Source organism: Schistocerca americana, chromosome 1 (assembly GCF_021461395.2).
Source record: "Schistocerca americana isolate TAMUIC-IGC-003095 chromosome 1, iqSchAmer2.1, whole genome shotgun sequence".
Taxonomy (NCBI): Eukaryota; Metazoa; Arthropoda; class Insecta; order Orthoptera; family Acrididae; genus Schistocerca; species Schistocerca americana.
This window is the reverse complement of record NC_060119.1, coordinates 1,094,766,042-1,095,049,218: the sequence shown is the minus strand read 5'-3', so window position 1 is coordinate 1,095,049,218 and position 283,177 is coordinate 1,094,766,042. Positions and strand designations below refer to the sequence as shown.

At 42.6% G+C, this 283,177-nt stretch overlaps 1 protein-coding gene across 1 annotated transcript; it reads left to right on the top strand.

The window, feature by feature from the left end:
- The first annotated feature begins 41,002 nt into the window (after positions 1-41,002).
- Positions 41,003-193,398, top strand: LOC124596580 (acid sphingomyelinase-like phosphodiesterase 3a). The gene is made up of 7 exons (XM_047135774.1): positions 41,003-41,007; positions 67,375-67,580; positions 87,591-87,760; positions 94,719-94,917; positions 149,056-149,168; positions 155,481-155,722; positions 193,143-193,398. Exons 1-7 carry the CDS (start codon positions 41,003-41,005, stop codon positions 193,396-193,398), a joined length of 1,191 nt encoding a protein of 396 aa, XP_046991730.1.
- The last annotated feature ends 89,779 nt before the right edge of the window (positions 193,399-283,177 follow it).

Below are 283,177 nucleotides of genomic sequence, written 5' to 3'. Positions count from 1 at the left end.
TGATCGGCGGCGCGTGACCCAGGGAGGCGCCAGGCGGTTGCAGCGACGCGTCTACTGCGGGCGGCGCCGGCGGGAGACCAAGCGGCGGCGGCGGCGGCGGCGGCGGTGGCGGTGGCGGCGGCGGCGCGTCGCCACGGGGCAAAATGGAAGGCAGCGTCGGTAACACCCGGAGATGAGGCGAGCCAGTAGATGGGTCCCCAGGGCGCTGACCGGACGGCACCGTCGCTGAAAGCAGACGGGGAGCGGCAGAACCCGTGCGACGCCAGAGGCGCAGCTGATTGAGATGCCGACGCACCTCACCAGAGGCCCCCAAAACCAAATACATCGCGCGGCCGAGGCAGCGAAGAATGCGCCCTGCGAGCCAACGCCGTGAACCTCGATAGTTGCGATAGAATACAACGTCGCCTGGAGCAAAAGCAGGAGTCTGCCGCTGCACAGGAACCTGATGCGGCGGATGCAGCAAAGACATCAAGGTTCGATGAGGACGACCGTGGAGCAACTCAGCCGGCGAGCGACCATCTTGGGGCTGAGAGGGATACGAAGACAAAAAGAGCAACAACGCGGCCTCCCGAGAATGCAGCTCTTTCAACTTCAACATCTGTGACTTCAAAGTCCGGACCAATCTTTCAGCGGCACCGTTTGACTGAGGCGAAAACGGCGCGGATGTCAGATGTTGAATACCATTGGCCGTGCAGAATGACTGGAATTCGGCGGACATGAATTGTGGGCCATTGTCGGAAACAATAGTCTGTGGAAGACCTTCAATGCAAAAAATAGCGGATAACGCTTGGATGGTGGCAGAAGACGTCGTGGAAGACATCCGAACAACAAAAGGAAAATTACTGAAAGAATCGACCACAACCAACCATCTAGCATTCCAGAATGGACCAGCAAAATCGATGTGCAAGCGTTGCCAAGGGGAAGTGGCTTTCGGCCATACAAAGAATTTCTGCGGCGGTGCGGATTGTTGTTCAGCACACGCTAGGCAAGAAGAGCACATATTCGTAATCGCAGCATCGATTCCGAACCAAGTACAGTGCTGACGAGCAAGTTGTTTCGTTCGCACTTTACCCCAATGTCCTTGGTGAAGAAGCCGTAAGACAGAGGACTGTAACGAACGTGGGACCACGACTCTGGACTGATCATTATCAGAACGCAACAACAAAACACCACGTCTTACAAAAAGTCTCTCCTTGTGAGCAAAAAATCGGCGAACCAACGGATCCTCGATCCGCGACTTTGACAAAGGCCATTGCGTAGCAAAAAAACGCAAAACGGTAGCAAGGACAGGGTCAGCAGCTGTGGCATTAGCTACACGACGAAAATCAATCGGAAACGATTCGACCACGTCATCGGTTTCCGCATCAATGAACATGCAAGCAATTTCGGAAGAATCGAATGCTCTATCCTCAGCAACAGGCAAACGGGACAACGCATCAGCGTTTCCGTGCTTAGCAGTGGACCGATACAAGATATCGTAGCGGTACTGAGAGAGGAAAATAGACCAGCGAATGAATTTTTGCACTGTACGTGGAGGTACAGGCTTGCTCGGATGAAAAAGCGATGTCAAAGGTTTGTGGTCTGTGATGACGGTAAAGTGACGACCATACAAGAAATCGTGAAACTTAGTAACACCAAACACGAGAGCCAAAGCTTCTTTCTCTATTTGTGAATAATTTCCTTGCGCAGACGAGAGCAATTTTGACGCAAAGGCAATAGGGCGATCATGCGATCCATCTTTGTGCGCAAGCACAGCACCGATCCCGAAATCCGATGCATCTACCATCAACAAAAGGGGTTTCCGGGGATCGAATGGCGTAAGGCAAGTATTTGAAAGCAACGCTGATTTCAACTGGCGAAAAGCGCGGTCGCATTCCGTCGTCCAGACGAACGGAACACCTGTACGGCATAAGCGATGAAGCAGAGCTGAAATGGAAGAGGCATTGCGCACATTCACTCACACCTTGTGATTCTAAATCGTGTAATGTTCTTGCGACCTCATCACGCAAAGCGTGAGGAACATTGCACGCTCTGAAAAATTTCGGTTGCGCGTTGACTTTCAGTTCCAGATGTGCTTCATAGTTTTTAGCGCAACCTAAGCCCGGTGCAAAAATGTCTGCAAATTCTTCACACAGACGAGAAACACTGTCTGAAGGCACAGTCTGATTCACAGATAGGACCTGATTTACTATAGACATGTTAAACAACTGAAATAAATCCAAACCAAACAAGTTCACTGCAGAAGGAGAACGAAGAATGTAAAATGACACAAGTTTTGTTTGCCCCTTGTATGTTGCAAGAAGAGTGCACTATCCTAACACAGGAATATCCTGACCTGAATAACTAGTTAGCTGAACATTTGCGGCATGCAACGGAGGTTTGCCCAGTTGTTTGCACGTGTCGTGATTGATCAATGAAACTGCAGCTCCGGTATCGAGCTGGAATGGTATGACCTTGCCATTAAAGTCCAAATCTACAAAAAGTTTATTGTCCTGCTGACGACAAGAGCGACTGTCTCGTGCAATTTGAACTGATACAGGTACAGCATCACTTGCTAATTGACGTGATTTCCGGCGACGTCGACGCACACTTTTTGTGGGATGAACACAGTCACTGTTAGAGAAAGTGGCACTGGACGGAGTGGAATTAACTACATGAATGTCCATGGGTGAAGGTTCACGAGCCTGAGTGTCCTTGGTTCGATTCTGGCGCGAAGCAAAGGGCCTGGAATGATTAAGAGTGTCTGATCTGAGCTTTCTCTGGCAAACACTTTGAACATGTCCTTTCTTATTACAGTAAAAACAAATAGCTTGGCGTGACGGGCAATTGTCACGCGAATGTCTAGTTGCACACCGTGGGGATGATTTCACTGCACTTGTATGCTTGCGTGGCACACGTGAAGAGCTAGGCGGCAGCTGCGCGGACGAGCGCGAGGGTTGTTTATCGGTCCGTGCAGCGCGCCCGGCGGGCCGGTTAATGTGACACACGGCTTGCGAAGATTCAAATGATTCCTGTGCAAAGTCAAGTGTGTCTTGCCTATCCAATATGTCTATCACTTGTTGAAGGGAGGGATTAACTAGTTTCAAAATCTGTTCCCGTATACGAACATCAGAAACGTTCTGTGCTATTGCATCACGTACCATAGTATCTGAATAAGGGAGTCCACATTCACACTCAAAACCACAATCCCGAGTAAGGCCTTGCAAAGTTGCAACCCACTCCCGATTAGTTTGACCGGCCGTACGTTTTGTACGAAAGAAAGTACACCTTTTTGCAACTACATTAACTGTTTCCTTGAAATAGGCATCTAAAGCAGACAAAATTTCTTCGTAGGACAGAGTTGCTACGTCGCGTCGGGGAAATAATTTCACTATCACACGGTACGTTTGCACCCCTACACACGACAATAACTGAGGCTGCCGCTCGTTACCTTGAATTCTGTAGGCGGCGAGATGAAATCCAAACTGGCGTGACCACTCCGTCCATGTTTCCATAGCTGGTCCATAGGGACGAAATGGGGGTGCAACTGCATGTTGTGGCTGCGGTAGCGATGAAGCGGGGGCGACCGCAACGTTTTGCAGTGCACGTTGACCCTGGACGAGCTGTCCAAGGGCATCTAATAATGCCTGCGTCTGCTGATTCTGCAAGCGATAAAATTCGGACAGTACATCTGGCGAAGCCATGACACAAGTAAATGTAAGCAATTAGAAAGAACAAGACCCTTTTTTGACTCGTCGCCAACTGTTGTGGCGTAGCAAGACAGCCACGCCACGGAAGTAGCCGAAAGGCACGCGTTTAGTTCACGCAGGCAAGAGATAGGTCTGTAACAGGATACGTAATGAATGCTATAAAGAAAAGTACGTAGCTTCTGGAATACTTAACTTTAATCCATCCTTGGTACATCGCTATTGACGATATAAGTGAGACTCCATAGATACATGCAATGTTACTAATGGCGCCTTGCTAGGTCATAGCCATTGACTTAGCTGAAGGCTATTCTAACTATCTGCTCTGCAAATGAGCGAGGCTTCGTCAGTGTGCATCGCTAGCTACGTCGTCCGTACAACTGGGGCGAGTGCTAGTCCGTATCTCGAGACCTGCCTTGTGGTGGCGCTCGGTCTGCGATCACACAGTGGCGACACGCGGGTCCGACATGTACTAATGGACCGCGGCCGATTTAAAACTACCACCTAGCAAGTGTGGTGTCTGGCGGTGACACCACATTTATTAACAGAAAAAAGGTGTTATTTATTGCTCAACCACTGTAATAGCATTTGCACGTTACCTGAAGAACATATGAAACTGCCCTTTTTGCTTCTTCTGCACAACCACACACTTTATTGAGACATAGAATTGACGGATAGTTAAATGACTCCGAATTCAGGACAGTTTCATTCCTGAAAATATGACGCATGCATACCGCGTTTTCACGGCATTTGACGTAAACGATGCTGAAACATCCTGGCAGATTTCATATCAGCGCACACTCCACTGCAGAGTGAAAATCTCATTCTGTAAATGATGCTTTTTACGTGATCAAAGCATATCCCAGATGCACATTGTTGTTTCATCCCAGATTTTGACATGATAGAACGAGGTCCACCACACTGCACTCTTCTGAGTCTTTGCACATTTTATTGTTGTGAATGGATGGGGGGAATCGACGATACCTATTAAAACTCGTTCTGAGTCTGTAAATGCGACAAAACGATTGCAGTCGTTATGAAATCCCTGCACGTCAGCAACTATTTTTACGCAATGCGGATTGATCTTGAAATGTCGCACATGTGAGACACATACATACCTTCACACACCTTGCTGTACAACGCTAGTAAAGGCGAGTAATTCAACACAGTACTGTGCAATAATAATGAGTATGCATCAGTGCCTGGTGGGAAATTTTCCGGTAATTCAAATTCAATTCGAATATCAATGGGTCCTGCTGTATACTTTCCTTTTGTTTACAATATGATGAAGATAATGATGTTCGGTTTCTGGGGGGCTCTCAACTGCGCTGTCATCAGCACCTGTACAGTGTCCCGATCTTCACACAGTCCAATGTAGTCACTTGCAGGGATGATGACGAAATGATGAGGACAAAACAAACACCCTGTCCCCGGACAGAGAAAATCCCCAAACTTTTGGGGAACTGAACCAGGGACCCCGTGATACCCCTGGTAGCAACACTAGCCACTAGAGCATGAGCTGCAGACTTGTTTAGAGCAGCCTTTCAGGACAACAGGGGCCAAGTACTTAAACTGTTGTTTGGTGAGCATACAACTGATTCATCATCTGCCTCGTAGTAAGAAGAGCGAAACCCTGAATACATTTCATATAGCAGACTGTATATATCATTACCCTAGTCAAACTCTAAATTACTGTTGTGTGGAAAATACGAGGGTAATCCCAAAAGTAAGGTCTGCTATTTTTTTTGTAAGTATAGAACTCTGTTTGTGTGGCAGTTGGTCAGACTGTTATGAAGAGTGCTTCACGCGCTGTGTGTAAACATGCGCACGCCGCGCTGAGGCGCTCAGTCTTGGCTTGGCAGCCATTGAGAATGGAGCTCCCGATGGATGTTACTGCCAACTGCGAATTGCGCTCAGTAATTCGGTTTTTGAACGCAAAGGGCACTGCGCTAATTGAAATCCATCGCCAATTGACGGAAGTGTATGGTGACTCGTGCATGAATGTCAAAAACTTTCGTAAGTGGTGTAGAGAGTTTGCAGCTGGTCGGACCGAAATTCACGACGAACAAAGGAGCGGGAGACCGTCAATTTCTGAGAAGATAGTGTTGAAGGTTGAGCAAAGCATTCGTGAAGAACGGCGGATCATCCTGGGTGATCTCTGCACGTTGGTTCCTGAGGTTTCCCAAAGCTCCGCTCACAGAATTTTAACGGAAACATTTAAATACCGGAAGATGTGCGCAAGATGGGTGCCAAGCATGCTGACTGAGGACCACATGCGGCAACGAGTTGATGCTTCCCGGGCATTTCTTCACCGCTTTGCAGCCGAACGGGACAACTTTCTGGACTAAATTTTCATGGGTCACGAAACCTGGACCAAGCAACAATCACGCCAGTGGCGGCATCATTCTTCGGCAAGTCTGCTGGTAAAGTTATGACAACCGTTTTTTGGGGTCGGAAAGGAATATTGTTTGTCGGCTTTATGACCACTGGGTTCACAATTAACGCTGACAGGTACTGTGAGACTCTGAAAAAACTCAAACGGGCAATTCAGAACCGGAGAAGAGGAATGTCAAGCAAGGGCGTACACATTCTCCATGACAACGCTCGCCCACACATCGCTCGGCAAACCGTTGCTCTCCTGCAACGGTTTCAGTAGAACATAATCATCCACCCACCCTATAGTCCTGACTTGGCGCCCAGTGACTAACACCTGTTCCCTAAGTTAAAAGATCATTTGGCCTGAAAGCGATTCTGCTCCGACGACACGACGAGGTGAAAGAAAAGTTTCAGAACTTTCTGAACAGCAAGGCGGCGAGCTGGTATGTCATGGGCATACAAAAACTGCCACAGCGTCTACAAAAATTCATCAACAGAAATGGTGATTGTGTCGAAAAATAGCTAAATATTCAAGCTGTAAATTGATGTAAACCATTGTAGAAAGAAACAGGTCTATATACGTACAAAAAAATAGAAGACCTTACTTTTGGGACTACCCTCGTAGTCTACTTTCAGAAATGCCTTTGTGTTAGTTAGTTTACAGTTGTTGAACATGACAGAAACCTTTCTCAAATTTCATCTACTATCTTTCTGGAGCAACAGCATTATGTAGCGAGACGTTTCTAGTTGCAGAGAAATTTTAAGACTACAAGGCTGTTTGTTTGAAGTCGGAAGAAATGGGCGTTCATACAGCTCTCCTGACAAGATATATAATGTTAGTTTAATATTAGAAATAAGAACTTGGACAAATTTCAGTCTCCTCACCTGAAACAGAAATCGCTTCTCTTTCACTCGATAACTTTCCGTCAGTTACTACGAATTGTGGCCTGTGTGACAGGAAATCAACTATCTAGTCGCAGAACTGAGGCGATATTCCATAAGTACGCAATTCTATTACAAGCTGCTTGTGAGGTATGGTGTCAAGAGCCTTCTGGAAATCTAGAAATACGCAATCAATTTGAAATCCCTTACCGATAGCATTCAGCACTTCGAGTGAATAAAGAGCAAGTAGTGTTTCACAAGAACAATGTTTCCTAAATATACAATGACTGTATGTCAATACACCGTGCTTTTGGAGGTGTTCGCAAATCCTGCTGCATATCGATGTTAATGATGTGGGCCTTACTCCTATTGCATTTCATGAATATTTGTGTGACCTGTGCGACTGTACATTCTTTGGATTTGGATCTTTCATCGAGCGAGCGTTCGTACACGAGTGGTGGAGCTATTGCATCAGCATACTCTGAAACGAACCTAATTAATATACAATGTGGACAGGAAGACTTGCTTTTATTACGTAATCTAAGTTGCTTCACTACTCCAAGGATATGTACTTCTATGTTGGCAGCTGTTAGTGGTTCGAATTCTGGAATATTTACTTTGCACTGTTTGGTGAAAGCATTTTGGAAGGCTGTGTTTAGTAACCCAGATTTAACAGCAGTGTCATCGCTTGTATTTCCAGAGAAGGCATTGATTGTGTCTTGACACTAGCATGTTTTATATACGGCCAGAATCTCTTGTTTCAAGACAAAGTTTCGTTGTGGAAACTATTTTGAGCATCTCGCTTTGAGGTCTGCGCTATTTCGAGCTTCTGTAAAAGATCGCCAATCTTGGGGATTTTGCGTTCGCTTACGCATGTGCAGTTAGTTACAGATGCAGTAGGATGAGCATGTAACCAGAACCTGCCGAGCGATGAATTGAGCAATTTCAACACTTTTTTTAAATACATGCAGTGCGCATTACCAGCTAAAATTTTGGCAGAATCTTACTTTCGGTGTATTTTTTTCTGTATAATAAATTTCAGGGCATGTTCCTACATGTCGGACCATTCCCACGTAAAGTTTCAGTACTGCTTCTGGCTAGCTCACTTCATCAGTTTGCTTAAAATCATGTTTCAGATTGTAAAACACGGGTACAACAACTGTTCCACATAATAACCATGCACTGGAAGCATTATTATAAATCTACAACATAAGTTATGTTACAATATTAATCTTCTTTATATTTATGAAATTACTGAGTTAACTATATTAATATGATTACTTACTGCAGCTTATGCCATTCCATTAACACTTTTTGTAGTGTAAGGATAGCACCAAACGAATTTCAGAATAATAAATGATGGAAAATTATCTCATTCCATTAGGTTGTGTTTTAAATTATTTATTTTTCACTTCTAGTTTCGAACACTGTCCTTTCTAAAGTGCATCTAAAAAACATGCAACGCACCGTACTTGAAGAAGAGACCAAAAATAAGACATTCATATAACTACATTGGATGTAGTGTTAAACGAACATAGTAGTTACCCTCAGCAACAGATGTGGATATATCGTCTGCAGTTCGTTCAAAAATCACGTACGCTGCATATTGGTGCACAGCACGGCCGTCAATGATCATCTTGTAAAACATAAGATGCATGACGTGAAGGTACAATAACATTACTACGCAATTAAAATGTCAAATCTATCCAGAAACAACAAGGGAATGCAACTTATAATGTTTGCTACAAATCAGAATATATACATTTGTTTATATAACTGTCACATGTGCTTGAATGGATGGGAAAGTTCTAACTGTCAGTCAGAGAATAAAAACACGATACGATTTCAGAGTATATCCATGTCTTATACTAACAGCTGGATAGTTACATAAGCAAATCGGTGTCACATATTAAGTACCATCCAGCATCTTCTAGTACAGTTCTCAAGATATGTTTCATGGACAGAAATACATATTTACATCATATATGTTCAGTACATTATTTTCGAGCGTAACACAGCATCAAACTCGAAACTAAAATCTTAGTGCACGAAGTTGAAAAACTTATGATGTTATGTGTTTGTATTCATTGTAAAACAAGCGTTCATAAACATAGCACGTTACGACATGGGGAACAGAAATCTGAAATCAAGTGCGGGCAAAACAAACTTGTTAGGCTCAAAGATAACTGATGTCCGCACGGAAAATAATTAAGGTGAAGTTGTAATAGTGGACAAAAATAAAAACTAATAGCATCAAGCGGATGAAATGTGAATAATGCTGTACAAGATATACACTGAAGAGCCAAAGAATCTGGTACATCTTCCTAATGTCGTGTAGGGCCCACGCGAACACTCAGAAGGGCCGATAAACGACGTGGCATGGACTCGACTAACGACTGAAGTAGTGCTGAAGGGAACTGACACCATGAATCCTGTAATGCTGTCCATAAAACCGTACGAGTGCGAGGTGATGAAGATCTCTTCTGAACAGCTCTTTGCAAGACATCCCAAAATGCTGAATTATGTTCATGTCTGGAGAGTTTGGTGGCCAGCGGAAGTATTTAAACTCAGAAGAGTGTTCCTGGAGCCACTCAGTAGCAATTCTGGACGTTTGGGGTGTCACATTGTCCTGTTGGAATTACCCAAGTCCGTCGGAATGCACAATGGACATGAATGGATGCAGGTGATCAGACAGGATGCTTACGTACGCGTCACTCGTCAGGGTCACATCTAGACAAATGAGGGGTCTCATATCACTCCAACTGCACAATGGTCGAACGGGAAAATACCCACTTCATCGCTACCTCAGAGATGCTGTATCCCATTCCTTGTGCGCCGACTATAACACTACGTTCAAACTCAATTATATCTTGATAACCTGCCATTGCAGTATATGCAACCGATCTAACAAATGCGCCAGATACTTGTTTTACATAGGCATAAGATAAATATAATATTTTAATGCATGAGATGTAGTCCTTAGTAAAAGGCTCACAAAAGTGAGCACGTAGACTGAATATAATACAGATTTAATATGATGTTGTGGTCTTGAGTCCTGAGACTGGTTTGATGCCGCTCCCCATGGTGCTCTACCCTGTGCAGGCTTCCTCATCTCCCAGTACCTACTGCAGATTGCATCCTTCTGAATCTGGTTAGTTTATTCATCTCTTGGTCTCCCTCTTCGATTTTTACCCTCTACACTGCCCTCCAATACTAAATTGGTGACCCCTCGATGTCTCAGAACATGTCCTACCAACCGATCCCTTCTTCTAGTAAAGTTCTGCCACAAACTCCTCCCCAACTCTATTTAATACCTCCTCAGTAGTTATGTGATCTACCCATCTAATCTTCAGCATTTTTCTGTAGCACCACATTTCGAAAGCTTATATTCTCTTCTTGTCTAAACTATTTATCGTCCACGTTTCACTTCCATACATGGCTACACTCCATACAAATACTTTCAGAAACGACTTCCTGACATTTGAATCTACACTCCATGTTAACTAATTTTTCTTCTTCAGAAAAGCATTCCTTGCCATTACCAGTCAACATTTTATATCCTCTCTGCTTCGACCATCATCAGTTATTTTGCTCCCCAAATAGCAAAACTCCTTTACTACTTTAAGTGTCTCATTTCCTAATCTAATTCCCGCAGCGTCACCCGACTTAATTCGATTACATTCCATTATCCTCGTTTTACTTTTGTTGCTGTTCATCTTACACCCTCCTTTCAAGACACTGTCCATTCCGTTCAACTGTTCTTCCAAATCCTTTGCTGTCTCTGACAGAATTACAATGTCATCGGCGAACTTCAAAGTTTTTATTTCTTCTCCATGGATTTTAATACATACTCCGAACTTTTCTTTTGTTTCCTTTACTGATTGCTCAATATAGAGATTGAATAACAGCGGGGATAGGCTACAACCCTGTCTCACTCCCTTCCCAACCGCTGCTTCCTTTTCATACCCCTCGACTCTTATAACTGCCATCTGCTTTCTGCACAAATTGTAAATAGCCTTTCGCTCCCTGTATTTTACTCCTGCTACTTTCAGAATTTGAAAGAGAGTATTCCAGTCAATATTGTCAAAAGTTTTCTCTAAGTCTACAAATGCTAGAAACGTCGGTTTGCCTTTCCTTAATCTTTCTTCTAAGATAAGTCGTAGGGTCAGCATTGTCTCACGTGTTCCAACATTTCTACGGAATCCAAACTGATCTTCCCTGAGGTCGGCTTCTATTAGTTTTCCATTCGTCTGTAAAGAATTCGCGTTAGTATTCTGCAGCTGTGACTAATTAAGCTGATAGTTCGGTAATTTTCACATCTGCCAACACATGATTTCTTTGGGGTTGGAATTATTATATTTTTCTTGATGTCTTAGGGTATTTCGACTGTCTGGTACATCTTGCTCACCAGATGGTAGAGTTTTGTCAGGACTGGCTCTCCCCAGGCTGTCAGTAGTTCTAATGGAATTATGTCTACTCCGGGGGCCTTGTTTCGACTCAAGTCTTTCAGTGCTCTGTCAAACTCTTCACGCAGTATCGTATCTCCCATTTCATATTCATCTACATCCTCTTCCATTTCCATAATATTGTCTTGAAGTACATCGCCCTTGTATAGAACCTCTACATAATCCTTCCACCTTTCTGCTTTCCCTTCTTTGCTTAGAACTGGGTTACCATCAAAGGTCTTGATATTCATGCAAGTGGTCCTCCTTTCTCCAAAGATCTCTTTATTTTACCTATAGGCAGTATCTATCTTGCCACTAGTGATATAAGCGTCTACATCCTCACATTTGTCCTCTAGCCATCCCTGCTTAGCCATTTTGTACTTCCTGTCGATCACATTTTGAAACGTTTGTATACCTTTTTGTCTGCTTCATTTGATGAATTTTTATATTTTCTCTTTTCATCAATTAAATTCAATATTTCTTCTGTTACTCAAGGTTTTCTACTAGCCCTCGTCTTTTCTCCTATTTGATCGTCTGCTGCCTTCACTATTCTTTTTCTGCTATATTTATTTCCCGCATTCCTGTCAATTGTTCCCTTATGCTCTCCCTGAAACCCTGTACAACCTCTGGTTCTTTCAGTTTATCCAGGTACCATCTGCTTAAATTCCCTCCTTTTTGCAGTTTCTTCAGTTTTAATCTACAGTTCATAACCAATAAATTGTGATCAGAGTCCACATCTGCCCCTGGAAATGACTTACAATTTAAAACCTGGTTCCTAAATCTCTGTCTCACCGTTATATAATCAATCTGAGACCTTCGAGTATCTCCAGGCTTCTTCCATGTATGCAACCTTCTTTCATGATTCTTGAAACAAGTGTTAGCTATGATTAAGTTATACTCTGTGCAAAATTCTATCAGGCGGCTTCCTGTTTTATTTCTTAGCCCCAATCCATATTCACCTACTATGTTTCCTTCTCTCCCTTTTCCTACACTCGAATTCCAGTCACCCATTACTATTAAATTTTCGTCTCCCTTCACTACCTGAATAATTTCTTTTATCTCATCATACATTTCATCAATTTCTCCGTCATCGGCAGATGGTTCAAATGGCTCTGAGCACTATAGGACTTAACATCTGTGGTCATCAGTCCCCTAGAACTTAGAACTACTTAAACCTAACTAACCTAAGGACATCACACACATCCATGACCGAGGCAGGATTCGAACCTGCGACCGTAGCAGTCGCGCGGTTCCGGACTGCGCGCCTAGAACCGCTAGACCACCGCGGCCGGCCATCGGCAGATACTAGTCGGCATATAAACTTGTACTACTGTTGTAGGTGTCGGCTTCGTGTCTATCTTGGCCACAACAATGCGTTCACTATGTTGTTTGTAGTAGCTTACCCGTACTCCTATATTTTATTCATTATTAAACCTACTCCTACATTACCCCTATTTTCTTTTGTATTTATAGCCCTGTATTCACCTGACCAAAAGTCTTGTTCTTCCTGCCACCGAACTTCACTAATTCCCACTATATCTAACTTTAACCTATCCATTTCCCTTTCTAAATTTTCTAACCTACCTGCTCGATTAAGGGATCTGACATTCCAATATCCGATCCGTGGAACGCCAGTTCTCTTTCCCTTGATAACGACGTCCTCTTGAGTAGTCCCCGACTGGAGATGCGAATGGGGGACTATTTTACCTCAGGAACATTTTACCCAAGAGGACGCCATGATCATTTAATCATACAGTAAAGCTGCATGCCCTCGGAAAAAATTAAGACTGTAGTTTCCCCTTGCTTTCAGCCGTTCATAGTACCAGAACAGCAAGGCCATATTGGTTAGTGTTGCAAGGCCAGATCAGTCAATCATCCAGACTGTTGCCCCTGCAACTACTGAAAAGGCTGCTGCCCCTCTTCAGGAACCCTGGCCTCTGATCTGATACCCCTCCGTTGTGGTTGCACCTACGGTACGGCTATCTGTATCGTTGAGGCATGCAAGCCTCCCCACCAACTGTCGTTATCTTGTCAAAGAAAACATGTGCCAAACTGGCTGTTGCTATTAAGCTATCTAAGCAGAAAACGAGGCCGGTAGATGCTGCTAGCCTCGATCACAGTAATTAAGTCAAAGAGTAAACTTCCAAGGAACCATACTAATTGACGAACTACACATCAGTACAGCGTGGACAACTTCATAAAGATAAATTTATGCTTCTAATATAGAGAAAACACTCAAGTTGATGTTACATCAAATTTAAGTGAAATGGAATGTGCATCGTAAGATAACATCCTGGAAATGTAACAGAGATGCTTATTAGCCAATAATCAAAGCAGAAGACAAATTTGTAATCGTTAACTAGTTTAGCACAATGTAAACATAGAAACGATAACGATCACAAATTAAGATATAAATTGTGATAGAGTAAATTTACAGGCTAAAATGTTACATGAGTATGACCAAATGTAGTCATAAGCCAATAGTGTAATAAACGATATGTAACAGAACAATTTGGGTAAGCTTAGAATTAAAATAGAAGCAAATATTAGAACTGAAATTATATTTTTATTTCTTAAATGTGGGAATGGTATAAGATTAGATGGTAATAACAGTCTAACTGTTATTAGTTTACAAGTGTCACAAGCTAAAATATTACATAAGAATGACAACTGTAGTCATATTACAAAAAAATAATAATACATAACATACAACGGAACCACTTAGGTAGACTTAGATGAGTGGCAGCAACGTGAATTAAAATAGTAGACGCTAATAGTAAAACTAAAATATTTAAAAAAAGTTGTTTCCACTTTTATTATTGTTATTGAAAAGCGTAATGGTATAATATTGGACCAAGCATAAGGAGTACAAACATCCATGCATATCTTGGCTCAGGATGTAGAGCTACTATCCTAAGAGTCAAAAGTTGGTTCCTTGGCATGAGTAATGGTGAAACAGCGATAATACTGTTTAGGAAGTAATGGATTTCGTATGTAAATGTTGTACATAATATGATGCGAACGCACATAACAGTATGGGAAAACAGAATTATATGTAGCAAAATAATCATTAGGAAATGCTAGTGAACCCCAAACGTTCATACGAATATTTTTATTTATCGTATATTGTTATTCCATTCCCCCGCCCAATATGGATGGGGTAGGGCTGCCAGGGGTACAATATTCCGCTCTTCAGTCAAGCGAATTGAAAAATATAGAATGAGAAACGAACATGAAGGCTTTTTCCTATTTTAAATTAAAAATCAGAGACTGTCAGTTAAAAAAAGGAAATATATGGATTTTAAAGACACATCGCATAATGGTGAAACTCTTTTGATAAAATGCTCTGAATCATGGCACTTTCGCTTAAAATATGAAGGGCCTGTACTGGGTGAGAAGTACCGTGGGGGGAGAAAATACGTTCCATAGGGTTCAGGAGTGTGAGTAAAGAAATAGGGGACTCTTAGGCCGGAAAACTATGGAAATGATAAGTAGGAGTTGAGGTGGATAGCTGGAAATACAGAGGAGGTTAAGACAGAGAGCGGGGAGCAGTGTGGTGTGTGGGTAGATCGGTGGTCACAAGAGGAATCAGATGGGGATGGCTGGGGAAGGATAAGGAGAGGAGCCCTGATGGTGGGTGAGAAGGGTGGGGAAGAGATAAAATTGGTAGGAAGGGTAAATATTTGAGCGGATCTCAGTGTCTGAGAAACGGAAAGGATATATAGAGTGTAATTATGGGAACGGAGGGATGTGTTTGTGAAGGTGCGACAGTATACCAGGGTCGGTGATCAGAGTGGAGATAGAGTGGGGTTAAGAGAATCAAGTTTGAGGATAGTGTAGAAGATACAATGGGTTTCTATGTTGGTGAGGAGAGATGGAACTTTGATGACATGGTAGAGAATCTATGTGGGGGAATGTAAAAGGATGAGGAAAGCAAGTGGGACAGTATGGCATTCAAAGATTTTGAGGGACATCTAGAACTTTGGTGGGGTAAAGAGCCATCCAACGTTTATATAGCAAATGATGGGTAGGATAAGTCTTCTGTAGGTGTGGAGAGTAATGGAGAGGTTTAAGTCGAGGGATGGTGTAAGACATTTTAGTGATATTGTTAACTGGATAGGATGGTCATAAATAATGTACAAGTCTTGGAGGTGGTAGGTGGGAGTGCTTCATCCTATAATTATTGCCTGGGTTTTGGAAGGGTTGATCTTGAGGAGTCATTGGTTACATCAGGAGGTAAGCTAATTGTAGTGGATTTGGCGATATCGTTCTGATTGAGCATAGGGTAAAGGACAAGCAAATTGCTGTCACCATCCTGTAACGTGTTTTGAAATATATATTTTTTCGTCTTTCAACTGTCAGTCTTTCATTTTTAATGTAATTAAGGCAGTCTATTCTACTTTACAAACTCCAGATATACGCATTTTCAACTAGTTATGTCCACTTTATTGCATCCTTCCTACCTAATCGTCCTTCATTTTTTGTCCTTACTTTGTCACTATTAACATCATCAATTCTTGTGCCTTCCTCCCGGCTGCAGAAGTTTCCCTAGGCTCTGTCCTCTCTCCTATCTTTTATCTCCTCTAGACTGCTGACATGCCCAGACAACCCCCAGCAGTCCACTCCTTCAGTATGCTTTTCTATATCGAGGAGACAAAAATAGCGGTTTGCAGGAGTTCAGATGGTGGTATAGGAGATGGCTGAGATGAAGGAGCTGGTCATCAGAGGAGAAATTGGGACAGAAACCACACCGGTCAATGGGAAGAAGGCGATGTTGGTTCAAGTGTTGATGGATGCGTGGGAAGAGTATGGATTCGAAGACATTGCTAAACCCGGAGGTGAGGCAGACAGTGTGGTAGGAGGAAGTAGCATTAGGGAGTTTGTGCGGTTTGAGGAAATGTAGGGGGTTCTCCACAGCTCAGTATAGTAACGTGTGGAGAGGATAGTGGTATAAAGGGTTGCAAGAGTCACAAGAAAGGTGAGGGGTTGTCGTTACCAGCCGTTGTGTTGCATTTTCTTTGAATTATTACTCTTATGTCAAGTTCTGTCATTGGTGTATTTAATTCTTTTTGTGGTATGTCCTTAAAGTGTTGGAAGCTGGGAGCCAGAGATGGGTCAGTAGTGTCAGTACACTCATGGATAACAGAGAATAGTGAGTAACTAAAGGAAGAGTCATTGGATATGAAGTAGATGTCGTAGAGATAGGTTGCACAGTTGTTATCTTTGCTCCACTTGCCAGGTAAGGGATGGTTATTGTGAAGGAGCGTGTAGTGTGGTGCGGAGTTGTTACCAGCGAGTCGATGGGATGCTTTTGAATGCTGAGAAGAGTTTATGGGGAGTGTGGTGTTGAGTTCTGGTTCATAAGGTTAACTACAGTTTAATGAACATGCATTATATTCCAGGTGACAAGTTAAAGCTTGAGCCATGGCCGGCTCACATTGATGCAGTTTGTTCTTTGGCATTTTCCCTGACTTACTACCATAACGAGTTGCTGATTTGCCTCCGTCAGTGGCAGCAGCAGCACTTATCGATACCAGTACTGCTGTACCATCTTTGGTGTGACAGCTATATTTCCGTGTGGTGGTGTGTGTGGCAGTCGGTCGCTTGGGACAGAGCACTGAGGAAGCCTCTGCAGCACAAGGTCAGGCCGGGACTGCTGGCGGCGTGCGCGCGCAGTCGGATTGTGAGGCGCTAGCTGTGAGAACTACAAAGTTCGTTACCCACCGAACCTGGACACTGAAGTTGAGTGATCAGTTAACCTGTTCTGAAACCTCAACTGCTGTAACATCTCTTCGCTCATTGCCAGTTGTTGCTTCCTGGGCTGTTTCGGCTAACAGCAACATATGGGGCATTGGAGTTGGCGAACTTTTACAGCTGTCTTCCTGTATGGCCTTTAACTATGAAATTGGTTGTTACTTATCAGTGAAGTGCACCAGCGGTATTTCCTACCTTGTGGCCTTTAGCGCCCCACTCGCCATGTTGATGCTGTCCGGCACGGCGTGTAGTTCGACAGCCTTTTAGTTGTTTGTTCTTATTTCTTTCTTAGAGTGGTTATTGTGCCTTGGCTGTTTTTAGACGCAAATTTTGAAGACCTAGTGGTGCTGGTATCTTCGTCCTCAGCTGATACTTTCCGTTGTCATGCCGTTGGTCGGGCAGAAGGTTGGTTGGTTGTTTGTGGGAAGAGACCAAACAGCGAAGTCATCGGTCTCATCGGATTAGGGAAGGATGGGGAAGGAAGTCGGCCGTGCCCTTTCTAAGGAACCATCCCAGCATTTGCCTGGAGTGATTTAGGGAAATCACGGAAAACCTAAATCAGGATGGCCGGACGTGGGATTGAACCGTCGTCATCCCGAATTCGGGCAGAAGGGAATGGATTAGCTTGTTGGTCAGTCCTTCAGCCATCCCTAGGTAGGGTTGCCATCCGATTATTTAACCTTACTCTTGGATTCCTGTCTCACGTCACCTTACATTTGAGCTACCTTCTCAGGCCGATCCTTGGAACCCTTCTGAGCACCACTGTTCTGTTGGTTTTAGATTGTGATCTTCATTTTTGTCGGATGTACTGTGCGAGGTCTTCAGCCGTCTATTAAATTTAGTTTGTTTACATTTTAAAATAATGCCTTCAGCTGACATTAATAAAAATTTGAAGATAATTTGATAAAAAACTAAATTTTGAAAGTTCTATCTTAAATTCTTGTTCTACAGGCCCTAAGCCCTGCGTTGTTCAATGTCGTTTGGCCTTCAGCCGAGCTGAAGTGTAATTAAGTGGTTTTTAGGAAAATAAAATTTTGTGTGTTTTGTGGAACTGACAACACCTGATTACGGCCCACTCCACAACTATAACCTGATCTGGTCTATCCTGCGATACCAGATTTCTAATTTATCGTGCCCTTAAGTGAAACTCATGGAGTGGTAGCACTTACGAGTAGGAAGCACTAATGTTAGCGAAATGCAAAGTACCGATGCGATACTTAGTGTCTGCATTTAACGCTGCTGCTCATCGAGGCAGGTACATCATCGTACAGCTTGCGAGAACACTGGCTTCATCTCTTGGGGCGGACTGAATCTACAGTGGAATCCTGGCGAGATAGCCGCATCAGAACGACCCACGAAAATGGAGGCGGCAAGTAACAGGGCGGAAGATACCTAAGGAAAATTGAGCTGTAATGATTCCATTATATATCGCTCAGTCGATTATGAAGGCGACATGCAAAACCTGAAGCCCATCAGTTATCGGCTACAAGCCATGCTTCTTTGTCTCTAAATGCTGGCCCAGACCACTACCGTTACTGAGATATGGACGCCCCCCTGTATCAATGAAATCCTCCCCGTCTTACCAACATAGGAATTATTGCAAACGACACACTATGTCTTTTGTACACCTGTTTTACTAAAAATACTTCTTTGTTTCTGTCCTGCGTCATGTCTTAATCGCATGTGTAAATTATCTCTGGTTTTGAAGGAAATATTTACATTAGGCTTATTCACAACTTTCACAGTTTTGTTGCAGTGCGGCATTTATAGATTAGCCTAACAAACGAACTTTTCTATCCTCTTTTTCCTCTTATACTTTGGATTTCTTCTTCTGTGAAGAATGAAACATATTACGAATATTTTTAGGTTTATACCCATTTACTACGCCCCCCTCTGCAACTACTTACACCTTGCTTCCTACGTGATATCTAACCTTGAAATTCTATATATCGTGGAGCAGACATTCGACAATTTTAAGGTGCTCGGATGACGTGAATCCTTATTAATTATAATATCGGTTGTAGTTTCTTTACTAAATACTCTGAAAACTAGGTTATTTTCTTTCCTGAGAGCTAAGTAATTTAATAAATCATGCACTTCCACTTCAGAGGTGAATATATATTACGCTGTATGGAGCATAAATGGGTACATAAACTGGAAATTCTCTCATCACATCCTGTGCACAACAAAGTCATCTGCTTAACAATGATATGATTTTCATTTTGGTATGAGCAATGAATGGGATTACAAAAATGTGCCTTCGAAGCAATTGACAGAAATCTCTGCCAAGGTACCAGTATGTGAAATACCCATAGTTAAGTCATTTGCTGTGAGTAGAATTTGTAATTACAGGAAAAACCATTGAAAGACAAAGCGAGACTGTTATTACGATAGTGTGTTATATCATTACGATTATCAAAAGAATCTTTAAAGATCCTTATATTTGTAATATTAGCTTCTCATTTAATTGAAGTTGTTGCCATTCATCTTGGCTTACGTGTGCGGCTCTCTTGTATGTCATTTATTATGTGTTCTACTATTGTAATATGACTACATTTGGTCATACGCAAGTAACATTTTGCCTTATGATGACTGGAAACTTATACTTTCACACGAAATATATTTTTTTATTTTATGATCTGCATCGGTTTTATATTTACACTGTACTACACTAGTTAACGGTTGCAAATATGTCTTCTGTTTTGATTACTGACTAATGAGCATCTCATGTTTTACGGTGGTACTTTACGGCACACATTTCATGCTATGCAAATTTTATATAATGACAGTATAAGTCTCTTTTCTACATAGGTAGCATAAATGTATGTTTGTCACGTTGTCCACCGCTACATATCGTTTCTTTGTAAAGTTACCCTTTGATTTCATTTCTACGATCAACACTAGTGCCACCTAATGGCCTTTGTTTACTTTTTAGATAGCTTAATTTCCACTTTCACTTTGGTTGTGGTTCTCTTCAAGTAGACAATGGCGCAGTCAAATACGTCCATATGAAATATATATTCTATTCAGTCCATGTGTTTGCTTTTGTGAGCTTTGCACTGATATTTGATACAAAAGTATTACACTACCTGAAAATTCAGTATATCGATCACTAGCATGCATACTTACATTGTATACATTTATTATCGGTAATTCCTTTCTACATTTTATTCTACCGCTTTCTCCTGATGATGAAATTTTGGAACGTATAACGCTTAACCCTCACAATACGAGGGCAGGAGCGGGTACTTTATGCCACTTTTTGCGAGTGCTACAATCCATTCAGTTTTCATTTATTGTAAAATTTTTAACAAAAAATTATTGGTTTTAATGAATTTTTCTTCCAGATTCCATTTAAGTTTTTCGCTTAAACTTAACGCGTTAGTTCAAGTCTCAAGATTTCTTGAAATTTTTGCAACCAGTCGCCTTTTGTTTGGTTCTTCAGTTCCTATTAACCCATTTAATGGAAGTCTCAGTAGTAGATGCCACTTTTACAATTGAAGATCGTATTCAATATTTCCAGGTTCAGGGTTTTAGTTACATATCAGTTTGTTTAACATGTATGATGAAAACAAATGTCAACAACAATGAACGTAATTTGAATTGTTTTATGGTGGTCATAAAGTAGGTAATATACGTTATTAAAAGTGATTTTTTTTGTTAAGAGTGTGCTACACCACCTTTTCAAGTTCTGGATCCTAATTACACATCAGTACGTCTTTACGAAATATGCTGTACATATAGTTCAACGACAACTAATGAATCTGGTTGTTTTCTAATATTTTTTCAGAATGGACTCAAAGTAACCCCCTTCCCTCTTCCACTGGTGGAGCGCGTTAAAAAAATTCCCTTGGTATTGCTAGGGTTAATAAAATACTGTGGGTTCAAGATCCTTCCATGTTTCAGTGATGTGCTAAATCATTCTTCTCACGCGCCATTAACGAACAGGGAAGTGGAGATTAGTTAGTGGTGCCAGAAATAAGCTCCGCCACACACGATCAGGTGGGCTGCAGAGTACAGATGAAGAATTAGATGAAATTTAGGTTGAAAATCAGACAAAATTTATGTGCTTAGAAGGTTATGGATTTCTTCCTTCTTCTTTTTTTTTTTTAACAAAACTTTTACGGATTTCAGTTCATTTACTTCATGTGAGTGTTATCTGCTGAAAACTGAGATCTCTTGCAGTGTCACAGCCCTAGAAAATAATTGATTCCTGCATTTGACGAGTTTGTAATATGATGGTGTGATGGTGCTTAAGGTGCCACCTGAAGTTTTGTTCGCAGATGATGTGGGAACTTGGCATCGTTTGAAAATATCGCTTTGCGAGACCAATAAGATAAGCACAAATGAAACGTTTGTAGAAAAAGGTAACGAAAATCAAATTCAAACTGCTCATCCTCTTATCATTCCCTTATGAAGCATATTATATCTCAAATCAACATCCTTTTTTCGCAACATATACTGATACAGCAGGGATAAAGGTGGTAACGTTAGAAAGGTTTTTAACGGGTTTCTAAGACGCCCTCCCTATTTTGCGCTAATACGTTCTATTGCTGGAAAATTTTTAGATAAAAGAGGCTTTTAACTATCAAAGTCAAGAAAAACATCACGGATGCCCACCTTCATACCCATATTTTACAAAAGCTAACTAATTAATCACGAACAAGAGACTCCCTTTTCATATGATCTAACTGAAAACAAAGTTTTATTTGTTTTAAAGTTATTAATTACTGAATAATTAGTGTACAGTATTGTCATAAATAATAACCGAGACCACTGTAGTAGTCCATTGTCTCTACTCGACTCGTAAGTTGGCTTTTATAAACGAATACACTTTCCGAAACGATAAGTATATTTGTCATTGTCACCTTGAATTGTGATTTATCCATTGCTACTACGGCCTAACGTTTTTACTATAACTGAATTTCGTTAAAAATTATGTGCTTGGAAACGTTTACACATAGAATGTATCACAAATTCGTGATTACTATTTCATGTCATTCGATTAAATTTTTAAGATATTTTCTCTTCATTCCCCCCCAATTATCCTTATCCCAATGATTACGCTTATTCCAAATACCGTCATTATTTAAAACTTTAAAAGTGTGAAAGGTTCGCGCCGGTGCCCTGCTTTCTTTCATTATGACTCTAAAAATGATGTCTTTAGATGAAAATGACAATAGCGGCTCCTTCAGCACATTTACATAATATCGAAATAAGCACACTGACTAAACAACTACAATCGCTTTCATGTGGATATATTTCATCAAACTGCGAACCGTATGGTGTTACAGTATATGTGTATGTGTGTGTCTGTGTGTGTGTGTGTGTGTGAGTGTGTGTGTGTGTGTGTGTGTTCGTGCTTGTTTTGTACGTGTATCTGGACAGAGAATCAGATACAGAAGGACTGCATCGAAATTGAAATAACTTCGATGCCTCCACAAAGCTTGTTCATTAGATTGAATAGTACGCGCGCGCAAAAACAAGTACTGAGATTTACGGACGAGAACACCAATGGAATATTTTACTTCAGAGCTTTATTTGCTTTGCGTGTGCGCTGCACCGTGGGGTTTCATATCTCGTTCAGTTGCGTGATTGTGTTCTGCCGCAAATGTTCTCACGGAATTGACGGGCAGAATTGAATTTACGTAGAATCGCCTGGAAGTGAGGTAATGAATTCCGTAAATTGTAGGTGTTAGGTATTTTTACAATAAACCCTGGAAATAAACTTCATTTGCTTTGACCTCACTTGGTAAGCAAATTACTTCATGTTTATTTTCATAGTTCCTAGACCACTGGTGGGGAAAACGGGGATTGTCGGTAAGATTTTAAAGCTGCTACCGGGGTCTGGAAAGTACTGGAAATGTGTATTATATTTTCATCACCTTCCTGTATTACTAATGATTATCCTGAGGCCCGGAACAGGTTCCATTTGCAGGCTGCCTATCGCACGGCTTCCAGAAACCACAATAATTTTATTTTCCATTCTCCATATGCGTTATGACCGAATTTAAAAATTAAAATGCTGATGTAATATACTTATTAAGAGGTATAATCTTATGTGAATGGTTCAACAGAGTACGAAAAGTATTAAAGTTGTAAACTGTGTACCGACAGAGAGGATTAATATGGGCTGTTATCGTACGACAGCGAAACTTATTACGAGGGCAGTTCAATAAGTAATGCAACACATTTTTTTTCTCGGCCAATTTTGGTTGAAAAAACCGGAAATTTCTTGTGGAATATTTTCAAACATTCCCGCTTCGTCTCGTATAGTTTCATTGACTTCCGACAGGTGGCAGCGCTGTACGGAGCTGTTAAAATGGCGTCTGTAACGGATGTGCGTTGCAAACAACGGGCAGTGATCGAGTTTCTTTTGGCGGAAAACCAGGGCATCTCAGATATTCATAGGCGCTTACAGAATGTCTACGGTGATCTGGCATTGGACAAAAGCACGGTGAGTCGTTGGGCAAAGCGTGTGTCATCATCGCCGCAAGGTCAAGCAAGACTGTCTAATCTCCCGCGTGCGGGCCGGCCGTGCACAGCTGTGACTCCTGCAATGGCGGAGCGTGCGAACACACTCGTTCGAGATGATCGACGGATCACCATCAAACAACTCAGTGCTCAACTTGACATCTCTGTTGGTAGTGCTGACACAATTGTTCAACAGTGGGGATATTCAAAGGTTTGTTCCTGCTGGGTCCCTCGTTGTCTAACCAAACACCATAAAGAGCAAAGGAGAACCATCTGTGCGGAATTGCTTGCTCGTCATGTGGCTGAGGGTGACAATTTCTTGTCAAAGATTGTTACAGGCGATGAAACATGGGTTCATCACTTCGAACCTGAAACAAAACGGCCATCAATGGAGTGGCGCCACACCCACTCCCCTACCAAGAAAAAGTTTAAAGCCATACCCTCAGCCGGTAAAGTCATGGTTACAGTCTTCTGGGACGCTGAAGGGGTTATTCTGTTCGATGTCCTTCCCCATGGTCAAACGATCAACTCTGAAGTGTATTGCGCTACTCTTCAGGAATTGAAGAAGCGACTTCAGCGTGTTCGTAGGCACAAAAATCTGAACGAACTTCTCCTTCTTCATGACAACGCAAGACCTCACACAAGTCTTCGCACCCGAGAGGAGCTCACAAAACTTCAGTGGACTGTTCTTCCTCATGCACCCTACAGCCCCGATCTCGCACCGTCGGATTTCCACATGTTTGGCCCAATGAAGGACGCAATCCGGGGGAGGCACTACGTGGATGATGAAGTTATTGATGCAGTACGACGTTGGCTCCGACATCGACCAAGGGAATGGTACCGTGCAGGCATACAGGCCCTCATTTCAAGGTGGCGTAAGGCCGTAGCATTGAATGGAGATTACGTTGAAAAATAGTGTTGTGTAGCTAAAAGATCGGGGAATAACCTGGTGTATTTCAATGCTGAATAAAACAACCCCTGTTTCAGAAAAAAAAAAGTGTTGCATTACTTATTGAACTGCCCTCGTAGATATTCTAATGCGGTACCGATTCATCCTGAAAAGAAGTAGTTCCAACTAGGGCCATCCGCTGCAAATCTGTCGCTGTGATGCAAGAGAGACATATAGAAATTTTCCCATATGTAATGGTCTAGGTACTGGACGTGGATATAAAGGTCTAACAAGTGATAAAGGCATAAACTTACTTTAGTTACACTACTGGCCATTAAAACTGCTACACCAAGAACAAATGCAGATGATAAACAGGTATTCATTGGACAAACAAATTATACTAGAACTGACATGTGATTTCATATTCAGGCCATTTGGGTGCATAGATCCTGAGAAAACAGTACCCAGAACAACCACCTCTGGCCGTAATAACGGCCTTGATTCGCCTGGGTATTGAGTCAAACAGAGCTTGGATGGCGTGTACAGGTAGAACTGCCCACCCAGCTTCAACACGATACCACGGTTCATCAAGAGTAGTGACTGGCGTATTGTGGCGAGCCAGTTGCTCGGCCACCATTGACTAGACGTTTTCAATTGGTGAGAGATCTCGAGAATTTGCTCGCCAGGGCAGCAGTCGAACATTTTCTGTATCCAGAAAGGCCCGTACAGGACCTGAAACATGCGATCGTGCATTATCCTGCTGAAATGTATTGTTTCGCAGGAATCGAATGAAGGGTAACCAATGGCATCCCATACCATCAATCCGGGTGACACGCTAGTATGGCGGTGACGAATACACGCTTCCAGTGTGCGTTCACCGCGATGTCGCCAAACACGGATGCGACCAGCATGATGCTGTAAACAGAACCTGGATTCATCCTAAAAATGACGTTTGGCCATTCGTGCACCCGAGTTCGTCGTTGAGTATACCATCGCAGGTGCTCCTGTCTGTGATGCAGCGTCAAGGGTAACCGCAGCCATGGTCTCCGAGCTGATAGTCCATGCTGCTGCAAACGTCGCCAAACTGTTCGTGCAGATGGCTGTTGTCTTGCAAACGTCCCCATCTGTTAACTCAGGGATCGAGACGTGGCTGCACGATCCGTTACAGCCATTCAGATAAGATGCCTGTTAGTGGTACGAGGCCGTTGGGATCCAGCACGGCATTCCGTATCACCCTCATGAACCCACCGATTCCATATTCTGCTAACAGTCATTGGATCTCGATCAACGCGAGCAGCAAACCGTAATCGCGATAGGCTACAAGCCGACCTTCATCAAAGTCGGAAACGTGATGGTACGCATTTCTCCTCCTTACACGAGGCATCACAACAACGTTTCACGAGGCAAAGCGGGTCAACTGCTGTTTGTGTATGAGAAATCGGTTGGAAACTTTCCTCATGTCAGCACGTTGGAGATGACGCCACCGGTGCCAACCTTGTGTGAATGCTCTGAAAAGCTAATCATTTGCATATCACAGCCTCTTCTTCCTGTCGGTTAAATTTCGCGTCTGTAGCACGTCATCTTCATGGTGTGGCAATTTTAATGGCTAGTAGTGTATTAACCGCTGCTTACATGATTTATTCAGTATGAGCCCCGGAGACGTCGATGAGATGCTGCATCCGTAAAACGACGTGATCAACAATTGCTCGCAGCACTTTGGTAAAGCCGAACAACGCATTCCTGTACGCTGGCCTTCAGATGGGTTGGAGATCGAACGTGTTCCTGGTGAACGTCTCCTTTTAGATATCCCGAGAACCAAAAGTCAATTGGATACAGGTGAGGAGATCTTACAGTACACGTGTCTTAGAAATCTCTGGAAATATTACATTCCTGGAAGGCTGCATTAAGCAATATCTTTCACTGGACGAGTGACATGAGGTGTTCTACCATCTTGCATGGCAACAGTGGTTTCCACACAGTTGCGTTTTTCCGGAGCGCGAATTACGAGCTGAACAAGGTGGACTTGGTAATCTGAAGGTGTCACGGTACACTTGACAGCCCCTTTGGGTGTATTCTCTTGAAAGAAGAACGGCCCGGGAAAAAGGTGCTTGTGAATTCACATCCACGGTCACACAGGAGAGGTCAATGGCTCTTGTCCACAAGATGGCGTTCAACAGTACCCTTATTCGGCAGATCTGTATATTCACTGCACCATGTAGTGTAAAATATGCCTCATCACTCCATAGCATATTGCCCGGCCATAAGTCACGAACATCGATCCGTGCCAGAATCCGAGCAGCAAATTCAGAACATTGCTGTGCATCATGAGGTTTCATTTGCAGCACCGTCTGGACCTTGGATGGATTCCAGCTGGATATACACCACAAAACGTTCCTTATTGCTGACCATGGGATGGACAGTTTTCGTGATACTACACTAGCACTAGCACTACCTGGGGCACGTGCTACATTGTAAGTCACAGCAACTGCAAACCTCATCAATAAATCACAGCTTACTCTTCGAGGTGCCACACCAAGCTCATCCGTGTTTTCGAATTTCCTTATCATCTTCTTTGAACTAATAAATGACATCAGGCCTCTTCTCAGACCTTTCAATCGACCATACTCTATCAATGTCGCACTGTAATTGCACAGTGTACTGTTCTTCAACTCTATAACTATGCTGTTCTCTCACGCTATGGCGTGTCAAATAAAATAACAGAGCAGATATCATACCGTCATTCAAACAGTGTACAGTGCCAGATTTGCACTTGTGGCCAAAACGACAACTAATATTTTTCGAAGCAAATCTGTTCAAAATTAAAGCACTAACATACACTCCTGGAAATTGAAATAAGAACACCGTGAATTCATTGTCCCAGGAAGGGGAAACTTTATTGACACATTCCTGGGGTCAGATACATCACATGATCACACTGACAGAACCACAGGCACATAGACACAGGCAACACAGCATGCACAATGTCGGCACTAGTACAGTGTATATCCACCTTTCGCAGCAATGCAGGCTGCTATTCTCCCATGGAGACGATCGTAGAGATGCTGGATGTAGTCCTGTGGAACGGCTTGCCATGCCATTTCCACCTGGCGCCTCAGTTGGACCAGCGTTCGTGCTGGACGTGCAGACCGCGTGAGACGACGCTTCATCCAGTCCCAAACATGCTCAATGGGGGACAGATCCGGAGATCTTGCTGGCCAGGGTAGTTGACTTACACCTTCTAGAGCACGTTGGGTGGCACGGGATACATGCGGACGTGCATTGTCCTGTTGGAACAGCAAGTTCCCTTGCCGGTCTAGGAATGGTAGAACGATGGGTTCGATGACGGTTTGGATGTACCGTGCACTATTCAGTGTCCCTTCGACGATCACCAGTGGTGTACGGCCAGTGTAGGAGATCGCTCCCCACACCATGATGCCGGGTGTTGGCCCTGTGTGCCTCGGTCGTATGCAGTCCTGATTGTGGCGCTCACCTGCACGGCGCCAAACACGCATACGACCATCATTGGCACCAAGGCAGAAGCGACTCTCATCGCTGAAGACGACACGTCTCCATTCGTCCCTCCGTTCACGCCTGTCGCGACACCACTGGAGGCGGGCTGCACGATGTTGGGGCGTGAGCGGAAGACGGCCTAACGGCGTGCGGGACCGTAGCCCAGCTTCATGGAGACGGTTGCGAATGGTCCTCGCCGATACCCCAGGAGCAACAGTGTCCCTAATTTGCTGGGAAGTGGCGGTGCGGTCCCCTACGGCACTGCGTAGGATCCTACGGCCTTGGCGTGCATCCGTGCGTCGCTGCGGTCCGGTCCCAGGTCGACGGGCACTTGCACCTTCCGCCGACCACTGGCGACAACATCGATGTACTGTGGAGACCTCACGCCCCACGTGTTGAGCAATTCGGCGGTACGTCCACCCGGCCTCCCGCATGCCCACTATACTCCCTCGCTCAAAGTCCGTCAACTGCACATACGGTTCACGTCCGCGCTGTCGCGGCATGCTACCAGTGTTAAAGACTGCGATGGAGCTCCGTATGCCACGGCAAACTGGCTGACACTGACGGCGGCGGTGCACAAATGCTGCGCAGCTAGCGCCATTCGACGGCCAACACCGCGGTTCCTGGTGTGTCCGCTGTGCCGTGCGTGTGATCATTGCTTGTACAGCCCTCTCGCAGTGTCCGGAGCAAGTATGGTGGGTCTGACACACCGGTGTCAATATGTTTTTTTTCCATTTCCAGGAGTGTATTTAGCAATTTTCGTTATCTTTCGATAGTTAGAGCCCACACTGGACCTCCATGACTAGCTGCACTTTAATTTTGACCACCCGGTAGATACACTGAGGCAGTCTAAATCAATGCGCGCAGATCCCCAGAATATAAGCTATGTTATCAAAAGTATCCAGGCACCCCAAAAACATACGTTTTTTCATTTTAGATGCATTGTGCTGCCACCTATTGCCTCGTACTCCATATCAGCGACCTCAGTAGTCATTAGACATCGTGACAAAGCAAATTGGAACGGTCCGCGGAAATCTCGAACTCCGAATGTGGTCAGGTGATTGGGTGTCACTTGTGAGAGAAGTCTGTACGCGAGATTTCCACACTCCTAAACATCCCTAGGTCCACTGTTTCCAGTGTGATAGTGGAGTGGAAAAGTGCACAGACACGCACAGCACAAAAGCGTACAGGCCGAGCTCGTCTGTTGACTAACAGAGACCGCCAACTTTTGAAGAGGGTCGTAATGCGTAATAGGCAGACATTTATCCAGACCATGACACAGGAATTCCATACCCAATCGGGAGCCATTGCAAGTACTATGAGAGTTAGGTGGGAGGTGAGAAAATATGAATTTCATAGTCGAGCGACGGTCAATATTAAACGACGCCTCGCTTGGTGTAATGTGCGTAAACATTGGATGATTGAACGGTGGAAAACCGTTGTGTGGAGTGACGAATCACGCTACACAATATGGCGATCCGATGGCAGGATGTGAGTATGGCGAATACCCGGTGAAGGTAACCCGCCAGCGTGTGTAGTGCCACAAACAAAATTCGAAGGCGTCGGTGTTATGGTGTGATGGTGCTTTTCGTGGAGGGGGTTTCCACCGCTTGTTTTTTTGTGTGGCACTGTCACAGCACAGACCTACATCAATGTTTTAAGCACCTTCTTGCTTCCCACTGCTCAAGAGCAATTCGGGGACGGCGATTGCATCTTTCTAAACCATCGAACATCTGTTCCGAATGCACGGGCTGTGGCGGAGTGGTTACACGATGATAACATCCCTGTAATGTACTGGCCTGCACAGAGGCATGACCTAAATTCCTCTAGAGCACCTTTGGGGTGTTTTGGAACGCCGCCTCCGTGAGAGGCCTCACCAACCACCATCGATATCTCTCCACAGTGCAGCACTCCGTGAAGAATGGGCTGCCATTCCCCAAGAAACCTTTAAGCATCTGATTGAACGTATTCCTGGAGAGTGGAAGCTGTCATAAAGGCTAAGAGTAGGCCAACACCATACTGAATTCCAGCATTACCGATGGAGGGCGCCACTAACTTGTAAGTCATTTTCATGCAGGTGTCCGGATACCTTTGATCACATAGTGTATTTATCCAGTAGTTGAGAATGAGAGGACGCATTGATTTGCAACTAAATTCACACATTAGTTCAAATCTACATGAAACTTTTCCTCCCTGGCACCATCCACAAAATGATACAAGGAATTAAGTTTATAGTATACTAAATTTTCGCTGTTCATTCAGTGAAACAGCCGCATCATGAATGACGTTTTAAATTATTTCTTCTTCACTACTAGCTATAGTAGCAACACATTTCGCAAACCCTGTCCACACATAAGTTTGCTAAAAAATTGAAGTTTATCGTTGATCGGGCTAATGAGTGGGTGCTGTAAAACACAGTTCTGCGAACTAATATCTCCTTTTATTTTTAATAATGGTTTCAAGATTTAATAACGAAATTTAGTGACATCCCTTTCCAGTAAAACTTTACTATATTCGTTTTTCTAACAGGGATATCGAGGGCACTGAGAACTGTTACAGGTGACGCAAGCCCACTCTCTAGCACTACGCTATTTAGTCAAATAATGGAACAATTCTCAGGTGGAGGTGGTTTAAATGGCATTAAAATCATCCCTAGAAAGATGGTCGTCATATATCGGAGAGGAATGTTACAGAAACCTAAACTCGGATAAAATGCATCCGTTTCTATGAGAATTAACAATTAAGTTTATTTTTTACCTCTAAAAATTAAGTTACATGTTTAATGAAGTGTTTTTCAAAAATATATTTACAAACTTCGGGAACAGTTTCCTTAAACCAAAAAAAGGAAAATAGTTCGGGTAAACATATGTCCGAGAATATTTTGGTTTAGGGTTATTAATGAAAACTGACGTTCAGCGGGTTTCCAGGTACCATCCAACAGCTTCACTTGCCTACACATGCTAAAGACTCATTGTTTTCTAGAGGGCGCTACCGGGGGAGACTTGTTTGCATTCGTCATTTGAACGTCTTCAACGTCTCAAAATGGTTCAAATGGCTCTGAGCACTATGGGACTTAACATCTGAGGTCATCAGTCCCCTAGAACTACATAAACCTAACTAACCTAAGGACATCACACACATCCATGTCCGAGGCAGGATTCGAACCTGGCGAGCAGATTGATGCCGTATTCCTGGACTTCAGGAAGGCATTTGATACGGTTCCGCACTTACGTTTAGTGAAAAAAATACGAGCTTACGGAATATCGGACCAGGTTTGTGATTGGATTCAGGATTTCCTAGAAGAAAGAACACAACATGTCATTCTTAACGGTTCAAAATCTGCAGATGTAGAGGTAACTTCGGGAGTACCGCAGGGAAGCGTGATAGGACCTTTATTGTTTACAATATACATAAATGACTTAGTTGACAACATCGGTAGCTCCGTGAGGCTATTTGCAGATGACACGGTTGTCTACAAGAAAGTAGCAACATCAGAAGACTCGTACGTACTCCAGGAGGACCTGCAGAGGATTAATGCATGGTGCGACAGCTGGCAGCTTTCCCTAAACGTAGATAAATGTAATATAATGCGCATATATAGGGGCAGAAATCCATTCCAGTACGATTATGCCATAGGTGGTAAATCATTGGAAGCGGTAACGACCGTAAAATACTTAGGAGTTACTATCCGGAGCGATCTGAAGTGGAATGATCACATAAAACAAATAGTGGGAAAAGCAGGCGCCAGGTTGAGATTCATAGGAAGAATTCTAAGAAAATGTGACTCATCGACGAAAGAAGTAGCTTACAAAACGCTTGTTCGTCCGATTCTTGAGTATTGCTCGTCAGTATGGGACCCTTACCAGGTTGGATTAATAGAAGAGATAGACATGATCCAGCGAAAAGCAGCGCGATTCGTCATGGGGACATTTAGTCAGCGCGAGAGCGTTACGGAGATGCTGAACAAGCTCCAGTGGCGGACACTTCAAGAAAGGCGTTACGCAATACGGAGAGGTTTATTATCGAAATTACGAGAGAGCACATTCCGGGAAGAGATGGGCAACATATTACTACCGCCCACATATATCTCGCGTAATGATCACAACGAAAAGATCCGAGAAATTAGAGCAAATACGGAGACTTACAAGCAGTCGTTCTTCCCACGCACAATTCGTGAATGGAACAGGGAAGGGGGGATCAGATAGTGGTACAATAAGTACCCTCCGCCACACACCGTAAGGTGGCTCGCGGAGTATAGATGTAGATGTAGATGTAGACCGTAGCGGTCGCGCGGTTCCAGACTGTAGCGCCTTGAACCGCTCGGCCACTCCGGCCGGCTTCAACGTCTCCATTGCATATATGTACTGCAGGTATGTTTGTACGTTAGTCTACTAGGAGATAGAGAAACAAATAAGAAGGACTGGACCCCTTTTGTTATCACTCGTTTTATTTCACAATCATATAAACAAATTCCTTTAAAACAACAATATCTTAATCTGCTACAAATGACTTTTTGAAACAAGGTCTATCTCATATATGAGTCAATTTTAAAACCACTAACAATTATGCGCCTGACGGCTTAAAACTGATTCACACTTGCATGTTGCTCTTCAGGCAAAGTTTAATAAATAAAAAAAAATGGCTCTGAACGCTATGGGACTTAACATCTGAGGTCATCAGTCCCCTAGAACTTAGAACTACTTAAATCTAACTAACCTAAGGACATCACACATATCCATGCCCGAGGCAGGATTAGAACCTGCGATCGTAGCGGTCGCGCAGTTCCAGACTGAAGCGCCTAGAACCACTCGGCCACCCCGGCCTGTTTTAATAAATAATAAATGTAATAAATAACTGAGTACACATAATTATCACCAGAATTAATTAGTGAGGACTGACGCCACGTCCCTCGAAGGCCTAACGAATACTTAGCTTGGAGAAGCCAAGCCAGAAGGCGTAAGCCGGCAGTTCGTACAAGACCCCCTTCTCGAACTTCGACCCGGAGTCACCTCCCGTTACTCAGGATTTCACAGCCCCGGTACCAGTAGGAGGAAAGGTATTGCTTACTCCAAAACACCAGCCAGCCAGCTGTAACATTTAACAAGCGCACAGAACAGGTCCTCAGGGCAAATGTAAACAACCACCAAAGGTAATAAATAACAGGTTAAATTATTCACTAGTAAAGCGGCACACTGCCTCCTTTAAGTTCAAGTACTTTATATGCAGATTTACATTTATAAACATATCTCCTCCGGAATGACGCCAATACAGAAACAGCTAATCAACTTCCAAATATATATACACTGTACAACAGGTCATATCATTTAGCTGACGGATGAAGGCACATAATCAGTTTTAACAAATGTGTGCATCTATTTACAATGAAAAATACTGAATCTTGGATTAATTGTGGCAATACAATGAAGCATAATCATGTAATGGTAAAAGAAGAATTACACACTTCACTAAATAAATGGTTACTACATACAAGGCTTATTACACAGCATATCACTCTGAACACCTTCAGAACTTATACACCCAAGGTTTCAGAATTGCACCAATAGTAGAAACCACAGAATGCATTCACACCACAGGAAGTTTATTATGGCATAAGCCAAATGAAAAATGTTCGATATATTTTAAAGCACTACCGCACTGCTGACAAATCTGCAGTCACATGTCACGGACATATTCACTTAACCTTTCGGTGGACGTCCGATATGGCTTGCGTCGGGTACAGCAGGCGGAAATAAGGCAGCGGACGTCCGTAGACAGCCGTGTCCGGAACCAGCAGCGCGCAACCCAGGACAGCAGAAAGCCTCCTCACAGGTGACAGGAAAGGCTCTCCACCAAGCCGCCCCATACACGTGGTCGGTTCCCGTTCCACTCTAAACGCACTGCGGCCTCAGGTAACATCGAACGCCCACTGTCACATTCTTCGGGAGAGCCTCCAGTTAACTCCTCCGGATAATGTAAGGCAGCCAAGACTCAGTATGCGTCCCAAGCAAAGATAAGAGCGCGAAGACAAGGTACTTTCAAATATGCTGGCGCGCCTGCAAAACGCCATGGCTCAAATATGTTAACTGAAAGAGCCTCGTTCAACATGGCAGGACGTTGTTTTCGTCTGCAGGCAGACATGACATTTATGTGCGGTCGCACGAATGGTAATGGACACGAGGCTGCGTGGCTGTATTAGGCGTTGTTTCCAGACCGAAGACAGCCGTGTCGTCCAACCTTGGGTGCTGCGTACAGTCGCATTACCCAGACGCTGTCCATAGCTCCACAGATTACTGACCGAGGAAGAACAAGAAAAGAAAGCCCCACGGGCAGCCAGGTATTAGCGTAAGACAAGTGTCCCTTGCATGTGGTACATCTCGAAGTACAGCAAGGAGGGTACTTCACGTACAACTCACGTATCCGCTTCATTTTGAACGTGTGCAGAGACTTTGGCTTGCTGATCATCCACCACACGAGAGTTTTTACCTATGGTTTGTTGCACAAACTGCCAGTCGGTTGTTTGTCTCTTCCTCCGGTCGGAGTGGCCGAGCGGTTCTAGGCGCTACAGTCTGGAACCGCGCTACCGCTACGGTCGGACGTTCGAATCCTGCCTCGGGTATGGATGTGTGTGATGTCCTTAGGTTAGTTAGGTTCATGTAGTTCTAGGTTCTAGATGACTGATGACCTCAGAAGTTAAGTCCAATAGTGTACAGAGTCATTTGTCTCTTAAGATCTTTTTTTTTTTCCCAGACGAAACAACGTTTGGAGGAGATGGAATAACAAACTTCCACAGCCAACACATATGAGCTGGTCGCAATCCTCGTGTTACAGTACGGACTAGACATCAGCGTCAGTCTAAGAGTAATGTTTGAGCTGGAATTGTGAGAGACTGTCTGGTAGTGCCGTACGTTCTCCCAGCACGCTTACAGGAACTATATTCAGAACATCCTCCTAGTCCTATTATAAGACGGACCCTTGCAAAGTAACAGAAACGTGTTGCTAATGCATGATTGAGCTCTATCACATTTCAGTTTCAGCTTTAGAAATGTACTCCCTGGCATCTACCGTCACAGACGGACAAGTAGCGGAGGACCAGTTCTAAGGCCAGCCCGTTGCCCTGCCCTCAGTCCTTTCGATTATTATCGCTGGGGACACGATCAACTACCATGATCACACCATAGAATATTGCCCGGCCATAAGTTATCAACTTCGATCCGTGCCAGAAACTGAAGAGCAAATTCAGAACATTGCTGTGCATCATGAGATTTCTGTTGCTGTACCATCTCGATTTTTTATGTGTACCAATTGGATATAGACCGCAAAAAGGTTCAGATGGCTCAAAATGGCTCTGAGCACTATGGGACTTAACTGCTGTGGTCATCAGTCCCCTTGAACGTAGAACTATTAAACCTAACTAACCTAAGGACAACACATACATCCATGCTCGAGGCAGGATTCGAACCTGCGACCGTAGCGGTCGCGCGGTTCCAGACTGTAGCGCCTAGAACCGCTCGGCCACTCCGGCCGGTCACCGCAAAACGTTCCGTAGACAGTTGGTCTACGCAGCAGACGACCTGGATGCAGAAGCTCTTAATCGACTTGTCAGGGTGGCTTGCGAAACCTTTCTAAACCATCAAGGAGTAGCTGAATGGGTGTAACAGCCCATAATTCGACGAGTGCATGAGTTTTTAGATGCAAAAGAGGAAATTTCGAGCATTTATTAACACAAGTTATCTGCTGATGAGGTAGAATCACCTAAATCGTCAAATTTCGTTAGTAACTCGAAAACCAAGCACATTTTAATGACCTTTTTTTCGTCTTTTGCTGCAAGGAACCTGTCCTCCTTGTTAGTAAAAGTCTATTAATTATGTCCTGTATTTTGTCTGTTTACGCCCACATGTCTCGCACAAAATCAAATCCTCCTACAATAGGTGACAAAACAAAATGGCTTATCCCACCGATACAATGAAATATCGCGCTTTAATTCGTTTTGTACCGTAAGGGTGTAGATCGACGTGGGCGTGAGGCTCTCTGGTGAAACTGGGGTGCAGGTGAAGAAGTTGCGGGCAGCCAGTGATTGACGATATAATTGACTGACTTTTTTATTAGACGGGTGTAGAAACTGCGCGTCCACGGGAAGCGGATATGAGGCGAGGTTGAAATTCCGGCCTGGGAAGGCTGGTGTCAACACTTCTCGCACGCGCGGCTCTGCTCAGACGCGTCGTTCAACCTACCTCGCAATGCTATGTCAGACATCAGCGCATCACCTCCACCGCCCGGTGGTTGTCGGCGGCGTTGCCCAGTGCCATCGCAGAGCGGTGGCTGGAGAGAGGCAGTGGTGCATTCCAATGGCTCGGTGCTTCGAGGGTCATACCTGACCCCTGGTCCATCTAAGCTTCGGTTGTATCACTAGGCTGGCGGTCGCGTATAGGTGGCGAAATAGTGATGGCGACCTCACGGCGGAAGAGTGCACAAGGCAGACGCTAATTTGAAGCCCGGCTCCACCCACCATCAGCCCGTTCGGAGGCTATCTTTATATCCTACAGCATAGGTCTTAATTACAAGCATATTTGGAAGAACAAACACTGATGACGATCTGCAGCTGTACGAAATACTTCGAAATTAATTTACTGAATTCCTTGACACCAGCTGCATTAGGTATACATCTGCTACCCAATAGTGAAATATAAAACCTTCTGCCGGACCGGTACTCGATTTTGGATGTCCCGCTGGTTGTGAGCGGTAGTCTTCACCGCTTTAGCATGTGTGCATGCTCCCCAGACGGAACAAGATTTCGTCAATCTTAGTGGACTACGATTTAAGGGGGTTAGTCGGTGACTTATGGAAGCCTGTGTGTTTCTGGGGAGGGTGCACGGATAGCCGAAGTAGTTAAGGCTACAGATCGGGTTAAAGAGGAAATCCGAGTCCTAGTCTAGCAAAAATTTTAATATGTCACTATTTAGTAGTAGATCTACACCTAACACAGGCCATGTCAAGGAATTCGCAGCCAACGAATTTTCGACTTCATACTGCAGATATCGTACAGACCTCTCCCAGAGCAACTGAAATGTCTCTAAGGCTTGTCATGGCCCGAGGGACTGTGTCGTGATTGAGGAGCTGCTGCCATGACGTTATGCTGAGCCAACGCGTGACAGCAAGTGCTTATAATTCGGAATTCGTCCTCGAATGGGCCCGTGTCGTTACACTGCGCCTAAAATCTAACAACACTTCATCAGTTCATGCTGAGATGCTGGAAATGTATGGCAAAAATACATCATTATATGCTGGTGACTTGGTGTGATACGTGTGAATGACGAAGGACGAAATGGAAGTCCATCTGTATGTGAGGATGACTTCCCTATTCCGTCGCCCCTCCTCCCTCCCCATCCCTAACGCCAATGGGCGAGCTGCTAGGTCGATCATTGTAACCCCGAGACAAAGAAGCAATGCAGGCAGCGGCTCCTAATGTGTGGTCCCTATACCACCAGAAAAAGGGGTTATCTAACCATCGTCTGAACGTGGTCAATCTGTTTTTCGTGACTGACATGGTTTGGGGCCAACTAATTACGTTTGTAAGGCGCAAACCCTTACTGAAGGATTGTACCGAAATCTCCTGAGGAGATCTCGAGAGGCTGAGAAGACGAAACTTTCCAAGAGGTTGTTTTTGCCCTGGAACTCCACTCACTTCGCACAAGGCACTGTCATACACAATGCTTCTTTAGTCTATGAAATTTTGCCTAATTCCCTACATTCTCCATCTAGTGACGGCTTTCCCTTTCCTTCATTGTGTGGCAGGCATTTCCAGAATGCTGATGAGGTGATTTTGGTGGTGAGAGATTTCTTGAGAAGCTCGAAATCATACTTCTGCAACTGTCTCCTCCAGGTCATCTTTAGTTGAGAAAAATGTGTCACATTGAAGGGCGAATAAGTAACCAGGACTACACACTAACACTTTTCATGGCCCTGTCTGTTTCTTCGAAGGTTAATTAAAATGTTATGACCATTCCTTGTGTGACTATCACGCTCCGCAGGCAATCTAAAGCTTTAGAAAAAACAGTGTTCCTAAATCGTGCCAGAATGGATTGAAGTACACTCTACGAAAATGAGTGTGTTTGTGTGGCCCCACAGGTCGTCTTACGTACAAACCATATTTGGAACGTCAATCGCTGAGGTTCTGGGGTATAGGAGACACTAATATCCGTGTGTTGTGGCCAACGGTTGAGCGACACGGATTGTAAAGGATCCTTAATTTTTCCCGGAGTCCATGTTCCACTCATCGTCCTGCATCGCATTCATCAGGGAAATTAGTCTTATGACGCTTTAAACGGTATATATATCATTACTGTAGATTTAAGGCGAATTTTATTCTCAAGAAGCGAGGAAGCACTTGGTGTTCAAATGTGAGTCAGGAAGAGGTTAATGTGTGAAATGCTACTCGAACAAATGGTCATTAAAGTTATTGCTAATTTTTGACAAGAACACAGACCACTTGATCTATGCTGCAAATAACATTTTGTTAGCAGTATGTGATTTTTTTTATTTTTCTCTTAGACTGTTTATTATTTATCACTGTCAATCACAGCCAACCCTGTATCTTATATCCGCCAGTCTAGTAGAACAGCCGGCCGCGGTAGCCGAGCGGTTCTAGGCGCTTCAGTCCGGAACCGCGCGACTGCTACGGTCGCAGGTTCGAATCCTGCCTCAGGCATGCATGTGTGTGACGTCCTTAGATTAGTTAGGTTTAAGTAGTTCTAAGTTCTAGGGGACTGATGAATTCCGATGTTAAGTTCCATAGTGCTCAGAGCCATTTTCTAGTAGAACAGTGACATCGACTTCCTTATTTTCCATCCCACCCCTTCCATTTCATGTCCCGATTATTCTCTGGCAGGAATCAATCTTTTCAAAATATAGGAAACAGTAATGGAACGAATCTCACATGAGTGTCACCTTATCTTGATATACATAATTGTACACAAACCAGTTGGATGACAGTTCCTTCTCTATAATATTTTATCTAATTTACGTATTTATTGATCCATGAGAAGATAGCAACTCAATTAAAAAATGATCGTCTGACATTGGTGGTGGGGAGGCCCCATCAGAGACAGTTCGGCCGCCGAGTGCATTTCAGCAGACGCCACATTAGGCGACTTTCGTGCCGGTGATGAGGATGAAACGGATGATGAGGACGACACAGCACTCAGCACACGAGCGGGGAACATTTCCAACCCGAACGGGAATCGAACACGGGGCCGCTGCTACTCTGGAGGCAGCACGTTACCACTGAGCTAAGCAAGCAGACACAACTCAATTAATTGGTATGTAATTGGTCTCTTACGTCTCTCTCTGTGCCCTCGTGTCCTCTCGGTCTCCCCTTTCCCATTCCCCGATCCCACCATTCTGTGGGTGGGTTGGGGAGGGGGGGGTGGAGGGGTCCAACAGCGTTTGAGTGTCGATGCATTTCGGCCAATGGGCTCCACGTGGAGCAGTAGTTCATACTATCAGATACCTGTGCAACACCAGGGCCACTTGCGTCCAGTACTTCGAGCAATAATCAGGATGAAACGCATTCAACAGGAGCAAATTGGCAGATAAGAAGATTGAAACAGTCTGCGTTAGACCTCGCGGACCTGCTGGTGTTCGATCGACCCCAGCCAGTAGCAGCAGCATCGAAACTGCACAAGAGTATTAATGGTAGCAGAATGTTGTCAGACAAGGACTCTGAAACTATTATCGACATCCAGAGTGTGTAGCAAAGTTGCAACGTAGTGAGCTACAGGTGAATAGGATTAGACTATTTGTGCGGCAGGACAGAATTCATTGAAAGAAAAATCATTGATGAGTACTGTTCTCTGCTTACTCCAATTAACAACGAAATGATAGAAGCTAAAGTAGTTGTAGTGGACATGTATGGAGATGTAATGCTGCAGCCAGATACATCTTACATTCAAGTGTAGTGCATTTATGTGACCTGTAACACACATTAATGGCTGTGTCAGACAAACTGTGCAGCTGGTAGCAGCATGTTAGAGAAGCATTTGACGACTGTATTACGTACCTGCACTCCAGAAAAGTGAGGTTGGACCAGCTAGATCTGTATATCAAATCGTGTATTCCTCATGTGCCACGATCCATGAAAGCTGATCCTTTAAGTTTGGATGTGGAATACACTGAGGGAATCTGAGTGTATGTAATTGCTCTGATAGGACTGAATGCAATACAAGCTGAATTCAATGCACGTAAAACTGAAATGTTTGGTGTGTGTGTGTGTGTGTGTGTGTGTGTGTGTGTGTGTGTGGGAGGGGTTGGGGGGTTGGGGGGGGGGGGGGGAGATTGGATTTCTGTCATCATTAATATATGAAAAATATATAGGCTTCGAAATAGGGTATTTCAAAAATAAACAAGAAGAAAAGAAAATGAACAGTTTTTATTATTCATACACATACTTTTTTATTACGTATTTACAATCTATATTTCCATAAAGCTCTTTGTTATTTCGTTGAATTACAACATATTTACAAAGAAATTTTTTGGTAATTTCATTTCATAACTACATCATAGATTTATAAATGATTGTTCAGTAATTTGCTTTCATTTACATTGTGTATGCAGGAATAAACACTCATTAATAGCAGAGAGGGAGAGACAGTGTGAGAGAGGTGATATTTCTTATGTATATTACATTTACAGAAGTAACAAGAGCAGCAGCAACAACAGCAGGGAACCACACACACACACACACACACACATACACACACGCACGCGCACACACACACACACACACACACACACACACACACTCACACATAGATTCATAAATACTGATGACAGCTGACTCACACTGCCACTACTCAGCGTGCAAACATGTCCCTCACTGTATTCACAAATAAATACCTCATCCACGCAATAGGAATTCAATCACATTCTGGTGAATAGTGTGAGAATGACAGAGCGCTAGTCTCGCGTTCATGGATGAATAGCTTGTTATCATGCCGTGAGAAACAGACTTTCGGTTGCGAGTGGTGTGGATCACATGACCTCGCGATCGAAAGGCTACTTGGCGCACCATATATACTGGCTTAGGTGCAGCACCACACTGAGGTCGCCTGCTGCAAACCCTTACCCCGCCTTTGGGTGGCACAAGTACAGGGTGATAATTATTGAACTATATGAAATGAAATCGGCATAGTTTCTGAACGGTTTGCGTTATAACGTTCAAACTGCACGGTTGGCTGCGGGGCATGATGGGAATTAGTAAGTGCATTTATGTTTGGTTTAGCGACAAACCCCACTTTCATTTGGATGGATTCGTCAATAAGCAAAATTGGCGCATTTAGGGGGACTGCATTTCGCGAGCAATAAGTCTCTTCACTCTCAACAGCTGACTGTGTGGTGTGCTATGTCCAGTCGCGGAATAATCGGTGCGATATTCCTCGATGGCATGGTGACTACCCAACGGCAAGTGAAGCTTTTGGAATATGATTTCACCACCTTTACCCAAAGTGACTTTGATTTGGACAAGATGAGGTTCATGCAAGACAGAGCTCGACCGTATCGAAGCAGGGGAGTGATGTCTTGGGCGAGCACTTTGGAGACCGCATTCTGGTTTTGGAGTACCCAGAGGCCACTGGCATGGACCTCTATTGGGCATATTCTCCGGATCTGAACACATGAGACTCCTTTTTGTGGGGCTATGTTAAAGACAAAGTGTACAGCAATAGTTTCAAAACCACTGCAGAGCTGGAAACACCCAATCCGGTGGTCATCGACAGCATCGACGTTGCGATACTTCAGCGGATCAAGCAGAATTTCGCTATTCTCCTGCGCCACATCGTCGCCAATCATGGCAGGGTTTATCGAACGTAAAATAACGTAAATCCGATTATCTGTAGTGACATTTACATGTTGAATAATGTGTGCGCACGCCATAGTTTGGAACTAATTTACCTTTTTCCATATAGTTCAATAATTGTCACTCTGTATCTATAGGGTATCCACACGCTTTAGATCAGAGAACTACTGAGTTCGCAATCGCGCGAGCCGTTCGCGCAGGTCGCTGTGGCCGAGCGGTTCTAGGCGCTTCAGTACGGAACCAGGCTGCTGCTACGGTCGCAGGTTCGAATCCTGCCTCGGGCATGGATGTTGGTGATGTCCTTAGGTTGGTTAGGTTTAAGTAGTTCTACGTTCTAGGGGACTGATGACCTCAAATGTTTAGTCCCATAGTGCTTAGAGCCACTTGAACCATCTGAGCCGTTCCCCTCGTCTCTCTTCAGAGCGATAACCTCATTATTTTGCGATGTTACACCGTAAGAATTATCACCACGAATTCGGATTTTCTGAATTCCTCGGGAAGGTAACTAATTACTTCTTATAGCTAATGGTCATGCACCCAGAAGGTGAGTCTCTATGTAACCATATAAAGTAACTTTGGATTAGCAAAGAGCTGCTCAGCGAAGTTTAAAAGAAAGTGGTACATGCGGATATTAGAGAGGTCCAGCACACACATACCGTCCTACCGATATAGATAGGCTTCATTAATCGCACTGAAAGTTTAGCTAAACATACCGTCCTACCGATACAGATAGGCTTCATTAATCGCACTGAAAGTTTACCTATCTCCAGAGAGTCTAATCTTTTGTTGAAGATCATGATCAGCTCACAATTTGGCCTGGAGTTATACTCTTGTGCGCCATTACGCCACTCCCTGCGGTAAATTAAACGTATAACACTGTATTCTCTAACATTTCCCATATGATATGTCAAGCTACATTTCCAATATGCTGTGTCAAGCTACTCGAACAAATGATCACTAAAGTTATTGCCAATTTTGGCAAGAACACGGACCACTTGATCTATGGTGCAAATAACATGTTGTTAGCAGTATGTGAGTAACTATTTTCTGCAATGTAGTCAGACCTGTGTCGGCTGTGAATTGGGAGCAGTACTCCACCCTTCTGCTAGAAGGTTGCTCAGCATTAAGGTATTTTAAATTTTACTGTTTGCAAACCATATGAGATGAACAATTTTTGTTTAATGCAGTAATACAAAATCATTAGAAAAAATTTCAAGTCATTAAAGAAAAACTTGTTGGGAAATTCGAAGTGAATTCCTGTTGCTAGCCGGCCGCGGTGGTCTTGCGGTTCTAGGCGCGGCAGTCCGGAACCGCGGGACTGCTACGGTCGCAGGTTCGAATCCTGACTCGGGCATGGATGTGTGTGATGTCCTTAGGTTAGTTAGGTTTAAGTAGTTCTAAGTTCTAGGGGACTGATGACCTAAGATGTTAAGTCCCATAGTGCTCAGAGCCATTTTTTTTCCTGTTGCTATTTGCTGTGTAATGAGCACGCAGGTTGATTGACACCACCACTGTATTTTTGCCATAACATCACACAGTTAGCCAGATCGGTTTAGTCGTGTGGCGCGTGAATACATTTTTGATCAGAATAATGCAGTGGGTGCTTCAAACGTGGTTCTAAGTTTTCCAGTCATATATTAGCAAAACTCCACTGAAACCCACTCTAAAACTATATCGAAAGGCCGAAATACATATTGTGATCTTTTTGCTGTGTTAATGCGCACATGAGCGTCATAAGTGTTGAAAAACTACAATGGAATTTCTGCCTAATGCGAAACACTACTTTTGCTTCAGGTGTCCGTCTTCAAGGTCATTATGTGTTACCATCAGTGGGTACTTACTTCACCTGCCTCTTTGAAAAAGTTATCAAAGACTATCACATTTTGCAGATAACTCGTAAGAAGGGGAAAACATATTGATAAAAGCAAGAATTATAAATGTAGACCACATTGCAGCATATTGTAAAAGCCTGAAGCACATTAATACATATTGTTATCATGCCAACTTCTGCAAATTTGATAGTAAGCTCATAGATAAACGTGTTCAACTTCAGCCGATGTTCGCGATTTTCACAGAATTCTTGTGTTGTTCTGGTATCAGAAAGAAATGGAATGATCGTATGGCATTGTTGCCCAACAGGCTCCATCCGGGGAAGTTCGGCCGCCAAGTCTGGTTTCAGTCGACGCCACATGAGGCGACTCGCGTGCCGGTGTCAAGGATATAATGATGATGAGGACAACACAACACCCACTCCACGAGAGGAGAAAATCCCCAACCCGCCTGGGAATCGAACCCGGGCCTGTTGCATTCGAGGGAAGCACGTTACCTGCCAGCTAAGCAGGTAGACATCGGAAAGAGACTTCATAGAAACACACTTTTTTTGCACATCGTCAGTAAAACGTACTTGCTGCTACATTTCGACAACATCAGTCCACAGTATTGACATGAGAAAAGATACACTTAATCTTCTGAAATTTCACCTTTTTTCTGCCCTTCTCAGGCAATCTCAACTGATATTGTTTCCGTTTCAAAATTTACTTCATACTTCTTTGACGTCCAGTATTCGGATGCGTTTGTGTGAAAAAGCTGCAGCCTGCTCACTCAATGGCCCCTGTCGTCCGGAACAAATAGGCTGGTAACATGCCTGTCTCTGTCCGATCTACACTCATGCTCATAAATTAAGGATAATTGCAGAATGTGGTACCACATTACGTGGCACTACACGAAACTGGCCCTAATAGCGTAGGCACATAGGGAACACACATGACACCGCTCTGTAAATCCATGGTATTGGTGATAGGTTGAGAAAACCGTACCGAAACACATGTGCTACAAAACACCACTGCTTCCTGAGCATGTACCCCGACATCAATAAGGGATATGATCACCATGCACACGTACATAGGCCACACAACTGATTGGCATACTCTGGATCAGGTGGTCGATCAGCTGCTGGGGTATAGCCTGCCATTCTTGCACCAGTGCCTGTCGGAGCTCCTGAAGTGTCGTAGGGGTTTGAAGACATGCAGCGATACGTTGACCGAGAACATCCCAGACGTGCTCGATGGGGTTTGGGTTTGGAGAACAGGCATGCAACTCCTTTCGCCTGGTATCTTCTGTTTCGAGGTACTCCTCCACGATGGCAGCTCGGTGGGTCCCTGCTTTATCATCCATCAGGAAGAAGGTGGGACGCACTGCACTCATGAAAAGCCGGACATACTCGTGCAAGACAGGGAGGGGTGTACGTGCACCAATCATAATCCCAACCCACACCATAAACCAGGTCCCATTCATGGATTTTGAGGAGTTCGTACCCGGTTCCTGGTTCACGCCAGATGAAAACCCGGCGAGAATCACTGTTCAGACTATAGCTGGAGTCGTCCGGGAACATATCCTGGGACCACTGTTGAAATGACCATGCACTGTGTTCTTGACACCAGGTTTTACCGGCTCTCTTGTGACCAGGGGTCAGTGGAATGCACCTTGCTGGTCTCCGGGCGAATAAACCATGTGTGTTCAGTCGTCCGTAGACTGTGTGTCTGGAGACAACTGTTCCAGTGGCTGCGATAAGTTCCCGAGCAAAGCTGCCTGCAGTACTCCGTGGTCGTCTGTGGGCACTGATGGTGAGATATCGGTCTTCTTGTGATGTTGTACAATGTGGACGTCCCGTTCTGTAGCGACGGGACACGTTTCCTGCCTGTTGGAATCGTTGCCATAATCTGGAGATCACACTTTGCGGCACAAGGAGGGCCCGTGCTACGACTTTCTGTGTTTGACCAGCCTCCAGTCGCCCTGGTATTGTACCCCTCATAACGTCATCAACATGTGTTCTTTGAGCCATTTACAACACACAGTCACCATTAGAACGTCTAGAAACGTGTGCACACTTACTCGCTGCATCGTACTCGGACATGAACCAACACACCTCTGCGTACGTGGACTGCTGACAGCGCCACCGTGCGACGACCGCAGGTCAAATGCACCGCATGGTCATACCCCGAGGTGATTTAAACCCAAAAATTGCCCACCTGAGCGTTGTTTCACCATGTATCAGCATTATCCTTAATTTATGAGCATGGGTGTACGTGCTCCAATGATGCACGACAGTTGTAAGGGACCTCGGTCATCAAGACAAAACGGCCATCGGCATTTGTCTCGAACAGCCGGTACTGAGAACAGACCCTTTTTACATCTTCATTATGTGACTCGGAGGCGTAGTGTCCCTTCCGCCGAGTACCAGCGATATGATAGCGATTAAATGTACGAACATCACACAGTTTTCCCACCCTGCACTTCTCGGTGAAACTTAAGGTTAACACGGCGACAGACAAGGACACCTGTTGCATATACCACGATAACAGGACGGGAGTTGTGCAGGACGATTCTTTCGTTACGCAGTGCAGTACACACACTACCTGACCAAAAATATCAGGACGCAATATGTGATGCCGAATTGAGCGCTAGACGCCGCGAGAAGTGTACCAGCTAGTATGAAAGAAGTAGGGAAGCAGCAAGGGCAGAATTGGTCGGTCAGTGAGCTCATGGGGAGTTAAAAAGTTGTGTAACAATGGTCCACTTGCTCCCCGTAAACCAGATGTTTCTGTAGTGAGTGCTAAGCTATGCTTATGGTGGTGTAAAATGTGACGCCCATGGGTGGCTGGAAACGAGTGGTTTGGACTGAAGTATCACGCTATAGCCGATGGAAGTGTTTGGGTCCGGCTAACACCTGGAGAGCATTACCTGTCGCCATGTGTAGTGCCAACAGCGAAGCACCATGGTTGTAGTTTAGTGATATGGTAGCTTTCATAAATATGGCTTATTTTGCTTAAGAAAACGCCAAATTAAGAAGGATACGAACACATGTTGCGGCAGTATATACTGCGACCAATAGAGGAACAACCCGGAAACAATGATTCTTTGTATCAACATGACAATACACTCTCTCATTAAGCAGCATCCACGAGGTAATCGTTTGTGTAGAGTAACATTCCTGAGATGTACTGGCCTGCCCAGATTCCCGACCTCAAGCCCACAGAATACATCTGGGATGAAATAGAATGCCGACTTCGTTCAAGACCCCAGCGTGCAACATCACTAACTTCTCTTGTTTAATATATTGTAGTATGGGCTGTAGTTGCTCCAGAGCCATTCAGATACCCTTGAAAGTGTCTCAGGCGAAGTTCAAGCCCTTATAAAGGGGAAGGGTTGACAATTCATGAGTGTGCATTAGTAGGCGCACAGATACTTTGGCCCCCAGGTAGCGCACGTTTTTTGAAACATTCTGGCAGATCAAACCTTTTGTGCCGGACCATGACAAACACAGAACCATGCCTGTGACAAGAAATCAATTCACCGACTGAGCACTCTAGAACCATGACAACCCACCAACACAGTTTTACTTCCATTTTAACATCTCTCCTACTTTCCTCTCATGCTGTGAGGGAGGGTCATAAGTCGTGCATTGATAGCACAATAGTTACCAAATTTACTGTAACAGATAAGTTCTGCGTTACACCTGCTTGGAAGTCCCAGAACAGAAGATGTGTCTGATTCAATTGTCCATGAGTATTCTGTCTTGTTTGGCAGTGTTGGACCCAACTCTGTAGTCGGGATCGCTAACGCACGCTTATGCAGTGGCGTTTGAGTGGTGGGAAAGCTTCATTGCCAATATTTGATCGAAGCGGGGTAATAAATAGAGTTCCTGATCACCAGTCTTCGCGCCAGTGTCCTGGATTACATTCCAAACTTCTCCGCAGTGTCACATGAAGTGAGAGCATGTGACACTGTGGATGGTGATCCATACCTAGGATGGAGACGTTACGCTCAGTAGCGCCATTGGTGCAATACGAGAGGAGTAGTCTATGTGCCGGCTCCGAGATTCACCCCTTTCTTCTCTTAGACCATGACAACACAAACCATTCACTATCATCCACACGACTTAGATCCACACGTGACACGTCATAACATGCATGACAGGCGAAGTTTAATAGAAGCTCGAAACTTAGCACGAACTTCAACTCCAGATGCTTTTAATAGTTTCCACAACGAAACTACGTCTCGAAATCTGTCAGAAAATCGAAAGAGATTATGGTCATATATTAAGTACACCAGCGGCAAGACGCAATCAATACCTGCACTGTGCGATAACAAAGGTGATGTCACTGATTACAGTGCCACTGAGACGGTGTTGCGAAACACCTTCACCAAAAAAGATGAAGCAAATATTCTAGAATTAGAATCTGGAACAACTGTCAATATAAGTAACTTAGAAACGGATTTCCTTCATGTAGCAAAGCAGTCTAAATCACTTAATAAAGGTAAGAACTCGAGTCCAGACAGTATATCAGTCAGGTTCCTTTCAGAGTATGCTGATACAATAGCTCCATACTTCGCAGTCATATACAACCGTTCTCTCCGATAGATCGGTTCCTAACGACTGGAAAGTTTCACAACTACACAAGACAGGAAGTTGGAGTAATCTGCTGAAATACAGTAGCATTACTTCGATTTGCAGTAGGACTTTGGAACATGTAATGTGTTCAAATATAATAAAGTATTGCATGGGGGCTTAATTAAACATAATGCAAATATTTTTAGTTTTTGGTAGCTGTAAGTCCGATTACGCAAGTCTCGTAAACGGTTGACCCTGACTAGTATTTGTACGCAATCTGACTGCATAGAATAACAACAAACAATGAAAGAAAATTTTCGTTAACACAGTTAATTAATTAAGTCCCCAGCAACTATAAAAGCTACTAAACCAAAGCACAAGTGTAATTGTTCTATGTGTGGGAGTGTGACTCAACGTACACATCTGGCACGGTTCTTCTTCAACAAGACAAGAAATTTTAAATACCATTTATACTGAAGTAATTAAAAAATAGAAATACTATAATTGCGTAAGAAAACCAGAATTACACTCTAATACAAGAACACAAGCCAGATGCTTTGTTGACTGAACTGTAATGACGCATTATTCAGGACATTGAAATAATGAGAAAAAAAGAAACGGAGTTTGTTACCTCATTTATATTGATGAAAATCACTCTAATCCTTACAATATATCTCCACACCGACTCTCTACTACCACATCTCAACAAGACTCTTCAGTATCACATCTCAGCAAGCACTGCCTGCTAGCACATCTAAACAAACATTCCTCACTACGATATCTCAGCACAGACTACCCCAAGTCCTCGACAGGCACTGACTACCACGAGCTCTCCCCAAGCACTGTGGAGGCGGCTGAATAATACTCTTTGGCGCAATCTCTGGCGCAGTGGCTCAGTGTAGCCACCTTTCATATGCCCCTCCTCCACAGGCCAGAATTTGATGGTATTTTTGCCAGCATTGGTGGTGAAAATACCACCAAATGCGTCCACAAAAATACAGACAAAAATAAAAGATAATATTAATACCTAAATATCACATAATTAGTTAAAATTTTGGCTTTGCACTGACCTTTCAATAACCTAATATATAAAATACAGTAAGCAATACAAATTCTTTCATACATGTGGCTTTACATAATAGTTTACACAATACACAAAAAATCAGTTTATACAAATGTTCACATAAAATACTTTTAATTATTCAAAAAAAAAAAATAGTTGATAATTCCAGCCCAGCAATGGTCAACAGGTGCAAACACCAACAAGTGACATGATTTTAGTAAAAGCAGTTCCATCTGTGGCACCCAGCAATGTTGAGTAGGTGCAGACACCAACAAGTGACATTACTTCAGTATAAGCAGTTCCATTAGTGGCACCCTGTAATGTTGAACAGGTGCAGACACCAACAAGTGACATCACTCAGCAGGAACAGTTCCATTAGTGGCACCCAGCAATGTTGAGCAGGTGCAGACAGCAACAAGTCACATTTCTCAGCAGAAGCGGTTCCATTAGTGACATCCAGCATTGTTGAAGAGGTGCAGACCCAACAAGTGACATTATTTCAGTAGAAGCAGTTCATCAGTGGCACCCAGTAATGTTGAGCAGGTACACACACCAACAAGTGACATTATTTCAGTATAAGCAGTTCCATTAGTGGCACCCAGTAATGTTGACAGGTTCAGACACCAACAAGTGACTTCTTTTCAGTAGAAGCAGCTCCATTAGTGGCACCCAGAAATGTTGAGCAGGTACACACAGCAACAAGTCACATTATTTCAGTAGAAGCAGTCTATCAGTGGCACCCAGCAATGTTGAGCAGGTGCAGACACCATCAAGTGACTTCATTTCAGTAGAAGCAGTTCCATCTTTGGCACCTAACAAGTTGAGTAGGTCCAGAGAGCAGTCCGTAATATTCACTATCACTGATCACACTGTTCATCAGAGTTTATAAGCACAAATTAAACATGTCCTAGTGCCACCAATCATGTAGAAAAAGTGCAAGTAACAGTCCATAATATTCACTGTCCTGATCACACAGTTCATCAGCAGAAATTAATCATTTCTAAGTGGCACCCATTATGTTGAAAAAGTGCAGGTAACAGTTCATAATATTCACTATCACTAATCAGACAGTTCAGGCATGAACAATACTTTGAATCCACATACAAATGCTTTTACACTAAACATACAAATCGTAACAAACACACAAATGATGTCAGATAATTGTCATATTAACTATTACAAATACTCAAATATCAGTAAACCTCTAATATTTATGGGTGTCAGTGCAAGCCACTACAAACAAATAAAATAATATTTAGGAGATAGGTGGGTAGGATTAGGAAAGGAAAACACACTAAACACACTCACTCATCTTTCATCCACATTAAGTACTACTGTGTAATTGAATAGTGTTAACTGTGTAAATGCAATTCTGTCAAAATTTGATGTTCGTCTTGTGTATCAAGTAGTAGTGGCAGCAATGTATAACAGTCAATAATAGTTAGTCAATGTCACAGTCATCATGTCAAGACCAATGTTAGCCAAGCCAGATCAAAATGTACGGTTGCTGAACAACTGTCAGTGAGCCAAAATATGCAAATACTTCCTCTCTTCAAAAAAAAAGTATATACTGCTTAGTGATTTAACGAAGTGTGTGTATAGACTATCTTCCTTCTACTTGAGTGTTCTAGTCTGCTATCTTCATCCTCCTTGTTCCATATAGACCAACAAAATAAATATGCACCTCACTTACTTTACCTCTTATCCACCAAAACTCCAATAATCATCAGGATCACATAATCTCAATACTTCAATAATACCTCTTACGTCGATACATATAAATCTTACCATCAATATCATTTACCTTACCTCTTGTCCACAAAAACTCCAATAATCATCAACTTCATATAATCTCAATACCTCAATAATACCTCTTCAATGCATCGATACATATAAACCTTATTACCAATATCATTTCACTTCCATAACAACTCTTTCCTCTAGTCAGTCTCCTCGAACAAGTACAGATAAAATCCTAATGCAAACCTCATCATCCCATACAATCCGAAGACACATTGTCAACACACAACTTCCATGTAATCCATCTGATCCAAATCTTCTGTCCATCATTAAATAAAAGAAATGCATACATGACCTCTAACAGACTTAGTTCGAATAACTCTCAGTAATTAAGTACGATTACGGAGTGTGAATGATCATAATATTTCACAGTGTGTACACCACTTCAAGAATTATGGCAAACAGAAGCAAACATGTGGAGTATTTCTTGTGTCAAGTGTCACTTCCTATTTCAATTGCTCACGAAAAATGCAGTGTAATAACTGTCAATGGTCTAACCCTAGTTTTGGTATGTCATGTCGTTAGCTTCCTTCCTATTAGCATAAATTTATACAGCTTCCATAAAACCTCCTGCTCATGTGACTTCTATGCAGTTTCTTGTACTAATGTCGTTCGTCGAATTATAGCAGTTCATTTTCCTATCTTAAAAATATAAGGCACTGAGCGTAAGCAAAACATGCAATAGCGAGTAAATATACCAGTAGAGAACAGAATGTCAACAAGTGGATGCAGCACAATTCTTACAACGAGGCTCTGCCAAGCGAACAATCTGTAACCTATACCATAGTGTAACCTAAACTCTATGTTCGTACACTGTACATCAGCATTGCTATATACCGAATTAAAGAGTAGTTGTGACGACAAACAGAAATGTATAAATATGCAATCCATACGCATAGCAGTAAACATGTATCTTACGTAATAAACAGGTCATTAGCATCATATCAGCATAAGCAAATAAATGTTCATATGTCATCTTAATAAGTAAACATGAAGGCGCAAGCAGATAAATCACAAAGTATAACTTACATACATAATCACACTCTGCACAATTAATCAGGTTACAATTATAATTTAAATAAATAAGCACAGCAGGCACATAATAAAAAAATATGACATGAGTGAAAAAGCAGTGCAGCCAAGCGATGCATAATATATACAAATAACAACCCAGTTCATTAATAATCATTGTCAAAATCAGTTAACGTACGCAAGCACGTCGCTTCACAAGTAATTTCATAGAACATGAAATTAGCACAAAGTATGAATCACGTAATCGCGAGCAGCAAATTACGTCTAAAGTACGTACCTAAGTGAAAATATGTTACCTGAAAAATGAACTCAATTAATAGTTACCTTTTTAGTTTATTAGTTTCTTCTTCGAAATTACATTCTTCCTGAAAATTTATCGATAGCAAGTCGTCGTAACGTCGGACACGCACAGAATTTACCTGAAGTTCTTAAATATTTTATAGAACCGTATCCTGAAAAATACTGAATGTTAATAACATAATTCATCAAGTCACTATAGCTTTATACTGAGTTTAATCGGAGAAATTAAACTGTGTATTTGTTTACGGCTGTCAGTGCATTCGCACTGAGCGCTCGATCAGCTGTAGGCGCGTGAAGTAGGAAGCAATTGTTTGCGGTCAACGACTGCCTTGTGCGGCGCGCAGACTTGACTGTTGCTTTGAGTATGTGCCGCCGCCAAAACACAGCGCGGTATCCTTGTATTCTCTGCATGTTTACATGTAGCTGTTAGTTTCTCTAAAGTATGTCATTCCACAAAAATTTTTCAAAAGTATATCATTCCACAAAAATTTTGGAAACTACGAACCTCTCGTTTTGTGGTAGGAACAGCATAATTACGAATAGCGTCTAATTTTTCTTTGATCAGGAAGAATACCTTCTGTACAAATAATGTGACCGAGAAATTTCACCTGAGAACGACCAAATTCAGATTTTTCTAAGTTCACTGTAATGCCAACTTTTGCAAAAATACGTAGTGATGAATCCAAAATTTTGTTATGCTCAACTCCAAGAACGTTTAGCAATAAGAAAGTCGTCAACATACGAAGTAATATTGTCACGAAGATAAACAGGTAAAATTTCGTTTAAACTACGAATGAATGCTGATGAAGATACAGTAAGTCCAAATGGTAATTTCCGAAATCACTTTTGGGTAAAATAGTCATATCCGGTTATTGTTTACTTATTCTCTGGATAGACTGATAGTCGAAGAGTTGTTTTTGACAGATGCAAAGAATAGTAAAAGGGTAGGTAGCGGTACAGAAAACTAAAAGGGAAATAGCACCACTACAGCTCGGGGCCCTATGCTCGCTACGGCACATATTCACTTAGAGTAGTGAATCCCCTGAGGACATTAATAGCCGCTCATAATTTCCAGTTTGTGACTTAATGGTAACTTTGGCGGAAGTGCGTACATAAATTGATCTAACCATGCACATGGATGTATGTCATTCTTAGAGTTGCGAAAGATCTTAAATTTCCGAACAGTCAAAAAGTGTTTATAGTCAAAGTTTTCGCCTCGTGGCGACAAAGACCTACCGCGTCTGTCCCAGTCCCAATGACGATTATTGTCAAGTTCGCGCGCCTGGCGCTCTCTTGTCGCATCCCGTAAATGAAACAAATTATTTTCTTCAAACCCCTCTGGTATCTGTGATTCCAAATTTCTTTCGCTGTCTTTTCCTACAATTTCGCCTTCGATCTGTTTGACTTGCTTTCGTAATGCTTCAAATTCCCTTTTCACGCGTTCATTAAATTTTCCCTGATGTTAAACATGCTTATTTATGTTCTGATACTCTTCGGTTTCTGCAAATGGTAATGGAGCTGTATCATCCGAATCTCTGTCCCCATTTAAACTAAGATTTGTCAATTTATCTGAAATCTCCTCGACCCTTTCCGATAAATCACCTATTTGTTCTTTCTGTTTATTTACGTCTTCCGAAATTGTCGCGACTCGGGTTTCAGTATTAACACATTTAGTAGTTAACTGTTCATACTGTTATGTTAGGTTATTTAATCTGTCATTTGGTACGGATTCCTCGATTCTCTCAAATATTTCTTCCTTATCTTTTGCACGTTGTAAATTTAACTCTGAAAATTTCTGTGTTATCACGCGATCTCTTTCTTCCTGTTCTCTATCCTGTTCCCTTTGTCTAATCTCTACTGCAATTAATCTATTATTGTGAGCATTCAAAATCGGTTGTACTTCTTCTCTGATTTATTTCTTTAATTCATGTTTCATATTTTTGAAACATGTCCCTATTCGTTTTAATTCAGATCGAAACCGTGTTTCCATTGTTCCCATATCAGTTTTTAATTCAGATCGTAAAGTTCCCATCTCTGTTTCTAAACGTGTTGCCACTGTTTTTAATTCAGATCCCAAATTTAATATTGCACCCATCAACTGCTCCATATTAAATGGTTCAAAATTCTTTTCACCCCGAACATTTCCCGCAAAACCAGTTTCCTTCATCATAGCTGTAAAGCTATCTGTGTTCGATACTATTTCAGAATCTTCTATCGTTAATCTCGTATTCTGTGAATTACTAATTGAGAAAAATTTTGAAATGGTTCCGGACTGTCTTCCCGACTTATTAAATTGTTTTCAACTCCATTATTCATCATACAGTTGTCCTGTGTTGGCGAGTTCGCCATGTCAACAATTTCGTTATTCTCACTATTCATCATTTTTGCCTTTTTCATTGATCGCGTAATCATTTACAAAATATACAAAACTCGTCACTGTACTAAAATTACACACAATGACTCTTTATCTCCAACAATACCCTTTACTTGAAAAGTTTCCCTCAAACACGATTAATCGAACAATTGAAATAATTGCACTAAATTGTCAACCCGTAGACAAGACAACAAATTTAAATTTTGAAAAATACCATTAGAAGAATGACAATTACCAAATCTACACATGCAATACAGACTACAATTACTAAACTCAAATTACTACAACAATACTACGGTCTACTATTTTTACAATCAGAAGAATTCCAAGGGACGATCCGAAGCAGCAGTCGCCAGGTGCATGGGGGCTTAATTATTATTAATGAAATTACTTTTAGTTTTTGGTAGCTGTAAGTCCGATTACGCAAGTCTCGTAAACGGTTGACCCTGACTAGTATTTGTACACAATCTGACTGCATAGAATAACAACAAACAATCGTGCATGGGGGCTTAATTAAAAATAATGCAAATATTTTTAGTTTTTGGTAGCTGTAAGTCCGATTACGCAAGTCTCATAAACGGTTGACCCTGACTAGTATTTGTACGCAATCTGACTGCATAGAATAACAACAAACAATGAAAGAAAATTTTCGTTAACGCAGTTAATTAATTAAGTCCCCAGCAACTATAAAGGCTACTAAACCAAAGCACAAGTGTAATTGTTCTGTGTGTGGGAGTGTGACTCAACGTACACATCTGGCACGGTTCTTCTTCAACAAGACAAGAAATTTTAAATACCATTTATACTGAAGTAATTAAAAAATAGAAATACTATAATTGCGTAAGAAAACCAGAATTACACTCTAATACAAGAACACAAGCCAGATGCTTTGTTGACTGAACTGTAATGACGCATTATTCAGGACATTGAAATAATGAGAAAAAAAGAAACGGAGTTTGTTACCTCATTTATATTGATGAAAATCACTCTAATCCTTACAATATATCTCCACACCGACTCTCTACTACCACATCTCAACAAGACTCTTCAGTATCACATCTCAGCAAGCACTGCCTGCTAGCACATCTAAACAAACATTCCTCACTACGATATCTCAGCACAGACTACCCCGAGTACTCGACAGGCTCTGACTACCACGAGCTCTCCCCAAGCAATGTGGAGGCGGCTGAATAATACTCTTTGGCGCAATCTCTGGCGCAGTGGCTCAGCGTAGCCACCTTTCAGTATTGCTTTTTAATGCATTACGGGAACAGCAGTGAACAATGTCTTGTAAATAATTACTATTAAAAACAGTCTTGATCACGATTTATTTAACAAGGTGACCGGTTTCGACCACTACTGTGGTCAACTTCAGACCATTGAGTAGGAACCCCTTTCTGTTGGAGAATCACAATTCTGAGCTGTTGTCTTAGATTGTTTGTAGATGATGCAGTCGTTTATCGACTAGTAAAGACGTCAGAATCACAATTCTCCAACAGAAAGGGGTTCCTACTGTAACCTTCCCACCGTAATTTTAAAAGAAATGTAATGACAATACTCAATATAAATGGGAGCCAAGTGTAACCTCCCTACAAAAATTTTAAAAGAAAAGGACGATACTAATTAGAAATGCTGATGGACATGGCTCTATGCGTAACCTGCCCACAATGAAATGTACTGACAATGGCAACAAAAATGTGAAATTCGCAATCTGACTCAAATATAAATCCTTCAAGAAATTAAAGTCCATTCAGTGACAAGAAAATTCAATAAAACCGAAATATCGGTCTTTGGCCCTGTGTAAAACAATCAGAATTAAAGTCTTACCTCAGAATAAATGGATGTCACATATCTGCTCTAGTTGTTGCGCACCGCTTGGAGGAACTGCATTGCAAATAATAATATTCTCTTTTTTTTGTGATTCTAGTGAAATTTTTCTTCAAAAGAAGTAGAATGAAATGGGAAGTGCAACGAAATCTTGAGTTCAATAAAAAATTAAATTTTTGAGAAAATGCTTTTGAAATAAAAAAATTATTATTGGGAGACTTGTTGGAGAATAATTACAATAAATAAAATTTTTCATTATCTAATGATTATATTAATTAACAGTATACCTTATTCCTCATCTTGACCAGTGTTGCCGACCGCCTACATCACACAACCGCACTGGGCTGCTACTACTGACCGACCGCTCTGCATGACGACTACAGACTGAGTACTGCTCTCAACTAGACAGAGCTGCAGACTCGCAACGACTGAACTGACAGACTCGCAACGACTACTACTGACAGAGAACCGCTCGCAACACTCGCGCGGTCAAGCGCATACTCTCTGGTCACAGATGCTACAATGCCTCGCCATCGCTGCTATGTTACATACGTGTTTCATAACCCTCCACTGGGGGGGCAAAAATTTGGCAGCGATGGTGAGTCATTTGGACTTGCCAAGCGCGGCAAAATTTTTCTTTAATTAACAAAATTCTACAACTTACAGAGTATTTAAATGTTGTGCACACGCACTAAGTACAAAATATATCAGACAAAGACAAAATGTGAGTACAAAACATAGTAGCAAATCAGAAAAATGTATATACAAATTATTTGACAGATAATAAAGTGCACAGGCACTGAAAAAAATTCTTTAGCATATGCAGAACAAATAAACAGACTGGCAAGAATAATTAGATGTAGTACATAAAGTATATGTTGTGCACACGCACTAAGTACAAAATATATCAGACAAAGACAAAATGTGAGTACAAAACATAGTAGCAAATCAGAAAAGTATATACAAATTATTTGACAGATAAAGTGCACAGGCACTGAAAAAATTCTTTAGCATATGCAGAACAAATAAACAGACTGGCAAGAATAAGTAAATGTTGTGCACACGCACTAAGTACAAAATATATCAGACAAAGACAAAATGTGAGTACAAAACATAGTAGCAAATCAGAAAAGTATATACAAATTATTTGACAGATAACAAAGTGCACAGGCACTGAAAATTCTTTAGCATATTCAGAACAAATGAACAGACTGGCAAAAAATATTATGTTGACAAGTGACATAAGTGTACTCGCATTGGAGTTCAGCGAATCGAAAAATGTATAACCTATGAACATAAATGATGTTACCAAAAATTTTTTTTTTTTTTTTTTTTTTTTTTTATGTGACAAGAATCAGGATAGGAAAGGGAAGGATTGCATCATGGTTGTAGCACTTTAGATTGCACACAGCTGTTCTGAAAGTCCATATCTTTCCACAGAAGTACAACACCAAGTGACACAATTTGAAGTTCTTTTCCCATCAGAATTTATCAGTGTAGCCAAGACACTGAACTGTCGTAGTAATGTTCCATGTTTTCATTTTGGCAGTACATTACGTACACCAAACAGTGGGACCATAATAACGTCTTCATCGCTCATGGTGGTGGACAGCATGTCGTGTCAACACCACGCTCTTACAAGGCACACCCACGTAGAATTAGTGCAAAACCAAATATAGTGCTCCATGATCACTAGGATAAACAGGACAAATGGACATTGCAGTAATTCAGGGTAGTCAGCTTATGAGGTGAAAGACATCAAGTCACATAATATTGACAATTACAGACTTAATTAGTAGTTTGTGGCATTCATAGCCCAGTTATTGAACATTTCTGTACCAAGTATGTAGTATTACAGAAAAATGTTCATTGATTGTTTTACATAGAATCAGTAGCCTTCTTTTCCTGGTTACAAAGCATTATGAAATAATCGCATTCTTTTCAGTTACAGAGTATAATTAAGAATCATCAACTTTCTCCTAATTACAGTTAATTAATCATTTGTCATTCCAATAATCATTAGCCTTTTCCTAATTACAGTTAATTAATCATTTGTCATTAATTAATCATTTGTCTAATTACAGTTAATTAATCATTTGTATAATTCCAGTTAATTAATCATATTAATCATTTGTCTAATTACAGTTAATTAATCATTTGTCGTTAATTAATCATTTGTCTAATTACAGTTAATTAATTGATCATTTGTCATTTCAATATAGTAAGAATTATTAGCCTTAATTAATTACAAAGCATTATTAAACAGTACCATAGTTAATTAATTATGTGTCATTCCAATCTATTAAGAATCATTAGTCTTTTCCTAATTACAAAGCATTATGAAACAGTCACATTCATTTCCAACAACAAAGTATGGCATCGTTAATTAATCATTTGAAATTCCAATATATTAAGAATTATTAGCCTTCTCCTAATTACAAAGCATTATTAAACAGTCACATTCATTTCAAATTACAAAGTATCAACATTGGAAACAACAGCTAATCAATGGCATAATTAATAACAATTCGTGGAGTGACATTAATTATTGGCACTCAGTGGCCAGCAAGTATTGAATAAAATCATCATTCAGTATTATTCAGATTATTACGAAGTCATTATTAAAAATCAGTTAATTACAGTCATAGCATTAATAATCATGGGCATTACAAGTACTCATTACAATAAACAGTGTTCCTCATTCAGTAGTATTCAGATCATTACAAAGGCATTATTAAAATCAGTTAATTACAGTCAAATCATTAGTAATCACAGGCATTATACGTAGTATCATTATAATAGACAGTGGCAGTTATTAGCCAGTGACAAAGCATTATTTTGAATATAGTCTCATTAAGAGGTCATTACTCAAGTGACATGCTATTCAGAGTTGATCAGTATTATTCAGAATTTTCTCAAACTGGTATCACTATTTGGGACTGTTAATACATTTTTTTTTTTTTTTTTTTTTTTTTTTGTTAGCAATGCATTGCGTTGGGATCGATAATTAATTGCTGAGGCATAATACTTTTTGCTTTTGACCTATTGCTGCAAATGAGGATAGGTAACGTCATTCGTCATGAGTCAGCTGTAGCAAGGTTATGTAACAAGGCAGTACATGTGATCACATTTATAAATGATAAACACAAATGGGTAAAATACAAAAAAAATGCAAGTTCTAGAACAGGTATAATAAGTAACAGGTTTAGCAAGTATCATGAAAAGCTTCTCCTGAAAAATACAAAAACGGATTATTGACCTGAAAGAAGAAACGCACACTATACTGAAAAGTAGTGAACTTCGAATTAACAGGCAGTGAAGTGTGTATAAAAATGTGTTCCATAGCTGTCCTTTCCAAAACTTTCAGTCATCCTACTATGCAATGTAACACCTGCTGTCAAAGCAAACTGCAACAAATACTTAAATAACTACATAGCATAAATACATTACTTCAACATTATCCTCATCTGTAAAAAAAAAAAAAAAACTTCACTATCCATATCATCATAACTTCACCATTATCATCACCTGTAAAGAAAAACTTCATTATTCATAATACCATTTCCTTCATCATTATTCATCAGTATTCACTATCATCTGCAAAAAATCACTTCATTACTCATTACATAACTATTCCTTATCTCTAGCATATTTCGTCACTAAAACTAAGATGTGTAGTTCTCTCTGACAGCCTGCATCAATCACCTTGTATTCTGAAAGAAAAAAATTAGTTAAGACTGCTATTCTGTGATGAGTATAGTATATTCTTGTTAATGTTTGTTAATCCTGATCCATTTACTCTTCCTCATAAAGTTATTGCATCTCCTTTCGTTTATCCCGTAGGTGAAATTCCCATTTCTGTTGAATTTATTTCTTACACGCACCATTTCTTTCTGAAATTGATGACCAAAGATTAATGCCCTGTATTTAAATCATATACCCACTAAATAATGACTGGTTTATGGTGACACAATTAGCCATACAGCATAACATGACAGAAAACGTAATACGTTAAAGACGTTGACAGTGTTCAGATGCAAAAATGTACACAGAATAATACAATGCAGTAGCAAAAAAAAATGTTAAACAGTCACGATCTTGAGGTGTCATAAGGCAAAAAAAAAATGTCAAAGTCAACTGGTGTGTGTTATATCCTATTTCACAGTGCATACTAACAAAACTGGAATACAATCGTACATAAAAAGAGAAATGTGACGTTCGTTGTGTTCAGCTCGTATGTAGTGTAGTTAATAGAGGCGAGAATTAAAGACTTTAATGAAAAAAAAAATATAATGAAATTAACATGTCATTAGCTAACATTGCATAATTAGTCATAAAATACGTAAGTGTCTCTGAAAAAATATGCACGGTCTGATGTGTAACAACAAGAAAAGCGACCTGCTAACCTTACCTTGCCGGGCACTTGCCAAGAAAAATACGATAATCATCAGTAATTAGTCAGGTGAAATAATTGCATCATAGTGTGTTGAATCATACAGTGGTTTCACTCAATAAACGGTTTAATGTTTGAGATATGGTGATTGCCTTTCGATTTTCTGGTTCTCAAAGTTTCGACGTGTACAACATTGGGGTGAGGGATGCTGCGAATCCGATACGGACCTGCGTATAGAAGTTCAAATTTACTGCACTTACCTTTTAATTTACTGGATAAATAGTGTGTACGTATCAATATCTTCTGTCCAACGTGAAAGTCGCGGCGTGTACAAACCTGTTTTTGCTGTCTTCTCCGGCGCTCTGCGGCACGTTTGATGTTGTTCAGCGCAATGTCAATTATTTCGTGGTGTCGTAGGCGACGACTTTTGGGAAATTCTATTAATTCTTTAAATTTGTTCGGTGGTTCAACGTTTTTCAGTATAACAGTCGGAGATAGCATAGTGGATTCATTTGGAATGGAATTAATTACATCTTGGAATGAGAGTATGTGTGTATCCCAATCAATATGTCTTTTGTGGCAGTATATTCGGCACAGCTTACCAATTTCTTTCATTAATCTTTCACAGGGGTTCGAAGAAGCGTGGTACTTGGATATATAAATCGGAGAAATGTTTCTAGCTCGTAACATGCGTGTCCATGTAGCTTGCTGTAAAAGAATTTTGCGTAGTTGCGTGCGTTCGTCGTCTGTACTTGCACTGCTTTGTTTAACCTTATCGGAAATCAACTGCATAACGTCGTAGTCAGCTTCGTCTGGAGTGTTATAGTTATGTACGTACGTATCCGTGAACAATGCAGAATTACAGTCTATGTTGCGTGTTGCGGAAATGACCTCTGTGCGGTTAATTGTTTGCTCTTCCGCAGATAGTGAGTGCTGAAATTCTAAAGCCAATTGTACATTTTCATCCTTTAGCATTAAATAAGAATTCTGAAAGTCAATAACTGCGTCGTGTTGTACCAGAAAATTCGTGCCTAAAATAATGTCTGTTGTCAATAAAGGAACAATCCAAAAATTAGAGTGAAATGTGTGACCTGCAATACTAAATGACAAATGCGTCTGCAATTTAACGTCTATTCCTTTACTCGGTACTGCTCCTTTCACTTTTGTTTTGCCTAAAGGTAGTGTCGGATAGGTATTCTCTTTGTTGCACTCATTAAAAGTCTCCTCATTTATTACTGATATAGGTGAGCCGGAATCAATTACTGCTGAGAATTTCGATGAACCAATTTTAATTTCGATAACAGGATGTGAAATGGTTTTCTGAATAACTGGTCTTTCCTGTAAAAGAGTGTCTCTGATGTCGTCAAAAGTAATTACATTTTCGTGAATAACATTCTGCGTGTCTAAAGTAGTGCTTACGTTACTGGAATATGCAATCTGTACTGTGTCTGGTCAAATTCTATCGTACGTGCTGTTATTTACGGGAGAATATTGTGGCATATCTACTATATGAACTGTTCTTTTATTTCTTACTGACGTATTACGCTATCGATGACACCTATTGTCTGTTTCATTCATCATTATTTGTTGTTGTTAATGTTCTTGCTGCTGAAAAGATCGACTGTTATTAAAATTACGCTGAAAATTGTGCTCATCATTCTTTTTACGTCTGTCATGATAGTAATTTCTATACGGCGCATTGCGATACGAGTTGAAATAGTGTGTTGTCTGTACTTAGTTGTTTCCTTGCTGTCGTGCGTTACTATTTGTTGGATCTGTGACTATACGTGCACGCGGCAGAACATTAAAGTCTGGTTGACCTTGTAGACTGCATTGTTGGTTAGGTATGCTAAGCGGCTGACTTTCATGCTATTGTGGTGAAAAAAAACATCTATTGTTACAAAAATATGGTTCCTATTGCTGATAATTTTACACATACTGATGATTACGATTTTATCTGTTATTAAAATTACGGCGGTAGTTGCCATTACGGGAGTGCCTACTGAAAATTGTCACATTCGGTAAAAGTTTGTCACATCGGATATTCATTACATATTCTTAATCCTAGATAGAGCAATAGTTGAAGAGCAGTTTGGATAGATATAAAGGATAGTAGAAGAGAAGGCAGCAGTGCAGAAAACTAAAGATGAAACAGCACTACTACAGCTCGGGGCCCTATGCTCGCTACGGCACATATTCATTAAAGCGTAATGAATCCCCTGAGGTCGATTACGCACTGCAAATAAATTTTAGCTTTTGTGTTGCAAGCAATAGCGGTAAAATTCCAAAAGTAAATAGTTGTATCCATGTTAATTCCAGTTTCTGCATAATAGGTAATGCTGATGAAAATACCATAGCAAATTGTCGCCTCAGGTTCAAAGCTAGTTTCTCCGTTACAGGTAATAGCGGTGAAGGTACAAAAATAAATTGTCGTATACAGTGCAAATCGTGTATCTGTTTTCTGCCATTATTAAACTCTTTACATTTTCTGGCGGATAAAAATTGCTCGTAATCTACGTTCTCGTCATTGAATTTGAAAACACGTTCGGGTTTGTGTGTGAATCTGTTCGTCTGTGTCATTTCGGATTTCAAGTTGCGTAGCTTTTCAGATTTCAAGTCGCGTGGCTTTTCGGATTTTAAGTCGCGTAGTCTCTGTAAATTGTTCACATTATACACGCTGCGTGAGTCAGACAAATGTTCGCAACGTGGCGGTTTCTGTGACGTATTGGTGACTGAAATAGTTTTTAATTCTGTTACTGTAATACTTTCGTCAATTTGGTTGATCTGTCGTGCAAATTTCTCGTCAACTGCCGTATTCGGAGTGTGTGAAACTTCCACTGACTCTAAATTAACCTCGTCGCGAATCTGTACTGCGTTTTTAGGGCATTGTTCAGTGACTGCATTAATTTCATGTATCTGTGTTTCGTTCGCTGAACAGTGTTCAGTGACTACATTAGTCTTGTCTTTATGTGATTCTGTTGTGTCTACACGTGTGCTACTTAATTCTTGTGCAACAGTGCCAACTTCTTCATTACTGTTATTAGCACAAGTCTTAGTATCCTCACGTAATTGTACTTTAGCTTCATGACATTCCACGGTAACCATTGTAATCTGTTCACTAACTTGTTTGTTCTGTTCGTTAAAGTTGTCGTGTTTTTCTTTCGGCTGTTTAATACTTTCACAAAATTGTTTGTTATCTTCTTCCAGTCGTTTGTTCCGCTCATCAAGTTTTTCATTAAGTTGTTTATACTGTTCATTAAGTTGTTTGAAATTGTGTATCAAAAATGCCATATATTGATCACAAGTAACATTACCTACTCCATGATCTGTGCTGTTTGACTGTATACCTGCAATTGTCGCGTTAAATGAATCCGTCGAATTATCAGTACACTGACCATTTTCATTCGAAAAATTTGTCTGTACGTTATTTGAATTTTCTAAATCGGGTGTGTTAAGCTCGGCAGCGCTCATTGCAATAGAGCGTCTCGCGTCATCAATTGTCGTCAAATTAACAGACGAGACAATTGAGTTCGTTTGTTCATTATCAGGGTAAAAGTCATCACTAGTGGTTGGAATGCACTGATTGTTAGTGAACGCAGGATTGTCATCATTACACTGTGTGTCACAATTACTATTGGTCACGTTGTTTAAGTCGGTAATTTCGTTCATAATACCTCGCGATACACTATTCACAGTCTTTCGCGGCATTTTTACTATAGTCAAAATTTTTCACAAAACAAATAAACACAATGCAAAAGCAACACACAAACAACAAAGCAACAAATTGCCGTTGACCTGTAGAAAAAAAGTTACAAGTTAATAAAAGCGTTGCGCCAAATCCTAATTATATCTAAGCAAACAAGAGCAGATATCTGACTGTTGCTCAAAAGACTCTCAACGAAATACGATCCTGGACTGGGTGTCGCCAAGTGTAACCTTCCCACCGTAATTTTAAAAGAAATGTAATGACAATACTCAATATAAATGGGAGCCAAGTGTAACCTCCCTACAAAAATTTTAAAAGAAAAGGACGATACTAATTAGAAACGCTGATGGACATGGCTCTATGCGTAACCTGCCCACAATGAAATGTACTGACAATGGCAACAAAAATGTGAAATTCGCAATCTGACTCAAATATAAATCCTTCAAGAAATTAAAGTCCATTCAGTGACAAGAAAATTCAATAAAACCGAAATATCGGTCTTTGGCCCTGTGTAAAACAATCAGAATTAAAGTCTTACCTCAGAATAAATGGATGTCACATATCTGCTCTAGTTGTTGCGCACCGCTTGGAGGAACTGCATTGCATATAATAATATTCTCTTTTTTTTGTGATTCTAGTGAAATTTTTCTTCAAAAGAAGTGGAATGAAATGGGAAGTGCAACGAAATCTTGAATTCAATAAAAAATTAAATTTTTGAGAAAATGCTTCTGAAATAAAAAAATTATTATTGGGAGACTTGTTGGAGAATAATTACAATAAATAAAATTTTTCATTATCTAATGATTATATTAATTAACAGTATACCTTATTCCTCATCTTGACCAGTGTTGCCGACCGCCTACATCACACAACCGCACTGGGCTGCTACTACTGACCGACCGCTCTGCATGACGACTACAGACTGAGTACTGCTCTCAACTAGACAGAGCTGCAGACTCGCAACGACTGAACTGACAGACTCGCAACGACTACTACTGACAGAGAACCGCTCGCAACACTCGCGCGGTCAAGCGCATACTCTCTGGTCACAGATGCTACAATGCCTCGCCATCGCTGCTATGTTACATACGTGTTTCACTACTCAATGGTCTGAAGAGGACCACAGTAGTGGTCGGAACCTGTCACCTTGTTAAATAAATCGTGATCAAGACTGTTTTTAATAGTAATTACCTTTCAGTATGTCGAAGAAAACGATTTATTGGCAAATAGTCATCACGGATTCAGAAAATTTCGTTTTTTTAAACCTTAACTAGCTCTTTCTTCTCACGAAGTAATCAATCCTATCGGCAGGGGATGAACCGGTTCCATACTTTTAGATTTCCAGAAGGCTTCTGAGATGTTCCTCACAAGCGTCTTCTAGTCAAACTGCATGCCTATCGATTAACGGATCAGATGAATGCTTGATTCGTGATTTCGTGTCATAAAGGTCATAGTTTGTTGTAATTTGTAGAAAGTCATCTAGTAAAACAGAAGTAATATAAGGTGTTCCCCAAGCAAGTGTTACAGGCCGTCTGATGCCCCTGTTCTACATAAATGACTTAGGAAACAATCTGAGCTGTTGTCTTAGATTGTTTGCAGATGATGCAGTCCTTTATCGACTAGTAAAGACGTCAGAGTATCAAAACTAATTGGAAAACGATTTAGACAAGGTATCTCGCGAAAAGTGGCAATTGATTCTAAATAATTAGAAGTGGGAAGTCATCCACACGAGTACTAAAGGAAATTCGCTAAATTTCGGTCACACAATAAATCACACAGATCTAAAGGCTGTAGATTCAACTAAATACCTAAGGATTATAATTAAAAATAATGTAAATAGGAACGGTAACATAGGTAATGTTGTGGGTAAAACAAACCTAAGATTGCGATGTATAGTCAGTAACACTTAGAAAATGCAACAGGTCTACTAAAGTATTGCTTACACTACGCTTGTCTGTTATCTTGTGACGTACTGCTGTGCGGTTTGAGATCGCCTCCGGTGAGACTGACGGAAGACATCGAAAAAGTTAATAGAGGGGCAGTTCGTTTTGTACTATCGTGAAATAGGGGAGAGTGTTACGGACGTGACATTGGAGTGGCAGTCATTAAAACAAAGCCGTTTTTCGTTAAAGCAGGATCATCTCATGATATTTCAGTCATCAACTTTGTCGTCCGATAGCGAAAATACTTTGAAAGTGCTCTCTTATATACACAGAAATGATCGTAAAGTAGGCGAAAGCAGAGCTCGCACAGAAAGATACAGGTGTCTGTTTTTCCCGTTCCCGTGCGCTGTTCGAGAGTGGAATGGTAGAGAAATAGCTTGAAGATGGTTCGATGAACCCTCTGCGAGGCACTTAATTGTGATTTGGAGAGCAATCATGTCATGTAGATGTATGTGTAGCAGTAAAAAAAAAAAAAAAAAAAAAAAAAAAGGCAATGAGCACCCCTTTAGGTCTTATCATGAGCAGTGATGCAAGATTCAACAACTGCTCCCCTACACACAATCTCTGAGTATGGGGCTAATTTGGCTTTTTCTTTTTTCGATGTTGGGGTACCAACATCTGTGCTACTAGTGGTACAGCGCTGGCCACGATTGTTAAGTGCGCCTGTTGCTCTCTCGCAGGGACGGCGCTTCGCACGTGGGAGCTCGGGGCCAGGAGCAGCAGCTGTCGGCGTTGCAGAACATCACGGCGCTTCTGCGGCAGTCGTTCAGCAGCCAGTTCGTGTTCCCCGTGCTGGGGCACGAGGACGCGCCCGGCGCCTACCACAACCTCACGCAGCTCTGGAGCTACTGGCTGCCCTCCGAGGCGCTGCACACCATGCGCAAAGGTAACGCATCGTGATAACTGAAGTCCGTAACGTACCTGGTTATTCATATAGTGGAGTTGGCCGATGGAAAATTATTCTGTTACGTAGCCTGGTACATTATTGTTGTTGTTTTTATGGTCTTCAGTCCAAAGACTGGTTTGATGCAGTTCTCCATGCTATTCTATCCTGTGCAAGTCTCTTCATCTACGAGTAACTACTGCAACCTATATCCTTCTGAATCTGTTTAGTGTGTTCATCTTTTCGTCCCCCTCTACGATTTTTATCCCCCCCTGCCCCTCAACTCTTCCCTCCAGTACTAAACTGGTGATCCCTTGAAGCCTCAGAGTGTGACCTACCAATCGATCCCTTCTTCTAGTCATGTTGCACCACAAATTTTTCTTTTCCCCAATTTTGTTCAGTGCCTCCTCATTAGTTACGCGATCTAACGATCTAATCTTCAGCATTGTTATGTAGCATCACGTTTCAAAATCTTCCATTCTCTTCTTGTATAAACTGTTTATCGTCCATGTTTCACTTCCGTACATGTCTATACTCCATACAGATACTTTCAGAAAAGACTTCCTGACATTTAAAACCAAACGTGATGATAAAATAATTTCCTTTCTTCGGAAACGCTTTCCTTACCATTGACAGTCTACATTTTATATCCTCTCTACTTCGACCATGATTAGTTATTTATTATATGAATTTAAATTGAGACTTAACTATAAAAGATATCTCGGTTCACCGCCTGAATTCACCTACCAAGCAACAACCTGAATGTTTCCTTGGAAAGATAGCGCATAGGTCTCAATTCAGGAAAAATTAATGAAATTGTTATTGGTGAGTCTTGATGTCTTCATTAATTCTGTAGAAGAATCAGATTGGGAAATGTTCTTAAATGTATTAAAAAGTCATACAAGTGCTCAAAGAAAACTCACTCAAATCTGCACAAAACCCAGTGGCATTTTTGCTTAATATGACTACCGAATATTAAAACCATACACACTGCTCATATTAATTACACGATTTATATAGCAATCTAATCACATTAATAGATCCATGTCGCCCTGTTTCCCATAATCATAAAATTACAGAGCACAAAGGAAACATTAGTACAAATTCTAAAAATCGCGAAAGTTCTTCTCAACTGCTGCCTACACAAGATGTTCTTAGTTATTCTATAACAACTGAATCCAACCAAGAAATGAATTAAGGACTGAATGAAGCTGAAACTTATACATTCACAAAATTGCAGCACTAACGACTAAAACTAGATGCACCTGTTCTCAGAGCAGTGGGACTGCTCACTTATCACCTACAGTCTCTACTGTGGACCGGAAGTTGGCACACAAACAATATGCATATTGTGCCTGTGCCAACGTAACAAGGAAGACAGACCATCAATCGCTGATGTTTCTCTGACCCAGAAGAGATCCCCGTTGCAAAACGCAAAAGTTGGCTAAGCTGCCCCTACATTCACAGAGACTTACCCCAAGACCAGAGACATAAGTAGTATTGTAAGGATGGCATCAGCGCAATTTTGATATAACATTGATATCCAAATTAATTAAATTGATCAATTAATTACTCTCACGCACCCACCCCCACCCCCACCTTGACCCTCACCCCCTAGATGACGTCATATATTTTCCTCAGCCTCCACGAGAGCCCCGCCCCTCCCCCTTCCTAACCCTCCCACTTCCCCACCTATGCTATTGGTGGTACTTTCGAATTTTGGCATAAATTTAGAATTTTGGCGGGAATTACAACTGGTGTTATCCTGGTGCAAAAATTTCACAATACTACCCTAAATTAGCGGCAGACCTACTCAAACACTACCCTTCACCTGCAAGCTGGTGGGGACAAAAAGGCTGGAGTGGAAGATACCATCTTTATTTGTGGCTGGAATTGTGTTCAGCTGACAAGATGCTGGTGTTGGACAGAGAGGATTTTGATAGCTATATTACCTTAAGCATACAGCTGACGACTTTTTCTATTGCTGTTTTATGTCAGAGTTCGCTATACACACCTCACCCTGCATTGCTCCACAATCACCCTGCAGTCCAGGTAATCAAGAGCAATACGTGCTACCACAGCTGATTGAAAATGCTTCTCTGTTGTAATTAGGTGTCGGAACTGTCGTGAAAAAGCTGAAGCACTTGTAATCAACGGGTCATATAGCAACACATGTACTGGGGATTGGGAAAAAGTATTTGTAATAAAAGAACTACCGCAAAAACCGTCCCCAGAAGATTATAGTTTGTCAGTAGTTGCAGCTGTGTCTTCCTCGACGGGCGGTCATGAACTGACCAACTTGGAGGCAGTCTTACTCCCCACCACCCTACCAACCCTCATCTGTCTCTCTCCTAACTGCAGGTAGGGATAGAGGCCTGTTCTGTCTTGTCGCTGATGGTCCAAAAAGAAATCGTTTTGATGGCATTGATATACAGTCTCCAGTCTGCAAAAATCAGTCGCAGGTAGGCAGAAGACAAGAACAAGATGCTTCATACAATCTATTAAACGTATTTCTCTGAAGGACTGGATCACTCCTGGAGCAACAACGAAAATTCGGAGAAATCCCTAGATCACTTTTTCAAACGTCCGCTGCTTGGAAAACAGGCAGCTCACTGCCTATGCTGACCGCAGCCCCTGGACCAGCCTCCCGCCGATCTCATGGCGGAGTCTGCAGTACAATGCGTCCCGGATGAGCATGTGACTGGGTGGTCAACACTATCGATGCCGACAGAAGCTACGCTTAAAACAGACGGTCACACTGTCGTCCCCTGAACAAAAGTGGGATTAATGATGGTTATCCTGACTGCATGTTTTTGTCTAAAAGGGCAGCTGCGACCTCCTATGGAAGACGCCCACCACATCTCTGCTACCTCCGCCAGCAAGCGCACGCCGTTCAGAGGGGGAAAAAATTCACTGTAACAGTTGCATTTAACGTCAACGCACCTCTCACAAGTGAGTCTCTATTAAAAAGGAAAACACAATTGCGACAACAATAAAATATCATCATTGTTTGAAAATAGGTGCAGCCCACTTTCATTTGGTTTTATGAGCAAAACCGGTATAGTTTTTACGTTCGACTGCAGGACACAATTCGCGTCGTATTATATTGCGATCCAAGAAAGTGAAGAAGACTACAGCACCACCCCCGATTACGGATGATCAGACTGCAGGGGTCAGGGCTATACACCATCTATACATGTCCAATCGGGAAAAATGTTCACTATCGCTCACTTCGGAGGGATCAGTTTTCGACTTCCAGAAAGGGCACCGCATTTTTACTTCCCCGACAATTCCTGTGTGTGTGGTGAGGGGGGGGGGGGGGAGGGGGGGGGAGGACGTGAGCACAGCCCTAGGACAAAGAAATTCCCACCATTTTGAAAACTCCCGCCAAAATTCGAAAATCCTGTCAGTAGGTTAGATGGTGGTCGGGGGAGGGTTTGGGAGGGAGAGACGGCAGGGAGCCACATGTAGGCTGAGGAAAACACATGAGGTCATACTGGGGGCGCCAGGTGGGAGTGGAGGGTAGTGGGAATAATTAACTGATCAATTTCATTAATTTTCGTATCTATTTGACATCAAAATTGTGCTCATGCCCCCATTACCCTAGTAATGACATACAGAAACTGCAGCACACGACAAACACGCTTAGAAGCAGACAACCGAAGGGATGGAACAAGGAGAACTTAGGGAGAAATTGCAAGAATATGGTTATTTACTGTTTTGTAATGAATGAAAATCTTAATATGCGTGTAGCTAATGTGGAAAATGATTTAGATATGAAATATAATTGATATACACTCCTGGAAATGGAAAAAAGAACACATTGACACAGGTGTGTCAGACCCATCATACTTGCTCCGGACACTGCGAGAGGGCTGTACAAGCAATGATCACACGCACGGCACAGCGGACACACCAGGAACCGCGGTGTTGGCCGTCGAATGGCGCTAGCTGCGCAGCATTTGTGCACCGCCGCCGTCAGTGTCAGCCAGTTTGCCGTGGCATACGGAGCTCCATCGCAGTCTTTAACACTGGTAGCATGCCGCGACAGCGTGAACGTGAACCGTATGTGCAGTTGACGGACTTTGAGCGAGGGCGTATAGTGGGCATCCGGGAGGCCGGGTGGACGTACCGCTGAATAGCTCAACACGTGAGGCGTGAGGTCTCCACAGTACATCGATGTTGTCGCCAGTGGTCGGCGGAAGGTGCACGTGCCCGTCGACCTGGGACCGGACCGCAGCGACGCACGGATGCACGCCAAAACCGTAGGATCCTACGCAGTGCCGTAGGGGACCGCACCGCCACTTCCCAGCAAATTAGGGACACTGTTGCTCCTGGGGTATCGGCGAGGACCATTCGCAACCGTCTCCATGAAGCTGGGCTACGGTCCCGCACACCGTTAGGCCGTCTTCCGCTCACGCCCCAACATCGTGCAGCCCGCCTCCAGTGGTGTCGCGACAGGCGTGAATGGAGGGACGAATGGAGACGTGTCGTCTTCAGCGATGAGAGTCGCTTCTGCCTTGGTGCCAATGATGGTCGTATGCGTGTTTGGCGCCGTGCAGGTGAGCGCCACAATCAGGACTGCATAAGACCGAGGCACACAGGGCCAACACCCGGCATCATGGTGTGGGGAGCGATCTCCTACACTGGCCGTACACCACTGGTGATCGTCGAGGGGACACTGAATAGTGCACGGTACATCCAAACCGTCATCGAACCCATCGTTCTACCATTCCTAGACCGGCAAGGGAACTTGCTGTTCCAACAGGACAATGCACGTCCGCATGTATCCCGTGCCACCCAACGTGCTCTAGAAGGTGTAAGTCAACTACCCTGGCCAGCAAGATCTCCGGATCTGTCCCCCATTGAGCATGTTTGGGACTGGATGAAGCGTCGTCTCACGCGGTCTGCACGTCCAGCACGAACGCTGGTCCAACTGAGGCGCCAGGTGGAAATGGCATGGCAAGCCGTTCCACAGGACTACATCCAGCATCTCTACGATCGTCTCCATGGGAGGATAGCAGGCTGCATTGCTGCGAAAGGTGGATATACACTGTACTAGTGCCGACATAATGCATGCTCTGTTGCCTGTGTCTATGTGCCTGTGGTTCTGTCAGTGTGATCATGTGATGTATCTGACCCCAGGAATGTATCAATAAAGTTTCCCCTTCCTGGGACAATGAATTCACGGTGTTCTTATTTCAATTTCCAGGAGTGTATGATAATTTAGTATTGAAAGGTCAGTATTCCTATTAGCTCATCTATCTTTCAGTGTGAATTCATAGGAGTGCCAACACATAATGGATGAAGAAATGTAGAACTGGACATCAACACTGGAAGTCTGTGAAGCAACTTCTATAGAGACGTTTCAAGATTTCAAATAAAAATAGGCTGTAAATTCCATAGTAAGGAATTTTGAGGTTTTGTCTGAAATGGAGCCTACATGTGAAGCCAAATAACATATAACAGGCACAAACTGCCACGAATCAAAATTCGGTACCAAATGCGATCAAAATATGGTACTCCTCAACGTTGGGTAAGATGTGAGCTACATCCTAGTCGTTTGTAATAGTTTGAGTGGAAAGAAAGATGAATTAAAAGAGAAGATACTGTGGCAACAATGAGAAAAGAGATGAAAAGAGGAGGGAATTAATTTGTAAATTCAAGTAATAAACGTATTCCTGCAAAAGCTCGTCCAGCACAGAAGGTAAATTTCATTACCGATCACTAACGAACATCATAACTCGCCAGAGTATTTATTCATGATTTACCAAGTGTTTTGGTCCAGAAGATTTAAAGTACATGGTAAGGGTTGGGTTGTTTTGGAGGAGTACACCAGACAGCTAGGTCATCAGTCTCATCGGATTAGGGAAGGACGGGGAACGAAGGCGGCCGTGCCCTTTCAACGGAATCATCCCGGCATTTGCCTGGGGTGATTTGAAATGATAAGCAATCAAGACAAATATCGCCATCCACCTTAGTAACATGAATGAGTATGACTTCGTAGATTTAAAGAAAGGAGTAGATCGTAATTTAAACGCAGAAAATAAAAAAAACGTATCTAAAGTACCGTGGTTATGGTTGGAGAAATGCTAGTCTCATGTGGTTAAGACCAGGAGAAGCTTAAATGAAATTGAGACCTGGGAAGGTATCCCTATTTTGAGTAGAGTTTTACGATATGCAACTACCTGCCCTGGATGTAACAAGCCACATCTGTGTAGAAAAGAAGAAAGATTTGATTTAAATGTCTCGGTACCTGACAAATAATGACCACGTAAAGTTTTGCGAAACGCAGTGAATTTTTACTATTTATGAACTACATGACTTAGAGCTACTTATTGCATTTCCACGTCCAGTATGTTGTTCATTCAGTTGCAACACTATGTTTGTAATATCCTTTGAAAACTAGATCCTAACTACCCATAACTTTGACGCAAAGCACATTAATACAGCAATTACGACCATTAATTACGTAGTATGCTTAAAAGTCATTTTCCTCAAATTCATGATTTTAGCACTTGGATCCATTTTTTATATCATATCTTAAATTCAGTGTGCACTGGTATGAACTTAAGAACGAATGTAACTTTCACAGGACAAACCACTGCAGGTAACATAACTCGGCGAAAGTTGGACCGTACATGGAAAGAAATTCTACAGAAATACTGAAAGAAGTTAACAGAAAGAAATACGCAATGAGACAGTAATTACACTGGACTCACGGCAATTCACGATGGTCCCCCGGACGTTACAAAAGGCGGGACATGGTTCTTAACAGGGTGTGTCATCAATACAGATGGTAATGCATGCTCTGCAATACCCTTGTATGCTGGTTGGTAACGAATTCTTGTGGTAGGCGGTTCCATATCTCCACCGGCGCGGCTGTCAATTGCCGGTCGTTGGTGCAAAATCGACGTGCTGCAATAGTTATCGACGTGCTGCAATAGTTCTCCGCAATGCATACTGAAAAGGTGCGCGTGGGGAAGGAGTACAGCGTTACAATAATGTTGACCAGTGAGTACCATAATCAAAATATCCACTGGTGTACTGCCGGTCTACAGTGTACAACGGGCACAATACTTCGGCGATCATACATGTCGCCATCATCAGGTGAACTGACGGACTGAGCTCCTGTGAACGTGCCGGCACAGAGATCCGTACGCTATGGCTACTCAGAGGGAACTGGGTTCGGTCGCGGCGGCGGCGGATTTAAATACCCCCCGCCCGCGGCGCGCTCCCTCCGCTGTCCGCGCCCCGCGCCACGGTCGCGCGGTGGAACAGATTGCGACGGCGTCTGAGATGAGGTCGGAGTGATGGCTCTGTCCGCCGTGGTCGTCACAACTATACGTTTGCTCGATTTACTCTTGATTAATCCAATCGCTGGTTCCCAAGCCTTGCTAAGATATAGCCGCAGCCACGGTTTATGAGGTCGTCATTGGTGCGAATTTCGATGGCCTCTCTAACAACGCTGTCCCAGTATCTCGACGTCTGTACCAGAATCCTTGTGCGTTCATACTCCATAGCGTGATTTTCCGACGAACAATGTTCAGCGACCGCCGACTTGCTCGGATACATCAGTCGAGTGTACTTCTGGTATTCACGGTATTCACGATCCTCGACGGTACGCATCGTCTGACCAATATACGACTTGCCACATTGACACGGAATCTGGTACACGCCGGCCTTCCTCAAACCGAGGTCATCTTTGGCGCGCTCCCCACCAGTGCACGAGGTTTATTCGGAGGACAAAACACAGCTCCGACCCGGTGTTTCTTCCAAGTGCGGACGATTTTCCCCGAGAGTGCGCCTGTATATGGAATAAACGCAGTGCCTACTACCTCCCTCGTGATTTCATCCATCTCCACAGGTTGTGCTGTAGTGGTTGGGCGGAGAGCACCCATATTTTCGAAATACAGTTCTCAGATGTTCCAATTCCTTGGGTAGACTCTCTGCGTCACAGATAGTGCGCGGCCTATGTACTAGAGTTTTAAGTACCCCATTCCTCTGTGAAGGGTGGTGGCAGCTGTCTGCGTGCAAATACCGATCAGTGTGCGTTGTCTTCCGATACACCCCATGACTTAGAGTGCCGTCAACCCTTCTCTTGACCAAGACGTCAAGGAAAGGTAATTTACCCTTCGTTTCAGTCTCCATAGTGAATTTGATGTTGGGGTGTATGGAGTTTAGACGTGTAAGGAAGTCAAGGAGTTCATCCATACCATGTGGCCAGATGACGAACGTGTCGTCCACATAACGGAAAAAGCAAGTAGGTTTCCACTCGGATGACGACAGGGCTACATCCTCGAAGTTCTCCATGTACAAATTCACTACCACCGGTGAGAGTGGGCTACACATGGCGACTCCCTCCGTTTGTTCGTAGTATTCTCCATTAAAAAGAAAATACGTGGTAGTCAAGATATGCCTAAAAAGTTCAGTGGTCTTCTCGTCAAACTTCTGACTAATCAATTCTAGTGACTCTCGCAGGGGTACCCTCGTAAACAAGGAAACGACGTCAAAACTCACCATGATATCTGACTCATCCAACCTGAAGCTATCCAGGCGTTTAACAAAATCAACGGAATTATGGATGTGGTAAGGGCATTTACCCACATAAGGAGTTAATATTCCAGTCAGGCATTTGGCCAACAAATATGTAGGTGCCCTGATGTTGCTGACGATGGGGCGTAATGGTACCCACTCTTTGTGAACCTTCGGGAGTCCATATAGTCTAGGCGGTACCGGACCTTTGGGTAACAATTTCTTAGCGTCACCCTCTGGTAAATCTGCGTCCTTGAGAAGCGACCTCGTCTTATTCTCCACCTTCTTTGTAGGGTCAACGCTGATCTTCCGGTAGGAAAAGTCATATATGTCGTGGGTATTTTGATTATCAAATACGCCGAGAGAAACTCAAGAATCACAGTGAGTACCATGTTCAAACATTTGCAAGTAAGTACCGCCACGCAGTATAATGCCTCCCCACCTATTATCGCCTGGCCCATCAGAACATATTCGGCAATATTCTTGGGTGCATTACGTGTCCCGACGTCTCGCCATGTGAGGGTATTAAAGGTGCCCAGAAACAGTGTCACACATTATCGTCTTAGTTTCCGGGTGCTTAGGTGTGGGGAGGCATAATGTTGCATGGGAATTCTGACTTCCAAATATATGAGTACGGTACTATCACCGGTAAACGTAGTTGGGACATTGTACTCCTTCCACATGTGTATCTTTCCAGGGGTGCATTCGGCTCTGACTTCATTTTCATGTATGACAGTGCGCGACCTCATCGAACATAGCAGGTGGAGGAGCTCTTGGAACGAGAGGGTACACTATGTGATCAAAAGTACCCGGACACCGGGCTGAAAATGACCTACAAGTTCGTGGCGCCCTCCATCGGTAATGCTGGAATTCAACATGGCGTGTGCGTACCCTTAGCCTTGATGACAGCTTCCGCACTCGCAGGCATACGTGTATTCAGGTGCTGCGAGGTTTCTTGGGGAATTTCAGCCCATTCTTCACGAAGTGCTGCACTGAGGAGAGGTATCGATGTCGGTCGGTGAGCCCTGGCACGAAGTCGGCGTTTCAGAACATCTCAGAGGTGTTCTGTAGGATTCAGGTTGAGACTCTGTGCAGGCCATCCAATTACAGGGACGTTATTGTCTTGTAACCACACCGCCACGTGCCTTACACTATGATAAGGTGCTCGATCGTGTTGAAATATGCAATCACCACCCCCAAATTTTTCTGCAACAATGGGAAGGAAGAAGGTGCTTAGAACATCAATGTAGGCCTGTGTTGTGATAGTGCCACGCGAAACAACCAGGGATAAAAGCCCCTCCATGAAAAACACGACTACACCGTAACACCACCGCCTCCGAATGTTAGTGTTGGCACCACACGCACTGGCAGATGACGTTCACCGGACATTCGCCATACGCACACCCAGCCATCGGATCACCACATTGTGTACCGTGATTCTTCACTCCACACAACGTTTTTCCACTGTTCAGTCGTCCATTGTTTGCGCTCCTTACACCAAGCGAGGTGTCGTATTGCATTTACCGGCGTTATGTGTGGCTGTGGATCCTTATGCAGTTTGGAATTCCTGTATGATGGTCTGTATAGATGTCCGCTATTATGCATTACGACCCTCTTCAACAGTCGGCGGTCTCTGTGAGTCAGTATAAGAGGTCGGCCTGTACGCTTTTGCGCTGTACGTGTCCCATCACGTTTCCACTTCATTATCTCTGAAACAATGGACCTAGGGATGTTTAGGAGTGTGGAAATCTCGTATCTCGTGTACAGACGTGTATCACAAAGTGACACCCAGTCACCTGACCACGTTCGAAGTCCGGGAGTTCCGCAGAGCGCCCCATTCTGTCTCTGAAGATGCCTAACGACTACTGAGGTCTCTAATATGGAGTACGTGGCAGGGCAATCCACCTAATATGAAAAATTATGTTTTTGGGGTGTTCGGATACTTTTTATCACATAGTGTATTCGGCGACTGGACCGGCCTGCCCCTTCTCCAGACTTCAATCGCACCGAGCACGTGTGGTATGAGTGGGGGGCATGTATTGTAGCAGATCGCCATCCAAGAATGGCCATCCAGCAGTTGTCAAGCGCGATGGTTGAGGAATGGAACGTCATAAAACAAGAACTACTTACCAACCTTGTGGCCAGCATGGCAGTACGTTGCAGAGAATGCATTCCCGTCCGTGGCGATCACACTCTCTGTTAAGGACCGTGTCCCACAATTTCTTATGTGCAGGGGACCATCATGAATCCCTTTGGCTTCAGAGCAACTATTGTCTTTGAATGAAAAGTCACTGTTTTGGTCTCGTTGCATATTTATTTACGTTACCTTCTACACTATACTGTAGCAGTTCTTTCTGTATGTGCCACAAGATTCGTCGCGCTATGTTACTTGGCAGTGGGACTTCATGTGAACGTCACTTGCGGGCCGCTGTGGCCGAACGGTTCTAGGCGCTTCAGTTCGGAACCGCGTTGCTGCTACGGTCGCAGGTTTGAATCCTGCCTCGGGCAGGGATGTGTGTGCTGTCCTTATATTAGTTAGGTTTAAGTAGTTCTACGTGTAGGGGACTGATGAACTCAGATGGTAAATCCCACAGTGCTTGGAGCCATTTGAACCATTTTGATCGTCACTTTCGCTCAACTGTGTATTTTACATGATCACTCTAAAAGAAATACGTAACATTTTTCTAAAAGTGCTTCTTTTGTTCTACACCATTGCTTCGTGCATGTATTTAAATTTAATTCAACTTGTTTCTAGAAGCTGTGCTGTGATACCGCTCCATCAAGGTGGCTGCTGGCTGGCTCTGAACACTATGAGACTTAACTTCTGGGGTCATCGGTCCCCTAGAACTTAGAACTACTTAAACCTAAGTAATCTAAGAACATCACACACATCCATGCCCGAGGCAGGATTAGAACCTGCGACCGTAGCGGTCGCGCGGCTCCAGACTGTAGCGCCTCGAACCGCTCGGCCACACCGGCCGGCAAGGTGGCTGCTGCACCTAATGTTCCTCTGGACATACTATAATAGTTTTCCTAATGTGAGAACGGGCAGTGACAAATATTCAGAAGAAACTGAAGGAGGTGTCTGGGGATGACGCTGCAGACTGCAGTACAGTTGGCGGTCGGGCAAGCAGTCTGTCTGGCGAGAGTGAGCGCACCAGTACTCGGGACGTCCCTCACAGCGGCAGACCGAGCGCTCCATAGACCACTGCCTTCACTCCTGTGCAGAGTATTCACCACATGGTGTTGGCTGACAGACAAATAGCAGTGAAAGAACTGACAGTCTGGTTGGGAGTGGCAGAAGCGAGTGTGTGTAGAATAGTGAAACAGTCGAGGTTGGAAAAGGCTTGTGCCAGGCGGTTTCAGAGAATAATCCCGCCGAGATCACAAAGCTTCTGAGGACGACATTGAAACACCCACCCTACAGCTCTGATCTATCACCGAATGATTACTACGTCTTCAGTAAACTGAAAAAAATCGCTTTGTGCCAGAAGATTTGAAGATGATGACTCCGATTTGAAAGGTGGCAAACAATGCTTCAAACAGTGCAGGTGGCGTTAACTAATTAAAAGTAACTAACGATGTTAAGAATGCATCAAGACATCGTAAAAATATGGAAGGTGTGAAAAACTTTAAATAACACTGCGCATTTCTTTTAGAGTGACCCTCGTAACTCTTCTAGTTGTATTCCATCAACCCCTTCAAGTCCATTAAAATGAATCAGGTATACATATCGTGTAGAATGACTCGTTCCACATAATTTTGATAAAAGAATTGCTCGAACGATTAGCGGAGTATGTAACTAACCAACCAATGGTTTAATCGACAAAGATGACCAAATTATGAGCAGTCAGTCTCATTGTGTCAACGGCCTCGGTGAAAGAACCAAGAGAGTGAGTGTATAGGGATCAGGCTGCCCAGTTCCCTTTACGGTGGGTAATGGCTACAAGAAAATCGAAAATGAAAACCGCAGCTTATACACCTATTGTTAATCCCCATGAAACGTGAAGTGTCAGGAAAAGATGACGGATTAGTTCCGCATTGGGATTCCGGTGGAAAGGATTGTGAACGCGAGTGAGTCCATAAGAAAAGTATTGGAGAATCAGTGAAAGGGAAAAATTCCACGACTCAGTCGCGGGATCTCGAAAGTCTGAGTGTGGCAGGGATGGGAAATACAAAGATGCAGTCTACATATAGTTCGGGTCAGTGAAGTGAGACTAAAGGAAGGTAAGGATTTCTGTTCAGAAGAATATAGGATAATATCAACAAGAGCATAGAATGAATCAACGAGAGTAGGGTTCGTTATGTATAAGACGATAGTACGAAGTGGTTTACTGTGATTTCAGCGAAACGACAGGAAACTAACGCCAAAAAGAACAGTTTAGACATTACGAATTCACAAACAGACGATGAAGAGAGAGAGAGAGAGAGAGAGAGAGACAGAAAAAGAGTAAAACAGAAAACATGGAGTATATCACGGTGAGACAAAAAGGTCGAAATCAGATACTCGATTGTAAGTCGCACCCTAGAACAGACGTAATACCAGATGAAACAATGATGACGTTTAAGAGAATCATGAGGAAGAATCAATGTGGAAATCCGTGATATACTGAATTAATGAGGGTGTGTGGAGCTCTCCGAGAAAATAGTTACTATGAAAATGAACACCACGGTCGCCAGCTAAGCTGGAGATGGTTCGTAAACCTCGTCAACAGGCCCTGGTGGACCCATTGGTACCAACCGACAGCCGAGTCATACTCTGTCAACGGCGTCATTTGACGCATTATGCAGGGGCGTGGAAACAATTCCGTTCTCCCTGCCGTGGTCTGGTTTCGTGTAATGGAGGAAGTTTAGGAATCGACATTCTTAAATACTGCAGGTACAGAAGTTGGAGAGGACGCTAACAGGTAAGGAATGTGGGTTTACTCAAGTTTATGGCTGGACGAAGGATATTTACAAAAAATCCAGGAATAGATAGGAACATATCAATGTAAGTTACGTGGAAATGAAATTAAACAGGAATTGTGCTGGTTTCCAAAGCGATATGGTAGCATCAAAAGTGTGTAGTAATGAAAAATAAAGCGATCTTTACAACAGATAAATTCAAAATATAAATAATTTAAAATATTCAGTGAAATTAAAAGCTAAGGCGTCAACATAAAAGAGTGAAAAAGGAAATCCACTATTAAACGCAGAGGAAAGAGCGGATAGGTAGAAGCAGCACAATGAGGGCTCTAGAAGGCAAAGGAACTGTCTGCTGACGTGATAGAAGAAGAAATTTGGGTCGATTTGCTCCACTATTAGTATCTGCAGGAACTTTTGGCCACTTGAGATCGAACAACGGAAAAGCAAAGTAAGGGAACCCTTGCGACTACTCCGGCAGTCTTGGTGAGGAACAATCTACGACTTAGTCTACTATCTTTGTTCACTTCAGTGTCTTAAGAGTCGTTCGTGCTTCCGCACTCTGAAACCCATGCATTTACTGATGAACTGACTTTTAGACTGTTATAATTTAGTAGGGAGGTTGGCGAGATAATTCATAAATTGGTAAACTGTATGGGTAAATCCTATTTGAGTGATAATGTAGTGGAAGCATCGTTTAAATGCAGTAAATGACTGTTGCAAATATTTCACACATGTATGAACGGTAGCGTTACAGAACTGCGGATTAAATTGGAAACAAAGGTAAATAACAAGTAATGCAGCGCAGCGGAGAAGTATATATGGAACACGTGCATGCAAATATTTCACACGTGTATGAACGGTAGCGTTACAGAACTGCGGATTAAATTGGAAACAAAGGTAAATAACAAGTAATGCAGCGCAGCGGAGAAGTATATATGGAGCACGTGCATGCAAATATTTCACACATGTATGAACGGTAGCGTTACAGAACTGCGGATTAAATTGGAAACAAAGGTAAATAACAAGTAATGCAGCGCAGCGGAGAAGTATATATGGTACACGTGCATGCATTGTTCGCATAAAAGCTCTTCAATTACGAAATTCGAAAGTAAGCACTCAAAGTCGGACAGTACAGTTGCTCGCTAGTAATCGGGACGTAAAATTTACGTTCTTTATCACAAATAACCAATGCAAATCAAGCAGTTTAGCCCACTATACCGTATCTAAGTATAAACTGCAGCAAAATATTTAAAATACTTCTGCTTCTAGTCCCACAAATAAAGCTCCTATCGGCACTAAAACTCGTTCTCCTAAAGCACCATCAAATATTCTACCCCCGATCAAAAGTTAAAGTTCTAGCTTACTCTCACCATAATTATTCCAACGATTGATACCCGAACCTGGTTTTAGTAGGGCAACTGCTTAGCCGCCCAGACTATCTCGATGGCCGTCAAGCACAGCCGCCAATACAACACCAATCCAAAAGACGAAAGCCTCCCCTGACGAAAATCTCGAAACCAAAGACTATGTTTGCACTGCTGCGCGATCTTGAATACTTGATATAAATGTGATATCACAAACTACTGACTACGTGTTAAATATTGAAACAATCACCAAGATTCTAAAGTAAACAGTCTCCACATATATACACATTAGTTCAATAAACCCACAATTATTGCTATCGTTTTACGATCTTTCATCAGAAAAACAATACAGTGTTACAAATGTTATCAACAAATTTTCTGAATATGCTTACATCCAATTTTTCAGTTTACTTTAAAACGAATTACTACATTTAGCCAGATGATGTACTACTTATTAGCCAAATGGTGTACTACTTATTATTCTCACTTCCATCGAGATTTAATACAAGTTTTATTCAAGTCCACTTACATAAATAACAGTGTAATCTAATAGCTAACATAAGTAGTCATTACCTGGAATGATTATGTGAGGAAGTTGTTAAAGTTTGCTGTCTTCATCTTGTGTATGATCTGTAGCTGTGGCACATTTGGATATCTATTATTTATAAAATCGTCTGTAGCTTTCTGTATGCAGCAGGATTTAAAATGTATGTATTGTTGTGTTTGCTGATATCATATGAATAGGAGAATTAAAAAAATAATATATTTCTTATTGTACACCCAAAAAGCTGAGAAAATATTCTGATACCATAAAATGATGTTGCCGACCTCATCACTGCAAAAAAAATTAATGAAACGGTTAAGAAAATAAATAATTTATTCAGAATTTTCAAAGTGCCATATCAGGAAACAGACTGGTTGTAAGTTCCAACAAGAAAGCTCTTCTTTCATGCGCCATTAACACAGAAGCACTAACTTTTATTTATGATATTAAAAGCGCAGAAATACGTCAGCAGTAGCAGGACTCTAGTCAACAAAAACCATTTCACATTTGTTTTAATCTGTTACAAGGAAATAATATAGTTAAATTTAAGAAAACAATATCTAAGTAGTAACTTCTGTTTCTTATAACATCTATTCTTCGGATCTGACGTTGCAAGTTCACTGTAAAATTCCCCGTGGTATTGAGGAAAAATTGTCAACTTCTTCAACAGGCAGTTCTATTTTGCAACTGATAATCATATCTGGTCTTTCATATGATGTACGGTATGTCATGCGTCTGTTATAGGCTTTGCTCTGAATAAACTTTCATTTTTCCATTATTCCGTTCCAAAATATGAATTTTCATGTATCTATTTGTGATGGATAAGTATAAGGACACATTTACATTCACAAAAATGTTTCAGAAGCATCTTTAAAATCAAGAAAGTCTATTTTATTCACTGGACTTGCATGGAATCGGTACACAGCTTCACATGATTTGCGTAAATTTTGCGAAACAAAAGCCCTTGTTTACCGTTCTCCGTTTCTCTATAAGTGCAAAATCTCGGCCACGGTTCACGTGTAGTGCCTCTTCACCAAAAACTTAGACTATTTATTATCTTGTGAAATCATCCCAGGCTATACGGAGGAGAGCTTGACTCATGACACTTCGAACTTACTGGGAACCAAAGCTCTTCACAAAGACCATACGACATCTGGCAGTGAATGTTTGGAACATTTTTTCCGTCATTTGATATTTGAAGAAAAAAAAATGAAGTGATCGTATGGCATTGTTGGCCGGGATGCCCCATTTGGGGGAGTTCGGCCGCCGTATTTTCATTTTGATGCTTCATATGAAGTGATGTCTCCATTGATTAACTTGTTATTAATCTCGACTGTTCAGCGTAATACTCACAACTGAAAATAATTGCACGTTGTTCAATACTTGCCGTAGTCTAGAGTTAACGCTAAGCTCGTCTCACCACCGCAATTTTTGTTGTGTTTTTGGTTTTATTGGGTTAGGTCGGTAACATTCTGAAAACGCAACATCATCTCATATTTCGTTCACTGTAGTCGCCATTGTATCTTTTCCAAGCGTGTAAACCATGCCTGCGTGGATCCTAGTCGCCATTGTATCTTTTCCAAGCATGTAAACCATGCCTTCGTGGATCCTCCGAGAACACGTCCAACATTTGCAAATGTGAAATGTTGGTCCATTAACCGACAGACGTTTCAATGCAAGTGAGTAAACGTGCTTCCACTGTGTTGTACAGGTGCTAGATGTTAGTTTGTGCGTTGGCTTTCCGCGTCTGTTGCAACTGGTCGGTTAATCCAACTTGTGGACGACACTAAAGTCGTCGTCTATGATGTCCCCGTATGCGCTCGATTGGAGACTAATCTGGTGATGGTGCAGGGCAAGGCAACTTGTCGATACTCTATAGAGCACGTTGGGTTACGACAGCGGTATGTGGGCGAGCGCTGGAATGCTGTTCATGAGTGGCAGTATAACAGATCTAATCCCCAGATTGATGTACAAATTTGCAGTCCGGGTGCGGGGTTTGAATACGAGAGTGCTCCTGCTGTCACACGAAACCACATCCCGGACCATAACTCCTTGTCATGGTCCAGTGTGTCTACCACTGGTCTAACCAACACACGGCTATCACTGGCACAGAAACAGAACCAGCTTTCATCAGAAAATACAACAGACCTCCATTCTCCCCTCAAATGAGCTCTCGTTTGACACGACTAAAATCGCAGATGGCGGTGGTTTAGAGTCAGTGTGTAACCTGCCCCTCACTTATCGACCTTAATGACAGTGAAAAATTAAACCGCGTGCACCTAATGGAAATTTGGGAAAAGCAATCGTCACCGAAGTTAATTTGTCGGTAAAGAGGGAGGAAAGGGTTACATCTTAATGAAAGGAAAAATGCAAATGAAATTGGTGAAAATTAATTTTGAAAAGGGGTACAGTTAATAAAGAAAGTAAATGTGCTGTCGTTACGTTAACAGTTAATTGGCGTTAATTAGATATTTGAGATTTGGGGAAAATTATGGTCGCCAAAGCTCTATATGGACAACTACTATAATAACTGAAAATGAAAGATTAATGCACATATATTTAGCACTAAAAGCGTGGCAACTGAAGGTTGACACGTGTTGTGTGAAAACTGAATGTTTGTCAGAAGTAATAAATTTCGCTACACTCTGACTTAACTCAGCAAAAGAATTAATAAAACCGGAAAATTGAAAGTTAATTTAGTGACTGAAATTAATAGTCAACTACGTTTCTGAAGCACTACGAAATTCAATAAAATAAGGTTAGTCTTGGGCTACATCAACAATCATTTCAAAAGCTACTAGAATCTACGCAATTTAGAAATAAGAGATATAACTTTGAACTTGAATTAAATGATTCTGAACATTTAACAATAGTAAAATTTAGTACGTGCCAAGCTGAGCTGCAGTCACAGGTAAGCTAAAATATGGTAACAAAACTCGCACTCTTCATTTGTGCTTAATAATCTAAATATTGTAGCCAGCTATGAACACCTTAACTGAACTTTGAAATTAAAGCAGTGAAATCGAATTATATTGTTTTAATGCTGGCGTTTGAATTTCAACAACACTCGAGTTCATTTCGGAAAAGGAAGGGACCCTGCTTGGTAATGCAATTGGGACAATGAGCAACAAAGGTTCATGGTAAGTTTGGTGACACTAATTGACCAGTTTGAAAAGCTGAGGTGTGCCATACAGTTGTAAAACTTGACGTGCTTCCAGTCTTCCTTGTTGGCTGATTGAAGGTTTGCAGTTGTCGATCGGGGAGGTGGCGACAGTCACTCATTGTCGGCCGTCGCTGTTGCAGAAGCTGGATGTTGGCGCGCCTCCCTCTCAACACCAGGCGAAATGGGCTCTTGATGTGCGCCAGCTAATGCTTCCCGTCCGCGACACCGTGTCAGAAGCTATCATAGCAAGTCGAGCGCAATTACATGCTGCCAAACCCCGAAAGCGCGGCAACTCGCGGGAGCGTCACACAACACTCCTGCTCCACCGCCCTACTCCAGCCAGACTCTCCCAACCCGCGCTCCATGCGGCAGAGTTAACACTACCAAAGATATTAAACACTTTGGTTCTCCACACGACCTATCGATGTAATCGTTCGATAGCATAGTTTTCCCTAGCCAGACCCAGCGTATAAATACAAATAATATTCACAAAACAAACCAATTATATATCGACGTAAATGTATTAATATACATACATACAAATTGTAAAACCATTACAATATATAAAAAGCACCGAAATGTCATATCTTCATGTAACAAAATAAGGAAAAATTTATAGTACAATAGATGGAAATAGGATATGCATTTCTGGCGTTACAAGTGTAATGCACGCTACAGGTCGTCGTGTCATTTTTGTGCCAACTGCTGCTGAAATTGTTGCTGCAGATGCAGTCTGATGCACCAGAGCCATACTACGAACACTGTTGTCTTTCCTCTCGCAGTTGCCACCTGGATCGTACGTTCTGGTGAGTAGCACTCATGCACAATGACTACATTCCTGCCGCTTCATTCTGCAATATCGCAGAAGGAACATCCAGCTTTTCGTAACCCTATTTTCCGACCTTGTTCAAACTCACAGAGGGGCTGATAACGGCGCCTTTTTCGTCTTAAAGGCACTCCTGACTGACATCAACTCACCACGTCAAATCTCAAAAGTAACTACCGCTCACGACCGTTACAGCGTGTATTTAAAGCAAATGGAGCTACTAGCGCCTCTCCTATACGACTGACGCTAAATTTGAACAGACATCTTTCACATTTAGAAACACGCCTTGGTGTTGCGATTTTTCTTATTTTTTGCTGTTAGTGTATTTCCGGATTCACTGTGTATTTTATTAGCTTTATAATCAACTCCTCCCGTTTCGTATTGTTGTGCAGCTTCAGCAATCATATGGTGTCACTCTTATACCCTTGCCATCAGAATTCTATAAATAGAAAAAGCAATGGAGTAGCAAAACGGCAAATCATTTTCTTTTAATTTAGCTGGCACAGTATGTCTTGCATCGTTGGTAAAACGTTTCTGAAAGTAAAATTGCGATTAACTAATTTATTGCGTGTCAAACATACGGGGGACATTTGTCTTTCTGGTCATGCACAGTTTGGTTACTCAGATTTCCTGTAACTCATGGCGCCAAATGTGTAGATTTACATCTCTGTTGCAGGCGGCTACTACACGATCGAGCGCAAGGAGAGGAAGCTACGACTCATACTGATCAACACCAACCTCTACATCGGCGTGGGCGGCGCCTCCCATGGGTCTGACGACGACCCGGCGGGTCAGTGGGCGTGGCTGGAGAACACGCTTCAGAAGTCGCTCAACAACAGGGAGACGGTGCGTACCCTCGCGGGCAGCGCTTCCCATCATTGTACACTGAGGTGACAAAAACATGGGCTCGCGTACACATGATATAAAACTGCAGTGCATTGACGGAGCCGTCATTTGAACTCAGATGATTCATATTTATGGTTTCCGATGTCATTATCGCCGCACGACGAGAATTTTCATCGTTTTAACGCGGAATGGTAGTTGGAGTAAGACACGTTGGAAATTCCATTTCGAAACTCTTTGCGTAATTCAATATTCCGAGGTCCACAGTATCAAGAATGTGCCTCGAATAGCAGATTTCAGGCATTACCTCTCATCACACAGTGGCCGATGGATTTCACTTAACGGTTGAGAGCAGCAGCATTTGCGTACAGTAATTAGTGCTAACAGACAAGCGACACTGCGTGAAATAACTGCAGATATCGATTTGGGACGTACGACGGAAGCATCCGGTAAGAGAGTGCGGCGGAATTTTGCGTAAATGGACTATGGCAGCAGACGAACGTCGCGAGTTCCTTTGCTGACAACACGACATAGCCTGCATGTAGTGGTTAATAAAAAAGATAAAGAGAGGAAAAGAAAACGTTGAAAATGTGGGAAGAAATGGTGAATAAAAAGGGGATTTTAAAATCGTTAATGACCATGAAAAAGGGGAAAGAATGAAATGCAAATCGGACTTCGTATTACAGAAAAGTTATCGGACTTCGTAATTCGGAAAAGCTATTGTTGGGGTGGTCTTTGTGGCGTTTCTGAGCAAAAGTCAAACCAATTTCCACTACAAAAATTATTGAAAGAGAACAGAGAATAACAAAATGTGATTAACAGGGGGAAATGGCGTAGATAAGAGTTCATCCTTTACCATGTTAACATGTCTTCTTTTCGGGCGGCGTCCAGGTCTTCAAAAATCTCCTTCTTCATTTCTGCGTGAAAAATCGTAGTAGCTGCTCCGAAATCTTGCAATCGTCGAGGCATCACTAATTTATACAACTCAGAATCATCTTGATACTGAATGCAATTTATTTTAGGTTGCTACTTCCATCCCCCGAATTTCATAACAACTTCCACAATATGTCTACACATTAAGATTTTTCGTCTTAATCAGATCAAGACTAGCTAATAAGTTTTTTTTACGTCTGCATTAAGCTTCCGCTCTCGAGAGACAAAAGACGGATAGAAAAAAAAAGAGTTACATTTTTGTCGAGCACTCATACAGCTGCGACGGTAAAATTTATATCTGAGGGAACGAGTGTAGCGCGGCGAAATTCAAAGACCCGCTACATGCAGTGCCTCTCCTGGGCTCGTGGCCATATCGGTTTGATCCTAGACTGGGAAACCGTGACCTGGTCAGATGAGCCCCTATTTCCATTGTCAAGAGCTGATGGTAGGGTTCGAGTGCGGCCCAGACCGCACGAAGCCATGGACACACTTGTCAACAGCGTACTGTACAATTTGGTGATGGCGCCATATATGTTCGGGCTATGATTACATGAAATGGACTGGGTCCCCTGGTCCAGCTGAACCTATCATAGACTGAAAATTATTATATTCGGCTACTTGGAGCCATTAATGGGCTGCATGAACCCAAACAACGGCGGAAAGTTTATGGGTAACAATGCGTCGTGTCAGCGTGTCATGATTGTTCGCGATTGGTCTGAAGAACATTTTGGCCAGTTCGAGAGACTGACTTGACGACCCATATCACCAGACATGAATTCCATCGAACATTTATGGGACATAATCGGGAGATTAGTTCGTGCACAAAATGTAGCATGGAGAACACTTTCGCAATCATGGACAACTATAGAGGTAACATGGTTCAATATTTCTGCAGGCAATTACCCGCGATTTGTGGAGTCCATGTCATGTCGAACTGCTGCACTACGTGGGGCTATAGGAGATCTCCCGTGACTTTTGTCACCTGACTTTTATTTTTTAATTTACGATTAATCATTGTAACCAATTTTGATTTGGTTCAAAAGTTGTGGCTTCGTAAGTCCTTTCATTAGAAAAAATTTTGGGCAAAAGATATTATACACCAACCAAATACAGTATTGAACGCCCTCAGGCATTCAGAACAGAAGCATGCAGTACCTACATGATAATCACTGTGATTTTATACCTTTACTCGCAAAGAAAGCCACTCTTAATGTTTGAACACAAGCTGCTGGAAGCTAAATAAATCTGCAGTGCTACTCCAGTACAAACCATTAAGGTTTAGTACTAATTCTGGGGATTGTCATTGCATGGTGAATGTGCTATTTCACTCTCGTTCACATGGTATAAATCATTTCCAACGTTGCTTGAAACAGCTGTGAAGACAGGCATGTTGCAGAGATAAGGTTATCTACGAGTAAAACAGGTTCATTTTCATTCCAAATTAGCTTTCATTTTAGTGTGATTAAGTGTCCGGTTTAAAACTCTCGTCATCTAAGTAAATGTAAGGAAGAAGCTGATACAAAACCTAGACTACAATCGAGTGCAGACAAGCAGATGCAAATATTACAAGATATAGACTGACGAATAATTTTAGAAAGCGTAAAACTCAGACCTCGAAAAACAGGCAAGCTTAGCGCATGTTCTATAACGATTTTACAGTAACAACTGTATCGTTAATGTTTTCTTTTTCTTGTTGACCTTCATTCTCTGGACTCATATTAAGCTCATCAGTCACTTACGTGGCAGGGTTTTTCTTCTTTAGAAGATATAATCTTCTGCGATAGGCTCTTTTTCCTAACAGTTGGCTTTATTTTCTTCCATATTTGTGGTGCAACATCTCTGTTTAGCGAGACTTTATGTAGTAATTGTATAGAGCAGAGTCGGTTTGAAAATAAACTTACTAATGCATCAGCAGAGATGGCAATTACATAGTGGCATCGGTGACAATCGTTGATGGTCTATACGACGGTAGATCAGACCACTGGCTTACTAACGGCCCCAGTACGTGACAGATTTTATTCAAGCCTTCACGCCTCCAGAGATATACTAACAATACGTAACACGAGTTTTATCTTTGGGAATTAAATGCTATTTTAAGATTGATTATATCTGAATAGTTAGTAAAAATTTAATTATTCATGTCAACCTTTGTATTTGTTAGCAGGAATTTGTTACTTCTGAAATTAACTTATTTTTATTTAGAACAGTACCTAGTTCTCGCATTGGAATTTTAAGTAAGTAACCTCTGTATGCCACGACAGTTATCATCTTCGTTAATAATTTTGTCAAACTTAATTTTCTATGAATTCTTTTTTTAAGACTTCATTCTGATGAAGACATCCTTAGAGGTATCGAAACCTAGGTCAATGTACCAAACAGTTATTTCCAAACGGTCGGCTGTGTGATTCCTCTACAGAAACTTCTACACAGTTGCTGAGAGATAGCCATGTTTGAAACTGTGAGATTTACTGCAAATCCATACTCTTCAGTAGAGGGCTATTGGGAAATTAAGGTCCAATCGGACACGAAATGGAAACCACAGGGAAAATCCTAAGAGGTTTTGCACAGATGTATTGGGAAGTGTCTCTGGCATGTCTATCGACCGAGTTACATCGCTCTTCCCACTTCTGAATGCACGGTGAATAGGTAAACATGCCAAGAAGAAGTGTCTCCCGCCAAATATGGGGGTCAGCCGTGATTTCACGCAGCCCACATAACGTAAGTGTCATGCATTTCCTTCTTCATGACACTTGTCTTCAGCATGCTGCAAGGGCAATGAGACAGCTCCTGCATCGTTTTTGATGAGAAGACGTTCATCGTCCACTATATAGCACGGACGTGGCTACCTGTGATTGTCTGTCTGCTTACACTAATCACTGACAACGAGGACAACGTTTTGGCAGGCACTTAACTGCTGACCAGCGTAGAGAACTAACGTAAAACACAGGCGGCTGCCTTCTATGACGAGGATATTGGAAAGTTGGTACAATGCAACGACGAAATTTTAAGTCGAAGGGACGAATTTAGAGAAGTAGCTGGAAGGTGTAGGTATCTGTTGCAAGTACAACATTATTGATATTCACAGTGGTTTCAATTACACGATCGACCAGACCTTACTTTCCGAATGGCCCGCGTACGTCAGTCGTAGTTCCAGATCTTAATATTCCAATACTTCTCTTTGAGATGCACTGAGTGAGGCATAGGAAAAGATGGGTACTTGTTCTCATTTTGTACTTTCACAGCTTTGAGGCTCTTTGCTGAGTTGTCCATGAGGAGGCACCAGTCATTTGGATTCAATATGATTCAAGTTTCGTCAAACACACCGCTAATATTTAGTCCATATTTCTAAATTTCCAGATGGCTTTTGACACCGTACCTCACGAACAACTTGTGATCTAGTTGTGTGCCTATGGAATATCATCTGTATCGGTGAATTCCTGTCGGAGAGGTCACAGTCCGCAGTAACGGCCGGAAAGTAATCGAGTAACACAGAAGTGATATCTGGCGTTTCCCAAGGTAGTGTTCCTTTTCTATCTGTTCCTTATCTAAATAAACGATTTAGCAGACAATCTGAGCAGCCGTCTCAGGTTGTTTGCTGATGACGTCATTTATCGTCTAGTAAAGTCACTAGACGATCAAAACGAATTGCAAAACTATTTAGAAAAGATATTTGTTTGATGCGAAAATTGGCAGTTGACCCTAAATAATGAGAAGTGTGGGTTCATCCACATGAATCCTAAAATGAATCGCTCAAACTCTGGTTACACGACAAATCAGTCCAATCTAAAGGCCGAAAAATTACGTAAATATCTAGGAACAACAATTAAGAGCAACTTAAATTGGAAAGAACATACATAAAATGTTGTGGGGAAGGCGGACCAAAGACAGCGGTTTTTTGGCCGAACAGTTAGAAGCGCAATAGATCTACTAGAAAGACTGCCTACACTACGACTGTCCATTCTCTTTTGGAGTACTTCTGCGCGATGCGGGATCCTTGGCAGATAGGATTAATGGAATCCATCGTGAAAGTTCAGAGAAAGACATCACGCTTTGTATTATCGAGAAACAGGGGAGATAGTGTCAAGAACATGATACAGGGTTGGAGTGGACGCCATTAAAACTAAAGCGTATTTCGTTACGGCGGAATCTTCTGACGAAATTTCAATTTCTCCTACGAATGGGAAATATTTTGTTGACGCCTACCTACATAGACAGAAACGATCATTATAATAAAATTAGGGAAGTTAGAGATCGCGCGGAAAGATATGGGTGTTTGTTTCTTCCTCGCGCTGTTCGAGAGTGGAATATTGCAGAATTATTTTGAATGTGGTTCGATGAATCCTCTACCAGGCACTTAACTGTGATTTTTAGAGTACTCATGCAGATGTAGATGAATTTCATGACAAATGCAGAGACAATTTTGTTAGAAGGAAAGAAAGCGGAGAAAGTTTCATAACGCTTTCTCTTACCTGAGAGTTTTGCACTTGCATCTAACGGTTCCCATCGCTTCATTGGTTCAGTCATGATATCAAAAGCTCGGCATTTGACTTGGTCAGACCTAGATCTCTGACCAAATCATTTATATCGTTTTAGCTGTAATAGTACTGATTCCTCTCCACTATAAAGTCGGGATCTGCAATGTTCACATGATCTGACTGTCTATTCTCTTATAATTCAGAATCCCGATGTTTCTTCTCAACACAAGGAGAAACAAAAAGTTAAAATTTGTAACGTAGTGGAATGCAAAAAATTTAACCATAGATACGTATATGTCGCCGGTGCAGGGTGTTGTGCACGATCTAATCTCTTGATTATGTCCATAAATGTTCGATGGGATAGATGTCGGGGAATACGTGTGGTCAAATCATTCTCTGTAATAGTCCAGAATGTTCTTAAAACCATTGAATGACTCGTTAACATCGCCGTTTGGGCTTATGAAGTCCATTAATGGTTCCAAGCAGCCGAACGTAATCATTTCCAGTCAATGATCGGTTCAGTTGGGTTCAGAAATGGTTCAAATGGCTCTGAGCACTATGCGACTTAACATCTGAGGTCATCAGTCCCCTTGAACTTAGAACTACTTAAACCTAACTAACCTTAGGACATCACACACATCCATGCCCGAGGCAGGATTCGAACCTGCGACCGTAGCAGTCACGCGGTTTCGGACTGAAACGCCTATAACCGCTCGGCTACCACGGCCGGCAGGTTCAGTAGGGTCAAAGGGGCCAGTCCATTCCAAGTAAACACAGCCCACACCATTATGGAACCACCAACAGCTTACACAGTGCGTTGTTGAGAACCTGGGGCCATGGGTTCGTGAGGTCTCCGTCACACTCGAGCCCAACCATCAGCACTTACCAACTGCAGTCGGGACTCATCCGACCAGGCTACGGTTTTCCAGTAGTCTAGAATCGAACCGATATATTGACGGGCCAATGAGAAGTGCTGAAGGCCATTTCGCGCTGTTAGCAAAGGCACTCGCGTGTTCGTCTGCTGCCATATCCCATTAACGCCTAATTTTGCCGCATTCCTCTAACGGATACGTTCGTCGTACGTCCCACATTGATTTCTGGGGTTATTTCACACAGTCTTGCTTGTCTCTCTACGCAAACACCGCTGCGCTCGGTAGTTAAATGAAGGCCGACGGCTACTGTCTTGTCCGCGATGAGAGGTAATTTGATATTCGCGACACTCCCTTGACACTGTGTATCTCGAAATTTTGAATCCCCTAAGGATTTCCAAAATGAAATGATCCATGCATCTATCTTCAACGAAGATTCCCCTTCCAAAGTCTGCAAAAGCCCGTCGGAGCGGCCATAATCACGTCGAAAACCATTTTACACTAGTTGCCTGAGTACAAATGACGACTCCGCCGGAGCACTTCGCTTTTGTACTTCTTGTATGCAATACTACCGCAATCTGTACATGCGCACATGTTACCCCCATGTCTTTGCCGCCTCAGTGTATGTCAGAGTGAATATTACATCGTGCTGTGCAGCGTTTGTGAGAGCTGCTCTTCTCGCAGGTGTACATCGTGGGCCACGTACCTCCCGGCGGTGACGAGCGGACGAGCGGACTGGTGACCCCGCCGGCCCGAGCCGTCTTCCGCGAGCGCTTCAACGCTCGCTACCTGGAGCTGGTGCGCCGCTACAGCTCCATCATCGTGGGCCAGTTCTTCGGACACCTGCATGCGGACTGCTTCCGCGTCGTCTACGACACGAGTGGTACGTAAATCGCGCGCTGCCGGTTCACCAGTTGCCGCTGCACTGACAGGTCTTCGCCACCTTAACCTTTACGCGAAAACTGCGGAGCAAGTGACTGTCAGACGTAACACAATCCAAGAACAAGAAGAACAACAAAAAGGTGGAAGATATTAGCTATCCCTCGAAGAAGCGAACTGTAGGCCTGGTGATGTGACTAGCTGCAGTCACGTTCCAGTTTAGTGTAGAACGAGTTCTTGTCCCACTTTCGGATACTGCCGGCGAGCTGACTCTGTTCCCGCAGCACACACAAAGGGCAATTACTCGCAAAAGTGCTCTTAGACTGAAAAATTCAAACGTGTATACTTAGCTTGAGATAGTGGCGCTCTGCGAGTTTAGACGTGTAGGCGTTAACCTACATCTCTCGAGAGCTGCTCGCGGTAGCTCTAAGACAAGAAAAACTATGCCAGCGTTGTAGAGAGAACTGAGGACTCGGTGAGCGCTTGAGAAACATATTGCGTCCCAGATTTGTGCTGTATTTCACAGTTCGTTCACTACCACAAATTAGAAATACATTTTGGTTCAAATGCCTCTAAGCACTGTGGGACTTAACATCTGAGGACATCAGTCCCCTAGACTTAGATCTACTTAAACCTAACTAACCAAAGGACATCACACACATCCATGCCCGAGGCAGGATTCGAACCTGCGACCATAGCAGCAGCGCGGTTCCAGACTGAAGGGCAATACATTTTGCCGTAGTCACACACTTTAGATAAACTCTCGAAACTGTGTGTTTGAACCACAATATGTAGGCGCGGCATCTTTCTAAGCGTAGAAAACGCTTGTTTTATCTGCTAACCGAACACCACCAGCAGGTATCTTGTTACGAAAGTTGTAGACTTTCTCAAAAAATAACATATAAAAACTTCATAGACATGTAACATACAATTTACAAACGAAAATAAAAAAAATGTCACTGACGAGACTCGATCCCACGTTAATACAGAAATTTGATAATAGACTAGGGCGCAACATTAACAGTGAAAGAAGGCGTTCTATATACGCATAGTACGAGTACCATTGCCAGGCAGTTGAGACCAGACTGGTGATGGATGCACACTAAAAGAGAATGTGTCAGGGGAAAAAAAAGAAGCTGCCATGAAGAGAACCCAGGACGAAGTTGTTCATTAAATTAATTTGTACGAGGAAAGGCCATCGCTATGCAATGTACAATTACTGGACTACAGAAAATAAGATAAGAAGCAAAGTTTGTTGGCTGAAATGGCTACAGTTTTTAATACCTCCAGTAAAGATATTTATCAGAATATCGATAATACAAAGAATCTAGCAAAGTAATTTTATGACACAGATTAATTAATACTGAGAAATTTATGCTTGAATGCAATCTTTTTGGAATTCGGAAAGCAATACTTCTGTATCTAGAACTTTTGAGTGTTGGGATCAGATCTTCAGCAGTTTACTAGTGTTTCCTTAAGTCAATACAAGCAAGACTTTCGAATAAATGTATGTTCGGAAATGCTTCATTTATTGGATGCACACCCTATTCGGCTTTTGAACTTTTAAAGACATCATAATGAAACTGATGTAATATCGTATCATCGCAATTGTCACTTTACCAAGTATTGAAGAGAATAAACGTTCGAGATGGCAGCAAAATTAGTGTTAGAATCAGTCTATGTTTAACATTAACAAACTTGTGCATAATAGTATCCAGATTGGCAACTATTTCTTCCATTTCCATAGCTGTCATTCTCGTAAAATTTCAATATTGTTATGGATTTTCCGTTACAAGCTCTACATTAAGAGTCTTGCATGCTCCAAAATCATTCCACCGCCCAATCCGCTCTCTTACTCGACGTGAATACGGTCCTTTACGTTTCTTCTTTCCCACTGAAGTATTAAAAGTGCAGCTGCAGGCCGACGCCTTTCCATCGCAACCTCTTCCTTCTTATTCAGACGTACGGCAAAAACAAATTCGCGGAGAGTGATCTCTCAGTCTTGCAGACGCTCTCCTCCTAATGCGTGTAAACGCTTCCGACATCTGCTCTCGAAGACTCTCAGACACTTACTGAAAGGACAAGCGATAGTAACTTTCAGCGAAAATTCGTTCCTAATGTAAACAACTCTGCGACGACTATCTGAGAATACCTGCACTGTCGGATACTGCCTGCGAGGAGACTCTCGGTGCTGTTTACACGAGACACATTAATCGCAAAAGCTCTCCGAGATTGAAAGACTCCCACGTGTATACTTAACTTATCGAAGTTGATAGTAGTAAATGTCTTAGCGACCAAGCTTCAAGGTCATGAATCTATTCACAGCGTTAACGTCGGTTACAGTTACAAAATGACTGACTACCCTGCTGAGAACAGCTTTTATAGAATGAGGATGTAATTTATGTTACCATATAACAATGTGTTATTAATGGTTTCGTCACCTCACCATAGTAATCTTATATTACGCTTAATATGATGCTGGGAGTACTTTTATGAGCCTGGTGACGGTCAGACGACAAAACTCGTTGTGTAAATAAAGAATTTTACACCATGATTCAAATGTTCCCCAACAATGATGCCATATTTCAGGACAACAAGGCACCTATTCACACAGGCAGGACAGTACAATCGTTGCATTATGAGCATGCAACTGAAGAGCCGCGACTTCTCTGGCCAGCACTGTACCCGGACTTCAACGTTATCAAACCCTTGAGGGCGGCAAAGGAGCACAGATTTCCGCCTAACTCGTCACTACAGGAGTTAGAAGAGATAATATGACATTTTCCAAATACAGGCTATAGACAAAATAATCTGAACACCTGTACCTTGGGAATGGTTTATTACTAAGGGGTTGGACGCTCCAATGCCGACAACAAGGATTCGATAATGTTCCAAGTGTGGGGGCGGTGCTGACTAGGGAAGACGCAGCAGTTCAGTTGCATGCTCCTAATACCACGATTGTACGGTCCAGGCTGTGTGAATGGGCGCATTATCGTCGTGAAATATGGCACCATTCTAGAATGAAATTTTCACTTTACAGTGGAGAGTACGATGCTATGAAACTTCCTGGCAGATCAAAACTGTGTGCCGGACCGAGACGAACTCGGGGCCTTTGCCTTTCACGGGCAAGTGCTCTACCAACTCAGCTACCTCAGCACGACTCACGCCCCGTTCACACAGCTTTAATTCCGCCAGTACCCCGTCTCCTACCTTCCAAACTTCACAGAAGCTCTCCTGCGAACCTTGCAGAACTAGCACTCCTGGAAGAAAGGATATAGCGGAGACATGGCTTAGCCACAGCCTCGGGGATGTTTTTAGAATGAAATTCTCACTCTATACCGGAGTGTGCGCTGATATGAAACTTCCTGGAAGATCGAAGCTGTGTGCCGGACCGAGACTTGAACTCGGGACCTTTGCCTTTCGCGGGAAAGTGCTCTATCAACTGAGCTACCCAAGCACGACTCACGCCCCGTTCACACAGCTTTAATTCCGCCAGTACCTTGTCTCTTACCCTCCAAACTTCACAAAAGCTCTCCTGCGAGCCTTGCAGAACTAGCACTCGAGAAAGAAAGGATATAGCGGAGACATGGCTTAGTCACAGCCTGGGGGATGTTTCCAGAATGAGATTTTCACTCTAAAGCGGAGCGTGCGCTGATATGATATTTTCCTGGCAGATTAAAACTGTGTACCCCGAAAAATGGCAACAGCGCATGGCGGCTATGATGGTAACCCATCCAGACGCCGGCCACGCCCGACAGCGCTTACCTTCGGTGATCTGACGGGAACCGGTGTATCCACTGCGGCAAGGCCGTTGTCCAATTTAGGGAAACTTCGTCATCAAAATTTTGCTACATTAGTTTTTAATACGACAATTTTTCGAAACCAGCCTCTAACCTAAATTCAGCTGTCTTCTCCACTACGATGTTATACATCAAACAATTCTGACTCCTAAACAAATAAAATAATATTAATTAACATGTGACTCGTATGCAACCGACGATCTCAACCGTCTTAGTCCAACACTATACGTGCTTAGCTGTCTCACTACGACGAAATCCAGTGCCATTTAAGTAGATTGTGAGGGGACTTACTTCGTCCTTTTTCCATCGTTAATATTTGTTGTGGGTGTCAAATTTGCTTTCAAACGGCGTCAGAATAGTGTTATCATGTACAAACGTAACAAAATAGTTGAAAACAAAAGATGAACTATATTAAACTCATATTTTGATTAAAATGTGTAAGTGTTAAAGTGTCCAGAGGTATATTTAGGCGAAATGTGGACTCAAGCATATTATGTGAATAAATACTGACAAATTGGACAGTTTCCCAGGTGTGTTGCCAAAAAAAAGAGCCAGTATACGTTTAATTGTTAGTGCTACGCAGGGCGTCTATAGATGTTTGGCGTGTGTCAGCCTCCACTGTAAGACTATTGGAGAGTTCGCTGCAGCTACCTCACATCCCTGTTCCTGCAATGTAAACACGGCGGTGCTTGCTCCTTGGCCAGGTCTTTAGTTGGTTTTTACGGGTAATAGCTAATAAGTGACATTTCATTTTATCAGCAGCTAAAATTGTACTCGAACAACTCGTCTTTAGGTCGCATATCAGATAACTTTCTGACATTCTTGATCAATGTTAACATGTTGTCAGTCATATGTCGTCACAAACTGGATGAATGACAAGCGCAGACATATAAAGCTACAAGGTACACAATACATAGAAATACTAGTTTTAGTATATGCTCATTCGCATTGAACAGGGCTATAAGTCCGCGCTGACTACTGGTTGCAGACAGCAACTCCTTAATTAAGAGAAACGCAATCAACGTACCATGTCCTTGTTTCGTAAACGAACAAACATACGTACGTTAACCTGCTTACCACTTAAACCAACATTCTGAAACGTTCCAATCTAAAATTTTGTGATGTATCCCTACGAGGAGACTGCAAAGGGCAATTTCACCACCGGCCCCTTTTCGAAAATACTATTGTAATTAAAACGTGTGTGGATAAAAAATCCTACGTCAACATCGCAAATATTATTTATTGATACCGGTTTCGGCTCACTGACCAGCCATCCTCTGATCCAAAATACGGATAATTGCATATAAAAAGTGAACAATCAAAAATACATTCAATATTAGAATTTCCACTATGCAATAGATACAAGGCTAAAATGTTGTTCAGTGTGTGACAGTCATTACTAATCGTCGTATTATTAGAGCTAAGTGGCCTTAGTTAAATAACAAATCTACAGGCGTAACAGGAAAAATGTTAAAAAGTAGCACTATAAAAACGTTCAAAAATATATGGTGAGTGATATGAAACACCTTACCTAAAATTCGTAGATTTACGAAAATTGACAACATTAACCACTTATCCAACATTGTTACAGATCTCTTACTGTTACACATGTGTACAAACGATCGACAGCAATGATACTTGCAACGCCCGTGAGTCGATGCAAACAACAGATCATTTCTAATATTCACCCCACGACAAGAGAATGTCTTTGTGACAGATGTCAGCCAACTTGCTGAGGTGTAGCGTCATAGTTATACAAAACCACTAACTGCCACATGGCTCCATCGTCCACCTAATGGAATACATGAGTAACTCTAACAAGACAAGATGTTAATATAATGAAAAATTTTTATAAATAAAAAATTATCCTGGCGTAAGGTAAAAAATATTAAAAGGTGACATAATAAAAACATGCGTAAATATATGGTGAGCAAAATGAAATACGTTACCTAAAATGAAAAATCGTAGTTATGTAAATCAATATTTTTCCCCTTATGCCTATACTTAACTATGACGACACACTGAACAGCACTTAGATAGGTATGCATTTCAGAATTGGAATCCTAATATTGAATGTCTTTTTTTTTATTTTTCACCCTTTGTGTGCAATTTTCTGTATTTTAGATCTGAGAATGGCTCGTCAATGAACCGAAATCGGTAATCAATAAAGAAAATGTGCGATCTTGAGATAGGATTTTGATTCAGTAGGATTTTGATTCACACATGTTTAACATCAACAGGTCGCTTATCTCCCCATTGACAATGTCGAAGGATAACACTACTGTAATTGTCGTTCCGAGTGAAAAGAATCTAGACCTGTCGTTGGTATATTTGTCAGCACTAATGGACAACGGTAAAGCCTGATGGCTTATGACTCAAACATGTCGTGCAGGTTGCAGAAAAGGAGGCCATTGCACAAAAACAGCGAAAGCTGCAGATTAATAATTTCATGAGTTTAAAATCTGAACCACACATCTCACTCTATGGAAATGCCCTGGATGACTTTTGGACAGCAGTGGGGGAATGAATGCACCGGTGTTGCGACTAAAACATGATAATCATTGCCTGTTATGTGCTGCACAGTGATTGAAAAAGTCGCAGCAACATCAGTGAGCTGTGCTACATAAACGAAAGTTTGTAGGCATATTTCTGCGTCTCAGTATGGATATCTATTTACATTTCGCGCCTTTTGCGTACGAGTGGAACTAGTCAAGCCTCGATGAAGAGGGAAATCAGGCTTGTTTTAAATACACGATGTAACGGTGTACCCATTGCCTCGGTATAGCGTCTTTGATTGGAAATTAAAACATTTTCGGTTCTGGGTTCCAACCCCCCAACGATTAAACTTTGAATAAAAATTAGCAATGGCGGCCGAAAATTTTAAGCATGATAAGTGACCCTCATACTGCCAACTGTCTTACCAAAGAGCTCGGAGGAGCGAAAAGAGATTCAGGGCAGTTTCTCGCCTATAGGGTGGGAAACTCCCCGTAAAGGCGGAAGAATCAGCGTTGATCAGTGGCATGAGGATCCAGAAGTCAATGGAACCACGGCATTAAAGACACGTAATGTGTATCCACAGGACACGCCCCCTGTAGTTGAAAAAGTGTCATGATGATCGCATCATTGGCAAAAGATTCTGCAGCAACCCCTAATGCGGATCTGGGAGGCCAAAGCACAGGGAGAGGTGGCCAAGAGAAAAAGATTGAATAACCAACGAAAGGATAACGTTCTACGATTCGGGACGTGGGATGCCAGAAGCTTGAACGTGTTAGGGAAGCTAGAAAACGAAATGCAAAGGCTCAATTTAGATACAGTAGGGCTCAGTGGCGTGAAATCGAAAGATGACATGGATTTCTGTTCAGATGAGCATAGGGTAATATCAGCACCAGCAGACGGTGGTATAAGGGAGTAGGGTTCTTTATAAACGTCAAGGTAGGGCGGAGAATGTGTTACAGTGAACACTTCAGTGATAGGATTGTTGTCAGAATCGACAGCAAACCAACACCAACAACAATAGTTCAGGTATAGATGCCGATGTCGCAAGCTCAAGATGCAGAGATAGAGAAAGTGAATGAGGATATTGAACGGGTAATTCAGTACGTAAAGGGAGATGAAAATCTAATAGTCATTGGGGACTAGCATGCGGTTGTAGGTGAAGGAGCAGAAGAAGAGGTCAGGTGAGGCTGTGGGCTTGGTACTAGGAATGAGAGAGGAGAAAGACTAATTGAGTTCAGTAATAAATTTCAGCTAGTAACAGCGAATATCCTGTTCGACAATCACTGGTGTAGGAGGTGTACTTGGTGAAACGCGGGAAATACTGGAAGACTTGAGTTAGATTACATCATGGTCAGACAGATATTCCGATATCAGATACTGGATTGTAGGGCGTATCCAGGAGCTGATACAGAATCAGTTCGCAGTGTAGGAGTGATGAAGAGTAGGCTGGAGTTTACGAGATTGGTCAGGAAAATCAATGTGCAAAGAAGTGGGATACGGGAGTACTTATGAATGATGAGATACGCTTGAAGTTCTCTAAGGCTGTAGAAACAGCATTAAGGAATAGCCCTGTAGGCAGTACAGTTGAAGAGGAATGAACATCTCTAAGATGGGCAACCACAGAAGCTGGAAAGAAAAACACTGGTACAAGGTAGGTAACTGTAAAGAAACCACGCGTAACAGAAGAAATATTTCAGTTGATCGATGAAAGAATGAGCTACAAAAATGTAGAGGAAAATTCAGGAATACTGAAATACTAGTAACAGAGGAATGAAATAAATAGAAAACACATGGAATCTAAGATGAAATGGATATATGAAAAATTTGAAAATGATCGGAAAAGAAATGGTTGTCGGAAGGACTGACTCAGCCCACAGAATAGCCAAAACTTCCTTCGGTGAAATTAAAAGCAAGGCTGGTAACATTATGAGTGCAACGGGACATCGACTGTAATATGCAGAGAAGAGGATGGATAGGTGAAAAGAGTACATTTAAGGCCTCTATGATAGGAAAGTTTGTCTGATGTGATGGAAGAAGAGATAGGAGTAGATTTAGAAGAGATAGGGAATCCAGTATTAGAAATTAAGAGAACTATCGAAGATTTAAGATCAAGTAAGGTAGGAATGAGAGATAACAATCCATCAGAATTTCTAAAATCATTGGGGGATGTGGCAACAAAAAGACTACTCACATTGATGTGTAGAATGGATGAGTCTAGCGATATATCAGCAGACTTTCGGAAGAACATCACCCACAATGCTCCAATTGCAAGAGCCGACAATTGCGAGTACTATCTCACAATCAGCTTAACAGCGCGTGAATCCAAGTTACTGACAAGAATAATATACACAGGAATGGAAAACAATCCTGAAAACGTATCAGGTAACGATCGGTTTGGCTTTAGGAAAGCAAGAGGCATGAGAGACAATTCTGACTATGCGGTTGATAATGCAAACGTGACTGAAGAAAAGTCAAGACACTTTCATTGGATTTGTCGACCTGGAAAAAGCGTTCGACAATGCCAAATGGTCCAAGATGTTAGAAATCCTTAAACAATAGGAGTAAGCTATAGGGAAAGACGTCCGTCCCTATAGCTGATTGGTCATCGTGACGGATTACCGACCTACGGGCCCGGGTTCGATTCCCGGCTGGGTCGGGGATTTTCTCCGGCCAGGAACTGGGTGTTATGATGTCTTCATCATCACTTCATCCCCATCCGGCGCACAGGTCGCCCAATGTCGCGTCGAATGTAATAAGACCTGCACCAAGGCGGCCGGACCTGCCCGGCAAGGGGCCTCCCGGCCAATGACGCCAAACGCTCATTTCATTTGCATTTCCATAGGAAAAGACGGATAATACATAATATGCACAAGAACCAAGAGGGAACAGTAACAATGGAACACAAATGATGAAGTGCTCAGATTAAAAGCATGTAAGACAGTGATGTAGTCTTTCGCCCCTCCTGTTCAGGCTCTATATCGAAGAAGCAGTGATGGAAACAAACGGTAGGTTCAGGAGTGGAAGTAAAATTCATGATGGAAATGGAAATGAATGATACGATTCGCTGATGACATAGCTGTCCTCAATGAAAGTGAAGAAGGGTTACAGGATCTGCTGAATGGAATGAACCGTCTAATGAGTAAAGGATATGGATTGTGAGTAAATTGAAGAAAGACGAAAGTAACGAGTGGTTGCAGAAATGATAACAGAGAGAAAATGTCATTATTGGTGATCACGGAGCTGACGAAGTTAAGGAATTCTTGCAACATAGATAGCGTAATAACCAATACCAGATGGAGCACGGATGACATCAAAAGAAGACTAGCATGGCAGAAAGGACATTCCTGGCCAAGAGAAATCTACTAATATCAAACATAGGCCTTAATTTGAGGAAGTAATTTCAGAGAGTGTACACTTGGAGCACAGCAGTGTATGGTTGTTGAGCAGAGTCGTAGGTTGTTTCCAAAAATGAACAGCATAGAGACAGAAGTGATGACACTTTCTGCAGGACCTGACCATCGTTTTGCAGGACAATGCTCAAGCGCGTTCAGTGCAAGCTGTTACTGATCTGTTTGACTGATGGAGCTGCTAATTGCTATACCACCTGCACTCCCCTGACTTAAGCCCTCGCGAGTTCAGCTCGATTTCTAAACTGAAGAAAACACTTCACGGCATTCGCTTCAGAACTGCTACAAATTCGTAGGACAATAGAACGCTCCGCTCGAACTGTCAACACAACTGGCACTGCTATGAGTATCTTACGACTTCCACATCACTGGCAACGGGTAATACACAGTGCTGTACAACTCTGAAACACGTATCTATTTTGTAGGAGCTGTAAATAAATAGTTTCCACTATTAAAGTTTCAACCCTCGTAAATGAAAGTTGAAGCGGAGAAATCCCGTGCAGCTCGCCGCTGTGGCCGAGCGCTACTAGGTGCTTCAGTCCGGAACCGCACTGCTGCTACGGTCGCAGGTACGAATCCTGCCTCGGGAATTGATGTATGTGATGTCCTTAGGTTAGTTAGGTTTAAGTATTTCTAAGTCTAGGGGACTGATGACCTCAGATATGGTTCTGAGCACTATGGGACTTAACATCTCATCTCAGGTCATCAGTCCCCTAGAACTTAGAACTACTTAAACCTAACTAACCTAAGGACATCACACACATCCATGCCAGAGGCAGTATTAGAACCTGCAACCGGAGCGGTCGCGCGTTTCCAGACTGAAGCGCCTAGAACCGCACGGCCACCAGCGGCCGGCTGTCTGAGATAGAATGACCCAGAGTACAACGCACCCACATAGAGAAATAAATGTTTATTTCAGTGGTCAATCAATAATATCTGCGAGATTCTTTTTGTTTTCAGAAGCTGTAATAATAATTTACTATTTTAATTATTCTAAAGTCCATTTCAGACATTTTAGTAAATTTCTCCCTAAAGTGAACTTAGTTCTCCGCTTTCTACAATAAATAGAATGTTGAAGTTCCCATAATGTTACTGAAAGATAACGTCAGATCCGCCTGTGAAATATCGAAGGAAAGTACAAACACATTTGCCAACGTACGCGTGAGACTGTGAAACTAATTTTACGTTATCAAAATGTTGCTAATTCTGTCTTTCATATATCATTCGCACGATGTCCACAGAAATAATGCAGCTTGCAGGCTACGTGTAAATTATTTGAGTGTTGTGCGACTACAGGGTGGTCACATAAATGTTTCTAATTATCGCAATGACCCTTACGTTACTGGCAAATATATTAGTTGGTTGGTACTGAAAAATTTACTGAGGCTCACCCAGCTTTGTTTACAGTAATTTTATATTCTCTTTTTTTGTTGACGTAATGTGTTTAACTAGCACATTCGGAATCTAAGTAATAGAGGAAATTGGGAGAAAATATTCCTTCAGAACAACATGGAACGAAATAATTACCTTAAGCACAGTACTGCTATTTTTACGGTTCCAAATACATTGTTACGTAAACTGCACATCTTACACAAATATTTTCTTGTAATTTACGACTGATTAAGGGCAGTCTACAGAATTTGAAGCTTTTATCTCCGTGGAATGATTTTTTTTTCAGAAAGGGAACAAATGTTGTGTAAGTTGCGTTCAGGCTATTGAGGCCGTTACCTGCTCTGGTGCCAGAGATGCACGGTTGTTCTCGTAATTAATTGCATTTATGGAGCCAAATGATTTTAGCCTGTGCTAACCCCATCAGCAACGGAGGCAATTTACCGGCATATGATATGGCGTCCAGTAATTACGTGGAAGCTTTAGACCTGTTCTCGATGCCGCGTGAAAACACTGTTGCTTGCCGCACAGGCAAGTGGATTACATGACACCTATATTTGCCAAATACTGTCAGAAAATGGATACTAGCATGTACTATATATTCCGGTGTTTTGCTTATAGTATGATTAATTATGGACAGAGAACAATACAAACAATCTACTAGTATCACCGCAGCTGAGATGAACTAACTTAAATTGTCTTTATCCTATAACTCGAACATTAAAAATTTCATCTGCTTTTCCAAATATGGTTGAAAAAAGTAAACAGATTGCCGTTAGACAGTTGTAAGGAAATAACGTAAATACATGAAAAAAGCACATCTGGTTTACTACCAACGCGAGGAAAAATTTATGTATCCATACCTAAAATAATTTTTTTTCTTTCGCTAGCCACTATGTGTTACGTTCAGTAGGTTACATCGAGTTACAAAATCGTTGCGTGCCTTACTTCGGTCGTAAACGACGTGCAGGATATGCATAAGCCATGGAGGTAAAATAAGCAGAAGTGCGCTGTACATTGCTTTGAAGTTGGCTCCGCCATGTTAATAGATCCTCAACAGTAGCAGTCTAGTGTTAAAAACTGCTTGTTGTTCCTAATTTCTATCGAGTCCATGTGTTCAACCAGAGCATTCTTCGAGTTGTATTGATAGGAAATCTGAAGTCCATTTACAGAAACAAAACTACGACAGTAAAAGCAACCAGCGCAACTAAAATTCATGTAGATAAAGAAACATATCGCTTGAACGAGTCCGCTTATGAATGATACGTGGTACCCTTATGACCAGTACACCTGTAAATGATATAATGTGGCCCTTTTCCTCTTTTTCTCAAAACACTACCACCAGAAGCTAATTCTTGACCATACTGCAATGGCGGACGTCTGCTTTGTGGTGTAATGGCGGCTCAACTTTTTATACCTCCATGGCATAAGCTGAAATATTTCTGATTTTTACATTATGGTCACTTTGTGAGTTATGGCCGGACGTGTATTGTGCTCGGCTATTCATTCAACGTGCGCTTTCTAAAATATGACCGTAAACCTACTTGTAGTGTATATGAACTTCAAGCATGCTGAAGTAGCTGCTGGTCAGCAAATTCTGTTAACCAGTAGAGGGAAAAACCAGTCAAAAACTGCAAATTTTACATTTTTATTCACTCTATGGCTAATTTCGGGCCTTGGTCCATTTTTAGATCATCGTAACATAGTCGAAAATGGCATTTCCGAAGGTGTCAAAACCTTGTCAAAAACGTGTATACAGTTACTGTATCTGTATCCGCTGTAACTGTTAGTTGCACCTTCTTTACACGGTTTTCACATCTTCGGAAATGCCATTTTCGACTATGTTACCATGATTTGAAAATCGGCCTCGCCCCGAACCTAGTCATGGAGTGAATAAAAAAGCAAAATTTGCAACTTTGGACTGGTTTTTCGTACTACTACGCATGGTGTTACAATTCCTTTACACCAGGGCCTACTCTCTGACTTAGTAAACAAAATTGTGTCAAAACGCTCAGTTCTTGTTTGAAACTTAACGTTGCTCGTAAGCGTCCCTGACTGAAAAGCTGTACTGAAGTACACATCGAAAAAACATTATAGGGGCTACCACTTTGGCGTATGAAATACAATCTTCCAACCAATCTCTGTCCGGTTCCAGACTTCCGTACAGCAAATAATACATGGCGCAGTTCCTACAATTTTTATGTCATCGTTCCATTTTAACTAACTTCTAGGTATTTTACAGTGCTGAGTTTCGCCAATAACCGATTGCTCATAATGATGCAGAGCGGGCAGCATGCAGTCAGTATGTAGATATCAACAAAAAATGGTTCAAATGGCTCTGAGCACTATGGGACTTAACATCTGAGGTCATCAGTCCCCTAGAACTTAGAACTACTTCAACCTAACTAACACACATACCCGAGGCACGATTCGAACCTGCGACAGTAGCAGTCGAGCGGTTCCGGATTGAACCGCCTAGAACCGCTCGGCCACAGTGGCCGGAAGATATCAACAGGACTCGGACTTCGAACTTAAAATATACTGCGCAACACAGATAAACGATCACTATTTACAAACCACGTAACTACCCTACTGCAATGTACAAGTTAGAAACTTGGCTCGAAGGTGTCTACAACCTTATTCGAGAATTGTCTACAACGTTATTATATAGAATAACACAAAAACGTGGGACCGTACGATGTTACCTTAGGATTCGGCCAGCTTCAGACACCGATGTATCGACACATATGAAAAAAATGGTCATAGCTCAGAAGTTCATGCTGAGTGTAATGTGAGTTAATTTTGTCATATTGGCATGAAATTTTAGTATTATTCTGCCCAATGACGCTGTGGATATATCACACGATGAGAAGGGCGTCAGACCCCCTCTTACCCAAATTTTATTCCTTATTTTGACACCTCTGCGATGGAAGTCAGATCCGCGATGCCCAGCGTTGACCTCACGCCGTTTTCGTATGAAAATATTTCAGACACATCCGCCGCTCGAATCGTCACAAAACGGCCGTCGGGAGTGGTATCAATGAAACTTCCCTCTCCCTTGGGGCGTTGATTGCTTCACATTTCGCGGTTGAAAACGATAGTTTGCATCGAGATGAACGAGAGGGCGATGTTCTTGACAGTCTTTGACACTGATTACACCCCTCCCGCACGTTTCAAACCTTCTCTAATCACCGTGTGTATAATATTCAATAACTGAAGTCGCACTGCAGTCCAAAGTGGTGTGGTTACATTCAGCATACTTGCTGGCCCACGATTTGTAGGCCAGCGAACCTACTGACGTGATCGCACCGATTTGGAGTGCACTGCGACTCCAATTTTCAATTTGGTGTATTCGGTAGTACGACTTGGGACAGTTCAAAACCATTCGACAAAACCCGAACGTGATCGGAAGCAACAAAACGTGCACAGCCCTCTTTGTTTCCAGCCCTCCTGTGACGTAATTGGGAAGGGGGCCACCAGGTGAGATTTGTGACATGACAAATGAATGAATATAACGGCAAAAGGTCCCTTTGAGACCAGCCACTTCAGCAACATTCCCGGTATCTGCCGCCCACCTTTACTTTTTGCCTGTCTATAGGATACCATCAGCCTATACATTCAGGTAATTCTTAATGTGCTCAACAAAGCCAAACTGCCCCGATCTTAGAGGGGCCGACCGAGGTGGCGCAGTGGTTAGCACATTGGACTCGCATTCGGTAGAACGACGGTTCAAACCAGCGTGCACCCATCCTGATTTTGGTTTTCCTTCATTTCCCTAAATCGCTTCCGGCAAATGCCGGTATGGTTCCTGTGAAAAGGCATGACTGACTTTCTTTCCCATCCTCCCCTAATCCAATGGGACTTATGACCTTACTGTTTGGTCTCCTCCCCCAAATCAACCAACTTCCAATCTTACAGAGAACCAAGCGTCAATGTCTCAATACTCCATAATCTCGCCAAATCATGACAAGAAACTACGGGACTGAAAAAGCATAAGCAACCTTTGTTGCCTTGCATCACATTGAAATTTCATCGAATAGTTCAGAACGAGCACTAGTGGTATCAACCTGTAAACCAGAGCAAAATTTGCTGTCGCTCTCCGCTCCAAAGTGGCGCGATCGATTTCAGAGGGATTGCTGGTGAACAATCTGCTTAGAGAATTGTCGAACCTTCCTGGGGTGTCAGCTGCGTCAGAAGGTGTCAAGAACATCTTTCTGTTGCTCATCACACTGCCAGCAACTGCTCTCGGCAATGAAATGTCTGGAATTTAATGCACCAAGAAAAAGGGTGGTTTAATTGACACCATTTATGCTACTCACTAAGGCCACTTCATTTCGATCCTGAGCGGCGGTCTATGTGAAGCGTTTTCTTCGGTCTCATGTAAGACAACGTGCGACTTCAGTGCTTGGCGTCGCGTTTCTGACTTCCACCACAGAGGCGCCAGAAGAAGGAATAAGTTGAGATGGTCTGATGAGGGTAAGAGAGGGACTGACGACCTTCCCAAAATGTGACAAGGTCACGGTGACACTGGGTAGAATAATGGTGAAATTTGGTGCCAGTGTGAGGTCATTAATCCACCTTACACCTCACATGATTTTTTGAACATTGACCTTTTGCTTCCGACGTGTCGACGTCTTGCTGCTTGAAGTTTCGAGCAGGATGGTGACATCAAAGGGCCTCACGCTTCTGCACTATTAGAGATTAAGGTAGGAAGCACCTTCGAGCCAAACTTCAAACTTGTACCCTGCAACGGTGATGAATAGGTGGTTCCGAGGAAGCGATCCTTCATTAATGTTATGTAGTTTATGTAAAATCACCCATTAAAAGACATAATAGCCTGAATTATACGCGAAATCTATGTTTACATATCTTGAAATAGTAGTGATTAGGATGGTATATCGCCAACGGCCTTGCCGCAGTGGGAACAACTGTCAGATCACCGAAGTTAAGGGCTGTTGTGCCGGGCTAGCACTTGGATGAGTGACCATCCGGTCTGCTGAGCTCCGTTGTCAAGCGGGGTGCCCTCAGCCCTTGTGAGGCAAACTAAGGAGCTACTTGATTGAGAAGTAGCGGCTCCTGTCTCGTAAACTGACATACGGTCGGGTGGTGTGCTGACCACGTGCCCCTCCGTATCCGCATCCAGTGACGCCTGTAGACCGAGGATGACACGGCGGCCTGTTAGTACCGTTGGGCCTTCATGGCCCGTTCGGACGCAGTTTAGTTTTTTAGTTTACGATGATATATCATTCCTCATAAAGAGGCTGATCGTTCTGGAGAAGGCTAACTAACTCGTAATTGTTTTTGGAACGTTCCAAAATCGTTTGATCATATTCAGATACGAATCTTTTGGAAGGAGAGGGAAGACTTATATCCACTATTGTTGAGGCATGAGAAGAGGACATTAAAGAGGAAAGGAATAGGAGTGACAGAGAGGCGAAGGAAGCGGTTTATTCGTTGCTTATCTTGCGAATTCGAGTAGCTCAGTTGTAATAAATGGTTTCAATGCCATACCTTATTAGCTCAAAAGCTTTTATTGTGGAAATTATATCACAGTCTTCATTTCAAGCCCTGGAATCATGATAAAATGAATAAAGACATCAATACTCTCTTATTGGTCACGAATCAATCGTACGTAGAAGCAGTTCAAAGCTTTGATCAGTAATAGAAGTAAATTACCTTTTGTTTTACTTTTTAAGTAGAGTGACGATGACTAAGGTACGTGAAGATGAAAAATGAGCAGAGTCGCCAACTTTCAGCAAAATTAACGTTGATATTCCTCATTACGCTAACAGGAATTTTGGCCGGCCGGGGACTGATGATCTAAGAAGTTAAGTCCCATAGTGCTCAGAGCCATTTAAACCATTTAGCAGGAATTTTAGATCACACAGATCGATATTTACAGAATACGTAGAATCAATGGCATTTAAGCATGTTATTAATTTTATTTTCAGTTTGGAGCTTATGTCATTTTATTCACTTATTGTCGTTGTCAATTTAAAGGCAAATTTTTTGCAGCTGCCCCTAACGGTTTCGGTTCTGCAGCCTATATATACATTGATGAGCGAAAACATTATGACCACCTGCTTGATAGCTTGTTTGTCCGTATTTGAGCTAAATACATCACTGATTCTGTGTATCAGGGATCCGACACGTTGTTGATGGGTTAGTGGAGGTATGTGACATCAGATGTCTACGCACAGGTCATGTAATTTGCGTAAATAACGGGCCGGTAATTTGCGTACGCAGCGATGACGCCTGATACCGACCCGGATGGGCTCCGTAGGATCTAATTCAGGCGAATTTGATCACCGAGACATCAACGTGAGTTTGCTATAATGCTCCTCAAATCACTGAAGCCCGGTTCTGTTTCCGAGACAACGGCATTTATGCTGCTGAAAGATGACATCGCCGCCGGGGAAGTCATCAGGCATGAAGGGATTCAGTGGTTCGTAGCTGGCAGCATGTCTTCAATTGCTACCACAGGTCCCACGCAAGCGCAAAGGAATGTCTCCCACAGCATAATACTACCCGTAGCAGCCTGCGCCCGTGGCGCACTGCACGTTTTGAGTTGCCGTTCATGGCGTTTGCGGAAACGACCATCGAGACACTAGCAAAAATGTGATTCACCCGAAGAGCCGACACGTTTTCATTGATTGACGCACGAATCCCGATAGCCCCGTGTCCACTGCAATAGTAATTGACGATGTCGTTGGATCAACATGTGAACACGTAAGGGCGGTCTGCTGCAGAGCTCCATGTTCAGTAATGTACGACGAACGGTGTGCTCCGAACCAGTTGTACGTGCACCAGCATTGCGCTCTTTCGGCAGAGATGCCACAAATCACCATCTGTCCTACTTTACAGAGCATGCTGCGGGGCGTGTTAGACAGTCGTGTTGCCCCTAATGTTTGTTCATTGACTCTCGTCGTATTGTGCGCTACAAAAGTTCCACCTACCAAGTACGGAATCTGATCACCAGCCCGTTTCTCATCATACGTAGATACTGTCCAGACGATGTTAAAAGCAGCACTAAAGAAAAACACCGTCAATACTTACGTTAGCGAAGTCTGCGTTAACTCTGGTAGCAAGTTATCCCTTAATACCTTATAACAAATTCCAGGTGGAAGGCGATTGCTTTATCTCCTTAGAAGAATGGCAAAATTCTGACACGAGTTCTTTTATTTCATTAGGTTCAAAAATAAACACTTGCCATCAGCCCGAATATACTTAACTAACAAGATCACTGTTCTCAGTTCACAGTCATGCCATACATTTCACACGCAAAGCAGCCAGAAATGCACTTAAGTCCGACCCGATTGAATACGTGACTTCACAGTCAATACTCAGCTACTATATTTGAATTTCACATTCAGTCGTTTTCAGAGGATTTCTTTAACAGAAACTGCTCTCCAAATATTCCATAAACGAATACGAAACATGCCACGCGGAATTTTTCCTAAGGCCGAAAGTTCACACGCGGTTCTCCTTCTAACATAACAATCAACAAACTTTCAGACTTCACGAAACTGTCCGTAAATTCAACTACTATTCTGGCCAGACAATCTGAACGCGAGAAGCCAATTATTTCTTCATTTTACTCACACTGAAGAAAGAAGCGTTAAACATGATCTGCACGTCCGATCGCTGATTAGCGACTCCCTCACTGCCGATCCTTTCAGGGTCTATAACCACTTGCAGTGAGCGGGAAATGCTTAACGCTGATTAGTTGTTCGAAATAAACAGCAAATCAAGACAATACTCAGAGTTCTTTCTCGCCCTAAAACTATATATATCTGTGTGTGTGTGTGTGTGTGTGTGTATTAAAGTGCAGAACAAAAGCGCAGTTTCGTTGTCACAGAAAAGGTGCAATCTTTTAGGTAACCAAGGAGGGAGGATACGCTTAAAGTTGGCCAGCGTGCAAAGCCAGTTTCGTTTCGTAAAATCTGAACTTTAATTGTATAAATGGAAGAAAGAAACGCTCTCTGTCATGATTTTAGTTAGTAAGGTGCACTGCAGTTAATTTTTAAAGAAAGTTTTAGTCACCTGTTTTCGGCCGCACGAAGAACCGCTCATAACAGCTGTTTGTACAGCTCTTCCTGCGTGACGCGCGAGGCGGCAAGTAAGCAGACGAAGCCGGGAGAACAGAACGTAGTGCCACGTTGCTCCAAGTCGTAAGTGCACACACGCAGCTTTTAACCACTTAAACCATACCAAAAATGGCGCAAATCTTTAACTCTTTGAATAACTAGCAGTTCGTATCGTCAGGTAAACTGTTGCACATGTAATTGATACACAAGCAACTAGAAGAGGAAAGACAATAAAGGCAGTGTATGATGTTACATTACAAACGACTTTTATCATTCGGGACTTTAATATGTTGACATGAAATATTTTATAACAGTTTATCTAGCAGAACCCTTATGGTAAGTATTGAGTAAGGTATATTTTACTAACAGCGAGACAATTTGTTGACCTCTAGTAGTTGTCACAAAAATGCGAAGTTTCTATTGGATGACAAAAACAAATATTTTCTCTACATCAGGTGCAAGTGGGAAAAGAAAATTTAATGCATTTAGGCAAGGCACAGCAATAACTAGTTTTATTTAGACAGAGCTGGGATAGAGTAAGAAATGGTCGTTCTGCTTACAGTGCTGCCTACCATGCTTACTTCATCAAATTCGTAAAACCTGGTGATGCAGCCTGACAATGCACAAGTAACTGAAGTTTAACAGCACTATTCCGTATATAAATCTGAAATTACAAAGCTCTAACAAAAAATATATTTTGCAACAATTTCCAGAAAATGTTTAACAATGACGAAAAATTTCTTAACGGAGAAGATGAATCATTTCATACTCGTGCAGACAAAATTGATGTTATGACCAGACCAAGAGTCCATCAAAGCAGTGAATTATTTGCTACAGCTGTTAAGAATACGTTTCGAACATAATACTGAAAATTATTCTCTTCCATTCTTCCAGATTTTGCTACGGCGAATTCTGCAAGTAAGCAGTCCTTTTTTTAATTTTTGATTCTAACTAGCCTTGAGGTTCCTGAAGACAGGTGTAAGGCTGCAGAAAGGGTAATAATCTGATACTTATCATTGGCATTGTTGAACACAAATGTGTCATAGCGTTCTTCAACTGCACAATCGAATTTTTCTTTCCCTCGAAATGATGAAGAGCGGTCTGCACGCAGTTGTTGCACAGAACCTGATTCATTGTCTTTATACAAAGCATTTTAAGTGATAAAAAGATCCTCTATGTGTCAGCTACGATTTTTTCTATAGTGTTATCTATCAATCACATCTCCTCTACGCGTTTACTTGACTTGCGATTTTATTTCCGGTATAACTGCATGAATCTGTGTAACTAGGTCGAAGAAATCTGGAAATCAGTAACGTTAATCTCACGTGCAGTTTAGATGGCCTAGTCACGTCGATCTCCGTCGATATCGATGCATTGACTCTGACGAGCAGTTATAAAGCTTCCCCATCGTTTTCCTCTCACAACTTAGCGAGTTTCGTTTTGGCGTGTATTTCGTACTTCGTGTAAATCATTCTTCCACGTATTCAATTCAAGTTCAGATTTTACGAAACGAAACTGGCTTTGCACGCTGACCAACTTTAAGCGTATCTTCCCTCCTTCGTTACCGAAAAATTTGCAGCTTTTGTGGGACACCGAATGCTATTACCGTTAAGTATTTTCTTCGAGCTGCGTTTCTGTTCTGTACTTTAATACACACACACACACACACACATATATATATATATATATATATATATATATATATATATATATATATATATATATATATATATATAATGAAGTTGATGTAGGTAAGCCCTAGCATTATGAGGCAGTATGGATAGAAGTTTATCCCTTAACTCTGTTAAATTAGAAATTAGTTCCTTCTACCGATTCCCCCGCCGCTTCATGCGATGTATATTTCGAAACATTACAAGAAAGACATTTCGAATGGTTAACTGTCTCAGACGAATGCTTAAGGTCTCAAGTTATCCTCCATACTTCGGCAAAAATTTAAGTGTCGAATAGGAGGAAGGCATGAAATATCACCGCATTTAGTAGCTGCTGTCTGTGAAATTGCTTTTGAGGAGTTAGTTCCGGAGCAGACGAGAATTGTAAACGATAACATACATGATCTGTTAATGATAAACAACCCAAAACCAACAGACAGTTTCATAACAGGTGCGGCAAGTTGTAAAAGCATTCCTTATAACGAAATTGAATTCCCTAATATTCAGCCATATCACAGAGAAAAGGAAAATATGCGTGTTCTTTATTTCAATGTAAGCGCATTTCGTAAGTCTTAGCTTTGTATAACGTGTGTATTTGGTGCACCAGTCAATCGCGATTTGACCATCTGCTACTACTGCTCATCTGTCCAGAAGCTCAGTCTTGCAGCTGTCATGAGGCCATCTATAAACGCTACCACATCGTTCGTTGTTTTCCCCGTAAAAGAATTAACCGAACTAGAGGCAGGCGAATATAACGAGGGATCAGTGAAACTGGACAAGGCCAACTGATCTAACTGTTCTACTAAAGATTTCACCGTCTCCTACGTGGTGATTGCCTGTGTTTCTGACTCTGACATTGTGGAACCTCCATCTAATACACAAAAATACAGCAGCAAAACAAAACAGCAGCAACCGAACAAGAAGAAGTCAAATGACGAGAAAGACACTTAAATGTTACACTATCATCACACTTCATGCTCTAACACAATTTCCGCACCTGAATGCCCACATCTTACACACACCAAAACGGTCACGTTGGACATACTGAGTGGAAAAAACTAGCATACATTCGTCTGAAAATTTATTGTACATGCCGTCAAATCATCATCTGACCATAATGCCACACACTGCATTTCCAAACCGGAATCTGAAATGTGTAGGAGACTGATTCTTCATTGCAAAAAATTAAAAGAAATCAAAAAAAGTTCTCTGGTTCCCAGCTGCATCAAGGGATTAAAATTACACGAACTTTCGACCAAGCACTCCTTGGCCATTGTCGAGTAGTATGACCGCCAGTGGGCTGTTGGTACGCTCAGCTTCTGGCTGAAAAGTGTTAGTGCTTGGCGGCATATATGGATATACGTCGAGTCGACGATCGGTATGCCTGCTTCAAAAATGGTTCAAATGGCTCTGAGTACTATGGGACTTAACAGCTGTGGTCATCAGTCCCCTAGAACTTAGAACTACTTAAACCTAACTAACCTAAGGACAGCACACAACACCCAGCCATCACGAGGCAGAGAAAATCCCTGACCCCGCCGGGAATCGAACCCGGGAACCCGAGCGTGGGAAGCGAGAACGCTACCGCACGACCACGAGATGCGGGCGGTATGCCTGCTTCATCCACGTGATCGCTGGATCCCACCCCGTTCTGAGCTGTAGGCTACCGTCTCTATTTAGGGTGGTATCGGTGATTTTTATTTCAACTACTTTTTTAATTACACAGTCCCAGAAGCTGTTAGTGTGAACACCGACGGATGTTTCATGAAATTTTGTCTGTTTTCTAAAGCACGCTCAGACACGCAGATTTCTCGGGGTAGTGCAGGCGATAAAACCACTCATGCTCCTTCGTGCATTGTTCCACTGTTCGTGCTCCTCGCCCGACGTAAGACTGGCCGCACTCGCATGGTATCTTGTAGACCCCCAGGTATTCTGTGACCTGCTGAGTGTTTAACTGGACTCACTAATTAGCGAATTTTCCTCGGAGGCCTGAAGTTCGATTTCATCTTATCTTCTTCAGCGGTCGGCTTACGTTGCCCCTCACCGAGCCACAGAATGGCAAGAAAGCATGTTTAATTTCTTGCTCCTTGTTGGTGGTCTTACTGTAACTCTTTCTTGAAATTGCTTCATTTATTTGACAAACGTTATGTTCGTGAAGACCTTGCGTAGGTTTCTAAGCTCATGGGGCAGGTTACCACCGTCTGACGTCATTCTCAGACGATGCACCAATATTTGTAACACAGTGCGCTAGTGTCCTGGATGATGATGGCTAATGGAGAAGAAATATTGATAGGTGTCAGTGGATTTTCAGTAGAAGATGTGGCCAAGGCATCTATTTCTTATGTGGCGGAAGCAGACGTGACGCGTTTGCTCTAGTATTTAAATACAGTATCAAAATTTGTAGAAATCTACTTATAAAAAGAATTTAGTTCCTTTCTCATTGATCAGTGGAGAAACGGTCATTGTTGATGGTAGCGTGGAATCTTTCTACTGCGTCACATACGCGTCTAAAAGCAATGCAGAGTTTTTAGAAAAAAGGCGGCTCGTGAAGGTATTATTCTTTCCGAGTCATTGTCATTCCACACCACCATCAGTTTTGTGGTGCCATAATTATACGTAGATATCCTGTAGTGTTGGCAGAAGAGCCAACACTGTGTTTCTAGAGGAGGCCGAAATGCACGCGTTTAATTACACGCTGACTGGCGTGAGGTCTGGAACAGGACAATATCTTGAGAATTGCAAATAAAGTAAGTAGTTGATATAATACTTAACTTTAATCCACAATTGTAGAACATCTCTCGTTACGGTACATGCTTCATAATATTAATTATCAATTGAATACGGCGCCTTGCTAGGTCGTAGCAAATGTAGCTGAAGGCTATGCTAACTATCGTCTCGGCAAATGAGAGCGTATTTGTCAGTGAACCATTGCTATGAACGTCGGCTGTACAACTGGGGCGAGTGCCAGTACGTCTCTCTAGACCTGCCGTGTGGTGGCGCTCGGTCTGCTATCACTGACAGTGGCGACACGCGGGTCCGACGTATACTAACGGACCGCGGCCGATTTAAAGGCTACCACCTAGCAAGTGTGGTGTCAGGCGGTGACACCACATATCCCTTCCACAAAATAATCGCAAGAGAGTATTAAATGATTAATAAATAATCTCAGGGAGATTCTTTGTTTATAGCAAAATAAAATCAATGACTGAACGCGAACTGCATTCCGCCATTTCGTATGTTTCCTATGATCTGCGGATCTCGCAGTTCCAGCTGCCTTTTCTAAAACACAGATTACAAAATTAAAATTCAAGTAAATATTAATATTTTTGTAAATAATAGATTTCAACTATAAGTCGTCCTTTTTAAATTTTATTGGCAGATCTAGATTTCAGCTAGAAATTAGCCATTCTCAGTGCTACGAATGCAAGAGGTACATAGTTAGATGATGTCATAAAAAGTTGCAATTAATGGCTTAACCCATATGGTTTGTATATTACATACCAATGATCAATGCATGTATTGCCTGTTGATCGGGCTTCACACAGCCCGCCTTTCGCAAACAGTAGCACTGTGGTTTTTTTTCCTACTTCTATGGTGAACTGGATAATACTATGCCTTAGAGTTGTTCCAGGAACTCGCGAAGTTTCTCACGTCGTTGTCATCAACGCATCGAAAGAAAGAACTAGGCTTTAATGGCGCCATGTCTAAAGCAGTATCCTCAAAATTCTCCGTCAAGGGGTTTGCCTGCAGCTTTTTAATCAATGTTAATGCCGCTAGATCCTCCATTTTTAAAACAAGAAAGCAGTTTTTGCATTCCCCTTACCTCTACATCTACATCTAAATCTACATGGATACTTTGCAAATCACATTTAAGTGCCAGGCACAGGGCTCATCGAACTACCTTCACAATTTTCTTTTATTCCAATCTCGTATAGCTCACGGAAAGAATGAACACCTATACCTTTCCGTATGAGCTCTGATTTCCCTTATTTTATCATGCTGATGGTTCCTCCCTATGTAGGTCGGTGTCAACAAAATATTTTCGCATTCGGAGGAGAAAGCTGGTGATTGGAATTTCGTGAGAAGATTCCGTCGCAGCATAAAACGCCTTTCTTTTAATGATGTCCAGCCCAAATCTTGTATCATTTCTGTCACACTATCTCCCATATTTCGCGTTAATAGAAAACGTACTGCCCTTCTTTGAGCTTTTTCAATGTACTCCATCAGTCGTATCTAGTAAGGATCCCACACTGCGCAGCAGCATTCTAAAGAGGACGGACAAGCGTAGTGTAGGCTGTCTTCTTAGTAGGCCTGTTACATTTTCTATGTGTCCTGACAATAAAACACAGTCTTCGGTTAGCCTTCCTGACAACATTTTCTATGTGTTCCTTCCAATTTAAGTTCTTTCGTAATTGTAATACCTAGGAGTTTAGTTGAATTTATGGCTTTTAGATTAGACTGATTTATCGTGTAACCGAAGTTTAACGAGTTTCTTTTAGCACTCCTGCGGATTACCACACACTTTTCGTTATTTGGGGTCAACTGCCACTTTTCGCAACATTCAGATATCTTTTCTAAATCGTTTTGCAGTTTGTTTTGATCTTCTGATGACTTCATTGGTCGATAAACGACAGCGTCGTCTGCAAACAATCGAAGACGTCCGCTCAAATTGTCTCCCAAATCGTTTATATAGATAAGGAAGAGCAAAGGCCCTATAACACTACCTTGGGGAACGCCAGAAATTACTTCTGTTTTACTCTATGACTTTCCGTCAGTTACTACGAACTGTGACCTCTCTGACAGGAAATCAAAAAACCAATCACGTAACAGAGACGATATTCCATAAGCACGCAATTTCACTACGAGCTGCTTGTGTGGTACAGTGTCAAAAGCCTTCTGGAAATCCAGAAATATGGAATCGATCTAAAATCCCTTGTCAATAGCACTCAACACTTCATGTGAATAAAGACCTAGTTGTGTTCCACAGGAACGATGTTTTCTAATCCCATAGTGACTGTGTGTCAGTAGACCGTTTTCTTTGAGGTAATTCATAGTGTTCGAAAACAATACATGTTCCAAAATCCTGCTGCATATCGACGTTAACGATTTGGGCCTGTAATTTATAGGATTACTCCTAATACCTTTATTGAGTATTGAATTCTGGAATATTAACTTCGTCTTCTTTTGTGAAGGCATTTCGGAAGGCTGTGTTTAGCAACCCTGCTTTGGCAGCACTGTCTTCGATAGTATCTCCATTGCTATCGGGCAGAGACTGCATTGATTGTTTCTTGCCGCTAACATACTTCACATACGACCAGAATCTCTTTGAATTTTCTGCCGGGTTTCGAGGAAAAGTTTCGTTGTGGAAACTGTTATAAGCATCTCGCATTGAAGTCTGCGCTAAATTTCGAACTTCTGTAAATGATCGACAGTCTTGTGGATTTTGCGGATGTTTAAATTTGGCATGTTTATGTCGTTGTTTCTGCAACACTGTTCTAACACTTTTTTGTGTACCGTGAGGAGCAGCTCCGTCGTTTGTTAATTTATTTGGTGTAAATCTCTCAATTGCTGCCGACACTATTTCTTTGAATTTAAGGCACATCTGGTCTACACTTATATTATTAATTTGCAATGAATGGATATTGTCTTTCAGGAAGGCGTCAAGTGAATTTTTATCTGATTTTTTGGATAGATATATTTTTTTGCTATTTTTAGAGGATTTGTGGATTACAATATTCAACCTCGCTACGACAACCCTGTGTTCACTAATCCCTGAATCGGTTTTGATGCTTGTTATTAACACAAATTAATTGTTGCTAAGAGGTCAAGTGTGTTTTCACAACCGTTTACTATTCGCGTGGGCTCATGAACTAACTGCTCGAAATAATTTTCAGGGAATGCGTTTAGCACAATTTCGGATGATATTTTATGCGTACTTCCTGAATTAAACATGTATTTTCGCCAATATGTCGAGGGTAAATTAAAGTCACCACCAACCATTATCGTATGAGTCGGGCACGTGTTTGAAATCAAACTGAAGATTTCTTTGAACCTTTCCGCAACTATATTATCTGAATTGGGAGGGCCGTAAAAGGATCCGATTATTATTTTATTCCGGTTGCCAACAATGACCTCTGCCCATACTAACTCACAGAAAGTGTCCACTTCAATTTCGCGGCTTTCAGTGCCTAGAACGCTTTGAGCATCAGTGCTTTCTATTAACGCTTTGAGCTCTGGTACTTGTCCAACGCAGCTACGACAATTTACAACGCTTATACCAATGGTTCCTGTATCTACGTTCTTCCTGTGTTCAGCCTGCACCCATTGTGACTGAAGCCCTTCTTGTGTTTTCCGGAGATTCTCTAACTTAAAAATCCGCCCAGTCCAAGCCACACAGCCCCTGATACCCGTGTAGTCACCTCCTGTGTATAGTAGATACCTGACCTATTCAGCGCAACCCGAAACGCGACCACCTTTTGGCGCAAGTCGAGGAATCTGCAGCCTACACGGTCGCAGAACCGTCTGAGCCTCTGATTCAGACCCTCCATTCGGCTCTGTACCAGATGTCCTTAATCGGTCCTGTCGACTATGCTGCAAATGGTCAGCTCTGCTTTCATCTTGCAAGCAAGACTGGCAGCCTTTACCACTTCTGTCTGCCGCTCGAAACCAGAGAGAATCTCTTCTGATCCAAAGTGACACATATCATTGGTACCGACGTGAGCAACCACCTACAGTTATCTGCAGCCTGTGCTCTTCATCGCATCCGGGATGACCCTTTCCACATCTGCAATGACTTCACCTAGTATGCACACGGAGTGCACATTGGTTTTCTTACACTTCTTGTCAGCCAAGTCTCTAAAGGGACCCATAATGCGCCAAACGTTGGAGCTCCCAACGACCAATAATCGCACCCTCTATGACTGCCCGGATATTGCAGGCTAAGTGGTATCCTCTAAAACAGGACAGGCGACAGCATCTGGGTTCAAATGGCTCTGAGCACTATGGGACTCAACTGCTGGGGTCATTAGTCCCCTAGAACTTAGAACTACTTAAACCTAACTAACCTAAGGACAGCACACAACACCCAGCCATCACGAGGCAGAGAAAATCCCTGACCCCGCCGGGAATCGAACCCGGGAACCCGGGCGTGGGAAGCGAGAACGCTGCCGACAGCATCTGGCTCAGCATCTTGATGCTATACATTGCAGCTACCGACGTTGTTCTCGATCCAGATGTCGATGGAAGGAACACTTTTGACGTCATCGTACAGGTTATGTTTGATTGACCTCTGCAGTGAGTGGTGGAGCTGGGCTGATAGTGGTCAGGAAGGCCTTTAGCTTTTCGCCCTGTTCGTTGTTGCAACGGTGGGGTGGGTATGTATCCGGTGGATGACCGGATGTCCAGGCATAAAAAAATATACTGCCAGAGTACTTTTATTACGAACGAAATATAAAACTGTGGTGATGACAGAAAGCTGTCAGCGCCCCAAACGGGCACGCTGGCCTCTGTTGGAGAAGCGTGCTAGGAGCAGCAAACAGCCTCCCCGTGCGTCGTCGCCTCGCCCAGCCGGCTGCCAGGTCATGTGGTCAGCAGTGTGCCGTTTAGTGCTGTATCAGCTGCCAGGCTGTCGGTCGGGACTACGTTACTGCAGACTCTGCAAAGTCGGGTCTCGTTAGCTGGGCAGAAGCGCGACCCAGCGCGTGATGCGTAATGGTGTGCAGAGTCGAACCGTGGGCGCCAGTACGGACTGAAGCCCACAATTTGCACACACAGGGCGATGGAAGCTGGCAGTTAAGTAGCGCAGACACGGCCTGCGGACACCGGGGTTAGGCTGTCTGCAGTAGACGGAAGTTAGCCCGCAGATGGCCCTCGGGCTGGAAGGTAGCAAGTCAGCAATGTTCAGACTCAGAGTTTCAGCTAGCGAATGGCGTCTAGAAGCGACAGCTGATGGTCAATTTCTGAACGTTGGTCGGAATAGACTCCCCTCATAACCTGCTCCTGGTGGTGACTGAACCTGCCTGTTAAAAACAGACAGTATTTGTGTGCTACTGTCCAATCGCTATTTCTGAAACGTCCACGCATTACCTACAGGCTTGATCCTCGGGCCCAGTCCTTACGCAGTGTCAGCGGTGCTGCAGCGCACGAGTGCTGCAATTTCGCTTTCAGGAGACCTGTGTGGCGGCTTCCTCAGTGTTAGAAAAGTCTGAATTCGGTCTAGCAGAAGAATATCTACCACTAAGGTTCCGAGCGCCGCCACGCTGTGACGTCTGAGTCGCTCAAGGGGGGCTGTGGGCGGAAAGGTTTATTGAAGTAACTTAATATTACAGTTTTGAACTTGCCTGTTATTCGGCAACCATATACTAGTTTAACTTAGGATTAAACAGCCAACCGGTTGCACATAAAAGGTGGATGCACTGACCCAGCTTTACTCCCACCAGTACCTCGTCTCCTACTTTCCAAACTTCACAGAAGTTCTCCTGCGAACCTTGCAGAACTAGCACTCCTGGAAGAAAGGATATTGCGGAGACATGGCTTAGCCACAGCCGGGGGAATGTTTCCAGAATGAGATATTCACTCTGTAGCGGAGTGTGCGCTGATATGAAACTTCCTGGCAGATCAAAACTGTGTGCCAGACCGAGACTCTAACTCGGGACCTTTGCCTTTTGCTGGCAAGTGCTCTACTAACTGAGCTACCCAAGCACGACTCACGCCCCATTCTCACAGCCTTACTTCCGCCAGTACCACATATCAGCGCACACTCCGCTGCAGAGTGAAAATCCCATTCTGGACAGTGACCTAGGTTTCGACACCTACTAATGGTGTCTTCATCAGAATGAATTGTTGCTAAATCGTAAAATTACATTGCTAAAAAGCATTAGTCAGAATTTGGAGTTGCTATCCTCACGTCAAAAGTAAAATAAAAGTGCTACCTTTTACCACGTGCGTCCAGCTGGGAACAACGTCAGACTTACGATTTAGCAGCATTTCATTCTGATGAAGGCATCGCTAGTAGGGGTCGAAACCTAGTTCAATGTACCTACCTTTTATGTGCAACCGGTTGGCTGTTTGAATATTAAATAAACTGTGACTGGAGGGGGAGGGACGTAGGAAAGAAAAAAGACTATTGACGTCAGTGGCACCGTGTCTTTATGTGGAATCAGCGGACGCGAGTGAAAATGTGTGCCGGACAGGGATCCATACCCGGGATCTCCTTGTTACTAGGCAGTTGTGTTAACCGCTGTGCCATTTAGATACAATGTTTATAGCAATTGCGCGGACTATCACGGCACACCTCCTGGCTGACTCACTTTCCTACCTAGTGCCACATATCCGCCGCCCCCTCCCCCATGCAAGTCTTCCATGCCTGCTACTTAGAGATTCCCACAGGAGGTGTAAGATAATTGTGCATCCACACTGAAGGTGGTGGATTCATTGTCCACCAAAGTGAATAAATTATATGAATGCGACCACGCAATGCTGTAGAGGTAACTAAAGTCAGTTAATAACGTGTTCTGGTCTACTTTGTATACAAGTTTTTAGACATCACAAGCAGATGTTCGGTAAACGAAATATTCATGCGTAAAGAATGTGAGACTACACATAAATACACAAATTCAAAATAGAAGCAATAGACAAGACATCCGTGATAGATGTACACAAAATCATTTGTTTATATTTCAGTACCTATTAGGGTATATAACTTTATTTGACCAACATCGAACACCCAGCTTAAACATTTTTATGCATGTTGATACAGTGCGGCAGCAAATCACAGTGCGTCAAACTTCTAAGTTCCAACGCCTTACACACCGGTCATTGCAAGAAGAGAAATTTAGCAGACGGACTGTGTTTAATCTCACAGATAAACCACTGAGTGACGCTGCGATGTCAGTGCTAGAAAAGGGACTTAATTTTGCGCCTACTCCCAAGACCTTGCCCATCAAGGAGTTCATCAGTGCCATTGAACAAGGTGTTTTAAAACTTCCGAATGACGCTGCTGAAGAAATAAGGCGAGAGGCTTGTAGATCAATAACCAGGATGCCTGCACCCAAGCAGAACGTCACCACTGAAGAAAGAAGAGCGCTCCGTTCTTTAAAAGAAGACAATGATATAGTAATTTTACCAGCTGACAAGGGTAACGCCACTGTTCTTATGCCTGCTACATCTTATTCTGGCAAGATGATGGACCTACTACAGGATACAGCGTATCGTCGACTCCAGAAAGATCCGACGGATGCCGTACAACGGAGGACATCCGCTCTCCTCAAATCCAGCCAACTTCCTGACCATCTAAAGAAGAGTTTAAGAAAACGAGCGCCAGTTCCGCCACGACTTTATGGCCTGCCTAAGATACATAAGGAGAATGTTCCGCTTCGCCCTATCGTTAGTAATATAGGTGCCCCAACATACCATCTAGCTAAACATCTGGCTTCTCTTCTGAGTCCCATGGTGGGGAAATGTGAACACCATATTCGAAACTCAGAAGATTTTATACGGCGAATGAAGAACTTGCGTCTTGAATCTACAGACTTACTAGTGAGTTTCGATGTGGTTTCCTTGTTCACGCGGGTGCCTCTGATGGACTCATTACAACTTATAGGAGCCAAGCTGGAAGGGGACGTCTTACACCTTTTCAAACATGTGCTTACCTCGACTTATTTTTTATTTAACAACCAGTATTTCGAGCAGACTGACGGTGTTGCTATGGGTAGCCCTTTGTCTCCCATAGTAGCAAATCTTTTTATGGAAGATTTCGAGGACAAAGCACTTCAGACGGCGGTTCTGAAACCCAAATGTTTTTGGAGATATGTAGATGATACGTTTGTGGTATGGCCGCATGGGACAGCAACGCTTCCTTCTTTCCTGGAACATTTGAACTCCATCCATCCAAGTATCTGTTTTACCATGGAGGTAGAAAAAGATGGTGAGCTCCCGTTTCTGGATGTTTTGGTGCGTAGAAAAGGTGACGGCTCCTTGGGTCACAGTGTGTTCCGGAAGCCTACGCACACAGACTTGTATTTACAAGCTACGAGCTGTCATCACCCCTCACAGCGCAGCGGTGTATTACGGACGCTAGTGCATAGGGCTAGAGCCATCTCAGATCAGGACAGCTTATCGGCAGAGCTCAACCATCTCCGCTCTGCATTTGCCCAGAACGGGTACTCCGAGAAGCAGATCCGGAACGCGTTTCGACCAGCACGCTCCAAACCTCAAGAACAACCTGAAGAAGCAGATAACACCACAGGGTTGGTTTTTCTACCGTATGTCGGTGGCGTGTCTTTTAAGGTGGGCATAATTTTCAAGAAACACCGTATTAAATGTGTTTTCCGGCCTCCAGCAAAAGTGAAATCGATGCTGGGCTCTGTTAAAGACAACCTCGGCCTGAGGAGACCAGGAATATACAAAACCCCGTGCCAGTGTGGGAAATCTTATATTGGCCAGACGTGTCGTACGGTCAAAGACAGATGCGACGAACATAAACGTCACACGAGGTTGGGTCAGCCAGAGAAATCTGCAGTTGCTGAACGTTGCCTTGACACGGGACACGGCATGAATTACGAAGAAACCAAGATCCTCTCGCATGCTTCCACATACTGGGACTCCATCATCAAAGAGGCGGTCGAAATACGTATAAGCAGTGAGCTAATAAACAGAGACACGGGGTTTCACCTGAGCAAAGCCTGGGAACCAGCCTTGTCGGCACTAAGGAACCGTCAGCCACAGATTAGCAACCGCACCGAGTCAACGCAGATGGGAAGCCTTAGCGCAGATGCTTAAATCGGGCGCTAACACCTCGCGCGCGCGAACGGGGTCCGTCGCTGGTATTCGACGCTTTCTACGATTGGTCTTCGATGACGTTATGCCTCGCTGGCGCCTGCGCTGTTCTAGAAAGCCAGCATATAAATTGGCGCGTTTCTCAGCGACGCGACAGTAGCACCTGAAGATGGCGGGCAGTTGTCTCGCTGAAATATTGTGCGGCTTCTACAATATTATCCGGCGTAAGTCCCGAGAACCTATCAAGCAAATATGAAGCTGCCAAAAATATAAGGAAAGATGGTAAATTGCAGCAGTTGGCTATGACAACCAACCGGCAACAAGAGGGCAAATTTGACAATAAACGCAGTTATCTTATTACTGAACAAGGAAAATATCAACAGTTCATATTCATAAGTAAAGGGCTTGGAAACGCAACATGCTCGAAAACTATCAAAAAGGCTGCATTGCATAACAAGTAGTTAAAGAGCAAATATAGTGACAAGGAACATGCAGAACACCCTTCAAAGCTTATGTGCTTGCTGAATTCACAATATTGAATAGATCAAGAGTTTCGGAATTATTTGGTGACACTCCGCTGTGGCACGCGTCAAACGATCAAATTTATTTAACTTGAGCCAACACGAGGCGGCTGGTAGATACGCCTCATCGCGGGCCAACATAGGCTGCAGCACAAAGGAAACGCGTGTCTGCTCCGGGCCCAGGCAACGGGAAAGCGTCGTCTGCTGCCAGAATTACCCTTCCAACAAACATCAGGAGGGAACAGTAATCTGCCCAATTAAGGCAACGAACGAGAATGTCTAGTATGTAGGCAATATTAACTTATTCTAGTATTTGTATATATATATACAGGTTACAAGTTTAACACTCGTTAAAGTTTCCTGAAAATTAACAAGGTAATATAAGGAAAAAGAGGCTCCTCTCCTTTGGCAAAGACCGTATCACAATTTCAATTGCATCAATTCAATTTACAACAGAGAATGCTCGTTCACTTGCTCAGAATATGGCCACGAACAACAAATAATTATCAGTTACACTCACCGATGACCACCCATATAATCACTAGGCGGTGCGTTAATATGACAGGTCTAATTCCACATTAACACAGATGTGGCCTTAGGATAAGAAATACCAATAAATAAAATAACACTTGACTCCTCTCAGGTGTGAAGGAGCCGCTGCTTCCAGGATTCCAAGCAGGGGTGTTCTTGCCTCCAGTCCGAAAACGTTATCTTCCAGCTACCGTAAAATTTAAGCCTGCAAAGTTAGCTGAATACTTTCTGAGCAAGTTGCACGTGGCATCCGCTGATCTTCCCACAACTCGCCGCTATCAGTCCTTAATCCATGCGGCAAAGTTTGCCTCCAAACGATTTAACCACTCGCAGCTTCTCCAGGTCTGTACCAGACAGCAGGAGTCGCCCAACACCAATAACTTGCCAGCTACGTACACCCCAGCTAACTGTTCGGACCACGGTCCGCCAAACCCAGCAACACGCCCTAGCCCTGGCATATGACCAGGATCGATATCGCCTGTACAAGTAGTTAGTGGCGTCAGGGCTCTCTAAAAGTGGCGTCAGGCCTATCTAAACTAAAGCCACGCCATCTTAAAACATTCCTCCACCCCCACTCCAGGAAGAGGCAGTGAGGTCAAATAACCAGCTTGACTGAGGTGGACTCTGAAGCCATTGGCAGTGGTTAAATCCTTGAACAGAAAGTTAACTGGCCCCAGAACTTTGACAGTGGAACACTGGCCTGTAAAGCTGGAGATGAATTTACCAATTCAAACTTCACCTTGTGCTCACCCAGCGTAATTTCTAACAAAGATGTTATCCCCTACCTTTCCCTGAAAGGGACATCTACGCTCGTTATAGCGCTTTGCCTGCCGACGATGGGCCGATTCGATATTGTTCCTAGCCCATTACTAGTTTCCCTTCGGGGCATCAGGAGTGACAGTGAAAGGTGGCTACACTGACCCACAGCGCCAGAGATTGCTCCAAAGAGTATTATTCAGCCGCCTCCACTGGCAGTTCTTGTCGAGAAGTCGTGGTGGAGAGTGCTTATTGAGATGTAGCAGTGGTGAGTCGTTGTTGAGAAGTTCCCGTGGAGAGTGCTTGTTCAGATGTTGTCATATTGTTTGATGGGCTAGACACCAGATATTGTTGGATTGGGGATGCTGTAATGATTAGAGTGTGCTTTTCGTCAATATATGTAAAGGTAAAAAATTCCTTTTTTTACTATTTCAATGTCTTAAACAATAATGCCTCTTGGTCACAGGTTCAGTCAACAAAGCATCTGGCTCGTGTTCTTGTATTAGACTGCATTTCTGGTTTCTATGTGCAATTATAGTATTTCTGGTTTTTTTAATAACTTCAGTATAAATGGTGTTTAAAATATCTTGTCTTATTGAGAAATAACCGTGCCAGATGTGTACGTTGAATCACACTTCCACACACAGAACAGCTACATTTGTGTTTTGTTGTTTCCTAGGTTTGCTGGGGACTTAATTAATTAATTGTGTTAACGGAAGTTTTCTTTCATTCTTTGTTGTTATTCTATGCAGTCAGATTGCGTACAATTACTAGTCAGGGCCTACCGTTTACGAGACTTCGTAATCGTACATACAGCGACTAAAATTAAAAAAGTATTTGCATTCATTATATAATTAAGCCCCCATGCAAGTGGTGACCGCTGCTTCGGATTGTCCCTTGGAATCTTCTGATAGTAAAAATAGCAGACAGTAGTATTGTTGTAGTAATTTGTAGTTTAGTAATTGTAGTCTATATTGCATGTGTAGATTTGGTAGTTGTCATTCTTCTAATGGTATTTTTGCAGAATTTAAGTTTTGATGTCTTGTATACCCGTTTGACTACTTTGTGCAATTACGAAGATTTCAATGGTTCTTTAATCGTGTTTGTCGGGAAGTATTTCGTGTGAATGGTATTGTTGGAGATAAAGTGTCATATTGTGTTTATTTTTCATATAGTGACGAGTTTTGTATGTTTTGTAAATGGTTACGCGATCGATGAAAAAGGCAAAAATGATGGATAGTGAGAATGACGAAATTGTTAACATGGCAAACTCGCCAACAGAGGAAAACAGTATCATGAATAATGAAGTAGAAAACAATTTAATAAGCAGGGAAAATAGTCCAGAACCAGTTCAAAATTTTTCACAATCAAAACATTTTGAGAATACGAGATTAACGACAGAAGACTCTGGAATAGTATCGATCACAGATAGCTTTACAGCTTTGACGGAAGAAGTTGGTTTTGCGGGAAATGTTAGGGGCGAAAAGAATTTCGAACCAGTTAATATGGAGCAGTTGATGAGTGCAATATTTAATTTTGGATCTGAATTAAAAACAGTGGGATCACAGTTACGATCTGAATTTAAAACAGAGATGGGAACTTTGGCAACACGGTTAAAAACTGATATGGGAACAATGGAAACACGGTTAGACTCACAAATAGGAACAATTAAAACAGAGATGGAAACAATGGAAACACGGTTAGACTTACGAATAGGGACATGTTTCAAAAACATGAAAGATGAATTAAAGAAAGAAATTAGAGAGGAAGTACAACCGATTTTGAATGCTCACAATAATAGATTAATTTCAATAGAAATCAGACATAAGGAACAGGATAGAGAACAGGAAGAAAGAGATCGCGCGATAGTACAAAAATTTACAACGTGCACATGATGAGGAAGAAATATTTGAAAGAATCGAGGAATCCGTACCAAATGACAGAATAAATAACCTAACACAACAGTATGAACAGTTAACTACTAAATGTGTCAATACTGAAACCCGAGTCGCGACACCTACGGAAGACGTAAATAAACAGAAAGAAAAAACAGGTGACTTATCGGAAAGAGTGGAGGAGATTTCAGATAAATTGACAAATCTTAGTTTAAATGGGGACAGAGATTCGGTTGATACACCTCCATTACCATTTGCAGAAACCGAAGAGTACCAGAACATAAATAAGCATGTTGAAAAACAGGGAAAATTTAATGACCGCGTTAAAAGGGAATTTGAGGCATTACAAATGCAAGTGAAACAAATTGAAGGTGAAATCGTTGGAAAAGACAGCAGAAGAAATTTAGAATCACAGATAGCAGAGGGGTTTGAAGAAAGTAATTTATTTCATTTACGAGAAGCAACAAGAGAGCGCCAGGCGCGCGAACTTGACAATAATATCGACATTGGGACAGGGACAGACGCGGTAGGTCTTTGTCGCCACGAGGAGAAAACTTTGACTATAAACACTTCTTAACTGTTCGGAAATTTAAGATCTTTCGCAATTCTAAGAATGACATACATCCATGTTCATGGTTAGATCAATTTATGTGCGCACTTCCACCAAACTGGCCACTAAGTCACAAACTGGAATTTGTGTGTGGATATTTAGAAAACGAACCGGCGACGCGCATGCGCGCACTTATTAGAGATTGTAATAATCTAAATGATTTATATCATGCATTTCTATCGGCATATTGATCCAAAAACACGCAAGACAGAGTCAAACACAGTCTTATTATGCAGCGTAATTTTAAACAGTCTGAGTTCCTCACGCCAGCAGAAGACTTTGAAGACATGATTCGAAAGAATCAGTTCCTTTCCAACCCTTATAGCCCGACTGAATTAATTCGCATTTGTTTAACTAAGCTGCCACAATCCATAAGACAAATTGCTTTAGCCGGAAGATGTAAAGATGTCATTGAGACTTTTAAGACTTTGCTACAAGAACTTGAGTATGACAACGACGACGGGACTTCTTGTAATTTTTTCAGTAACGGTAATCACAGTAGATTTTCAGAGAGAAGGGATAATGATCGGAACGGACGTTATATGGGTAATTTTGAGAATGACAGACGAAACAGACAGGACAATAGATACCAGCCTTATGACAATAACAGACGTTCTAACAGAAATTGCACAGACAATTATAATAACGGTAGTTCCTACCGGAATGATCAATCATACGGAAACAGTAATTGGTATCATCAAGACAGAAATTATTCATACAATAATAGAAATTCTTACTACAGAAATAACCAGGGTAGTAGATCTAACAGTAATTTCAGAAGTGACAGTCGAAATTACACAAGAAGTAGTCGTTCAGATAGACAGGAAAATAGTGATTTTTATAACAGACGCAACCAAGAATTTACATCTAACAGACAGGAGGGACCTAATTGGCATCCTCCGCGTGACAGAAATTCCGAGAGACAAGTGCAAATCGTACAAATTGATCCGCGAAATGACGCGAATAATCAAAGACGTGACGCAGGCAATCGACAATGACTTGTAGCTTCGGCTTCTGGCAGCAATATAGACGGTTCAGAAAGTAATGACACAACGACTTTACACGCCTGGAAGGCATGAGAGACATTTTTCTAGACGAAAAGGAAAATAATGCAGACGCATTTTTACATCCTGTTATTGAAGTATGTGTGGGTAAGAATAAGTTCACTGCAGTTTTAGATTCTGGGAGCCCATTGAATGTCATTAGTGAATCAGTTTTTCGTATATGTGTAAGAACTATTGCCTGTCCAGTGTTACCTGTTTCTAAAACTACAATTAGAGGCGCTATTTCTGGAAAAAGTGTGGAAGTCAAACAACAGACCAACTTAAATTTCATTTGTCAAAGATATGAATTTTTTGCTAATTTTATTATTGTTCCATTACTCAGTACACAAATTATATTAGGTAAGGAGTTTCTTAACACACATAAGGCAATTTTGAACTTTAAAGAAGGAAGTGTGAATTTGACTGTTGCCGGAATGCCGAAATGTTTGAAATTTTTCGAGTGTTTAACAAGATTTGAATCAGATACAAAATGTTTAAGGTTTCTTACTTCTGATGTTTTCGCTGAGTATTATGACGACAATGTGTTCATTCATGACAATGACAATAGATACAGAGACGGGACTGATGATATAATTAATAGCGAAGAATTAATTAATGAAAAGGTTAAGAAAGCTGAAGTGCCAGATGACGTTGCAAGAGAAGAGCTACACAAAATTTTGACTTCACATGCTACAGTATTTAGTCATCACACAGGAACTATACAAGGCTTACAATATTTATTTAAAGTAAAAGAACACACACCATTTCGAGGAAAAACGTACGCTATTCCTTTGGCTTACAGAGACAAGGTTACGAGTGAACTTCAATACATGTTAGATCAAGGCATTATTGAGCCAGTATTCAGTCCTTATACCAGCCCATTACACGTCGTTCTTAAAAAGGACGGGTCAATTCGTTTGGTTCTGGATTCCAGACAGATAAATAATATCATCATTCCTGAAACTGACCGTCCACAAAATTTAGATGAACTTCTTAAACATTTCCATGAAATTAAAGTTTTATCCACGATTGATATGCGCGCAAGTTTTTGGCAAATAGAACTCCATCCTGATTGTAGAAAATACACTGCCTTTTTAGCCTCTGGTAACTGTTATCAGTTTCGGAATTTACCGTTTGGACTTACTGTGTCTTCAGCAGCATTCATTCGTAGTTTAAACGAAATTTTACCTGTTCATCTTCGTGACAATATTACTTCATATGTTGACGATATTCTTATTGCTAAACGTTCTTGGAGTGAGCATAACAAAACTTTGGATTCATTATCACGTATTTTTGCAAGAGTTGGCATCACAGTGAACTTGGAAAAATCTGAATTTGGTCGTTCACAGGTGAAATTTCTTGGTCACATTCTTCCTGATCCGGAGAATCTAGACGCTATTCGTAATTATGCTGTTCCTACCACAAAACGTGATGTTTGTAGTTTCCTTGGTGTCTGTAATTTTCTTAGACGCTTTGTTAGATTGGACAATTTGGCCACACCTCCTTTATGTGAGCTATCCGGAAAGAATTCTAATTGGTGTTGGGATGAGGAAGCACATTCAGAGTTTGAACAACTTCGTGATGCTTTAGTTGCTGCTCCACTTCTTTCACACCCGGATTTACCTAAATATTTTTGTTTGGCGACGGACTCGTCATACAAAGGCCTAGGTGCACACTTATTTCAAGAGATAGAGGAAAACGGCGTTGTAGTACAGAAAACTATTGCATTTGGAGCTCGTGTTCTCTCTAAATAAGAAAAGAATTATTCGATTACGGAACTTGAAGCCTTGGCTGCTATTTGGGCTTTCACAAAATTTCGCATATTTTTGTATGGCAGACATACTAAGGTTTACACCGATCACCGAGCTTTGGAATTTCTCATGTCAACAAAATTAACACATGGAAGATTGTCACGATGGGTGCTGTACCTACAGGAATTTGATTTTAGTATTATTTACATACAGGGTTCTTCAAATATTATTGCTGATGCTTTATCACATGCACCTATGGGTTTGAAACAAAGTGCTGAGGAGGACTTCAAAGAAAACAATTATTGTTTGATGTATATTCAAGGTGTTGCGTTTGAGAATTTTATTTCGTCTTCGCTCCAGGACATCGCTAAGGAGCAAAATAAGGATCCAATCTGGAAGGACATTAAGGAGAAGTGGAGGAGAAAGGAAAGCGTAGCGATTAGACAGTATTATTTAGTTCGCAATGATATTTTTTTAAAACGAAAATCGGTCGACAACTCTGTTTGGTTAGTTTGTATTCCCGATGAGTCGGTCAATAAATTGATTTCGTACACACATTTCAGTTATGCACACTTTGATCCCAGAAAATGCTTTCATAAATTACGAGAAAATTGCTACTTCAGTAATATGGAAAAACGTATTCGATCTGTTCTTGCCAAATGCAAATTATGTCAAAAGGATAAGCCGCCAACTATTTCTCACAGAGCACCGTTGTTTCCTATCATTCCAGCGAAATTAAAGGACATGGCTGCAGTCGATTTGTTCGGTCCAGTGGTTCGTTCTACTAATGGTTTTGGGTACATTTTAGTAGCAGTGGAACTGACATCAAAATATGTGTGTTTTACACCTTACGCAAAGCAACAGCTCGTTCAGTATCTAATGCTTTCATCAAACATTTTCTTAAAGAAGTGGGTCATGTTGATAAAGTTATATCAGATAATGGATCACAGTTTCGCTCTAAAATTTGGCTTCGTACTCTACGGCATCGTTAGATTAAACCAATTTTCATTTCACTTTTACACCCTCAATCTAACGCTTCAGAGAGATGGATGAAGGAAATCAATACATTGTGTCGTCTTTATTGTCATCAGAATCACAGAACTTGGGATCAGTATCTTCATATTTTTCAAAACATTCTGAATGAAGTCCCTAATGATTCAACTTCTTTACCGCCTATATTGATATTAAAAAATAATGCACCGACAAATCGTATTTCTGAAATTGTTCCTTTTCCGCCTACACGGAAACTGCGGCATTCTGAAGTTGTCAACCTGGCTCTGCAAAATATTGCATCTGCGGCTGCTAGAAGAGAGAAATCAGCTAAACGTCCTGGTCGTTTAAAAACCTTGTCAGTTGGTCAAAAGGTTTTAATTAAGTCTCACCGTTTGTCTCACAAAGGAAAAGGCTTGTGTCGCAAATTTTTTCCGCTTTATAACGGTCCATATAGAGTTCGCAAAATTATTCATGATAACACTGTTGAAGTAGAAACTCTTAAATATAGGCGCTCTGAGGGAATACATCATATATCTAACGTTAAAATTTTTGTGGAATGACATACTTTCGAGAAACCAACAGTTATACGTAAACATGCAGAGAATACAAGGATACCGGGCTGTGTTTTGGCGGCGGCACATACTCAAAGCAACAGTCAAGTCCGCGCGCCGCACAAGGCAGTCGTTGACCGCAAACAATTACTTCTACGTCACGCGTACCTACAGCTGATCGAGCGCTCAGTGCGAATGCACTGACAGCCGTAAAAAAATACACAGTCTAATTTCTCCGATTAAATTAAGTATAAAGCTATAGTGACTTGATAAATTATGTTATTAACGTTCACTAGTTTTCAGGATACGGTTGCATAAAATATTTAAGAACTTTAGGTAAATTCTGCGTGTCCGACGTTAAGAGGACTTGCTATCGAGAAATTTTCAGGAAGAATGTAATTTTGAAGTAGAAACTAATAAACTAAAAAGGTAACTATTAATTGAGTTTATTTTTGAGGTAACATATTTCCCCTTAGGTATGTACTTTAGACGTGATTTATACTTTGTGTTAACTGATTTTGACAATGATTGATTAATGAACAGGGTTGTTACTTGTGTATATTATGAATCGCTAGGCTGCACTGCTTTTTCACTGATGTCATGTTTTTCTATTATGTGCCTGCTGTGCTTATTTATTTAAATTACAGTTGTCACCTGATGAATTGTGCTGACAGTGGTTATGTATGTAAGTTATACTTTGTGATTTATCTGCTTGCGCCTTCATGTCTACTTATTAAGATTACGTAAGAACATTTGTTTGCCTATGCTGATATGATGCTAATGACCTGTTTATTATGTTAGATATATATTTGCTGCTTTGCGTATGGATTGCATATTTACACATTTCTGTTTTGTTGTCATAACTACTCTTTAATTTGATATATAGAAATGCTGATATACGGTGTATGAACATGGAGTTTAGGTCACACTATGATATTAATTATAGGTTGTTCGCTTGGCAGAGCCTCGTTGTAGGGATTGTGCTGCATCCACTTGTTGACATTCTGTTCTCTACTGGTATATTTACTCGCTATTGAATGTTTTGCTTACGCTCAGTGCCTTGTATTTTAAGATAAGAAAATGAACTACTATAATACGACGAACGACATTAGTACAAGAAACTTCATAGAAGTCACATGAGCTGGAGGTTTTATGGAAGCTGTATAAATTTATGCTAATAGAAAGGAAGCTAACGACATGAAATACCAACATTAGGTTTAGACCATTGACAGTTATTACACTGCATTCTTCGTGAGCAATTGAATTAAGTGACACTTGACACAAGAAATACTCCACATGTTTGCTTCTGTTTTGCCATGATTCTTGAAGTGGTGTACACACTGTGAAATATTATGATCATTCACACTTCGTAATCGTACTTACTTACTGAAAGTTATTCAAACTAAAGGCATGTATGCATTTCTTTTATTTAATGATGGACAAGGTAACCAAAATGTATTTTATAATTCATAATGAGTAGAAGATGGGGTCAGATGGATTACACAGAGGTTGTGTGTTGACATTGTGTCTTCGGATTGTATGGGATGATGAATTGAAGTTTGCACTAGGATTTTGTCTGTACTTGTTCGAGGAGACTGACTAGAGGAAAGAGTTGTTGTGGAAGTGAAATGATATTGGCGATAAGGTTTATATGTGTCGACGTATTGAAGAGGTATTATTGAGGTATTGAGATTATGTGAAGTTGATGATTATTGGAGTTTTAGTGGACGAGAGGTGAGGTAAATGATATTGATGATAAGGTTTATATGTATCGACGTAAGAGGTATTATTGAAGTATTAAGATTATGTGATGCTGATGATTATTGGAGTTTTGGTGGATAAGAGGTAAAGTAAGTGAGGAGCATATTTTTTTTGTTGGTTTGTATGGAACAAGGAAGATGAAGTTGGCAGACTAGAACGCTCAAGTGGAAGGAAGATTGTCTACACACACAGTTTGTTAAATCACTAAGCAGTATATACTATTTTTTTGAGAGAGGAAGCATTTGCATATCTTGGCACACTGACAGTTATTCAGCAACTGTACATTTTGATCTGGCTTGGCAAACATTGGTCTTGACATGATGACTACGACGTTGACTGACTATTATTGACTGTTATACACTGCTGCCACTACTACTTGATACACAAGTTGAACATAAAATCTTTGACAGAATTGCATTTACACAGTTAACACTATTCAATTACACAGTAGTACTTAAAGTGGATGAAAGGTGAGTGAGCGTGTTTTGTGTGTTTTCCTTTCATAATCCCAAATAATTGGTACCGACCTATCTCCTAAATATTATTTTTCTTGTTTGTTGTGGCTTGCAATGACACCCATAAGTGTTATAGGTTTACTGTTATTTGTGTATTGTAATAGTTAATATGACAATTATCTGATATCATTTGTGTGTTTATTATAATTTGTATGTTCAGTGTAAGAGCATTGATAATAATTTTGTAAAAGCAATTGTGTGTGCCTTCAAACTGTTGTTCGTGCTTGCACCTATTCAACATTGCTGGGTGCCACTTGGAAATGTTTAATTTCTGCTGATAAACTCTGATGAACTGTCTGATTAGTGATAGTGAATATTATGGACTTACTTGCACCTGTTCCACAATGCTGGGTGCCACTGATGGAAGTGCTTCTACTGAAATGTCACTTGTTGGTCTCTGCGCCTGTTGAACATTGCTGGGTGCCACAGATGGAACTGCTTCTACTGAAATGTCACTTGTTGGTGTCTGCACCTGTTCTACAATGCTGGGTGAAACTGATGGACTGCTTCTACTGAAATGATTTCACTTGTTGGTGTCTGCACCTGCTCAACATTACTGGGTGCCACTGATGGAACTGCTTATACTGAAATGATGTCACTTGTTGCTGTCTGTACCTGCTCAACATTGCTGGGTGCCACTGATGGACTACTTCTACTGAGATAATGTCACTTGTTTGTGTCTGCACCTGTTCATCAATGCTGGGTGCCACTGATGGACTGCTTATACTGAAATAATATCACTTGTTGGTGTCTGCACCTGCTCAACATTGCTGGGTGCCACTGATGGAACTGCTTCTACTGAAATAATGTCACTTGTTGGTGTCTGCACCTGCTCAACGTTGCTGGGTGCCACAGATGGAACTGCTTCTACTGAAATGTCACTTGTTGGTGTCTGCACCTGTTCTACAATGCTGGGTGAAACTGATGGACTGCTTCTACTGAAATGATTTCACTTGTTGGTGTCTGCACCTGCTCAACATTACTGGGTGCCACTGTTGAAGCTGTTTTAATACTGCTGATGAAATGTTATGAGACTGCTATTTGCGCCTGTTGATCATTGCTGGGTGCTACTGTTGGAATTGTCAACTACTCTGAGGAGTCCTACTTGTTTATTGAACTATTGAAAGGGTTTTATGTGAATATTTGTAAGAACTGATTTTTTGTGTGTTTACTGTTTATGAGATGTTATGAAATTCTTAGCTGCACCTATTCGTCATTGCTGACGCTACTGATTGAATTCTTCAACCACATGATACTTGTGTAAACTATTATGTAAAATCATATGTATGAAAGCATTTGTATTCCTTATTTTATATATTAGGTTATTGAAGGGCCAGTGCAAAGTCAAAATTTATTTAGTGAAGTGATATTTACTTATTGATATTATCTTTTATTTTTGTCTGTATTTTTTTGGGCGAATTTGGTGGTATTTTCACCACCAATGCTGGCAAAAATACCATCAAATTCTGGCCCGTGGAGGAGGGGCATATGAAAGGTGGCTACACTGAGCCACAGCGCCAGAGATTGCGCCAAAGAGTATTATTCAGCCGCCTCCACTGGCAGTTCTTGTCGAGAAGTCGTGGTGGAGAGTGCTTATTGAGATGTAGCAGTGGTGAGTCGTTGTTGAGAAGTTCCCATGGAGAGTGCTTGTTCAGATGTTGTCACATTGTTTGATGGGCTAGACACCAGATATTGTTGGATTGGGGAAGCTGTAATGATTAGAGTATGCTTTTCGTCAATATATATAAAGGTAAAAAATTCCTTTTTTTATTATTTCGACGTCTTAAACAATAATGCCTCTTGGTCACAGGTTCAGTCAACAAGGCCTCTGGCTCGTGTTCTTGTATTCTGGTTTCTATGTGCAATTATAATATTTCTGTTTTTTTTAAATAACTTCAGTATAAATGGTGTTTAAAATATCTTGTCTTATTGAGGAAGAATCGTGCCACATGTGTACGTTGAATCACACTTCCACACACAGAACAGCTACACTTGTGTTTTGTTGTTTCCTAGGTTTTATAGTTGCTGGGGACTTAATTAATTAATTGTGTTAACGGAAATTTTCTTTCATTCTTTGTTGTTATTCTATGCAGTCAGATTGCGTACAATTACTAGTCAGGGCCTACCGTTTACGAGACTTCGTAATCGTACATACAGCGACTAAAATTAAAAAAGTATTTGCATTCATTATATAATTAAGCCCCCATGCAACAGACGGGGGCAGAAGGTCATTAATATTCCATGATTTAGATACTGGAGAATTGAGGGGATAAGAAAACGTAATGGTGGCTAGAACCACTTTCGATGCTTTGTGTTGAGCGGAATAAATGCAAAGATGAGCCAAGGGAGGGCAGATTCCATTTACTCAGGGACTTATTGTGGCACACAATGAAGGCCAACTTAGGCTTATGGTGCACTCTTTCGACAAAGGACGACTGAGGATGATATGACTAAGGGGCTGATGACCTCAGAAGTTAAGTCTCATAGTGCTCAGAGCCATTTGAACCATTTTTGATGATATGACTTGGTAGTGATGTGCTTAATGGCATTGCGAAAACGAAACTGTTTCAATTGCTTAGAAACTAATGCCAGAGCGTTACCGCTCACCAGAACCTTAGTAGGCCCAAATCAGGAGAAGATGTTGGCCAGTTGTCGAACAGTGATAGCGGCCGTATCCCCTTGGCTAAAAACGAGCCAAACAAATTCGGGAAATGGCGTCAACGACCACAAAGACATAACGGTTTCCTTTCTTAGGATGGGGAAGGGATCACACAAAATCAATAAAGATTTTATCCGTATGGTACTGTTCGTGCTGGGATTGTAATAGCCCCATAGGCCGGTTGTTATGTGGTTCCCCCTTCTACACGGTCGCATCCGTCAACCAGTCGACTGATCTCCCTGTACAATGACGACAAGGTGAGGTGAGTTCGTATCTTCGCCAAGGTCTAGTACAGGGCTAAATGGTCACCCACCAACGAACTGCGGAAGTAACGACAGATGGAGAGGACTAACTCAAACTTGAATTCCCTAAGTTTGCCCACTTGTTTCTGCACAATATTCCATTCTGCATTGAAAACCTCGGCACCTCCTCCCCAGACAACAACTGCCTCCTAATCGGTCAGCACAAATGGGCCCGGTTCTGCTTAATTTTAAGATCATCAAATAATTAGGGCACTTCGCTCAGAACAGCACAAGCGACATCTTTGGAACCAAGGGCTCGATGTCCTACTCAAATATGCAGCTGAGCGCTTCGGCTATCTGATTGTCGAAACCTTTAATGTGGCGCACCTTAAAATGAAACGCCGAAATCCAGACCACTTCTTCGCGACTCTACTCGTTTTCCTGGGTCTGGCCAGATCCCACTTAGAGCATGAATATCGGTCTTTATATTGAACTCCCTATGTTCCAGACAGAACTGGAATTTTCCTAGGGCGAACAGAGCGGCCAATGCCTCACATTCATACACGAAATAATTCAACTCAGGGCCAGACAGCCTCCTTGACGCCTCTTCGACCTTGATGCTCACCAATAAAAAAATAAACACTTAACACCGCCCAGGTGTGAAGGTGCCGTGACTTCCAGAATTTCAAGCAGGGGTGTTATTGCCTCCAATCCGTACAGGTGATCTTCCAGGTGCCGTAAAATTTAGGGTTGCAGAGTTGGCCGGGAACTTGCTGAACATGTTGCACGCGGCGTCCGCTGCTATTCCCGCAACTCCTAGCTATCAATCCTTAATCTAGTTGGCAAAGTTTGCCTCAGTTTAACCTCTAGCGGCTTCTGGAAACCCATAGCGGACAGAAGGAGTTCCCAAAACCAATAGCTCTCCAGCCACGTGCTCTCCAGCTAACTGCTACTACCACGGCCCGTCGAGCTCAACAACACACTCCTCGATCACACACCCTAACCCTGGCATACGACCGGGTTCGATATCGGCTGTACAAGTAGTTACTGGCGCCAGTGGAGTGGTATGCCTTCCAAACTTAAAGCCACCACGGCTCACAGCCACATTTTCATAAAAGTGACAGGTTTTATGCCCTCTACTGAGGAATAGCTCCATTGTATCAAATTTAACAGAACTCTGCCCTTATTTATGTAAACTATTTGCTTGATAAACTCACATGGACTGAAATCCATCGGAGTTAGATTGGGAGACCGAGAGGCCAGGCAATGGGAAATCACAATCCCCATCCGATCCAACGCCCAGGAAACATCTCATGGAGAAATTTGGTAACATTCCCTTGATAGTGGAATGGGACACCATCCTGTTGGAAGATGACATTGGGAGGCATCTGCGGAGGTGCATAGTTCGCGAAACATGTCGAGACAGATGTACGCGCCATGTGACTCAGCACTGTTCATGAAATGGTGACGATCACATTTTTGAAACTGTCTCTATAGATTTCGTATTTACTCATCAACATAAAATATTGAGTTATTTCTTTACGCGCATTTATTTGTGTAGGCCTCAGTCCAGACGCGCGGTAGAATATTTAATCAACGACTTGTAATATGGTTTCGGAACATATCTCGAACTTATTCGCTCATGTTCGGCGAGCGACTAGAGATAGGACGTTCACATTCACAGGACATGTACATTAATATGTTCTGCAGATATGATCAACGTTTTAACCATGTCGGCCTGCTTGTTCAAGGTCAACATCGAAATCTCGGCGCACCACCATCTAATGGTAAAACGTGCCTGCGGCTCTCGTTGTCGCTATAAATTGAACGTAAAGAATTAGCATGACTTGGGCAGACGTGCAAAATGCCCCGCAGACGCATGCGCGAACCATACATTCAAATCAGTGAGCTTAAAAGAGTGCGCATCTACATCTACATCTACATCCATACTCCGCACGCCACCTGACGGTTGTGGTGGAGGGTACCTTGAGCACTTCTATCGGTTTCTCCTTCTATTCCAGTCTCGTATTATTCGTGGAAAGAAGGATTGTCGGCACGCCCCTGTGTGGGCCCTAATCTCTTTGATTTTATCCTCATGGTCTCTTCGCGAGATATACGTAGGAGGGAGCAATATACTGCTTGACTCTTCTGTGAAGGTATGTTCTCGAAACTTCAACAAAAGTCCGTACCGAGCTACTGAGCGTCTCTCCTGCAGAGTCTTCCACTGGAGCTTATCTATCATCTCCGTAACGCTTTCGCGATTGCTAAATAATTCTGTAACGAAGCGTGCTGTTCTCCGTTGGATCTTCTCTATCTCTTCTATCAACCCTATCTGGTACGGATCCCACACTGCTGAGCAGTATTCAAGCAATGGGCGAACAAGCGTACTGTAACCTACTCCCTTTGTTTTCGGACTGCATTTCCTTAGGATTCTTCCAATGAATCTCAGTCTAGCATCTGCTTTACCTACGATCAACTTTGGCCGGCCAGAGTGGCCGTGCGGTTCTAGGCGCTACAGTCTGGAGCCGAGCGACCGCTACGGTCGCAGGTTCGAATCCTGCCTCGGGCATGGATGTGTGTGATGTCCTTAGGTTAGTTAGGTTTAATTAGTTCTAAGTTCTAGGCGACTGATGACCTCAGAAGTTCAGTCGCATAGTGCTCAGAGCCATTTGAGCCATTTGACGATCAACTTTATATGATCATTCCATTTTAAATCCCTCCTAATGGGTACTCCCAGATAATTTATGGACTTAACTGCTTCCAGTTGCTGACCTGCTATATTGTAGCTAAATGATAAGGGATCTTTCTTTCTATGTATTCGTAGCACATTACACTTGAGATTCAATTGCCATTCCCAGCAGCATGCTTCAATTCGCTGCAGATGCTCCTGCATTTCAGTACAATTTCCTATTGTTACAACCTCTCGATATACCACAGCATCATCCGCAAAAAGCCTCAGTGAACTTCCGATCTTATCGACAAGGTCATTTATGTATATTGTGAATAGTAACGGTCCAACGCAGTAGCGGCAAGAGAGAATTAGGTGCATCCTGCCTGGAAATTGCTGTTCGTATGGGACGAAGTTTTTCGGCTGTGCTACGGGTGTGTGCAGAGCGGTTCACGGAAGGCCGTAGAACACAACGAGATGGGCCAGGTTGCACCATCCAGACTACCCCCGAGAAGATCGACACCTCATCCGAATGGCATTGCGGGACAGATCTGCGTCGTTCCTCCGCTCTGCCGCAAGAGTGGAACACATCGTACACATCAGGGGTGACAGTCCGTTGCCTTTTTTTTTACGGTCTGAGTCTCTTTCTACATTTGGCGAATGTGCAGAAATATTCTAGACTGCAGTGGTGTGTGGATCGACGTCACTGGAGATAAGAGTAGCATCAGATAGTGTTTCTGTTTGTCTGGAAATAGTGGCCGAATTTTGGTTCGCAGCAGACAGGGGGAGCGGAATCACAGCGACTGCATTCGTTCAAGACCGAGAGCGCTAACTCAGGGTCTTATGGTGAGCTGTGCTATTGGGCACAACCATAAATCACAGTTGGTACGTGTCCAGGGGACTGTGACAATTGTGACATACATGAATTACGTCCTGTGACCCGTAGCCATACGCTTTCTGCACAAAACCCCAGACACCATTTTTCGGCAATACAATGCATGACCACATTTTGCTGTACGAACACGTGCTTTCTTGGTGTCACAGGATGTCAGCGTTTTGCCCTGGTCCGCCAGATCACCAGACTTGTCGCCAATCGAAAATGTGCGGGATACTGTGAACAACGGCCGCAGTGCTGTGACTCAGTGCCAACCACCATAGATCAACTTTGGAACCAGGTGAATGCACCTTGGATGGCTACATCACAGGACGCCATTCACGACTTATACGCTTCGATGCCATCACGCATTCAACAAGGAATCAGGGCAAATGGCGGAACCTTTACCTACTATGTAACAGGATACATGCGAAAAGAGGTGACTGAAGTGCTCAAAATTTCCGCAGAACCTGCTAAGTTACATGCCCTGTGAATATCAACCTGCTATCTCTAGTCATTGAAGGTGTTTTGACGTCTCTGAACATGAATGTACAACAGGGTATCGCATAATGATGCAATAAGCATTCAGGAAACATCGTTGTTGAAAAGTACAGCTGTACGTCTGCTCGCTCGACGTATACACTTCACGCTTCACCTGTCTGTATTTTCTAAACAATTGTTGCTCGCTGTGGTATCCTTATGAGACAACATTAACGAAAGACGTCGGGAACGTTGAAAAACTAAGCCTTGCTTTGTGTATCACAAAATATGGTAAGCGACTAAAAATTTAAATTAATAACTTTCACTTCAGGCAGACCAAAAATTGAAGTGCTCCCTCTTATTTAGGGAGAAAGGACAATTGAGGTAAAAATGAAACAAGCTTGGAAAGACATGTTCATTCTTCTCAACTGCTGACTGACAGCGCAGCGGTGAAAACATAGATTGAAAGTGGTTTCTTGGACTCTTATACAAAGCATTTAAATGTGAATGGTAGAGTAATCACGTAGATGTAATCGAAGAAACAATGCATTTATAAAATTTGTGCCGCACAGGGTAGCCGCGAGGTCTCAGGCGCCTTGTCACGGCCCGCGCGGCTCCCCCCGTCGGAGGTTCGAGCCCTCCCTCGGGAATGGGTACTTGTGTTGTCCTTAGCGTAAGTTAGTTTAAGTTATATTAAGTAGTGCATAAGCTCAGGGAACGATGATGTCAGCAGTTTGGTCCCATAAAACCTTACCACAAAATTCCAAACTATGCAGTTTGTGATATTTATTACGTTTGAAACACCGAGGTGTACTTGGGAGCTAATCACGCTTATAAAGAAACAAACAGAATGTTCAGGATTACAATAGGCCGTGTGAGACAGTTCTGAAAGTAAATCGGATTGGGATGGCTCAAGTTACGCATCGATCACTGCAAATTGCTATGTCATGAGGTGCCGAAGCGGTCTACGACAAGGAGATGGACGATTTTCCCCTGAAATATTTATAGAGATGATTGGTGAACCTTGGTTTATTGAAATAGAGCTCTCGTCAAATACTGTCTACGTCTGAAAGGTTAGTAACGTGAAAATACCGAAATAACCAGGAAGACCACTTATTACGTGATTGCTGATTCCCAGACGAGACTACGCTTCCTGTAGTGCTAGGAACAGACATGGAGATCACGAGGTAACAATGATGTTCCTCTGACGTGCATCATATAGTTACCTCAGTAGAAGATATAAGATGTTGTATTGACGTGACGGACATTACAAGCTGCACAGGAAACATAAATTTTTACTTTAAAAGCGGAAATTAGTGTAATGTACCCAGAAAATACGAGGGCTTGCTGAAAAGTAATGCCTCCGATTTCTTATGTGAAAACTCTTAAAGTTTCTTAAATAAAACAAAACATCTTAATCTTTATTCTCATGTCTACATATTTGCAGCTGTCTGCCGCTAGAGGTCTCCGAGTTTTAGCATGTAACGTGACGGTGTGTAACCTACAGGGTGTTTCAAAAATGACCGGTATATTTGAAACGGCAATAAAAACTAAACGAGCAGCGATAGAAATACACCGTTTGTTGCAATATGCTTGGGACAACAGTACATTTTCAGGCGGACAAACTTTCGAAATTACAGTAGTTACAATTTTCAACAACAGATGGCGCTGCGTTCTGGGAAACTCTATAGTACGATATTTTCCACACATCCACCATGCGTAGCAATAATATGGCGTAGTCTCTGAATGAAATTACCCGAAACCTTTGACAACGTGTCTGGCGGAATGGCTTCACATGCAGATGAGATGTACTGCTTCAGCTGTTCAATTGTTTCTGGATTCTGGCGGTACACCTGGTCTTTCAAGTGTCCCCACAGAAAGAAGTCACAGGGGTTCATGTCTGGCGAATAGGGAGGCCAATCCACGCCGCCTCCTGTAGGTTTCAGATAGCCCAAAGCAATCACACGATCATCGAAATATTCATTCAGGAAATTAAAGACGTCGGCCGTGTGATGTGGCCGGGCACCATCTTGCATAAACCACGAGGTGTTCGCAGTGTCGTCTAAGGCAGTTTGTACCGCCACTAATTCACGAAGAATGTCCAGATAGCATGATGCAGTAATCGTTTCGGATCTGAAAAATGGGCCAATGATTCCTTTGGAAGAAATGGCGGCCCAGACCAGTACTTTTTGAGGATGCAGGGACGATGGGACTGCAACTTGGGGCTTTTCGGTTCCCCATATGCGCCAGTTCTGTTTATTGACGAAGCCGTCCAGGTAAAAATAAGCTTCGTCAGTAAACCAAATGCTGCCCACATGCATATCGCCGTCATCAATCCTGTGCACTATATCGTTAGCGAATGTCTCTCGTGCAGCAATGGTAGCGGCGCTGAGGGGTTGCCGCATTTGAATTTTGTATGGATAGAGGTGTAAACTCTGGCGCATGAGACGATACGTGGACGTTGGCGTCATTTGGACCGCAGCTGCAACACGGCGAACGGAAACCCGAGGCCGCTGTTGGATCACCTGCTGCACTAGCTGCGCGTTGCCCTCTGTGGTTGCCGTACGTGGTCGCCCTACCTTTCCAGCACGTTCATCCGTCACGTTCCCAGTCCGCTGAAATTTTTCAAACAGATCCTTTATTGTATCGCTTTTCGGTCCTTTGGTTACATTAAACCTCCGTTGAAAACTTCGTCTTGTTGCAACAACACTGTGTTCTAGGCGGTGGAATTCCAACACCAGAAAAATCCTCTGTTCTAAGGAATAAACCATGTTGTCTACAGCACACTTGCACGTTGTGAACAGCACACGCTTACAGTACAAAGACGACGTACAGAATGGCGCACCCACAGACTGCGTTGTCTTCTATATATTTCACATCACTTGCAGCGCCATCTGTTGTTGAAAATTGTAACTACTGTAATTTCGAAAGTTTGTCCGCCTGAAAATGTACTGTTGTCCCAAGCATATTGCAACAAACGGTGTATTTCTATCGCTGCTCGTTTAGTTTTTATTGCTGTTTCAAATATACCGGTCATTTTTGAAACACCCTGTATGTCTGTGCGTGAGAAACAGCTTGTTCCGATCGAGTTTCGAGCTTGAAGAGTTCATTCGCAGATGGAGCACTCTTGTCTTCAACATGACATGGCTGGACCATAAACTAATGCAACATTGACACATGCATGATAATACTGCAAAGGGTTCCTCTAAAACTGACCCCCAGTTAGACATCAGCTTCAGTACCACCTGCGCCTCTTTGGTGCGTACTTCAAAAATTTAAATGTAAAGAGACATTGAAACCCTGTTATCTGATTGGCGCTCTAGTGCCTGAGGGTATGCAAACCCTTCGACACACCTTCCAAGCGGATATCTTCACACAGGCGCTACAGCAGCATCGGAGCGTAATTCAAGTGCTCAAAAGGCATAAATACCCTTTCTTGCTTCGGATCACGTTCAGATTATGCTTTCCACCGTTACAGAGGAAGATTTCTAGATGATGATTTCCCGTAACTACATCTTAATTTAGTTTACGTCGTGGAACTTTACATGCTGTTGTTAACTGCTATAATCGTCTGGGTACCGCTGAACTCGCAACGATAGTCGCAAAGCTTAGTCCAGCTACAGTGATGGCGAGGCGGGCATGATGAAGGGGACTGTCTTGGCCAACAGGTGTTCCCGTGTCGTGGATTATGGTGGCTCCGGCCGTCTCCCCTCGCAGGGGTCACGGCTCGGCGACCAACCCAGGGCTTCGCCTCTACAAGTTCGACACCGACACGGGGAAGGTGAGTTGCTGCTTTGCCGCTGTCGTCGTTTCCGTTCTATTTTATTTCACTTCTAATAACACAATGTAGGACGCAGTTTGGTAGAAACAGTACCAATACAAAACACTGAAGGGACAGTGCGAAAGAGTGTAGTCAAACTCTCTGGCAGATTAGAATTATGTGCAGGCCCGGTACTTGAACTTGGGTTCTTCGTCTTTCTTGACGAAGGGCCCTACCGACTGAGCTATGTGTTATTTTATGTTTTTAACTTTCTTTTTATTTATTTATTTATTTTAAGTAAAGCTCATACCTTTACTTCTACCAGTACCACTTCTCCTACCTTCCAAAAATTCGCAGACGTTTACCTGGTTGCGTTATGGGAGTAGCACTCTTGGAAAAAGGATATTGTCGGGAAAGGGCTTAGAACCAGCCTGGAAGATAGTTACCGGAATTCATTTACGGTCCACTGTAGCGTGTGCGCTGATTTGAAACTTTCTGGCAGATTGAAACTAAGTGAATTGGGCTTTTTGTGAAGTTTTGGAAGTAGGAGGAGAGGTACTGCCGAAAATGAAACTATGTGTCCTGATCGAATAATCCGGACGGGAGAGAAGTTGCCCGCAAAACACAAAGATCCAGGCTCGAGTCTCGTTACGACAGACAGCTTTAATCTGTTGAAATAGTTCACGGCTGAACTGCCGGATGTTAGTGTTAAACGAGTACAATATTACGGCAAACTACCACGTTCCCATCATCAGGTACCTGAAGAATCACGGTTTTAATTTGTAATGGAAGTGTAAGATAGGTACACACTCCGCTTCAGAGTCAAAATTTTATTTTGGAAACACTCAGAATGTCTAACATATATTCTTACTTCGTTTAGTGAATTGAAATAAATTAGAAGTTCTGTGTTTGAATTCGTACGGGTGCAGGTGTAGATTGGGGAGATCATACTATTATTTCGACAGTAGCTAAATGTGCTTTATAGTATGGAGGCCTGAAGTAAAATTTCTAAGACTAGCGTTTGAGTGAAGAAAGAATCGTGCATGCATATATAGACAGACAACATAAATTTATAAATGGTATAATATAATAATTTTAACGGAAAGGAAAAGAGGGTACAATAAATAACCTAATGATATCGTTTTTGCACAGAGGAATTTGAAAGACTGGTTACTTTTAATCGAGAATGGTGTTATCGCACACAAGCTTATGCTTTCGACTCTTCATAATAAATCATGGAGTCTTCTAAAAATTTTCTCAATTTCCTATAAATATGAATTACCTTGAGCGTTTGACACAGTGACTTGGGTTTCAACTCTGAGAATGTGTTCCAGAGTTATGCATCGATCACATCCACGAGACCCAAAAATTTTAACAAAATGACTATTTTGGCGCTGTTAGGTCATCTGGCACTCACCTAACTCCTAGACACTTTGTAGTACGACTTTGGTTTTTCAGAGTGACGGGGAGCTGTATTGATGGATAAAATCGTACCCCATGGAAAAGACATCGTCATCCGTCAGCAGATGCTTACATTTTTGGTATGAGATTCACCTAAATGGTGATTCCGTACATATTCTGATGCAACCAAAAGCCACGACTGGTGCTTGAGCTTTTCAAAATGATTAATTAGTCACAACAGTGCCACGCAAGTATTTCGCTGCAATTAAATTACTCCTACACAATCGAAACGACATTCGCTCTCCTTTTACTTGCGGTTAATGTCGAACGAGATACCGGACTCGTTTACATGTGAAAGCTCGTGTAAGGCCTGGCAATCGACAGTCATCCATTGCGTATAACAGTGTCGTATTGGTAGAATAATAGCTGAGACACAGAGCGTGGAAGATAAGGTAATCTGTAATAATAAAATGTACGCAACAATGTTGCAATAGCAAGCCGATGGCGGAGGCAAGAATTAACATCAGCGCAATTACGAATCTACACCTCCATTACAATGATCTTTACTTGGCTCCAAAGCCTAGGCATTAGGATGGCCTAACTTTCTTATTCTGTTACAACTGAGAACTGCTTTTTTTTTCTTTTGTTCCATTTGACGAATCATCTCCCATTACAGCTCCGTGACGAGAGACAGGTTTCGCCGAAGCCCGTAAGGATCCAGAATAATTGCATCCACTGTAACCACGCCAGATAGCAAAATTACATACAGTAGTAATGGTTGAACCAATGGTGCAAAAAGTGGTTTCAGCTTCTCTTGAGGCGTGTGCACAAACATTAACCCTCGCTATAAATTATATCCGAAAATTGATGTCTCAGTAGATATGACTTTTCACAATAAGGGTCATATTCAATGTTTAGGTTCAGGACCCTACATATACATCAGCATCTCTTTAAAATACATGTAGTGAGTAAAAGTCGAGAACATTTATTGAAATTCGCATTTTTAAAAATATTTCTCCTCTTTGCCACAAAGTAAGACCCCCGTTTGTAGGGAGTATGCGTTGCTGGAAATACATTGCCATTTCTAAGAGTGTGCTTATAGATATTTCCAAGTTCTGGGTCCCACTTACACATCTGTACATCTTTAAAATAGATGTTGTTAATATAAGCCAACAACAGTTAAGAAATTTTCAAAATTTTTCGTAGGGTTGGCGCATACTAGCCTCCAAACTCCAGCTTGTAATACACCTTACTGAAAATACGTAGGTACTGAGACGGTTAAGAAAGACATATACAGGGTGAATCACATAGAGCTTGCACCACAAATATTGACGTGCCGTTTCCACATATTGGATAGCCAGTAAGGTGCTCATATTTGTTGCCTTTAAACAGATTGTAACAATACTTATAAAATGTATTTTTGTTCATACAAACACGTTTTAAGTCTACCAATACCTATTGACACTAACACACTGAAAGATGCGTAAATTACAATGTCAATAGTTTTTATTGCAGGGTTCTAGTACGAGTCGTTTACGAGATGTCATTTTGGAAGTTTCTACACTGACATTTGTTTTTTCTCTATAACCCGTACTATATACGATGTTGTTATGTTTGCTTACAGTATGCTTGTGTGTTATTTGAATGCATTACGACTTGCTTGTCAGTTAACGTGTGACACGTCAAGCTGTAGTTCGTGAGTGGACAACGGTATTTACCAGTGTAGAATAAGTTGACATGCTCATGGTCTATGGAGAGTGTAGGAAGAATACAGTTCTTTCTTGTATAATGTAGGAGGCAACATATCTAATAAACGTCAATCATCTCAGCAGTTATTTACCAAACTCTTCAGGCAGTTACGTGAAGAGTGATAGTGTAATACCTGGACGACGTAACAGAATGAAACAAATGACGACAGGAGAGTGGGAAATAAATGTTATAGCTGCTGTTGCAGCTGATTTGCACGTTATCTCCCATGGAAATGTATGAGGAGGTGGTATAAGTCAGGCAAGTGTCCTATGCATTCTCCGTCGACGTAGGTTCAACCCTCATCCCATATCTTTCCATCAAGAGTTACGAAGATACGATTATGAGACTCGTGTTAACTTTTGTACATATGAATTAAGAGAGAATACTCCGGCTACATCATGTATCTCGTTTAGTGATAAAGCCACATTTACCCATCATGGCAGGGAAAACCGCCTAAACATGAACTGCTTGTCTGTTGACAGTACTCGTTGGCTTCGTCAGGTGGAAAGTCAGCGTCCATGAAAAGTGTCATGGTGAACCATCAGGTCGTTTTTGGTAGACGGAACACATATCGCACACAAGTATAGCAGTGTCCTAATAGACTACCCGCTGCAGACTAGGAGGAACCTGTGGTACCAACCTGAGGCTGTCATAGAATACGAAATACTACAGCATATCTTCGCGTATTGTTTCCAAATCGTTGTATTGGACGCAGAGGACCTGTACCCTGCCCACCCATTCTCTGGATTTGGCTCCTGTAGACTTTACTCTGTGAGGAAAGCTTAAAGACGCTGTCTACAAAGGCCGTACCAACGACATCCGATGAAATGCAACGACGTACTATTGCACCCTGTGCGGACATCTCCGATCAGATGCTGTCATATTTGCAGCAGTACTTCCGTATCAGACTGGAAGCGTCTATTGCCGTTACTGGTTGTCGTTTCGAATGCAACCTGTGATGGTCAACTGTCTCTTTACTGGTCAGGATCCACGTAATTAGTGTATACACTTGTGTTGTTCTTAACTTAGTGTTACCATAGGTCTTGTAAAAGTGTCGGTGTGGGATCATTTGAAAATACGATACCTGGTAAGCAATCCTGCAATGAACACCATTGACAATCTGATTTACCCTCTTTTAGTTTGTTAATGTCATTAGGCAGTGTTACATTTAAAAAAGGGTATCTAAGGACGAAAATAGACTTTCTAAGTACACACATCAAGAAACGTTTTGCATCACCCCAGTTCCGATAACTCCTAAAGACAGACGTCGACTGTGGATATTGTATCACAGACACAGTCCCTTCGACTATTCAAAGATGTCACTAAACCCGCCCAAAGATGTAAACAACCATGCATGAGCAGAACCCATTAGACGGAGGGGCTACGACAGAAGATCAGTTCCCGCCATTCCACAAGGAAGGAGGTACACTGTTGGTGTTGTCTGTAGTTCAGCCATGCCTAGACGGTCAATACCGCGGTTCGATCGCATACTTCAACTATGCCTAGACGGTCAATACTGCGGTTCGATCGCGTCCGCATTGACACTTCGTGCCAGGAAGGGCTCTCAGTAAGGGAAGTGTCTTTGCAACTCGGAGTGAACCAAAGCTATGTTGTTCGGACATGGAGGAGATACAGATAGACAGGAACTATCGATGACATGCCTCTCTCAGGCCAACCAAGGGCTACTACTGCAGTGGATGACCGACACCTACGGATTATGGCTCAGAGGAATCCTGGCAGCAACACCACCATGTTGAATAATGCTACTCGTGCAGCCACAGGATGTGTTACGACTCAAACTGTGCGCAATAGGCTGCATCATGGGCAACCACGAGACCATGCAGCGTGGTACAGATGGGCCCAACAACATGCCGAATGGGCTGCTCAAGATTGCCATCACGTTCTCTTCACTGATGAGTATCGCATATGACTTCAACCAGACACATCAGAGACGTGTTTGGAGACAACCCGGTCAGGCTGAACGCTTTAGACACACTGTCAGACGAGTGCAAAAAGGTGGAGGTTTCCTAATGTTTTGGAGTGGCATTATGTGGGGACGACGTACGCCGCCGGTGGTCATGGAAGCCACCGTAACGGCTGTGCGATACATGAATGCCATCCTCCGACCGATAGTGCAACCATATCGGCAGCATATTGGCGAGGCATTCCTCTTCATGGACGACAATGCGCGCCCCCATCGTGCACATTTTGTGAATGCCTTCCTTTAGGTTAACGACATCGCTCGACTAGAGTGGCCAGCGTATTCTCCAGTCATGAACCCTATTGAACACGCCTGGGATAGATTGAAAAGGGCTGTTTGTGGGCGACGTGACCCACCAACCACTCTGAGGGATTTACGCTGAATCGCTGTTGAGTATTCGGACAATCTGGACCAATAGTACCTTGATGAACTTGTGGAGAGTATGCCACGAAGAATACAGGCATGCGCCAATAGGACGTGCTGTATTCCACTGGTGTGTACATCAATCTTGACCACCACCTCTGAAGGTCTTGTTGTATGGTGGTACAACATGCAATGTGTCGTTTTCATGAGTAATAAAAAGAGCTGAAATGATGTTTATGTTGACTTCTATTCCAATTTTTTGTACAGGTTCCGGAACTCGGAACTGAGGTGATGCAGACTTCTGTTGATGTGTGTATTATTACAATCTGTTTATTGGCCAAAAACGCGAGCCCCCGTCCTCTAAACCATTCTGTGAAAACCGCACATCAATAGCACTTTCCATTACCGCAATATTTACCGTACGAGTTTTAGGTGGTTCACTCTGTGTATTCCACTACATTCCAGTGTACTATAGTGAATACGAAATTTTAACGAATAGCTGTGTATATCACTGTAGTGAATTATTCTTTATAGTTGCATGAAGCAGTATGAGACATCGTATGTATATCAGTATTATTGTAGTCCACATGGATTAGACCTAGAGGGAAAAGTGAATTTCAGCATTTCCTAGAATTACGGTGACTGTCATCCATTGCACCTGCCCAAGATGCACAAACCCCCAACGATAGAAAAGCACAGTATTAAATACAGAGGACAATTCAGGTGTTAGGCAGCACTGAATGCTTCCTAGACTTGCAGGTGGTTGTTAAACGACATCTGCGGAAGCAGATACGCCTCACGTGAGGCCGCCACACCACTAAGTAGACTGCGCATTGCAGGTGTTGGACTACGCACAGTACTTCCTGGACCTGCAGCAGGTGGCGGCGCGGGAGGCGTTGGTTCAGCAGCAGCAACAGCAGCACCAGCACCAGCACCACCACCACCACACGCCACACGCCGACGAATGGCAGCTCGAGTACAACTTCACTTCCTATTACGGCGTCCACGAGATCTCGCCGGAGGCTCTCGCTGGCCTCGCCGAGGCCTTCCCGGACCCAGCACGGGCCAAACTAGCCAACAAGTAAGCCCAGGCGTCCATGCACACGGTGTTCCCCCACGTGCAGGTTTTACTACTGCACAACGGCAACAATTAATGAAACGTAAAGCAACAAAGACGTAACAGCGCTGCTTCTAGTCTGCTCGTTTTTCCAATAATTTGGATTTATTATTATTATTGTTATTATTACATTTCATTTCCTATAGTTAAAGGTAAAGTAGGCTGTTCGAGCAATGATCCACTGTAGAGTCTCTGACTTCTCACCCAAATACCAGATGAGTCTTACAACTAAGGAGAACCTTGGTCAGAAATTGGGGATCCGAATTTTTGGTTTCTAATCATCAGTCTTCTGATTAGTCTGATGCAGCCCGCTACGAATTGCCCTTCTGTACCAACCTGTTCATGTCAAACTAGCAATAGCAGACCACGTCCTCCATTACTTGCTGGATGCATTCCAATCCCTGCCTCCCCGTACAGGTTTTACACTCTACACCATCCTCTATTACCATGGTGTTGTTCATTGACGTCTTAACATATGCCCTATCATCCTGTTTCTGCTTCTCGTCATTGTTTACCAAATATTCCTTTCCCCCCGATTCTACAGAGAACCGATTCTAAAGAGAACCTCATTGCTCATCTTATCAGACCAGCTAATTTTCCACATCTTAAATGCTTCAGTTCTCTACTGATCAGGTTTTCCCACAACCCATATTTCACTACCATATATGTTTGTTGTTGTTGTTGTTGTTGTTGTGGTCTTCAGTCCAGAGACAGGTTTGATGCAGCTCTCCATGCTACTCTATCCTGTGCAAGCTTCTTCATCTCCCAGTACCTACTGCAACCTACTTCCTTCTGTATCTGTTTAGTGTATTCATCTCTTGGTCTCCCTCTACAATTTTGGCCCTCCACGCTGCCCTCCAATGCTAAATTTGTGATCCATTGTTGCCTCAGAACATGCCCTACCAACCGGTCCCTTCTTCTTGTGAAGTTGTGCCACAAACTCCTCTTCCCCCCAATTCTATTCAATACCTCCTCATTAGTCATATGATCTACAGATCTAATCTTCACCATTCTTCTGTAGCACCACATTTCAAAAGCTTCTATTCTCTTCTTGTCCAAACTATTTATCGTCCATGTTTCACTTCCATACATGGCTACACTCTATAAAAATACTTTCAGAAACGACTTCTTGACACTTAAATCTATAATAGATGTTAACAAATTTCTCTTCTTCAGAAATGCTTTCCTTGCCATTGCCAGTCTACATTTTATATCTTCTCTACTTCAACCATCATCAGCTATTTTGCTCCCCAAATAGCAAAACTCCTTTACTACTTTAAGTGTCTCATTTCCTAATCTAATTCCCTCATCATGTTTGATACTAGTAGAATTCTATTGGCCAGGAATGCTCTATTTCGAAGTGCTGCTCTCCTTTTCATATCCTCTTTGCATCATCCACTAATAGTTATGCTGCTCCCTAGGTAGCAGAAATTTCTAACTTCATCTACATCATGACATGACGTTAAATTTCTCGCTGTTCTCATTTCTTCTCCTTCTCATAATTTCCGTCTTTTTTCGATTTACTCCTAATCAATACGCTCTGTTCATTAGACCGTTCATTCCATTCAGCCGATCCAGTAATATTTCTTATTCTTACTAAGGATAGCAATGTCATCAGCGAATTTTATCACTGTTATCCACTCACCACGAATTCTAACGTAACTCTTATCCGGTTTTGCGTTGGTTCATAGAGTTATTGGATCTCCTCCTGAGGGATATCTTTCTAGATTCTGACTAACTGACGTGTTACATCGACAAAATTCCGAGCTGGTTGGAGGGCCCTGCCCATAATGCTCCAAACTTTCTCAACTGGGGAGAGATCCGGTGACCTTGCGGCCAGGGTAAGGTTCGGCAGGCACGAAGACATGTAGTAGGAAATCTCGCCATGTGCGGGCGGGCATTTTCTTTGCTGAATTTTAAGTCCAGGATGACTTGCTGCGTCAGGCAATAGAACAGCGCGTAGAATATCGTCGACCTACCGCTTTGCTGTAAGGTTGTCGTGGATGACAACCATAGGGGCCGTGCTTGAAAAGAAATGGCAGACCAAAACATCAATTCTTGTTGTCGGGTCGTATAGTGGGCGACATTTAGGCTGGTATCCCATCGCTGTCCGAGACCTCTCCAGACTTGCTTAGTCTGCAGTCTCATTGAATAGACTAGAACTGTCTTTATTAATGAGTGCCGCTTAGAACTGAGCTTTCATGACCAGCGAGGACGTGTATAGAGACACCCCGAAAAGCGATGGGATAACAAACCGTCTGTCACCAATCATACGGTTTTACAACGGGGAGTGACGGTCTGGGGCGCCATTTCATTTCGTATCAGTCATCCATGGCATGGCTATAGTACAGAAATACGTCAAGGGCTTGCATTTCAGCAAGATAATGCCTGTCCGCACACGGCGAGAGCTTGTACAGCTTGTCTTCGGGTGAGGCCAGCAATGTATCCGGATCTCTCCCCAATTGTGTACGTTTGGAATATTATGGGCAAGACCCCATAGCCATCACGGGATGTTGAAGATGCATGGCTTCAATTTGACAGTGTTTGGCACGATATTGCTCACGAGGAGACCCAACAATCCTGTCAATCAATGTGAAGCCGAACAACCGCTCGCTTAAGGGCCTGAGGTGGACCAACAAACCTTTACTGACTTGCTTGATTTGTGGCGCTCTTTCTCTCGAATAAATCACTCAATTTTTCAGAAACTGTAATCATTTGTTTGTTTGCACATGTACATCACACCCCCCGCTTTCCGTCCAATTGGGATAATTCCTCTTAGATTATTTTTCTTAGAGTAAATATATTTTTCTTAGAGATTCTTCCAGCAATGACCCATTGAAGAAAAAGGACTCTTCAGCCAAATACTAAGAGAGGTGACAGTGAGGAAGACGGAATCCCATTTTGGAACATTTGGGAGAAGATTTACAATCGCCTTACAACAAAAGAAAAACCCCACAACAACCTTGGATAGAACCGGTGGATGGGAAGTACGTTTAATTTACTTCCTCAGCAAGAATATGAAGGCTGTTAAATGTAAATGTGTTTTCATTCATGTGTACACTAAGTATTGTTGTTTAGCATATGACTAATACTCATAATTCTCGGGAGATACTTACAGGTGTATATATAGAGGCTGTATCTTAATTGATGGCGTAACGCATACAGTTGAAAATAGAAGGTACAAAAAGCGAAAGAGAATCAGTAAACATAGGTCCGCTAACTAACTGTTGACGAGATAACCGAGACTTTGTGGTTACTAGTTGCCACTGACATGATTCTGTGTAAGCACCCCGTGCTGATCCGTAGTGTAGTTTTTGTTTACATTTTCGAGACGTGGAATTGTAAACACAATGGATACGACAGCGGAGTACACGTGTTTGAGTGGCACTCATGGCAGATGTTTGTGGAGCGTCAGTTGTCTTGTAGGAGTTTTGGTGGTAACACTGATCATTAGGGAGTATGCGGGTATGCATTTCATGTATGTTAGGGCTAATGACAATGCACGAGAGGCTGTACGCTTGTATCAAGAAGGATACCTTGTCCAAAGCCACCAGGATCCTTTACAAGGGAGCATTATCGCGTCTGAGAAACTGAGAGCTTTGCATATGCTGTGGGAGAGGGTATGGCAGCACGAATTACACATGTACGTGAAGAAGTGGTGCTAGAAACAGATGAAAACTCTCCAGGCATCACGACAGGGACACTGGCCACACAAATTCCTCGAATGAAACATCGCAGTGTTTGGAGAAGAATGCATTGCAAAGCAGTGTACCCGTACCAACCCCAAAGTCTTAAGCGTCTTAGTGAGGCGGTCTTTGCTCCCAGACTAACTCTCTGTCAGTGGATGACACAACAAGCTGTTGGCAACCCTTCATTTTACAGTAAAATTTTATTTACAGATAAAGCAGAGTACACTCGTGATGGTGTATTTAATTAGTAAAATTGTAGCAATTGGAGTCATCTAGCCTCCGACTCACAAGCTATACCTAATTCTCTCATTGAATGTGTGATTAATGGTACCAAATGGTCGTCTGATTGGCCGTGAATATTACCAAACAATCTCAATGGACGGAATTACCTTTGGTTTCTGCGGCATCCTTGTGCAGGATTACGTGAGGATGTTTCTTCAGAGTGACGCTAGACCATATAATACATGCATGGTGGAGAACCGGCACATTTTGATGCTATGGTGAAACCACATCTAATGCGCCGATATGTCAAAGCTAGACTGGGCGAGGAGGACCTGTAACGTGCCCTTCAAGATCACCTGACCTGAACCCCAAGGATTTCTGTGTTTGAGACCACCTTACAGGTGTAGTGTAGGCCACGCCGGTTACACGGTTTAGGAATTGGAGCACAGACTCGTCAGTGCTTGTCAAGCATATCGAATACAGGCGTATTTGGGAGGACTCGAAACTCATTGCGCCGGCGGTACAGGCCTGCATTCGGGTATAGGGACGACATTTTGAACACCTCCGTTTATTACGAGTGCAGTTATGTTACTGTTGTTGCGCTGTTGTGATTCTTGAAGTTTTCCCGGCGTACTGAATATTCTATGAGGTTCTGGGATTTCAGCTGCATCTTATTGATTTCTTGCCACAATGTTTCGGCTGACAACCGTTCAGCCATCTTCAGGTGTTCGCCAATAGAGACTATGAGTTCACGATGTCGGCTTTATAGCAAACATTTGTGCTGCAACGCATGTGCATAGGCGGCAATCAGAAGAGCGTTTTCCCTCAGAAGAGATTAAAGAGATCAACGGGTCCAAGCAAAAAAAAAAAAAAAAAGAAAAAAAAAGCCGCCTGCTCTCGGCGAGATCCTTTTCGGACTTACAAACCGTGACGAGTTGGGTTCTTTAATTTATTCTGACAGAAAATATTTTATTCATGTGAGCATCTGGTGACATCTTACGTTTGTTTCTTGCCCCGTTACCAAGAGTGCCGCCAGAGGGCTTGCACGTAGTTTCACCTTTACGTATGCGCCTGCGCATCAAAAATGGAACACTATTTTCGTAGGTCGTGGATTTCGATAGAGGACGTTCCTGTGACGGCCGCCTATGTTCATGTGGTGCAGCGCCAATTTTTGCTGTAAAGCCGACTGTCTCCAGTGGCGGACACCTGAAGATGGCTGAACGGTTGCCAGCCAAAATATTGTGGCTAGAAGTCAACAAGATCCGTCTGCCCCGAAACCTCTTAGGATATGTCGTCGTGCTCATTCAACAAACCTACACGTCCACAAAAGTATCGATAATAATTTTTGTTAATGTTGTACAATATTCATATTTTTTCCTAAATCGGACGACGCTTACGAAGAATCAAGTCAGTGGTGGTTAGTAAACACAAAGTCCCTATTAGGTCGCAAACCCTTGCTTTGGAGACCTATGTTTACTGAAACTATTTTTATTCTATTATCATGTACAATCAATTGTATACGGTTACGCCATTAAATATGGTACAGCCTGCACATAAGAATAAGAAACGATGAACTTTCAAATGTTACATATGTTTAATAACAATGTCCAGTTCTTCATTTCAGTGCACTGTCTCCAGTTTTGCTAACAGGAAATTCTATTCACTACGTGGTTATCCTCGAATCCAACACTAGCTGGCAATGCGACACATAGCTTGGTGTGCAGCTCGGCAGTCACAATGTGGATGGGGCAGCTTGTCCCACCGGTGGGGGCGTCTTTGCACCTGCCGTGGCCCTTTGGAATTCGATCCACGGCAGCCCAGGCCTAGTGTGATAGGCGAGATCCAGTTGGGAGAGCAACGCCTGAGAAGATGTCGGCAATGGGGTCGGTGAGGAGCAGTAGCAATAATGGACCTGCGTGGTATCTGCTCAGGTGCAGAACTGCTACTGTTACTCACTCACCCTACCATTCTTCGGGAATTTTAAAAACCTCTGGAAACCATTCAGAGGCATCACGCACGGTAGGATGTCGTGAGCGTAGCGTTTTAAGATTATGGGCCAACTACTCTTTTGTGTATTGTTCTCAGTGCAATAAAAAATGTCTTTAGAAAAATGCCACGAATGGCTGTTCTTACACGAGCTTTCGACCAAAGAAATGAATTTTTGACGGAGTGTGACTACGTTTTAAAAATATATTCAAAAGTAGTTAGTACTTGCCTTGCTGCGACAGATTCTTATGGACACAAATGAATTTTATGATCATGGTTACATAATGTGGTCAAAAGTATCCGGACACCCATAAAAACGTACGTTTTTCATATTAGGTGCATTGTGCTCCGCCTACTGCCAGGTACTCCATATCGGCAACCTCAGTAGTCGTTAGACATCGTGAAGCAGAATGGGGCACTCCGCGGAACTCACAGACTTCGAACATAATCAAGTGATTGGGGGGTCACTTGTGTCACACTTGTGTCGCCGCCGACAGTTGAAGAGGGTCGTAATGTGTAATAGGCAGACATTTATCCAGACCATCACACAGGAATTCCAAACTGCATCAGGATCCGTTGCAAGTACTGTGACAGTTAGGAGGATGGTGAGAAAATTTGGATTTCATGGTCGAGCGGCTGCTCATAAGCCACACGTCACGCCGGTAAATACCAAACGACGCCTCGCTTGGTGTAAGGAGCGTAAAAATTGGGCGATTGAACAGTGGAAAAACGTTGAGTGTAGTGACGAATCACGGTACACAATGTGGCGATCCCATGACTGTGTGCGGGTATGGAGAATGCCTGATGAACGTTATCTGCCAGCGTGTGTTATGGTGTGGTCGTGTTTTACGTAGAAGGGACTTACCCCTTGCTGTTTTGCCTGACACTATCACAGCACAGGCCTACACTGATGTTTTAAGCACCTTCTTGTTCCCACTGTTGAAGAAAAATTCAAGGATAGTGATTGCATCTTTCAACACGATCAAGCACCTGTTCATAATGCACGACCTGTGGTGGAGTGGTTACACGACAATAACATCGCTATAATGAACTGGCCTACACGGAGTCCTGACCTGAATCCTATAGAACACCTTAGGGATGTTTTGGAACGCCGACTTCGTGCCAGGCCTCACCGACCTACACTGGGATCTCTACTCAGTGCAGCACTCTGTGAAGAATGGGCTCCCATTCCCCAAGAAACCTTCCAGCACCTCATTGAACGTATGCCTGCGAGAATGGAAACTGTCGTCAAGGCTAACGGAGGTCCTACAGTCCGCAGCTCGTGGTCGTGCGGTGGCGTTCTCGCTTCCCGCGCCCGGGTTCCCGGGTTTGATTCCCGGCGGGGTCAGGGATTTTCTCTGCCTCGTGATGACTGGGTGTTGTGTGAGGTTCTTAAGTTAGTTAGGTTTAAGTAGTTCTAAGTTCTAGGGGACTGATGACCATAGATGTTAAGTGCCACAGTGCTCAGAGCCATTGTTTTTGGAGGTCCTGCACCATACTGAATTCCAGCATTACCGATGGAGGGCACCACGAACTTGTAGATCATTTTCAGCCAGGTGTGCAGATTCTTTTGATGACATAGAGTATTTATACTTTTTGCAGTTATGCCCGTTATTAACATTCCTGATGAAGAAATAAGAATGATGAGAGCTCATACTCGCAGTTGAGCGCAGAGAGCAAAATGCATACAATGCCACGAAAATAGTCGTATCTTTAGGCATTTATTTATCATTACTGCATAGGCTCCTTGACCGTAGCCAAGTTGTTTTAACGTGTCATTGTGTAAAGTAATTTAACTATTAACTTAAGATAACTGTTTCGACCGTATCACAAAGGCCTTCCGCAGAGCAAGACTAGTATTTTGTACAATTACGCGTTGCAGCACCCAGAATAATTTTGATCATGTTTAACACTGACGTCGGAATGAAAAGCAACGATGGATGGGTAATTCAGGATCAAATCAGTGCCACTGATAAAAGAAAGAATACACTTGTACACACCCAAAACAAGTGACATACTGGTTAGCCACGTAAGAGAGAACCGAACCTCAAAAAATTCGTAGTCATTTTAATAAACTAGACTGGGATGTATTCAACAAACCTTCGTTTCGGATGGATTAATAAGATATCGGCTCTGTACTATGTGAATCGGATGCTAAGAACCGCACTGTGAAGTTTGAGCACAATTAAAGGCAACTATGAACTTAAAAATACACGAGCAATATTACCCAAAGTTGCTAGATTTGAGCGACAGTCTCAGCACGTTTCTGTAACTTGTTGCATGAAGAGGACCATCAGAAAGTAACTTCAGCGTAAATTGCTATATAAGTCATCTATAACAGCAAACATGGAAGCAAGACACTCACATACGACCACCAAGAAACACAGACAGGAACAGACAAATCAGCTCAGTGGAGTACGTTGCGTGGTTTCAAACGGATACATTTGCAGAGATCAAGCGCGCCCACTGGCTTTCTATATAGTCATTCGTTACTACTCACCAAATTACCTGTCGTGTTGCATGTATTTTCAACCAGCTAAAGACTGCGACACCAGCAGTACTCGATCGCTTGGTATAGAACATCTTTGCAGTATGACTCCAATTCAGAATACCTGGAAGAAAGAATAGTTTTGAAAGTTGATATTGTGATAAGCAATTAGGTTTTCTATTACCTAAGATCTTGTTGAATTTGCTTATAATAACAGGAGATCAGAGCAGATCAGGTGGCATAATGTCTGTTAAGAGCGGAAGCCAGTGAACTAATGACACCAGATATTATTCAGTTCAGTGTCGACAAGCCTAGAATGAAGGCTGTTCATCCACCACAGGTGACTTATATTCAGCACTTGAGTGCACTAAGCCCAAGTTGAATAACTCATGATGGTTGCTGAGCATCCCCAGGTAGTTCCATGAAACTGCTACAAGATATCCGAGCTAGGTTCATAAGGTGCTGCTTGAAGGTCCGTGTTCAGTCCAAGACGTTGCCCGGATATACTAAGTAATACCGATGACTTCTCCGCCATGAAATGTGTGTGTGATAACTGGGAAATGAGGCGACCTTGTTATAGGAACCAGCACAACTTTCACTCGCGATTATTTAATGAAATCAAGCAATAGATGTATCAGACATTCTAAACTAGTCCTCCAGAAAGGGAACGTCGTCAACTGTCACGCTATTCATTTGCTCTTTTAAAACTTGATGTTTTTTTTTCCTTTGTTGAATTTCGATTCATCCCAAACGGCGGCGGGCTGGCAGCAGCTTAGTACACCACTGACACCAGGAGAAGAAGATAACAAACAATACAATCAGGCGATAAAAACGGTGGCTTAAATTGTAAAATGGTGGAAAATTGTGGAAGCTAAAACAAAGGGGCGATACTAATAAAGTACACAAGAAGCAGACAGGTAAAATAGTACACAACAATTAAAAAAAACACGGTGACAGTCTGATTTCTGTTCGCAAGATACAAAAATCACATCCAGCGCCAGTACGATTTCTGTGCGCAACACTTCAGAAAAGATGCTCAACACTGAACAGCCACTTAAAACACAACACTAAAAAGTTGGCAAAAAATGTCACGCCAAAGCCAAGGGCAGGTGGGGGGGGGGGGGGGGGGACCTGGACAGAGGAGGGGAAAAAGGGGGAAGGAGAGAAAAAACAAAGTGGGGGGAGGAGTCGATGGTGGGACTCATAAGGGGAGGGGGTGAGCAGGGCAGACATGAGAGGGAGTGGGGAAAGGCAGAGGAGGGGAATGCAAAAGGACTCGGGGGGAGAGGAGAGAGGTAGAGAGAGGGTAGGCGGGGAAAAACAGGATGGGAGTGGGGAGAGGGAGCCCAGGAAAAGGACAGAGGAAGGGAGGAGGGAGGTGAGGATCACAGTTGATAGGAAGGATAAATGGAGGGAGAGAGGGCATCTTCCAGGAGGGGTAGTCGACGGAAGCCACCTTCGGAAAGGAGATGAAGGTTGTAGAGGTGCAGGGTAGGGGGGACACAACAGGGATTGTGTGGCAGAGGGCGGGGGTTTGAAAGTAGGGGAGCAACCAGAGGATGATGGGGATCAAGGCGGTGGAGGGTGCTGAGGACGTGGATATGTTCGAGAAAAAGGAGCATATTGGGGAAAGGAATCAGGTCATAGAGGATCTGCATGGGGGACGGGAGGCATATACGAAAGGCGAGGCTGAGTGCATGGCACTCGAGGATCTGGAGGGACATATAGAATTTGGGGGGGCAGGGTGGATATCCAGGCGGGACTGGCATAACAGAGGATGGGACAGATTAAGGATTTGTAAAACTCGGTGAATAATTTCCGTATATGATTCACTTAATACAATAGATTCGTTTACGATATTCTTCATCTTCGAAGTCATACTGATCTGTTACAGTGCGCAGCAAAACTTCTTAAGAGATATACAGGGTGTCCAGTGAAGGTGTCCCTACTTTCAGAAGTAAATATCTCGAAAAGTAAGAGCGATAGAGGAGTGCAACGAACGGTATGTTTATTGTTAAAGCTGTAAGAATTTTATACAGAAGTCACGAGGAAGTTTCGAAATAGTTCGAAAAGCTGTTTACAGGTGGAGCTATAGTCGCATAGCGACAATACATAGTGTGCCGCAGCTGAGAGTGACCAGTTCCACCACTGAAACGTGAAAGGAGGTTAGCGTACCGAAGGATGAGGTTGAAATCACTTATTCCATTTTCGCATGATTTAATGTTCCAAAAGGATCCGATGTAAAAAACTGTTTGCAACCTCTTTCCAAATTCCAAAGGAGAGGCAACGCGATTGCGGGGAATGCTGGCCCTCGGCAAACCGTACTTACTCCTAAAATTTAAAAATGTTTTCTGGAATTATTCAGCTAAATTCAGGGAAATCCATCCTAAGAATTGCAGCAGAGATTGGTCTGAAGCGTTCCAGGACGCTGAAACAGAGCTACAAACTTTTCATTCAAAATCATGCCGTTACGATCTGTGCAACAAAGGGGTGACTGCGAACCAGATCGTCACTACTATCGTTAATGAGTGATTTGATGTTGGCTGCATCTCGGTGATAGACGATACACACTTTCACCTGAATGAAGTCGTGAATAAACAAAACCGGCGATTTTGGGGTTTCGGAAGACTCCACATTTGTGAAGCGAAACCACTGTATTCTCCCAAAATTGCTGTATGGGCTTCGGTATGCTGGAGAGGAATCGTTGGCCGTTTTTCGTGCTAGGAACGGTCGCTAGTGAACATTACGTGATACTTTTGGAACAATTCGTCGCCAAATAGCTAGGATCGACCAGGCACTGAGTGGTTCATGCAAAATGAGGCCAGGACACATTGCACTGAACAGATGTTTCACTTTCTTGAATATTTCGGGAATATAGCCACTTCGTCTAGCTTATTGCAAATGTACTGGTGCAGGAAGAGATTTGCGACCATATTCACCCTGTCTGATTCCTTGTGACTACGTTTTGGGGGCACGTTGAAAGACGCTGTCTACTTGGACCAGTCCAGTAAAGCTCGACGAGCTTGAATCGGTGATCTGTGACGCATCTGAATCCATTTCCGTTGAGACAGTGTGGGATGAAATGAGAAATTGCATTCTTCGTGTGCCCCACCTCAATACTGTGAATGTTGGCCACTTCGAGAAGACTGTGCTGTGACAGCGAAGACTGATTGCAGAGGACAAGTTTAATCGTGGACACGAACGCTGATACTGAATGAGCTGCACGGCCTACAGCTTTTTGAACTACTTATTAACTTTTGTAAAAATTCGTAATAAGCATACCATTTTTTACACTTGTCTATCGATCTTAGCTATCGAGAAATTTAATTTGGAAATCACGGAATTCTGCGCTGAATACCCTTTATAAGTTGTATCATAATTACTAGTCGTGAAAATTGACGTGGGTATTACTCGGACACTATATCGTAGCAGCCGCCAGCGGGCGTAAACAACCGAGGGCTAGGGCTGTAGAGTGGAGAAGAGAGGGGTGGGGGTCATGCCCCGCCTCTCTCTCTCTCAGGGCAGCCAGCCCACACCCGTGTTTCGCGCTTCAGTGAAAGCAGATTTGAATCATGATGATAGTGAATGCCGAAACCAGTGAAGGAATCAACCGCTAAAAAGTGCGTAACAGTGATCAGAAATGATATAAATTACAGACAAAGATAATTTTTGAAAGAAAACAAATGTAAGTCAGTCTATGCGACATTTATATACTGTTCCAAACAGTTTGAAGAATTATTTTAGCCACTTTCACCGTAGCTCTCGGCCGTGTCGGTACGTGAAGATTATATGCTGTGTCCGTGCGGGATGAGCGCTCATGTTCCGCTGTGGCTGTATTAGATGAATCCTCCCTGGAGTCATTAGTACGTATAATGATGTCAATCGCTATTTCCATTACACCGTCGTGTCTCCTGCAGTCATGCTCCGCCTCTTGCACTTTTCTGCAGTACCCTTCCCAGTCGTTTTGAGTGACCGAATTGAAGGCATTGGCCGACAGTGTTTTGAGAGTGGCGGCAGACGTCGCCAGAGACGTTGTGCTCCCTCACGTACTGTTTAATTTTCGCCCTTGCAAGTTCAGTTGCGTTCAGGTCACAATTGTACGGCGGCAGGCAAACTACGGTGTGGCCTACACTCTTTGCCAGTTCGTCTACTACATACGTCTCTTCACTCGATTCGTTCGCCTGCACAAAAGCATACAGCTCCGCCTTTGTCATGCTGTCATTGCATTCAACTTTTCTTCTTGTCAGCCATTCTATTATCGCCACCCTTGGAAAGCTTACTTACGGTTTTTTTTCCAACTGCCTTCAACGATACGAAGCATTGTTCATAAAAATAACAGAATTTGGCGGAATACAGGGAGCACCTTCTTCGGAAACCACTTCTCGAAGTTGTCTGAGTCCAGTTGGCCATGACAGTCCGCTTGCGTCAATTTCACCCACAACTTTAGCTCCACTTGCTTCACAAACCCGTCATTCGAGCCATCACTTGCTACTGTCAATCTTCTGGGAGCCATTTTTCCACGCCATGACATCCAATACATCTTGTGGCCTCTGCCACTATTTGCCGCAAATCAGATTGCTATCGATCGACGACTCATCAAGATAAAAAATATTTTGTTCAGCTTCCCTAATGCTCCTCATTTATGCTAGGAAACGAGACAGACAAACAGAAATGTCACCACATTCTAATAACGTATTTCGTTTGTTCCTTACGGATTTCCGATCGACGTAAGTAAAGTTTTTAATGACTTACAGCCCCGTCTCCAATTTATCTTCTCACGCAGCAGTGGAAGAAATTTTGCCACACCAGGCTTTTTGATGCGTGTAGGACTACATGATGGCGTATCTTATAACTAATTTATTGAAGTCTTCGACTACTTCTTGAATGTCACTGCGTCTCTTCGTAAGTGAAACAAAATAAAAATAAAGTAATTTCAACCTAGCAGATGCGCAGTTCGAAACATCGTCAAATATAAACAGCTGTACACTTTTACAGTACAAATTAGAAATGAGTCCTTTCCTTTCCTGGAATACCGGGCGTTTCTGACAAACTTTTCTGATCTTGTCCAATGTTCGTACACTTCTGTCGGTGTAAGTGGCACCTTTCTTACGGGGCTGAGTGATAGGGTGTAGCGGCTTTCTGCTTTCCTTTACCACCTCACAGCATTCGAACATACTGTGCATCATTTTATGAGCATCGCTTCGTACTACAAATCTCCCTTTCCTCTTAAGGGTCGCGGAAGTCATACTGGAACCCTGTGGTGGACCTGGAGCAGCGTCTTCACACATTTCAAAACACGACACGAGCAACAACCGACGCACAACACAAAGAAAAACGAATCGGAGAATACAGGAGGCATTCAGTAATGATAGGCACTGCTGTGAAAACGGTTTGACAGGCCCGATCCAAAAAAAAAAATGGTTCAAATGGCTCTGAGCACAATGAGACTTAACATCTGAGGTCATCAGTCCCGTAGAACTTTGAACTACTTAAACCTAACTAACCTAAGGACACCACACATCCATGCCCGAGGCAGGATTCGAACCTGCGACCGTAGCGGTCGCGCGGTTCCAGACTGAAGCACCTAGTACCTCTCAGCCAGGCCCGATCTCTGCCTCTAACTTCAGCGACCAGAGATCAAAACAGCCCCACCCAAAACTCTCATGATACGAGCAATAAAAGTACACGACATTGAAAGCAGAAACGTTTCAGTAAACATAGTTCCGCAAATCATCCGTCTGAGAGATAATGGAGAATGAGCTGTTCCGAGGTGCCACTGAAATATTTTCCTGGTTAGTAAAGGTGGATTTCAAATGTAGACTTTCTAATTAAGTCATCGTATATTTGGGCTCAAAATTCACGTGTAATAATGAGAAATACAATACTGTTTCAAGTACGGGGGATGGTGAAATTTGCTCTAAAGTAATACCTGTTGAAGGATATGATGCAGCGTCGTCCTCGTATTTCTATGGAACACTGTGCCAGTCTCTAAAGTGGGTTACGAATTCTTTCAGACACTCTCAGATCATCTCGTAAATCTTGACTGTACTGTACAATTCGCTCTTCCAATTGTTCAAATGTATCAATGGGAGTGGGTACACTTCGCTTTTAAGACGACCTCTGACATAAAGATCTAGAAAAAAATTTGGCCAAGACATCTAAGAGCCGTAGGTACAGCCCCTTCTATCAAATTCCTCAAACGTGAGACACGGGTGAATCTGCTCGTTTGGGGACCTATGTTTAATAAAACTTTTTTTTTTCTATTACGATATAATTTCACCCTTTTCACCTGCTTCGAGATGACTGGGTTTTGTGTTGTCCTCATAATTTCATCATCATCCACGAAAGTGGCGAAATTGGGCTGAGCAAAGGTTTGGAATTTGTACGGGCGCTGATAACCGTGCAGTTGAGCGCCCCCCAAACCAAACATCATCATCATCATCATCATCACCATCATAATTTCACCCTGTCTGTTTTCGTTGTGAATTATGATAACCTCAGCATGTATGATACGTACGCTAAAAATATGACATTTCTCCCAACAAAATCTAATCTTACAATTTTCGTAATACCAGGCGCTAAACCATTTCACCAACTTTCATCCTGGGGCGTCATCTCAAAAGGAACCTACATGACTAATTCAAGAGATAAGTTTCTTACATTTCTATTTGCAACTTTCCTGTGCAAGAAGCGTGATGGCCTGGCATAAATATTGTAGCAGCTGCTTTTGTAGCGTTCTTGCTAGCTTCAAATTACGTAGTAAGTATTTTTTACTATCGGTCGTTTTTATTGTTGCTGGGAGCCAGACCGCTGGGTATAATAAAATAAAGATCCGTTTTGTAGGATGAGGAGAAGACTACACGAAGGAGAAGCAATGAGCAGGGCAACACGTACATTAAAACAAACAATTGCAATATTACTTTTATTTTCAATAAAACAAGATTCACTGATGTGTAAGAGGATTTTCGGCGTCCATAAATCGTCATTTTCGAAACACTGAAAAAATTGTCAAATACATCTGTCGTTTCTTAGAGTTTCTATTCTGTGGCACAGTCACAAAAATCTTCATGGACTTGCTTTCCTTTCAATCATAGACACCAATACTGGAAGCTCAAAGAAAGACAATCAAATATAATCAGTTCTTGGCGAGATTTCCGCAATGTTTTCCAAAAGTTCATATACAAGGACTGCTACGGCAAGTTAATACCTTCTATGTGTTACCACAGATAACGTGTCACTGATCTCGTTTGTACTAACATTGCAGTACATGCGAAATACCTATTTGCTCCCATCGTCCTGAGTACCAGCACAGCAAGGCCGTTTTGATTCATGTTACAAGGCCAGACCTGTCATCATCCAGACCGTTGGCCATGCAGCTACTGAATAGTTTGCTGCCCCTCTTCAAGAACCACACGTTTGTTTGGCCTCTCAACGCATACCCCTTTGTTGTGGTTGCACCTACGGTACGGCTATCTGCATCGCTGAGGCACGCGAGGTCCATGGTTTGTGGCTCATCCTTTTTGTAGTCTTTCGTGGGCACTAAATCTTAGTTTATTAAGTTGGCGGGTGACGATGTCTTCGATCGCCAGGGTCTTGTTCAATTTATTTTCATTTACAGCCGGGAGAATGAGCCAAAAACTTCATTAAAATCTCTTGAAACAGTAATAGCGTACGTAACGTAGCTTGACATCGTCGTAAATTGTTTATTCACAAGCCAGTTACTAAGCAAGCTAAGTCTAATTCGGTGAACAAACACTATTTGTTTTTAACTGGTATTAATTTCATGCACACAGAATTGAAAATAAATTTCTTGACGCCTTATATTCCTCCTAAGTTTTAAGGTCAGATTACACGCTGAAAGTCAGAGAGGTTGCTACAATGTAGTCGGTGAAATTCTTCAAATAAATGACAGTCAGCCGATCGCTCTGAGCTGCACTCGGAAGTTAACTTCTTCATGAAAATTTTGTAACTGATGTTGAATTGAGACTGACTTCAAAATTGTAGTAAGTGCAGTCTAGTATTTCTAAACCAATCAGCTTCAGACGTAGATAACGCTACTACTAAAAATAAAACATCGAACAATGTAACACGGATTGTTATTCTGATGTCTTCAGTTTCCTTTAAAAATCTAAATTATTTTTTTACATTAATAAACTTACAAATTTCGAACAAAAATTGACAATTTCAATTACTATACTACCTAAGAGTGGCTTCAGGTTGTATCTGAGAATAATCTGTGGGTTCCATTACGATATCATCACTTGAGTATCAATGATACCTCACAACCTTTGTATTGATGCCATTGGCAGAAATGTAACCACCGCTTCTTTTATATAAAATTTTTTAATTTTAAACTTTACTATTTGATGCCCATAGAAACACCAAACATTACCAGTAAAGATACTACAATTAGCAAATCCTGGTGACTAAAGTGAATTTTTCTGTTATGAGCAATTTAGTTCAGAGAAAGTTATGTTCGTTATTCATTCTTTTAATTTTTATTCGTGCTTCGTATACGTGACACATTGCAGCATCAGAAGCATTTCATCAGACAATGTTTTAAAAATTAATACAACATATTAGTGAAATATAGGACTGAATTGTGTCTGTGTTAGTTTAGAGGAAGTCACGTTCGTTACTGTGTATTTTTATTTTTATTGGATCTTCGTGTACATGATGATTTTCAGCATGAGCCATATGTTATGATACGATATTTTAAGAATATATACATCATATTTCCTTAAACATAGGACTAAATTGTCTCTGCGTTAACCCTAAATTGTTGCCATCTACCTGCATAAAGTGAAGTACAGCATTTTCGTATGATCGTTAAGAAATCCTCTGATTTGAGGAAAATAACTCAGAAACGCGTCTGTTATGAGAGTAATGAATAAAAAGTTAATCTAGAATATTTAATAAATAATATGATTTTCGCCTACCTTCTCTGTTACTGGCCCGACGGACTTGTGACGGTCTTCAATCGTCTACCTCCACCTGTGCCGCATTTCTTAGAGTCTCGCTAGGAACGGGCAATACTTAGTTCGGCTTCACGGTTTTTTCTTAGCCACAATGAGTACGCACCCGCCATGTAACGACAACGTGAAGCTTAGGGGTAAGATTTACATACATGATAACCGGATCATTCGAAATTTCTGTTTTTCTCTTTTTCCTTAGCAAAAAGGAACAAATATCTCAAACTTTCATCTTCGTAACTCGGTCGACATAAGAGATCTTGTATACTTTCTGCAAAGAATGGAACGGTGAACATAAGTGACGAACCTGGTCGGGGGAAGGGGAAGAGAAAGGAAAAGGAAGGAACTAATGACATCAGCTGCATCGGGGCTTAGTGTGGAATCGACGGCGACGAGTGAAAATGTGTGACGCTCCGGGACTCAAACCCGCTGTTTCAGCGTGAAGTCCCGATGTAGTTGATATCATCCTTTCCTTTCCTTTCCTTTCTCCCGCCTTCACCTTCACTGTAGATTATATGTATCACAGCTGCAAATTCCACGTGGAACCAGTCAGAAAGAACAGAGATCACCCATTCCTATGCAGTATTGCCCATAAGCCACAGTCCTGACATATCAATCCAAGTGAAACGATAATTTCGTTCTTCAGCAAACCCTACGAATGTAGTGGATGTGATGTAGGAAAACACATATCTTATATTGATATATTGTGAACAGTTTATAGAACTGTAAATGTTTTGTTGATACCATGGTGAAATCATTTTCCATTTCGACTCCCACATATTGTTTCACTGTGGGTAAATAGCATAACCAACGAAGTGCCCGTCGTGAGATGTATTCGTGTAAAATAACTTTTATTTACAGAAATATACGTCTATTTGCGACTGAATACAGTGTGTGAAAGTGAGTACACTGGCTGTTAAGTGCATCCAATTAATTTTCACATTTTCGTGTGGTCGTAAAACGGAGAAAAGTTGTTTTATTTGCTTATTTGCTTAGCAGTTCATTTCTGTAGCATCGCAATAATATTCCTCGCATGGGCCAATACTGTAGGAAGTAAAAAGTGACAAATCAGCACGGCGTTGGACTGAGTTCACAGAATCCTTGATTCACAGAACACAATGGTATAAAGGGCGGGCGCTGTTTAATACAAAGTGAAGAGTGAGCAATATGAAGCCTCAGTAATACGTGATACACGGTTGAAAGATACATATTCAACTGTGCTGGACGACCAACTGGAACTGCAACCATATAAGTGACGTATTATATTAATAACACTGGAGCAAGGTGTGCGAAGGAAAGAAAAAAAGGCTGTTCATATTACATAATGTTGAGTGCTATTGTCACATTTAATTCTTCAGGTTCGTTTTTCTCATTCCTGAGAATGAAGAGGCTGTTGTTTCTGCGAATGCAGTCTATGATATTAACTGTTGGCCCCACATTGGACGACAATTATACTATCCCCATTCCCCTATCAGATATATTTTTAATGGCTGGACATACGATCACTTTAGGTAACACTGTAGATAACAATTTCTGCAGGCAGTGCTTCAAAGCTGTCCAATTTTTCAAGAGTTACATCTTCAAGTTGGCAAAAAGCTGCTACAATCTTTTTTAAATTTACGAATCATAGATCAGAATCAGTCCGAAATAATTTAAGATGCTTTCATTGAGAAATAAGAAGTGAACATTTGACCAGCCAACGAAACTGACTATATGACTGAACTATTGATGTTTCAGCTTTTGAAGGTGACATTCTTGAATCATTTGACAGCTGAGGGGCACTGCATAAATAATTATTTAGAACGTTGTCTGGCCAGATAAAAAGTGGAATTTTGTTCTCCTACTGAAATATTCTTAAGACACTATTTTTTAATTACATATAAATGATTTTGGCCTTCATTTTGACGTTTGGAACATGTCGTTATGAATAAAATTTATAAAATGATAACACGGTTAATGAAGCAACGACATAAATTAAAACAGGCAAATTTATTTATTTTCACTTTTAACCAAACGCGGATATTAGCGCGTCAGTTGCCCGATAAACAGTGTTTGACTTGTGTGGCCGATTAACTGAACGTTATTTATGCCTTTGTGGTTGGTGATTTAAATCATAAAAATATCCCTGAAGCTTGGGGTGAGGAGCAACGTCGCGCTGGGCCCCTACGATGCAGGAGTGAATAAAAGCACCAGCAAAAGTCTTAGACAATTGGGTAAGACAGTTCAGTGCATAGGCGACCTCAGCCCTCGCATGTGAATTACCTTGTTCGGTCTCCCTTCTCCTGCACCTTCCAGAGCCGGCCGATGTGGCCGAGCGGTTCTAGGCGCTACAATCTGGAACCGCGCGACCACGACGGTCGCAGGTTCGAATACTGCCTCGTGCATGGATGTGTGTGATGTCCTTAGGTTAGTTAGGTTTAAGTAGTTCTAAGTTCTAGGGGACTGATGACCTCAGAAGATAAGTCCCATAGTGCTCAGAGCCATTTGAACCATTTTGCACCTTCCAGACACTACAGTTCTGTAGTTTTTTGTCAGCAGTCAGCATTAACGTATCCTCCAATAAGGGATGGTCTTTGTTTCCTCCAAGTTTGTCACCAGTTCTCTTCCGCACTTATGTATACAGCTAGTTTACGAAAAGAAAAAAAATCTACTGTAAATAGTTTCTATAATTTCACAGGCATCCGTTACTTTCTCACACAGAAAAATGAACTGTATTCTGTATTGTCTCAGGTAACGACATGCTGGCATTATCATCAGGTACAGATGTCGCTGGCGTCAATAAGCCAGCAGATCGGTCTATTTTTTTCGCTCATTAGCCTTCTGACTGGTTTGGCGCGGCCAGTTTCTCCATGTAAGAGCAGGTCAAGCACCCGAAGTCTTCAGTTAGCTCTGTCTTCCCCTACAGATTTTATCTCTACAGCGGCCTCAATTACCATGGAAGCTGTAACTCGATGTATTAAAAATCTCGAAACATGCCGTGTCTTCATCTTGACAATATTTTCCGAAATTTTTTCCTCTCATTAAGGACAAAAATACTTCAATTGACCAGAAGAGACTCTTTGCCTGTGATAGTCTGCAGTTTGTACCCCTCTTTCTGCCACCATCACGTGTCATTACTACTTCACACATCAAGAAAAGTTTTGAACCACCTCGGTTCCGAGACTTCCGGAACCCACACAGAAAATTGGAAAAGTTTCAATATAAACATCATTTCCACCATTTTTATTGCTCATGAAAACCACACATCGCATGTAGTACCACCATACAGCGAGACCTTTGGAGGTGGTGGTCCAGATTGCTGTACACAGGTACCTTCAAATGGTTCAAATGGCTCTGAGCACTATGGGACTTAATATCTGAGCTCATCAGTCCCCTAGAACTTAGAACTACTTAAACCTAACTAACCTAAGGACATCACACACATCCATGCCCGAGGCAGGATTTGAACCTGCGACCGTAGCGGTCGCCCGGTTCCAGACTGAAGCGCCTAGAACCGCTCGGCCACTCCAGCCGGCACGCACCGGTACCTCTAACACCTAGTAGCACGTCCTCTTGCATTGATGCACGCCTGTATTCTTCGTGGCATACTATACACAAGTTCATCAAGGCACTGTTGGTCAAGATTGTCCCACTCCTCAACGGTGATTCGGCGTAGGTCCCTCAGACTGGTCGGTGGATTTCGTCGTCCATAAACAACCTTTCCAATCTATCCCAGGCATGTTCGATAGGGTTCATTTCTGGAGAAAATGCTGGCCACTCTAGTCAAGCGATGACATTATCCTGAAGGAAGTCATTCACATGATATGCACGATGGGGGCGGGAATTATCGTCCATGAAGACGAATGCCTCGCCAATATTCTACCGATATGGTTGCACTATCGGTCGGAGGAAGGCATTCACGTATCGTACATCCAATACGGCGCCTTGCATGACCACCAGTGGCGTACGTCGGCCCCACGTAATGCCACATCAAAACAGTGGGGAACCTCCACCTTGCTCCACTCGCTGGACAGTGTGTCTAATGCGTTCAGCCTGACCGGGTTGCTTCCAGACAGGTGTCCGAAGATTTTCTGGTAGAAGGCATATGTTACACTCATCGGTGAAGAGATCGTGATGCCAGTTCTGAGCGGTTCATTCGACATGTTGTTGGGACCATGTGTGCCACGCTGCATTGAGTCGTGGTTGCAAAGATGGAGATCGCTATGGAAGTTGGGAGTGAAGTTGCCCATCATGCAGCCGGTTGTGCACAGTTTGAGTCGTAACACTACGTCTTGTGGCTGCACGAAAAGTGTTATTCAACATGGTGGCGTTGCTATCAGGGTCCACCGAGCCATAATCCTTAGGTAGTGGTCATCCACTGCAGAAGTGGCTCTTGGGCGGCCTGAGCGAAGCATGTCATCGACAGTTCCTGTCTCTCTGTATCTCCTCCATGTCCGAACTATATCGCTTTGGTTCACTCTGAGACGCCTAGACACTTACCTTGTTGAGAGACCTTCCTCGGACAAAGTAACAAAGCGGATGCTATCGAACCGCGTTGTTGACAGTCTAGGCATGGTTGAACTACAGACAATACGAGCCGTGTAGCTCCTTCCTGGTGGAATGACTGGAATTGATCGGCTGTCGGACCCCCTCTGTCTAATATGGGCTGCTCATGCATGGTTGTTTACATCTTTGGGCGGGTTTAGTGACATCTGTGAACAGTCAAAGGGTCTGTGTCTGTGATGCAATATCCACAGTCAGTGTCTGTCTTCTGGAGTTATGGGAACAGGGATGTTGCAAAACTTTTTTTGACATGTGTACAACTATTTTCGGTCATGAATCGCATATGCACTTTATTTTGACTATCGGTTTCACCATTAGTTACCCTCCTATAACTTCTTCCCACTGCTCAATACAAGTCTGTGCCTTGCTCTTAATTTTTTCTTTTCGTAATGTACGTTGGGACGTATTCAAGCTATACTGAAAATATTCCAATACACACATATCCCCCCACCTGCTCTCGGCTGTGGTATGTCACATTTGCCACCTTTTTAGTGCTGTGTTCCAGTGACTGTTCAGTGTTGTTCGTCTTTCTCGTGTTGCGAACAGAAACCATGCTGTCGCTGGGTGTGAATTTTATATCTTTTGCGAACAGAAACCAGCCTGTCGCCGTGTTTTTTTAATTGTCTGTCTATTGTTTTATCTGTCTGCTTTGTATATATTTTCTTAGCGTCATCATCCGTCTGTTCTTTGTTTTAAGTTCCAAGATTTCTTTTCACCATGTTACTCCTTAAGTCTCCGATTTATCGCCTGTTTTTATTATTTATTCTCTTCATCTTTCTAACAAATTCTGTAGGCTGAAGAGCGGCATACTAAGCTGCTGCCTGCGCGCCCCCCTTCGGGGGGCATTGAAATTCAATAGAGGGAAAAAAATACACACATACGAAAAAAAAGTCGCAACATCAAAAAGGAGTTGTGCGACATAAACGAAAGTTGGTAAACGTGTTACTACATCTGAAAGATTGTGTCTATTGAAATTTCACGCCAGTCGCATGAGACTGGCTGTAGTAGCGCCTCCATGAGGAGGCAAATCAGGTATCTTTTAAATACACGCTGTAACGATCTTGAACGTCAGTTTCCTTTAAGACTGGACTTGGTGAGCTAACGATAGTCGAGAATGCCTTTAAGGTGACAAAGACACCTTACCAACAACTCATACAGTTTGAGCGAGGTTGTGTAATGGGGCCGCGATAGGCTAGGTTTTGCTTCTACAGCATTACAGGAAGTCTTGTCGGGAATGTACACTACGTGATCAAAAGTATCCTGACACCAGGCTTAAAATGACTTGAAAGTTCGTGGCGCCCTCGATCTGTAATGCTGGAATCCAATATGGTGTTGGCCCACCCTTAGCCTTGATGACAGCTTCCGACCTCGCAGGCATACTTTCAATCAAGTGGTGGAAGGTGTCTTGGGGAATGGAAGCCTATTCATCACGAGGAGTGGTATTGATGTCGGTCGGTGAGGCCTGGCACGAAGTCGGCGTTCCAAAACATCCTAAAGGTGTTCTGCAGGATTCAGGTTAGTACCCTGTGCGGGCCTGTCCATTACGGGGATTTTATTGTCGTGTAACCACTGCGCCACAGGCCGTGAATTATGAACGGGTGCTCGATCTTGTTCAAAGATGCAATCGCCATCCCCGAATTGCTTTTCAACAGTGGGAAGCAAGAAGGTGCTTAGAACATCAATGTAGGCCTGTGCTGTGATAGTGCCATGCAAAACAACAAGAGGTGCAAGCCTCCTCCATGAAAAACACGACCACACTGTAACAGCACCGCCTCCGAATGTTACTGTTGGCGCTTCACACGCTGGCAGATAACGTTCATCGGGCATCCTCCAAATCCGCACCCAACCATTGGATCGCCACATTGTGTATTGTGTTTCGTCACTACACACAACTTTTGTCCACTATTCAATCGTCCAATGCTTACGCTCTTTACACCAAGCGAGGCGTCGTTTGGCATTTACCGACGTGACGTGTGGCTTATGAGCAGCCGCTCGACCACAAAATCCTGTTCTCACCTCCCGCCTAACTGTCATAGTACTTGCAGTGGATACTGATGCAGTATGGAATTCCTGTGTGATGGTGTGGATATATGTCTGCCTATTATACATTACGACCCTCTTCAACTGTCGGCGGTCTCTGTCAGTCAAGGCGAGATCGGGGTGTGCGCTTGTGTGCTGTACGTGTCCCTTCAGGTTTCCACGTCACCATCACATCGGAAATAGTGAACCTAGGGATGTTTAGGAGTATGGAAATCTCGCGTGCAGACTTATGAAGAAGTGACACCCAATCACCTGACCACGTTCGAAATCTGTGAGTCCCGCAGGACGCCCCATTCTCTCCTCTCACAAGTCTAATGACTACTGAGGGCGCTAATATGGAGTACCTGGAAGTAGATGGCAGCACAATGCACCTACTATGAAAAACGTATGTTTCTGTTGGTGTCTGATATCACCGTCAGTTCCACTACACTCCCTGTAAAGGTAATATTATCGTTAACAGAAATTAGAGTATGGGTTCAGGTGTACCTATATGTTAGCAAAAATTAAAATCTTAAATTTTCGTTATTAAGGTTTATTTTTAGCCTAAGTATGACTTAATGGCATAGAAATGTTAGAAAAATTACGTTCTGGATGGTAAAATATTGATACTGGATGTCCACAACTGTGAAGCGAAATTCCTAACTATTATAAGGCTCTTTGATGGTAAGGTGGTTGATGACATTGTCTGAGGGGTCGATAAAAATACTAACAAATTAAATACAATTGGGTCCAAAGAATAAATTATGCTAAAATGCACAATGAAAATACGCAAAATTGAATGAGGGTCGGTAAAGAGCAATCAAAAAGAAGTACACAATTAAGGCAACTAATAACTCTACAGTGACTGATCAGTACTTTTCGTTAGATTCGGCATCTTGCATTCTGCTTCAGTTAAGCTCGACAATCGTGAATATGTTTAACTACAGATCATGGGTGAATGCATGGAAATTAGGAGAAATGGAGACAATTGGAGTTCTCAGTATCAATTGAAATCACTCGCTGGAGCAGCATGAGGGCGCGTGATTACCTTGCGTCAACGGCGACAGTGGCGGCTGACAGCACGAGGTGACAGTCTGAGAAACTGTTCTATGCAAATCTCTCTCGGCTGTTAAACACCAGCCTGATAAATTCCCTATATCTTCAGTGAAGCCGAGACTCCTATTTATTCAATAGCTAAGTGGCATGGTACAAGCCATTTGGCTGGAATAGCATGTACGTTGTTGACCTCAAATCACTCGCAAGCGTTAACTGACAGTGCTTGGTGCAATTCTCCATACTGGGAGACTTTGCTGTTAAACTCCTTACGACGAGCCTGAGAACCAGTGTTCACATAATGACTCTCGCAATCGTCTCAGCATGGTGCGAGTCGCCGCCTTGCTCAAACACTTGACGATTTTCTGCAAGAGACGAAGCCAAATACTCTGTCTGCAATTTGGCCATATCAAAGCTGGTGGCCACGCGTTGTCTTCCTGCCCAGTCAGAGTGTTCGTACTTCTAGTATGTCCACGCACTAGAGTTTCTTGGAGCCTATCATAGGTGTCGTTTCTTTCGTAATGCAGATTTTAACTTCTGCTATGCAATACTGTGATAATCAGCTTTTTCTTTCATATGAGTTTTAACGCAGGTGGCTACAGTGAGTCACTAGTGTCTTGAGCTGGGGTTCTCCAGACGTTTATCTGTGATCTCCACCCATGTAAGCCTTCCAAAGGGTCTTCGTTAAAAGCAGGGACCAGAGCTGCTTTTTCCGGCGGCCTCCACAGTGGCTGTGGCGTCTCATTGTATCCGCTAGGTGTCCCGTGGCGAGGATTTCAGGTGCTTGAGTCGGCATGCCATTGTAAAATTCGCTTTCCCTCACAAGGGAACATCCCCATCGCACCCCCCTCAGATTTAGTTATAAGTTGGCACAGTGGATAGGCCTTGAAAAACTGAACACAGATCAATCGAGAAAACAGGAAGAAGTTGTGTGGAACTATGAAAAAATAAGCAAAATATACAAACTGGGTCGTCCATGTCGAAGATAGGCAATATTAAGCGGGATGTGAGCTACGGAGCGCCGTGGTCCCGTGGTTAGCGTTAACAGCTGCGGAACGAGAGGTCTTTAGTTCGAATCTGCCCTCGGCTGAAAATTTTGCTTTCTTTATTTTCGCAAAGTTATGATCTGTCCGTTCGTTCATTGACGTCTCTGTTCACTGTAATAAGTTTAGTGTCTGTGTTTTGCGACAGCACCGCAAAACCGTGCGATTAGTTGACGAAAGGACGTGTGTCTCCAATGGGAACCGAAAACATTTGATCGCAAGGTCATAGGTCAACCGATTCCTCCAAAGGAAAAAACGTCTGATATATTCTATACGACACTGGTGACAGCATGTGCGTCACACGACAGGAATATGTTGTCGACCCACCTAACTAGTACACTTGGCGAATGGGTAAAAAGATTCTTCTACCTTGCCCGATTTAGGTTTTCTTGTGGATGTAATAATCGCTCCAAAAAAAGTGATGAAAACATAAGGGTTTGTCACACAAACTGAAAATAAAAAGTTAAAATTTTCGGTCGAGGGAAGATTTGAACCAAAGATCTCTCGTACCGCAGCTGTTCACGCTAACTACGGGACCACGGCTCTCCTGGTCTCACACAGCCCTTAATATTGCCTATATTGCACACGGACGACCCAGTTTGTATATTTTGCTTATTTTTTCATAGTTCCACACAACTTCTTCCTGTTTTCTCGATCGATCTGTGTTCAGTTTTTCAAGGCCTATCCACTGTGCCAACTTATAACTAAATCTGAGGGGGGTGCGATGGGGAGGTTCCCTTGTCAGAACCGCGTCTCAAAGCTCGGGTCAAGGAAATTACTAGCATGTAATTACTAGCGTGAGTGTTAGTGGTTTATATTCACGAAATGTCGGTTTGTTTATTCACTGCGCTTTGCCTATCAAAAAATTCATACATTTTCACGTAACTATGTCGTGTGACATATGGAATTAACCAGAATTGTTTCAGGAATTTAATAGAAGGTGCGCTATTTGTTTGACACCTTACAACAAATATAACAGTAAGTATGACCATTAACAAAATGACTGACACTTCACCACGAAGCTGATATACATAGCTAAACGTAACGTAAAAGTAAATTTTTTGTAATGAATAATTCCTTTTAACTTGTGTGATAAAGAGTACATAACTCACACAGTGTGCGTGACATCGTACTCACAACGGGACTGCTGCACCTGTAAGCATGTATAGCTGCACTGGACAGCATGTTGAGTCGGCAAACAGACTACTGGCTTTCTTTCAGTTCTTACACCAAAACAATGGTTCTTAAAATAGCCTCGCCCACTCCTGAGCTGAACCCAATGTGACACCTTTGCAATAAGTTAGAAATCGGTAGCTTCCATCTCTATCACCTTCTTTGGTTTCAGTCACTAAGGATGAATGGGTTGTCATCACTCCTGAGATATTCAGGCACCTTATTGAAAATATCCCCAGCAGAGTTCATGTCGCCATATAAACGAAGGGTGAACAGAGCCTATATGAATCACTGAGTGGACAGGTCCATTTTAAGAACCATTGTCTTGGTGTAAGAACTTCCTGTGTACCAACTCACCATGGTGTCCAGTGGAGCTATGTATGCTTACGAGTGCACACAGCAAAGGCTGGACAGCCTGCTAGTCAGTGTGTCTGGATACTTTCTAACAGATTTTGTACACCCAATTTGTCAATCCACTGCTGACAATACGAGTTCCTAAGTTAAAAAAGTCAGCAAACAACATCGAACATTCACAACTAATATCTTGGTAGTTTTCAAACGCTTTAAAAACGCCATTTAAATAGATCCAAGCGCACATCAGCATGTTGTTGTTGTTGTGGTCTTCAGTCCTGAGATTGGTTTGATGCAGCTATCCATGCTACTTACCCTGTACAAGCTTCTTCATCTCCCAGTACCCACTGCAACCTACATCCTTCTGAATCTGTTTAGTGTATTCATCTCTTGGTCTCCCTCTATTACACTCCTGGAAATTGAAATAAGAACACCGTGAATTCATTGTCCCAGGAAGGGGAAACTTTATTGACACATTCCTGGGGTCAGATACATCACATGATCACACTGACAGAACCACAGGCACAGAGACACAGGCAACAGAGCATGCACAATGTCGGCACTAGTACAGTGTATATCCACCTTTCGCAGCAATGCAGGCTGCTATTCTCCCATGGAGACGATCGTAGAGATGCTGGATGTAGTCCTGTGGAACGGCTTGCCATGCCATTTCCACCTGGCGCCTCAGCTGGACCAGCGTTCGTGCTGGACGTGCAGACCGCGTGAGACGACGCTTCATCCAGTCCCAAACATGGTCAATGGGGGACAGATCCGGAGATCTTGCTGGCCAGGGTAGTTGACTTACACCTTCTAGAGCACGTTTGGTGGCACGGGATACATGCGGACGTGCATTGTCCTGTTGGAACAGCAAGTTCCCTTGCCGGTCTAGGAATGGTAGAACGATGGGTTCGATGACGGTTTGGATGGACCGTGCACTATTCAGTGTCCCCTCGACGATCACCAGTGGTGTACGGCCAGTGTAGGTGATCGTTCCCCACACCATGATGCCGGGTGTTGGCCCTGTGTGCCTCGGTCGTATGCAGTCCTGATTGTGGCGCTCACCTGCACGGCGCCAAACACGCATACGACCATCATTGGCACCAAGGCAGAAGCGACTCTCATCGCTGAAGACGACACGTCTCCATTCGTCCCTCCATTCACGCCTGTCGCGACACCACTGGAGGCGGGCTGCACGATGTTGGGGCGTGAGCGGAAGACGGCCTAACGGTGTGCGGGACCGTAGCCCAGCTTCATGGAGACGGTTGCGAATGGTCCTCGCCGATACCCCAGGAGCAACAGTGTCCCTAATTTGCTGGGAAGTGGCGGTGCGGTCCCCTACGGCACTGCGTAGGATCCTACGGTCTTGGCGTGCATCCGTGCGTCGCAGCGGTCCGGTCCCAGGTCGACGGGCACGTGCACCTTCCGCCGACCACTGGCGACAACATCGATGTACTGTGGAGACCTCACGCCCCACGTGTTGAGCAATTCGGCGATACGTCCACCCGGCCTCCCGCATGCTCACTATACGCGCTCGCTCAAAGTCCGTCAACTGCACATACAGTTCACGTCCATGCTGTCGCGGCATGCTACCAGTGTTAAAGACTGCGATGGAGCTCCGTACGCCACGGCAAACTGGCTGACACTGACGGCGGCGGTGCACAAATGCTGCGCAGCTAGCGCCATTCGACGGCCAACACCGCGGTTCCTGGTGTGTCCGCTGTGTCGTGCGTGTGATCATTGCTTGTACAGCCCTCTCGCAGTGTCCGGAGCAAGTATGGTGGGTCTGACACACCGGTGTCAATGTGTTCTTTTTTCCATTTCCAGGAGTGTATTTTTACCCTCCACGCTGCCCTCCAATACTAAATTGGTGATCCCTTGATGCCTTAGAACATGTCCTACCAACCTATCCCATCTTCTAGTTAAGTTGTGCCACAAACTTCTCTTCTCCCCAATCCTATTCAATACCCTCATTAGTTATGTGATCTACCCATCTAATCTTCAGCATTCTTCTGTAGCACCACATTTCGAAAGCTTCTATTCTCTTCTTGTCCAAACTAGTTATCGTCCATGTTTCACTTCCATACATGGCTACGCTCCATACAAATACTTTCAGAAATGACTTCCTGACACTTAAATCAATACTGGATGTTAACAAATTTCTCTACTTCAGAAACGCTTTCCTTGCCATTGCCAGTCTACATTTTATATCCTCTCCACATCGACCATCATCAGTTATTTTGCTCCCCAAATAGCGAAACTCCTTTACTACTTTAAGTGTCTCATTTCCTAATCTAATTCCCTCAGCATCACCCGACTGAATTCGAATACATTCCATTATCCTCGTTTTGCTTTTGTTGATGTTCATCTTATATCCTCCTTTCATGACACTGTCCATTCCGTTCAACTGCTCTTGCAAGTCCTATGCTGCCTCTGACAGAATTACAATGTCATCGGCGAACTTCAAAGTTTTTATTTCTTCTCCATGGATTTTAATACCTACTCCAAATTTTTCTTTTGTTTCCTTTACTGCTTGCTCAATGTACAGATTGAACACCATCGGGGAGAGGCTACAACCCTGTCTCACTCCCTTCCCAATCACTGCTTCCCTTTCATGTCCCTCGACTCTTATAACTGCCATCTGCTTTCTGTACAAATTGTAAATAGCCTTTCGCTCCCTGTATTTTACCCCTGCCACCTTCAGAATTTGAAACAGAGTATTCCAGTCAAACATCAGCATATAAAACAGTAAAACGCTAAAATACTAAAATGTCCGACATTTTGGTCGTGTTGGAATGACATCTTCAGGGCGTAACTACATATTTATTCCAGAATGAGATTTTCACTCTGCAGCGGAGTGTGCGCTGATATGAAACTTCCTGGCAGATTAAAACTGTGTGCAGGACCGAGACTCGAACTCGGGGCCTTTGCCTTGCACTTTCCCGCGAAAGGCAAAGGTCCCGAGTTTGCGTCTCGGTCCGGCACACAGTTTTAATCTGCCAGGAAATTTTTACATATTTATCACTGCAAAAACAGTGTTCACAGAAAGGAAGTGGATTTCCTGCACAGCATGTGCCACTACCAGCGTCTTACCTACTGCGGCAGCACACAATGGCCACCTGGTGACAGTGACAACTGTAATGGACCCGTATCTACCTGCGAGCAGAATGTACAAGACATTTTCTACTCACTTCCGAAGTGTCGGTTGGCAATGTGCTGCGTTGTTAGAATGAAGGTGCACATTCTGCAATTTCTTTCGAACGATTTTAACAAAGTGGTTGGTAAAAAAAGTTTTGCTATGGCGTTATATGCCAGCTGCGTGGTGAAGTGCCCATCATTTCGTTAACGATGAAGTCAATGCCACGTTTTGCGTTTAACTGAGACACTGTGCCAAATTCGAAAACTTTCAAGGAAATATGATTTTGCATTAGCACCATGCTGCATTACCTATTGGTGAGTATGAAATTTAGGTAACATACTGAATTTCACTTCATATTTGGAAGCAGCTCTCATCTGTCACCACCCTCGATAAAGCTGATTTTATTCAGTTCACTCTTCTGCCATCGCACTTCCAGCAATAGTGCCAGAAGGATTCATAACATCACTCATATTTCGTATATGATTTGGGATATTGCAACGAGTTTTTGGGAAGTGATAGCATACAAACAGGTGAATATTTTGTTCTATGGGTAATATGCAAAACTTCATTATCTGCTGCGTTATTTAACACACTACCGATTTTTCAATGAAGCAATGTCATTTTTAATGGTCATTTATAACTGCTGTAACGAGAATTGCTGTGGGTTTTCCTACAACATAAGCGAAGACTTTACATGTTTGCTTTTTGACCGGGGATGTGCTTTTTCATAAGGTCAGTCTCTCACTCAGAAAACGATTGTTTCATGATTCTGTCGCAGATGCATCTGCACAACATGTTACTAAGGTGACATTGTATAAACTCCTCTGTATTTTTGCACTAAGAAGTAGATTTTAACATTTCAACTATTTTACTCAAAATTCGCCACTGATGACACTTTCCTGAACATTAAAAACGGTTAACAAGTCAGATTACAGTAAATCGTTTCTTTTGTTGCATTTTTAATGGATTTTTGTAAGCTTGTGTGTTTGAAATAATGAGCAGTTGGTACTAAAATGTACCAGAGCACTTTTGTTCTAGCTATCAGTGCTCTGAGAAAAATTAGAACAATTCAGAAAAAAATAATTCAGCTGCTTCACCTCAAATATCTTTTGATATGCTAATCATACGGTCTAACAGCTCATAAATGGAATTATACACGCTGTTATGTGTAGAACTATTCTCCTTTTTGGCTCTGGAATAGGAGTTCCCGTAGAGACAATATATGTTATATCTTTGAAGCTGTGGTCACTCTGACAGCTTTCAAAATTGTTTTGAAATAGATGATCAGTATCTTTGATGAACTGTAAGATGTCTGAGGTAAATAAGTTTAGTCCCTCACTCATAGAATTGAAACGGTGGTGTGCTATTTGGTGCTAATTTTTTTCATATTTCTCAGACCATTGAGGTGTGGAAAGAGAATTCTTAGGTGAGTTTCACTACTACCTGTTAATTAATATAAACAAACTGGATTACATGATTCCTACGTAATTGCAACAAATGGAATGATGTAATTGTCCTAGCTTTCTTACTTTCTTCTTTAGACAAATGTCATCAGTAGCGAAGTTCGACTAAAAACCTAAAGTTTTCTGATTGCATTGTTAAAAGTTGCTATGTTTGCTAAAGTACAGCAGTGTTTACACAATGTTGCGACACTAACATACTAGTGCAGACGCAGTTCTGACAGAATCCTGAAACAGTTATATATTAGTTGAGATACTGTTGACAAGTCAGGTCAATAGCTTACGAGAAAGCACATCCTTGGTATAAAAATTAACGTCGTTGCAAACCCCACAACAAATACCGTTTACCAGCTATCGATAACCATTAAATATTACACTGTTTGAGTGGAAAAAGTTGTAATGTGTTGAATAATACAATAGATACTGAAGTTTTGTATATTGAAAATATGGCAAAATACTCTCCTGTATGTCCACTATTATTTGCCAGAAAGCTCGTTTCGGTATCTCAAACTGTTTATGAAACATGAGTGGTGCTATGAATATTTTATTCTAGCCTTATTGCTCAGAAAAGATAGTGAACGTCCACGAAGGAAGACGTCGATAAAAAGTTTAATTAATGCCAAGTTATGAATGAAAGCATACACTCAATAGATATATATCTTTGTGTATTCATTACTGAAACATAAAACGAGCATTACTGCATGACTGTAACTATGTCTTAGATACTGTAAGGTGACACCAACCTTTAAATTTCAAGTCCTTGTAAGAATTGCCGAAAACAAGGAGTAGTACTGTAATATAAGAGGCAATCCAAAAGTTTCCATAAGAAGGCAGTGCAGCTCAGAATCGGTATGCAAATCAGGCAAAATCGCTGTGAGCTTTGAGGCAACTATGCAGTTGATGCGCTGAAAATACTCATTTGGTAAAACACTATGTCCCGCTACGTGAAGAAGTCCATAACTGCCTGCCGCACAGGATCAACCAGCGAATTGTGTCGAATCACCAGTACCACAAAAGTACGTGCACCATTTCACAGTGGTAGTTTTCGGCAGACATAATGCCCCATACACATTCTTTATTCTCTGATGGATATCTATCGCTATTTGCCCTTCAGCAGCCAAGAAAAGAATAACAGCACACTGGTCCCGTTTGGACGCATTTTGTGGTAACTTCGCTATAGTCCACGATTCCGGAAAGTCCGAATGCTATACTAAACCCTTGCATAATTATGCATCGCAGCCGCACTAAATTGCATATACGCTGCAGCAACTTCCACAAATTAATACTTTTTGGTCGCCCCTTATAGATAATTGGTGTAACACTGTCTCTCATTCTATTATTTTGTTTTTTGATATGAGCATATGTGGTATACATGCATCCACAGTAAATTATCTGATGGTTGGAAGGGGGTGGGGGGATGGCGAGAACCTGGATACTTCGTTGGTTCTGAGGTTGATAGCTGATGTTAGCTATATCAGTATTTTTTCTTCTTTTACGTGTTTTCAGCTTACCGTATGGTGTGATGACATATTGTGCCTGATTGTAGCCATAATTATGAATGTGTTACACAGTTTCTATAATGTTAAAACAATTGTGCTTAGTTTTAGAGTTGAAAGAAAGACTGACTTATTTTACTATTTTATGTATTTTACGTAAGATGCTCTACAGTATTTTAAGTATTTTATGTACATATGTTTTACGTTTTGACCTTTTAATCTTTGTTGTCTTCAATTATGTTCCATCCTTGTGTTATCTTTGTATTCCATGATGCTTCACCATGATATTGTGATTACATGTGTTTCTGTTTTTAAGTACTTTAAGCCGGTTTAATGTCTTCCTTTGTAGTGATTAAGGCCTACATTTCAATTATTGTGTTCAGAATTCTTCTGCTTTACTTCAGTTATGTATCTGGGGTTTTCGAAAAATGTATGATATGTAATGTTGGTTTTATAAATGCATATTTGACGTAAGTACCATATGAATGTTGTTTTCGTAATTTTTTTTGTCTTGCAGGTCCTGTTGTTCACTGTATTTTACTGCAATGTTTGTTCTGTTTTTATACAGCACTGTGAACATGCTCCTGGACTGAAACCAGTGGGTAAATAAATTGCATTAAAGACAGCATTTGGGTTAAGCTTTTCCTACAGTATGTGTAAAGCTGACGGCAATGTATGGGGAGAACCATTTCCAGTAATGCGTCAAATGAAATTAAAATCTTCTGGGTTGTTAGGTCGCGTCATATTTCTTCAGGCAGCCGACATTTCGACCCCTCTGATGGGGTCTTCTTCAGGATCTTGTGGTGTTTACAGCAGATTAGGCACTGTCATGGTGCTTGTACTGGAGAAGTTGGATTACTGGGTAAAATGCCTTGGGCTTACACTGGTGGGGCATCATCACAGGATATTAAGAGAAGTGTCCCTGCACTAGTGCCGAAGAAGGGGTTTATAGGCTAAAAGGCCTGTGGGTGCCATTGATGGGCCAGTGTCGCTGGTTAGAGAGGGATTTTCCTCGCTCTTTTGCTTGAGAAGAGTTATTGGTTAATATTCCTCCTGCTGCTATTGGTAGGCCCAATATCATTGGCTAGAAGCGAAACGGACAGAGCATGAGAGGGTGAATGTTCATCCAAAATATTACAGTCTGCGGAGGAGGCTTACAGGGCGTTGTTCGTATTAAGGAACTCAAACGCCACACGCAAATCTATGCATAAAATCGGCGGCAGAGGAACATCACGAGAATTGTGGCCTTGACACTGATTTCAACGACGTTCGTGAACTGGCTAAGGAAACCAACATCTGCAGAAGAAAAGTCCGAGAAACGATTGAAATTTCTAAGAAAGCTTGTATCTTCAATCGAGAGGACGGCTGTAGGTTTCCAGCATCGTGGCTCCCAGCTATCAGAGAAGTGAATACACAGCTGCTGTGAACGAGCAATACAAACAATGCCCTGGAAGCCACCTCTATGGACAGTTATAGGTTGATGAAAATTTCCTCTCTCGTGCTCTGCCGGTTTCGCTTCTGGCCAATGATGTGGGCCCACCAATAGCAGCAGGGGGAATTTTAACTAGGAATTCTTTTCCAACATAAGTGCAGGAAAAATTCCTTTCTAACCAAAGACGTTGACCAACCAAAGGTAGCCACAGTAGTTGAAGCCAATAACCCCCTTCTTCGACCTTAGCATGCACAAACTTCACTAATTATCTAGTGACGATGGGACACTCCAATGTCAGCCCAAGTTTCTTGTTATGAACGTGTGCGATTGCTATTCTGTCATTCTGTGCAATAGATTAATGTGAGATGTACTCTTCTCCCTGTGGCTCCTGCAAGATGCAGTTTCCACCCCCACACTACTACAGAAGTCAGAAAGACGCTCCTAACGTTCTAAAGAGTAATGCCTGAAATACTTTCAGCAATAAATATCTTCTGGAGTCGTCCGCTGTAAGGAAATGACACAAAAATTCACAAAATTCCTTACGTAACTAGTGGGACACATTATTTCCTGGTTCTTTTCAGAATGTGAAGTTACCTCTCAAGGATAGGATTCGCTAATAAAATTTCTGTACAAAGTTTAAGAGAGCCGTACCTACTCAACTTGAATAATTATCCGCTAGAATGTTGCTAGGTAAGGTCGAGGCTGTGGCATGTGAAATGCAGTGAAGTGTACTGTTGTGGAGGAAATATGGGTCTCGCAAGGGCTGTAGTGCACAATACCGTAAGCTGCGATGACTGCTGTCTGCGCCACTCGCTGCTGACAAATATGATAACTCTCGTTCTATCTAGACTGACCTTAGCCAATCAAACTCTCCCTACGCCTTGATGAAGTCAAGGACTCCTATTCACCCCTACTCTAACTATTGGCATGGTACACCAGTCAGACAACCAGTCTACCGCGATGCCACTCAAAATTCGCTCTCAGGCGTTTAACTATAAATCTGTCTGTCCACACCGCACACAGTGAACAATGCTTAATCGCAAGGACTCATAGAGTCGCACGTCGATTCGCTCTCGACAAAGGTGCTCTCCCAGTGAAGTACTGAGGAGAGTCTTGTTCCTCGCTCTTTGAGTACACGTACCAGTGCGCACGCTCTCGTTACGTGTCCTCGCTCCAAGAGCGATATTGGAATGCCCCTCTCCACGCCAGACGTGGGCTTCCATTGTTCTTTCAGCTCAAGGCGTCAGAAATATCGTCTGCCAATCAGCGTTGCTCTTCTAAAACGGGAAAATGACGTTTCATTTAAGGCGACCAATCCCGAGATCTGTAGTATCGACGTTTGGCGTTTGGTATCTCCCTGTGAAAATCTCTGCAACTGTGTGCTCTGTGTAAAGAATTTGTAGACTGATCACTCCCACACAATGTAGCGGAATTTGCTTTTAAGCTGAACTCGGGGTCGTCCTTTCCCTCGGGCAAACGGTGTCTGCTCTACGGGCGGTCACCGGCCGACGTATGTGGGTTGGGGCCGGGCTCCTGGCGTGCGGTTGCCTCTCCCGAACTAAAAGCTTTTGTGACCGTCATGTCTGGAATGTATGTGAGTACGCCAGCCTCGAGTATTTCAACCACAGTGCGCACTTGCGATTTATTAGTTATTTGCGTACCGTTTACGTGAATTCATACAACATTGACTTTACCTCATCGAGTTTAGGGTCGAATGAAGCGTCTTGATGTGTGGAATATGATTGTGAGAGCGGAATATGTAAGCAATGAAGGTCAGGAGACCACGACGTCTTACATTCTTTGTCCACTAATCCAACTTCTCCAGTACAAGCACAGGAAAGTCTTCTTTTCTTCTTTACAAGAAAATGCAACACCACCAGATCTTGAAGAAGATTCCAGCAGAGGGGTCGAAATGCCGACTCTTTGAAGAAATATAACGCAGCCTTACAACCCAGAGGAGTTCAACATCAGTGACAATGGCCACGAAAGACTGCAGACTTATATAATGTTGAAATGTTGGGCCGTGTTTGCACAAAACTTACAACTGTTTTCCGTCAACCCCAGTTCTGTCAAGTTTCGCTCCTTGACACGATTTTTGGTTCACCTTTTCCAAGTACTGACAATAAAGTGGAGCAATTATCACAGCAACAGCTGATTTACCGTCCAACACCTCGAACCACAGTACTATTGCACAATATTATTGACAGTGTAATTGAAGAAATTATTGAGCAGTCTAAGGCGATAGTCAGTATTTTTGCACAGTACTACTGCGCAGTATTCTTGTCCGTCTCGGGGCCGCTTTATAGTGACGCCGTTTCGCAGGTACGACAGGGCGGCATCAGTGAGGTACACTGGCACCGGCGGCGGCGGCGCGTGGTGCGACTCGGCGTGCGCTCACGCGCACTTCTGCTCGGCGACCAAGCTGGAGCGCGCGGCACTGCGCCGCTGCCTCGCCGTGGCCGCCAGCTCGCTGCACTCAGCGGCGGGGGTTCCCCGGCCACCAGCCGCGCTAGTTGCTCTGGCCGCCGCCGTGCTGGCAGCGGCGCTGCTGCTGTGCGTGTCCGGCACGCCATCGTGACACCGAGAGCACGTGACGCAAGCCGCTTGAAGCACGCCGCTCGAAGCACGCGGAGGCCTCGGATCATCCAGTGCTACTGGATGATTACTTCCGCAGTGCTCGTTCAGCCGCCGGAGTTAACAAGAAGACTGGAAGAGTTATAGCGCTACGAAATATGTGCACCTGAAACTGTGCCCATGTAGACGGCTTTAAATGCAGACTTAACCTCCAGAAGTCGAACATTAATATAACCCTCCCATTGCCTTGTAAACAAAACATCTCTACATAAAATTTATGGTCGAAAATTTTTCATCATTAACTTCACATGTTCCAACGTATTCAATCAGAAGCAATGGACATGCTACCCAGTATATGTAACATATGAAACTTGCAAAGTTCATGGTGTACTCGATACTGCAGTAGACTTCTTACACTAAGAATGTCTTGAAGAGGAAAAGTATCTGTTGTACTCTTTCTCGGAGACTCCTTTTCCCAGATCAAGACTTTTACAGCCAATATAACGAAACTATTTCAAAGTGACAAACCGGGGCATTTACGTGCACCATTAATCCTAGGAAATAATCTGTGAACAACATCGGAATATTTTGAAACTTGGTTGAATTTAGTAACGTGATAAACATTCTTTTTATGTTTACGTCACCGCAGATAATTTTTCTACGCCTGCCGGCTATGAATACACTTCCGGTTTCACCTGCCACTATTCATTCTCCGAGTAGGCTGTCTTCCAGCCGTTGACGTGTTTTGTTGCGTTCCACAATCAAGAATATTTTCTGACTGTTGATGTTGCGGCACCTCGAAACGCCGCTCATATAATCGACAGTGTTAACTGGGACTTTGGTTCACAAATTCCATAGGTCCGTCTCGCAAAGCGCAGGAATAAAACTCGTTCTGCATTGGAACGATAAGAACAACAGTCATGATAAATGTACATTTTCTTCCATAGAACACTACTTGTCTTTCCTCTTGTTCTACATGTCAAAACAAATGAGGCACCACAACAGAAGAACGAAGCTCTAAGTATCTAGCGAGTACGTGGATATTGTCATCAAAGCATTTCCACTGCTTTAATGGTTCTCGATCAATGAGACACTGTATTCTCGTGAACCACTGTCACTGGACTGATAAGCTCAGAAATTGTATACAGCTAATTCCCGTAAGTGAACAGTTCCTGACAAAACGTTTTCAATCCTACTTCTGGCAATAAGAACGCCATCTAATTCAGTACCTACATGACGCTGCCAGCATGTTAACGGCCAATTACCGTACATTTGTCAAGATTTTTGTTTTGTTGTGTAGAAGACTTCTATGTTGTAAGTTTCGTCGGTCTAGCAACAAAAAAGTGATATGCTAAACGTTCAAATAATTTTCCTTATGCAGCCGGTGTGCTGCTGACTTTTCTACAATAATGACGAAAATATCGGACAAGGTTCAGTTTTCTACATGTTGTTGCTTTGGTGGCTGCTGCATGTTTGCTCGCAATTGCTTTCGCTGCCCTTACTTGACGACCAACTTACTACAGCAACAACTGTGATAGAATGTTTGCTCTTTCTTGAGGAATAACTAAATTAAAAACTTCTTCACGCTGTCATCTGTATAACTGTCTTTTTTTGGTTTGCGCGAGGTTATCGTCAGTATCCAGGTCTGTACCAATAAATTTTAATTGGGTGACTGTATTTGTCGTTACAAGCTTTTATTTTATTTTGTCATTAAATTTATAGGTTAGAAGTTACTGTAGCTACATAATAAAACTATATTACACTGGAGAAATGTCATTTTGATTTGAAACTCGTAGTTTCAGTATCACAGAGAAGCATAGTTGAATCTCACAATGTTTGATGTATGTACAGAATTTTTGGTATATTTAAATATATTGACGCATAACACAATGCATTCAAAATGCCAAACCGTTGTCTTGATTCACATATCACAACGAAAACTGTCTCCTTATAAGTGTTAGGACAAAAATAATTTAAATGTTCTTGTCAGTTAGTCACTCAACAGTGAAAGTGTAGATGAGTGCAACGTTTCCCCAGACTAATAAGTTAGTTCTTAACTCCACTGATTTTCAGTTATTTGTACGTCTGTTGTGGGAGCATGCTTCTGGTGCCATAGTTTGAGTACAACCAGAAATAAGTGTATCAAGCAATACGTTTTTGTGCTATTTTTGTAAATACGGTTATTATGCTTCAAACACAGCGGTGATTTATGGGCGTGTATTATTATTTGCAGTCGTATTACGATATAAAGAAGCAAATAAAAATCCTACCTGTAGAAATTTACAGTTATTTAGCAACTGTATTATTTTTATTGGAGAGACAGAGAATCTCTTCCATCAAACTACGGAACAAGTTGAAATTATTCTTACAGGTGTCGAGTAGACCAAGTCGCTATTCTACTGATCCTGACACGAAGGTGTAAAACAAATAATCATGATTAAAAAACCATTACACAAACCACCACAATTTGTCTTGTCACTGATAAGTTGTCACAGACCTCGCAGGCACAAGAGAAAAATCAAGAAACTTGAATGGTACAATATAACTTACGATAACTGCATTTAATGAAATCGAAAATCTCTTGAAGAGTTTTCTTAACAAAACGTTAGCCCTCGACGTAAAAACACTATATTTTCTTCTATCGGTCCTGGGAATGAGCTTTGGGCATTTGCGTCTTTTGTTACATATAGCTTTTACTTTGTTACTTACAGAATTACTGCCTCGACATAGTAACTGATATTTGTATGTGACAGTATTACCTGAAATTCACTCACTGGTTTAATTACTAACATTTTTACGTCTTTCACACGGCATTGTCCAATTCTCAGTCATAAACTACTGCTGAAGAGTTCTATGTGATGCTGCTGATAAATTATGTGTGACCAATGATATACGAATATACACAGGTTAATTGAAACTGTGATAATTTTTTTAAGTGCAGCTACCGTCTGCTTTAATCTCATTGATATAGATTACAAATGTTTTTTAAAGTGTATGTTATTATGTAATTGGTGTGAAGAAATTTTTGAATGTCTATTTAATAATTTTCCAGTGAAAATAACATCTATCATGAGTGTATTAAGTTTGAAAGAGAAACCTCTGAAAATATTTAAATACGCTAATATTGTTCCTATCTTTGAAGATAATATTTTATACCCAACGATATTCGTGAAACGTATATTTCTGTTCAAATTGATGTCAAATTGTGAATAAAAATAAATTATAAAACATGCGTAGCTTAATTCCATCCTTCACGAACATCCTAGATTACTGTTGCTATTTAATACTCCTGACAGGAATACCATGCAAGGCTCGAGGAGGAGGTCTAGCAAAGGAACCGCCAGGTAAAATTTCGCTCGATATTTAGCAGTCCCTTCTCGCATCATAACGATGTTTCTCCTCAAAATCGGCAATTATCAGTTCGTTTATCACAGACTGTTCGAACTACACTGCATTAATAATTAATGAAACGTTTGAAATTAATGTTGATGAATACACGTCTTCAACAATGTAGACTCTTTTCCTCAGCTAAATCCATCAGATACTTTGGGCTTAGTTTTGATATTATCACCGTAATGAAGGACAATTAAATCACAGCTTATGTATCACCTACGAGACAGATGGCTTACATTCAATTTATCTTCCTGTGGTTTCATTTCCGCAATTTATCGTTGCAACTTTGGAGCAGTTCGCAATGAAGAAAATAAATGTTGAACCAATAAGGTGGAACATACTCGTATAACAATTAGCGTAACGCTTAATTGGTACAATTTGTTTATAACACTTCCTATTACCGAGAACATGTATTTATCAGGTTTTCAGTTAGGAGTTCCTGTTATTTGTATTACTAAGCGACTATCTAGGAACTCAAACCCGAAACCAGGTACTAGTTTCTGCCTACTTATCTAGCGGCTGCTGGCGGCAACAAAAATTTGATTTTCAATGTTTCGCGTGATAACAGAAGGAATTTAAAAATTTAAATTGCTGACTTTATTCATACAATATTTGTGAATGAGAGCACTTGGAGACTTACAACAAACTTTACACGTAATTTCCTATCTTTATTAAACTGTTTCTCGCTGATGCCCCCCACAAAACTTATTTGTTGTTGTGGTATACATTCTGAAGAATGATTTCATGCAGTTCTCCATGATACTTCATCCTGTGCAAGCCTGTTCATCTGCAAATGACAACGGCAACTTACAGCCTTCTGAATATGATTACTGTATTCATCTCTTAGTCTCGCTATACGATTTTTACCTCCCGCGCTTTACTCCAATATTAATTCGTTATTACGCGATGTCTCAAAATGTGTCCGATTATTCCTTCTAATCAGACGGTGCCAAAAATTTCTTTTCTCCCACGAAATGATAAAAGGGAAAAACTTATCACTTACTACATTTCCGTTGTTGATACGATAAAACTTCAACATCAGACATGCCATTTTAATTTATTACTTCATTATTGTTGCCTCTATTCGCAACGCACTTTGCATACTTGTCTACACACATTTATGAGACAAAGGTGATGAGGTGCCCCCTAAAAAGGTGTGTAGGACCTCCTTTTGCCCGACGTAGTGCAACATCAAGACGTGGCGTGGACTCAATGTGGCATGGTCCCAACAAGCTGCTGTAAGTCCCCTGCAGAAATATTGAGCCATATTTACGAAAATGTTGCTCGTGTAGGATGCTGTACATAAATTGATCTCTCAAATATGTCCCATAAATTTTCGATGAGAATTATAACGGACGGTCTGGGTGGCCAGATAAATCGCTCGAAATATCCAGAATGTTCTTCAAACCAAATGCGAACCATTGTGATCTGGTGACATGAGATCGTTCTTTGGGAATATGAAATACATGAATGGCTGCAAATGGTCTCCACACAGCCGAACATAAGCATTTATTGTCAATGGTCGGTTTAGTGGGACCAGACGACCCCGACCATTCCATGTAAACACAGCCCACGCCATTATGGAGCCTCTACCAGCTTGCACAGTGCCATGTTGACAGCCTGGGTCCATGGCAACATGGGGTCAGCACCACACTCGAACCCCGCCATCAGCTCTTACCCATTGAAATCGGGACTCATCTGACCAGGCCACGGTTTTCCAGTCTCACCTAGAGTCGACCGGATATGGTCACTATTCCAGGAGAAGCGCTTCGGACTATTTCGCGCTGTTACCAAAGACTGAGTGGCGGTCTTCTGCCATCGCCCAGTAACGTCACATTTCACCGCATTAACCTAATGGGTACGTTCGTCGTACGTCAGTCATTGACTTGTGCGGGTATTTCAGGCATTGTTGCTTGTCTGTTAGCACTTACAACCCAACACAAACACCACTGCCATCGCTCGTTAAGTGACGGCCGTTGGCCACTGCGTTGTCTATGGTGAAAGGTTATGCCCGAAAATCGGTATTCTCGGTACACTCTTTACACTGTGGATCTCGGAATATAAAGCTCCCTTCTGATTTCCGAAACGGAATATCCCAAACGTCTACTTCCAACCACCTTTCCGTTTTCACAGTCTGTCAATCCCCGTCGTACGGACATAATCACATCGGCAACATCACCCATAAAATCACCAACATTTTCAAAAGATGGGGAATAAACATAGCATACACAACAGACTATTCTGCACAAAAATAAACCCCAAAACTGACAAAATACAGAGACACATACCAGAATGCATGTATATACCAGTTACAGTGTAACACTTGTGAAGGCACATACATAGGGTAAAAAGGGAGAACATTTGATGTCAGATACAAGGAACACATGAGAGCATGCAAATACGGGACAAACCACTTCACATTTGCAGAACACCTAAGAGAAAATGACCACAAACCAACCACTAGAGAAGGTGATATGAGAATAATTAGAATCAACAATAAAAAGCATCTTCTGATCATACAAGAAAATTACCGTATACATAAAACCAAAGCAGAGGGGAAAATCTTGTTGAATGACCCAAGTACACATGCCAAGCAATTCATTATTTACACTAATAGATAAAATAATAGAGTAATGTTTGCAAAAAGGATAAATATAATAATACTGTCCAATGTAATAATAATAGAACCCAACATCTTTACACCTCACTCATACACACACACACGGTATAAACATCATAAATAGAAGTTAGTAACGAACATATACTTCGTTAGGTTGGCAACAAATAGGTAAACATGCCAAAGAAGATGAAACACGTAATGGAGTCGCAATATTTACGCTGTGAAACGAAGCGTACGACGAAATAGTTGTATCGAGTGACAAAAGAACGATAGTCCACCACAAAAAAGAGTGAAAAACGTGGTGAACCGTGTGTGGATGGCGAGAACACAAAGATGTGAATATATGGCAGTGGTAAAAGTGGTAGTGTTATCTCCAGACCAGATGCGATTAAACGCAGATCAGAAAATCGTAAGTAATCAATTTTTTTACAAAAAATCGCGAAGTGAACTCTTTGATTATCTATAACTAACAAAACTGTATCGTTATATATCACACTGATGATGGCTTAGAATAGGAGAAGGAGAAACGCGTATGGGATAAATAAAGTAACCAGCAGCAGGAAAAGGCAGTTTGATTTGCAAAACAAGTATTTATATAATTGCTTAGGTTTCAGCGGCCAGAGTCAGTCGACATAAAAGTTTTATGGGTATAGTACCGCGTCATAATGTAAAAACTACTGCTGCTGGATAAAAACCAACGTTTCGGCCACGATAGCAGCGGCCTTCTTCTGGGTCTAGTGGTGCGTTCTAGCTATGCAGTGTACTTTATATTTTGTTGTTAGAGTTCACTGCGCATGCCGTTACGTCATAATTTTGAAAAGGTAGTTAGTTTCATTGGTCACTTAAGGAAGAATGAGAGGGAACTTTATTTTAATAGGTTATTGCAGTGGAGGGAGAACGTGACCTCTGTTGTCTATTGGTTCTTGTGTTATGTACCATGACTGGTGGTCACCGTCGAATGCTACTGTGGCCACAAGTGTTCGACACGGCAGAGCTGAGTTTACGAGGCAGTCTGAAGGAGGTGGTGATCGGCTATATTTAATAACATAGTGTCTGAGCTTAGCAGATCAATGTCCTTTATCTCTTCATATAAAGGAAATGAAGCAGACGAAGACGTGACGAGCAGCTTGCCAGAGGTTCACATTTAATTAAACCCATGTTCGACGTCGGTATTTTTTTTTTTTTTTATAAAGGCGACGTAATAACTGCTGTCATTAAAAAGTTTCCTTGAATTTTGTAATTGAACAGCAATCCACAGTCGTGAACGTAATTTTGTTACGTCTACATATCTTTCTCTCCGCTCACACACACAAATCCATATACGCGCCCGCACGTGTACATGTAAGCAACCAATATATCAGCGTAATGTTCTCTTTTCTCTCGAGAAGGGTTATTGCTCTTGTCAGAGGACCTACAAAGAAACTCTAATTTGAATTCGACGACAGGGAATTTATACGTAAACGATTGATAAATTTCATCCCAGCGCACGCATGATAGTCACATTAAAGAATACAACTGTCAGTCGTATTAACCTTTATGAAATGAGGCGGTAGGACACAAAACAGATTTCGGCACTCTGGAATATGTATCTTAATCAAAATGGGTAAAGAAGCAGTAGTGCCCTCATTGAGGCATTTGAAACTCTTAGCTAAGGACAGGGGGATGAGGGAGAACTATTGCTGAAGTTTGAAACAATAGTTGATCGTGAACTGGGTAGATGGATAACCAGTGGAACACATCTTTATGGGAAGGACCTCCATGGTATACAGTCACTCTATAGGAACTCTTGAAGAAACAAGAGAGTATTGCACAATAGGTGTAAAACCAGAGAGCTCTCAAAAGAACAATGAGTGAAGGCTTCAATAATTACCACAGCAGAATATTATTGTACAATGATCCTCCACGATCACCAAAGAATTTATAGTCCTATTTAAAGAGAGGATATTTTCTGACTAACGTAATGCGCCCTCATTTATTTGCTGGATGTGGATGTGTTGCAGTTTCCGTCTTCGTCTGCAGCTTTTATCCTCTGTGTTGTTAGGGGGTACCAAAGTTGGTGCCCAGACACTCACGGACCAAATAGCAAAAGAAATTGAGGGTAGCAAGGGAAATTTAGTAAATTTTAACTCTATTTCCAAAAGTTTCTTTACAAAGGAAAGGACAGAATTAGTGTCCCAATTTAATCCTCGGACCACTGAAAAGATGAGTGAAATTGATTTTTATGCCTGCAGAGTTGAGAAACAGATAACAATTTAAACTAAACTAAACTTTAGGGCAGTGTATAATCCTCATCAGTTTCTATACTGAACTATCAGCTGAGTTACCAGCTATTTTAATTATAATCTACCATAGATCGCTCGAAAAAAAGCCCTGCCCAATAAGAAGGAAGCACAAGTCATATCCGTCTGCAAGAAGGGTAGCACAATATCCTTGACAATCATTTTCAGTGCCGGTTTTGTGGCCGAGCGGTTCTAGGCGCGTCAGTCTGTTGTCTATTGGTTCTTGTGTTATGTACCATGACTGGTGGTCACCGTCGAATGCTACTGTGGCCACAAGTGTTCGACACGGCAGAGCTGAGTTTACGAGGCAGTCTGAAGGAGGTGGTGATCGGCTATATTTAATAACATAGTGTCTGAGCTTAGCAGATCAATGTCCTTTATCTCTTCATATAAAGGAAATGAAGCAGACGAAGACGTGACGAGCAGCTTGCCAGAGGTTCACATTTAATTAAACCCATGTTCGACGTCGGTATTTTTTTTTTTTTTTATAAAGGCGACGTAATAACTGCTGTCATTAAAAAGTTTCCTTGAATTTTGTAATTGAACAGCAATCCACAGTCGTGAACGTAATTTTGTTACGTCTACATATCTTTCTCTCCGCTCACACACACAAATCCATATACGCGCCCGCACGTGTACATGTAAGCAACCAATATATCAGCGTAATGTTCTCTTTTCTCTCGAGAAGGGTTATTGCTCTTGTCAGAGGACCTACAAAGAAACTCTAATTTGAATTCGACGACAGGGAATTTATACGTAAACGATTGATAAATTTCATCCCAGCGCACGCATGATAGTCACATTAAAGAATACAACTGTCAGTCGTATTAACCTTTATGAAATGAGGCGGTAGGACACAAAACAGATTTCGGCACTCTGGAATATGTATCTTAATCAAAATGGGTAAAGAAGCAGTAGTGCCCTCATTGAGGCATTTGAAACTCTTAGCTAAGGACAGGGGGATGAGGGAGAACTATTGCTGAAGTTTGAAACAATAGTTGATCGTGAACTGGGTAGATGGATAACCAGTGGAACACATCTTTATGGGAAGGACCTCCATGGTATACAGTCACTCTATAGGAACTCTTGAAGAAACAAGAGAGTATTGCACAATAGGTGTAAAACCAGAGAGCTCTCAAAAGAACAATGAGTGAAGGCTTCAATAATTACCACAGCAGAATATTATTGTACAATGATCCTCCACGATCACCAAAGAATTTATAGTCCTATTTAAAGAGAGGATATTTTCTGACTAACGTAATGCGCCCTCATTTATTTGCTGGATGTGGATGTGTTGCAGTTTCCGTCTTCGTCTGCAGCTTTTATCCTCTGTGTTGTTAGGGGGTACCAAAGTTGGTGCCCAGACACTCACGGACCAAATAGCAAAAGAAATTGAGGGTAGCAAGGGAAATTTAGTAAATTTTAACTCTATTTCCAAAAGTTTCTTTACAAAGGAAAGGACAGAATTAGTGTCCCAATTTAATCCTCGGACCACTGAAAAGATGAGTGAAATTGATTTTTATGCCTGCGGAGTTGAGAAACAGATAACAATTTAAACTAAACTAAACTTTAGGGCAGTGTATAGTCCTCATCAGTTTCTATACTGAACTATCAGCTGAGTTACCAGCTATTTTAATTATAATCTACCATAGATCGCTCGAAAAAAAGCCCTGCCCAATAAGAAGGAAGCACAAGTCATATCCGTCTGCAAGAAGGGTAGCACAATATCCTTGACAATCATTTTCAGTGCCGGTTTTGTGGCCGAGCGGTTCTAGGCGCGTCAGTCTGGAACCGCGTGGACGCTACGGTCGCACGTTCGAATGCGGCCTCTGTCATGGATGTGTGTGACGTCCTTAGGTTATTTAGGTTTAAGTAGTTCTAAGTTCTAGGGGACTGATGACCTCAGATGTTAAGTCCCATAGTACTCAGAGCCATTTGAACGATTCATTTTTAGTAGAATCGTACAACATACTCTGAGCTACCTAGAACAGAACGACCTTCTCAACACCAACCTGTCTGGATTCCGAAAACATAGATCAAGCGAAACCGAATTAGCACTCTTTTCACAAAACATACCGAAGGCCATGTACCCTTGATTTCCGGAAAGTATTCGACTCAATACAACGTCAGTGCGTATTATGAAAGGCACCCTTTATGAGGTATCAAGCGAAATTTGTCACTGGGCAATGGAAGGTGCCGTAAAACTACTGCTGTTTGAATCGCTGAGATTTAGCTGTACAACATACGCAATGATGGACAGTACGCAAACAAATATTCAGAATTCAGAAAGTTGATTTAAAATCGGAAAAGAATGTTCACTGACATTCTGAGGTGCCGAGCATTCTGCCGGATATCTGCGTCCTTCATGCACAACATTTCGACAACGTGATTAGTTATCTTTATCAGGTGATACCGTCACCTCGAGATGTAAACAAATCGCCGCGAAAGCCTGAAGAACTAGAGAATGTTCACTAATATGAAAGTGTGACGGACGTGGCTGGAGGTGAAGACCGCGTAAGAATTTTCATTTGTGGCTCCGCTACAATTATGTCAGATTATTTTAAGTAAATAGAAAACCAAATTAATGCTGTAATTATAGGTCCTCTTAAAATTGGTTACATTATATCGTGTAGCATACGAACAATAAAATGGAAAATTGGTTCGTTATATTGGGAGAGTTAACGAATATCTACATACTGATATGAAACGTCTTATAAGTTAAAGCTGTGTGGTGGGTTGGGCCTTGAACCCGGTAGCAGTGTTGCTATCGCCGAAGCTCTTTTTTGGGTCATGGGTCATGTGATTGGTCCGATGTGTTCCGTCACGAATTCTTCTACTGCGCCACTCTCTTCATACTCAAGTAACGCTTGTACCCTAAATCACTTGTAACCTACATCATCAGTTATTTGTTCGATATATTTCAATCTACGCCGTCCGTTAGAGATTGTAGACTTCACGGCTCCCTCAAGAAACACGAAAGTTACAATTTATTCCTTCATGTTGTGAAACATATCTTGTTATCCAGTTTCTTTTCCTTGCTAACGTTTTATGTTAGTATAACTGAAGATTTTGCGGTGAGCCTCCTCATTTGCTATCGGTTCACATAGTTTCTAACATTCTTCTACAATATCACATCTCAAATGGTTCGTTTCTCTTCTTTTCCGATTTCCCAAGGTCCGTGATTCGCTTGCATAAAATACTGTCCTTCAAACTTACATACCTAGAAATTTTTTCCTCAAATTAAGGCCGCTGTCTGACAATAGTAGATTTCTTTTGTCCAGGAATGCACTCTTTCCCTCTCTCTGCTTTTTTATGTACTTTCTGCAAGGAAACAGACCTTCAATTTCTCTACCACATAGTCCCCAATTTTGATGTTAACGAAAGAAGGGAAACATACTATGCTACTGAGAGTGGAATTTCAGAAGTCTGAAGGTGCTAAGGAAGCTAGAAAACCTGCAAAGGGAATGGAAAGGCTCAATCCTAGATGTATTAGGGATCAAGGAAATGCAACACAAAAATATAAGGATTAAGGTCAGACAAATGTAAGGGAACATCAACAGCAGCAGAAAAATGATAAAACAGGAGGAGCATATGTTTTGAATAAGAAGGTGTGTTTATTATTACGGACTCACAGACAGACTTGCTCTGCGGGCTTTCAAATAACTACGCACCCTCAGACTCAGGATTCCAGTATTAAAAATTTTGGCTGGTTTCGTTGTCTAGGGGCTAGGATACGTATTTGCCGCATTACAGGCCAAATACTGCTTAGTCTACAGTATACAACAAGAATACACACATGAATCGAATGGTCTAAGGTTTCTATCACTCGACAATTGCGAATTACGAATGTAACATATAAATTTTTTAAATGAAAGATTGCAGTTAAATAAAATCTTCAGTTACTATCTTAACGACTTTAAATGATGAGTACGATAGTAGAAGTACTTTTGCGAATGAGGTATATTTCTGCAAAACACTTATTGGTGTCGATGGTCGATGGTCGATGGTCCAGCAAGTTGAATAACAGGGAAACAATAGATTCCTACAGCAGATAATTAGTTATGAACACCGCTCGCGAGATGTTCACTTCTAAACGCACACTACGTCTTCACTGTAGAAGCCACGGAAATCTCATAAGTGCACAAGTCAGCACTCCAAAGTATTTCTACCTGCAGTGTCCACGCGAAAACCGCTCCACACTCAACAAGTCTCTCCGCCGACCGAACGTACGTCACGCCGATACGTCCAGCACTCCCGTGTCCTGTGCCGTCCTCTCCAGAACTGCTTCACTGCCAGAACTACCTCGTGTCCTCCCCGGACGCAACCGCTGTGTTTGGCTAGAGCGCTCCCGCCCTGTCTTCAAGCCATCGCTGACTCACAACCATAATGAAACATACGAAATACAGGTGTTACATTTAAATAACATGAAGTTGAGCCAAAAATAGAACAAACAATACAAACACTACAACAGTGGTGCCGAGACACAAAGATGACAATTTCACCGACTAAATCAACATACCTTCTTCTAAAGGGACAGCTAGTAAGAAATCCAACTGTTAGGATAGAGGGCTTACCTGTTCTAAGACGACGTGAGACTCGATATCTGGGTATCATCATTGATGAGAAGTGGTCATTTGGTAGACACATTGAAACCGTAACACAAAGAGCATTACAAGTACTCAATAACCTCATCTCCATTGGACACAAACGTTTCCACCTCCCACCACATCTTATCAAACTATATCACAACAGCATACTCACCTCCATAGTGGGTTACGGTTCAGGAGTCTGGGCGCACAGGCTCACGAGGGTGGTGCCTGCCATGACAGTGAGAAGAGTGCAGAGGAATATGGTTATGAGATCAATGGGGGCCTACAGGACAACACCGGGAGGAGCCCTGTTAGTCATAATGGGACTCTGCCCACTAGATATTAAAATTCGGGAGCAGGCCGCCTGGTACTGGGCAAGAAAGGGGAACTTGGACAAGATAGAGGAAATTCTGGGGAGTAGGACTGACAACAAAATTGAGATCAGATTAAAAGGGGAACAGCTATGGCAACTTTCATGGGCAAGAGAAGAAACTGGACGCAGGACCTTCGAGTTACTGCCAGACGTCAGGGAAAGAATAGAAATGACTTATTTTGAACCAACCAGGGGACTCATCCATTTTCTCACTGGGCATGGACCCTATTCGACATATCTATGTCGATTCGGGAAAAAGGCGACACCTACGTGTGATTGTGGCGCTACGGAGGGCACTCCTGACCATGTGGTCTACGAGTGCCCGCTCTTCAATGATGTGGCCTCAGAGTTGCGCGAACAATTACCTCATAATGACACATACAGACTGTTAAGACATGAAGACACCTTCCGGACCATCAACAAACTGGCTAACGCGGTTTCACAAAAGGTCTTAAGGGATTACCTGAATGAACCACACTAACACTTGATTGGGGACTTATTAAATTACTGATCAAGACAGCACCTTATTCCCAATCCGCCCGGGCACGGAAAGGTCGACTCTTCAGTCTAGAATCCGCCGAGTCCCGGGATTAGGGGGAATGGGGAGCAACCCTACCGAACTAGACAACGCACCCAACTATGACATTAGGTTAAGTGTAGTTGTAGAATCTAGTTGTAGATACTTGTTAGGGACCTGCAGCGACCAACTCCATGGCCTGCCCAGTGTCAGGGGCACGCCCATTGGGGTTAGCTCAATGGGCAAGGCCAAATAGTAGGTTTATATTACTAAGCTGACACCTTGTAACGCTGCAGGATTAGCGACTAGTACATAATTAATTTAGTTAAGTCATATAGAGTCCTTAGTTAACATACTAACTGCCCATTGTAGTTTCCAAAGTAAAAAATACATTGCTAATTGCTACTAACTAGTCACTAACTTAAATTTAGAATAGCTGCAATTGTTATTGTAAAATGTATGAGATCTTTGGCCCACTAATCAATTAAGGTAGTGGGCTACATTGTATAAATATTATGATATAGAAATAAAGTTTTTTTTTTTTTAAAAAAAAAAAAAAAAAAAAAAAAAAAATATTCCTACGGCTGGACCATAAACATGCTCTAACACACATTATTAGGTAGATAAACAAATTAAATAAACATATATCAAAGGAATGGAACAAAAGGTAGGACAATAGCCTAATGTCTCTGTCCTTTGTAAAACACAGTAAATATTTAACCAATTTCTTCATGAATAGTATATATTGGATATAAACAAAGACATAGATGAATAAATACATTTGTAAGCATGCTGCTACCGTTTTTTCGTGTAACTGTGGAGTACTTACGGCCTGACGGGATCGATAGTAATCCGCCACTTGGACCTCCTATAACTCATGTACTGTTCAAGGTACATACCTATAATTTATGCCAATTTTAGCTTTCTAAAGACCCGTCGATCGACGAAATTGGATGAAGCGTTTACATTTTGGAAAATACGTTGCTGGGTGCTACCTGTCTAATTTACAGTCAGATACTAAACTTTAAACTAATACAGATATTGAATATCTGATTGCACCATCAGAATCGTCGTGCAAATAATGGTAATGTACATGTTTCTTTTTGAGGTATCGTGATACCTCTGGCTACTATTAACTTCTATATGAACTGTGAAATGTCTGCCATTAAGGTTTCACAAAGTCCGCCACCTTTGGCCCTCCCAGCTCACAGCATCACCAAGAAATTCCCAGCCACGTACTCGATGGACCACGTGTTCCGGCCGTTGTGAGGCACCAAGCGGCCCGAGTGGTGGTCGCCAACTCTGAAGAAAATTTCCAGGGCGCCGCAACTCGTCCGTTACCTCACAGTTCTCATCAGAATAGACAGCAAATCAATGCCAACAATAATAATTCATGTATACATGCCGATGTCACAAGCAAAAGATATATAGTCACAGAGATTACACGAGAGCACTGAATGAGTAAATCAGTTTGTAAAAGGAGACGATAATCTAATAATCATGAGGGACTGGAGAACTGTATTAGGCGAACGAATGGAGAACAGAGTTGCGGGAGAATACGGGAACCGTAGTAGATATGAGCGAGGAGAAGAACCGATAGAGTTCTGCAGCAGTAGCAGCAAATGCACTGTTCAGAACTCACAAGAGCAGAATATATACCAGGAAAAGGCCTACAGACTTTGGAAGGTGTCCGCTGGATTACATCATGGTGACAGAGATCCCGAATTGACATACTGGACTATAAGACGTACTCACACAGCTATACAGACTCAGACCAGAATTTAGTAATTATGAAAAGTGGGCTGGAATTCAAAGGACATGTCTGGATCCATAAGGTGGGATACTGAAGTACTGAGGGGAGTTGTCTGTTTGAAGTCCTCTGAGGTTACGATGGCAGTTTAGTTGAAGAGGTATGTACATCTCTAAAAAGGGCGATCAGAGAAGTTGGACAGACAAATATAGGTGCAAGGATGGTAGATGCGAGGAAACACTGAGTAATCAAGAAATGCTTCAGTTCATCGATGCAAGAAGGAAATAGAAAGTAGATCAGTGAGAGACAGAAGTACAACAATATAAGTCAGGAATAAATGGCTGGGAAGCTAAGCAGAAAGCATACAGGAATTAGTAGAAGAAATCGAAAGAGAAATTGTCGACGGAAACGACAGGTTTAGTGCACACAAAGTGTAAACATGCGATAAGATCTAAAGCAAAGGAGAGAAGAGAGCGAAGCGGTGGAAAGCGAACACTGAAGGCTGCGAGGGGCAGTTCAGCTGTAGGATGGCGGGGTACAAGAAGCAACTAAAGTCGCGGAAGACATAGAAAATCACCAGCTGCGACATAGACGCGTATATGAACAGTGATCCAAAACTGTCAATTTTTTTCTATCCAGTCTTTGACGATGACCGATTTTAGTCAGTAATGACCATCCTCAGATCTACAATATAAAAATATATACATCTAGTGAGCAGTGTGTCTTTCAACACAATCCAGCATTACATATCACAATGTATTACCATACAACCAGGAAAATGTACACATAAAACACGGTAAAACGTACTTTTTCTACACCATGTCCTAGAGTGATAAGGAAAATAAATAATATGTAGACCCGCAATAATATAGATAAAAGAAATAATAAAGAAAACCTGAAAACTATTCCAATGAAATTTTACGGGAAAATGACCCAACAAATAGAAAAGTATTTGAGTAAATCTAAGGTTAGTTGTGGTTTATCAAGTTTACAACACTCTGAAACTCCGTGTAAAACATAGTTTGAGTAATGATTCTGATAAATTTGACGTTTCTGGGGTTTAAAAGATCGTTTGTAGTAGCTGTGACAAATTTCATATCGGTCAAACTGGCCTCTCTTTTAAAATAGGATTCAGGGAGCAATTGCGGGCACATAACAGAGCTGCATTGGGAATACATTTGGCAGAAACCGGTCATACTGTAGGCAATATTGAGAGTGATGTGCGAATTCTACAAAAGGATGAGACGGGTCGCGTTTTCGACTTGTAGGAGATCTACAAGACCAAAAAGCAAGAGTCCATTAGCATACACAAGGGACATAGCTATTTTACGCCCAACACCTACTTTGCTTTGTTTGGTAACCAAATATTGCCTTGCGCATTTGTACCTAGCCTTGCTTGATGATTTATGTTGAGAACAGTAGGCATTTGCCTTACTTCCATACATTCGTCGCTCTGATCCTGTAACTGATTATGTCCTACCTATTCATGGATTGTATGGCCAGACTAGATAATTTTATTTTTTGACTGTTAATATGTCGTTTAGACGTTTTCTGTGGGAGGCATATCACGATGTATGTAAAGCCTTCTAGTGGTTAAGTTCTTACGATCGGTGCCCTCCTACGTAACGTCCTGGCGAGCGACCCAACAGAGGGCGCTGATTATTGATCTATCTTTTCTTCAGCTGTCATATACACATTTTATCTTTCATAGGCAATTTATAGGTTGCTACAGGAAATGTATTATGTTTATTAATTTTTGACAGTAAATTCACCACAGAAGTGTCAGACCTTTTGTCTTTATATATTTCCTTGTAATAATTTTATATGAGTAACTGTATTCGTCTTTTACTGTATCGCAACTGTTTTCTATAGTAGTTATCAATATTTAAAAGACTGCTACATGTATTTTACTTCTCCAGCAGACCTTGTCTGAGGCCATGGAGGCCCACGTCCCTAATGTCGCCATCCACCCCCACCGTCCTACCTTACCCCCCACAGGCCGTCCTCCTCCTCCGTGAATCCCGTCGTCTCTACCGTGCCTTCCTCCGCACGCGTGACCCGGACACACTACGACGCCACCGGCAACTCCAGCGACACATTCGTAATTTTCTTGCGGCTAAGAAACGCCGGGACTGGCGACAGACATGCACCCGTTTAAATGCTACCCTACCTATCAACTCGTCCAAGTTCTGGTCAGCCTTCCGTCGCCTTACCGGAACTAAACCCTCCCCCTACTACCCTCTTCTCCATGATGATCACCCCTTCCCTGACTCACTTAGTAAGGCCAATCACTTTGCCTCTTACCTCTCCGATGTCTTTTCCATCCCCGATGATCCCCAGTTCGATTACTTCCTCTTCCCGGATGTCCGTGATCGAACTGACACCTCTGTCCCTCCCCTCGCACCTGGCTTCTAGTACTTGGACAACATTGCACACACGGAACTCAATGCCCCTATCACTACACGGGATCTCATTGCTACACTCCGCACGAAACGCAACACCGCTGCTGGTCACGATCGTGTCACCTACCGTCACCTACGTGAAGCTCCTGTCTCTTTTCTTTCCACCCTGGTCAGGCTCTTCAACGTAGTCCTGTCCACCGGTTACTACCCCGATCTGTGGAAAACCTCCCATATCCTGATGTTCCTTAAACCTGGCAAATCGCCGTCCGCCGTCTCCTCCTACCGTCCCATCAGCCTTACCTCGGTCTTCAGCAAGGTCCTGGAATCTATATTCACCCGCAGCATCTACCAGCATCTCTGCCAGCACCGCCTCCTTCCCATTACCCAGTGTGGCTTTCGGCCGTCCTTCTCTTCCGACGATCTTCTCCTTCACCTCACTCATCTCCTTTCTAACCAGCTTAATTCCCGTCGCTCTGCAATCTTCCTCTCCTTGCGCCTCGAACGAGCTTATGACCGCGTATGGCATTCCGGTCTCCTCTTCAAGCTCCAAGCCTTCGCCCTTCCCATTAACTACGTCTGTCTGATCGGCTCCTTTCTCTCCCACCGTCCTTTCTCTCCCACAGGTGTGCCCCAAGGCTCCATCCTCTCCCCTGTTCTGTACCTTTTGTATACGGCGGACATGCCGCCGCCGTCACCCCCCGTCCACCTTCTCCAGTTTGCCGATGACACCGCATTCCTTCTCCTTGCCCCCACCCTGCAGCGCTCCCAACACCTCCTCCAATCCCATCTTGACCGGTTCACCACTTAGTGCAACCAGTGGTTGCTCAAGGTCAATCCCTCCAAAACCCAGGCAATCATTGTAGGCAAAACCACCGCTTCCTTCCGCCACCTTGATTTCTATCTCACCATCTATTGCCATCCTATCGCCCTCACTCCATCCCTTAAGTACCTTGGCGTCACCCTCGACCGTCACCTCTCCTGGACTCCACATCTCCGGACAATCCAAGCCAAGGCACACTCTCGACTCCATCTCCTCAAGCTCCTTTCTGGCCGTACTTGGGGTCTGGACCCCTCCACCATCCTCCGCCCTATCCTTTGTTACGCCCATCCGGCCTGGATCTCGGCCCCCCCTACCTTTTGTAAATCCCTCCAAATCCTCGAACGCCATGCTCTCCGCCTCACCTATCGCATCTGTCTCCCCTCCCCCACGTGGATCCTGTATGATCTCATCCCCTTCCCCCACCTGCTCCTCCTCCTTGAAAGGATATGGATCCTGTACACCTCCCGCAAACTCGATCCTCCTCATCCGCTTGTCTCACCCATCCTCTCCCACCCCTCTCCCACCCCCACCCGCTGCCGCGCCTGTATTCCCACGTCCCAACCCGTCTCCATGTCTCCACCCTCCTTACCCTCTCCCAAGGTGGCTTCCGCCAGCTCCCCCTCCCTGACGATGTCCTCCTCCCCTCCATCTACCCCTCCTATCAACTTTGATCCTTCCCCCCCCCCACTTCCTGTGTCCTTTCCTTTAGGCACCCTCCCTCACTTCTCTTCCGTTCCCTTCTCTTTCCTTTTCCCATGTCCCCTCCCTCCCCTCTTCCCCCCGGGCTTCCCCTACCCCTTCCTCCCTTCCCCCTATCTCCCCTGCCCTTGCCATCTGCTCTCCCCTCTCCCTCTCCCACCCCCCTCCTCCTCTCTTGGCAGGTCCTCAGACTCGTTCATGGTTAGTGAACATTCGCGTGCCGGAGATCAACGCCTCGTGTTCTGTGTGTGTCGTCGTTTTGTGCTTAAGTGGTTCAGTGTTACTCGTTTGTGTGCACCTACATTCACGTGTGACACTGTTCGTCTCTGTCCAAGTGTCTGAACAAATTTTATCTTGGACTCTACGCCCATGAACGGCTCCATGTCTTTTAAAAAGTGTTTGTCTCCATTTCTATGTCTACCATGTTTTTTCTCTCGATGTCTTCATTTGTATCTTGTGTGTTCTCTGAGGCCAAAGAGCGGCGTAGCATGCTGATGCTGGCCTGCCTGTTAACAGGTTTGAAAATAACAATAAAGAAAAAAAATGTATTTTACCTAATATGTTTTAACAGATTATTTTTCTTACATAAATGATGACTACATCTAAACCCATAATAGCGACATCTATGTAGGATATTGGCAAACATACTTCTGGTAGCTACTGTACTTCAGTAGCCAGTTGCAGAAATTACCGTGTGGACGATGTGGTCTATTCTACACCTTATTTAAGATCTATGTGACGGTGCTGTGCTGAGTGTATTTATATGTTTTGACGATGCCATTACGGCCTTATCACTTTAGGACATGGTGTAGAAGAGGTACGTTTTACCGTATTTTATCTGTACATTTCCCTGGTTGTACGGTAATATATTGTGATACGTAATGCTGCATTTTGTTCAAAGACACATTGCTCACTAGGTGTATATATTTTTATATTGTAGATCTGAGGATGGTCATTACTGACTAAAATCGGTCATCGTCAAAAGAATTGACATTGTGATCAAAGACTGGAATCGTAAATATTTGACATAGAAAATCTGTTGCTACACTTAGAGTTATTACAGAGACTTTGATTACTTGCAATCTAATAAAGTAGAAAGTATAAATAACATTCCTTTAAAGCCGGCCGAAGTGGCCGTGCGGTTAAAGGCGCTGCAGTCTGGAACCGCAAGACCGCTACGGTCGCAGGTTCGAATCCTGCCTCGGGCATGGATGTTTGTGATGTCCTTAGGTTAGGTTAGGTTTAACTAGTTCTAAGTTCTAGGGGACTAATGACCGCAGCAGTTGAGTCCCATAGTGCTCAGAGCCATTTGCACCATTCCTTTAAAAATATAAAAATCCCTACGGAGGGGGAGGAGCGGGATGGCAAATAAACGACTACTCGAGTTGGAATGTAGGATGTATAAGACTGGAGACAGACTATAAGACTTTCAGAACAATGTCACCAACGCAGTTCCGAAGATAGCAAGGGCACACAATCAGCTTTACAACATAGGCATCCACTTTGTTGACAAGATGAATACACAGGATAACTGGCAAGAAGTGAATAATTCAGGATGAATATCTCTGCTAAGAATCGCTGATGACATTGCTGTTCTCAGTGAAGCTTAAGAAGAAATGAAGGCTATACTAAACGGAATGAACAGTCCACAGAGCCCAGAAATACCACGCAAAAAGATTTCTGAGAATATGCGTTTAGAGTAACCAGCTTTTACTGCTCGGAACGCTGCTATGCGTGCAGGAAGAGATCAGTGGGGGAGTTATCGACGGGAATGTGGAGCCATGCCGGCTCCAGGGGGCGAACAGCAGACTTACCCTGGTGATCTTCAGTCCACGTACGTGCATTGCGAGCTGTGTGATCCGTTCTACTGTCCGGCTGGCAGAATGCCACCGTGCCGAGGAAAAACAAGCTGCCTGGAGAAACTGACATGGTCCCCAAGAATAGATGCGTACTTGTGTTGAACGAATGTGCCTTCTGGGATGACAAGATCACCTAGAGAATGCCATTCGCAAAACTTAACGCTCCCTCCTCCTTGTTGGATCTTTCCGGCGATAGTTTGCGTTAAGAGTTTCACGCCAATGGGACAAAAGACGTGAGCTACCTGAAAGGCCCACCTGTCGCCACTCAGTGGACGCCCAGTTCAGGTATTTGCAAAAAAAAAATGGCTCTGAGCACTATGCGACTTAACTTCTGAGGTCATCAGTCGCCTAGAACTTAGAACTAATTAAACCTAAGGACATCACACACATCCATGCCCGAGGCAGGATTCTAACCTGCGACCGTAGCGGTCGCTCGGCTCCAGACTGTAGCGCCTAGAACCGCACGGCCACTCCGGCCGGTGGTATTTGCATGCTATTTGCAGTTTATGTCGGCGATGAACAGTAGTGAGGATGGGTGCACAAAACAGGTGCCTCCTATGGAGGCTCAATTGCTACCACATTCGCTGTTGGTAGCCCCTTGGTTCATCTGGACAGCCAATTCTTCGACAGTTGCTCGTCTATTCGACTCTACAAATCTCCGCAGCAGTCACTCACCCCTGTCACCTACAGCTCTTGGTGCACCACCGTTGTCTCTGCACCAAGTCCGGATAGCGCCCTCTATCAGTAATGATGGAATTCAGTATGGTGTTAGTCCACCCTCAGCCTTGATGACAGCTTCCTCTCTTGCAGGCATACGTTCAATCAGGTGCCGGAAGGTTTCCTCGGAAATGGCAGTCCATTCTCACGCAGTGCTGCACTGAGGAGAGATTTCGATGTCGGTCGGTGAGGCTTGGCACGAATCGGCGTTGTATAGGATTCATGTCAGGACTCTGTGCAGGCCAGTCCATTACAGGGATGCTATTCTCGTGTAACCACTCCTCCACAGGCCGTGCATTAAGAACAGATGCTCGTTCGTGTTGAAAAATGCAATCCCCATCGCCGAATTTCTCGTCAACAGTGGGAAGCAAGAAGTTGTTTAAAACATAAGTCTCGGCCTGTGCTGTGATAGTGCCAAGCAAAACCACAAAGGTGCAAGCTCCCTCCATGAGAAACACGACCACGTAATAACACCACCGACTTCGACTTTTACTGTTGGCACTACACCAGCTGACAAATGACTTTCACTGAACATTCGCCATACCCACACCCTGCCATCGGATCGCCTCATTGTGTACCGTGACGTCATTATCACATCGGAAACTGTGGACATAGGGATGTTTAGGACTGTGAAAATCTCGCGTACACACGTATGACACAAGTGACACCCAATCACCTGTCCACGTTTGAAGTCCTTGAGTTCCACGGAGCGCTCCATTCTGTTGTCTCACGATGCCTAATGATTACTGTGGTCGCTGATAAAGAGTACCTGGCAGTAGGTGGCAGCACAACGCACATAATATGAAAAATGTATGTTTTTGTTGGTGTCCGGATGCTTTTGATTACATAGTGTATTATATAGCTTTTCGATTTTTGTCCGTAAATAAGTTCTATCTGGCTTTCAAAATAGCTAAACTAATAACATAATTACGTATTAAATACTCGACAAAAAACGCATGCAAAATGATTTGAGGGTTCTTTTATTCCAGCAGAGCTCAAGGACGTAGCACTCTATAAACGCGTGTTGGATTCAATGCCACGAAATAAGCTTTAATTACCATCGTAGGAAAGTAAAGGACCCCTCTACATCCAAATCCACATCCATATTTCGCAAACAACCGTACGGGAAGAGGCGGAGGGTACGTCACGAGTGGTTCGCAGGAATAGAAATTACTGGCAAAAGTCTGAGGGAGGGGGGGGGGGGGGTGTTCGAATCTCTATAGTTTTATCTTAAAGGTCTTTCCACGAGATATTCGTAGGGGGAAGCAATATATTGGTTGACTCTCCCAGGAACGAATGCTCTCGGAACATTAATAGCAGAGTTGGTTGATCATAACTGTGACACTTTCGTGCCTACTAAATGAATGTGCTGCTCTTCTTCGGATACGGATCTCATACTTACGGGCGATATTCAAGCATTGGTCTAAAGAGTGTTTGTTAAGCTATTTCCTTCGTTGATGGACTGCATTTCCTGAGGATTCTTCCAATGAATCTTGGTCTGGCCTCTGCCTTACTCGGTATTAATTTTATGCGGTCGTTACACTTAAAACACTCCGTACGCATACTCCTAGATATTCTGTGGAACTAACTGCTTCCAGTGATTGCTCTACAATTTTATAGTCATCCAATGAAGGGTCTTTCTGTCAGAGTATTCGCAATACGCTACACTTGCTTATAGTGAGTGTCAGTTCCCACTCCCTGCAACAAGTGTCGATCCTTTGCAGGTCTTTCTGCATTTCACCACAATTTTCTGACGTCGCAGCTTCTCTGTATACAACAGCACCACCTGAGAAATGCCTCATGGAACATCTGAGGTTATGTACTATCTCATTTATACATACTGTGAAAAGTAATAGTCCTATAAGCGTCCCATGGCCACCCCCGAGATTACTTTTACGTTCGAGGACTTCTTTCCGTTCAGAGAAACAAGCTGTGTTCTCTTTGCTAAGAACTCTTCAATCCATTCATACCTTTGGTATAATGTTTCACACGCTCGTATTTTGTTCATTAGGTGGCCGTGTGGAACATTATCAAATGCCTTTTGGATGTCAAGGAACACGATATCTACCTGAGCGCCTTGTATCTACTGCTTTCTGTATCCTGTGGACCAACAGAGCGAGCTGGGTTTCATACGATCGTTGTTGCCGGAGCCCATGTTCTTGGGATGATATTCATCTCACGAACATATATATACAAAAGACTTATAGTAAATAAAAACTAAAATCGAAATAGAAGCAAAAACCTTCAATTAAACGTTGGTCGACAAATAAGAAGACTAAGAGACAGCGGCCGGCCGAGGTGGTCTCGCGGTTCTAGGCGCGCAGTCCGGAACTGCGCGACTGCTACGGTCGCAGGTTCGAATCCTGCCTCGGACATGGATGTCTGTGATGTCCTTAGGTTGGTTAGGTTTAAGTAGTTCTAAGTTCTAGCGGACTGATGACCACAGCTGTTAAGTCCCATAGTGCTCAGAGCCATTTGAACCATTTTTAAGAGACAGCTGTGAATGTGCGGTTACGTGCCATCACTGACTTTAGCATGAAATATTGCTCCAGCTAGTGAAAAATGAAAATTTCTCGATTCAGTTATTTAACATAGCTCATGACTCCCATGGCCTATCTTAAAAAAATACGTTGCTGCAGTTTACTGTATGCTCGTTCCTGATGCTGGAGGTATTCAACGTTTTTTCCTCGATCTTTTTTTTTTCAGAAGAAGTAAGATTAATTTCCTGTCGACGACGTCGACAGAACAGATGGTGCAAAAGCTAGACTTGGATAATGATGAGGAAGGTAATCGTCTGCGTCTGTATCAGAGGAAGTAGCTTTAATTTTACAGTAACAGATTCAAGGAAAACCAAATTTTGACGGCGGGACAAGGATTTGAATCGCGATCTTTCCGATTATGGAAACAATGTCTTCATCACTGTGTCATTTCACTCTGTTAGGAAGCAGTGCCCTCATTTCAGGTGTGCACCACTCAACAGCGAAAACGGAGAGAGAACTGTCATCTTTCACGGGCTTCTAGGGGGCTAAGTGATTCCTAGCGCTATTCCTAGAGATAAGATTCGCTAAGAACTTTTGTTAACTAGGTCTGCGCGCAGAACGTGCAGTGAGACCTAGAAAAATTCTGCAGTTGTGCAGATGACATTAAACTTGCTGATAAGTCTGCAACCCAAGGGCGATGCATATTCCTCTGGGGCAGACATCTGATGACAGTATCAAGGAGCAACTGAACTTGTAGACTCTGCTGCTTCGTCTCCACTGGTGAGTTTCAGTTTAATCGAATTAACTGATGGCTACGAATGTTCAATATTGACTTGCAGACTCAGAACAATTCAGACCCTAAGACTTTCGAACGCCCCTGCTGTCTCTCTCTCTCTCTCTCTCTCTCTCTCTCTCTCTCTCTCTCACCTCTCTCTCCCTCTCTCTCCGTAACGGTCATTTAACGTGTTCCAAATTATATGAACTAGCACTCTCACTGAATACCTAGCTCATGACCTCTTTATAAAGTTGTCCTGTTATCATAAAGTCGGAGCTAACTGTCTTACTTCTAACAACTCTTCAGCTATATGTTCCTGCAGTAACAATAACTATTCAAAACGACCTATGTAATTAGTACTGTGCAAGTGACTGACTGGTTGATTACTGACATTTAATTTAGTGAACGGTTGCCTTACGAAGTAGTTTTAAGGAATAACATTTGTTACTAAAAGCAAAAAAAGTTGCAATTACTTCAGATTTGGGACAGTGTCTACCGCGATCAACACCGAGACAGTTCCGATGTGCCTCAATCGCGACCTAATTCAATGTTAAAGGCAATCAGTATACGAAGACACAAAGGCACATTGACTTATGGCTTTTGCTAAACAACGAAACTTCTTGAACTACAGCTCACTCTACTTTAATATAAGTATGTTTTTTCGCAGTACAGTACTTGCAGTTGAGCCGGAAGCTAGTATTTACTACGAAACAATCAAATGTTGTGATTTTTAAAAATACTTTGAGAGCTTTAGGTTGAAAACTTTCAGATTCTGAGTACAGTTTCTAATTATTAATTTTGAACCGTACTAAACAAAGTATTAACAATCATTAATCCTAATATTGCGCATTATATTGGAGAAAGTAGAATTACTGTTTCCAGTGGAAAATCTAGTACTGTGTAAGCTCTTAAATAATTTTTTAGCGTGACTAGTTAAAGTACTCGTGCTTAGCAATAAAATCTGAGACATTTCTTTTATTAGCAATGGCAGTAGTCATTCAAATCTCAAGATGCATTTCCACTTGCTGAGCAATTAAATCAAAAGATATTTCACTTATTTCCAACTGCAAAACTGTGATCACTCAGTTATTGTTCCGTTACGCAGACTTTAAGACAGAGAAATCAACAACAGTCGGATTATCCATTATCTGATGATTTTTTAAAGTTGCTGGAGCTCTAACAAGCAGTGAAGACGAACGTAAGCGCACTTAACCAATATCTCTTCCAAACTGCTTTTTAACAAAGTATAGGTTACTGTACTTGCTGTTAGAATATGAGGCAACTGTTTTAAAACAGATACTTCCTACTCCAACTATTTTAAACAAAACTATTATCGTACTGCATATCTGAAATACAATAAGATTTACGTCAATCGCAAAAGAGCAATTTTAACTAGTCACTTTGAAAATGTACATTGATACAAATAATTTGAAGCAGTACTGGTAATCAAACGTTGATAAGGAAAATATTCGCTGTATTTTGCATTCAAGTATAAATTTATACTCTGTGGTGGGCCTATCAAAGTAACCTGGACTGTTAATATACGAGTACAACAAATTTTTAGTATCTGTACAGTCTATTGTCAAAGTTAGTGAAAATATGAATGTTGATCCTGTTACATGAATAATATACACAATGCTTCGATGTTGCCTTTGTTGATCGAAGTCGATGAATTCTCTGCAAAATATGTGAGTGCTCATGGGCAGGTCTCCATGTGATACATACCACATACTTTTATTGAGTGTTCTACTGCTGATGCACCATTACCTGCTATTTGTATTCCTCCAGGTGTACGGATGTGAACTGTTGATGCTTAGAGCAGAAAGCTTCTATAAGTCATTTGCTCTAATATTCTTCTTGCCTCACACCACAAAATAGCCACACCGTTGCTAAAGCATCAGCCACTGTCCGTTCTATCACCGTACTCAGACGAAGCCTATTACAGAATGACTTTATACCAATAATTATTATCTCAGGACCTTGTTCTGTCTTCCACTGTATGCTTACGGCCCACTTCATACGAAGACTACAACAGACTGAACAATTGTTCACATCTAGCTCCTTAATGAGACCACGGCTACCAACTGCCACAAAACTAAGCTTTCTGGCTCCATAGGCCGATCACGATTGCTGCTACTCAGACGTTTCGCATGCGGGCGAGCTTACCGCGTCCTCCACACCATGAGTGCATCCCCGCTTCACAGATACATATATGTCGATCTTAACTGTGGTGCGAGTCTACATAATTTCTGACATTAGAAATTTCTTTGACACATTGCTACATAGTTATACCGCTGCAAATTTAAATAGAAACACGAGAAACAGTAAGAGAACAACTAACAATCATTACATGACTTGGAAATTATATAAAATAATATGTGCAAATCTTTATAAAATACCTAGGAAAAAAATATATACACGTAGTTATGTTTGTGTGTATTAGTATGGATACGATACAACTAATGCTTTAGGAGTCAACAGATACTATATAAAATGACCTCTGTTACTAAGCAGACTGCACAAGGGCGTGTCTTTGACCACCACGCAACTGCTCATACAGCTCGGAACATTTGTGTGATAGAAATCGTCTCTTAAACAGCGATTCTGATGGCATTATCAGTTCACAATTCTACGGCGGCAAGAACATCATCGATTCCATTGTCACTGAGAATCCACACACGGGTAGCTACACTCACATGATTGCTAGAACAATTGTGTATTCTCACTTTCACTTAATTCGCATTTTTTATGATAAATTCTAACCCACGTTACTGCACCTACCAGCCCTGCTCTAAGGAGTTGGCACTTTTCGCTTTCTCTATCTCGCACTGTATTCACTCAAAATTGTTTTGTTGTTTTGTTGCGGTATACGATTCTAATGCCCTGGATGAAGAGTGATTGTATGGGTTGTATCAAACACATATGGAATGAGCATGGTTATTAATCGCTTTGATATGTAATTCTAATTCTTTCAATGAATAGTGGTTCTATTGTTTGCTTCAAGTGTACGTAAAAAGAACTTAATCCTTCATCTCTTTCACTTTACGTGTTATCCATTGCCCTTGCAGAATCTTGATTCTGAATGCAAAAAAACTGTTATATGGAAAATTTTCTTATTGTGGAAATATGTACGTTGTAAAACTCTGTTCTACAGACACTGAAATATTTCAAAATATTCTAAAGAATATAATTGTTGTGTACGACTGATCGGCTCTCTGGTGAAATACGCAAAATAAATAATATCAGACCAGTAGGATGCACTCCTCTCATTATCACTCATAAACCTTACAGCTGTCCAGTTTATAGTTCGTATTATTCGAAGAGTGGGATATAACCCGAGAAGATCATCTAGTTCGCTAACTAAGTGACCTCGTCACAGAGTGACGCATTTATTCCTCCACGGACTGAGCGATAGCAGTGTAATATTGAATGCAGCATCGGGACGCAAGCACGGTTATTTGTATTATAGAATTTTCAGTTGAGTATTAGTTTCCGTGGAGTATCCCAGCGTAATGAGCTAGCCAGGGACGAGTCACTTACCTATTTTCTACTTTGAAAATTGTTTTACTCTACCAGTTAGCAGTAAACAGCGCACACATTGGTGTAAAGTTGATATTTCATCCTAATAACAATACTTAAGCAACTGATAAGCATTCCTCAGCCATATATTTTCTTCCGGGAGGTTAGTTCACCCTGAGAGCGTCTGTGAAGTTCGCACGGAACGAGAAAAGAACTAACAGAATCGCTGTGCCAGAATAGCTTAGAATGGAAGTACGAGAATTAAATGCTGGTATTAGGAAGGATATTAAACAGTTTCTAACGTTTAACAATCTATGCATCGAAGAACCAGTGATGGAAATAATTAAGAGCCTCTAGAGTTGGACTTACGTTCAGGGTAAATGAATATCGAAGGAAAGATTCGCAGATACCAATTCCATCCTCAATGAAAGTTAGGAAGTATTGCACAGTCTGTTGAATGGAACAAACACTGAATAATCACACGCTACGGGCTGAGAGTAAACAAAGAGACACACAGAAGTAAACTGTAAATTATCTCCTTCGTTACATTGCTTTGCTGGAGATCCGAATGGAGCATTTATTAGTATTTGTTCCCAAAGAGGAAATCGTAACGCTACTTATTCACTTACAGGCCACACAGATTATGGGTACATATTAAATGCCTTTGATACAGGGTGGTCCATTGATAGTGATCGGGCCAAATATCTCACGAAAAAACTACAAATAACGAAACTCGTCTAGCTTGAAGGGGGAAACCAGATGGCGCTATGGATGGCCCGCTAGATGCCGCTACGATAGGTCAAACGGATATAAACTGAGTTTTTTTAATATAGGTACCGCCATTTTAATTACATATTCGTGTAGTACGAAAAGAAATATGAATGTTGTAGTTGGACCACTTTCTTCGCTTTGTGACAGATGGCGCTGTAATAGTCACAAACGTGTAAGTACCTGCTATCACGTAACATTCCGCCAGTGCGGACGGTATTTGCTTCGTGATACATTACCCGTGTTAAAATGGACCGTTTACCGCTTGCGGAAGAGTCGATATCTTGTTGATGTATGGCTATTGTGATCAAAATGCCGAACGGACGTGTGCTATGTATGCTGCTCGGTATCCTGGACGACATCAACAAAGTGTCAGGACCGTTCGCCGGATAGTTACGTTATTTCAGGAAACAGGAAATGTTCACTCACATGTGAAACGTCAACCACGACCTGAAACAAACTATGATGCCCAAGTAGGTAATTTAGCTGTTGTCGCGGCTAATCCGCACATCAGTAGCAGACAAATTGCTCGAGAATCGGGAATCTCAAAAACGTTGGTGTTGGGAATGCTACATCAACATCGATTGCACCCGTACCATATTTCTATGCACCAGGAATTGCATGGCGACGACTTTGAACTGGACACAAGAGAAATGACGGGACGATGACAGATTTTTTGCACTCGTTCTATTTAGCGACGAAGCGTCATTCACCAACAGCGGTAGCGTAAACCGGCATAATATGCACTATTGGAAAACGGAGAATCCACGATGGCTGCGACAAGTGGAACATCAGCGAACTTGGCCGGTTAATGTATGGTGCGGCATTATGGGAGGAAGGATAATTAGCCCCTATTTTATCAATGACAATCTAAATGGTGCAATGTATGCTGATTTCCGACGTAATGTTCTACCGATGTTACTACACGATGTTTCACTGCGTGAGAGAATAGCGATGTACTTCCAACATGATGGATGTCTGGCACATAGCTCGCGTGCGGTTGAAACGGTATTGAATAGCATATTTCATGACAAGTGGATTGGTCGTCGAAGCAAGATACTATGGCCCGCACGTTCACCGGATCTGACGTTCCCGGACTGCTTTCTGTGCGGAAAGTTAAAGGATATTTGCTATCGTGATCCACTGCCAACACCTGACAATATGCGTCAGCACATTGTCAATGCATGTGCGAACATTACGGAAGGTGAACTACTCGCTGTTGAGAGGAATGTCGTTACACGTTTTGCCAAATGTATTGAGTTTCACGGACATCATTTTGAGCATTAATTGCATTAATGTGGTATTTATAGGTAGTCACGCTGTAACAGCATGCGTTCTCAGAAATGACAAGTCCAAAAAGGTACATGTATCACATTGGAACAACCGAAATACAATGTTCAAACGTACCCACGTTCTGTATTTTAATTTAAAAAACCCACTTGTTACCAACTGTTCGTCTAAAATTGTGAGTTATATGTTTGTGACTATTACGGCGCGATCTATCACAAAGCGAAAAAGTGGTCCAACTAAAACATTCATATTTCTTTACGTACTACTCAAACATGTACTAAAAAATCGGGGTTCCTATTTTTAAAAAGAACGCAGTTGATATCCGTTTGACCTATGGCAGCCCCACCTAGCGGGCCAACCATAGCGCCATCTGGTTTCCCCCTTCAAGGTAGACAAGTTTCGTTCTTTGTAGTTTTTTCGTGAGATATTTGGCCCGGTCACTGTCAATGGACCACCGTGTATAAAAGGCATTTAATGTGTACCCATGACGCTTATTGGTCCGGTCACGATCAATAGACCACTCTGTATATAAAACTATCAACAATACTGATATCAAAAACACCAAAAACACATCACCTTGCCTAACACGGTGTAGGAAACTGGTTGGTACTCTAAAAGGTTTCGAGTCGGCACGAAATGGATAAGTGCTGGTGTTGTATTGCTTTCAGTGAAATTTGATGGCATTCTTCGTGCTAGGTAGTGACACGTTCATGGAACGATGATGGAAGTAAATAGCTGTCAGGCACCGTTCTCTGCGAAGTAGACAACAAAGGTTCAGTAACACTGCGATCTGGTGACTATGGTGTTCAAGCAGGTGCTCACAAAACCAGCCCTGGGAGGTACGAGCTGTGTGAGCAGGGGTCTCCTCTTGGGAGGCAGCTTCACCATAGAGGAAAAAAACATTGTACCAATGGATGGAGCTGATCAACCAGAAGGGGTCACATAATCCCTGGCAAAAATGCAAGCTTGCAGTTCACCATGGGGCCCACGGACTACCACGATGTGGCTGCCAAATCATCACCGAGTCTCCGCCATGTTTGTGTCTCTCTGGATGTAAACACGGCCAGAAGCTGGAAACATTATGAGTTCAGGAGCATCCGACCAAATGACGTTCTTCCTTATTCCTGGTTTTATAGCTTCGGCGCCACGCTCTCCTTTTATGGCCGTTTGTATCACTGAAGAGTGATTTTGGAATTCCACCTCGCCCTGCTAATGAAACTCCCTTCGTTTCGTGCTTAAAGGGTTCCGGAGTGGCACACCAATTCTACAGCAACTTTCGCAACTATCGGCCTCTTACTTTTCGTCACAATCTTCCTCAATGACCGTCCCTCATGAAATCGCAACACACGTTTTTCTTCGGCGTTGTAACTTATCGGAGCCGGCCGCTGTGGCCGAGCGGTTCTAGGCGGTTCAGTCCTGAACCGCGCTGCTGCTGCGGTCACAGGATCGAATGCTGCCTCGAGCATGGATGTGTGTAATGTCCTTAGGTTAGTTAGGTTTAATTAGTTCTAAGTCTAAGGGACTGATGGCCTCAGATGTTAAGTTCCATAGTGATTAGAGCCATCTTTTGTTGTAACTTATCGGATGACGTCTCTCCAGTATCCCTGTATGTGGTACACATCTTCGGTACGGTGTCTCGTCAAACACCAAACACTCTCGCTAAATTGATTACGGAAGAAAAATGGTTCAAATGGCTCTGAGCGCTATGGGGCTCAACTGCTGAGGTCATTAGTCCCCTAGAACTTAGAACTAGTTAAACCTAGCTAACCTAAGGACATCACAAACATCCATGCCCGAGGCAGGATTCGAACCTGCGACCGTAGCGGTCTTGCGGTTCCAGACTGCAGCGCCTTTAACCGCACGGCCACTTCGGCCGGCCTGATTACGGAAGAACCCACCATATGAGGACCAACAATTTGCCAACGTTCCAATTCACACAGCTCCGACATAATGAACCCACAACGGCACACAACACTGTTCTGACCACCGCCGACGCTTGCAGCGTGTTGAGGACACTGCTCAGGTGCCACTGGTGGTCAAACACAAGAGCGCAGCCTGCAGGCCTCGCTAGCGTCTGCATTTTCTGACATGAATCTCCTGTGGTGTTTCCATACCTTTGTCCAACCCGTGTGCAACATCCACACTCACCTTTACTCACTACTTTTATTTAAGTTTCTCAATTGAACCGTGATTTAATTTCATCGAATACTCTTAAGAATGTATTTTATTTATTAGCGATTCATCACGAACATTAACGCATTTAATCACACTATGTGAGCGTGGAAGTAGTTGCCAGGGAGTAACTGATGAAATCATAACCAAATTGCTTTTAACAAATGGGAATTTAATTCACTTCAATGGCGCCAAAAGCATTTTTTTTAAGAAACAGATTTAAAATTATAATCTGAAAGCACCCTGTAAATATCAAGTTACAATTTATTCAGAGGCTGAAAGAAACAAGTTTTGACTATATGAGCTTTCAGGCAGAGAACCTTGCCGCTCCCTTTTGACACGGCCGTAGTTGTGACCACTCACAACAGACTCTGAAAGACTACACTGGTGCAAATCTGCAACACACCAGATTACTTTAAACAAAAAGTTTTAACAATTTACACAAGCGGACAAACTATGCACCGCCATAGGAGAGATAGAAATGGTACAAAACACTATCAACTAAAATATTAACGATGCCATCGAGGGTGCGACTTGATTTTAACTTATAAGAAAAGTCTTAAGGTGAAAGGGTGGCAACTTTATACACTAAAATGATCATTTAAATAAAAGCCCATGAAACGCAATCTTATATAAAATTCTACACGATTGGCCAAACAATTTAAGATGCTCTACAGTACACAGATACCGCCTCTCAAGATGATAGGAAAGATAAAAACATATTTCAGGTATTAGGCCGTTACACTACAAGCAATAAATTCTTTAACACACCAAATCCAACAAACATGACGGAGGCAATTCCTAAAGACATGTTGTTGTTGTTGTGGTCTTCAGTCCTGTGACTGGTTTGATGCAGCTCTGCATGCTACTCTCCATGCTATCCTGTGCAAGCTTTTTCATCTCCTAGTACCTGCTGCAACCTACATCCTTCTGAATCTGCTTAGTGCATTCATCTCTTGGTCTCCCTCTACGATTTTTACCCTCCACGCTGCTCTCCAATACTAAATTGGTGATCCCTTGATGCCTCAGAACATGTCCTACCAACCGATCCCTTCTTCTGGTCAAGTTGTGCCACAAACTTCTCTTCTCCCCAATTCTATTCAATACTTCCTCTTTAGTTATGTGATCTACCCATCTAATCTCCAGCATTCTTCTGTAGCACCACATTTCGAAAGCTTCTATTCTCTTCTTGTCCTAACTATTTATCGTCCATGTTTCACTTCCATACATGGCTACACTCCATACGAATACTTTCAGAAATGACTTCCTGACACTTAAATCAATACTGGATATTAACAAATTTCTCTTCTTCAGAAACGCTTTCCTTGCCATTGCCAGCCTACATTTTATATCCTCTCTACTTCGACCATCATCAATTATTTTGCTCCCCAAATAGCAAAACTCCTTTACTACTTTAAGTGCCTCATTTCCTAATCTAATTCCCTCAGCATCACCCGACTTAATTAGGCTACATTCCATTATCCTTGTTTTGCTTTTGTTGATGTTCATCTTGTATCCTCCTTTCAAGACACTGTCCATTCCATTCAACTGCTCTTCCAAGTCCTTTGCTGTCTCTGACAGAATTACAATGTCATCGGCGAACCTCAAAGTTTTTATTTCTTCTCCATGAATTTTAATACCTACGCCAAATTTTACTTTGGTTTCCTTTACTGCTTGCACAATGTACAGATTGAACAACATCGGGGAGAGGCTACAACCCTGTCTTACTCCCTTCCCAACCACTGCTTCCCTTTCATGTCCCTCGACTCTTATAACTGCCATCTGGTTTCTGTACAAATTGCAAATAGCCTTTCGCTCCCTGTATTTTACCCCTGCCACCTTTAGAATTTGAAAGAGAGTGTTCCAGTCAACATTGTCAAAAGCTTTCTCTAAGTCTACAAATGCTAGAGACGTAGGTTTGCCTTTCCTTAATCTTTCTTCTGAGATAAGAAGTAGACTTTAGCAAGAGTAATTCACACAACATAACACCAATCACTTAACTTCTAGTAAACTGCGATTTCGCGAGAAGACCTGGCGCAGCACCTCCAAATCGCTCTCACGAACCGTCCGCTGCCAGCCACATTAACGGACGCAGGAAGATGCGCCGATCTCCCGTCTCGCGGCGTCGCAGCTCGTACCGGCCAGACACGTCGTGGGTTGACTCCTGTTACTCTCGTGTCGACCGCAAAGCCACTACCCCTCGCCATACGGCGCGGCCCACTGGACTCACGTGGTGACTGTGGCGTTCGCTGTGTTATTCACTGGTTTGACATTTAACTAATTTGTAAATGAAAATGATAATCTTATTTTATTACACTGAGTAATTACTAAATAATTTTTCTCCCGGCTAAAGATTTGGTCAAGTTGCTAAAGAACTCCAAGTTAACGTCGTGTTAAAGTGTTGTCTGTAAGTTGTGCAAGTGTTCAAAATGGTTCAAATGGCTCTGAGCACTATGGGAATTAACTGCTGTGGTCATCAGTCCCCTAGAACTTAGAACTACTTAAACCTAACCAACCTAAGGACATCACACATATCCATGCCCGAGGCAGGATTCGAACCTGCGACCGTAGCAGTCGCGCGGTTCCGGACTGAACGCCTAGAACCGCTAGACTACCGCGGCCGGCTGTGTAAGTGTCACTAAATCACAGTTCGTACAACAGATTCTATACAACTATGGATTATGATGGAAACAGTTATCTTCAGCAAAATGATCATTAAAACCACCGAATATCAGCCGCGCACAACACTGACGTATGTTACCTGAAACAATATTCTTCGTAACTCGTGCGTAATTGATTTCGGCTCCATACATCAGCTAGAAAAGTTTCTTATAAGGATCGTGCTATGAGCACTGTTTTTAAAGAACCAATCCGATTCGAATTATTTTCATTAAAATGAGTTCGGGACCGCCGGTGCACATTTATTTTTACACATTTGTATTACGTTCGGCATTTATGTCTGCAGAGTGGCGTAATTTGAATTTGCCGCTGAGATAATTGTTAAGATGGCGGCAGACAATTGATAGAGACTTTCTATTGTTAGAGCAAATAAGATAAGTATTTGAAATGCTTATTAAACTTTACTTTCGTATTGTGCACTATTTAGACTTCATCAAACAAACATTTGATTTTTTTTCTAAGGAAAACACAGGCAAAATATGCGACACACATCGCTATCATCAATGGCTGCGCTCCTTGTAGCGGAAAGAAATAACACAGATAATGCTTATTGAGTGAGGAGTTAAAGTCACAAATAACTATTCACTCATATTTATAATAATAATAATGAACTCTATTCTCAAGTAATAATTAACTAATAATTACAATTTCTTAACAGACCTCAGTTTGATATGCGTCCGCAACCTACAAAACCCAACCAACAAAAGGGAAAAACAAAGGAAGACAAACGCAGATCATGAAAGGAATTTACAATTATCATTGTCTTTGTATGATACATATCGATATGTCCAATTACATCATAAAATATTATATAAATAATTAATATTTATCATCGTTTTCACTGTTTTTTCATATGTAGGATAGATAACGTTTATAACTGTTAGAGGCATAATTTCCTCTCGTCGCACTGTAGCTAAAATTTATCTCGTGGATGTTACATGACCTCACATGCGCCGACGCTCAAGACAGACAAGTCATCTTGTGTCTCAGACCAACCGATCGATCCAATCGCCAATGACCATTGCCTGAGCAAATTCGAACAGATTGGCGGTCTAACGCGCAGAATCAGGTGCAGGAACTAAGCCCCGACTGGGCGACCACACGCTGACTTCTCTTACTGGTGGAGTGAAAAGACTCTCATTTTTCCGGCTTTAAAGGTTGATCCGCAAGAGAGACATACTAGCACTCCGACCGACAGACAGACACTAATTGCCTAACAAATGCGGACGAGAGACAGACTAGCAAGCTGGAGACGAGAGACTGACCCAGACAGACCCAGACTGACCACTGGCGAGCTCATAACTCCCATTAAGTGCACATGAACAGGCAACCTTTCCCCTTCCCACCAGAGGGAGACACCAAAGCTGCGATTGCCACAACGGCGCCATCGCCAGAAACGGAGGGCGACTGCTTCACACTACGCGCTGTGGCGCGCTCTTCAAAACAGCAATTTTTACCACGGCTCATCAATATTTGATGGACATTTATTAATTTTAAAAATTCGCTTTTGTGGCTGAGGAATTTCTTCATCCCACCCCAAAACAGGTAAGAACCAGTACTCACAGTTGCCTCTGAACACTACTGCCGACTACATTCAGCCAATGTGACGAGGTGGTTAAGTGTTGACCGACGCCATTGCTCGTCATTAGTGTGCCCCTTTCTCGCTGCCGCTTGACCAGCTACGACCAGGCCCACTGGCCCGGTGGCTCGCCTGCCGCTAGTGTCCGTGCTTCATCCCCCGCCGGTCCTCGGGGCGGGCGGCTCGTGTGATCCTGCGCTGCCGGGCTATCCCTGACCGCGCTGCAAATTACAAGTATCGACTGGCGGCCGGCCGGCTCCCTCTGTCCGTAATTGCTCTCCATTGTGCGCGGCTCGGTGTCCTGTCGGTAAATAGGGGCCATTTGCGGAATTAACGGCTGTCCTGCCCCCCTCCATCCCCCCCCCCCCCCCTGGCCCTATGCTACCGGTCAGGCCACTTGCTGTTGCCCTCGTGCGCCACCTGTTTGGAACTGAATGGACCCAAATTACTTAGCCTGCAGCCGCAATAAAATTCTGCTACGTGAGCGACATTCGTCCATTATAGGTCTTCTATTAGTATGATAGACGTCCCGGAGATGTAAATGACAAACACATGTCACATCTGAAAACTATTTTAACCCGTCCTGTGCGATCTCATCAGAAAGGCTTTCACACAACTGACAGTTGCTGCTCCGTGGAATCAATCGGAACGGTGATTGACTGAATTTTCCTGTGGCTTCCTATTCAGTGTTGGATTTTTGTACTGTGGTATGACAGAGTGACACAAAAAAGGGAACTTTCGAAATTCGTTGTGACAGCGGCAAGCATTTAGCGTTCGCAGACTTGTCAAAACAGAGACTGCTGCACTCTCGCTGCAGAAGAGACTGCGTGCAAAGTGAGGGAGAAAAGCTAAAGGCAACTAGGACGACTGTAAATATGACCGTGTGTGAAGCCTACGATAATTTTCACGGTTTTTTCGTATGGTGTCAGTTTATTGAAGGACGAAGGCATGGTTCAATATCATCTCCTGTTGCTTTATTTGCAAGAACACTGAAGCAGCAAATGAACCGGTTCAGGCACGCGTATTCAAATACAGAGATGTAGAAATAGGCAGAATACGGGGTTGCGGTCGGCAACGCCTATATAAGACGACAAGTGTCTCGCGCAGGTGTTAGCTCGGTTACAGCTGCTACAATGACAGGTTATCAAGATTGAAGTGAGTCTGAACATGGTGTTATAATCGGCGCACGAGCGATGAAGTGAGGATTTTTCCGTAGGATCATTTCACGAGTGTACTGTGAATATCAGGAATCCGGTAAAACATAAAATCTCTGAATCGCTGCGGCCGAAAAAGATCCTACGAGAAAGGGATCAACGATGACTGAAGAGAATCAGACAATGTGACAGATGTGGAATCCTTCCGCAAATTCCTTCAGATTTCAATGCTGGGCCATCAATAAATGTCAGCGTGCGAACCATTCAACGAAAGACCATAGATATGGGCTTTCGGCGCCGAAGGCCCATCTATGTACCCTTGATGACTGCACACCACTAAGCTTTACGCCTCACCTCAGCCCGTCAACACCAACATTGGTCTATTGATGACTGGAAACAGGTTGCTGGCCGGAAGAGTCTCGTTTCAAATTGTTTAGAGCTGATGAACTTGTATGGCTATCGAGCCGATGAACTTGTATGGGTATGGACGCTGAGCGTCAGCGGTGAATTGTTCAAGCTGGTGGAGACTCTGTAATGGTGTGGGGCGCGTGCAGTTGGAGTGAGATAGGACCCCTGTTACGTCTAGATACGACTCTGACAGGTGACACGTACGTAAGGATCCAGTCTCATGACGTGCATCCATTCATGTCCACTGTGCATTCCAACGGACTTGAGCAATTCCCGAAGAAGAAAGCGACACCTCACATGTCCACAATTGTTACAGAGTGGCTCCAGGAACAGTCCTGTGAGTTTAAACACTTCCCATGCCACCAAACTCCCCAGACATGAACATTATAGAGCATATCTGGGATGCCTTGCAGCGTGCTGTCCAAAAGAGATTCTCCAGGCCCTTGTACTCCTACGGACGTATGGGCAGCCCTGCAGGATTCATGGTGTCAGTTCCCTGCAGCACTACTTCAGACATTAGTGGAGTTGATATCATGTCGTGTTGCGACACTTCCGCGTGCTCTTGGGGCACCTACAAGGTATTAGTCACGTGTACCTTTCTCTTTGGCTTCTGTGTGTATTTTATTTACTTTCTGCTTCGCCTGGTAAGAGAGCTTCTCGATCATTTTCTTCACAGCCGCGAATTTAATGATGGCTAGAGACCTGGGCTGTTACTGTAGTACGAATGTGTCTTTGGCAAGATGTTTATAGCATTAACGATGGCCGGAGTGTATTCTAGTGACTGTTGCTTTTAAATTGGACACTTGCGTGAATATGCTCCCGTCTGCGAAACGACAGCGTCTGTTACTTGTAATCGGATACACTGATGTTCTTGATTCCACATCACATGGTGGATATTGAGAGCTCTTACATGAGTATACCTCCACTTGTCAGTGGTTTGGCAGCTATATCAAACTAGAAAGGGGTGTAAAAAGCGCTGAGTAAAATACTCGCAAATCAAGCAGCAACACCCGAGATTGAATCATATTTCTTCTCCGTAATATTCTCAGCCAAATCCTGGCGATATCAGAAAATCCTAATAAGATCTGATCATACGTAAAGCCAACGGACGGGTTCTAACATGCCATCCAATCTCTCGCGGATACGTCTCGAACAAAATGCATTCAATGATATACTCCCAGAGCTGCCTTTCTATACATATTTTTTATTTATTGCTATCAGTTTCAAGCATGCCTCATTTTCAAGAGATATCTAAGCATAAACAAGCTATTATCAGTATATACATTTATATAAAGATTGTTAGGTGTATAAAAGCAGATAATGTGACCATTTTTATTTTACTATATACCAACTTCACAGTGTTAATTGGTTTTTTTCTACGTCTAATGGTCTTTTCATCAAAGTATAAGATAATTTACTAGCTGACGTTTTCTACACAGTCATAGCTGGGGCAGTAAGTGTACGACACGTGCCAGTGTAGACTTGCCGTTTTACTTACATGCAACCACAGTTCAATACCTGACCCGCTGCCAAGCCGGCCGCTGTGGCCGAGCGGTTCTTGGCGCTTCAGTCCGGAACGGCGCTGCTGCTGCGGTTGCAGGTTGGAATCTTGCCTCGGGCATGGATGTGTGTGACGTACTTGGGTTAGTTAGGTTTAAGTAGTTCTAAGTCTAGGGGACTGATGACCCTAGATGTCCAGTCCCATTGTGCTTAGAGCCATTTCAACCATTTGAACCGAGTGCCCTGGAAAAACAAACATTAATGGGTTGCTCTTACCACACACACTTGAAGGCATTAATCAGCATATCTTTCTTTTTTGAGTCACCAGTCTTCTTCCTGATTTGATCCGTTCTAACAGGAATTCGTCTCCTAATCAACCTAAAAAAGTGTTATTTCTTAGTCTGCAATTAAATACTGATATCATGTTTTTCAGCGGACTGTCCTCAGTAACCAATGAAAATACATGCATTTGCAACATAACACGCTGTATACACGTACAAATATGTAATATTTAGTTGCAATAAAAGCTTTTTCTTACACAATAAGATAGTAAATGCTATCTTTCAATTAGGATGTACTTTTCTTTGAAATGATAATGAAATAAAGACCCTACGCCGCCGACAGACTTTGATATACATCAACGGGGACAGTGGAAAATGTGTGCCCCGGTGGGGACTTGAACCTATCCATTTTTTTTATCTCGTTTTGTTCTATATTGTTCGTTGAATTTGATCGTAGCGGACGTCCGATGAGACCCGTTCAGGTTGTTCGTTGATCAGTTTTCTTTTTTTTTTTTTTTTATTACAGAGGGTAGAGGGTAGCTAACCCCTCTCAGCGAACACGCTGAGCTACCGTGCCGGCAGCCATCTGAGCCACCGAGGGCACAGGGAATAGTGCGACTGCGGGGACTTATCCCTGGCACGCTCCTCGTGAGACCGACATTCCCAACTTAATGTCCACACACTACATTCGTATTGCCCCTGCCCTTTACAGTCATTACTGGCGGCAGACAATCTTACCGAGTCCCGTAAGAGTTCGGGCAACGCGTGTGCATCCGCACAGAAAAAGAAGGTCAATGGCCAGTTACCCTTAACTATATGAAGATGATATCTGTTCTTTCGGACATGTCCGAAAGAACAGATACTATCTACGTGTAATTTTCTTTTGTTACATTTGTATATGGTCGTTATATTGTCGACCTAAGTGTTAGAGATACGGTTTATTTTTAAACTGTTATCTCTGATGAAAATCGACTTCTATCATACATTCAATTTAGGATTTTGTTTTATGCTGGTAGCGTTCTCGCTTCCCACGCCCGGTTTCCCGGGTTCGATTCCCGGCGGGGTCAGGGATTTTCTCTGCCTCGTGATGGCTGGGTGTTGTGTGCTGTCCTTAGGTTAGTTAGGTTAAAGTAGTTCTAAGTTCTAGGGGACTGATGACCATTGCTGTTAAGTCCCATAGTGCTCAGAGCCATTTGAACCATTTTTTTTGTTTTATGCTGACTGGAGGTAGAGGGTGTAGAAAGGGAGGAGAAAGTATTACTTATGTCAGCTGCATCACGACATTAAACGGAATCAGCGGCGACTAGTAAAAATGTTGAACGAACAGGGATTCGAACCCGGGTCTTCTTTTTACTAGAATAGCTGCGTTAAGCACTGCGCCAGCCAGCACACAGCGTTAGCACAACTGCGTGGACTGTCTCGGCCGACCCACACTCCCACCGAGGGCCACCTATCCGCAGTCCGGCGTCTTTTCTTCCGGACATTCCGAAAGAACAGACACCACACATGCACTTAACTGATTCACCTACATGGGGAACGAATCCATCTTCTTCAGTGCCGATGTACAAGTACATCTGACCTCCTGCGAGAATCTCACAGCAGCGAGCATGGACGACGTGGGCAGGGACTGCGACTATGCAGCGCTCGGTCGCAGTGTGGGTCTGCCTTGAGTGCCAGATGGCGCAGTTGTTAACACACCTGCTTAGGAAGCAGGAGATCCGAGTCCGGCACACATTTTCACTCGTCGCTGCTGATTCCGCGTTATGCCCCGGTGCGTCTGACATTGGTAATCCCTTCCCTTACCACCCTACTCCCCACCATCTTCAATATACATATAATGTATCACAGCTGCGGATTCCGCGAGGTATCTGTTCTTTCGGACATGTCCGGAAGATGAGATATCACACATTCATATGGTTCAGAATTACCTGTCACCAACAGGAATTTTGTCGATGTTCTCAATATGTTTTTAATTCTGAGTACTATTTGTTAATTTGGGGTGTTATGGATTTTTTGGATATGTGTGTAAATTTATACGAGGTGTTCAAAAATGTCTCCCGCAGTGCCGTACGATTGTTAGCCGCACGTGCCGTATGATTGTTCGCCTGCCTGGGTTACTTCCCTTCAAGTGGACATTCCACTATTTTCGTTTACCTCAGCCAACGTCAGTAGTATTGTTGGTGTGTGTCGTTACGTGTTGACGTGGACGTTTAAGTTTGGTTCCTTTCTTCGTTTGTTTTGTTTTCGTCACTGTTAAAATGCTAAACATTGAAGAACGTGTGTTTTTAGTCGAACAGGTGTTCAAAGCTGGCGGTAAATACACAGTTTTAATTCGTCAAACATTGAATTCAGTTTTCCCGGAGACAACACTCCCACATCGCCATACTGTGCGAGATTTAACTAACAAATATCGAAGTACGGGTTCAGTGACAGATGCACCGAGAAGTGGTCGTCCTAGCGTTTTGTTTGAGGATAAACTACTCGATATTTCCGATAAAATGTCCTTGCGTCCGAACACGTCAGTAAGAAAACTCGCCCAGGAAATCGATGTTTTTGTAGGAACACACAGCTGTAAGGAAAAAATTAGAACATTCCCCATACAAAGTGACACTCGTGCAATGACTGAAAAATGCTGAACATGGCAAGAGACTGCATTATCGTCAATGGTTCAAAAATTTCGTTCAACAAAATGGAAGGGATATTATTAATGAAACGTTTTACATTGAAGAGGCGTGGTTTCTTTTATCAGGGTACATGAACTTGCAAAATTCTCGTATGTGGAGTACTGCAAATCCATTGTGTATTCATGAGGAACCACTTCAATCTGTGAAAATAGGAGTTTCGATTGCAGTTTCTAGACGTCGGGTAGTGGGTCCCATATTTTTCAACGAAACAATAATCGCACAACGATATTGCAGTGATATTCTGTACCTATTCATAGGAGAACTTGTGTTAAGTGAAATACTGAACGGTTATTTTCAACAAGATGGTAAAACCACGCATGCAGATGCAGCTCGCGTTTCAATGTCCCTGCTTGCTGATGTTTCAGGTGATCGCATAATTTCACAGGGACTTTTGCCTCTACGATCGCCTGACCCAGCACCAGCTGACTTTTTCTTCTGGGGTGCAGCGAAAGCAACTGCCTGTAAAAGCAGTCCAAAATCCGTCGATGAATTGAAAACGGCAATATCCACTATGACTGCTTCTGTTACAGAAGCTGGCCACTGTGGCCGACCGGTTCTAGGCGCTTCAGTCTGGAAACGCGCGACCGCTACGGTCGCAGGTTCGAATCCTGCCGCAGGCATGGATATGTGTGGTGTCCTTAGGTTAGGTAGATTTAAGTTGTTCTAAGTACTAGGGGACGGATGACCTCTGATGTTAAGTCCCATAGTGCTTAAAGCCATTTAAATCACTTTTTTCTGTTACAGAAGAAATGTTAAAGCTTGTGTTTGCAAACACGATTAGACGAATTGAATTGTGCATTCATCAACAGGGGGGACACTTTCAACATTTAATGCGAAAATATGTAATTAAAAATAAATATTCAATAAATTAATAACTTGTATTTCACTGAGTTTCATTTCGGTATATTCACATCAACGTACGATACTCGCGGCTAACAATCATATGGCACTGCGAAGATAATTTTTGAACACCTCGTATTTTCTCCAAAGTGGTATGTAGCTTCGTTTTTCGGCTCTGCGAAGGACAGAAAGATTAGTGTTTATATCTACTCTAGACGTTGATTTACTATGCATCTTAGAGGAAATCAACGCTCTAGGTGGGTTTATACACTAATATTTTCGTTCGTTTCAGAGCCATAAAAAGGAAGCTACATGAACATTTCAGAGGAAACACTTATCTACACATATCTGGCAAAATACCCAACTAACGTCCTGAATGACCGAACCGAACTCAAAAATACGAACTTGGACGATGTCTTACTGGAGACACATAATTAAAGCTAAACACAATTCTAAATTTTACATGTGACATAAATCGATTTTCATCGAAGATAAAAATTTATAAACAAACAATATCTCTGACACACAGATCGATAATATAACGACCATGTTCAAATGTAGGGAAACAAAAGTGTATATTTACTGGTTGTAGCTTGATTATATTAAAGTTCCACTAGAAAATGAGCTATCCTCGAAACTGATAACAATAAATAAAAGAGATATATTAAAAAGCAGCCCTGTTGGAATATCACTGCAATGTATTTCATACAATTTGTAGCTGCAGAGAAGCAGGACCGTCCGACCGCCGTGTCATCCTCGGAGGAGGGTGTGGTAGGAGGGACGTGGGGTCAGCACACCGCTCTCCCGGTCGTTATGATGGTATTCTTGACCGAAGCCGCTACTATTCGGTCGAGTAGTTCCTCAATTGGCATCACGAGGCTAAATGCACCCCGAAAAATGGCAACAGCACACGGCGGCCTGGATGGTCACCCATCCAAGTGCCGGCCATGCCCGACAATGCTTAACATCGGTGATATCACGGGAACCGGTGTATCCACTGCGGCAAGGCCGTTGCACTGTACAGTAGCATGCACAAGATATATTCGATACGTTTGGAGCTCGAACCCAAGACAGCAGACAGAAAGCAGACAACTTAAATTTCGCATTTAAAAATGTATTCATGCAAGAGGAGGACAACGTGCTAATGTTTAAGGCCGCACAGACACAAAACTGACATACTGATAATAGGCAACCCTAGAAATAAAAAACGATTAAAAGGATTAGAGCAAACAAGACTCCATGCTGTACTGATATTCCAGTTAGATTTTACATTCAGTATCTTACGCACCCCACATCGTATAAGTATTTGTGTATACTACCAAAAAGCGTGGTAAAATAGAACGGTCACTTGAGATCAGTATTAGAGAAGGTTGGAAGGGTTCTGTAAAAATGCAGTGCAAGCAAATAGCACACATGATGCTAAGGTTACCAGTTTTAGAGTATTAATCGATTGTTCTAAAATGGAATCTGGTATCCAATTACGTTATCTGACACTCCTGTACCCAGAAGAATTAATTTCTCACGTACAAGAATCGCCAAAAATGTATTTTGAACCACCAATAATTAGAAGGTCATCGAAACAGACTTATTTAATATCAGGTTCTGATACTACGGTACAGTGTACTTCTAATTATGACCGTTTTAAGGGAACACGGCCAAAAGCGCTTCAATTAAAACTGTGGTCCGCCACTGTGGTTACTGCAGTAACAAGTTAGAATTGTGATGCAGATCAGCGCCAGTAAATAAAGATTTGATTTTGCCTTTAGATATAAAAAAGGACCCTAAACGAATCCTATGTAAGAGCTTCCTGTAGATATTGAGAGGCCTCACTTAAAACGCTTTATGCTCAAATTTGATGTTTCTAATACTTAGTATCAGTATAAAGGAGTTCTGTATCAGGGCTGGTTTAAGCAGGTTACCGCTGGTAGATAGCATTTTCTTTTGACACAGTTTGTTTGAGGACATGTGAAGGGATACCAGTATACACTTGATAGTCACCAAATAGCAGTCATATAATGATTTTGATAACTAAGTGCTCGTAGTTACGTAATTCTTCTACCATCTTGTCGTAATGTTTCCACGTCTTATAGAGTTATCGGCTTTAAGAGAATTACTTTGCGACTATTATCTTGGAGACGTAGTGAAATGATTTTATAACTCGAAATTATCTGTTTCGTTACCGAAGTTACTGATATAAACTGGATCAGAATTTCCTAAGTGCACTTCATAAACGACAGCTGAACAACCTGTAATGTTGCTCAATTATAACTATGAAAACCAAGTAAACCTGCATTCGGTCATGAGTACGCTGTTACATGACGGTCTACTGAATTTAAACGAAGTCTGCGAAATTATGTACCTCGCATATTTAAAGTTCCTCCCGAGTTACTGCTCTGCATCAGTAGCAAGAAAGTAGCGTTTCTACTGTTGGTCGGTTCTCGGAAACTAAAAGTGGGCGCCACAGATCGCGCAGCCTGCGACATACCACAGCACAACATGTAAATTTCCGAATATAAAAGCAGCACACCTAGGTAAAACATATCCTTTCAAAACATTCGTAACAACACTTGCAATAACAGCTATTACAAAATAAAAACTGGTAAATAGTAACGACTTTATCTAATGGGTAGATCTACTATTTTAACACAAATGTTGTCCACTGTCTCCGAAAAACTACATTTAGTCACAGAAAAACCAGAAGGAAGAAATTTCACCTGAAACTCTTTAACTATTTTAGTAGTGCTGATTGAGCGAGGGCTTTGCATTCCATCATATCTCTTCGTGTGGTCGGTGAGTTGCGACGCTGACGGCCGCTCCTCGCTGGTGGTGGGGGAACAGAAGTAGATCCGTCAGTTGTGTATTGCGATGTTTACATCCTATAGCTTAGTATATGATTCTCCTGGTGATGATGTCCTCCGTCTGATTCCCATTGGTCAAAACGCGTCGGACATATTTAATTATTGACAGATCCAAGATCATACGTGTAGAGCTACGATTATAACGTTCCTGCCACGATAATCTTAGTAACGTTCCAGAATCAGTTTCAAACGGTGTGAAACTCACTTCAGCTTGCCGTTCACGAAGGTGGTTCGTCCATTTTGGAGTGTGATTCGCCTTCACTAATTCACAATTTCGCCAAACCAGTTTCACATGTAGTAAACCGTGGAAATGTTTCCACAGCGACGGTTAATGTGTCAACACGCGCGATAATTCAAGAAATTACAAATAAAATCAGAGCTGTAATGTGCATAAACTTATGCACCGTGCAGTTCGAACTGCTATAAACCATTTGGTTTTAATGCCGACAGTCAAAATTTACTCACATGTGCATCATTAATGCGTTCATAACACTAAGAAAATAGCAGTACTCAGCCTACCAACTGCTTTTATAACGTCAACGTTAATATCTAATTCATATGCGAAATAAAAGAAACCGCCCGTAAATTTTCCCTGAGCTTTTATGCGGCGCGATACCAGCACGTAATACAACGTACATGCGCACACGAGACTGCACACACACTGACTTTCTTTGTTCGACTACAGCCATCGCTGAGCTCTCACATCACTGTATGTATAACAGTTCAGTTCAGCGCATTACATTTAGTTTAACTTGATGTATTCACAAAAGCATTACAAACAAGATCAAAACGAAGTTTAAGTGGTTGAATCTTTAATTAAATGTTAATAGCAGATTCGTATAACAATACAGATAAAGTAAAACAGTGTTACTTTAGGTAGATGGGCTGTACGCGGCTATTTTTAAAAAAGAACCATTCGATGTTGTCATGGAAACGAGCCGCACACGTCTGCTTTCATGTCCCGCAGCTAATTCTGTGCAAATAATAACCCGTAGCTGCGATCCTGCACTTAAATAATGTACGCATTGGGTACAATTGCCAGTTAATAAAATACACAGAAATAAAAATAAAAATTAAATGAATAATTTAATAGCAAGGTCTCTATTCTGATGTCTGTACTTGATGTACACGACAGAGAATTATGTTGAATAACAGGTATTCAAGAAAGGATAACTCAAATACATGGGAAGTCACCCTACGATATTCAATGAAAATACAGGCAGAGGATTTACTTATCAAATGCAGTAAAGTAGCACTGACAGCGTCACGAGAATGATAGCAAAGTCCCCAAGCTAAAAAATCATCAAAGATACGTTAAGACGAAGTCCATTTCGTGAACACATTGCACGACAGATTCACCATCTCAAAACAGTCCCCATTTCAACATGACGTATTACAAATTAGCACACGCATTAGAAAGAATAGTGACTCATAATCTGTCTATCCTCAGTTCCGTAAAGCAAGCGGAAAAATTTAGAGTCCTACTCTGGAGCACAATGAGACCTCTCGATATAAAAATCCCTTTCAGAAGTTATTGTAGCGGCCGTTCACCACACAGAGTATATCACCTAAACGACCGAATATCTTATGTTACCAAAGGCGGGAAGCCTTCTTCCAAAACGAACCTTTAAGTGTACGGAATCACTCTCTTGAGCTCCTCTTTAGAATAGTCCCAGTCTCCACTTGGTTCCTCGTAATGTTCCGTCCCCACCAAATATACATCGTCCTTAAGTTCTACAGACATGATTTGCCACTACTTCACCACTTTCCGGATTGAACAAATATATTACAACAATATTTAAATAAAGAAATCTTAAAAACATTCCGTGACAATCACCTAATTCACAATAAATATAAATGCACTTGTGTTCATAAATAGATAAGCCAATCTTCTTGCTTAAGAAATAAAGATATAAAAGATTTCATAAGTGATTAAATAAAATAGATACAGATGGGTGGGTTTCTGGGATGATGTCTATTGTGAAATGCTATCACCTTAGAAATCGTTTGATGACATTATAGACACCAAAAAAGTTTTGCTTCACCCTGGTTCCCAGAACTCCAGAAGATAGACGTTGACTGTGGATATTGTATCACAGACACAGGCCCTTTGACTGTTCACAGATATCACTATACCGGCCGAAAGATGTAAACAACCATGCATGAGCAGCGCCTATTAGGCAGATGGGGTCCGAAAGCTGATCAGTTCCAGTCAATCCACCAGGAAGGAGGTACACGTCTCGTGTAATCTGTAGTTCAACCACGCCTAGACGGTCAATACAGTGGTAGATCGCGTCGGTATTCTTACTTTCGGCCAGGAAGGGCTCTCAACAAGGGAAGTGTCCTGGCGTCTAAGAGTGAACCAAAGCGATGTTGTTCGGACATGGAGGAGACACAGAGAGACGGGAACTGTCGATGACATGCCTCGCTCAGGCCACCCAAGGGCTACTCCTGCAGTGGATGACCGCTACCTACGGATTGTGGCTTGGGGGAACCCGGACAGCAACGCCACCATGTTAAATAATGCTTTTCATGCAGCCACAGGACGTGTTGTTACCACTCAACTGTACGCAGTAGGCTGCAGGATGGGCAGCTTCATTCCCGACATCCATGGCGAGGTCCATCTTTGCAACCACGACACCATGCAGCTCTGTACAGATGGGCCCAACAACATGCCGAATGGACCGCTCAGGATGGGCATCACGTTCTCTTCGCCGATGACGGTCACATATGCCTTCAACGAGACAATCGTCTGAGACGGGTTTGGAGGCAACCCGCTCAGGCTGAAAGCCTTAGGCACACTGTCCAAGGCGGAGGTTCCCTATTGTTTTGGGGTGGGGTCATATGCGGCCGGCGTACACCGCTGGTGGTCATGGAAGCCACCGTAACGGCTTTACAATACGTGAAAGCCGTCTTCCGACAGATAGTGCAACCATATCGGAAGCATATTGGAGAGGCATTCGTCTTCATGGACGAGAATGAATGACTTCGCCCAGGATAACGACATCAAAAAAATGGCTCTGAGCGCTATGGGACTTAACATCTGAGGTCATCAGTCCCCTAGAACTTAGAACTACTTAAACCTAACTAACCTAAGGACATCACACACATCCATGCCCGAGGCAGGATTCGAACCTGCGACCGTAGCAGTCGCGCGGTTCCGGACTGCGCGCCTAGAACCGCAAGACCACCGCGGCCGGGGATAACGACATCGCTCAACTAGAGTGGCCAGCGTGTTCTCCAGACATGAACCCTATCGAAAATGCCTAGGATAGATTGAAAAGGGCTGTTTATTGACGACGTGAACCACTCTCAGGAATATTTGCCGAATCACCGTTGAGAACTGGGACAATCTGGACCAACAGTGCCTTGATGAACTTTGGATAGTATGCCACCACGAACGTAGGCATGCATCAGTCGAACAGGATGTGCCACTGGGTATTAGAAGTACCGGTGTGTACAGAAATCTGGATCACACCCTCTGGTCTCGCTGCATGGTGGTACAACATGCAATGTGTGGTTTTCATGAGCAATAAAAAGGGCGGAAATGATGTTAATGTTTATCTCTATTCCAATTTTCTGTACAGGTTCCGGAACTCTCGGAACCGAGGTGGTGCAAAACGCTTTTCGTGTGTGTATGAAGCGTTTGAATGTTGTTCATTCAGACGTCCATTGTGAAAATGTTTATTTAGTGAAAAATATTAACTTCCGTAGTTTTAAAGATATTGAAAATATCCTGGGCTTGCTAGCGTTCAGCCGTAGAATAAATTCACCTTGTTGTTCTTGTGGTCTTCAGTCCAGAGACTGGTTTGTTGTACCTCTCCATGCTACTCTATCCTGTGCAAGCTTCTTCATCTCCCAGTACCTACTGCAGCCTACATACTTCTGAATCTTCTTAGTGTATTCATTTTCTGGTGGCCCTCTGCGATTTTTAAACCTCCACACTGCCATCCAATACTAAACTGGTTATCCCTTGATGCCTCAGGACATCTCCCAACCGATCCCTTCTTCTAGTGAACTTGTGGCACAAATTTCTCTTCTCACGAATCCTATTCAGTACGTCCTCATTAGTTCTACATATACATCTACGTGATTACTCTGCTATTCACAATAAAGTGCCTAGAAGAGGGTTCAATGAACCACCATCAAGCTACTCTCTTCCGTTCCACTCTCGAACGGCGCGCGGGAAAAACGAGCACTTAAATTTTTATGTGCGAGCCATGATATCTCTTATTTTATCGTGATGATCATTTCTCCCTATGTTGGTGGGTGCCAACAGAATGTTTACGCAATCGGAGTACAAAACTGGTGATTGGAATTACATGATCTATCCATAAAATCTTCACTTACCTTGTACAAATACTGAGCGGCCAATTAGCACGCCTAAATATGGGTGACCTTACAAGACTCAGATCACAATTTATTGATAAAGAGTAGGCTGAAGCTTAAGAGACCAGTCAAGAAGCATCAATGCACAATTAAGTCTGATACGGAGACACTGAGGAATTAAGAATACGTCTGAATTCTGAGGCTATGGATACTGTGGTAATCAATAGCTCAGCAGGCCGCTGAACTGAAGAGGAATGGATATCTATAAAATGGTCAATCACAGATGCTAGAAAGGAAGGTGACTGCAAGGAAACCATGGGAACAGAGGAAATACGTCAGCTGATCGACGAAATAAGGAAGTACAAAAGTATTCAGGGATATCCAGGAATACAGAAATACAAGTCGCTTAGGAATGAAACAGATAGGAAACGTCGAGTAGCTAAGGCTTAATGGTTACATGAGGAATATGACGACATCCAAAAAGAAGTGATTGCCAGAAGGAATGACGCTGCATATTGAAAAGACAACTTATGTTGAAATTAAAAAGAAGGGTGATAACATTAAGAGTTCAAAGTGAATTGCATTGTTGAATGCAGAGGAGAGAGCAGATATAAATTTTACACTCACAGCCTCTATGAGTGGGAAGATTTGTCTGATGACCTAATGGAAGAAGCTTGAGTTGATATGGAACATATAGGGGTGTAATATTAGAATCAGAATTTAAAATAGTTTTGCAAGCCTTAAGATCAAATAAGGCACGGAGGATAGATAACACTTCTTCGGAATTTCTAAAAATATGGGGGATTTGGCAACAAAACGACCATTCACATTGATGTGTTGAATGGATGAGACATTTGGCAAAACATTAGCCATGCAATTATGAAGACTGCAACAACTATGAGAATTATCGCAAAATCAGCTTAACAGCTCATGCATACAAGTTGCTGACGAGGTTGTTATGCAAAAGAATGGAAAAGAAAATTGAGGATGTGTTAGAAGACGATCAGTTTGGCCTTTAGAAAGGTAAAGGGACCAGAGAGGCAGTCCCAATATCGCACTTGATATTAGAAGCAAGACAGAAGGAAAGTGAAGTTCAAACGATTTATCCTCTTGGAAAATTTTACTTATTTTATATTTTTTGGGGCTAAATTGGTGGTAAATTCAAATTCTTTGTGGGAAACAGAACTGCCAAAAATTCTATAGCTTTGATGTGTGAACTATTTCACAATACCACTCACCATTCAAAATTTTGGCAGTACATACTGGCCTGTACGCTTTTTAAAGACCATCAAGCATATGATTCAATACATAGCCCTACAAATGATGTTATCCCAATATAAAATGTTTCAAAACTCTTGGGAAGATGTCCTGTTCCAATTACACAATGAAACTGGCAGTAAATCATATATATAAGGAAAAATGCTAGGTAAAAACATTATCACAAGAAAAAAAAATCATGGGAAACTGAACAGACATCTGTTTAGACGGTTCACAAGCGTAGAATTTGTCAAGAAACGAAACATACCACGAAAAGAAGTTGTTAAAAACATCATAATAGGTAAAAATAATAGTAGGAAACTGAACCTGACAATAATGACACGCAAAGGAATTGACAGCAAATCACACATGTATGTAAAAGCGTCGAAATACACAGTGCTAAAGGCCCCAGTTACAAACATATCCAATACACGGTGCCAAAGATCCACTACACAGTGCTAAGGTTGTCTTGCATACCTCGGTTAACAAAAAAGGAAATGCATCGCTGGCACCAGCTATCATGCATGAGATTGTGTTGATGGCGCTACACCATATGTGATGTGGTGCACCTGCAGTGCTCCACCTAGGCCTTGTCTTACACACCGCCAGCCAGAATGGAAGCAGCTTCTTGAGGCCATTGGATCAGTCTCAATTTGATGTGGTCTGTCGGCTTGTAGCACCAAGTGTCTGTCGCAATTGTTAGATCGGTTACTGCTGCTACAACGGCAGGTTATGAAGATTTAAGTGAGTTTGGACATGGTGTTATAGTCAGGGCACGAGCGATGGGACACAACATCTCCGAGATAGCTACGAAGTGGGGATTTTCCCTTATGACCATGTCACGAGTGCATCGTGAATATCAGGAATCGAGTAAAACATCAAACCTCCGATATCACTGCGGCGGGAAAAAGATGCTACAAGAACGGGACCAATGATGACTGAAGAGAATTGGTCAATGTAACAGAAGTGCAACCGTTCCACACGTTGCTGCAGATTGCAATGCTACTCCACTAACAAGTGTCAGTGTGAACGAAACAGTACCGATATTGGCTTTCAGAGCCGAGCGCCCACTCGTGTACCCTTGTTGGCTGCATGACACAAAGCTTTACTCCTCGCCTGGGTCCATCAACACCGACATTGGACTGTTGATGACTGGAAACATGTTGCCTTGTTGGACGAGTCTCGATTCAAATTGTATTCAACGTATGGACATGTAAGGGTATGGAGACAACCTCCTGAATCCATGCATGCTGCTTGTCGACAGGGGACTGTTCAAGTTGGTGGAAGCTCTGTAATAGTGTATGGCATGTACTGTTGGAGTGATATGGGACCCCTGACACATCTACATACGATTCTGACAGGTGACATGTACGTAAGCTTCCTGGCTGATCACCTGCATCCATTCACGTTCATTGTGCATTCCGACGGAGTTGGGCAATTCCAGCAGGACAAGTCGACACCTCACATGTCCATAATTGCTACAGAGTGACCCCAGGAACACTCTTCTAAGTTTAAACACTGCCACCGGCCACCAAAGTCCACAGACCTGAACATTATTGGGCATACCTCGGATGCCTTGGAACATGCTGTTCAGAAGAGATCTCTATCCCCTCGTACTTTTACGGACAGCCCTGCATGTTGTTGTTGTTGCAAATTATAATGGGAGCTGAACCAGTGGTTCGATGCCAGTCCAATCAAGGAAATGCTGCAGTGAGTGAAAGAAATAGAGCAGGAGCTTTAGCTGCATGAAGTCCAATCACCAGTGCCAGACTGGATGGAGACACTGCCTGCTGACCTCGAGGATGTGGTGTCATTATAGAGGAAGGGTGACATTCGGGTAATGAGTGCCATGCTCACCTCGTATCCTGAAAAGACCATATGCAGCATTGCCACTGGTTGTGCTAATGTTTGCACCCATGCCATAACGATTTTGAGCTCACTCTGGTTACATTGTGAATGACATCATCAGTGGGCAGGATTGGGAGAGAATCTGCCATCTTGAATGAATTTGACAACAATATAGCCTGCCAGAAACCCCATTATCCCGCTACTAATGATGTCAACGGTAAGATTCACTAAAGTCTGTTGAACAGAATGAAGAGTGTATTGAGTACAGAATATGGACTGAGAGTATATTGAAGGAGGACGTAATTAATGAGAAGTAGCAGATATGACTTCAAAGAGAGACTTAACATCTAAATTGGTGATCATGAAGGAAGTCAGCTACCTACAAAGCAAAATAACCCGTGGCGGACGGAGCACAACGGACAGCACTGGCAATAGGGGGATTCCTGGCCAAGAGAAGTCTGCTGGTATCCGACGTAGCCCCTAATTTCGAGAAGAAATTCCTGAGAATGTATATTTGGAGTACAGCATTGTATGGTAGTGAAAACATGGTGGGAAAACCGGAGCAGAAGAGAATCGAAGCATTTGAGATGTCGTGCTACACAGGAATGTAGAAAATTAGAAGGCCGATAAAGTAATCAATTTGGAGGATCTCTGCAGAATTGACGAGGAAAGGAATGTGTCGAAAACACTGACAAGAAGAAGGGACATGAAGGTAGGAGATAAAAAGATCGAACATCTTTTAAGACATCAGGGAATAGCTTCAGTGCTACCAGAGGGAGCTGTAGAGGGCAAAAACTGTACAGGAAGACAGAGATTGGGGTACATCCTGAAAGTAATTGAAGACGTAGGTTTCAAGAGTTATTCGGATATGAGATGATCGGCACAGGAAAGGCAGGCCACACCCAAGCAGTCAAAAAAACGATCTGACTTGAAGACGTCGTCGCCATCGAGTGAGACATCGAGTATAATGAGACTCATGTGGTCCAGAATAATAATCATGTTGTCCAGAGCGATCATGAAGGCTTCATTACAAGCAGAGGTTGGAAGGAAGTGCCGGCGAGTGTTCAACCTAGCATATTACTATCCGCATGGGACTGCATCTGCAGATCACAAAGTTTGTCGGGCAGCCTTTAGCTTGGATAACAGTGCACCCAGACACGATCATCGATCCGTTCACCTGACCACGCAACACGTTTGCGTTGATCCGCTGACTAGTTTCTGTGATTCCATTCGTATTGCAATCGTACTTGATGTTAACGCTGGGGCAACATACAAACACCATTTTCAACTATGTATTCTGAAGGGTGAGTTACAAAACATTTATGCCTCTACTAGCATTGTAATTTGTCGTCGTATCCGCTCCAGATGATCGCCTATCCTACTTTGCAGGACAGGCAAGCCTCCGACTTGCACGTTCTGCGATGAGGCGCAGACCTCAAACACCTTGTTGTCTCCTCATGGTTTCATCTTCCTTGACCCCACTTTTATAGGTGCAGTAACACCCAAACAGCACATCAGCTTGCCGTTTCCGATATGGTCCTTCCCAGGCGCTGATTTGTTAGAAAACTTATGCTTAAGATGCATCAAAATGAATATATATCTATAGTCATTGTATCACTCATCACGCCAGCTTTGCAATGAAGCACTGTTACAGCTCTGTAATACGTTACCGAAGATGATGTCATTATGAGTAAACTAGAGAGCACATGTTGCCGTTTTTCTTTTTCTCAAATATAGTGATTTTATTACGTGAGTTTTTTAGAGAATTTGGTCGCGTCTGAGGAGCAGACCAACCTTCCTACGACCTTGTCTGTCTTACACAGCGCCTACAAGCGTAATCGCGAACCCAAACCACACTACTTGCGCTTTGAAACACTATATTTAACTATAATGCGTTTTTTACCACTCTTGATCGCGTGGTTACCACACTAAGTGTTAATTTGGCTGCCGAACGTTTTCTGTTTAGCTGTTGTGTCTTTGTATTTAGCGGCCAAGTATTTGAAGCACTTCGGTGCTTACCATGATTTCTGTTTTCAACTAAACATATGACTGCATGCGCCACTAGAAAAGGAGCTGTGACTAAATTCACCCTGAGAAATTTCGCCTTAAAATCGATGATACCATTTGCAATACACCGTCGGCCCTTTTGAATGAACCAAATCTGGAAGTTAAAACTGTTCATTTAACTTGGAACAGTCATTCAATTTAGTTTCTGCTACAGTTAAACTTGTTTCTGGGAACGAGAATTAAACCGACATTTTATTCATTGACTTCCTTCCAGTACTTCATTTAAAGTTAATATTTGTCATTTGAATACGATAATATACTTCCGAAACTTTAAAAAAACGATTATGTAAATGAATGTTACTCAAGTGACGTAGGAAAAGCGACGCATCAAAAATGCGTAATACGCTGACTCTTTAAATTTAAGAAAACATTGCAACTACTGTAGCTATTTTTGCAGTCACCATCATTGTATTAGAAGGTAAGGTTTAAGAAAAATGAAATGGATTTTGAAATCAAACAGAAACACTCCGTAGCTGTAAATGGCAATACATTCTCTTCAAAAACTCATACTTCTGTCACTTTTTCACTGCCATGCCACATGGCTTACATACGAGTATACACATAGTTTAGGAAAACGAACGTAGTCTTTCTTCCTATTACTTTCTTTTTAGTTCCTTAATCTACTCTCTGAACTTCGAACTGAGTCACGTCTGATGGTTTTTGACGAAATCGTCTTACTCATTGTAAAGAGCATCAAAAATACTCAAGGCGTAGGAACATTCTCGAATATACTCGTATAAAACTCGGAGGTCGAGTCCGATTGCAGCACACATTCCTGGGCTGACAAGAAGTTTCACTCGAGCAGTATTCATTAACCCGAGTTAAATTCTCATTTTTTGCCTGACTGCTTTTCTGCTTCTGTTTCATAGGTTTCTCACGCTAAGCCTAAGTAGGTTATTAACTGAACATACAACTGATGTTCCGTCCACACTTGATGTTGCTTTGTAACGACTATAGTTGTAGCCCTCTGTACAAGAACTGGACAGATTCAACTTTCCACTATGCTGTCGTGTTCCAGTCTCTTCATCTCTTCATAATTACTGCAATCTAAATTAGTTTGAACCTGCTTACGGCAGTCACTTTCTCCTCCTACAATTTTTACTCCACATTCTTCCCTCAGTTACCGAATTGACGACAAATTGATGCTGGATGATGTGTGTTATCAGCCAATTTCTTCTTTCAATCAAGTTTTGCCCTTATTTCTTTCACTCCAACTCAGTTCAAAACCATCTCATTAGTTAGCCGATGTATTCAATTAATTTTCGGTATTCTCGTATAGCACGACATCTCAAAAGACTTGATTCTTCTCTTGTCTCAACAGTTCATCATGCTATTTCCACTTCAACACACCGCTACATTCAACTACTTTCAGGAAAGAATTCCTAACATTTAAATTTACGAACGGTATTAACAAATTTCTCTTTCCCAGTAATACTTTTGTTGCTGTTACTAGTCTACATTTCACAACGATATTCATAAATTCATGTACCTACTGACTTTATTTATGTTCTCTTTCAATTTAAATTCAAACCAGTGTGTTATTTATTCCACGGAAGTCGATATTTTGTCCAAATCATTTTCAGTATGTTTATAGCTCCCAACGAGGCGACATTCCGTTACGTAACTGAGTGCTTACGTGTCTCAGTGTACTGTTTTCTTTATGTGCGAGGTCACTTACATAGATTCAGAACAATAATGGTTCTATAATGTTTCCTTGTGCCATTTGTCTACGATAGTCTCTGGCCGTACACCAGTAAAACATTTGTCGAGTCAATCGCATATTTACTTTTCTCTTGATGATAACACAAAGGTGACGATTAAGGAATTTTTCAACATGTTGCGCCTGGGCAAGGCTGTTTTTCAGTTATTAACGTGGGAAAATATCTTGAGCTAGTAGAAAATTTTATACATTTCATTTAAATGGTAGTAAGTCACAGTTAGTTTGGTGCATTACCACTATGTGCATATTTGCGTGCCAATGTAATTTAAATTATCTGGTTATTCGGAGTACTTTAACGTCAGATACCTTTGCATGCTGAACACATGAGCGACATGCAGTCTCTGGTTTACCAAGGTTGGGCTGTTGAGAAAAGCGCGTGTACGCTAGTAGATATGAATCGAGTCAAGTCGCAGCCTTTTACGGTAGTAGATGTGTAGCCTTGGAGAGAAGGTGTTGCGTTACGGCAGAATGAGGAGCTTAGACAGCAGGGGTGTCGCACAGAGATAGGGATTTGAGAGATCCCATGATGTGAAACCTGAGAACGATGGGTAACTTTTAGATGACTGTATAAAGAAACAGCGCTTCAGAGAAAGGTAACTTACTTTGGTTTGTTAGCGGTAAGTGCGAATTCAGTTATTATTGCTGTGCAAAGGTTTCATTGTGTCCAATAATACCTACACGTTAGCAATCGGGCAGAACTATCAACAACACGTCCAGTATTTTAATTAGCTCCCGTATTGGATTAGTTACATGATATTGTACTAAGAATTCAATATAACAAATTCTGTAATAGAAATATTTTGTAGAAGCAGACAGTATAGAGTACAAAGGGAGAGAATACTGATTGTTCGTATCAGCTGAAGTGCACGTTTGTGTCATTAAAAGAATTTCAGTTTCGAAGTACTTCCTTTTGTCTTTTATAAATATTTCACGAAGCGCATCCGCACTGCTCAAAACCACATATTTGGAAAAATTTGATTTGTTATGCCTCGCACTTTCGCTTGGACAGCAGTTACTGGTTTGGAAAAGAGAATCAAAGACTAATTGGCTCAAGTTTCCACTTAAAAGAAATATCAGTAAGATATTCTGGTTTATTTCAGATCATCATACACAGTGCAGTGAGGGTAATCAAGTTAGCCGCTGCAGGGTAAGAATTTGTTGTAGGTCCTAAAGGAACATTTTTTACGCAATATTGGTAACAGTTTTCATGTAGGTAAATTTTATGTACATTGAACAGATACAGCAGAATTACGAAACAGTTAGTTGTTCAGAGTATTCTTGTGAATCATTCTTTTATGGAATTTAAAATACAGATACTCAGAGGCATTTCAGGTTAATTAAAATAACATTCCCAAGAAGTAGGTGGCACAAATGAGTTCATGTTCAAAAGCAAGACAACTACACAAGTTTTAGATCTGAATCTGTAATTGGAATTTAGAAATTAGACAGTTGTCATATGAAGGGCTTATTTCAATAGTGGTACAAGTCCATTACCTCCACTTTTCTGCCTATAATGCTTCTAAAATTAATGATTCAAACAAACAGAAGGAATGGTTCGTCTCTAGCAAAAAACCATATGCTTGAAATTTTCTGGTATTTCAACTGCAGATTTTTAAGCGCTCATTTAACTTTAGGACTCTGTATCTCAAAATGAACAAAAATAGACTTGTACCACTATTGAAATTAGCGCTTCATATCGTACCGAGAAATTCACACAGCTTCAGCGCTCCCTATGTAGATAACTTCCATTATCAGTTGTCAAGGGGAAACAGTGTCAGTTTGATATCAAGACCTACAATCAAAATTACCTGCATGATAGAACACAACTGCTATACGCGAGTGTAAGGTAAAACTGAAGATGTGGATCAACCAGAGCACCTTTAGATTTCTGTGCCTAGAGCTGACATTGATCTGATAGCGGTCGAAACTACTAGCGGCCGCCGTTTCTGGGAGTTGCCGATAGTCGTCATTAGCGGACGTCTGTCCCTTTCCGTTATAGACATTTTTGAGAATTTTGCTGAAATTTTCTTCGATGATGGAGCTTCCTGGAGATGTGTGTTGAAGAGATGGACTAATTGGTTGGTGGTAAGTTCCTATGGGATCAAACTGCTGAGGTCGTCGGTCGACGGTCCCTAGGCTTACACTCCACTTAATCTAAGTGAAACTAACTTACGCAAGGGACAACACACACACTCATGTCCAAGGGAGAATTCGAACCTCTCCGACGGTGAGGGGAGCCGCACCATCCGTGATAAGGCACCGTACACCTCGCGGCTACTCCGTGTGGCGGGCACAAGAACTGACAACAAATAGGTAAGTAACTTTTCTCAATTAAGCTTGTATTTGAATGTTTGTATGATGCACATAATGTGAATACTAACTTTCCAAAGCCATATTTTTGTCAGTTTTTCTGTTTGTGACAAAAATTATCTACACTAGATGGAACAAAACCGGCCAGCCCGACTTCAACCGTGCTTTAAAGAAATAAAGAGAACCACACAGCGAAACTCCACAAAGGGATTTATCAGAAGCTAATACGATGCCCCTTGAGTCAATTTCCTCCAAGACAAAGTTTCATAATCTTCTACTGCTCAAATGGTTTCAGAGCTACAAGATGAACTGATAAGTGTTCTCTGGATTTCGGAAACGACATCGTGTAGACTTGATTTCGGTTGCTGGTGCTTCAGGTACTTCGTCGTCTTTCTCTGTATTATCAAATTTTCTATTGCCTCCAGCAAAGGTTGATTTGGTTGAATGTACAAAGAAAATCACCTACAGGGACAAAACAGTAATATCAAAATCCTCTCCGTACAAGTCTGATTTGGTAGCTGAAGAAAAAGCCAGGAAAGGGAAAGAAGAAAAATTCAAAATGAACGCAGATGAAGCATACACACTTTCACATTTTGTAATAGGCTACAGACAGACTCATTATAGAAGAACTGATTGATCCAGTGTCTATATGGTCGCTCTGTAGTTATGAACAATGTTCCAAAGTTGAGGGAGACAACTACTTCCTCTGCGTTTACTGTTGTCGATAACTTGTATTTAAACTTTTTACTAGCTAGGATACCTGGCTTCGTTCAGGGAGTTGATACGATATTATGGGGTAGTTGGAATAAAATTTACTTTAAAGTACAACAGGTAACAGAATTTGTAATGAAAACATTCTATTTTCGATACTTACAAACAACATTTTTCATCTTTTTGTCCGAGTTATATGTGACAAATTTTTCGAATTTTCTACACGAGAGGAAGCTACGTATAGCTGACCATGAGGGAAGCAGGAGTCTTGGCGGTTGATGCCGCAGTATTTTAAAGTTTGTCTTTGCGCTATGTTAATTGTAAAAATGTAGGCTAATTCGATTGCAAATTGCAGTCTTTTAAATTGAAATGGCACTTCAGTAGAAATCAGAAGTGTTCTTGGGATAATAGTGTGTGTCGTCTTATTCATTCCAGTCATATGTCCGACTTCGATGACGTTATTCGATAACTGTTTGACGACCATCCTTGTACAAAGTTTTGGTGAGTTGAGATTTCTGAGGCAGTGAATGGCATTTCCGGTACTTGCAAATACTTTAGACATTTTGTATGGAAGTTCACACTATCTTCAACGCTTAACATAGTGTGTATTTATTTGTATGTTCTCTCTTCACCGGGAATTTCCTTTTGAACATTATTTCTAGTTGCCACAATTGATTTTTCAAATGCCAGTCTGGATTGGTATAGTTGTGAACAATGTTTGGGTATATTTGGTCGATGAGTTGGGTTTTAGCAATGGCTGTGCTGCAGAAATCACTGTTGAGTTTTATGTGGCCGTTCGTTTGGTCAGTAGGGTATGTGCCTTCGAGTATTTGTAATTATGTTGTTGAGCAAAATGTGCTGTTGTTTCGGCTTTCGATAGGTCAACTCTCATTTTTTTAGTCGCAGTATCTGTGTGTTCGACCAAATACGTGAGCTTTTTAAGAATTAATCCCATCTGCTGGTGTTGGCTTGGGATAACTGGAAGTGTTTGTCGAAAATCTGAGAGTATGAGTAGAATTCTTCCCATCACTTCAGAGTTTCCTCGCAAGTCTTGTAATGTTCTGCCCATGGCTTCGAGTGATTTTTTATGTGTCATTGTCTATTCATCCCAGGAGATAATTTTAACAAGCACGTATTTCCACCAACAAAGTTATAAATTTACTTTTGATTGTCATTGTGAAGTGGTTTGTTGTGAACAATACGTTGAAATAATTCATAGTTTTGTAGCATTTTTCCTTTGTAATTTCGAAGTTTAGCACTGTGATAGCATCTTTTCGTGGTGCTTGCATCCCAAGTCGTACCAAAGTCTGGTTGCATGTTGCTAAACATTTAGTCATTTATTTTCTAGGCGAATGAGTATTTCATTGAAGATGTCGTCTTTCCGTTCGATGAGCTTGTCGTATTTGGTAGAGTATGTCATGACTAATACTCTCTTTGAGGGAATCGTATAGTTTATTTGGATTCAATGGGTTCAGCGTTAGAATTGTGGCGAATGTGTCTCTTATTTGTTCAGCTGAAGGTGCGAGTGAGGATTATCGTAGTGGTAATTCCCAGTGATTGCCGTTTTCCAGTAGTCCTAAGCGTTAACATGCTGCTCTGTACGTCTTGAGATCTGTGAAACTTGTTTCTCCCTGTATTTCGTGCAGCAACATCCGGAGATAGAAACATTTGGCTTTTCTCGGATGTACGATGTATACTCGGCCTAGTGGGCCAGTTAACGTGATTCCTGGATGGATTTTTTTAAGGGAATTCGTTGTTTCTGTCGGTGAAAGATTTTTCTTGTTTTCGTTTCCTCCCTTCGTCACTGAAAAGAAATTGACGTTCGAACCCACGACGGGTCTTCATTTATAAACCCCTACCAATTGGTAGTCCAGAACATACCAAAAAGGCTTCAAATGGCCCACAGTGTTCCATAAAATTCCACAACATTCGAGACTATTCTGAATTATTCCATTATGCTCTGGGATGTTCCGGGATGTTCCCGAACGTTCTGGAATCATTCCGAATGTTCTAGACTATTCCGGAACATTCCAGAACATCCCGGATCATTGTAGCACATTCCGGAACATTCTGGAATCTTGTGGAATGCTCTCCAGTACTCTCGAATATTCTGGGATATTATAGAAATTTCTGGGGGGCGAAACTTCCCAGCCTTATATCTTCAAAATCACGCTCCTTACTTAAGAAAGGGAACCTTCTTCTTCGATAAAGGATAGAGGGCTGCCAAAACACCCCTTGATTGTGCAGGGATTCGTTTCTGAGTCCTAGCGGCAATCACACTGCATGCTTACCTTTACAAAATACAGCGTGTCCCACTCAGACATCCCTGATTTCAAAGACCCAGGGGAAAAAAAACCAACAGTAGATGCGACAATGTAAAATGCACCACATTGTTGAGCATCTCAAAGAATTTATTTATTCATCATCAGTACACCTCTACATGTGAACCATTTGTAGCACGAAGAATATCGAGTCTATGTTCAATTTCTTGCCTAGTTCTTTGTAACATTTCTTCTCTTATTGTTACAATCGCATTCGTGATACGATGTAGAAAAGTAGGAATAACGACCACTTTGGTCGCATACAAGCGGCCTTCACGAATCCCCACATGAAGAAATCAAGCGGCGTAATGTCGGTTGATTTGGTGGCCAGACAATGGGTCCTCCGGGTCCGATCCAACGATAGGGAAATTGCCTATCCACGAACTTGCGAACAGCCGTTGAGCAATGTGGCGGAGCTCCATCTTGTTGAAAAATAATGTTGGATTGCACGTATTGTATCTGAGGGTACAAAAACCGCTCCAACATGTCCAGATACACTGACCCATTCACTGTTAGTTCCGAAAAGAAGTCCAACAATCCTGCCCTGCATTAGCCTACACCAGACATTTAGTTTATGGCTTTCACGAACATGTTCAATGACAATGTGCGTATTTTGCTAACCCCAAATCCGAACATTATGCCTATTAACCCTACCTGATAGACGAAAGGGTGCCTCACCTGAAAATAAACATCTTTCCAGGAAGCTGGCATCCATGTCAATATGCTGCAGCATATCAGCAGCAAATTGTTACGGCGTGGTTTGTCGTGCGGTGTCAACTGTTGCAGAATTTGCACTTTGTAAGCACACATACGAAGGCGTTGGTGAACTAGACGAAGCAACGTTGCTTGAGGTATATCACATTGCCTAGATGCTTGACGAATTGACTTACGTGTGATTCTGAGAAACGTTTGTCTGATATCCTCCACTGTCTCTTCTGAAACTCCGTAACGTGCACCGCCAGAATGTTTCAGAACACTTCCTATTGCCAGAAACTTCATATACCATTCCTTAATTGTTTACACATCAGGTGGATCACATTCATTAACACGACGATAATTTATTTACACAGTAATCGGCGATTTTGTTACTGCAAACCACACTACTGTTTGCGGGCGCTGCTGTGGAGTCGCCGTTTTCACTTCAGGCGACCACGCTGCACTCTGGCCACGATACTTGGACATCTGAGGTGGGAATATAAATTCTTTGAGATGCTCTACAATGTTGCGCATTTTTCATTGTCGTATCTACTGTGGTTTTTCTCTCCTGGGTCCTTGAAATCAGGGAGGTTTGAGTGGGACACCCTGTATATTATTGTTTGGGACCAATTATTTAGAATTTTCTTTATATTAGTGTAATACTTTGAAAAGGTTTCCATACTTAAAATAGTTTTATCGTATTCACTGGTAGTCTTTTCGAAGATTTCTATACTTGATCATATATTTTACGCAGTAAAATAAAACTTCTTTACGTTTTCAAGATTTTACAGAAATTTAAATGGGACCCCCATTTACCCAACTGGTGGGGGAAAACTGGGTACTTAGTGCCCAGCAAGGTTACTACTTTTTATTCTGGTTTATTTTAAGCTGAAAGCTGACTACAATAACATCGTTGAATATATAAAAGATCCGAATAACCTAAATATGCGGACTTACTCATCACTGAAAAAAAAATTGTATGATTTAAAAATTAAGGTACCCCGTTTTGCTCTACACTCCCCCACAATGTCTGAACAAGACTGCACAGTGGCGCTGATGCTGGCCCGGTCTGCGCAGCCACGCCAGACTGCGGTGCGGTCTGGTGATTGCCACCTGCTCCCCACCGGTGCCCCATAACGAGCGGCTGGTAATGAAGCTCTTGTGACATCTCGTTAAGCGGGCTCCAAGCTGCCTCGCGGATCGCGCCAAAGCCGCTGTTCCAGAGAGCTACCTGTCGCTCGTAACTCCTCCGAGAGTCCCCCCCCCCCCCCCCCCCTCCGAGAACTGCGAGACATCCGCGGGTTTACGCCATCTCGTTTTATGCTCTAAGAACTCCAGTTCAGAAGCTTCGAAACGTCTCGAAAGGCCCAACTACTGCGAATGAGGACATTCGTTCGTTATCAGTACGGAACGTAAATTTCTTTACTAGTAGAAAAGGGCATAATCGGAAGTTTAGTGTTATCGGGCGCCACATACATGTCGTTATTCCCTGCGATATTGAACACAGGAAGTTGTGATGCCTTATCTATACTACACTATGAAGACAATTCTTCGTTTAACTTTATACAACAACAAAATCTCGAAAAGTTCTTTAGCAATTTACATCAAATTTTTACACAGTACTGTATAATGAAGATTCTCATGAATATAGGCTATATATATTTTCATGTTCGTAATACATAAAAGGAAAACGTTGTTACCAAAAATCTCGAAAAGTTCTTGACGGCCGGCCGAAGTGGCCGTGCGGTTAAAGGCGCTGCAGTCTGGAACCGCAAGGCCGCTACGGTCGCAGGTTCGAATCCTGCCTCGGGCATGGATGTTTGTGATATCCTTAGGTTAGTTAGGTTTAACTAGTTCTAAGTTCTAGGGGACTAATGACCTCAGCAGTTGAGTCCCATAGTGCTCAGAGCCATTTTTAGTTCTTGACGGTTTTACATCAAATTTTTGCGCACCAGTCTAATGAACATTCGGATGCACTCAGGCTACTAATTTAAATATATATCTCAACTGGTACACGCCAAGAGAACACAGAAAATGACCCTTAAATAAAGGATTGCCCAAAATACATGATACGGTGGGAGTACATTCAATAAAAATGTAACTCCCAACTGGTACAAAGGAGCAGAAACGTTGACAATGACCTTTAAAAATTGCCCAAAATTCCAGGTAAGCTGAGAGCTGCAGCAGACGGCTGTCACGGCCAACAAGGGACGAGCAGCCATGTTTCAGAATGAGTGGAGATAGCTATTGACTCTGGATCAAGGCAAGGTTCGACAGGCAGTAATAAGGGCACAAGTTTTAAACGAGTAGTTAAAGAGATATCGTGAGGAGAACTTCGGGTTGGCCAAACACACCTTAAACCTCATGAGCTCGCTAAATGCACCAAACAGAGCAGACTACTGTTTCCCGCTTAATCGGCGACGCTCCGCCGTGGCACGCATCTAACGATCACCTTTGCTTAACTGCAGGAACCACGAGGCGGCTGGCAGAGGCACCAGAATGGCGGCCAACCCGCCTATGCTCCGAGCCCAGAAGTACAGGAAAGCGTCGACTGCCGATAAAGCTACCTTGCCAAAAGACATCAAAAGGGACCAGTAATCTGCGCAAATAAGGCTACACACAAGAAATCCTAAGGACTAGAAAATCTGAAGTAATCGCACAAGCAACAACCGATACAAGTCACCAGTTGAACACTCCTCACAATTAATCTTATTCAGAAGCAAAAATATCAGCGCCTGCTGATGTAACAACTCATGCATACCCTTCCACGAGGACAGCTTTGCCTCCCACACAGATTATGTTACAGTTTAATTCCGTCCATGGAACTTGTAACACGGAATACTTGTACACTTACACGCCATGTGGCCTGGAACACAAATTGCTTCCGCGCGGAATAGCCGCGCGATATACGGCGTCTTTCCGCCGTTCGCGCGGCCTGCTCCGTCGGAGGTTCGAGTCCTCCCTCAGGCATGGGTGTGTGTGCTGTCCTTACCGTAAATTAGTTTAAGCTAGGTAAGTTGTGTTTAAGCTTAGGAACCGATGACCTCAGCAGTATTGTCCCATAACACCTTACCACAAATTTCCAAAGCACAATGACCGATGGTCATGCACTCTATCTCTCGTAGGCGCGTTAAAGAAACAGGTCCAGTTCCACATAACACAGACATGGCCTTACAATATCAAGGACTCAAAAATAAGAAAAGAACATTTAACTCCACTCAGATGTGAAGGAACCGTGAGCTCTAGGATTCCAGCTGGGGTGTTGTTGCCTCCAATCCGTACAGGCGGTCGTCAAGGAACCATAAAATTTAAGCTAGAAGAATAAGCCGGGAACTTGCCGACCACGTTGCACGTGACGTCTCTTAGAGTTCCCGCGTCTCGCCGCTACCAATCCGCAAGCGAGCCGCCAAAGCTTGCCCCCGACTGACTTAACAATTCACTTCTTCTCGAGACCCGCACCGGACAGCCGCAGTCCCCCGAGAGCAACAACTTGCCAGCCACGTGCCCTCCAACCAATTGCATCTCGAGGCCCAGGCAAACCAACCATACACACACCTCGCCCAAAGACCTTAGCACGCGATATGCGATCAACTCGGCTTCTGCAACTCAAGTAATTATTGGTGACGGTGGAATGCCATGCCACCAAGATTAAATCCGCCACGGCTCATCTTTAAATGATTTTATCAGCACAATCGGATGTGTATCACAGCGTCCTGGTGAAAAAATATCAAATTGTCACTGTCAGACCATGTTTTCCTCCATAAAATATGTAGGAAGACATGGCACTGCTCCTAAACAAGTCCTGAAGGGTTGATCCCACTTTGTGTCCGACAGCAGTGCACAGATTGTCATTGTTATTTTGGGGGACATAACTGCCTACGGTCCTGTCACGGACTGCGCGGCCCCTTCCGCCAGAGTTTAGAGTCCTTCCTCGGGTATGGGTGTGTGTCTTGTTCTTAGCATGAGTTAGTTTAAGTAGTGTGTAAGCCTAGGGACCGATGATCTTAGCTGTTTGGTCCCTTAGGAATTAAAAAAGAAAAAAAAAATTGCCTACGCTGTATGCATCATCTACATTGAATGTGTACATGCCGGCTTCCAACAGTTTGAAACTATTGTTGATGTGTGTAATCACGTGATGCATGGATTTCATACCTTTGCTTATACTGTCAACGTGATCGCGGTGACAACTATTAATTTTTTTAACGCTTCCATGAAACTTCTTAAACGCGTACCTAGGTCCTATGACTGCTTTCTGAGTTCCGTTCTGATTTCGGTATTTATTTGTTTACCCTCCTGTTCACTCCACTACACAATTGAAGCTAGCTCTCCTGAAGAGGAGTTTTCTTCGGTGGTCTTCGCTCCTTGTTGTTTGCTTCGGTGAGCGGTCCAATCAGACGTTTGTGTTTGCATTGAAGTAATGTCCTCGCAACCATTACTTCGATATGTCGATCTATGGCGACCGACATAACATCTATTCAGTGAGATAAAGCTTCAACAGGTGTCATTTGATTACACTCTGTTCCTTAGATAAGCGGTTCTGCTCAACTATGACCTGGTTATTGTATTGTATGTTAACCGGGGACCTAGAAACGTGCAGTCTGGAACCGCGAGACCGCTACGGTCGCACGTTCGAATCCTGCCTAGGGTATGGATGTGTGTGATGTCCTTAGGTTAGTTAGGTTTAACTAGTTCTACTTTCTAGGGGACTAATGACCTCTGAAGTTGAGTCCCATAGTGCTCAGAGCCATTTGAACCATTTGAACCTGGAAATGACGGAGAGGCTCCGTCCCCGCCGCAGCCGCAGTGGTCCACAACCCCACGACGACTACCGCAGTCCACTTCACCCTTCCGCCGCCTCACACCGAACCCAGGGTTACTGTGCGGTTCGACACCCGATGTACTCCCCCCCCCCCCCCCCCCCTCACACCAAACGAGTGTAACACCTATGTTTGCGTGGTAGAGTAATGATGGTGTACGCGTACGTGGAGAACTGTTTGCGCAGCAATCGCCGACATAGTGTAACTGAGGAGGAGTAAGGGGAACCAGCCCTCATTCACCGACGCAGAAGGAAAACCGCTTAAAAACCATCCACAGACTGGCCGGTTCACTGGTCCTCGACAGAAATCCGCCGGGCGGATTCGTGCCGGGGACCAGGCGCTCCTTCCCGCTCGGAAAGCCGTGCGTTAGACCGCACGGCCAACCGTGCGGGCAGGACCTGGTTAACTAAAAAAATGGTTCAAATGGCTCTGAGCGCTATGGGACTTAACAGCTGTGGTCATCAGTCTCCTAGAAGTTAGAACTACTTAAACCTAACTGACCTAAGGACATCACACACATCCATGCCCGAGGCAGGATTCGAACCTGCGACCGTAGCAGTCGCGCGGTTCCGGACTGCGCGCCTAGAACCGCGAGACCACCGCGGCCGGCGAAAATGGTTCAAATGGCTCTGAGCACTATGGGACTTTACAGCTATGGTCATAGGTCCCCTAGAACTTAGAACTACTTAAACCTAACTAACCTAAGGACATCACACAACACCCAGTCATCACGAGGCAGAGAAAATCCCTGACCCCGCCGAGAATCGAACCCGGGAACCCGGGCGCGGGAAGCGAGAACGCTACCGCACGACCACGAGCTGCGGACGACCTGGTTAACTGATTTTATTTGATTCACTTGTGCTGACCATTTCGGCGATGGAATCTAAAGAGTTAATTTTCAACGCAATGTGCATCTGTTCTTCAAGAATACAATCTATTCAGTTAACCTTATCTGCTGTGTGGGCCTGCTCTTTCTTAACAATATCTAAAATGTTAACTTTCCCCAGAATAGAGTTAACTGTGTCTATTTTTTCACCAAGCCTGTCAAGCGTTCATGCGAGTTACGACACCTACAATGGTCTTCAATTCCGCTGACACGTGAGTCATTATTGGTTCAGTGGTTTAAACAGTTGCGCTCTCTGGCGCAGCTTTATGTTCATAAGCTGCTGAACGCACTTCATCCGACTTACCACAGAGGGACTACGCAAATCCAATGTTAAAATTTAAATACTTGTTAAGCCACAAAGTTATTGAAAACAATTACTCTCGGGTATTTGAAGTAATTAGCTAAATGCAACAGGGGAACATGGATGGTCCTGAAAGTTAGTTGCACACAACAATGGCTGATAAAATTTAGAAAAACTTTCTTGTAGCACAACAGGCAGCATTGCTACGTTCATGCTACGTATTATAAATAATTTACTTAAAGTCAAAGAAAAGGTGCATATTACTACTGAGGCTACTAATCTGCACGTTATCGTTATTTCCAGATATTAATGGAGCCGCAAGAGACTATCTACTGGTAGTACTCCGTGTAAAATTTGCTACCCCGAAAGTGAGAAAAATTTGGTCAACTTGTGTGCCGAGTCCATGTAAATGGATTTCTGGACAGCATTTTGAGTTTTACACCCCGAGCCGTTATCCGTTGTACACGTAACAAAATTCACAGGAAAGAGAATAGTTTCTCGATCCACAATAAAATACATATAAGACGAATAACTAAAGTATGTAGGTCAGTAGGTCAGTTGGAAACGTAATTTCAGCGACCGTTGACGATGTCGCAATTTATGATATCTTGGCAAAAAATAATTTTTATACTGCCCGACCATCGAAAACTGATAACAATTGATACTATATTTTATTTCTTTGACACCACGTAAGAGATACGAGAACAATTAGTTTTTCTCTGATCTTGCGCCACCGTTCGTCAGCAAGCTCTACGAAAATAAATTTCTGAAGGATTAATAGTTACTGTTAAATGATGAAAGAAAGCATTTCGTGCCTTGTTTTGTAATTTTTTTAGCAGTGCTGTTGTTAACTTACAACATGCACACAGTACATTCTAATGCGATTGTGGTTAAAATTTCGTATACCGAAGTAATATTTCATTAAACTATACTTTCATAATATTCATATCTCGTAAAGTGCATATTCCTGATACTTCTGGAAAACCTACTAGCTTATTTGACTAATGAAGCAGAACTACCCACCGATATTGTCTGCGTCTCCACAGAGTGGAAGACATGTGAGAATCCAGAGGGCATAAATGCAAATAGCTGCCTTGCTAAAAATCTCAGAGAACAATTTTCTCAAAATATATCGCAAGAAAAATGTACTTTTACGCTGGAAATGTTAAAATGAAATGAGATATACAACCTGGGCTTCTATTGGATTATGGTAGTAATCCGTAAGCAGGATGACAGTTATTCATTTAATTTGTTATTATTATTCAATATTATTATTCATTGCGTAACACCTGTGTCCCTACACTCTTGGTATTTTCTCTGACGCCGAAGGCGAATTTCATGAACATTATTGTTCTTGTCACAAGGCCACAATCATGCTACAATGATTTGAGGAGCATGGTAGTTAATTCACGTTGACATCTCGGCCAGATCCTGTTGATCTGTAACCAATGCAATACATCTGGTGCGGAAGTTGCATGACGTGTGCGAAAAAGGTCCGTCGACACATATTTCCGAAACACTGCCGATTCGACAATACCGTGCCACACACAATCACTACTGTATTGAGTTTCATCAGTGCACCAACTTGCTGTTAAACCGGTTTTCATGTTTTAGCTCTTGAGCGTATATTTGAGACAGTGCAACAGCAATTGCAAAGAGTATTCATTACAGCTGATGCACTGCAATGTTAAATTTCTGTGGTATCGCATGTTACTTGGCTCTACGGCATGGATAATTCGTTTTAGATTTAGCCAACAAAAACAGATTTTCATGTTGCTGAACCACGTGGGAAACATAGCGCATGAAATCTTCTGAAGGAAGTTTCTACACTCACTGTTGCAATGTATATTAAATGTTTGGTTCCCTTCGGTACCTCTTGTAACGGAAAGTGCTAAAAATGGCTCTGAGCACTATGGGACTTAACATCTCTGGTCATCAGTCCCCTAGAATTTAGAACTACTTAAACCTAACTAACCTAAGGATATCACACACATCCATGCCCGAGGCAGGATTCGAACCTGCGACCGTAGCAGTCCCGCGGTTCCTGACTGAGCGCCTAGAACCGCGAGACCACCGCGGCCGGCGGAAAGTGCTAGTAATTACTTTTTTGAGTGTTGAACACACACACACACACACACACACACACACACACACACACACACACACACAAACACACACACACACATACACACATTTTTACGAGAGAGATTATCCCACGTGCAAGAGAAGAGACCAGTACATGTACGTATTTATGTGTGATATCAGTATGATTTGGAAAACAAGGCTTTAACGCTCAGTCGTGGGTGTATAGGACATGACGTAATGTGTTCCATGATCACTGTGTAAGCAACCTATGTAGCGCACTGCCTGTCTTAAAGCACCTTCGATTGTATTCGTAACAGCATTTCTGTAATGCTCTTCTATCCTTTATGTTTTATTTATTAATCATACTATTTATACCACCGACGACCTGTGCTCAGCAACTAGTGAACGAGGCTGTAGTAAGATATTTTCATAGTTGATAAATAACTTTTCACTCAGATTTTATGAGTAAATCGGTCTGACTCATACCGAATCTGTTAATAAAGTTGTGACGTCGCTTACCCACAACTCTTCTGAAAACATTTTCATTCTTACGCCTCTTTTTGTCGGTAATTAATAGCTTTTGTGCCCTCCACCACAATTTTCTCTCCAATAACTGTCTCTTTCTCTCAGAATAGCATATGATTACAGCGTCCTCAGCAATTTTTTTTGGGTATGTAGAAATCTCTATTATTTCTAACAATCTGCTTCGCCGTGAGTGGCGTCTTGAGGTAAGTGTTATAGTGTCATTTCTTTCAGTTCGTGTTTCCTATACATTCATTCTCGCACCAATTCATTCAAAATCCACTTGCTACCTTACCTTAGTAGTCCATTGCAATTTTAAGATTCCTCAGTAACAAATCTCAAACGTTGTAATCTCTTTTCTGTTTCTTTCCTACAGTCCATTATTTACTTCCTAGCAATGCTATAATCCAAAAAGCTCGTAAATGTCTTTCTCAAATTAAATATATTGTTTGATACTAGTAAACCTCATTTGCCTGTGCTATTCTGTTTTATGTCATCCTTACTTCATTGGTCAAGGCTTATGCACTGGATGATTCCTTAATTCCGTATAGAACATATTCCATAATTTTGATGTCTCGATTGTCACTAAGCTCAGTTATGGTCGTCTTTAATGTTTAGTATTTCTTTGATTTACTTTCAAATCATATTTTGTGTTAAGTTAGCTGCTGAGCCCATCCAGTAGTTTTAGCAATTCATCATTACTTTCACCGAAGGAAGCAATGTCATCACGGTAACTTTTCACTGTTATTCTTCAACTTGAAGTTTACTTCTACATCTGATCTGTTCTTTAATAGTCATCATTTGCATCATCGATGTACAAGTTGGAAGACAGTGAAGAAAAAGCTGAATATCTGCCTTACGTTTTTCTTAATCCAATCATTTCTCTTTTACATCACTTTATGTTTTAGAACGTTTCTTCCATGTCGGTAGAGCTTACGACTGTATCTTAAGGTTTCCAAGTCTTCCTTCCATTATTAAATTGCAGCTCAGAACAGTCCTTTTGATGCCAAATTGTTCCTAATCTAAGTCTCAGTTCTTTCTTGTATTCTTCCGTTCATTACCCTGGACAGCAATATGATTGCATGACCTGTAAAGCTAATTATGTGATAGTTCTCACATGGTCTGTCTCCGCTACTTTCGTGACGATGATATGCCCTTCACGATGCCGTGATGTTACCCACTAACTTCAAAGCTGCTTGGTAACCATTTCCTCTGAAATATTTCAGAAATTTCGGAACAAGATATGTGTCCTGTGTCATGCACTTCGAAATCCATTATTGCACTTATCTGGTCCTCAATGTACACATTCTGCCTTTCGGTATTAACGACTACAATATTGACGTATTTGTTATCTCTCAAATTTTTTTCCTGCATGCGGATTCCGTCCTACAGCTGATCTTTTTATTTTCATTTTCTTTTTATTCCTGCAGCAATTTCGCTTTAGCTCTATTGCAATCCTATTGATTTCGTTTCTTAGTATTACGTGTTGTCATACTTTTTCCTTAGCTTGAACATTTTTAGTTTTCCTTCTTATCGATAAACTGAATTTTCCGATGCAAATAATTCCTTTCAGGTACCACTCTTATAGCAGTATTTGTGTGTTTGACTTTAATGACTGCTCTTTCCAAATGCGTCAATTTCTCACAAACTAAATTAGTTTTTCCTATCTCACTATTAACAGCCTCAGAGATATCATTTCATTCACAATACCTCCTTCCTGATGCATTGATTCTCCCTGGCGAGTCTCTTAAACTTCAGCCTTTTCTTCATCATTAGTCAATTGTGATACGAGTCTATATTCGTGGTAGGACTTACAATCCAGCGTCTGATTTCGCAGTGTTTGTCTCAATATGATGTAAACCACTGTGTATTTTCCAGTGCCTACCTCACCTATTCCAAGTATACTTCATCCTGTATGTTTTTTTATTTGTGTATTTTCTATTACTAGCTCCAATCTATTGTAAAGAAAACTTGTATTTCTCGTATATCATTCGTACTACTATGGATCCCTGTTCTATCATAAATTCGTCATCTTCACCTAGTGAGACTATTGTCTTCTATTGACTCATCATTTTCAGATGTTCATCTCCTTTTACGTACGTCATTACTCATTCACTTCCGTCATGTACTCTCCCTACATCAACGTCTTCTGCTTGTGTCTTTGTCATGCATACTGGGAACAATTCTTGTTGCAGTAGGGTTGGTTTCCCCTAACCTTATAGCACAGTAACTTCTCTATTCCGGTTATTCTATTTCCTGTCTCTATTTGCATCACCCATGTTCATCGAAACATATGTTGTTATACTTTTTTCGATCCTTTGACTCCCACAACATCTAAACTTAGTTATTGGTCAGAAGAAGTGTAATTGTAATTGTGTTGAGGGGTAACAGGTAATTACCTGATTGCTCGAGGCGTCGGTTTTGTACACTATTTCCTGCATTTAACCACAATTTTCTGTTTTGTTTGTATCGTACAGTCCTCTGGAGATACGGACTTTTTTTCTGTGTGGTTTATTCAGTCCCCTAACAGCCAAAAGTATACACAGTTTCTATTTAAATAAATGTAAAATAGCTGGTGATTGTGCTGACGAAGGTGACGAGTCTGTTTCAAACCTGTAGCTTGCTGCCGCCTGGGCACTGAAGATCTCAGCTTCTGGCTTCTGATAAGCAAAACTAGTCAATTAAAGCGGCCTGTGGTGATTTATCTGTATACTGAAACAACTGAGATTATTATTGCGGTCTGATGAATGTTTAAAGTTAACAACGATTAAATTTACATCTAAATGATACTGATACCATGATGTGACTGTGGTGATGGTGTACCAAAAGACACATGCTCACGAAGAAAATGGAAATATATTTACTACAGGTTGAATCTGAGAAGTACCAATAGACTGCTAATAGTGAATGTAGGAGGAGCAGGGATAAGAAAGAAAGGGAAAGTCTACGATGAGGCTAGGATTGAGCGTTATTGTCTAGGAATGGTGGGGACATGATATGTTCGTACTGTGGTGGAAGTATACAGTTCAAGAAGTTAATTCATTGTTCGTAATGTTTATATACGTGCAATGCAGATCAGCTGCAGTTGTGAACTATTCCTAAATGGTATGCCATCTTGTCCCATTCAGGAGTGATTATACACTGTATTCCTTCTTGAATTTTCGAGAACAATCTCTGTGTTGAGTATTACCAATACAAAGGCCATGATTGTCCAGGTCTAAATTGTGAACATGTATCAAGATAGTTGATGGAGGTCTGCCTGCTAACAAACAATGGACTATGTGACAAGAATTAATGCCTCAAATCACAGTTCGGCTCGGTTTCAAATGGCTCTGAGCACTATTGGACTTAACGTCTCAGGTCATCAGTCCCCTAGATCTTAGAACTACTTAAACCTAACTAATCTAAGGACATCACAAACATTCATGCCCGAGGCAGGATTCGAACCTGCGAACGTAGCGGTCGCGCGGTTCCAGACTGAAGCGTCTAGAACCGCTCTGCCACCAGCGGCCGGCGGCTCGGTTTGATCGCTCGTTTCAGTAAGGTTTGTTTTACCTATCATCTGTTTTATTACGTAAGAACATAACTCATCATTCTTGCGTAATGGCTAATGGTTCTATCGACGATGTTTGCTTCTAGTGTTACTCATTACGTCTCACGTCATAACGGAGAGTACGTGTTAACTGTACTACCAGTGTAAAATTTATAAAACGTACCTTATTTGGTCGACGTTCATCGCCGTGTGAGGTTTGCGAATGAACATTTTCAGGAGGTACTCACCATGAGCGAAGGTTTTGAAATGCGACGTACATAATCACTTGTCATGTAACATAAGAGCGATTCTGCGATACGCACAGACGGTTAAATTTCAATTCTGTGCATTAAGTGCTCTGTGTTGCCTGCTTCTATGAACTGGCTGCGGTGTTTACCCAGTCGCTGTTAATATCAGGCAGAAATTGGCTGGGAGAGGCGAACTGTTGACTCACATCACGTGGTGCGGTTAAAAATGACACTGAGATCCCTCGAACTGTCCGCTTTCGTGGAGGCAGTCAAACGTCCAGATAAAATTAATGTTGCATAAGCGCGCTGCAGATTCAGTTGATCTGAAAACGCATTTTTGGAAACATTTCCATCATGTACTGACGTTGGCAGTGTTAATTGCATGCCTTTAGGCCATTCACGCTTTCATGCCGTTAATATTCCTTGTTTGTGTTATCACCTCTTGAGACTATATTTTCAATGTAACTACCACAGTCCAGGGACTATGCATTCATTAGATCTTATCAAAACAAGTAGAGTGATGATGAAGAACTGCTAATATTTCCTTAAACAGTTTTTCATGTTACTTATCAACAGTCATACAGTAACTTTTAAACAAACACACTCCCATTTGACTGTGTTGTTTAATTACGATCTAGGTTGCGACATTTCATGCCATTTTCAAGTGACTGAGTTTATGTCACTAACATATGTTGCAGAACATTGAGCACAAAAATGGTCATGAATTAAAAAAAAAAAATATTGGCGTGTCTTGGGGAGCCAATATTTTTGTTAAGTTATGGCCAATTTGGATCTTCATGTCCTCCAATATATGTAAATAACATGAACCTGAAAATGGCATAAAATGCCGAAAACTAGATCTTAATTAAATAAACTACAATACAGTCAAATGGCGGTGGGTTCATTTAAAAAAATTATATTTTATTGTACGATCTGTTGCATGTTTGACAAAATGAATCACATCTGCTAAAGCAAACCGACTTTCCTCTTGACGATGCCAACCCCACTCCGTGATAGCGTTTCCGAGCTGTCCTGTCTACCGGATGTCAAACTACAGGGTGATTCAAAAAGAATACCACAACTTTAGGAATTTAAAACTCTGCAACGACAAAAGGCAGAGCTAAGCACTATCTGTCGGCGAATTAAGGGAGCTATAAAGTTTCATTTAGTTGTACATTTGTTCGCTTGAGGCGCTGTTGACTAGGCGTCAGCGTCAGTTGATGCTAAGATGGCGACCGCTCAACAGAAAGCTTTTTGTGTTATTGAGTACGGCAGAAGTGAATCGACGACGGTTGTTCAGCGTGCATTTCGAACGAAGTATGGTGTTAAACCTCCTGATAGGTGGTGTATTAAACGTTGGTATAAACAGTTTACAGAGAATGGGTGATTGTGCAAAGGGAAAAGTTCTGGACGGCCGAGAACGAGTGACAGAACATTTCATCACTGGCCTCCAAGAAACCCTGATCTTACCCCCTGCGATTTTTTCTTATGGAGGTATGTTGAGGACATGGTGTTTCGGCCACCTCTCCCAGCCACCATTGATGATTTGAAACGAGAAATAACAGCAGCTATCCAAACTGTTACGCCTGATATGCTACAGAGAGTGTGGAACGAGTTGGAGTATCGGGTTGATATTGGTCGTGTGTCTGGAGGGGGCCATATTGAACATCTCTGAACTTGTTTTTGAGTGAAAAAAAACCTTTTTATATACTCTTTGTAATGATGTATAACAGAAGGTTATATTATGTTTCTTTCATTAAATACACATTTTTAAAGTTGTGGTATTCTTTTTGAATCACCCTGTATATCAACGGCTATGTACCCGGACAATACCGTGATGCCTCAAGCCACGTTGTTGTGGGCATTCGGAGAGAGTTTCCCCACAACTACCGGACTAATACCATGGAGAAGGAGATCCTGCCCCAGGACATAAAGTCAGTTCAACTTTCAACAACCTGGCGTAGTCAAGAAGCCAAAAAGAAATATCGTAAACACACTGTAAATACAAAGACAGATAACACTGAGGCAAACTTCCAATCAATATAATAAAAACAAACATAAATATTACCTATGCAGTGTTAAACTTTCAACAGCAAAACTGAAAGCCATAATAATTGAAAGCTGAACATATTTCCAAACCAGCATACACTCTAGGGCAAATGAATATGAATATGTGTGTACCTTTGTGTATACTTATGTAACGTGTATATTACTCTGTGCGTCATGCTCAAAAATTTCACTACTAACTAATCAGTGTCACATCGATTACATAACTATATACAAGTGTAACAAGTTTGTTTGCGTGGCCATCCTCCGCAGGAAGCACAGAAATACTAGTTTTGTAAATAAAACCGCTGGCATCTCTACATCTACATTGGTATGATAGTCCATATGCTCTTACTTTGTTCATTAAAAGACTGTGGGGAACTGTATCGAACGCCTTGCGGAAGTCAAGAAACACGGCATCTACCTGTGAACCCGTGTCTATGGCTCTCTGAGTCTCGTGGACGAATAGCGCGAGCTGGGTTTCACACGACCGTCTTTTTCGAAACCCATGCTGATTCCTACAGAGTAGATTTCTAGTCTCCAGAAAAGTCATTTTACTCGAACATAATACGTGTTCCAAAATTCTACAACTGATCGACGTTAGAGATATGAGTCTATAATTCTGCAAATCTGTTCGACGTCCCTTCTTGAAAACTGGGATGACCTGTGCCCTTTTCCAATCCTTTGGAACGCTACGCTCTTCTAGAGACCTACGGTACACCGCTGCAAGAAGGGGGGCAAGTTCCTTCGCGTACTCTGTGTAAAATCGAACTGGTATCCCATCAGGTCCAGCGGCCTTTCCTCTTTTGAGCGATTTTAATTGTTTCTCTATCCCTCTGTCGTCTATTTCGATATCTACCATTTTGTCATCTGTGCGACAATCTAGAGAAGGAACTACAGTGCAGTCTTCCTCTGTGAAACAGCTTTGGAAAAAGACATTTTGTATTTCGGCCTTTAGTCTGTCATCCTCTGTTTCAGTACTATTTTGGTGACAGAGTGTCTGGACATTTTGTTTTGATCCACCTACCGCTTTGACATAAGACCAAAATTTCTTAGGATTTTCTGCCAAGTCAGTACATAGAACTTTACTTTCGAATTCATTGAACGCCTCTCGCATAGCCCTCCCCACACTACATTTCGCTTCGAGTAATTTTTGTTTGTCTGCAAGGCTTTGTCTGTGTTTATGTTTGCTGTGAAGTTCCCTTTGCTTCCGCAGCAGTTTTCTAACTCGGTTGTTGTACCACGGTGGCTCTTTTCCATCTCTTACGATCTTGCTTGGCACATTCTCATCTAATGCATATTGTACGACGGTTTTGAACTTTTTCCACTGATCCTCAACACTATCTGTACTTGAGACAAAACTTTTGTGTTGAGCCATCAGGTACTTCTTTTGCTAAACAGAAAAATCTTCCTGCCTTTTTTAGTATTTCTATTTACGGCTGAAATCATCGATGCCGTAACCGCTTTATGATCGCTGATTCCCTGTTCTGCGTTAACTGTTCCAATAGTTCGGGTCTGTTTGTCACCAGAAGGTCTAATATGTTATCATTACGAGTCGGTTCTCTGTTTAACTGCTCAAGGTAGTTTTCAGATAAAGCATTTAAAAAATTTCACTGGATTCTTTGTCCCTGCCACCTGTTATGAACGTTTGAATCTCCCAGTCCATATCCGGCAAATTAAAATCTCCACCCAGAACTATAACATGGTGGGGAAATCTACTCGAAATATTTTCCAAATTATCCTTCAGGTGCTGAGCCACAACAGCTGCTGAGCCCGGGGGCCTATAGAGACATCAAATTACCATGTCTGAGCCTGCTTTAACCGTGACCTTCACCCAAATCATTTCACATTTCGGATCTCCGTCAATTTCCTTCGATACTATTGCACTTCTTATCGCTATAAACACGCCTCCCCCTCACTGTCCAGCCTGTCTCTGCGGTATACATTCCAATCTGAGTTTAGCATTTCATTACTGTTTACGTCTGGTTTCAGCCAACTTTCTGTCCCTTGTACTGTCCAGCCTGTCTCTGCGGTATACATTCCAATCTGAGTTTAGCATTTCATTACTGTTTACGTCTGGTTTCAGCCAACTTTCTGTCACTTGTACTATATGGGCGTTGTGACCGTTTATTAATGAGAGCAGTTCTGGGACCTTTCTATAGACGCTCCTGCAATTTACTATTAGCACATTAATACTGTTATTCCCTGTTGCATTTTGCCTACTCCTACCTTGCCGCGTCTCAGGAGGCGTCTTGTCGGGCCTAGGGAGGGAATTCTCTAACCTAAAAAACCCCCATGTGCACTCGTACTCCGCTACCCCTGTAGCCGCTTCCGGCGCGTAGTGCACGCCTGGCCTATTCAGGGGGACCCTACATTTCTCCACCCGATAGCGGAGGTCGAGAATTTGGCACCCCGGATCTCCGCAGAATCGTCTGAGCCTCTGGTTTAAGCCTTCCACTCTGCTCCAAACCAAAGGACTGCGATCGGTTCTGGGAACGATACTACAAATAGTTAGCTCTGATTCCACCCCGCGAGCGAGGCTTTCCGCCTTCACCAATTCCGCCAACCGCCAGTACGAACGCTTTGCCTCGACTTTGGGCGTCGCACGAAAGACGTGATGTGTAGGACTTTTTCGGGTTGACTCTAGCCACTTGTTGCTTGTTGCCAAAACAAGTATTCAAATATCTGCCGAAAAAGCTGAGAAAATTAACCCTAATTTGGGGACACTGTAATATCTCAGTTTTATTTTAACGCCTTACAATCTATTTTAAGTACGTCGTTCTCTGCGATTTTAGCAAGACAGCGATACGCTTTTCTACTTGTGGTCTTTCAGTTGTGTTCCTCTCTGCGAAGATGCAGACAGTAGCGGAGATCTGGTTCATTAGTCAAATAAGCTAAAGGTTTATTTTTCAGAAAGATCACATCACACCATATTATCAAAACAGTGTTTAGTGAACTATTACTGCGGCATATGGGGTATTAAACACAATCATATTAAACTGTAATGAGTGCATGTTGGGAATTAGCGTCTGCAGTTCTCGAAAATGAGTAAAGAAGACGTCACGAAATTCTCTCTTTCGTCATTAAACAATAACAACTAATACTTCAAAAAGTTATGTTCGCGGAGCTAGCTGCCGAACAGTGACGGAAGGTCGAAGACAAAATAATCGTTGTACGTAGAGTCCAAAAAGACGGTACCTTAATTATTACCAGTTGACGAAGCCTGGACCATATAAAAACATTTTTATCGAGATATGAGAACGCGTATGTCCCGGTTAGCAGGTTTCATTATCCAGCGTCCTTCGCGCGATGCGTGTTTCGAACAGCTGTTCACCTGGATGACGGGATATTTGGACATTACCGTCGACCTGGTATAACAAGAAACGTGATTCATCCTACCAGGCGACCCGTTTTCATTTTTTCGCGGTCGCATCTCGGTGATGCTATGTCGATTGGGTAAAGGTGCGAACACATATGGATCGTCTGTTACGGAACCCTACGTTCAACCAATTGCTGCAAACGTTTGCACCGCAACTGTTGCGCCTGCACCAGCACTGTACCTTCACTCAACAGGATCGTACAAGTACACCGTCATTTCAAAAGCGGACAGACGACATAGCAATAAGTATACCAAGCAGAGAAATACAACTGAAATATATTGAAAGCAAATAAATCACCAGGTCCGGACGGATTTGTTACCGGTAGATTCGAACAACACGTAAGAGTTAGGGAGATGCTTCGGAAACTCAAATGGGAATCCCTGGAGGAAGCACGACGTCTTGTCGAGAAGCACTATTGACAAAATTTAGAAAACCAGCATTGGAAGCTGACAGCCGAACGATTCTACTGCTGCCAACACACATTGGGCCCAAGTCCCACGAAAATAAGATACGAGAAATTAGGGCTCATACGGAGCAACATAGATAGTCGTTTTTCCCTCGTTCTATTTGCAAATGGAACAGGAAAGGAAATAACAAGTAGTGATAAAAGGTACCATCCGCTGTGCACCGCCCGGTGGCTTGCGGAGTGTCTATGTAGATGTAGATGTACCTTGTCGTAATATATGCCACAGATCGTTGCTTATTCCGTTATACAGAGGGGGCAAACCTTTGACGTCCACGTTCTGGCATGAGGCGAGGACGTCTTAAACCTTGTCGCCTTCTCTTTGTGCCTCCGCTTTTCTGTGGACGCTCACCACGTAGCAAGTGAATAGTTGAGCAGCTTCGCGGTTTTCGAGATACTAGTTCCCAGACATCAGGCCATAACAAAAAAATGGTGCAAATGGTTCTGAGCACTATGGGACTTAACTTCTGAGGTCATCAGTCCCCTAGAAAGAACTACTTAAACCTAACTAAGGACATCAGACACATCCATGCCCGAGGCAGGATTCGAACCTGCGGCCGTAGCGGTCGCGCGGCTCCAGACTGTAGTGCCTAGAACCGCTCGGCCACTCCGGCTGGCAGGCCATAACAGCAGGCTTTTTTTTTTAAAAAAAAAAAAAAAAAAGTTATCGCGACGAATTTCGGTCCATATAGTCTCTAGAATGACATTCATCTCTGCTCCGCTTACCAACTTTTCCTTACCGCGTCAAGAGCCTGCAGGGCCACCAGGCGGCATTTAGTTCCGCTCCGGGCACTGATCAAAGCACACTGCTTGAGAGATAAAGTGAAATACTCAGAAGGGGAGAAAGAAACGAAATGGATTGAAATGATACTATATTTGTGATTATAAAATCGAACAAAATTCACAAAAAAGTTAGGATATAGCCCACTTATCAGTATGCTGTGGCCCGGAGGCATCCACTGATTCCCTTGAGAACGTCCGCTTAATCTTCTCCTGAGTAAAGTTGGCTCATAAGTGCTGTGACTGGTCCTTGACCTCCCGGATGAGATAAAGTTGACTCCCTAGCTGCTTTCACGCATGTTTTATCGGGAGAGATCTCGGGATTTCGTGTCCGCGAGGGTCCCTCAGCACAATACAGACGCTTGTGTGGACAAGCATTGACCTGTTCAAGAATGACAACACAGCACTGTAGCTTGAGAGGAACACAAGGGGAAGCACGACATCTGTGACGTGCATTTGTGTCGTCAGAGTTCCCTCAGCGATTTCCAGCCGTGCCCATGACGGCAGAAGTAAGAATACTGTTCCTTTCCGAAACAGTGGCGAAGCCGTCACCATACTCGACGGCGATGCTCATCCGAGGTAGCTGAGAACTGCGACTCGTTGCTAAACGCCGTGCTACACAACCACAAAGGATGGGGCCCCTCCACGCCCGCACCAACGTGGTGACCAACACAAAAGTTCTACTGTCACCTCCGTATGCATGTTAGTTTTGAATCAAGGCGTCACAGGATGCAGGCTGTGATGTTATCCATGCGTCTGGGTAAGACTACTCATTAACATGGTCCATCAGGAGATAGAAGTGGTCGAAAGCGATCGAAGGGTAGCGGTTGTAAGAGCAGAGGAAAAAAAGTGCCAAGGCCAGCGCCAAGGGAAAAAAACCTCTGCGACAGTAGGACGGGTAGTAAGGGCAGTAGCGGCTTGCTATCTGCGACAGTGCATGCAAGGTGTGGTTGTGTTAGTTCGAGGTATCGTGCATCGTTACCTTTGTCGTTGTTGGAGCTTGTTGCGGCGTTTGCTGCAGTTGCTGCGTCCCTGCAACAGTTCAAGATCGTTGTGGATTAGTGGGCGATCGGTCATAGATCGGCTCACGGACTGTGTAGGGGGGTGTGTGTGGCTGGTTTGCGTGCTGTGTACAGTACGGTTTCCCTGCGGTTGCCTGTTTTTCGGCTAATCGCACATCTGGGTTTCCAGTAATAACTGTGTTGCAGGGGCTCGCCAGTACTGAAGTGTTAGCGTTCTATAGACCATAGATGTTCAGTTCCTAGCCAGTAATGTCTTTGGTCTGTTATGCTTCCATCTATGGTTGTGGTCGTAGTTACCCAGAGAAAGGATAAACGGGTTGCCGAGTGTCTCGTGTTATTGTACAGTCGTGTGGAGAGTTTTTGGAATACCTGCAAGATAGTATCTAGCCGGTATTTCCGGTGAAGATCCGCGATGCGTGTGTAGCGCGGAGCGTTGCTTATGATTTTGAGTACTTTGTTCTGTATGAGCTGCAGACGGCGCAGGCGAGTTGGCGCAGCGTATCCCCAGACAGGGGCTGCGTACGTCATCAGGGGTCTAATAAGTGTCATGTACATGGACCTAGACACCCTCCTGTTTAGTGTGCTACGCCTGTTAAGCATAGGGTAGAGTTGTTTGAGCCTCGCGTTAGCTTTGTTGGTCACGTGTTGAATGTGGTCCCCCCAGAGTAGTTTCCTGTCCAGCCAGACACCGAGGTATTTGACCTTCTCGCGGAAACGTATTGGGCGTGTGTGTAGTGTTATTGGGTTGCAGTGCTGATGTTTGCGCAGTTGCTTCGGTCTTCTAGTGAACAGAACGGCCTCGCACTTGTCGACGTTTACTCTAACACGCCATTTCACCAGCCAAGGCTCCGCCGTTCTGAGTGCGGTCTGTAGTCGTGAGTTAATGTTAGACGGCTTCCAATCTTGCGCAAGGATGGCAGTGTCATCCGCGTAAATTGCTACCGTCGTGTTATGTGTAGCTGGGAGGTCGTTGATGTAGAGGTTAAACAGTAAGGGCCCTAGGATACTTCCTTGGGGTACTCCTGCCTGTATACCATGTCGTGTCGATTGTTTGCCCTGCACGTCAGTGTTGAAACTCCTGTCCGTGAGATATGAGTGTATGAGACGTACCAGCCCGTCGGGGAACCCTGCGTCACTGAGTTTGCGTATTAGGCCGTTGTGCCATAGACGATCGAAAGCCTTTTCGATGTCCAGGAACACCGCCCCAGTTGCCTTGCTTGTGTTGTATCCGTGTGTTATGTATTCAACGACGCGGAGGAGTTGTTGTGTTGTTGAGTGGTGATTCCTGAAACCGAATTGCTCCGGTCTCAGGGTGTCGTTTGTGATGCAGTGCCTGGTGAGTCGTTTTAATATTACCTTCTCAACGATCTTGCTGAGCGCGCTCAGCAGACTGATGGGTCGGTAATTTTGTGGGAGGGAGTGGTCTTTCCCCGGCTTCCTGAACATCAGGACCTTGGCCGTCTTCCAAAAGGCGGGGAAGTGTTGGTGTTTGAGTATGGCATTCGTAATGTGTGCTAGGTAGTCTACAGCTTTGTCCGTGAACTCCTGGAGGACACGGTTTTGAATGCCATCGCGACCAGGGGCCTTCCTAGCGGTGGTATGCATGATGGCCCATTTGATTTCTGCTGTACTAGCTTGTCGGATGTTGTTGCGCGCTGGTTGGGCCAAGATGCGTGTGACCTCTTGGTCCGTATCAAGTGTGAATGCTGGGTCTGAGGGATCCAGGTTCGGTGTGAATGACGCTGCGAGTGTGAGGGCCATCAGTTCCGCTTTTTCTTCCGCAGAATATGCTGGTCCGTCTGGCCCTTGTAACGTGGGGGTGTACAGTTTCTTCCTGGTGAAGTGTCGGGCTAGCTGCCACACGCCAGGCCGCGTGGTGTCTAGCCCTTCGAGTTTCTGGTCCCACTGTTGTGTCTTGAATGTTTGTATTTTTTCCCGGATTATACCCTGGAGCCTGTTAATGTGCCGTTTGAAGTGCTGGCGCCTGGTACGCTGCCAGTGTCTCCTGAGGCGGTTCCTCATTGAGATTAGGCCCAGGATTTCCTGGGGCAGGGCAGCACTGTGTTGTTGTGGCGTGCGGATTGGTATGGTGTTGGCTATTGCGTCCTGGACGGCGCCGGTGAGGGTTTCGACTGCCTCGTCAATTTGGGCTGTCTCGTTAATCGCGTGGGTTGGTGGGATGCGACTGTCAAGCGTTTCCTTGAACTGGGTCCAATTCGCGCGCCTGTAGTCTAACATCCTGCGTTGTTCCATGTTCTGCAGTGTTTCTTCAATGTACAGTATAACGGGTTGGTGATTTGAGGGCAGATCGTTTTCAACGGCAACGTTGAGTGTCGTTGTTATGCCCTTGATGAGGGTCATGTCTAGCAAGTCTGGCCTGTGTCCCCTCCGGTAGGGAATGTGCGTCGGTTCGGTCGGCCCTAGTGTGATGTAGTTTCGTCCTAGTGCATGTTCGTATAGTTTCTTGCCGTTGGAGTTTCGTATTCGTGAGTTCCAGTCCGGGTGTTTTGCGTTAAGATCTCCAGCGGCTATTACGCGCGGTGATATGTTGAGTATTGTGGTGATGTCGCGTGTTTTGATGTTTTTAGGGCTGTTGTATACTGACACCAGTGTAGTGTAGGCTCCGTTGAACACGACCCTGACGGCGGCTGCCTCTAGTTTTTCGAGTTCGGGGAGCACTATGTTTGTGTGTTCTATGTCTTTGTGTATGATGATGGCTGTTCCGCCGTGACCGGAGCCGTCCGGTCGGTCGGTACGATAGACGCAGTAGCCGGTGAAGTTTAGTTGGTTGCGTGGTTTGAGCTTAGTTTCGCTCAGCAGTGCGATAAGGATACCCTTACGCTCCATGAACGCGGCGAATTCCGCCCTTTTGTTATTGATCCCGTCTGCATTCCAGAACAGGATCTGTGTCAGTGTCTGGTTGTCTGCGATGGGGGCGGGGTGTGGTGTGTTATCCATGTATGTGTGTAAACAGTGTGGTGAATGCTGTTTGTATGGCAGCCCAGTACTGCCCGGGTTGGGCAGTCGTGAGCTGTGTGAGGAGTGTGGCGACGGCCGCCCAGATCTTGTGAAGGATCTGGGTGGTCGTGTGACGGGGGAATAGTGTTTCCAATAAACCCCCAGATGTTGTGTTGGCGTTGTGTGTGTCGGCCTGTGGCTCAGTTGTGGTGTTAGCGGCCGCTGGTGCGGGTGTTGGCGTTATGGATGGGCTGGCGCTTGTGTTGTTGTTGTGTGGAACATTTTGTGGTGCCTGTGTATTAGATGTGGTGGGGGGAGGAGTAGTGTGTGTGCTGGTGTTGCTGCCTTGCTGACTGTGTGTCTGTGTGTCATTGTTTTGTTGTCGCTGGGTATTCTGTTGTGGTGCGCGCGTGTTCCCGCTCCTGTTTCCACGTGTTCGCCTACGCCTTCTCTGGGTTTTTGGTTCTGGGGTTCCCTGTGTTAGTGTGTTTTCATGTGTGTCATGTGTAGGTTCGCAGGCAGTGGCTACAGGTGGTGGGGTCGTGTTGTTTCTGGGGGCTGGTGTTGGTACCGGTGTGGGTGCAGTGTCGTATGTTGGCTGAGACAATTGTGTTGCTGTCGCAGCGGTTGTGATATCCATACATCAGAAGTTCATGTTTCCCACTCGTGGAACCACACCAAACGCAGACGTTTTATGTTGTACTGTTACCGGCAGCCTACGGATGGGACCGTAATTCCCTAGTCCGACATTGCTAGTCTCTGGCCAACGGTGAAGAATGACACACAATGTTGCAAGGAGTCCAGTGCTTATTCTTGGACGGCTGGTGCAGATGTGTGGTATTCGTTGCACTACAGGTCGGTCCCCCACAGTGGTGGTCAGACGTGGTCGAGTCGAACCATGACGCTGAGTACTCCTGCCCTCGAGCTCGCTTGTAGTCCAACATCGAGACACTGTCGCATCTGAATGCCTCACAGATATCTGTATTGCAGAATTCGGTCAACCGGCCAAATTGAGACCTATAGCGAGGACCCATCAAATTCTGTCGGGTGTTTATAACGCTGACTCACATGAGTAAGTGGCATTCTCGTGTCCTTGACAGTGATCTCTCAACACGCTGCTCTCTTCCATTACGTATCATGCCAGGCCTGGTAGCAACGCTAAATATGATCAACGCTAGTGCACTCTGGTCGGCGCTCTACCTGTCACAGAGAATAGCAACTCCGATCATTTAGATAAGCGCTGATAGTACGTACGTGTACGAAGTTACACTATCATTTGACCGTGTCTTCTGAGCACATCACATTTTCTCAGGCTGTGTTTGGCTTGTCAGTGCATATGTTTCTTCTTTCCTCAGTACGATCAAGGTAGCTGATGCGGCTTTTTTCAGAGCGTTACCCCGTCCTTATCGACGTCTTCCAATGTCTATTCGCCCTTTACAAAGAACTCTCTTTCTTTAATGCAGTGCGTTACAAGCACTGTCTAATCTGAAGGCAATATTTAATTTTCGCTGTATTTTAAGGTTCCTTCGTTGGTTCCTTGTTTCGTTGCAGGCGAATAAGTCTACAGTTGATGTGAGAGTGGTTTACGAACCGGCAGTATCATGTTCCAGGAAGAAAGATGCACTGCAGCGGAGCCAGCGTATCGCTTACGTTTATTACGAACGTCGTTGATTTATTGTGTGCTTTGCTCGCTGCAGAAAAAGTTTCCTGTTACACGGTACGGTCAGCGATACCTGATGCCACACGTCAATAAATCCGATGTATTTTAAAACGGCTCCCCAGGCGTTCGTTGTAAATTTCTTTTTAATTTGCTGCAGACCATTTTATCGGTTTTGAACTTCGGTGATACGGATGAGGAACCTGCATTTTTATTGTTCATGCCCACAAACTACAAACTGTCAGATTAAACTTATACTGAAATCTATTTTTTAGTTACGTGTTTAACATTCCGCCTCCAGTAATTATCGGAGATACAAAAACTGTAAGTGACATTTTTAAATTTAACTTGATAAACTGACGTTAAGCAAACACTATACTCTATGTTTGTCTTGCATACACCCAATTTTTATGAAACATATTTCTTTCTAGTCAGACAGTATTTTTATATCAGATCTCTTCAGATACAATTCCTCTATTGATAAATCTTCCTAAACCGATAAACGAATGCTGATAAAAATGAGATGTGATCGCTTATGCGATTCTTTTAGGTAACTATGTTTCGTTTTGCTAATTGCCTGCCCTTGTGGCCGAGCGGTTGTAGGCGCTTCAGTCTGGAACCGCGCGACCGCTACGGTCGCAGGTTCGAATCCTGTCTCGGGCATGGATGTGTGTGATGTCCTTACGTTTGTTAGGTTTAAGTAGTTCTAAGTTCTAGGGGACTGATGACCTCAGTAGTTAAGTCCCATATCGCTCAGAGCGATTTGAACCATTTTCGTTTTGCTAATTGCAGTAGGAATGTAATACAACGCAGCGCATCTAT

What these genes read in the sequence shown, in the direction of transcription:
- LOC124596580 (XM_047135774.1), top strand. An exon ending in TCGACACCGACACGGGGAAG is followed by an intron (nt 149,169 to 155,480) that starts GTGAGTTGCTGC and finishes TGCGCATTGCAG; the next exon opens with GTGTTGGACTACGCACAGTA. An exon ending in CGGGCCAAACTAGCCAACAA is followed by an intron (nt 155,723 to 193,142) that starts GTAAGCCCAGGC and finishes GCCGTTTCGCAG; the next exon opens with GTACGACAGGGCGGCATCAG.